At 39.6% G+C, this 247,126-nt stretch overlaps 2 protein-coding genes and 1 long non-coding RNA gene across 3 annotated transcripts; 1 reads left to right on the forward strand and 2 right to left on the reverse strand.

The window, feature by feature from the left end:
* The first annotated feature begins 23,480 nt into the window (after nt 1-23,480).
* On the forward strand, nt 23,481-100,913 carry LOC126334862 (cryptochrome-1). The gene is made up of 11 exons (XM_049997546.1): nt 23,481-24,028; nt 24,110-24,255; nt 34,758-34,952; nt 52,802-53,072; nt 60,269-60,397; nt 60,475-60,654; nt 60,776-60,916; nt 61,103-61,254; nt 64,469-64,656; nt 96,602-96,707; nt 99,482-100,913. Exons 1-10 carry the CDS (start codon nt 23,945-23,947, stop codon nt 96,667-96,669), a joined length of 1,554 nt encoding a protein of 517 aa, XP_049853503.1. The 5' UTR covers nt 23,481-23,944; the 3' UTR covers nt 96,670-96,707; nt 99,482-100,913.
* LOC126334863 (uncharacterized) lies at nt 96,662-110,584 on the reverse strand. Its single transcript, XR_007564782.1, has 3 exons — nt 110,321-110,584; nt 105,501-105,656; nt 96,662-99,504 (listed from the first exon to the last, which is right to left on the reverse strand). It is a non-coding gene; the product is annotated as an uncharacterized LOC126334863 (long non-coding RNA).
* A 10,956-nt stretch (nt 110,585-121,540) lies between these two features.
* On the reverse strand, nt 121,541-221,148 carry LOC126334864 (nucleolar MIF4G domain-containing protein 1). The gene is made up of 11 exons (XM_049997548.1): nt 220,212-221,148; nt 209,513-210,069; nt 207,311-207,463; nt 187,937-188,099; nt 185,161-185,282; nt 173,610-173,803; nt 168,071-168,246; nt 146,009-146,202; nt 132,707-132,871; nt 123,285-123,416; nt 121,541-121,940 (listed from the first exon to the last, which is right to left on the reverse strand). Exons 1-11 carry the CDS (start codon nt 220,645-220,647, stop codon nt 121,653-121,655), a joined length of 2,580 nt encoding a protein of 859 aa, XP_049853505.1. The 5' UTR covers nt 220,648-221,148; the 3' UTR covers nt 121,541-121,652.
* Nucleotides 221,149-247,126: the final 25,978 nt, after the last annotated feature.

Here is a 247,126-nt window from a genome sequence, read left to right on the forward strand (position 1 = left end):
TTTTTTTTCACATGATATCTTGCGAACCATGGATGAAGGGTATCAGATGGATGCTATATTCCTTGACTTCCAGAAAGCGTTTGACTCGGTTCCCTACTGCAGACTCCTAACTAAGGTACGAGCATATGGGATTGGTTCCCAAGTATGTGAGTGGCTCGAAGACTTCTTACGTAACAGAACCCAATACATTGTCCTCGATGGTGAGTGTTCATTGGATGTGAGGATATCATCTGGAGTGCCCCAGGCAAGTATGGTAGGTCCGCTGTTATTTTTCTATCTACATAAATAATCTTTTGGATAGGGTGGATAGCAATGTGCGGCTGTTTGCTGATGATACGGGAAGGTGCCGTCGTTGAGTGACTGTAGGAGGATACAAGATGACTTGGACAGGATTTGTGATTGGTGTAAAGAATGGCAGCTAACTCTAAATATAGATATATGTAAATTAATGCAGATGAATAGGAAAAAGAACCCCGTAATGTTTGAATACTCCATTAGTAGTGTAGCGCTTGACACAATCAGGTCGATTAAATATTTGGGCGTAACATTGCAGAGCGATATGAAGTGGGACAAGCATGTAATCGCAGTTGTGGGGAAGACGGATAGTCGTCTTCGGTTCATTGATAGAATTTTGGGAAGATGTGGTTCATCTGTAAAGGAGACTGCTTATAAAACAGTATTACGACCTATTCTTGAATACTGCTCGAGCGTTTGGGATCCCTATCAGGTTGGATTGAGGGAGGACATAGAAGCAATTCAGAGGCGGGCTGCTAGACTTGTTACTGGTAGGTTTGATCATAAAGCGAGTGTTACGGAAATGCTTCAGGAACTCGAGTGGGAGTCTCTAGAGGAAAGGAGGCGTTCTTTTCGTGAATCGCCACTGAGGAAATTTAGAGAACCAGCATTTGAGGCTGACTGCACTACAATTTTACTTCCGCCAACTTACATTTCGCGGAAAGACCACAAAGATAAGAGAGATTAGGGCTCGTACAGAGGCATATAGGCAGTCATTTTTCCCTTGTTCTGTTTAGGAGTGGAACAGGGAGAGAAGATGCATATATCAATCGTGGCTCATAGTATTGGGAACAACGTATTTATTGAAAATAAATACAGACCTCTAACACATTCGGTTTTGCTTATTACATTTCTTAATCGTCCCTTTTGTTATGATACTTTTACAAATGCTCTCATTTAGATAGGTCTGTAGCGTTTTAACAAATAATCAAAAAAATCAAAATACTATAGTTTTGGAGTGGTATCATGTGGAACTTCAATATTCAACTCTGAAATAGTGACGTGACACATTCATTTTTTATAAGAATGATTTGAGATGAAATGACGCTACTATAAAAAGTGTTGTTTCTGGCGCAAGCGTCAAGTTCACCAAAAGCGACAGAAACAGCTATAGAAGGGGCAATACACTACCTTTTATGGCGTCACGAAATCTTTTCAAGTGCAGTGCACCATGTGCATTCTGGATATACACGAAGGAGGAGAAACTTTATCGATCTACAATGAAAATGTGCTGCACTTCTGATCTACCATTTAGGTGTCACCACAGAAAACAAACTGTTTCATAGCTCACTTGTTAAACGTATACCGCCAACAGTAAGAAAAAGTGCCAGTAAACATACCAAAGATCCATTTCAACTAAAAGATGTAAGAGAATATTTCTTGCAAAAGGATACGTACTAGAAACAGCTGGTGACTCACATATAAGGACAACAAAAAAGCTACACACAGGACTGAGAGGAGCAGTGCTATGCAACAAAACTGAAATAAAGAAAAACTTATATGGAAACAAATTTGGCAAAACTTGGGCAGAGTTGCCTTAAAATACCAAAGTTAAAATCCGGGTGTAAGGTAATAAATGACATCATGGCTACAAATGTAAAACTTGCACTAAGCAATCTGAGAGCAACTGAACTGGCAAACGCCATAATTAGGTCTCCAATGACAATTTAGTGCATACAATTCGCAAAGAAAGCAAGAATATGGCTACCATGCAAAGAAGTGCTAATGCTCATCAACAGAACCACTCTGACAAATGTAAACTTAGAGATACTGACCACACCATACACAAGCTCTTTCCCCAAACAAAACAGGCTAAGCACTCTGTGGTTTTTTGGCCAGATTGTGTATTCAATAACCGAATTAAAGCACAATGACAACATAGTTAACGTGTCATACTTATCATACTTATGGGAGGAGAAGAAAAAAGCCATGGTTTGCAAATGATACTGATCAGAATTCTTGACATTTCTACAAATAGCCCTAGCGGCGGCCTTCAAGATTGCCACAAATAACGCAACGACGCTGCCGTCTCTGCTCCTCAGAGATGGGAGCCCAGCTTAGGGAAGGCTCCAGCCCATAGCGCTGCCGCCGCTCCAGGCCATGGCCACGACCTAACTGCAGAGATCCCTCACCTGAAAAATGTCAAAAGTGCATTGTTTCAGTGTTGTGTGACTTGTTTTGTGTTAGTGCCATCGAATGACAAAGTCAACGCCAGTGAATAGTAAATAGCAGAGAAAGGAGAAATCGAAAGAAAAAAATTGATATTCCCTATATCCAGAAAAGTGTGATATGCTCTGTTATATTTTAGCCAAAAAATTTAGTGATTTATTAATTGTCACATACTTAAATGAAATCTATGTTAAAAATTTAACTATGATCAAATGCACACATACAAATTCTACTCTGAAATCTCACACCAAATCACTCTAAATATGAGGTGATTAATTGAAAGACTCCCTCAATGTGTTTTGCCATATTATCTTTATTTAGGTTCCATTATCTCTCCTAATCTCTCCATCACATTCTTAATATTGTTAAAATTGTAACCATAAAGGGTTTGTTACTTGCGTTACCCCACAATAAATGTTTGGGACACCTTTTCCACATAAAATGTGGACCTCCAAACTATGGAATGAAGTCCTCCAAAAATAAAAATATACTGAAGATCCCACTGCAAACTAGCAACAGTGCAGACTGTCAACCTACTCTCATATATACGTATTCTATAAAAATTTGCATGCTAGTGCCACAAAATTATTTCTTTGTTGACATTAACTGTGAAACAAAAACCACATACACAATGAGATAAGAAGCCAACAAGCCTAACTCGAAAATTTCACAAAAAGACTGAAAGCATTCCAAAAACAGAATGCAAGGAAAATTTTCGTGATCTTTAAAAAGCTGAAGGAAGTAGGTTTATGTCCCAATGCATGCTAATTTTCTTTCCATCATTGCATTTTGTAACCGATTCTGGGACTAACAACCACATTTGTTTTTGATTTTGTGCAGAGCTTTCATGCCTTATTTGGTTGTTTCCATATGTGCAATTGTTTGTTGCTTAAAATATGCAGTTTTTTTATACACTGCATCGCAATAAAGATCTCTCCAAAATGCTTCATTTTTATATGGTTTGTTGTGCTAAAGTACTGCGAAATGTATATATATAAACGTGAAATATGTTGGGGTAGTGCACTTAGCCCAGAATTGCAGTTCGAGCTTAGCACTGAACAAATATGAGTTGTTACTTTTTGCTAGATTCTCATTGCAACTAAGGAGGAAATTTGAAAGCAAAACACGACTTACTGACAACCAACGTAACATGAAGGAAGACTAGCATTAACACTCTCTTTATTAACACTGGGAGACATTTATATTAGTGACTGTTTTGAATTTCAGTAGCTGCTATACTTGAGACAGTTTCTGGTGTTTTGTGGCGTCTTATGTGAAGCACTTCAAGGATTTCATTAAAGTACATATAAGGGAGATAATGTCAATAAAAGTGATTAATAAAATGCTCAAAAATGGTTCAAATGGCTCTGAGCACTATAGGAATTAACTTATGAGGTCATCAGTCCCCTAGAACTTAGAACTACTTAAACCTAAGTAACCTAAGGACATCACACATATGCATGCCCGAGGCAGGATGCGAACCTGCGACTGTAGCAGTCGCGCGATTCCAGACCGTAGCGCCTAGAATCGCTCAGCCACCCTGGCCGACTAATGAAATGTGAAATATAAATGTGACTTGTCACACGATTACTTAATAAAATCAGTTATATTGGTTGTTAGAGGACAGATACCATAATCCTGGGTAAACTATTCTTATTTATCATAAAAAATCTCTAACATGGCGGTGATACTTCAGGCATGAAATTTCAGATAGCAACGAGAATGATAAGATCTTCTGCATATTTTTAATTTTAATCAGCATAATAAATATACATTCCATTTGTTTACATTCACAGAAATGTATTGTGCTTTTCCTTTTTAATAGAATCTTGTCCTTATTTACTCCAACTCTGCCTAGTGCGAACATTTGTAATGAAATTTATCGTTCCCAGTCGGACCATATTGTTGCTAGTGAAATATTTAGCCGTTTTTTCTGTGATTTCCGAGCGACCACTCACCTACAGGACAAGGAGGTATCAGTGTCACGCTCAGTTTACTTCAAATACACTGCTAGATACACACATGTTATTTTGATGTCACTTCTGAGGCTGCCCTCTAGAACAGCGCATGCTTTAAGCTCATGTACAAGATCCTGTTACTTGTAAACTCTGTGAAACCCATTTGGGTGAAATTTAAATAGGGACTTCTAGTAACATGATCCAACCACATAAGTGTGTGGGGAATGATTGTCTGAATGCCCCTGTTTGTCCTGTAATTATTCTAATCTTGTCCTCATGATCCCTATGTGAGTGATACATAGGGTGTTGTAGTATTTCCTATAGTCGTCATTTAAAGCTGATTCTTGAAACTTGGTTAGTAGACTTTCTTGGGTAGTGTACACCTATCTTCAAGAGCTAGCCTGTTCAGTTTCTTTAGTAAACTCTCTCCCAAGGGTTAAACTAACAAATGGCGATGTGTGCTGCCCTTCTTTGTTTATGTTCAATATCACCCATTAGTCTCATCTGGTATGGGTCCCACACACTTGAGCAGTATTCTAGAATGGTTCACACAGGTGATTTGTAGCCAGTCTCCTTTGTAGGCTGATTGCACTTCCTCTGTATTCTATCAATTAAATGAAGTAACAGAGCCTATGTGATCATTCCACTTCATACCTCTACAAAGTGTTACATCCAGGTATTTGTATGAGTTGTTTGACTCCACTTGTGACTCTCTGATACTGTAGTCATAGGATATTACTTTTTTCCGTTTTGTGAAACGCACAGTTTTACATTTCAGAACATTTAAAGAAAGTTGCCAGTCTTTGCATCACTTAACAATCGTATCAAGATCTGATTCAAAATTGATGCAGCTTGTTTCAGATAGCACTTCATTATAGATAACTGCATCATCTGTAGAAGGTCTGTGATTACTATTTATGTTGTCACAAGGTCATTAATACACAGCATGAAAAGCAAGGTCCCCAACTCAATTCCCTGGGTCACACCCGAAGTTACTTCTACATCTGACGATGACTTTCCATCCAAGACAACATGCTGCGTCCTCCCAAACAAAAAGTCCTTAGTCCAGTCGCAAATTTCACATGACACGACATATGATAGAACTTTTGACAATAAGCATAGGTGCGGTAATGAGTCAAATGCATCTCTAAAATCAAAAAATACAGCATCTACCTGACTGCCTTTATCCAAAGCTTTCAGTATATCATGTGAAAAAGGTGCGAGTTCGGTTCACAAGATCGATGTTTCTGGAGCCCAATGCTGGTTGGCACGTAGAAGATCGTTATGTTCAAGATTGCTCATTAGGTTAGAGCTCAGAGTATCGTATAAGATGCTATAGCACAGTATTTTTCTCGATCACTTCTACTAGCCTTCTTGTATACAGATGTAACCTGCACTCTCTTCTAACTACTGGGCATGGATTTTTGTTCGAAGGATGTATGATAGATTAAAGATAAAAGAGAGTCTAATTTGGGCACCAATTCAGTATAGAATTTTTTCAGGCCCTGGAGCTTTGTTAAGTTTTAACGATTTCAGCTGCTTCTTTACACAACTGAAACGAAAACTGATTTCAGTAATCTTTTCAGTGATCTGAGGATTAAATTGTGGCAACTCTCCTGGGTTTTCCTTCGTAAAGGAACGCCTTAAAACAGAGTTAGACATTTCGATTTCTTAACATTAGATCCAATTTATTTCCATCATGAGTGCGATCCAAGCTGTCTGTTCTAGATAGTTTTTAGACATAGCATTCAGCAGTATTTCACAGAATGTCTTATCACACCCACCACTGTTGTTTTGTTGTGGTCTTCAGTCCTGAGACTGGTTTGATGCAGCTCTCCATGCTACTCTATCCTGTGCAAGCTTCTTCATCTCCCAGTACCTACTGCAACCTACGTCCTTCGGAATCTGCTTACTATATTCATCTCTTGGTCTCCCTCTACGATTTTTACCCTCCACGCTGCCCTTCAATATTAAATTGGTGATCCCTCGATGCCTCAGAACATGTCCTACCAACCGATCCCTTCTTCTGGTCAAGTTGTGCCACAAACATCTCTTCTCCCCAACCCTATTCAATACTTCCTCATTAGTCATGTGATCTACCCACCTAATCTTCAGCATTCTTCTGTAGCACCACATTTCGAAAGCTTCTATTCTCTTCTTGTCTCAACTATTTATAGTCCATGTTTCACATCCATACATGGCTACACTCCATACAAATACTTTCAGAAACGACTTTCTGACACTTAAATCTACACTCCATGTTAACAAATTTTTTCTTCTTCAGAAACACTTTCCTTGCCATTGAAAGTCTACATTTTATATCCTCTCTACTTCGACCATCATCAGTTATTTTGCTCCCCAAATAGCAAAACTCCTTTACTACTTTAAGTGTCTCATTTCCTAATCTAATTCCCTCAGCATCACCTGACTTAATTCGACTACATTCCATTATCCTCGTTTTACTTTTGTTGATCTTCATCTTATATCCTCCTTTCAAGACACTGTCCATTCTGTTCAACTACTCTTCCAAGTCCTTTGCTGTCTCTGACAGAATTACAATGTCATCAGCGAACCTCAAAGTTTTTATTTCTTCTCCATGGATTTTAATTCCTACTCTGAACTTTTCTTTTGTTTCCTTTATTGCTTGCTCAATATACAGATTGAATAACATCGGGGATAGGTTACAACCCGGTCTCACTCCCTTCCTAACCACTGCTTCCCTTTCATACTCCTCGACTCTTATAACTGCCATCTGGTTTCTGTACAAATTGTAAATAGCCTTTCGCTCCCTGTATTTTACCCCTGCCACCTCCAGAATTTGAAAGAGAGTATTCCAATCAACATTGTCAAAAGCTTTCTCTAAGTCTACAAATGCTAGAAATGTAGGTTTGCCTTTCTGTAATCTTTCTTCTAAGATAAGTCGTAGGGTTAGTATTGCCTCACGTGTTCCAAACTGATCTTCCCCCAGGTCGGCTTCTATCAGTTTTTCCATTCGTCTGTAAAGAATTCGCGTTAGTATTTTGCAGCTGTGACTTATTAAACTGATAGTTCGGTAATTTTCACATCTGTCAACACCTGCTTTCTTTGGCATTGGATTTATTATATTCTTCTTGAAGTCTGAGGGTATTTCGCCTGTCTCATACATCTTGCTCACCAGGTGGTAGAGTTTTGTCAGGACTGGCTCTCCCAAGGCTGTCAGTAGTTCTAATGAAATGTTGTCTACTCCGGGGGCCTTGTTTCGACTCAGGTCTTTCAGTGCTCTGTCAAACTCTTCACACAGTATTATATCTCCCATTTCATCTTCATCTACATCCTCTTCCATTTCCATAATATTGTTGTCAAGTACATCGCCCTTGTATAGTCCCTCTATATACTCCTTCCAACTTTCTGCTTTCCCTTCTTTGCTTAGAACTGGGTTTCCACCTGAGTTCTTGATATTCATGCAACTGGTTCTCCTTTCTCCAAAGGTCTCTTTAATTTTCCTATACCCAGTATCTATCTTACCCCTAGTGCAATAAGCCTCTACATCCTTACATTTGTCATCTAGCCATCCCTGCTTATCCATTTTGCACTTCCTGTCGATCTCTTTTTGAGACGTTTGTATTGCTTTTTGCCTGCTTCATTTACTGCATTTTTATATTTTCTCCTTTCATCAATTGAATTCAATATTTCTTCTGTTACCCAAGGGTTTCTACTAGCCCTCGTCTTTTTACCTATTTGTTCCTCTGCCGCCTTCACTATTTCATCCCTCAAAGTTACCCATTCTTCTTCTACTGTATTTCTTTCTCCCATTCCTGTCAGTTGTTCCCTTATGCTCTCCCTGAAACTCTGTATAACCTCTGGTTCTTTCAATTTATCCAGGTCCCATCTCCTTAAATTCCCACTTTTTTGCAGTTTCTTCAGTTTTAATCTACAGCTCATAACCAATATATTGTGGTCAGAGTCCACATCTGCCCCTAGAAATGTCTTACAATTTAAAACCTGGTTCCTAAATCTCTGTCTTACCATTATATAATCTATCTGATACCTTTTAGTATCTCCAGGGTTCTTCCATGTATACAACCTTCTTTCATGATTCTTAAACCAAGTGTTACCTATGATTAAGTTATGCTCTGCGCAAAATTCTGCCAGATGGCTTCCTCTTTCATTTATTAGCCCCAATCCATATTCATCTACTATGTTTCCTTCTCTCCCTTTTCCTAGGCTTGAATTCCAGTCACCCATGACTATTAAATTTTCGTCTCCTTTCACTATTTGAATAATTTCTTTTATCTCCTCATACATTTCATCAATTTCTTCATCATCTGCAGAGCTAGTTGGCATATAAACTTGTACTACTGTAGTAGGCGTGGGCTTCGTGTCTATCTTGGCTACAATAATGCGTTCACTATGCTGTTTGTAGTAGCTTACCCGAACTCCTATTTTTTTTATTCATTATTAAACCTACTCCTGCCGTACCCCTATTTGATTTTGTATTTATAACCCTGTATTCACCTGACCAAAAGTCTTGTTCCTCCTGCCACCGAACTTAACTAATTCCCACTATATCTAACTTTAACCTATACATTTAGCTTTTTAAATTTTCTAACCTACCTGTCTGATTAAGGGATCTGACATTCTGTGTTCCGATCTGTAGAACGCCAGTTTCTTCCGGAGATCCAAATCGGGGGCTACTTTACCTCCGGAATGTTTTACCCAAGAGGACGCCATCATCATTTAATCATACAGTAAAGCTGCATGCCCTCAGGAAAAATTACGGCTGTAGTTTCCCCTATCTTTCAGACGTTCGCAGTACCAGAACAGCTTGGCTATTTTGGTTAGTGTTACAAGGCCAGATCAGTCAATCATCCAGACTGTTGCCCCTGCAACTACTGAAAAGGCTGCTGCCCCTCTTCAGGAACCACACTTTTGTCTGGCCTCTCAACAGATACCCCTCCGTTGTGGTTGCACCTAAGGTACGGCTATCTGTATCGTTGAGGCACGCAATTCTCCCCACCAACTCCAAGGTCCGTGGTTCATGGGGGGGGGAGGACCACCACTAAAAAAGCTATAATTTTCTCAATTTATTGTTGGATGATTAAATTCTACATGATGATTACAGGATGACTGGGGAACATATGTACAAGTGAACTGGGGTTTCCTCTAAAGTTTTTGGTTACATCATGAGATGGATCTAGAGTATGATAACGATCTGATTACCATTTTATGACCGAGTGATGTGGCGCAGTGGTTAGCAACTGGACTCGCATTCGGGTGGACGACAGTTCAATCCCGCATCCGGCATCCTGATTTAGGTTTTCCATGATTTCCCTAAATCGCACTAGGCAAATGCCAGGATGGTTCCTTTAAAAGCGCACGGCCGACTTCCTTCCTTGTCCTTCCTTAATCCGATGAGACCGATGACCACACTGTCAGGTCTTCCCCCCGAAACAACCCATCCCAACCAATCATTTTATATCCAGTCCTCATAGTGAATCTCGCCCCAAACAATTTCCCTTGTGGTTTCAATTTTCATCTCGATGGATTTGAATTTCTTGTCTACTGCGACAAATACACCACCTAAATTTCCCATTAGTCTATCCTTTCCACAAACATTTCAATTTTCCCCAAAATCTTGCTCCTCTTAACTTCAGGATGAAATCAGCATTTTGTACTTGGTATTATGTGATTTTCACTGCTTTTCAGAAGCACTTTGAACACAGGCACGTTGTTACGAATGCTTTGGCAGTTAACCACTATGATTTTAATACTGTCGCCGGCGGGAGGCATTTATTTCGATCTCACTCGGATACTTCTGGGTTTCCTAAAGCTATCGTTTTCCGGACTGGGTGAAGATTCGCCTAATCTGAAAAACCCTTGTGTGCATCTCATACACAGCTGCATAGGTAGCAACTTGAGATGTAGAGTGCACACCTGACTCATTTAGAGGGTACCTACGGTTCTCAACCCTATGACGTAAGCCCAGGAAGTAGCAGCCTAGCTTATCACAGAACCTTCGAAATCTCTGGTTCAGTCCTTCTTCTTGAGGCAGAACCAAGAGGCTACTGTCAGTTCTGGGGACAATGCTGCAAATTGTGAGTTTTGTTGAAATTCCGTGGACAAGCCTGGTCTTTCCAGTCCTCTCTGCCAGTCGCTAAAATGATCTAAGTATGACCTTGGAGCCCAGATGACAAATATCATTTGTTCCAGTGCATACCACAATCTGCAGTTGGTTGCACGCTGTTCCCTCTATGGCTATTGGAATAGCCTCTTCAATACGTTGAATTAGGCCTCCAGGCATACACGCTGGGTGTACCTCATGTCCTTTTTTATCCCATGCTGGTATTTCTCTAAGAGGTAACATCATTCACCATACATTTGCACTGATGAGAATTACCAGATCCCTACTCTTTTGCGTTTACCTACTTTTGACACCAGATAAAACAGTTTCCGCAAAACAGGCGAAGTCAGTCCCACTGGCTCAGTTTCATTTTTGGTGAAAAACAGCACCTCCAACTTTTTGGTTAGGGACATCGATATAATACTCTGAGTCCTCCCTGGTCCCCATCCACCACATTTTGGTTGCCTAAATCTATCATCGAAACACCACCCGCAGGGAAGTGGATGAATTACGACAAATCCACAGGAGAGGATGGCACTTGAGATACCTTTGGTTCCAACATGACAGATACATGACCCTTGGGAGCTATTATAACATACCGATTCGCAGCAGCTGTCAATGATTTGATAGTAGTCATGGCGATGGCCAGCAACTTATGAACGTCAACCAATTTATCTTGTGTTCAAGAGCAGCATTTTGGCTGGCGCATTGTTTTACAGGACAGTGAACAAATAACTTTAAAGTAAGCCTCCTGATTATGCTTTAATCGGTTGAGCTACAATATTTACTGATTCCCTATAAGAACTGAAGTAAACACACAAAATGAGATTTCAGTTGAGACAACAGTAAAACGTGTGGTAAAAACTACTGGTCACCTAAAACTTTTAAGTTTATTACAGTTGTTAGTAAACTCGAAAAGAGAGTTAATTTATCATAAATTAGGATGCTATATACTCCTCTTTAGCAGAAAACTAAACTGAAGCGCAAAAGAAACTAATATAGGCATGCATATTTAAATACAGAGATATGTAAACAGGCAGTAAACAGCGCTGCTGTCGCCAAAACGTATATAAGACAATAAGTGTCTGGCGAAGTTGTTAGATCGGTTACAATAGCAGGTTATCGAGATTTAAGTAAGTTTGAAAGTGGTGTTATAGTCGGCGCTCGAGCAGTGGGACACAGCATCTCCGAGGTCGCGATGAAGTGGGGTTTTCCCGTACAATCACTTCACGAGTGTACCTGAATATCAGGAATCAGGCAAAACCAAAACATCTGAAGGGATTCGTTGAAAGTGGTAGAAGTGCAACCCTCCCGCAAATTGCTGAAGATTTCAATGCAGGGCCATCACAAGTGTCAGCGTGCGAACCATTCAAGGAAACATCATCGAGATGGGCTTTCGGAGCCGAATGCCCACTCCTGTACTCTTGATGACTGCACGACACAAAGCTTTACGCCTCGCCTGGGCCCATCAACATTGACATTGGACTGTTGATGACCAGCAACGTGTTGCCTGGTCGGACAAGTCTCGTTTGATATTGTATGTAGCGGATGCACGTGTACGGGTATGGAGACAACCTCATGAATCCATGGGCCCTTCGTGTCAGCAGGAGACTGTTCAAGCTGGTAGAGGCTCTGAAATGGTGTGGGGTGTGTGCAGTTGGAGTGCTGCGGGACCCCTGACACGTCTAGATACGACTCTGACACGTGACACGTACGAAGCATTCTGTCTGATCAGCTGCAGCTATTCATGTTCATTGTGCATTCCGACGGACTTGTGCAATTCCACCAGGGCAATACGACACCCCACACGTCCAGAACTGCTACAGAGTAGCTCCAGGAACATTCTTCTGAGTTTAAACACTTCCGCTGGCTACCAAACTCCCCAGACATGAACGTTATTGAGCATATCTGGGATGCCTTGCAACATGCTGTTCAGAATACATCACTATTCTACGTACTCCTACGGATTTATGGACATCCCTGTAGGATTCATAGTGTCAATCCTCTCCAGCACTACTTCAGACATTAGTCGAGTACGTGCCACGTCTTGTTATGGCACTTCTGCGTGCACGCGGGGGCCCTACATGATATTAGGCAGCTGTACCAGTTTCTGTGGCTCTTCAGTGTATATGTAATGCAATATGTAAGCTGCAAAATCTGCTAGGGTAACTAAATCAGAAAACCCGGTTTACTACAAATGATTATGTAGAGGCCAACAGTTACTCCAGAAAATTCTCAAAAACGCACTGTTATTTGTGTTGATTTACAACGAAATTCAAGATATCTGTTCCATGGCAGTAACTGTGAATCACAAAAGCCGATTTCCCACGGAAAAGTTATCCAAAACACTCGTACCAATAACTTACGAAAATATAGTTTTGTAAGCGCCGAAAATTCTAAAAAATAACCTGTTTCTCATGTAATTGTACTACGAAATTAGAGAATGATTTGTTTCGAAAGAGGACAGACTTACTGTTCTAAAAAATTTTAAAAGAGCATAAATAAGTTTAAACATACGATTGACGACTACAGTACGAGTTTATCGCGGCACTCGCGAATGTTCAAAATTTCACAGTATGTCACTGTTGGAATTGTGTGAACAATATTATTTCGTGTGTGACGGCGCAAAGTGCACTGTGTAAAATAGACCTCTTTGGCATTGTCTAACACTCTTTGTGTGCGCTAATTATTCTGTTGTGTTCGCTGTAAACTTTTTTGTTCTTGAATGTGCATATAAAGTTATTAGTAAAATATCCTTTTTTCTCCTTAATACTTATTCAGCTGCGCAAATTCCAATAGTCACCATAGAAACGGGTTGCGATACAGTCAGTGAAAGATTATGCAGAAGCCTCGCAAACCGTCCAACATGCGAGGGTAGAATTTCAAATCGGCACATGAATCTTGCACGTCTGGTCTTACTCAAAGGAAAATTCCGAAGTCAGCTTTTGCATATAAATAAACATGCGAACTGCACGGGTTTTTGTACTTAGTTGTTTTTGTGTCAACTTCTACACTGGTGTGCCAAAGAACACTGCCACGTGAGTTTATCACGAAGAGGTGCAAGGCCAACAAAGCGCATATGCCTGTTGCAGCTAACAATTCATGGTTAACAGAAACCTACAGAAGCTGATTTCACCATAATGTGCTTCTGCTTACGACTTCTCACGAATATTTCACTCTTCGAATTGCGCTATAAATATGTCTCTTGTATGCTGATTGAGTTCCGCTCGATCTGCTCCTTAACATTGGATGGGATAAAAGATCTTATATTTGGTTTTGTTTCAGAAATTCGCTTCGTCACACGGTATTTCTGTGGACTTTTGTGTATTTGTTACTGCTTACGAATCTGTGTGTAAACTGTACGATTTAAATGTATGTTAAGTACAATGTTTTTGTTCCACTTTATTTTTTTTATTTTGTAATATTTTCACAATACTGATATCGGCACTCTACTTTATTACGTCTCGTCAAGGAATATGTAACTCTGCTTTGAATGATGTTGTTCTAACCACTGAGTGCCATGCATTTCACAGTGGATTGCATTGTATGAATGTAGATGTAGATGATAATGATTTGTAATCTCAGTGAGTAGAGCATTTTTTCCTTGCAAATACTAAAAATCGACAGTAGTTCTGCAAAATGTTTTACACATTATTTACACATACTACAACCAGTACATTTTAGCATAAGTCAATGAAACTTTCGGTGGCCTCTTAAAATGCTAGAGTAGAACGATAACGTAGTATACGACTAACATACTTCCAATGTATTGCAAAGGAGCAGTTCGAACATGGATGTGTAGGTAGTAAAAAAACAGACATCAGTCCACAGGATACCAGGCAGCAAAACCGGCTTTTGTTTCATGTAAAACATGAAATGGACTCATTTAGCCCAGCCATTGTTAAGGATGATAGCAAAAATTAAACTCAATATGAGCAACATATTTACAATGTAATTGAAAGAGTGCAATACACTGTGAACGCCGAAACAAGGAACAAAATTTCCACTTGATAACAGGCATACAGTCCAAACTGCAATGTTGGATTTTACAAATATATACGCTTTACCATCAGGTTACCATACCTACCTATGAAATATAAATGAAAAATGTTATAATCTAATACTCGTATTTTTCAAGAACACAAATTATCGTGCCATATTTTCCCGAGTTTGAAGATCATTTAAGGCCACTTTGAGCGCTACTGTCAGTCTCTGTATATCGTTATATGGACCTTACACTTCTTATATCTTTGTTTTCTGTGGTGTAATTCATAGAATATAAATATCTATGGAATGAGCATTTGGAACAACCTCCTTGATTTGGAGGCACAGAATGAGAATTCCGCCCATAGCGTCTCTTGCGCTCAAGTCATGTGGCATTGGAACCGCGCATAACAGTCCATGTAGCGCTCAAATCATTTTGAATGGGTCATTACACGTAGAACACCTTAAAACATATCGTGAATCTTCGTATACGCATTTATAGACATCTTAACAATTTCATACCTGAAACTGAATTTTGTTTAAACACGTAAAGGTCAAGGATACTGTGGTTTTGTGTCATAGCTCAGATTCTAGATTGCTTCCTTTTTTCTCGGTTACGTGAAAAAGAAGTGACAGACGTTTTCTACTACAGTTATTCAAACTGTCGAATTTCTGTTTGCGTTAAGAAGACATTGTATAAGGCAGCAAAGTGACAAGGATGGGGGGGGGGGGGGGGGGGAGAGAGATGAAAGAAAAACCACGCATTTGGAGCCATGAACTGTTACAGTAAATAAGAAGTTTACACCATCTGCTTGCCCACTATTATCTTCAATTTTCATTTATTCTTTCGCTTCTTTCAGACGAGTACACAATAATCTACATTATTTCGCCATATGACCAGGAAAGTAAAACCATGAAAGCTTGAATTTGGGGCATTAATTAGCATGAAATATATTGACTTGGTAATGGTTGGGGCAAATAAGTATTTTCTAGGATTAACAAAAGCAACATGTAACTTTGTTTATAGAAGGCCCCCATTGTAAAAGGAAGTCAAGGAAGCCCATATACAGAAATCCCCGTAACACCAATAAACATGATAACTGAGTTTCAGAAGGAAATTAAGCACATTTGAGCAAACAATGTTAGTAATTATACAAACTTTACACTTGTTCATCAGATTTATACTCTATATGGTGGAACCTCCTGATGGCCGGCGGTTATTTCCATAGTAGTAAGAAAATACTTGTTCACTGCAATATCTATCCTTTCCGAATAACATCATTGGCTTCTACGACCTACTGGAGTGTGCGACACATTAAGCAACTTCCATGTTAACTGTAGTGGTAGTCTGTTAACTCACAGGAAGTAAGAATTGTAAGCGAATACTATAATTTCCACAGAAAAATACTCACTTACTGAAACAGATATACAGGGGACAGGCAAAAAAAAGTGAACAATGGTAGTAATGGGATGGTTGTTTTTGACATTCAATAGCACAGCTACGCACGTGTCGGGATGAACTGTGCATGTTCAGTACGGACAAGGTATCAGTGCAGGTTGCTTACGAGGTCGACGTGCAACGAAAGACGTTACAGAGTTCCAAAGAGGACACATTGTGTGGACCCAATTAGCTGGACCATCAGTAACCAAGGCAGCAACCTAACTGAATGTTTCAAGAGCAGCTGTTTCAACAGTCATGACAGTCTACACAAAACATGGTAAGTCATCATCGTGTAAATGTAATAGTGCGCGCAAATCAAAACTAAATGACAGAGATCGTCGTACGCTAACACGAATTGGGTCGAAACAAGACAAAGCTGAGGTGGCTAAAGTGACTAAAGAGATCAACAGCCATATTCGAGACCCCATAAAGTGAATATTCATGGGCGAGCTGCTATACCGAAACCATTAGTGACGACAACCAACACAAAGTAGCATTAAACAGGATGTCAGGAGCGTATCCTGGAGGATTGATCACTGGAAACACGTCATATGGTCCGACGAGTCAACGTTTTCGTTATTTCCAACATCGGGCCATGTTTGCGTCTAGAAAACGCCGAAAGAAGCCTACAGTCCTGTTTGCTTGATTCCAACAGTTAAGTGTGGAGGTGGAAGTGTGATGGTGTGAGTAACCATATGGTATTTTGCTGGTCCCATAATTACTCTAAAAGGCGATGTTACAGGCAACGATTAAGTGAACATTTTTGGTGGTCAGGTGCACCCCATAATTCAAATGTTGTTCCCCAACAATGATGCCACATTTCAGGACGATAATGCACCCATTCACACAGCCAGGACAGTACAGTCCTGGTATGAGGAGCATGCAACTGAACTGCAGTATCTTCCATGGCCAGCACAGTCTCCAGACTTGAACAATGTCTGCTCGTCCTGACGTCTGGCGATTATGGTCACTATGTACTGTCTGCAAAAACTACATATATTTTTTTTCGCGTTGACTAATAGGAACGACTTCACATCGGAAATGGCTTAATGGGAGCTCCCATTAACAACGCGCCCTTGTCAACTTAGTTTGCACGGGCAGTAGCTTTTTTTCGCACGAAAGCATAGTACACACTACGATAAACAGATGGCTCGCGATCACACTTATTTCCATGAGCTATAGAATACCTTCTGGATGGTTTGACCTTCTCCTTTGCTCATCTATCCGTGGCTTATCATTTAATGACATGAAAGCGTAGTGGGGCACTTCGGTAAACAGATGGCACCACGAGCTATTGGTTGTTATTAAAATAAACAGTGGTGTTACCTGCAGCAAGTGCGAAACAAAACATTGGTCTAAAACTCCCCACCATGTTCCAAAACGTTATATTTTAAGCGTTAGCCACACCGGTGGTATTGTCTCATGCATAAATAAAATTTCAAATGTGAATTAGATGAGCTTTGTAAAGCCTTGGGCGCCCCTCTCAGAAATAAGAACATTAGTTTTTTCGGAAGAAATAAAACAGCTGTCTTCGAAAGATTTTGTTATCGTCTTTGATGGGTATAATGACATTTACCAAAATGATACATCTAAAGCCTGCTGCGAATTAAAGAAGTGTTTATCTGAACTAAGTCATACAAATATTATCCTCATCAATATACCACAAAGGCACAATTTGATGCCCTTGTCATCTGTAAACGAGGAAATTAGTGCTGGCAAAGAACTTTTTCCAGTATATGCAAGCAATATGGAAATGTTTTTATTGTTAATATTAGTATCATTGGAGTCAGATTCCACACTACTTGTGGACTGCACTTAAATGGCCTTGGAAAGCAACTTGTTACATTAAAGCTAATGGAAATTATTAAGAGACTGCAGCACCTACCAACATCATCCAGGGTACCTCTATCATCCACAAATAGAGTATTTCCAGGAACGACTAATGCAGAGTTAGATACAGTAACAGAAAATGCAGCAGAAGTACCTAAAGCAGCAATACTAACAGCAGTAGAATCAACAGCAGTGTCAGAAGAACCACCATCAGTAACAGCAGAAGTAACTCCTCCAGCATTAGAACCAGCTCCTACAGCAGCAACACTATCACCAGCAGTAGCAGAACAAACTCCTTCACCAGCAATCACAGAAGAAATACCATCAGCAACAGCAGAAGCAACTCCTCCAGCAGTAGAACCAGTTCTTATAGCAGCAGCACCATCTCCCAAACTGGCAGTAGCAGAACCAACTCCTTTAACAGTAATAGCAGAAACAACTCCTCCACCAGCAGCAACTAAACCAACTTCTCCCATCAGCAGAAACAGAACCAGCTCCTCCTCCATCATCTTCAGGGGTAGCAGAAAAGAATAGACCAGTCACAGTAAGTAAAGTAACATCTTTATCTCATGATGAAGTGGTACTAAATGATTTTGGAAAACATGATCTTATAAAACTTGTTGACAGTGAACTTAAACAAACTTCCAACCGTGTTTCAGGCAGACCCAAAAAATTAGCAAAGAGCAATGAAGACTTTTATGAATTATTCCATGGAAGACCAACCGCCACCTAACATAGATTCCAGAGCTGGAAAAACAATTAAATGTTCTCCATTGCCCTAGAATACTGTACTCCGCCCCTCCTGTGACAGAAACTCTATCTTATTTCTGCATGTCAGGTCCCTGAAAAATAAAGCTGATGAACTTGGTATACTATTAAAAAGTAACAAAAGAATGATTTTACATATAAACGAACATTGGTTAAAGGAAGAAGATATAAAACTGTGTGTACCATCAGGTTTCAAATTAACTACATACTACTGCAGACCCAGTGAATCTTATGGGGGTGCATCCATATATGTTAGCAATGATCTGGACTTAAAGTGTTCTGTTCTTGAAGTTAGTGACTTACGCATTAAAGGTGTTTTTGAAGCAGCTGCTTTGATTATACCTAGTATACAGCTCATAACTGTTTCTTTATATCACACTCCTGAAAGTAATGTAGAACAATTTATAGAATGTTTAGAAGAACTTGCAATTAGTATACGAAAGTATACTAAATACAAAATCTTAATTTTTGGGGGCTTAACATAGACATTAGGAAAATGACATCCAGAAATGTTAATTTAGTAAATATGTTAAGATCCTATAATCTCTTTTGTGCTAATGAAAATCCTACAAGGCATTTCACCTGTCTTGACAAACTAATAACAAATGTATACAAATATGATTTTGAGCTAGGATTATTTAATCTCGATTACCTGTCGGACCATAGAGATATATGGGTGAAATTAATTACTGAAAAACCAAAAGAAGATCAGGAACAAACTCAGTGTGTGAGACGATCTACAGATAGAAATATTAGCAATTATAGAGAATAGCCTAAGTCCATAGGTTGGAATACTGTTATACATTCCACCAGAAAAGTTGATGAAGCCTTCAGCAAATCCCACAAAATCTTCCATACTTGCTATCCACTGGTTAAAAATAAAAAAAACTCAGGAAATCTAGCCACTTGACTTTACAGATGTGGTTTTCACCTCAATTACAAAAACTGAGACTATTGGTAATTACTTGCCACAATAATGTAAAAAAGGGAGTAGTAGATAAAGAAAATTACAAAAACCTGAAAAGAAAATACAGATCTGAAATTAAAATAGCCAAGTGTAACACAAATAGTGATTTCATTAAAAAATCGCACAATAAATGTAAGGTTGTACTGAAAGTAATAAAAGCAGGGCTAAGTATGGATATAAACTATATAGACAACACAAATGCTGCTAACATCACTGTTGATAGTTTCAATCACTTTTTTTGTCAAGTCTGCCAAACATAGCCTCTCAATTCAGGGCAACCAGAATTCCAATTCTACACATACATCTATTTCTCACCCCACATCTGGCAGAAATTTTCAACAAAACGTTACAAACATAGTGTCAGATTGTAAATGGAGAGAAGTACAAGTAATTGATATAATTAAAGCAACCTCTAAATTAGGATACTCCATATATGAAGATGTTTATGGTCAGTCAAACTTTTTAATTTAAAAAATGTAGATCTCTTATCATATCCTCTTTGCATACTGATAAACTGGATGCCCTCAAGTGGAAACGTTTCAGAATGTCTCAAAAAGGCACTTGTCATATCATTTTACAAAAAAGGGTGAAAAGTCCTGTATCAATAATTATAGACCAATTTCACTTGTGCCTATTCTCTCAAAAATAATACAATATTGCATACTGCAGCAAATATGTATACACCTGTCAGACAATAATATATTAAATTATCCTCAGTGTGGATTTAGGTCAGACTTATCAACAGTCAAAGCAGTTGAAAACCTTATCTCCTCTGTACTAAGATCATTCGAGCAGAATTATCTGCTGAAGCCATTCAAATTGACTCAGTTAACCACAAATTATTATTAGATGTGGTGTTTTGCTGTGAAATCAAACACTTGGAACTCTCACTAATTGAATAATGCCTCATCAATAGAAAACAAATTGTAAAGCAAAATGTGCAAAAGTCACAGACGCTAAGTATAAAACGAAGTGTTCCTCAGGGCTCAGTGCTTGGACCTCTACTCTTTATATTATTTGTAAATCACTTTCCCAGTAACTTACCCTGTAGATCTACCCTCTATGCTGATGACACAACATTAGCTAATTCCAGAAAGGATATAAACAAATTGAAGGAGGAAAATGAAGAATGTCTCAAAATATCTAATATCTGGTTTAAAGCTAATGAGTTAACTATCAACCATGAAAAGACTATGAAGGTAATCTTCAGTCTATCAAACAGTAACAATGAGTTATCATCTGTTAAACTACTAGGAATACACGTGAACTCGAGATTAATGTGGGACACAGATACAGATTATGTGTGTCGAAAATTATCACGACTTATCTACCTACTAGACAAACTACACACATGTGTTACATAAGATTTAGTACTTCATTCATACTACAACTTCTTTCACTGCCATCTACAATATGGCATTCTTTTATGGGGTAACTCCCCAGCAGCCAAAAAAATTTTCACTTGTCAGAAAAAAGCAATTAGACGTCTTTATGGAATCAGTGACAAGACCTCATCTAGACCTTATTTTAATGACTTAAAAATTCTCACCGACCCATCTCTTTACATATATTGTTGCCTATTAAACATAAAAGAAAACTTAAACCACTACACCACAAGGAAATCTGTTCATCAATACAATACTCGACGAAAAATTTGATTGATATATCCACAACCAGGCTTCAGAAAACCCAATCTAGCTATGAAAACATAGGCATAAAATTACTCAACATTTTATCCGTACATGCTCAGTTGGTTTCACTGGACATTTTCAAAACTAAAACCAAAGTGCGGATGAAGGAAACTACACTCCTGGAAATGGAAAAAAGAACACATTGACACCTGTGTGTCAGACCCACCATACTTGCTCCGGACACTGCGAGAGGGCTGTACAAGCAATGATCACACGCACGGCACAGCGGACACACCAGGAACCGCGCTGTTGGCCGTCGAATGGCGCTAGCTGCGCAGCATTTGTGCACCGCCGCCGTCAGTGTCAGCCAGTTTGCCGTGGCATACGGAGCTCCATCGCAGTCTTTAACACTGGTAGCATGCCGCGACAGCGTGGACGTGAACCGTATGTGCAGTTGACGGACTTTGAGCGAGGGCGTATAGTGGGCATGCGGGAGGCCGGGTGGACGTACCGCCGAATTGCTCAACACGTGGGGCGTGAGGTCTCCACAGTACATCGATGTTGTCGCCAGTGGTCGGCGGAAGGTGCACGTGCCCGTCGACCTGGGACCGGACCGCAGCGACGCACGGATGCACGCCAAGACCGTAGGATCCTACGCAGTGCCGTAGGGGACCGCACCGCCACTTCCCAGCAAATTAGGGACACTGTTGCTCCTGGGGTATCGGCGAGGACCATTCGCAACCGTCTCCATGAAGCTGGGCTACGGTCCCGCACACCGTTAGGCCGTCTTCCGCTCAAGCCCCAACATCGTGCAGTCCGTCTCCAGTGGTGTCGCGACAAGCGTGAATGGAGGGACGAATGGAGACGTGTCGTCTTCAGCGATGAGAGTCGCTTCTGCCTTGGTGCCAATGATGGTCGTATGCGTGTTTGGCGCCGTGCAGGTGAGCGCCACAATCAGGACTGCATACGACCGAGGCACACAGGCCCAATACCCGGCATCATGGTGTGGGGAGCGATCTCCTACACTGGCCGTACACCTCTGGTGATCGTCGAGGGGACAGTGAATAGTGCACGGTACATCCAAACCGTCATCGAACCCATCGTTCTACCATTCCTAGACCGGCAAGGGAACTTGCTGTTCCAACAGGACAATGCACGTCCGCATGTATCCGGTGCCACCCAACGTGCTCTAGAAGGTGTAAGTCAACTACCCTGGCCAGCAAGATCTTCGGATCTGTCCCCCATTGAGCATGTTTGGGACTGGATGAAGCGTCGTCTCACGCAGTCTGCACGTCTAGCACGAACGCTGGTCCAACTGAGGCGCCAGGTGGAAATGGCATGGCAAGCCGTTCCACAGGACTACATCCAGCATCTCTACGATCGTCTCCATGGGAGAATAGCAGCCTGCATTGCTGCGAAAGGTGGATATACACTGTACTAGTGCCGACATTGTGCATGCTCTGTTGCCTTTGTCTATGTGCTTGTGGTTCTGTCAGTGTGATCATGTGATGTATCTGACCCCAGGAATGTGTCACTAAAGTTTCCCCTTCCTGGGACAATGAATTCACGGTGTTCTTATTTCAATTTCCAGGAGTGTACTTTCTATGGCATAGAAGAATGTCACAATAGTTGTAAGGATGACCTAATTTATTGATAAATTAAGGCTTAATGTTATGTATAGACATGGGTATAGAGCCAGCTATAAGCTAATAGGGTACAAAACTGCTATATTTTTTTACTGTGTAATATTTTGTTATAAGAAACATAATGTACGAACAGCTACAATTCTTCTGACGACATCGATTTCGTGTTAATGCTGAAATATGGATAAAATAAATAAATTGATATTAACAGATGAACAATTATTACTGTAGTTGCTACCTCTCAGTAACCGATTGTATCTATTAGGTAAGTTATTTTTTGCAACCTCTACTCGTATATGGTGCCTGTACTTGAACACTGCTACAAATATCCTATTTAGCCTATCGAACACATTGAGGTATTGCTGTCGAAACTGGACCTATGTCTCTCACTGAGGCTTTTCCCCCACGTTACATCTGAGGATGGAGCGGAAGGGAACTTTGATGCACTTGGTAGCTACAATAAAAAATATCCTCTGTCACGTATTTCACAGTGAATTCATCAGCAACCGTTGAATAACTTTTTGGGGGCCTAGCCAGATCGTTAATAATTCCTGGAGGACTATTTTAGGCGAAACTTGTCCTCTTTCTGCCACTTTATATGGGAAGATTGACTTCGCATGCAACTCTCACTTTCCATTTGAAAGTTTCGAGAAGCATAATTTGATTCGATAGTGTTGCGTGCTAACAATCGATAGAGTACTGTCCAGTTATTGTTTAATTGTCTGTGTTTCGGCAATGCGGAATGTTGTGTCGATATGTAAATGAGAATTGAAGTCAAGTAGATCTTAAGAACCACTTTTCTCTTTTGATACATTATGATAAAGCTAAAGTCTAATATGCTGTTGTCTGAAAATATTGGCTTCAAATACTGACATTTTCCAATCCCTTTAGTGAGTCGTCTGTTTTGAAACGCGCCTGTTTGAAAACTAGTTCCCAATGGACTAGTGACTTTCATGACCTAGCGTTCGCGTACACACATGTTAAATATTCCAAGTTTGAGCTGGATGTGTGTTCGTTTACCGTAACCAAACTGGTTTTGCTTCGGAGCCGTTGTCTACGAAAGATCATGTTACCTTTGTGGTATTGTGGATGTTTCGTAACATGAGGGGGAAGCGCGCACACTAGTTCTCTTTTTATAGTATATTAGTATTCCAGTAAAATGGCCAAAGGAGTGGCAATACATTGGTTCAGAAAAGGGCTTAGGATACATGACAACCCAGCGCTTCTGGAAGCGATATCCGCTGTGCGTATTAACTTAATACCAATTTATAAACGTGTAACTGTCATATTGATATAAGGCCTACGAAATTTTTGTATATTTCAGTGTTACAATGAAAACCTGGAATTGTGCCCTGTTTTTGTCCTCGACCCTTGGATCATAAAGAAGTTGCGCGTTGGCCCAAATCGTTGGAGGTTCTTACAGCAAACATTGTGTGATCTGGACGCAAATCTCCGTAAAATCGGAACAAGGTTAGCCTGCATGTATTACTACTAAATATTGTATAAAATTATGCGCAACTAACACACGATGCCATACCTAGTTGAAATCGTAATCATGACAATAACATAACAAAAAGGAAGGGTAACTTGTATTCTGTGGGGGTAGCGTTACAGGAGGAAATAAATGAAAGATTCCTGAATACGCTGGAAATATTTGCTTTGGTACGACAGGAGACCAACGTGAATAAGCTAACACATATACTGTAATTATGTGCACTAACCAATAGCGATGCGAAATGAAAAGAGAAAAAACTGTGTTATGCAGTATACACATAGACTGTATGTTGATACCAGTCCATAAACAAGGAATGCGGTAAATGGATACAGAATTGCGATAAATGAGATGGGAGGTAGTGTTTCTGTTCTATGAATACAGTCATGGAATTTATCTTATGGGATCTATTATGTTGGACCTTGTCTAGCTGTGGCATGTTGAAAATTTCTCTATTCAGTTATCTTAGTAGCTGTCATGAATATGGACTTAAATGGTTGGTTACACATTTTTATGTTTTTGAACATCTACCTAAAATATTTATTCATCCTTACATCTACATCTGTACTCTATAAATCACTGTGAAGTGCATGGAAGAGGATATGTACCATTTGTTAGGGCTTTTTTCCAGGACCATCCACATATGGAGTGTCGGAAGAATGATCATTTAAATGCCACTGTGTGTTCTGTAATTAATCTAATCTGCCACCATGATTCCTATGGGAGTGATATGTAGAATGTTGCAGTGTATTCCAGGACTACTTTGTAAATGGGCTTTCTTGGGATAGTTTGCCAATCTTGTAGTCTTCCAGCTCAGTTCTTTTGACATCTCTGTGACTCTAAATGTGTAGTTTTTTTTGTAAGGATAAAGGAAAGGGAATAATTTATTTAATTTCTATAATAATGAGTGAGATCACCCACGACTTTATTTTTTTTTGCAATTGTCAGTACCTTTAACCCAGACTGACACAGATTCAGATTCATTTTTTTCAGGTTTCTGTATGCTTTGGTGGATTCCAACTATGCCTTATTGACATTATGGGATACTATGTTCTTGTTTTTTCTTTGTGTGAAGTACACATTTCAGATTTCTGAACATTTAAAGGAAGTTGCTAATCTTCACACCACTTTGAAATGTTATGAAGATCTACCAGAATATTTGTGCAGTTTCTTACCGACTGCACTTCATTACATTTAACTGCATCATCTCCAAAAAGTCTGAGGTTAATATTATTGTCTGCAAGGTCATTACTGCACAACATAAACAGCAAGGGACCCAGCTAACTTCCATGGCACACACTTGAAGTTATTTCTACACCTGTCGATGATTCTCCATCCAAATTAACTTGCTGCATTCTCCCTACCAAAAAATCCTCAGTTCCGTTGTAACTGACTTTTTTTTTCACCTAACTGACAAATGATGCAAACTGAAAAAAAAAAACTTATGCACATGGAAAACAAAAACATGCAAAAATGGACACTATATATTAAAAAATTATGTCAGTGTTTAAATTTTTATTTGATTGTTTGGCAATCTGTGAGCAGTCAAAAGTACTGATTGCAGGCTTTCTCAGTATATTCCAATGATAAAGTCATATTGGGTGATCATCTGAGTAGTGGCTTTGTCTTGTTGTTGGTTTCAGTTGATTGGTTTGAGGATTAAAGCGACCAAACTGCATAGGTCATCGGTCCCTTGTTTCATAAACACACAGAGCACTGTGAAACCATCCATTTGTCATTTGAAGCACAAGATAAAAATTCCAAGGGAAGTGAGTTTTGTATCAATCATCTTCACCTGACTAATGTATTCACCTAAAGGTGATTGGTAAGAAACACATGACCGTTCCACCCCAGCCCCCCCCCCCCCCCCCCCCCCGCAAGAAAAATAAGGTTGTGGTAACAAATTGACTGGTAATGATTCCTAGTGTTTATGTCTGTGCCATATTGAAAAATGCAAGGGGTCCAATATGTATGTAGCTGTTATAGTGTTGAGGGTTGGTGTTCTGTGGAGTCATTAACTAAGAGAAGGAAAAGGAGGGGTCCTAAAATTGATACTTATGGAGCCTTTGATGTGACTCATATTATTTCTGAACAGGTTGTTCTTCTGTCACGTGTTGTTATTTCTACAAGCTATCTGGTCAGTAAATGTGAATAAAAACTCATTGATGGATTTATGTTTATGAAAGCTGAATAGCTGTGCTGTTTGTAGGGAGTTACTTTCAAGGAAAGGACATTGCTGAAGCATATACAATTTTTTCTATTACTTTTGGTACAGTTGGGAAGAGGGATATAGGTTGATGGTTGTTGACCTAGTGCTTGCCCCCTTTCTTGTGTATTGGAACTCTCTGGAACGGTACTTGTAGATGAGTTGATTATATTGCAGAGTGGTGATGCTGTTTTATTAGCAACATGTTTTATTACATAGTTAGTTTAACATTCAAGGCCAGATGAGAGGAAATATCTAGTTTAACATTCAAGGCCAGATGAGAGGTAATTTCTGATATTCCTAATAATTAGAATTTCCTTCAAAGTTGCAGGCATTAGAAAAAGAAGTTTGTCAGTTAAAGTGCACTTACAGTGTTGACGGATCTTCTGCTGCATACTGTGGTTGGCAATTAGTTCCTGTTGGTTATAGCCAGTTGGGTGATAGCATACAGTACACAATGATTAGCAGCTGGGTCTAATAACTTTTTTCAGGGGAGACATAAATTTATTAATTTTTGACATGAATACCGGAAATTAACAGTTACTGATTTGGCTATTATGAATCATGAAGTTCGTTGCTGGTTTTCATATGTATTTCTTATATTGTCTATGTTTCAGAATACGATAGGAGTTTTTTTGGATATAGTTTCGTAATTTGGTGTTATAGTTTGGTTGTGAGTTGACAAAGCCAGTGAATGTGAGTGCAAGAAAACTGCTTGTGATGATGGACTGATCTGCAGCGTAATCCAATGTATATGTTAGATTGAAATGTTACAGTTTGGTTGCGAGTTGGTAAGGCCAAAAAATGTGACTGGAGTAAAACTGACTGGTGATGGACTGATCTGTATCATAGGTGAACGATTGTTTTGAGAACTTTGTGGGGTATTTTTGATATGTTGTGATTTCTAAGGTTGTGGTTATGTGGGAACCGAAGATTACATTTTAAATTTTACAGATTATTCTGTTTTATGTGACAGCATTCTACTCAATATATTCCATTATGCTGCCATGTAATTTCATACACTCCACATCATGGATGACCTTTATCAAACATTATTTTCTCTGTGGTTTGGCGATCCTGTCTAAACATCTGACTCATCATTCACCATATTCATTTCTCAGTATTCACTGTGCAGACTTTTACCAAATGGAGCCTGCAATGCGAAAGGCAACAGCACCATAATTCCATCTTTACCAGTTTGTCAGATGTTAAATACAGTGGAGGTAAAGATTTTGTTGGTGGACAGCAACAAACTGAAAGGCTACTAGTTATTCTAGAAAAGTGTTTATTAAATGTATCACAAATGTGTTTGGAGTCTTTCATGTGTTGATGACATAAATAATTATGGGCCCGTGTCATTAATGTCAGGTTTCTCTAAAGTAATTGAAAGAGTACTGTATGAAAGGCTAGCTGACTTCCTGAATAAAAATAAAATACTGACTAATGCTCAAAATGGGTTTCGAAAGAACAGATCCTTGGAAACGTCAGTCTTCCAATTCATGAAAATGGTTCTAAATGCCTTGGAAAAGAACGAATTAAGCTGTGGAATGTTCTTAGATTTATGTAAAGCATTTGATTTAATCAGCCATAATTGCTTATGAAACTAGAATGTTACAGGGTCCGGGGACTTGCCTTCAAATGGTTCAGGTTTTATCTCTCTGATAGACAACAGAAAGTATTTTTTTTTTTAAAAAAAAAAGAACCAATCAACAACAACAACACTAGCTATGGAGTGCCCCAGGGTTCTGTGTTAGACCCCCTGTTGTTCTTGGTGTATATAAACAATTTGCCAAACCATCTGACAGTTGTAGAAATGGTGATGTTCCTGATGACACTAGCATTTTTATAAAATGATACACTGAGGATGATCTACAACAGAGTATCTCTAGGACAATAAAAGAGACAGGAAAATGGTTTAGTGATAATGCTTTGATCATAAATAAGGATAAAATGGTATTGTTGAATTTCAGTAATATTAAAAGTAAAGTTAGAAGAAGAGTAAAAGCTGAGTTAGGGAACTATGTTATTGCACAAGCTCCATACATAAAGTTCTTCGGTATATGGGTGGATGAGTACTTGAGATGGGAAAAGCATCTAGAAGTTTTGAGCAAAAATTTAAGTAAATGCTGCTATGTGCTAAGAATGCTTTGGGAATGCTGCAACACTGAATCATTGCTGTGTGCGTATTATGCTTACATGAACAGTTTGGTTATACACTCCTGGAAATGGAAAAAAGAACACATTGACACCGGTGTGTCAGACCCACCATACTTGCTCCGGACACTGCGAGAGGGCTGTACAAGCAATGATCACACGCACGGCACTGCGGACACACCAGGAACCGCGCTGTTGGCCGCCGAATGGCGCTAGCTGCGCAGCATTTGTGCACCGCCGCCGTCAGTGTCAGCCAGTTTGCCGTGGCGTACGGAGCTCCATCGCAGTCTTTAACACTGGTAGCATGCCGCGACAGCGTGGACGTGAACCGTATGTGCAGTTGACGGACTTTGAGCAAAGGCGTATAGTGGGCATGCGGGAGGCCGGGTGGACGTACCGCCGAATTGCTCAACACGTGGGGCGTGAGGTCTCCACAGTAAATCAATGTTGTCGCCAGTGGTCGGCGGAAGGTGCACGTGCCCGCCGACCTGGGACCGGACCGCAGCGACGCACGGATGCACGCCAAGACCGTAGGATCCTACGCAGTGCCGTAGGGGACCGCACCGCCACTTCCCAGCAAATGAGGGACACTGTTGCTCCTGGGGTATCGGCGAGGACCATTCGCAACCGTCTCCATGAAGCTGGGCTACGGTCCCGCACACCGTTAAGCCGTCTTCCGCTCACGCCCCAACATCGTGCAGCCCGCCTCCAGTGGTGTCGCGACAGGCGTGAATGGAGGGACGAATGGAGACGTGTCGTCTTCAGCGATGAGAGTCGCTTCTGCCTTGGTGCCAATGATGGTCGTATGCGTGTTTGGCGCCGTGCAGGTGAGTGCCACAATCAGGACTGCATACGACCGAGGCACACAGGGCCAACACCCGGCATCATGGTGTGGGCAGCGATCTCCTACACTGGCCGTACACCTCTGGTGATCGTCGAGGGGACACTGAATAGTGCACGGTACATCCAAACCGTCATCGAACCCATCGTTCTACCATTCCTAGACCGGCAAGGGAACTTGCTGTTCCAACAGGACAATGCACGTCCGCATGTATCCCGTGCCACCCAACGTGCTCTAGAAGGTGTAAGTCAACTACCCTGGCCAGCAAGATCTCCGGATCTGTCCCCCATTGAGCATGTTTGGGACTGGATGAAGCGTCGTCTCATGCGGTCTGCACGTCCAGCACGAACGCTGGTCCAACTGAGGCGCCAGGTGGAAATGGCATGGCAAGCCGTTCCACAGGACTACATCCAGCATCTCTACGATCGTCTCCATGGGAGAATAGCAGCCTGCATTGCTGCGAGAGGTGGATATACACTGTACTAGTGCCGACATTGTGCATGCTCTGTTGCCTGTGTCTATGTGCCTGTGGTTCTGTCAGTGTGATCATGTGATGTATCTGACCCCAGGAATGTGTCAATAAAGTTTCCCCTTCCTGGGACAATGAATTCACGGTGTTCTTATTTCAATTTCCAGGAGTGTATATGGTGTGATCTTCTGGGGAAATACAGGTACGGCAAAACAAGCTTTCAAACTTCAAAAAAGGGCTATTAGAATGATGAAAGGGGTTCCCTGCAGAGTGTCATGCAGGGAAATATTTAAAGAATTTAAAATAATGACTCTTCCTAGCTTATACATCTATGAATGTGTATGCTTTCTGAAAACTCACCAGGAATTTTCAATATTAAATAATCAGGTTCATAACCATGAAACAAGGAACAGGGATGATTTTCACAGAGACACTCACAAAGGAGCACTCTACCAAAAAAGTGTAAACTACCAGCCCAAAATAATTTTTAGTGCATTGCCTTCTACAATAAATAAAATTAAAGAATTTCATAAATTCAAGGTGGATCTTAAACAATTTTTACTAACACATAGTTTTTATAGCATTGAAGAATATCTGAATATGGAAAAATAATATTATTTATATATACTGATAAAAAAGATTTGTATTTATTATCCAAGTTTTTGAAACAAATTAAAGATAAGAAACTGTATTGTAATTGACTACATCGATACAATGTATATTGTTAATGGATTAATAAAGAGAGTGATTGTTTATTAAATGTTAAGAGATTCTTGTGTTTTCCATTTGATATAAATTTGTGAAATTTTTCTGATTGTATCCCACATGGCATTAGATTTGTTATTAGAATCATTTATGCAGGCTTTATTTACTAATTGTTTTGTTTTAGATTTTTTACTTTATGAAGAACCTTTTTGTAAAATTTTAAATAACTTCAGAAATTTGGATAATCTGGTTTTACACTTTGCTCATAGAGTGACTTCTTATTCTTACGTGACATTCGTATCTTATTGTGATCCCCCTGTTATCAGTTTTCCTGGCTGAATATTGTACTTTGACTCTTACTGGGAAGACCACAGTGAAATGATGACACACTATGCCAAGGAATAGTGAAGTTTTCTTATCTACATTGTCTTTCTGAGACCGAATAGATTTTTAAACTGGCCATTATTGCTAAGGTCTTTGATATGTCTTCTGTAGATGAAAGTGGATGATACTTTGATGGTCAGAGTGTACACTGGATCAGTTGAGGACATTCATAAATTGAAGAGATTCTGGGTTCTGGAACACTGCATTTACCAGTTGCTTGGATTATGTGTTATTCTAATTGGATGGGCTATTATGCAAGGAAAGCGTTTCTGAAGAAGAGAAATTTGTTAACATCGAATATAGATTTATGTATCAGGAAGTCGTTTCTGAAAGTATTTGTATGGAGTGTAGCCATGTATGGAAGTGAAACATGGACGACAACTAGTTTGGACAAGAAGAGAATAGAAGCTTTCGAAATGTGGTGCTACAGAAGAATGCTGAAGATAAGGTGGATAGATCATGTAACTAATGAGGAGGTATTGAATAGGATTGGGGAGAAGAGAAGTTTGTGGCACAACTTGACTAGAAGAAGGGATTGGTTGGTAGGACATGTCCTGAGGCATCAAGGGATCACAAATTTAGCATTGGAGGGCAGCGTGGAGGTTAAAAATCGTAGAGGGAGACCAAGAGATGAATACACTAAGCACATTCAGAAGGATGTAGGTTGCAGTAGGTACTGGGAGATGAAGAAGCTTGCACAGGACAGAGTAGCATGGAGAGCTGCATCGAACCAGTCCCAGGACTGAAGACAACAACAACAATTATGTTTTAGGTGCTGAAAGTTGCTATAAGATTTTTGACACTATTTGCTGTACATGAATTCTTAACCAAATCACCACATAATACCTTCTTTTCTTGCAATTTGTAAAAATACATGACACTTGCAAGCCTGTTCAGAAACTGGGATATGTTTCCACTGGCAAAATGGTAAAGACAGACTATTATAATATTAGACTGCTTGATTTCTATACCAAAATGTTCAAAGTGTTTCTCAGTATTCAAGAGGGCAGTTTCATAGTATGTGCTGAATAACCCATCCCCTCCCATACCATCCCCAACCCTGGCTGTTAGATCTAAATAAATGTTACCAATTACATAATTTGGAAAGTTCAAGAATGATATGGTATCTTTTTTGAGCAAGTGTGTTCTTTGAAACAAATAACATCGGTCTTGATACTGCTGGCTGACATCTAGTTTTCTTCCATTCATATTCGTTGGCATCGCCAACTGACAGCCAAACTGTCACATTCCAACCTAACCTTGGCCTCAGGCTGTGCTGCAGGGCAATCTGTCAGTACATTCCATTTTCTTAAAATACATTTGTTGGCTTCGCCAACTCTCAACCAAATTATCACATTCCAACTTAATCTATGCTTTAGTGTTCACTAGAGTTCAGTCTGTCCCTATGCTTCAGTCTTAACTAGAGGTCAATCTATCAGCACATCTAGTTTTTTCCAGTCACCTTAGAAATGCAACAATCAATAAGAAATCTTGAAATTCCTAATAACCAGATCAGTAAAAGTAATTGTGGCACTCTCCATATTGAAAACAGCTGTAATAAGTTTGTATCATCTGCCAAAAGAAAGCATTATATTCAGAGACTCTCGTTGGTTACCGTATACAATCACCTGACTGGCTATGACTAATGTCAAGTAATTGCCAACTTCAGAATGCAAAGAAAGATCTGCTGACACAGTAAGTGCATGTTAGCCATTGAACTATCAAAGCCTTTTTGGTAGTGGGTGACAAAGGGATGCGCCTGAGTTTTTTGGATGTAGTAACTGTATCAGTCAGAGGGTGAGAGTATGATACAAACTTACTTCTGATGAGGTAACAGGCTTACTTATTCCTGATAGGGGATCCCTTGATTTGAAAGACCTTGTGGAACTCACAGATGATGCTTAACAAACATAACAACCAATCTGCTCTTTACTGAATGTTGTGTCACAAGAAATAAGGCTGAAACAATAACACATACACACACCGGGGGACTACTCTACTATTGCTCTCTCTCTCTCTCTGTGTGTGTGTGTGTGTGTGTGTGTGTGTGTGTGTGTGTGTGTGTGCAGTCAGATTGTGGATGCTCAGTGCCTAGGACACTCCAGCTTTGAAGTCATACACTCAATGGGCTTTTCATGTGCCAACACTAAAGTTACTTGCTGTGTGCAACTTGTTTATGCCAGCAATCACTGTTGTGGATTGTACTTGTTATGAACTGGCCACAGTGCAGCAAGTCACTTGTTAATTCAAAGCCAGATATCAAGAACAGGTAAGTAGCTGTACCACTGAGAATCACCTCTTTGCTCTAGGGTACTGTACCCACAGCCACATTCAAATACCTTTCCGCATGTCACACGGCACCAAGATTAACATGGGCCCAGGAGCACTGTCGTTGGATGTTTGAAGTATGAAAAAGCTCACATATATGATTAAGAGACGATGCATACTCCTTGACAACAGAGCACTGTTCAGATGAGTGGGGATGAGTTTAAAATTTTGTGATCATCTCTTACTAGTGTGCAATACAAGAACCTGTTGTATAATCATGGGCCTTTGTTTGTTCACCTGTTGCACCTCGTAGGTGACCTGTACCTGACATAAAGTTGTTTGTACTCCTATGCCACCCCCCCCCCCCCCCTCCCTCCAATCTCCTCCCAGTCAGATGACTTCCATATTCTAATGAGTACAACTGGGATGCTACTTTGTGAGATGTGCACACCATAGAATTAGTTACAACCGTTGCTGGGAGTTGTGGGGATCATGGATCGAAATGATGCCTTAATGATTTTGTATGAAATCCATACTACAGTGTGCTGCTGCCGCCATCATTCATCAGTCATTTAATTCAACTACTCATGACTGTGATGAACACCGTGTGTTAAAATAGTGTCTTTGTAAATTGGAATGTACGTTTCAGATTATAATTTACTAGTTGAAAGTTAACCTACTGTATTTCAGAGGAAGGATAATAAGAACCATTATAGAATTTTAATGGGAAAGATGAAGGGACATTTTCATTTATAAAATGATGTTGTAGCTAAACCTATAAAATTAAATACTGCACAGATTATACAACGTGTATGTTTAATATTCATTGATCAGTTTGGGTTGGCAGCAGGTCATCAATAATTATAAGCTAGAGGCAAAGTTTGCTTGAGTGATTCTTAATTTCAAAGCCAAAGCATAGAAATTGTAGCATGTGTTATGAAGCAAATAATTACTGAGTTGTACCCATTCTATGACATTTCATCTGTTACTTTGTGCCATACTAGATATCTATCTGTACTTCAAATTAGTATTAAATGTTGGGATGATTCCTTTGAAAAGGACATGACCAGATTTCATTCACATACTTGTTCTGCTCTAGCTTGTGCTCTGTCACTATTGATCTCTTTTTCAACAGGATGTTAAACCATAAACCATAACAGAGCTGATGGTGAATTTTTTGACCTAAAATTGTTCATGTCGCAGAGAAGTTTCTTGTATTTGCTTAATCAAGTATTCTCATTTGTGTAATGATTATCTGTCACTTGGAAATAACATTTTATGCTGCTGTTTACACCTCACTAATCAGTGTTATAATTTCAGTATACTTTAACAAGAAGCTGATAAATCTATTGCGAGCATCTATTCAGAGTTGCTCATTTATGTTATTTTAAATACAAGTGAAGTCTTATTTGGGATAGTAAGAATTTTCTCATTGGTATTTCTGTTCTTGTAGATTGTATGTTTTGCGTGGTACCCCTGAGGAGACTTTCAAAGATAAGTTTCAAGAATGGAATGTCAAAGTTATCACTTTTGAAACAGATATAGAACCATATGCAAGGGAAAGGGATGAACGTGTCATAAAGATTGCCGAAACTGCAGGAGCAAGAGTTGTTCAGAAGGTGTCACATACACTGTATGATCCTGAACAGTAAGTATTGTAGTTTTACAAGGAAATCGTCAATATGTAAGCTTTGCTTCAAGTTTTTTTTATTGCAGTGAAGGCATTGCTTTGTACATAGCAGATTTCAACAAAGTGCTTTACATTCCTTGATTTCTGTGATAACCCTGAAATAATGGCAATGTCAGCAATATATTTGGCTATGTATCCAGCTACATCACTAAGTTTTGCCAATAAATTTATCATCATAGTGCAATGCTATGTTTTCTCTATGTACAGTCGCAAGTACTCATTCACTTGAAATTCAGTCTCCCTCTCAGATTTTATGCAAATGACCTCAGACTTACATTTTCTGCAATGCTCCACTACATCAAACATCTACACCTATAGTTAAGATAAAACACTTTCAAGGCAACTGAACATTTAAAATATATTGTCTATAAATATTGTTATACAAGAACCAACTGTCTTTCATTCAGACCAAGCCTACACTGTCTGCATGTAATCAAATGTGCTTCTTTTTTCTTACATTGACATTGTTGATGAACTCTAAGGAAGTTAGCACTCTTCCATGGTGGGACTTGTTGGTCCATGGAACTTCTATAACCATATCACAGCAAGGATTTAATTGTAGTGCACCCTCCTGGTAGTCACCATGTCTGCTGAGAGTGGAAGATGCAATTCGTCATGAGGTGCACTCAGAATACTTGTGAAAGTAAGAAGATATTTACTTTACTAATATAACAGGCAACAAATTCTCTTTAATAAAAACCAGTTGACTTTACTGATTCTTTGCGAGCTTCATGTCGACTATTGTTCGGTGCTACGAGATCATGAGAGACGCATGCCACCCACACTGTGCCATGTGTGGCTCACGAAATAAGTTTTTTTACATGCTATATGTAGCAATTTTACTCATTGCAGTAGCAATGAACTGCTTGGTAGCAGATGAGCAGGGTAAAAACATATAAAGTCAATGGTGTCTATATACAGTTTGTTTTTTGAACCAGTTGCATTAAGTATAGTAACTACAAACATACACTCAGATAAAAGTGTGTTAAACTTTGTGGGGCAGACATTGCACATGTCACTATCGGTACAATAATTCTTCCTGCTGTGAAGGAGAATGTTGCAAAATATCGAAATATTCTATTTATTTGACACAATCCCTCACAATCTTTGTTTTATTTTTGCAGCCAGCATCGTAAGGTATAATTCCTCAAGACTTAAATATTCAGTGGTTACATCTGTTTATAAAACTAGGTAAAAGTGAGTAACCCATACTTAGAGAGTTGTTTTACTCATTCAAATATTTGCAATTTTGAGAAAATTGCTTGAGTCATTTAAATACATTATTACATTATAAAATTAGAGAGAGAAAGAATGACTGCCCAGTACTCATCTTCAGGAGCAAAATTCTAATATTTAGCTGACCTATGCTGGTAGTATGTGCACATACACAAAAAAGACTATGCTAGCATCAGGAACTGTTAATTTATTTGCCAGAAAAGAGGCATAAGTTCATTTAGATTAGAATGGAGGGAAGGCCATTCAGACCACAGGCTGAGGAAGACCCACCTACTGTGAGGACAAGGGGAGACAAAAATGAGGCAGAAGGTGCAATTGTACATGCCACTATGTGTTATAACCACTGGCAAGGTAACATTTAATCTTGTTTGTGCCTTGTTTCATAAGTATGTGTAGATGAATTTTCCTCAAAAAGATGTGGTGTTTTTTTTTTTTTTTTTTTTTACTCAAAGAGAATTGTTTCATATATAAACACGGAAGGAATTGTCAGTAAGTCAAGACTTGCAAATAAAGGTTTGCATGATTGTCTATTGTTTGTTCCAGTCATAGCTCTGAATTTTTTTCTGTAGCTTGAACACTCTGAGGTGGCTTCATTTTTCAACTTCCCAAAAAATTATGCCACATCTTACAACTGATATAAAATATGCATGATATACTATTTTCCTAACATCTAAGTCAGTTATTTTATTCAGAACCCTCATTGCATAAACAAAACTATTTAACTGCTTCAGTAAGCAACCCACATGATCAGTCCATGACAAGTTTTTGTTTATGGTCACTCTCAGAAATTCGACAGATTCTGCAGTTAGCAGTTCTCTGCCTTCATAATTTAACTGTGTTACATATTCAACAGTTTGTTTGGTACTGAAGTGTAAAATTTGTGTTTTTTAAAGTTTAGTTTCATAGCATTATTATTTATCCAATTTTCTAGTTCTAGAAGAGTCTGTTTTGTTTTCTGTGCTAATTCTTCAGTGCTTTTACAGCAAACTACTGCTGTTGAGTCATCTGCATACAGAATCGTATCTGAAATTACCCAGCCCTCATCAAACAATTGATTTATTATGTGACAGAGTCGGGGTGCGATATTATCACATCCTGCCTTTATTATTTTTGTTGGGACTTAATCCCAGCCCACAGATTTTAGATTGTTTAGGGATTTTATAATGTTAGCCACCTCAGTGCAGGATACATGAGTGAATTTGAATTCTACTGATTTATGCTGCATTATAGTGGGATGTACGTGGGGAGGAGCAAGTTTGTCAATTTTGTTAGAATTTATTAAATACCTGTTAAATTCTTTGCATATAAGTCTGAAGTTTGTAATCATTTCCCCATCTATTTCTAATTTATGATTAAAACTTTTTGTTTTTTCTGCACCGATTTCCCTCCTGACAGTTTGTCTTACAGCTTTTGATTTATTTGTGGCATCTGATATGTATTTACTGTTTGCCATTTGTTGTGCCTGTTCAGCTACTCTACCAAATATTCTTTTGTATTTGTTTACATAGCTGACAAACTCTGCATCATGGTTGTTCTTTGCTTGCATTTGCAGTTTCCTCTTTCTAATACTAGAGATCCTGGTGCCTTCAGTTATCCATGAGTTCTTTTTACAGTTTTTGTCACATGCTGTTATGAAGGGGAAGTATTCATTGAAAACACTCATGAATTCTGATATGAAAGCATTGTAGTTTGTGTGTACTGAGTACTGCTTGCTGAAAGACCTGGATGTTTCATTTAGTCTTGAGACAAATGTATTCACATCGTGTTGGCTGAAGTTCCTGATTCTTTTCAATGTTACAGTTTTATCTAAATTTGGCAATGAGATAAAAAGGGCTGAATAGTCAGATATACCTAATTCTAAGATGACTTTTCTGTAGCACCATAGCTGATGCTGCTCACTATATTATATAGACATGTTGCAGAAAATGCTGCTATTCAAGTGTACTCACTGAAGTTTAATGTTAAGCCATTTGTAGATAACATGTCCTTCAGATAAATGGCAAATTTGTTATAATCTCTTACATTTATGTTGAAGTCATGACCTTTTTACATAACTTTTCTACCTGCAATCTATACAACAAGGTGTCAAGTTTGTCTAAAAATGCACATGTAGTAGAATAGTCAGGGATGTGATATATACTAATAATTAATATGCTGTATTCCAAAAGTTCAATGCAGCAGCTTTCAAATAATAGTTCCTTGTTCAAGTAATTTAAAGTCTGCCTGACTTCAAAGCCTTGTGAGTCTTCTAATAGAATGCATGATCCTCCAAAACTGTTTTTTCTACAAAAACTCACTGCCAAATTGTAACCTGAAAGTGAATTTATCAAGTTTATATTTTCACTTTTAAGCCAGTGCTCCTTTAAGCATATAACTTTTACAGAACTTGTGTTCTTCAGAAATACTTCTAGTTCATACAATTTGTTCATCATTCCTACTGATAAACTGCCTATGTTAAGATGCATTGTGAAATTATTACGTTTTAAATCAAAGAGAGAATCATTTAATTGGTCATCGAATGTGGCACCTGAGTGGGTCTTTAATTTTAAGTTGCATTCCGTTATTTTGTTGCATTACATGGGAATTGGTCCACTCTGTTAGTTTCCATGTGAAGGATCACCCACCACAATAACAGACTTATTTTTACTTTCGTTGACAAGAGAGATCTCTTCAGGAGCATTGCTAACGTCCTTTTACCGTACTTGTTGAGATGCATTCCATGGTATGTGAAACAGTTTGTTTCAGAGTTACTAATGTCTATCCCCTTAACATTCACAAACTTGGTGCAGAAGTTTTTCAGCTTTAAAGTAGTAAGTCTGATTTGTTTGTTTACATATGACCAGTCTGGTAAGTCATACCTTAGTGGCAATGTTGTTCTGATAATTTATACCATCATCTTCAAAGTAGTTCCCTTACCCTTGTACTCAACGCTTCCAGCCTTTCTCCATGGTTGGAAGCAGTGCTAAAAGTCTGTTGACTGAATCGTGTTCTAAATTAGTTGTGATTACACATGAATCTTTTTTATGTAGTCAAAACTTCCAGTTCATTTTTCAGGATGAGGAAGAAATCACAAAAGGCTACAATAGATGAGTAGGGTGCATGGTGAGCAGATGTCAGGAATTCCCTCACAATGAGTGAGGCATATGAATAGGTGCATTGTCATGATTCAGCAACCAGTTTTTGTTATGGCATCTCTCACCTGTTTGCACCTAACATCTTCCCTCAGTCTCTTTGAAACGTTGCAGTAGAACTTCCCTGTGACTTTCTGACCACATGGAAGAAGTTCCTTACAGAAAGTCCTTGAATGTCAAAAAGATCATTAGCATTGACTTGATGATACTGCAAACCTAATATACTTTTTGGGTGGTGGTGAGTATGATGCCATCCACAGCAGTGATTGCTGTTTTATTTCAGGGTCATAACCATTTCATGCACTTTCGTGATTGTTTCTGGAGTTGTCATGTTGACAGCCATCCCAAATGTTTGTCATCCTCCACAGACTTCTGGCCATCTATAAATTGCTTAAATCACTCAGTTCTTACTTAGTTCAAGAGGATTCCCTGAGGATGAGATGCATTTCAGCTGAAGTTTTGTGGAGTTAAAAACAAAACTTCACAGATATCCTTTGGTCCTTCAAGTCAGTCATTTCGAAATTCACAGACAACATTCACACCAGTGCACTCACAAAGATGCCATGTGGCAGACTGGCAGTTGAAAGACACAACTAGAGGTGTGTAGCTATGAAAGACTGTACTGCTGACTGTGTGGGTGTGATACGCAAATTCTCAGCAATTTTGATCAGTACGTTGTATGTGTAGTATAGGATTCTTCCCTCTTTTGAATATCTGTATTCCTGCTGTGCATGGGGTGCTGTCCTTGACTTCTCTGCTTACCTAAATTGTGATTCTCCTTTCTTAAGACTCACTTCTGTACAATTGCTTAATCTTCTGTAGCTAAGTGGGTTTTATTTGTTGTGACTGTGCGCTCTTGTAATGTTTTTGGTTCCTAGCTGGATGAGGAGAGGGTCGTATGATGGGTAGGTGGCCAATTTCCTCTCACTACAAAACAAAATGTGTGCATTGTTAAAATAAACTTTATTACAGAAACCAATTGAGTACTTAACTTCAATGGTGTCCATTCTGAAGTTTTGTGGTTGACAGCAATCAAATGACATGTACTAATTCATGAATGTTGTCCGTGTCCATATCACAACTTTATACAATGGCTAACATTCCCCCACAGGCAGCCAAGGTGCGACGCAACGACTATCACTGTGGAAGACTAGAGCACAGTGCAAAGAATTGATATGCAATGCGAACTGAGTCCCGATGCAATGGACTGAGGTTGAGAGATGAGAGATAAAGCCAGCTTGTTCGGTGGCGGTGGCCTATATGCATCTTACCCAGGGGGTGTTATCAGCGCATAGCCTTGGGGTGTGTATTGGTCTTCTCTTGTCATAGGTGTGCCTAGTTTAGCGCCTCCTATACAATGTTTCCTGGTGCCGACAGGTGTGCTGGCAGAGGTGGACGCCAGGACAATATTCACTTATTTTTTTCTGTCTGGGCATCTTATGCCATAAAAATTTCTAACTATTCATTAATATTTCTGTCTGGTCATTTTCTTGAAACATACAGAAATATCTCTCTAGGAGTGCTTAGTAATTTATTGGTGTTTTATGTGCTTGATCACTCACCATGTTAATGCTAGATCTGTTCTTACCTCATTTAGGGAATGACTGCTTGATGCTTAAAAAAATACTGATGGATGTGTTGATGCAGGATGTTGTGATACTGAAGTTTTTGTTGACACTCATCTTTTCCTATAAAAGACTGGCTGTCCCATGTGTAATGATAGGAATTTCGCCATGGATGTTCCAAGTTCAAATCAATATATTCTGCTTAATCAGCTCTACCAATTTCTTCTTCAAAGTCTTTCATTATAAAGACCATGCCTCGTGAAACCACATTTGCCATTAGTGCCTCAAGGCATCACTATAGTGCAAAGTCAGCAATATCAAGACTATCGCTAAAACTTCATCTTTCTGTCGTTACTTCCATGCCAGAAGGTCATCAACGTTTTACACTTTTTTATCCCAATACTAAGCTACATCAGTGGCACTCTCACTTGCTTCCATAGATCTTCAAGACCACATTGAACTGAAGAAGCAGACCGCTCCAATATATACTTGTGTTGCATGTACTCATAGCTGATTTATCATTCTCCATGTCTCCCATAAAAGTTTCATGCCCATAGAATTATCCTCTTGAAATGAGTACCAGGTTGCAAGTTCTATGCAAAGCATCTCAAATCTGGAAACCAAAGGTCCCGCATTGAGACCAAAAATCTTTTCAGTGTCACACTGTATACAGCCAAAAATGTGACTGGCGTTGTGACATGCTGATACTCAACAGTGATTCTGAAATGGCTTTTAACAGGAAAGGGCTGATCACTGTCACTGATCAAACAATGATTATTGCAGGAAAGAGAAGGGAATCCCAAGTGCTTCCAGATTCATGAGAGACACTGAAGCCCTGGTATTGACCTGAAAATGAAATGGGCATTGCTGAGTTTGCAGTATGATATAGATTTTTCTGGGAACACTGAGATCTCGGCTGTGCACCAGCGTGACACTATAAATCTCAATAAACTCCAAGTCTATGGACAGGCCAGCTGGGGAACGACAACAGACAGCTGTCATATGACCACGTTTACAGCAAGTTGTGCATCATACTTGCCGGTGCAGACAGTGACTACAGGAGTGTGTTTGGAAACGAATGAAGATACAAGGGGAAACTGCATTGAGAAGAGCCACAGTCCAATTGTGAATAGTATGAATGAGTAAAAAATGATGACTGTGTTGCTGAACAACACATACACTGTGGAACCGAGTGCATCACCACTATGTCCGTCATATCCTCAAACTGTTTGGTTGCAGCTTGGACACTTTGAACAGCTGAGCAATAGCCAGGACCTCCTTGATTGTGAGAGCCTGTAAACACAGTGCCTCCAAAAACACAGTGCCTCCCACTGCACCTCTCTCCGTATAAAAATATAATTAATTTGGCAAGGGACAGCGTATGATGAAAGTATCATACTAAGCAGTGCTTGTTGATGGGGAAAGTTTTTTCTTTCTTTTATACAAACACCATGCAGGACATGACAATAGGTACTGCTTTCAATCTTCCGTTACATGAACTCAAAATAATTAGTCTTGAATGTTCTCTTCCTATGAATGATAATTACCATTTTTCTCTCATAGTACAACAATGCTGATGATGATGCGGTGGTTGTCTTCTTGAGGATTATTTCTGTGCATCCGAAGATTTGTTGCAGTGGCTCATGATGCACATAGAGGGAACAGGTGTACTTGAAGCTTGTAGAAATAAAATACTTTTCTTTCATGAGCTACAATAATAATAATAATAATAATAATAATAATAATAATAATAGTAATAGTAATTGATAATAAGTAAATAAATAATGAAAAGGAAATCTACTAAATGAAAAATAAAATGAACCTAAATATTTCACACACACACACACACACACACACACACACACACACACACACACACACACACACACATACCACTTTCTTAGTTTCTATAATGAAAATTATTTTTTGTCCGAAAATGCACACGATATTATCGACTATGTAAAATAAATCACTTCACTCCATAGTTAAATCTGCTCTTTTTTTTTTACCTTTTTTATTGTTTGAAGTGAATGTTGGTAGACTCTTGATGTGCTGAAAAATATTTAATTTGGGTTTCTATAATCTCAGGGAAATTACTAGCTGTCTTCTTGCCTTGCGAGAAAATTCAGAGTAGTTTAATTTAATTTCATGGGTATCGCATTGGCTTGGCAACATAAGAAAAAATGTAGTAAATCTGTAACATTTATAAATTCTGGATTGATGATTGTTACTATGAAATGAAAACAGAAATGCCAAATTAAACAATTATTATTTAACGAAAGAAGTATTTTATTCAGACATCTGACATCTCATGCAATAATCTCACAGTTTTGGACATAACAAAGAATTTTTGCCATATTCCGGTGAAATCCGTAGAAATTACAATAATCTTAGCCCGACTGTGTAGCAAAAGAAAAAAGTATTCATAGTAAAGTCATATCAGTAATCACAATTGGCAATAATAATGGCACAATTAAACAAATTCCTGACAGGAATACAATTTCAGTTCATTTGGACAAAATGGAAGAAAATAAGAGTCTGATAGTGTAAAATGCTGTTGGAAAGGTGTGTGACTAAAGAAGAGAAAGAAAAGCCAATCACGCATTCTTATATAGAACAAAATACAGATGATGATGATGCTACGCTGCTCTCATTATCCTGGGCATACTCACTGACGTGGAGCACAGTTCATTGACTCAGTGGTTAAATCATATCTTTAACTCTTGATATTTTGATAGGAAATTTAGAAAATAACATTGCGGGCAGGGCACAATATTACACTATCCACTTTTTAGTTGTTAGACATATAGAAACAAAAATATGTCTGTACAACACGGCAGACAAGAACAGAAGAGCTATATAACAAGCATTAAGACAAGAGAGGTACTGTAAAAAATCTGAAGTTGCATCGTTTTTAATTTTTCCTCCACCCTCTCAGGTTAGGTTAGTGTTGTTTAACGTCCCGTCGACAACGAGGTCATTAGAGACGGAGCGCAAGCTCGGATTAGGGAAGGATGGGGAAGGAAATCGGCCGTGCCCTTTCAAAGGAACCATCCCGGCATTTGCCTGAAATGATTTAGGGAAATCACGGAAAATCTAAATCAGGATGGCCGGAGATGGGATTGAACCGTCGTCCTCCTGAATGCGAGTCCAGTGTGCTAACCATTGCGCCACCTCGCTCGGTCTCCACCCTCTCAGATCATATTAATGTGTCACATTATGAATTAATATATCTTTGGTGCATTCAACTAGTGCCTGTATGAATTAATATGTCTCATTTGTCTACGTAGAGCAACCTTATAGGTACCTACACAACTGCTCCCTACTGTGTACCGACATTGTCCATTATCACTGGATGACAGTATACAGTGGCGGTGCAATACAACATGTTCAGTTGTTTTATCTTTAAACACTTTAAATTATGATTTTTGCCCTGAATGGGTATGAAAGAACTTTAGCGGTGGCTAAAATATTAATATCTTCTTTGCTAAGGACATTTCAGTGTTATAATATGTACATTAATGCTTACAAATAATTTATAACAATTTGAAAGTCAAAGTTATTGCTCCAGTTATTGGAGTATAACTGCTGCCTTCTACCGGCAGGGTTAAGCACATGCATGTCACAGGGTGTACACCGTGCGCAATTTGTGTGTTCATTGGTCCTGCAGCTACAGATAGGCTGTCTGAGTTTGTGATATCAGGCTGTCTGAGTTTGTGATATCATTTCAGTTTTCACCACAAAGTTTGCTGGGGAAGTGTTTATCACGTTGTTTCAAAGTAGTGCACTGTGGCGCATGTATACTGTTCGGCTACGATAATTTGACGATTGTGCTTTTGCTGCTGGAAGCAGAGAAAATCAACACCATTTAAAAGATATTCATTTATCTTCGAGCACTGCCAACATCAAGCTGCCCTAGATGCGATGTATTATGAAAGGCTTGTGTTTACTAACAAGTAACTTTTGTAAGCACTTGGTGAGATGTTTACATTAGAACAAAATGTTACTCAAGTTACTCGTTCAAGTAACTGGGGCAAGTTTATTTCAGGAAATTTCTGCAAGTACTTGCTGCAGAAGTGTTGTTGTTCTTTAAAACCAGAGCAGTCTTCACTGTTGTTGCATTGTTATTAATGAATAAAAATTGACGAAAAACAAAAATAAAAAAATAGAAAAAATGTTAGCACAGTGTATATTGATGTTACCAAGAAACACTATTCAATTAAGTAAAACCAGACAACTCTACTTAGATTAAAAACTTCGAGGATGTCACATGCAAATTTCAAACATCTCTTCTGTTGTATAATCAAATATTCAATAACAGGAGACAAAAATGTGGCACAATATCTCACCAATAGTTTTAATTACTTTTTGATTTTTGCGAGCAGTATTTACTGCTTTTTTTATAAATGTGATGCATTTAGGTTTACAGTAACATTTTTAAAAAAATCAGCTAAAATTTAAAGACATCTATACTGCCATTCTACTTTCCCTTCTCATGAAATTGATTGGTAAACTCATTTTGCGTTTCCTTGATTGGTGGTTCCAATGGTAACTTTGTTTTGACCCATCTGTCTTTGTGCCATTCTCATTTTCGACACTGACTTTTTCATATCAGTACTGAACACACACAACGTCTGTAAGTTTAAGAAAAACTGCCACAAAATGACAAATTCGGCAAGTACTTGCAGCAAGATGCAAGAAACTTGAATGAATTTTCACTCTAGAGTAAAGTGTGTATTTATCTGAAAGTTCTTGACAAATTAAATTGTGTGCCAGGCTGGAACTCAAACATGGGAACCCCATCTGGCATACAGTTTTAGTTTGGCAAAAATTTTAATGCAAGAAATTGTTTTCACTAACTTGCGAATTTCTTGAAGTTACCAACCGAAACTACTGAACATCGGTGGAGGGGGCCAGGCTGAGGGGGGGGGGGGGGGGGGGGGCGTTTGCAGGTACGATGGTTCCTATATTCCACTATTCCACACATGCATATTATTGTATGGATAAAGTGCCATACCACAGCAGGAAGTTTGACAGACTGCCTAACAATTACGATTTTAGGATTATCACGTTAGAGTGGTTGCAAGACAAGCAAATAAACTGCAACAGTTCATTGAGGAAGACTGAACTGTTGTCTATAAAGGAAACAAACTAGCAATGAAAGTGTACATTGTGGATAAAATCACTGATAGCAGAGGCCACAAAATATTTCGTTTACTGCACTATAACTGCGATCTAATAGAATTGACATGGGCGAAAATAAAAGACAATTTCAAGGAACAGTTCACTGGTGACATGTCGAAGGAAGACTGACCGCAGAATATTGTTAATGCAGCATTCCTATCAGTTGCTGCAGGAAGGTGAAACATCTGGAGCAAGAGTATTGGACATGGGATGGAATAAAGGAAATGGCCATTGATTAAGCTATGATAAATACTGTGCTCTCAAGCTATGACAAAGATGATCTTGAGTCAAATACAGATGACAGTGACCTATAGTGAACATCATTTTGACAATTTCTTTCAGGCACAGTTAACCACACTTTGTAAGCATTACTGCTGTGCTGTATTTAACAGATGCAGTGCGCAAACAGTTTCATAAATCATGTTTTTGACTTTTGATTCATAGTGTTGCAAGTTATATGTTCATCTACTTTCATTTTTCATTATTTGTGATTAATAAATAATACATAAGTTGTAGACAAAACTCTTGAGCATGAATATGTCAACAAATTACGAGTGTCTTTTAAGCGCACAGTATTTCTGAGTGTGCCGTCTCCGATTTCGTGTTAAGTATGAAACATGGATAGTGGTGCCAGTATTGCTGCAAGCAGCCGAAACTGGCTTCCCCTCCCCGCTCCTCCCCCATTGACAGCCATAATGTGGGGGCAGCCTGACAGCCACTGCACCAGTCGTCAACTTGTCGTGGACAAACAGTTCTTGGATTATCAATGCTGCAAAGAGTAGGCTCATCATTTATGGCCCAGGGCAGTGGTTCACCATCGTAATTCACATATTTCAGTGATCAAACCCATCTTGTTCCTTTAGCACCGCATTGACACTTGATTGAGGTCAAGGTAAGTTTACAATGTTTTCTATGTTATTCTGAACCCTCTACCGAATGTTGAAATGTTTTGCTTTTGGTAACCACTCACACTTGTTTTTCACTTTGACACACAGGTCCGCTAGTTTGTTGCATTTGTTAAGTGTTCGTATAACTTCACAGTCTTGTTTTGAGATGCCATCTTTCAACATAGCCCTGGTCTTACAATATAATACATATAAATTAATTTTATAATACCTCATTATTGTATTAAACTAGGTATTTACATCTGTGTGTGTTTGTGTGTGTGTGTGTTAGTTACATTTCTTTCTACACACCACTCAAAACTATTACTACTATACTCATTCCTTTATACCCTCTCGATCCCAGCACTACAATATAATTTTACAATGTTTTACAACCTTTTCCTCAAGGTCGATATCTTTTATTTTATATGTTCATTACAAGCAGTTGGTATTTTTAAGTTTCATATTCACATATTTTTGATTTACATAAGACATTTGTCACCCCAAATTAAGTTTCATCTGTCAATATCAACAGGACAACATGTTTACATAAGTTTCGCATGATGAGCATAAACCTCCGTTCATGCATCCTATTGACACGAGCATAAACCCCCATTCATGCATCCTATTGACATAAGCATCTGTCTGGGCGCTAATGACCATTGTAGTTGTGCGCCCTAAAACCACAAAAAAGAAAAAAAAGCATCTGTCATTCCAGATACTGAAGAGAAGAAAATTTCATGGCATATAAATCACAGTAAGCCAACATAGCTACACTTACCCATGCCTATTGCAAGTCTACTAGGTGTCTACTAGTCTACAGGAATGGTTATATAGAAAGGAAGAAGCATTCATTTTACTCTGCTACGACAGTCTTCGTATATCTATAAGAGAACTACTGAGTACATTCTTTGTTAACAAACAATCGTTTTTGTGTTAACTCACTTATTTAGTGTTTCCTACCTATTGGTAATTCTGACAGTACAGTACCATATTATACTAGTCATCAGCACAACTGTTTGAAAATGCCTGCACTGAATGTTGTTCAGTGTTTGTGACTTATATCTTTTTCACTACATGATTTGTATAAATGTATCGCTACGTAGATTGTGTTAGTGAATAGCTGGAATAGCTCTAAGACAATGTTTGGGTTGCTTGTGATTATGTGCAGATGCACCATAAACACACATGTGATACTCTTATCAGCACCTTATAGTACGTGGTTTGACCCCTTGTGGATTGATAGTATGAGACTTCAATTTAACTTTTATAATGTCTGACATACTGTATATTTTCCATACACATACATTCACACACATATTTTTATACTTATAATTATTTATACACACATCAAAAAAAGTTTAGCGTCATCTCGATCCCGAGAGTTCTGGATCTTGTACAGAAAATTGGAAGAGAGATCAATATAAACATCATTTCTGCACTTTTTATTGCCCATGAAAACCACACGTTGCTTGTTGCCAGCGAGACCTTCAGGGAGGCTGTGGTCCAGATTGCTGTACACCAGTACCCAGTAGCACATCCTCTTGCATTGATGCATGCCGGTATTCGTTGTGACATACTATCCACAAGTTCATCAAGGCACTGTTGGTCCAGATTGTTCCAATCATCAACGGCGATTCGGCATAGATCCCTCAGATTGGTTGGTGGGTTACGTCGTCCATAAACAGCCCTTTTCAATCTATCCCAGGCATATTCGATAGAGTTCATGTCTGGAGAACATGCTGGCCACTCTAGTCGAGTGATGTCATTATCCTGAAGGAAGTCATTCACAAGATGTGCACGATGGGGGCACGAATTGTCGTCCATGAAGACAAATGCCTTGCCAATATGCTGTTAATATGGTTGCACTATTGGTTGGAGGATGGCATTCGCGTATCATACAGCCGTTATGGAGTCTTCCATGACCACCAGCGGCCTACATCAGCCCCACATAATGCCACCCCAAAACAGCAGGGAACCTCCACCTTGCTGCGCTCACTGGACAGTATGTCTAAGGCATTCAGCCTGACCGGGTTGCCTCCAAACACATCTCCGACTATTGTCTGGTTGAAGGCATATGTGACACTCATTGGCGAAGAGAACGTGATGCCAATCCTGAATGGTCCATTTGGCATGTTGTTGGGCCCATCTGTACCGCATTGCATGGTGTCGTGGTTGCAAAGATGGACCTTGCCATGGATGTCGAGAGTGAAGTTGATCATGCAGCCTATTATGCATAGTTTGAGTTGTAACATGACGTCCTGTGGCTGCACGAAAAGCATTATTCAACATGGTGGCGTTGCTGTCAGGGTTCCTCCGAGACATAATCCGTAGGCAGTGGTCATCCACTGCAGTAGTAGCCCTTGGGTGGCCTGAGCAAGGCATGTCATCGACAGTTCCTGTCTCTCTGTATCTCCTCCATGTCCGAACAACATTGCTTTGGTTCACTCCGAGACACCTGGACACTTCCCTTGTTGAGAGCCCTTCCATGCACAAAGTGATAATGCAGATGTGATCAAACCACGGTATTGACTGTCTAGGCATGGTTGAACTACACACAACACGAGCCATGTATCTCATTCCTGGTGGAATGACTGGAACTGATTGGCTGACGGACTCCCTCCATCTAGAAGGTGTTGCTCATACTTGGTTGTTTACATCTTTGGGTGGGTTTAGTGACTTCTCTGAAGAGGCAAATTAACTGTGTCTGTGATAGAATATTGACAGTCAACATCTATCTTCAGGAGTTTTGGGAACTGGGGCAATGAAAAACTTTTTTTGATGCGTGTATTATGGTGCAATCCTTTTGCTGTGGTACCTAACGCGAAACGATTGTGTTCCTCATTTATCTCAGGACACGTTCATGCAGCATTCGCTGGAAGGAAACTTAATAGTAACTTAAAACTAGGCATGTAGTTGCTCGATGGCTACTAATGCATCACTTTTTCAATATACACATATTCATTTTCCATCTGTATGCAGCTGTATTCATCAGTCAACTCATGTTACAAGAGTGCAAATGTTTATAGTGTAGCTGTCATTTTGATTTACCTTTTGCATCTGAAAATTAAAGTGTTGTCATCTCTTCTTCGGTAACGCTACAGGCCTTGGTGAGCCTTGGCTTCTTCAATGATCTTCGTCCACATCTCTTGGTTGTTTGCTGCTCTTTTCCACCCCTGGTGCCCCTTACTAGTGAGATCTGCTATTGCGTCATCAATCCATCTTCTTCTAGGTCTCCCTTTTCACCTTGCTCAATGGATCACAACTTTTATCATTTTCTTTGGAATTCTATCGTCTACCATTTTCTCTACATGTTCTGCCATCGTATTTTCACAAATTTTATTACGTACTTTGTATTAACACTTTAATAAAGGCGTGAAGCAAGGTGATAGTCTCTCCACTGTCCTGTTCAGTACAGCTCTGCATATCAACAAAAGAGGCACCATATTTATGAAAACTTGCCAGATATGTGCATACACTGGTGACATTGCTATAGTAGGAAGAAATATCAATACACTACAAGAAATATACTGGACAGTGGGAACAGAAGCCTTAAAATTGGCCTCATAGTGAATGAAAACAAAACAAAATATATGATAATGTCACAATCTAAGGCCAGAAGAACCACTAAACATCAATGGGAAATGCTTCAAAGGAATGCCCTCTTTCAGCTAATTGGGAGCCGTAATAACAAATGATAACAGATTGGAAAGGTTATAAGGGAAAGAGTACAAGCAGGAAACAGAGCTTACTTTGCATACATGCAACTTTTCAAAAATCACTTTGTTACAAGAAAAACAAAACTGCTAATATAAAACTCCTTGGTCAACCAGTTATCACATATGGGTCAGAGGTATGGATGTTGACAGAACATGACAAAAATGCACTAAAAATCATTGAGTGGAAAATACTACACAAAATCTATGGTCCAATAATGGAGGAAGAAGGCTGGAGAATATGCTGCAATGCTGAATTGCAAGTGTTAATACAAGTGTTGTCATATGTGGGGCACAATCTCATTATCTTGTAGCTTATTCAAAATTTTACATCTATTCCTTCCTTCATTGTACGTAGATATCCTCCTATAGTGTTTAGTGTAGCTTGTATGTAGTAACTTCTTAATGTTTAAATACTGTACATAGTAATACTATGTGTAGATATTTTTTCATAGATAGATTTTTTATTTTGTACACTGTAAATATTCCTTAGATCAATTCTTCTCTCCATTAAGTTTCAGCTTTTTAGTGTAGACTATTCAGTTCTATAGTAGTTAACTTATATTGTAAAATTTCTAAAGTACAATTTGGTTGGTGTTCATTTGCTAAGCTGCTTCAGTCAGCCGGCTATGCAGTGTGTTGTACTATGCTGTGCTGTGCGCAAGGGACGGAAGTGTTTTCAGAGCTTTCTATCGCTCATGGACATTTAATTGAAATCTTAAATAACTAAAACTTACGTTCTATTCAACTAACAAACATGAAATAAGTATATGAATATCTTTCCTTAATACTAAGCATAAAATTGCGATGTACAGGTTCAAATGAACTATGTCATTATGTGTATATGTATATGACTTCTTGGTTTTTTAACCTATGCTAACTTTGCCTAGTGCACAAATTCCCACAAATCCTTATGTGTCTAGAGTTCTTTGTCCTTTCCACCATTCACATAGAGTCAAAGATCAACCTATAAGCACCTGGATGTAAGATTTTAGATATGACAAATGGCCCTGTATACAAAGCTGCCATTTGTGGTTTAATTCCCATTCTTTGTGGATTTTTGGTATTTTCTTAGGAGTACCTGTTGACCTGCATGGAACTGAACAGTGCGTCCTGATTTCTTATCATATGATCTCTTTCTTTGCTTTGCCTTTTTCTCAAGATTGACCAACACCTGGTGTATTTTATCCTCAAGTGGAATTTCTTTTCTAGGAATTTTAGGCAGTGGTATTTCCCAGTCATCTACCAATCTTCATTCCAAAGATTAATTCAATTGGTGTAACGCCAGTAGAGGTATGGAGAAGATTGATGATTTGTTGGAATGGCTTAACATACTTGATCCATTTTGTATGTTTTTGAGAGGTGTAGGTGCGGGTGAATCTATTGAATTCTTTAAATATTTCTCTATCAGGCTTCCCTTTAGGTGGAATTGAGACGTGTTTTGTTTTGTTGGTGTTAATGATTCCTTTCTGTCATTACCTGCAAAATATGATGCATTATCAGTTAATATTTCTAGCTCTCCTACCCACAAGATATAGTCTTTTGTGATTCTTGTAATGATGATACTTGCAGTCACCAACTGCACAACATGCAGTTTGATGTATTTTGAAAAAAAAAAGAAAGTAATACAAAGCTACAATATATTTTATACCCCATTTCCCTTGTGGGCAGGGTCTAGCTGCATCCAAAGATACTATTTCTAAATGTCTTTTTGGCAATGTTGGGTACAGCTCAGTTAATTTTTGTATTATTACAGGAATGTCTACAGTACCACTACCTTCAGTTTAAATGTTCTCAATAACTAGATTTTAGAATCTTTATTTTGCTGAGGAAAATCCACCCATAATCCAATTGTTCAGTAATGTTTGCTCTAGTTTTCAGGAAAAAAATCCAGAAGCAATGTTTCTCATGACAATATTTTAGATTTAGATAGATAATTAATTCACAACAAATGCCAGGTAACAATGAGTTAAGAAAATATATAGTTGATTTATGTGTTAGTCATTACTAGAGAGAAATGACCATCCTTTTATTTTTTCTGTTCCAGTTTTGTTGTTGTAAATATCAGTGTTTTTTATTCCTTTTCTGCAGTATTGTACAGAAAAATATGGGGAAACCACCACTAACATATCAGAAGTTGCTGTCATTGGTTGACAACATTGGGCCACCTGAGAAACCAGTGAACTCACCATCTAAATTGTCTGAGAGAATAACTTTAAATTCTGTGAAGATTGATGATCATAATCATTGTGTACCAACCCTTATTGAGCTTGGAGTGAATGAGAAACTATTAAAACCAACAATTTTTCCTGGTGGGGAATCTGCTGCTCTTGATCGACTCAATTTAAAGATGAAAAATAAGGTATGCTACTTTATTATGTTAACTTGAATATATCTTAAGTACATTTTCAAGAACATTTAATCAAGTCAACAATAATCATGTGAAATAGTAGTTTGACTATTATAAATAGAGTCCACCAGAATAACATTATAGCTAATACTATAATACAGTGTAGCCAGTAGCTTACTATATCACTCACAGTGCGCAACCCTCGCTGCTACCCCTGGGAGCGACCTCTGAGGGAGAAGACACAGGTGGTGGTGGTTGTTGGGATGTTTAAGGGGGACTAAACAGCTAAGGTCATCAGTCCCCCATTCCAAAAACAGGCCAGACGAAAATTTACGGAGCAGGTAAAACCCCAAGGGGGAGGAGATGCCCCCCCCCTCCCCCCAGTCACTGATAGAACACAAAAGTGGCAGCGAACACTAGAGACAAAAAGAGTACAGACGAACACCGGACAGAAAGAAATGGAAGAAAAGAAGAGGGCCGGAGACTGGTTGACTGACCATGAGAACAAAAAAGGGAAAGAGTCAACCATCCGAATACACACTAAAATCTGCAACCAATTATGAGAGACTCGAGGACAAGGGACACAGAAAATGAAAGGTGCAGGACCTCCCTAAATGGAACCATAAAAAGGACTACCATGGATAAAATTTAAAACGTTGTCAGCCACGGAGGCATCGTCGCATAAAACCAAAGGCAACGTGCCTGGGAGATTAAAAGACTGCCGGAGGGTGCGCAGTCGGGGACACTCCAGCAAAATGTGGGCGACCGTCAGCCGGGACCCACACTGACACAGGGGGGGATCCTCCTGACGCAAAAGATGTCTGTGCGTCAGGTAGGTATGGCCAATGCGGAGCCAACACAGGATGACAGAGTCCCTGCGAGAAGCCCGCAGGGAGGACCGCCACACATCGGTTGTCTCCTTAACAGCCCGCAGTTTATTCGACGATGTCAGGCTACGCCACTCGTCATGCCACATCCCAAGCACCTTACGGCGCAATGCCAGCTGCAGATCACAAGCCGAGAGGCCGATCTCCAAAGCAGGGGCGTCGATCGCCCCTTTGGCCAGCCTGTTGACATGTTCGTTCCCTGGGATGCCAACGTGACCTGGCGTCCAAACAAAGACCACCGAACGATCAGAGCGGGTAATGGCAAAAACAGACTCCTGAATAAAGGATACCAGAGGAGAAGAGGTATAGCAGCGATCGATAGCCTGGAGGCTGCTCAGGGAGTCACTGCAGATGGCGATGGACATACCTGAGCAGGAACGCATATGCTCAAGAGCGCACAATATGGACACCAGCTCTGCAGTAAAAATACTGCAGCCAGCCGGCAAGGAGCGCTGTTCAACATGGGCAGCATGAGCAAAAGTGTAGGCAGTATGACCATCTACCAGGGAACCATCAGTGTAGACAGGCTCACAGCCTGAAAATGAGGCGAGGAGCGCAAGAAAACGGCGACAGAGGGCCACAGGCGGAACCGAGTCCTTGGGTTCCCTTGCCAAGTCCAGGCAGATGGACGGCTGGGGCATACACCAGGGAGGCGTGGGTGCACGGACCCGGAAGGGAGGCAGAAGAGGGAATGACCCCAGTTCCGACAGCAGGGACTGGACGTGGACAGCAATGGAAAGCCCAGACCTAGGTCGCCGTTCAGGCAGAGGGAGGACCATGGCAGGGAAAAGCAGGCGATGATTGGGATGGCCTGGCGAGCAATGCACGTGGACAGCATAGTCGGCGAGCAGTCGGTGGCTGCGAATCCGCAGCGGGGGAACCCCGGCCTCCACCAGTAGACTATCCACGGGGCTCGTACGGAAAGCGTATGTTGCCAGCCGAACCCCACAGTGGTGTATGGGGTCCAACAACGTCAATACTGAGGGTGATGCAGACCCATAGGCCAGTCTCCCATAATCAAGCCTGGACTGCACAAGGGCTCTGTACAATCGCAACAGTGTGCAGCGATCTGCACCCCAAGACGCGTGGCTCAGGCAGCGGAGGGTGTTGAGGTGCCGCCAGCACTTTTGCTTCAGCTGAGTAATATGAGGAACCCATGTGAGCCGGGCGTCAAAGACGAGTCCTAAGAAGTGGCTAGTGTCCATCACTTCAAGTAGGTGGCTGTCGAGGTAAAGTTCAGGATGAGGGTGGACCGTCTGTCGCCAGCAGAAGTGCATAACTCAAGTCTTGGCTGCAGAGAACTGAAAACTATGAGTCAGAGCCCATGATGCTGCCTTGTGAACGGCTACTTGCAGCCTGCGTTCGGCGACTCCCGTAGTCATTGAGCTAAATGAGATGCAGAAGTCGTCGGCATACAAAGAAGGAGACACCGACGACCCCCAGGGCTGCAGCCAGACCATTAATGGCCACTAGAAATAAGGAAACGCTGAACACCGAGCCCTGCAGGGCCCCATTTTCCTGTATATAAGATGAAGCAGAGGCGGCACCGACTTGCACCCAGAAAGAGCGGCGCAATAAAAAGTTTTGAAGAAAAGCTGGGAGCTGACCATGAAGACCCCACTCATGCAACGTAGCAAGGATGTGATGCCTCCATGTGGTGTCATATGCCTTCCGCAGATCAAAAAATACAGCAACGAGAAGCTGACGGCAGGCAAAGGCCGTACGGATAGCATATTCCAGCTGCACCAAATTGTCCGCAGCAGACCGGCCCTGACGGAAGCCACCCTGGGATGGAGTGAGGAGACCGCGCGACTCAAGGACCCAACACAAACGATGCCCCACCATACGTTCGGGCAATTTGCACAAAACGTTGGTGAGGGTAATGGGACGATAGCTGTCCACCGCCAGAGGGTCCGCACCGGGCTTCAAGATGTAGACAATAACACACTCTCGCCATTGCGACGGGAACCCACCCTCGCTCCAAATGCAGTTAAAGATGGTGAGGATGTGTCTCTGGCAGTCCCTGGAGAGATGCTTCAGCATCTGCGCGTGGATGCAGTCCGGTCCTGGTGCTGTATCAGGGCAATCGGCGAGGGCAGCGAGAAATTCCCTCTCGCTGAAAGGAGCATTGTATTTTTCAGTCCCTGGAGAGATGCTTCAGCATCTGCGCGTGGATGCAGTCCGGTCCTGGTGCTGTATCAGGGCAATCGGCGAGGGCAGTGAGAAATTCCCTCTTGCTGAAAGGAGCATTGTATTTTTCAGAATGGCGCGTGTAGAATGATAACGGCGTCCGCTCGGCGCGCTCCTTTAGAGAGCGAAAGGCGGCGGGGGGGGGGGGGGGGGGGTAAGTTGCAGTTGCAGAGCTCGTAGCAAAGTGCGCGGCAAGGTGGTCAGCAATGGCGGCAGCGTCCGTGCAGACAGCGCCATCCAGGGAGATTCCAGGGACACCCATAGTGGTCTGGTATCTATAAATCCGCCGGATACAGGACCACACAAGTGAGGGGGAGACACGGGAGCCCAAGCATGAGACATACCTCTCCCAGCACTCCTGCTTACGCCGTGCAATAAGACGACGGGTCAAGGCACGGAGCCTCTTAAAGGCGATGAGGGTCTCCAGAGACGGGTGCCGCCTATGACGCTGGAGAGCCCGCTTACGGTCGCAAATAGCCTCAACAACCTCTGGCGACCACCAGGGGACAGCCTTCCTCCGAGGGAGTCCAGAAGAGCGGGGGATGGCAGCCTCGGCCTCAGAAATAATTCACGTGGTCAAGACACGGACCACCTCGTCAATGTCGCCCTGTGGGGGAGAAGCAATGGTGGCAGTGGAAGTAAAAGCTGGCCAGTCAGCCCTGTTGAGAGCCCAGCGGCACAGGCGCCCAGAAGAATGACACTGGGGCAGTGACAAATACATGGGAAAATGGTCACTACCACACAGGTCAGGATGAACTATCCGGTGGAGGGATGGGACAAGTCCGGGGCTGCAAAGAGAGAGATCAATGGCCGAGAACGAGCCATGGGCCACACTGAAATGTGTGGGAGCACCAGTGTTCAAGAGGCTAATGTCGAGCTGAGCCAACACATGCTCCACGGCACGACCGCGGTCATCGGAGACAGTCCCACCCCATAGAGGGTTGTGGGCATTGAAATCGCCCAGAAGCAGCAATGGTGGCGGGAGTTGAGCCAGCAGCGCAGCCAAGACATGTCGGGGGAGCTCCCCATCCGGAGGAATGTAAACAGAGCAAACAGTAATAGCCGGCGAGAGCTCAATCCTGACAGCGACTGCCTCTAAAGGCGTCAGAAGGGGTACAGGCGAGCTACAGACAGAGTGGTGAACAAAGAGGCAAACTCCACCTGACGCTCGTTGACAGGCAGCGCGGTTCTTACAGTATCCCCGATAACCGCGAAGGGTGGGGGTCCGCATTGCTGGAAACCAAGTTTCCTGAAGAGCAATGCAGGGGAAACACTCAGAAGCAGCCGGAGCTCAGGCAGGTGGCAGAAATAACCGCCGCAATTCCACTGGAGAATGGAAGCAGGAAGGAACTGGAAGGGCGTGAAGGCGACTAAGAGGCAGATGGCGCCTCAGAGTCAACGGCCGCCACTGGGCGAGAGTCAGCTGCGTCCATAGGAAAGGCCCCCGATGGTTCCGTGAGGGCGAGATCCGCGGCAGAGGCGAGGATCTCCACCTCATCCCCAGAGCCAGAACTATGTACAGCAGGCGGTACTGAAACTGCCGGAACGTCCTTCTTCTTGGACACGTTCCGTTCCTTCTTCTTGCGTCTGTCCTTTGGGTTACAGGGCTGGGAGAGCTTCTCTGAAGGAGCATCGGAGGCTGACGACGACACAGAAGCCCTACGACCAGCAGGTGGCGGAACCTTCAGCCACTGGCTGACATCCGGCTGGGTAGGAGAAGAAACGGAGGAAGGGAGGGCCCCGAGGGACCCCTTCCGCGAGAAAGGAATCGGCAGAGGCAACGCCGGCGGAGAAGGAGGGGGAGGGATCGAGCCCCCCGGTTTTTGAGCAGATGTCACTCCCGAAGTAAGCGCGGGGGGAGTGACAGAAGAGGGTTTGCCCCCAACTGCTAAGGGGGCAACGGAGGAATGCTTGCCCCCAGTCACTAGGGGGAAGACAGAGATGCAAGGCCCCGAGGGCCCACTGGAGGCAGCACAGATGAGGCGACAACTGTCGCCCGCGAGGGCGACGATAACGTGGCTGCAGCATAAGATGTTCGAAGGGAAACAGGATACAACCTTTCGAATTTCAGTTTTGCCTCGCGATAAGTAAGCTGGTCCAGCGTCTTAAATTCCATTATCTTCCGCTCCTTATGAAGAACGGGGCAGTCCGGCGAGCATGGAGAGTGGTGTTCCCCACAGTTGACACAGACAGGCGGAGGCGCACATGGAGAATCGGGATGAGAGGGGCGTCCGCAATCTCGACATGTGGCGCTGGAGGGGCAACGGCAGGACATATGACCAAACTTCCAACACTGGAAGCACCGCATCGGGGGAGGGACGTATGGCTTGACATCACAACGGTAAACCATTACCTTGACCTTCTCGGGCAATACAGCACCCTCAAAGGCCAAGATATAGGCACCGGTGGCCACCCTGTTGGTCTTGGGTCCTCTATGTACACGACGAACAAAATGCACAGCACGTCGTTCCAAGTCGGCTCTCACCTCGTCGTCGGATTGTAACAATAGGTCACGATGGTAAATAATCCCCTGGACCATATTTAAGCTACTGCGGGGAGTGACGGTAACAGGGACGTCTCCCAGCTTATCACACAAGAGCAACGCCCGTGACTGGGCTGGAGAGGACGTCTTGAGGAGGATGGACCCATTCCTCATTTTAGACAACCCCGACACTTCCCCAAACGTATCCTCCAGGTGTTCCACAAAAAACAGAGGCTTTGTCGTAAGAAAAGAGTCACCATCAGTTCTGCTGCAGACAAGGTATTGTGGTACGTAAGACTCCGGCTTGGCACTAGATCTGCGTCCCTCCCATGGCGCAGCCAAAGAGGGGAACGACTGAGGGTCATATTTTGCAGCATCAAAGTCAACTCTGCCTCGCTTAGAGACGCTGGTGGCCGTGCGACCACCAGCTTGGTGTGATTTATTGCGCTTCATTGCACCACATCCGCCCAGATGCCACCTACTCCGAACGAGGGCTCTCCCCAAAGGCGCCACCCAGCCAAAGCAACGGGTACCTGGCCGATATTCCGTTGCCCGGAGTCCCCGTGCCCCAGACAAGATGGGCACATACTCCTTGGCATGCATGTGGAGGAAACAGCTCTGGCATCTGTAGTGCGATCCCTGCGTGGTCAGGGGGCTACCACCAAGAGGGTACATGACGACCCCACCACAACGGACTGGCTACCGTGCTGGATTTTAGGTGTTGAAAGGGTCCACAGTTGTCGTGGGCGCTAAGAAAGGGATTGCGAAGATGAGAAAGAGGCAAACCAGAAGACGTTAGGTGTAAATCCCGCCACACGGCAATAGGTAGCATGCAAGATGGTTATGCATGATGGACCAATAGAAAAACACCACATAAGGTGTCCTTTCCCAAATGGCACGCACTAACAACGGAAATTTGGAAAAATTGGAGGTCAAACCCAAGAGAGGATCATCACATAAGGCCGAAAAGTTTGAGACTCCTTTTAGTCGCCTCTTACGACAGGCAGGAATACCACGGGCCTATTCTAACCCCCGAACCCGCAGGGGGGAGACACAGGTGGTGCTTACTCTTAAGTGCATTTGTGTAAAATGCTGAGACAGGATAAGGCTTGACGGGAGATCTGAAGATATTTGAGTTGCCATGGGACTGAATGGTCCACTGGGGGTGGAGAAGCAGTTGGCTGCTGAAAGGGATGGTGGTTACGAAGTTGGTTTAAGTGGTACAGCAGAAGTCCGTAGTCAGAGCCCACAATACACAAACTCAAACAGTGGCAGGTGGAGATCATTGTGCGGATCCAGTTTAGATGTGGCACAAACTGACGGGCACAATTAGGAACATAGTGTAGTTAGGCAATACCATCAGCACTGGTCTGGAGTATGTTTCAAGCAATTATTACATTAGGAGACTCTCAAACAGCACAAGTTTTTTGTTATAAAATCATCTAATATTCATGTGTTATGTCTGGCTTTATTCCTGAATTTGACCATAACTGTAAGCTGTATTGCTGCTTTATGCCGTAGAGATAGCTCCTTGAACCAAAATCCGTTTTGACAGAGATTCTATAAATTAACTGACTTGAAATGTTACAGCAAGCAAAATCTCTGTTTTTTAAAATATATAAACTATAGTTTCATTTTTCATTATTTAGGAGTGGGTACGCAAGTTTGAAAAGCCAAACACCTCTCCCAATAGTTTGGAACCCAGCACAACCGTTCTTAGCCCATATTTGAAATTTGGTTGCCTTTCTGCACGGACATTTTATTACAAGTTAAAAGAGGTAAGAGAAATTGCTCATAGAATCATTTTAATAAAAATACATGTAAATAGTTATGTGAATACTAGCACTGTTACTAGGTTATTGGCACATCTCCACACACGAAACCTCCTGTGTCACTGTTGGGACAACTTTTATGGCGAGAATTTTACTATGTTGTTGCTGCAGAGACTCCAAATTTTGATAAAATGGTTGGAAATCCTATATGTTGTCAAGTACCATGGAATAAAAATGAAGAACATCTTGCAGCATGGGCAGAGGTTTGCACCTGTAATTGGAATAATAATTTACAAATACCAGTTTTAAATGCTGCATATTGTAAAGCATTAATTATTTCATTCTTAAATTACTTGTCATTAAAAATATTATTATATTCTCTAGGGTAGAACAGGATACCCGTTCATTGATGCAATAATGATTCAGTTACGCACTGAAGGGTGGATTCATCACTTAAGTCGTCATGCTGTAGCATGTTTCCTAACACGCGGAGACCTTTGGATTTCATGGGAAGATGGACAGAAGGTATGTTTTACATGTTTATTTTTTTTTCATGGTTAAAATTTCTTAATGCAAAGCATTTATGATGTGTTCTTAAATGAATTGTCATAAATTATTATTATTATTATATTACTAGATTAGAACAGGGTGTCTAATTATCACGGTTATGTTTAAATGTTTTCTTTAACATTGTCTCGTGTATGTTTTAAGGTGTTTGAAGAATTACTTTTGGATGCTGACTGGGCACTAAACGCTGGTAACTGGATGTGGTTATCAGCTTCTGCATTTTTTCATCAGTTCTTCCGGGTTTATAGCCCTGTCGCATTTGGCAAGAAAACTGACAAACTTGGAGAATACATAAAGTAACTTTTATTTTAATGTATTGAATTGCATCATAATAAATGTAAAGCCAAGTTACAATGAAATGATTTGAGAGATTACTGTGAGGACTGGGGAAAGTTTTGCTTAACACCTGTGAAGGTACTAGAGCAACTTGGGCAGTGCCAACAGAAACATGAAAACTATAAATTAATTTTTCTTGTATAAATCTCAGTGGATGTCTGAAGCATTTCATAAGTCCGATGAAGGATTAGATACAAGTGGCAGAAATTTAAAATCATATTAGTGCATCTAGTTAATATCTGTCAATAATACTGTTTCTGAGCAGGTCAGACAAACATAGAAATGAAAAGAGTTGAATATCCGGTTTTCAGAATTAAAAAAAAATCTCTTTAACCTGGATACAGAGCTGGGAACAATAAAGGGAAGAATATATGCAGAGGAGTGAAGGAAAGCAAAAGTAACTCCAAACATTGAGATACAAGAGTTACTTGTTTTACTTCAGAGCAGACACAGTGGTCATGTGTGTGTGCGAGAATTTGTGTGTGTGTGTGTGTGTGTGTGTGTGTGTGTGTATTGCCTAATTTGGAAGGAGGTCTTTTGGCCAAAAGCTTACTTGTTTGACAGTCTGTTTTGTTGTGCCGACCTGTAATTCAGCACTTCCGCTCCATTGTTAAGTATTGTAACATTTACTCTTTGCTTTAATTTTGAGCATAAATTTTGCAGTAAACTACAAAATTCCTGACCAAAATTACAAAATACATAATTGAAGAATGTAATTGATAAAAAAATATTGATACTGCTGGTGAATTAAAACAAATATCAGTTCAGCTTTCCAATAATGTTATCTAAACACTGAATTGATATATGAATAACGTTGATTCAGAAAAATGCATCGACTTTTTGGATGTGTTGCAGGCTAATGTTTCCTACTAACAGTTTATTAAAATTATTTGACTTAATTTCGTGTATGGTTGTTTCCTAATATTTATTGGTACAAAATTAAGAATCTGTTTGTTTTATAGAGATAACCCTCCTCATTATTCAAAGCAGATGTTGTGAGATTCTTGCTCGGTTTCATAAATTTGCGTTCCTTATTGGCACATCAGATAGCAGAGGGATAATGAAGTGAGGTAGGGGTAGACTGCTAAGAAAATAGGGGAATTCGTTACAAAAAAGGAGTGTAAACAAGTTAAAGTAACCTTAAAAAGGCAGAATGGGATGTATAACAAGATATCTGGAGAAGTGTGAGGAGATTAAGCATGAGCAGAGGCAATTGAATATGTTGGAAGGAACATAGGATATATTAACTACTTTTATCTTTCATCTATTTTCATAGTTGGCAAATCAATGTGAAGTGCATGGTAGACAATACTTCTCATTGTTTTTTGTATTAGGGTTTCTCCCCATTCCATTTCCTTTCAAGAGTGGGAAGAATCATTGCTTAAAGTAATAAGGAACTGAGAACAGTAGGGCCATATGAATGCACAATGGAAATGGAAATGCCATGTGGCTAGGGCCTCCCGTCAGGTAGACCATTCGCCTGGTGCAAGTCTTTTGAGTTGATGCCACTTCGTTGACTTGTGTGTTGATGGGGGTGAAATGATGATGATAAGGACAACACAACACCCAGTCCCTGAGTGGAGAAAATCTCCGACCCAGCCGGGAATCGAACCCGGGCCGTTAGTTATGACATTCCGTTGCATTGACCACTCAGCTACCAGGGGCAGACAGTGCACAATGATATTACATAAGTTAAGATGGCAACATAATAAACATTCGGGAGAAGCAGGAATGATTTTAGGATACTGTTCATCATTTCACAACATTAAAAAAGGCATCTAAAGCTTAGAAGAGGATGGGGCTTATTTTACTCTATCCTGACATGGTATTCATTACAAAGTAAATTCTTTCTCATGACGGGTTAATAGGTTTGTGACTAGTATTAGGAAAATAGAAAGAAATGGCATGTGCAATTAGTATGTAGGCCAGGATGTCCAAAAGTTAGAGGTTTTGCGCTAGCAGTGAAAATGAGCACAGGGTTGAATGTAATGTTTGAAAAAGTGGTAGAAGCAACAGAGGGAAAGTGTATTTTTTGTGTGGGGATTCATATATTGTTCCCATTTGGTAATTTATTGTGCTTTAGTTGTAGTTTCATACTGAACAAATTTTTCTATCAGAAAAAACCAAAAGTCTCTCAAACAAAATATGTAAGCTGCTTGTCTTCTTTGCTACCCCTTACATGTTTATGCATATATATTTTATAATATCTAGTTTTTAACAATGATGTCTTATGAATCTAGAAGTTTAATCTTAGCCAATTTGTCTTGGCACTGTCCAATTTGCCATTGTTCATGCAGCTTGTAAATACCTGATTTGTATTACTTGAGTATGACATACTGTTTTTTTTATAATTTTCCTTATGTAAGAGGAAACAGTGTGAAATATAAATTGTTACAACAGAAAAAAAACTGCCACAGTAGTGAATATTGAAACTAGTTTATTAAAACTGTAGTTATGTGCTCTTTAACCAACAAATGATAATACTGAATTTTGAAAAATATGTGAATGTTTGATTCGAAACTACAGACCATGTAAGATTTTAAATATTAAATAATGTAGGAAAAGACAGATTACTATTTAATGTGAAGTAGACACATCAAGTTGCAGACAAGCATAATTAAAAAACACTCATATAAACCTTTCGGGCACACCTCACGCACATACGAGTTTCAACTCCAGCATCTCAGGCCAAAACGCTGGTATTGGCGTTCGTGTGTGCATGAGGTGTGCTTGCTGTGTGTGTGTGTGTGTGTGTGTGTGTGTGTGTGTGTGTGTGTGTGTGAATGGTGTGTGTGTGTGTGTGTGTGTGATGAAAACTGTGGCCAAAAGCTTTATGCGAGTGTCTTTTAATTGTGCCTGTTTGCAACTTGACATGTCTTCTTTACAGTAAGTTGCAATCTGTCTTTTCCTATATTGTTGATATTCCTATCTAGATTTACATTGTTTTTTAAATATTAAATAAAATATTTATGGTCACCATTTATGCATTTTAGACTTATGTGCCATATTTTTATATGTATTTTTCTTGTAGTACCTGACAGTTACTGAGGTAAAGTTTTGTTGGCTTGACATCCTACAAAGTGTATAATTTATCAGTAATTTATGCAAATTAAGTGCTGTATTACTGGAATCTGTCACTGAATAAGAATTTTTAAGTAAATCTTTATCTTGCAGGAAATATGTCCCAGTTTTACGTAAATACCCTCCAGAATATATATATGAACCATGGAAAGCACCACTCTCTGTGCAGAAACAAGCTGGTTGTGTTATTGGAGAAGATTATCCGAAAAGAATTGTGATACATGAAGATGTTTACAAAATTAACATAAGCAAAATGTCTGAGGCATACAAAAGGTGGAAAGGTGGGTGAACTTAGTGTAGTGAATACATTTTTATCACCATCGTCCTTGTCATTATTATCATTAAGAGTGCTTGCGAAAGAGATAAGAATGTCATTACCTGTTAAGAAAATTACTGTGAGAGGGAAGACTCGGTTGTTATTATGTGGAAACGTATAAACCACTCCTATAGTTTACCAGAATATTTAGGTTTGGTGAGGAAAGTTCTTGTTAACACTTATGTTCATATTAAACAGATGTTAATGTTTCAGTTAGTACTAGCCATATACAGTTTTTCATACAGTCACCCAAACTAGTCTGCAGTGGTTAGTTCTGTCCGTTAATATTGAACTTGATGCTTCCTGCATCCCTGAAAGGCCTCCTTCTTGATGTAATTTAAAGAACATGATGTTGAATGAGTAAACATTGATCATGGGGTACTAGGAAATATTTTTGAATGTCGCCCCCCCCCCCCACCCCTTATGGACCAAATACTTCAGCACTCCAATAACTGTTTCATATAAAAACATTTAAAAGTATGTCAACCATTATTTGAAACTCCTTGTTATCTTTCATTGCCTTTGTGTGACAGAGATCTCAAAAATATGTTCAGTTTTCCTGGCAAGAACTTAACTCTTTGGTAGGAAATATAAATCTAAATGACCCACTGGGTAAAATAAAGCCTTCATCAGTTGTGGTAGAGTGTTGTGTATATTCCATTATCGTTGTTTTGTTTGTTTCTATGTATTTTGTTAGCACTGCTTTATATAGTAAGAAACACTTTAAAGCATACATATGGAATTCCAGACTCGTTTTTCATTTAAAGTGATAAATTTAAGTTCTTACTGAATCTGTACTAATAGTCCTTGAAAAGCAAGCACTGATTAGATCTATGTTAGATACTGAAGAGTCTATACCTTAATATTATCACTTCCACTAGAAGTCATGAGGATAGTGGAAAATTAAAATACTATGATAAATCAATCAAGTAAAGGCCACATCACCAATACTGTTCTCATCAGTCCTAGATGAAGTTTTCAGATTTCTAAACTAGGAAAATAAAGAAGGATATGTTGATGGAACATACTGAACCCATTTTGTTGATAACAATGAGCTGTAACCTCTAGTGCACATAAACTTTACAATGAATGAAAGAATTTACTCTGTTAAGGTTTAAAGTAAGCCTGAAAATCATTTATAATAAGAGTGAAAGAATGTATAATTTACATCTAAAGGTACATAGATACTCCGCAAGCCACGATAAGGCGTGTGGCGGAGGATAACCTGTACACTGTAAGTCATTTCCTTTCCTGTTCCACTAGCAATTACAGTGAGCAAAAAATGACTGTCTGTATGTCTCCGTATGAGCCCTAATTTCTCGATCCTTGTTTTCATGGTCCTTACCCACAATGTATGGTGGCGACAGTCAGCTTCAAAGTTTTCTCCATAAAATTCCTTGAAAAGAACATTGCCTTCCCTCCAGGGATTCCTATTTGAGTTCCCGAAGCATCTCCATAACACTTATGTGTTGTTTGAACCTACCAGTAACAAATCTAGTAGCCCACCTCTGAGTTGTTTCGATGTACTCCCTTAACCGGATGTCAAATACTGAAGCAGTATTTGAGAATAGATCTCACCAGTCTCCTGTATGCAGTCTCCTTTACAGATGAACCATACTTTACTAAAATTCTCCCAATAAACTGCAGTCGACCAATTGCCTTCCCTACCACAGTCCTCACATGCTCGTTCCATGTCATGCCGTTTTGCAATGTAACACCCAGATATTTAAACGATGTGACTGTGTCAAGCTGGCACTGTTAATGCTGTATCTAAACATTATGGCTTTGTTTTTCTTATTCATCTGTATTAACTTACATTTTTTTCACATTTAGAGCTAGCTGCCATTCATAATCAACTAGAAATTTTGTGTAAGTCATCTTGTATCTTGCTACAGTCACTCAACTCAACACATTACCATATGCCACAGATTTCTGCCCACACATCTGCCAAATCATTTATGTATATAGAGAACAATAGCAGTCTTTTCACACCTCCCTGGGGCACTCCTGACGATACCCTTGCCTCTGGTGAGCACTTGCCATTGAGGACAGCATACTAGGTCCCATAACCTAAAAAGTCTGCGAGCCACTCACGTATCTGTGAACCTATTCTATAGGCTCTTATCTTCATTAACAACCTGCAATGGGGCATCGTGATCATACTTCGCTGGGCACTCCAGATGATACTTTGCCTCTGATGAACACTCGCCATCAAGGACAACATACTGGGCTCAATAACTTAAAAAGTCTTTGAACCACTCACATATCTGTGGAACTATTCAATATGCTGCTATCATCATTAACAGTCTGCAGTGGGGCACTGTGTCAAATGCTGTCTGGAAATCTAGAAATATGGAATTTGCCTGATGCCCTTTATCCATAGTTTGCAGTATATCATGTGAGAAAAGGGCAAGCTGAGTTTCACACGAGCGATGCTTTCTGCAACCATACCGATTCGTGGACATAAGATTCTCGGTCTCAAGAAAAATTACTATATTCAAACTGTGGATATATTCAAGGATTCTGCAGCAAACCAAAGTTAGGGATATTGGTCTGCAATTTTGCAGGTTCGTTCTTTTACCCTTCTTATATAAAGAGTCACCTGCACTTTTTTCAAGTTGCTTGGGTGAGAGATTCATGCTAAATGCAAGTTAGGCAAAGGTGCCAATGCTGCACGGTACTTCTTGTAAAACCGAATTGGGATTCCATCTGGATCGTGGTGATTTATTTGCTTTCAAATTTTTCAGTTGTTTCTCTACACCAGGGGTGCTCATTACTATGTCGTCCATATGGGAGCCAGTATGATGGTCAAATGACGGTATGTGTGTACCATTCTCGTGCATGAATGATTTCTTGAATGCAAAATTAATCAACACGTTGAAAAGAAAACTGTAGAAATTAACAATTTATATACAAGCAGATGAAAACAATGGGTGGACGTGAAAATAAATAAGGGGAAAAGAAATGGACATAAGAGCTTTGTGAAATCAACTACAGTTTTCAAAATGAAGATTTTGATGTGTCTGGAATAGAAAGTTTAAAAGCCAGCATGTATTAACAGTTTTGATTTATGTCAGTTGACTCACTTTTGTCAGTATCAGAGTTCAAATTATCCCCCACCTACTATGTTATAGATATTGCATGGTTCCCTAAATTATTTGAGAGGAATATTGGTCTTGTTTCAGCAAGAGCATGGGCAATTATTTCACCTGTCCTTTAGGTTACTGCTCTGCTTCTTATTATCTTGGTAATAGCCTAGTAAAATGTCAAACTTAACCCTCTTCCTTTCATTCCTCTTTGTAAAGGCTGGAAAACCTCTCATAATATGTAAGACAAAAAGGAGTGTCAACAACATTATTGAGGAGACGAGGACTCGCAGACAGGCACAATGAAAAGACTGCTATAAATTTAAGTTTTTGACCAAAAAGCCTTCTTCTGAAGTAGAAAACACACACAAATTCACACAAGAACAATTAATGCACACAAGACCACTGTCTCTGGGCACTTGACTGAAGTTCAGCTGCTTCTGGTGTGAGTGGTGGGGATAAAGAAGAAGTGTGGGTCAGGGAGGGATATCAAAGTAGATGTGGGGGAAGGTGTAGTGCTGATTGTGGGAGAGTGTGGGGACTTGGTGAAGATAGGGTTGGGCTGTAGTCAATTGATTTGGGGGGGTATCAACGAATTTCTTTCATTTTGTCTGTGCAAGCTCTTTATTCAACTTGTAAATTTTTCAGGCCTTATGCATTCTTCTGAAGTAACACAAAATATTGTTTCAAAAGTTTGATAAGTTCTCAGGAACTCTTCACTCTATGTTCCCTTCTAACAAACATAAACAGGCAAAATTCCTTCTGCTTACCTTAGTTGAATGATCTGTACTTTTCTTTTGTCATATTTGCCTGTTTTCCTGTACCAGCTTTCATGTAAATGTATAAATCTTCTAACTTCTGTCTCGAAAATGTCGTGCTCTCCTGGCAGCACAGCAATCAGAATTTTGTTTCCCTCATCATTAATGGGAGAAATACCAATAATCTTACAATTCTGGCAGAAAAATGTATAGTGAGGTATAGTAAAGTTGTATAGCATTGTGGACTATGATACCTTGATGGGCAGCACCAAGGGGGCAACCAAGCTTTAATGTCCCCATCTGACAGGTAGTACATTCAGTGTCCATTTGTTAGGTCACTCTGATAGTTGTAATATGTAATTAAAAGTCTCCTCAAAGAAAATTGACTGCTCCCAACACATTTTTCAAACCACATTGGCAGTGTTGTACAAGAATGCTCTGGAGTCAGATGCAGCTGTTTTCAATACCTTTGAACTATTCATAGGGATGGTGTCCTTTGCATTCCAAAGAGAAATAAATCACAAGGAAACAGATATGAGTTACTAATTGGCTGCAGAAGTGCCTGGATTTAAGAATTTTCAATATATGCTCATGGTTCGTTCATCCTGATTGCAGGCACATTGTTGTGATGATATAAGATACCTGGTGAGATAATCTTTGTCTACGACTACTAAATTTTCTTAAAAAAACATAGAAAAGAATGTCTCAGCACGTCATCATTGACCATTGTTGTACCTTTCCAAATCTAACTATGGCAGTGTGTGTGCATGAGCAGATGGAAGTGCACACACTATTCCAATTCATATTTCTTATTCTCTTTACTTTTGATGGACTAGTAATAATGAGTACAATTAAGGCACCTGATTGTAAGTCTAACTTAGTGATCCCTTGATGCCTCAGAACATGTCATACCTACCGATCCCTTCTCCTAGTCTTGTTGTGCCACAAACTCCTCTTCTCCCCAGTTCTATTCAGTACCTCCTTATTAGTTATGTGATCTACCTATCTAACCTTCAGCATTTTTCTGTAGCACCACATTTTGAAAGCTTCTATTCTCTTCTTGTCCAAATTATTGTCCATGTTTCACTTCCATACATGGCTACTCTCCATACAAATACTTTCAGAAACGACTTCTTAACACTTAAATCTCTACTCGAAGTTAACAAATTTCTCTTCTTCGGAAATGCTTTCCTCGCCATTGCCAGTCTGCATTTCATATCCTCTGTACTTTGACCATCATCAGCTGTTTTGTTCCCCAAATACCAAAACTCATCTACTTCTTTAAGTGTCTCATTTCCTAATCTAATTTCCTCAGCATCTCCTGATTTAATTTGACTACATTCCAGTACCCTCATTTTTCTTTTGTTGATGTTCATCTTATATCCTCCTTTGAGACATTGTCTATTCCAGTCAGCTGCTCTTTCAAGTCCTTTGCTTTATCTGACAAAATTACAGTGTCACTGGCAAACCTCAAAGTTCTTATTTCTTCTCCCTGGACTTAAATTCCTATTCCAAATTTTTCTTTTGTTTCCTTTACTGCTAGCTCAATATATAGATTGAATAACATCGGGGATAGACTACAACCCTGTCTCACTCCCTTTACAACCACTGCTTCCCTTTCATGCCCCTAAACTCCTGTTACTGCTATCTGGTTTCTGTATGAATTGTAAATTCCCTTTCGCTCCCTGTATTTGACCCCTGCCACCTTCAGAATTTGAAAGAGAGTATTCTGGTCAACATTGTCAAAAGCTTTCTTTAAGTCGACAGATGCTAGGAACATAGGTTTGCCTTTCCTTGATCTATCTCCTAAGATAAGTCGTAGGGTCAGTATTGCCTCACATGTTTCAACATTTTTACGGAATCCGTACTGATCTTTTTCGAGGTTGGCTTCTACCAGTTTTTACATTCATCTGTAAAGAATTCTTGTCAGTATTGCAACTGCAACTTATCAAACTGATAGTTTAGTAATTTTCACACCTGTCAACACCTGCTTTCTTTGGGATTGGAATTATTATATTCTTCTTGAAGTCTAAGGGTATTTCACATGGTAGAGTCTTGTCGTGGCTAGCTCTCTCAAGTTCTAATGGGAGGTTGTCTATTCCCTGGGCCTTGTTTCAACTTATGTCTTTGCTCTGTCAAACTCTTCACACAGTATCATATCTCCCATTCCATCTTCATCTATATCCTCTCCCATCTCCATAATATTGCCCTCAAGTACATCGACCTCTGTATACTTCTCTCATCTTTCTGCCTTCCCTTCTTTGCTTAGAACTGGTTTTGCATCTGATCTCTTGATATTCATACAAGCGGTTCTCTTTTCTCCAAAGGCCTCTTTAATTTTCCTGTAGGCAGAATCTATCTTACCACTAGTGATATATGCCTCCACATCCTTACATTTATCCTTTAGCCATCCCAGCTTAGCCATTTTGCACTTCGTGTTGATCTGATTTTTTAGAGTTTTGTCTTACCATTATTATATAATCTGTCTAAACCCTTCCAGTGTATCCAGGCCTCTTCCATGTGTACAACCTTCTTTCATTACTCTTAAACCAAGTGTTAGCAGTGATTTAAGTAATGCTCTGTGCAAAATTCTACCAGGCGGCTTCCTCTTCCATTCCTTACCCCCATTCCATATTCATCTACTACTTTTCATTCTCTTCCTTTTCCTACTATTGAATTCCAGTCCCCCAAGACGATTAAATTTTCATCTTCCTTCACTACCTGAATAATTTCTTTTATCTCACCATATATTTCTTCAATCTCTTCTTCATCTCCAGAGCTAGTTGGCATATATACTTGTACTACTGTGGTAGGTGCAGGCTTTGTGTCTATCTTGGCTACAGTAATGCGTTCACTGTGCTGTTCATAGTGGCTTACCCATGCCCCTATTTTTTTATTCATTATTAAACCTACTTCTGCATTACCCCTATCTGATTTTGTATTTATAACCCTGTAATCACCTGATCAGAAGTCTTGTTCCTCCTGCCACCGAACTTCACTAATTCCCACTATATCTAACTATAATCTATCCATTTCCCTTTTTAAATTTTCTAACCTACCTGCCTGATTAAGGGATCTGACATTCCACACACTGATCTGCAGAACACCAGTTTCATTTCTCTTGAGTAGTCCCTGACCGGAGCTCCGAATGGGGGACTATTTTACCTCCGGATTATTTTACCCATACAATAAAGCTGCATGCCCTCAGGAAAAATTACGATTAGATTAGATTAATACTTGTTCCATAGATCACGAATACGACACTTCGTAATGATGTGGAACGTGTCAGGTTAATAAAAGATGTCTGTACAAGAAATTACATTACACAAAATATTGCATGACACTAATGATTAAGTTTTTTTTTTTTTACTTAGTTTATATCTAAAAATTCAGCCAATGAGTAGAAGGAGTTGTCATCTAGAAATTCTTTTAATTTATTTTTAAATGTTAGTTGGCTATCTGTCAGGCTTTTGATGCTGTTTGGTAGGTGCCCAAAGACTTTTGTGGCAGCATAATTTACCCCTTTCTGTGCCAAAGTCAGATTTAACCCTGCATAGTGAAGATCATCCTTTCTCCTGGTGTTATAGGTATGCACACTGCTATTACTTTTGAATTGGGTTGGATTATTATCAACAAATTTCATAAGGGAATATATATACTGTGAGGTTACTGTGAGGATCCCTAGATCCTTAAATAGATGTCTGCAGGATGACCGTGGGTGGGCTCCAGCAATTATTCTGATTACACGTTTTTGTGCAATGAATACTTTTCTACTCAATGATGAATTACCCCAGAATATGATGCCATACGAAAGCAGTGAATGAAAGTAGGCATAGTAAGCTAATTTACTGAGATTCTTATCACCAAAATTTGCAATAACCCTAATAGCATACGTAGCTGAACTCAGACGTTTCAGCAGACCATCAATGTGTTGCTTCCAGTTTAACCTCTCATCAATGGACACACCTAAAAATTTTGAAAATTCTACCTTAGCTACAGACTTCTGTTCAAATTCTATATTTATTACTGGAGTTGTGCCATTTACTGTACGGAACTGTATATACTGTGTTTTATCAAAATTTAAAGAGAGTCCGTTTGCTGAGAACCACTTAATAATTTTGTGAAAAACATCATTTACAATTACATCACTTAGTTCTTGGTTTTTGGATGTTATTACTATACTTGTATCATCAGCAAAAAGAACTAGCTTTGCATCTTCATCAATATGGAATGGTAAGTCATTAATGTATATCAAGAACAGTAAAGGACCTAAGACCGAACCCTGTGGGACCCCGTGCTTGATAGCCCCCCAGTTTGAGGAATCAGCTGTTGTTTTAACATTACACGAACCACTTATTTCAACTTTCGGCTGTAGTTTCCCCATGCTTTCAGCTGTTTTTAGTACCTGCACAGAAAGGGTGTTTTGGTTGATGTTACAAGGCCAGATCGGTCAATCATCCAGACTATTGCCCCTGCAACTACTGAAAAGGCTGTTGCCCCTCTTCGGGAATCACACGTTTGTCTGGCTTCTGAATAAGTACCCCTCTGTTGTGGTTACACGTACAGTACAGATATCTGTATCACTGAAGCAAGCAAGCTTCACCACCAACAGCAAGGTTCATTGTTCATAGGGTGGATGTTTGATTTAGGAATGTTGTACTCAGTGCTGGCAATAATTCCAAAGTTACATCTAGCCAATACAACTGTAGTTGTGAGATGTTCACTTGTGTGATTTCCATAATCGTGTGTGGAATGTGGATGGTTGGCCATGTTATGTCACGTGTAGTCCCATTGATCAATAACACATTTCATTTAATTTGAATCTGTCTGGCCTCCATGAACTCATGCTCATACCAACTCCCACATGTGGGTGTAAATCCAGTGAAAACTTGCTTGTGGAAATGCAGTCTGGGTTCTACAATATCCCCAGACAGTCTAGCTAAGAACAACTGTACTGCACATGTGCTTTGGGTGGCTTGTAGTATCCTGGTTAGACACACCATGACTGCCCCCCTTCGATAATGTTGAAACTCCTCCTCCATCATTACTGCATACCTGCTACTATCTTCCAAAATTAATAATATCGCTTGGATCCTCAACTGCTCAAATTTCACAAGAACTCCCCATTTCAGTGGGTATGTGTGAATGGTATAAAACTTAAATGGTGTGTGTTTCCTTGTTTCTGGGAATCAAATTAGAATGTGCAATTGTACTTAGTCAGTTTTGTCTACTGAGTTCCATAATCACTCAGCCGATTGCTCATGTTGTGCTCCCTGTAACCACAACAGGTACTGTTCAAATGACAAAAGATTAGCACTCAGTTGTCCATGCTACGCATAATATATGGCTTCTTGCAAGCTTTACACTACCACTCATGCATGCCCCCATATGCTACCCACTAATGCTTGTAGCAGCCTTGTCACTACAGTTCCCTTGTCCCATACTTTTACTCACACTTGAAGCACTCCCAAATTCTGATACATCACATCCTCTAATGCTTTAGCATAATCTATTACTCTGCAAGTTAATTTCCATAACAACCATGTGTTATTAAGCACTTCACTTATCTGTGTAGCATGCCTTTATTCTGCTGAACTATTTCGCTCACCAAATTTTTGTAATTGTTTCCACACCTTTGTTTAATTCTCTATCACTCTTCTCTGGCATTCCTAACACTGCTTTCAAAATTTTACCCCCAGCATTCAACCATCCTCTCTTCTGCCATATATGTGACACAACTTCCACTACTTGTCTCATTTGTTCTTGTAGTTACTTGTAGGATCTATGCAGTTTATCACCTCCCCTGCCACTTTCTTGCGTACCCCAATACTCTTCGTACTTTACTTAAGTCTGTTGAATGCTTCTACTAACCTCCTCAGTTCATTCAGCATTTCCCATGTATTAAAAACCACCTTCAGTGCCCACCGATTGCTGGTAGGTATCACATCCTCTTGCTTCAAGAACAGCACTCCTCCTTCCAGGTGATGATTCTCTATTGCCTGCACCTTGATCCAGGCGATAAAATGCAATAACTCACATTCTTTCCATTCTTGCCCTAGATGTATCACAACCTTAGGACCACCCTTCCCAGAAGGCTGCTGCCATTAGCAAGCCTATTCACATACAACAACTATAAGAGAAAAAAAAAATCGCTACACTAATATAACTTCCCACCATGAACCATGGACCTTGCCATTGGTGGTGATGCTTGCATGCCTCAGCAATACAGATAGCCGTACCGTAGATGCAACCACAACAGAAAGGTATCTGTTGAGAGGCCAGACAAACATGTGGTTCCTAAAAGGGGCAGCAGCCTTTCCAGTAGTTGCAGGGACAACAGTCTGGATGATTGACTGATCTGGCCTTGTAACATCAACCAAAATGGCCTTGCTGAGCTGGTATTTCAAACAGCCGAAAGCAAGGGGAAACTACAGCCATAATTCTTCCCTATGGCATCCAGCTCTACTGTATGGTTAAATGATGAGTGCATCATGCTGGGCAAAATGTTCTGGAGGTAAAATAGTCCCCCATTTGGATCTCCGGGCAGGGACTACTCAGGAGGACGTCGTTATCAGTAGAAACAAAACTGGCGTTCTACGGATTGGAGTGTGGAATGTCAGATCCCTTAATTGGACAAGTAGGTTAGAAAATTTAAAAAGGGAAATGGATAATGTTAGATATAGTGGGAATTAGTGAAGTTCGGTGACAGGAGGAACAGGACTTCTGGTCAGACAAATGCAGGGTTATAAATACAAAATCAAATAGGAGTAATGCAGGAGTAGGTTTCATAATGAGTAAAAAAAATAGGAATGCAGATAAGATAGTATGAACAGCATAGTTAACACATTATTTTAGCCAAGATAGACATGAAACCCACACTCGCCACAGTAGTACAAGTTTATACACCAACTGTCTCTGTAGATGAAGAGGAGATTGAAGAAATGTATGATGAGATAAAGGAAATTATTCAGATGATTTAGGTAGCTGAAAATTTAATAGTTATGGGAGCTGGAATTCCAAAAGGAAGAGTAGTGGGGGGAATATGGACTGGAGGAAAGGAATGAAAGAGGAGGTTGCCTGGTGGAATTTTGCACAGAGCATAATTTAATCACAGCTAATACTTGGTTTAAAAAAATTGAGAGAAGGTTACATACGTGGAAGAGACCTGTAGACACCAGAAGCTTTCAGATTGATTATATAATGGTAAGACAGAGATTTAGGTTCCAGATTTTAAATTGTAAGACATTTCCAGGGGCAGATGTGGACTCTGGAGAAAAGAGCACCACCTATATGAATATCAAGAGCTCAGATAGAAAACCAGTCCTAAGCAAAGAAGGGAAAGCAGCAAGGTGGAAGGAGTATATAGAGGATTTATACAATGGAGATGTCTTTGCAGGCAATACTATGGAAACAGAAGAGGACGTAGAAGAAGACAAGAAGGGAGATATGATACTGCATGAAGAATTTGATAAATCACTGAAAGATTTAAGTTGAAACAAATGGCCTGGGAGTCGACAACATTCCGTTAGAGCTACTGATAGATATGGGAGTGCTAGCCATGACAAAACTCTTTCATCTTGTGAGCAGGATGTATGAGACAGGTGAAATTCCCTCAGACTTCAAAAAGAATATAATAATCCCAATTCCAAAGAACACAGGTGCTGACAAGTGTGAAAATTACTGAACTATCAGTTTAATAAGTCACAGCTGCAAAATACTAACAAGAATCCTTTACAAAAGAAGGGAAAAACTGGTAGAAATTGACCTTGGGGAATATCAGTTGGATTCTGGAAAAATGTAGGAATATGCAAGGCAATACTGACCCTATGAGTTCTCATAGAAGATAGGTTAAGGAAAGGCAAACCTATGTGTTGTGATAGTGCCACGACATTTAACAGTGCCGCCACGACAGTACGCACAAACGGCGATAAAGGCGCTCCGCAAATCAGATGAGCGCGGGAGCGCCACCTAGCTACGAACGGCACCGGCCGCATGTCACGGCACAGCAGTCGTATACGAGAGACTGAGTTGTAATCATGTGATCAGCTATTGTTTCTAAGAGAGAGTGTGAAAATCCACGCAATTATTGTGATTAAAGGTTATAACACTTTTTGGCGACGAGGATGGGATATTTTCACCGCGTTGTGGATTTGCGTGTTCGTGACGGGGCAGACATGGAACAGCTTATGCAAGCGCTCATTGAACAACAAACACAGCTGACGGCAGCGATTCAGGCGTTGTCGACGTCGCTTACTCATCGTCTGTCTTCCTCTTCTCCGCCTCCATTCCCTCCTTACGACGAGGCCGCTGAAGACTGGGAGAATTATGAGAAGCGTTTGCGGCAACACTTCTTGGCTTCTCGGCGTTGTCGACGCTCCTATGTGTAAGTCGTTATTTCTATCTTGGATTTCCCCTCGGGTCTATCAGCTGCTATCTCAGTTAGCCCCTCTGCGGGAACCAGCCTCCATGTCCTTCCAAGAAATGTGTGACTTATTGTCTGCCTATTACCGAACAAACACCCACGTCGTTGCCGCCCGCGTGGCGTTCTACCGGTGTCGTAAACAGCCCCATCAATCTTACCGGGCTTGGGCGGCGGAACTACATGGCCTGAGTAGGAAATGTCAGTTGTCACGGACACTCATCACGAGTCTTATGCGGATTCAATGGTTAGGGATGCTATTCTACGGCTTGCTCCTGATAAAGAAGTTCGGCAACGTGCCCTACAACTGCCAAACCCGTCGTTGTCGGAAGTTCTAAGCATCGCTCAATCCTTTGAAGTGTCTCACGCTGCTGGCGCGCAAATAGACGCGTGGTGTGATGTAGGCGCTGTACAGTCAACTCTCGACAAGGACAATTTGCCTGTTGCACAGGAGAACGAAGATGTGGCGGCGGTTCACTCGCGTAAACAACGTCGCGTTGGGCCGCAACGCTCGCAGCGAAACCAGCAACCACAGAAGCCGGTTCGTTCCGCGCTTCCTTCTTGCCCCCGTTGTTTCGTACAGCACGACAGGGCAGCGTGTCCAAAACGTTGGGCCACGTGTAATTCATGTAGGAAAAAAGGCCACATTGCTTCTGTGTGTCAGTCCCATAAAGTTCCTGTCGACGAGGACGAGGCGTCGGACATGGATGTTCACTGTGTGCTTTCTCAAACAAATAAGTTGTTTGTTACTGTTCGTGTTCTGAATAAAGACATCCGCATGCAAGTGGACACTGGCTCTGCAGTAACTCTCATTAATTCTCGCACGTATTTGGCGTTGGGCTCCCCTCCTTTGTCTCCAGTTACGCGCAATCTGAGGACTTATAATCAGCAGAAAATTCCTATCATGGGCCAGTTTGATGCTTCCACTGCCTACAAGTCTGTTGTTCGGCCCCTCACGTTTTATGTGGTGGATCATGCGGGCACTGAAAACCTGTTCGGTTATGATGCTTTCCAGTTGTTTGGGTTCTCCATTGATGATGATGTGCACCTCATATCTGAGGACATTCCGTATCAACAGCTTGATGGATTGTGTTGTGAATTTTCGTCCGTGTTCTCTGCTGGTCTGGGTTGTGCCAAGGATTTTGCAGCCCACATTACTCTTAAACCTACGGCTCGCCCTAAGTTTTTCCGGGCACGCCCTATTCCAGTGGCGTTGCGTGCTCCTGTCAAGGCTGAGCTAGACAGGTTAACAGCTTCAGGGATTCTCCTTCCGGTTACCTCCAGCGAATGGGCATCGCCGATCGTGGTGGTTTCTAAACCAAACGGGAGTCTGCGATTGTGTGGTGACTTTAAAGCCACTGTCAACGCTCAGAGCGTCATTGACACTTATCCTCTTCCTCGTCCTGAGGAGTTGTTTACCAAGCTCGCTGGGGGCCAGTTCTTTTCCAAACTTGACTTATCGGAGGCGTACCATCAGTTGCCGTTGGACGCTCCTTCCAAGGAATTTCTCGTTATCAACACTCCTTGTGGGTTGTATCAGTACCAGCGATTACCATTTGGCGTCGCTAGCGCACCGGCCATTTTTCAGCGGTTTTTGGAACAGCTCACGGCTTCCGTTCCCGGCTGCATAAACTATCTGGATGACATTGTTGTCACGGGAGCCTCCACTGCGGAGCACCTTCGTAATTTACGTTCACTGTTTCGGGTTTTGCATTCGGCTGGGTTGAGGTGCAATCTGGACAAGTCACAGTTCTTCCAACCCTCCATTGAGTATCTTGGTTTCCAGTTGTCCCGTGAGGGCATACGCCCTCTCCGTGAGCACGTTGCGGCCATTAACGCTCTACCCCGGCCGTCTACGGTCAAAGAACTTCAGGCGTTTCTAGGCAAGATTGCTTATTATCACAAATTCATTCCATCCGCAGCAGCGGTAGCTTATCCTCTGCATCAGCTGTTACGCAAAAACGTCCCCTTCTGTTGGTCCGACGGGTGTGAGCAGGCTTTTCACCGCCTGAAGGCTCATTTGCAGTCGGCGCCTTGTCTTGCCACATTCCGTCCGGGTCAGCACTTGGTTCTGGCGACTGACGCGTCACAGTATGGCCTAGGGGCTGTTCTCGCCCATCGGTATGAGGATGGGTCGGAACGACCCATTGCCTATGCTTCCAAGACCCTCAACGAGGCGCAACGGCATTACTCTCAAATCGAAAAGGAGGCGCTCGCTATCATTTATGCTCTAAAAAAGTTCAGCGTTTTTTTGTATGGTTCTAAGTTTCACCTTATCACCGACCACAAACCGCTGGTCTCTCTGTTCAGCCCCTCGGCGTCACTTCCGGATAAGGCAGCTCACCGCCTGCAACGTTGGGCCTTATACTTGTCTCGTTTTCATTATGAGATTCACTATCGCCCCACGGCCCAGCACGCAAACGCGGATGCATTGTCGCGATTGCCGATGGGCCCCGACCCTGTTTTCGATCGCGATGAACTCCTCTGTTTCCACATTGATGAGGAAGAACGTCGTGCAGTCGAGGGCTTTCCACTTACAGGTTCGCAGGTCGCGTCAGCTACTGCGCGGGACCCGGTCCTGCGTCGGGTGATCGGTTTTGTTCAACGAGGTTGGCCAGACAGGACCGGGGGCCGGGCATCGGATCCCCTTCGCAACTACCATGCCTTGCGCCTTCGTCTGTCTGTTCGTGATGGTGTTGTTCTTCTGGCCACGGATGGCGCATCTCCACGGGTCGTGGTGCCAGCCTCTCTTCGCAAAGATGTTCTCAAACTGTTGCACGGAGGCCATTGGGGTATTTCTCGGACTAAGTCCCTGGCCCGCAGGCACGTTTATTGGCCCGGCATTGATTCGGACATCGCCCATATGGTTGCTGCATGTGGCCAGTGTGCTCAACAACTGGCGGCACCTCGTACAATGCCCTCTCCGTGGCCTGATCCAGCTCAGCCATGGGAACGGGTGCACGCCGACTTTGCTGGCCCCTTCCTCGGTACTTATTGGCTACTGTTGATTGACGCCTTCTCGAAGTTTCCATTTGTTGTTAGATGTCCGTCGCCCACCACTGCGGCGACGACGCTGGCTTTGTCCAAAATCTTTGCGCTAGAAGGTCTTCCATCCACGATCGTCACGGACAATGGCCCTCAGTTCTCTTCGCAGGCCTTCCGTGATTTTTGTACTGGACAAGGGATTCATCATGTTACCGCACCTCCCTTCCATCCGCAATCGAATGGGGAGGTCGAGCGCCTTGTCCGCACTTTCAAATGCCAGATGAAAAAATTCCTTAGTGATTTTTCCACAGATGACGCCCTGCTGCAATTTCTGAGTTCTTATCGCTTCACGCCTCTGGGTGATCGCAGCCCTGCTGAACTCTTGCATGGCCGCCAACCGCGCACTCTACTGCACCTGCTTCACCCTGTCAGGCCTTGTACTGTGTCCCCTAGTGCGGGAAAATACTCGGTGGGCGCCGACGTGTGGGCACGAGGGTATGGATCTCGCCCTAAATGGATTCCAGGGGTGGTCAAGGCTCTTCGCGGCCGCCGGCTTTGTGAAATCCGTACGGGCGACGGCACGGTTGTTCGCCATTATGACCAGATGCGCCCACGAGTGGTGGCCACGCCTGTGCCACCGCCCCATCCTTCGCCTCCACCAGCTCGAGACACCAGTCCTGTCGCTGCTGCCGATCTACCGTCCGTGTTGATGCAGCCGCCGTCGCTGCCGCTTCCAAGTACTCCGGAACCGGCCCCAGTCGCGACGCCGCCTTCTCCGGGACCCATCTCGCTGGAGCACACTCCCAGGTCAATGACACCTATGGATGCTGCTCCGGAGTTTTCACCCATCATCTCATCCAGGAGGCACGTTCCTCGCACGAGCTTCCGTCCTGGACATTTTCGACCATACTCCCGTGTCTCTGCGCGGGATCTCCTCGGGGCCTCACAAGAGGCCATGGATGTCTCTGCGCTGTCCATGTCTCCAAGGAAGTGAGTGTTTACTTTTTTCAAGGGGGGAAAAGTGTTGTGATAGTGCCACGACATTTAACAGTGCCGCCACGACAGTACGCACAAACGGCGATAAAGGCGCTCCGCAAATCAGATGAGCGCGGGAGCGCCACCTAGCTACGAACGGCACCGGCCGCATGTCACGGCACAGCAGTCGTATACGAGAGACTGAGTTGTAATCATGTGATCAGCTATTGTTTCTAAGAGAGAGTGTGAAAATCCACGCAATTATTGTGATTAAAGGTTATAACACTATGTTTATTGCATTTGTAGACATAGAGAAAGCTTTTGACAATGTTTGCTGGAATACTCTATTTTAAATTTTAAAGGTGGCAGAGGTAAAATACAAGGAGCGAAAGGCAATTTACAATTTGTACAGAAACCAGATGGCAGTTATAAGAGTCAAGGGTCACAAAAGAGAAGCAGTGGTTGAGAAGGGAGTGAGACAGGATTGTAGCCTATCCCTGATGTTATTCAATCTGTATAATGAGCAAACAGTAAAGAAATCAAAAGAAAATTTTGTAGTAGGAGTTAAAGTCCAGGGAGGAGAATTAAAGACCTTGAGATTTCCCAATTACATTGTAATTCTCTCAGAGACAGCAGAGGACTTGTAAGAGCAGTTGAATGGAATAGACAGTATTTTGAAAGGAGGATATAAGATGAAAATCAACAGAAACAAAACAAGGATAATGGAACCTAGTCAAATTAAAACAGGTGATACTGAGGGAATTTGATTAGGAAATGAGACACTTAAAGCAGTGAAGGAGTTTTGCTGTTTGGGAAGCAGAATACCTGATGATGGTTGAAGTAGAGAGGATATAAAATGTAGACTGGCAATGGCAAGGGAAGCGTTTCTCAAGAAGAAAAATTTGTTAACATCAAGTATAGAGTTAAATGTCAGGAAGTCGTTTCTGGAAGTATTTGTATGGAGTGTAGCTTTGTATGGAAATGAAACATTGACTATAAATAGTTTAGAGAAGACTAGAATAGAAGCTTTCAAATGATGTGCTACAGAAGAATTCTCAAGATTAGATCGGTAAATCACGTAACTAATGAGGAGGTACTGAATCGAATTGGGGAGAAAAGAAATTTGTGGGACAGCCTGACTAAAAGAAGGAACAAGGTAGTAGGACACATTCTGAAGCCTCAAGGGATCACCAATTTAGTCCTAGTATGAAGCATAGCGGGCAAAAATCATAGAGGGAGAGATGAATACAGTAAGTAGATTCAGAGGGACACAGGTTGCAGTATCTACTCGAGATGAAGAGGCTTGCACAGGATAGAGTAGCATGGTGAGCTGTATCAGACCAGTCTTTGGACTGAAGAACAACAACAACATAACTTATTCTTTGTAAGCCTATACAAATGCAAACATATAAACAAAGGAAATCCTTGGCAAACATCCCTCATCTTCTTTATCCTAATAAATACCGTATTCTATGCACATACTCAACCATGTCTTCTTGTCTCTTCCTGCATTTCTATCTCTTGTGTTCTACTCTGACTACTCCTTGGAAACTTCTGGTATCGACTCCAGACTTCCTCAAAAACATCGTAGACCTGCAACACATACTATCATCATTTTCGTTGGCATCTGAAGCTTCATGTTAACTGGCAAAGAAATCTCCGCCACCTGATAGGATCCTTGATACCTTGTGATGACTTCTTCATCTTCCCTTTTGGCATCTAAGGGCAGGATAACATCACCCATTGTCCTACTTAATATACCATGCATCTCTCTGATTTCTCGTGCCTCTCTAACACTTTGTATTTGTCTTATATACTCATTTCCCTACTTCCTGTACTGTGTTTGCAAACTTGCTTACTGAGCCTCCAGATTTGTCTACCATACACCACCTGATATACAAACAACCCAGTACTCATGTGTACTTTCAAATTATACACTGACTTGACATGCCTTAGATAAGTATCCCTGTTGATATGATGTTTGTTCATGTAGTAACTTAACATTTGCCCATTTGGTCTATGTACCCATTCTGTTCTAACATTGGTCTGTGGCTGAACAGAACTAGTTCTTAACTTCTTCACATGCAATAACCGACACAGCTCATTCAATAAGTCTGACATGAAATTCGTCCTAGTTCATAATTATTATACCTGGTTCTCCAGACCTCAACATCCAGTTACTAACCGTTGATTTGTGACTGTCACTTCCTGCTGATTCAGTATATCAACCATCTTCACATAACAGTAAAAATGATCTGTTATTGTTTATTCAAATTGGTTTTCTGGTTGCTTATGATTTAACAGTCCTAATACATCATTTCAAACGGTCTTGATGGTTCCAGTAGCCTCTACAGTGGCGTTCACTGACAATTCAAGTCAGCTCACTGTGCACACTGTGTGCATTTCCTCACATATTGATCTACATCCACTTTTCTTCTTCTCCACCAGTATCTCTCAGCCACTTTCCTTTGTTGCTGTGCACCCTCCATGACCAGATAACACATGATCATGTGCTTTCTTCAAAATATTCTCCTCAGATTCACTTAAACCTGTGGCCCTGGCCTTGTTTCTTTACACAAAAGTCCATTGTATGTGCTAAACTGTGATTGCATCCTGTACTGTTTAGTCACTGTCAGTGACTGCACTGCACAGCCTGCCACTCTGCAAGACCACAACCCAGAATTTTCAACACTGCTGGCTACCTGCTTAACATGTCTGCATTCCCATGCCTCTTCCCTGGCCTGTATACTACTTTTTACTCAAATTCACAAAGTCTCATGACCCATCTTGTTAGCCTTTTAGATTGGAGTCTAATGTCCCAGTAACCACTTCAAAGCAGAAAGGTAAGTCACTACTCACATTTTTCCCTGTTAACATAACATCTAAAATATGTGACACCATAAATGTGCCTCAAGATTTCTTTCTCTGTCATTGAATAGTTCTTCTCCAATACATTCAGCCGTCTCGACACACAGGCTACAGGATGCTTTCCACCATTAATTTCTTGGCTTAAAATACATCCCAAAATATGATTAGATGAGTCGGATGAACTTCTTCTGAAAGTCTGGAAATACTACAACTGGGCTGGATGTCAATACATACTTTTAATTCTTCAAGAGCACATACACTCTTGTCCATATGAATTTCACATCTTTCCTTGGCAACTGCAAGAGTGGTCATGCTATGTCAGCCTTTCATGACTTTTCTGTAGTAATTTGAGATCCCCCAAAAATATTGTAGTTATTTAATCTCTGTTCTGGATGGCAGATGTGAAGTCCTCAATATCTTAAACACTTCCTTCCGACATTGTTTGTGCTGCTCCATGTCTTCTGAGAAAGCAGTGATATTGTCTGAGTAAAGTAGACACTGACACAGTTTCAAACCTCTCAAAACACGCTCTAATAACTTCTGAAATTTTGCAGCTGTAGTTTTCAATTCAAACAGCCTTCTCTTGAACTGATAGTGCCCCCATGGTACTAAAAATGCTGTGGTTGGACGGTCTTTAGTCTTTGGTCTTTGGGTCAGCCTCCAGTTTATGGTAATCACATTATCAACGGTCCCAGTAATGTTGGAGATCAGCTGTGCATCCATTATGGCCTTGCTGTTCAGGTGATAGTAATCACAGCATAAAACCTGCTGTAATCAGTTGCAAATACACAGCCATGCGATATGTTTCTGATATACTTGTGCTTCATTTCCTGTTGGTATTCAGTGTTGAGTCACAGAAGTTACTGTCAGTGGACACTGTTGAAAAAAATAAGTCCTCAAATTAGAACAATGGTTCTACCATCTGCTCTGTTTATCTATTCACTTTAGGTGCTCCACTTTCCTAGGTAATGCAGCCTTAATGGCAGCTCGCAGTTTAAAAACAAAGATTCCAAGACTTACCAAGCGAGAAAGTGCCGGTAGATAGGCACAATAAATAAAACGCACAAACACACACACAGAATTTCGAGCTTTCGCAACCGGCGGCTGCTTCGTCAGGAAAGAGGGAAGGAAAAGGAAAGATGAAAGGATGTGGGTTTTAAGGGAGAGGGTAAGGAGTCATTCCAATCCCGGGAGCAGAAAGACTTACCTTAGGGGAAAAAAAGGATAGGTATATAGTCACACACACACACACATATCCATCCATACATACACAGACACAAGCAGACATATTTAAGGCAAAGACTATGGGCAGAGATGTCAGTCGAGGCGGAAGTGTGGAGACAAAGATGATGTTGAATGACAGGTGAGGTATGAGTGGCGGCAACTTGAAATTAGCGGAGATTGAGGCATGGTGGATAACGAGAAGAGAGGATATATTGAAGGGCAAGTTCCCATCTCCGGAGTTCGGATAGGTTGGTGTGATAACTCGGACGGTGTAACACTGTGCCAAGATGTGCTGGCCGTGCACCAAGGCATGTTTAGCCACAGGGTGATCCTCATTACCAACAAACACTGTCTGCCTGTGTCCATTCATGCAAATGGACAGTTTGTTGCTGGTCATTCCCACACAGAAAGCGTCACAGTGTAGGCAGGTCATGTGGAAGTACTCTTGTATGCATATAATACTTACCTTAATAAAATAACTGGCTGGATAAAGTTCGTTATTCTTTTCCAGAGGCTCTGCAACACTTAACATACCCACAGGAACATCTTGGTGCCAACTGATATTCATGCGAATCAATCCGTAGGGCAGTTGTACATGGTTCAACTGGTTTGTTCAATACAATAGATGTCCCTCACTACAGTTCTACACTGTCAACAGCTTCCTCTAGCTGGGATGTTATTCTACTAAATACTGTTCTACTTTGCCTGCTGTAGCCCTCACATACATACAGTACTACCTCCACACTGCTTAAATCAAACAGCCCACATACAAAAATTTGTCTCCATTGAACCTAACTGTCTCACATTATTATCCCCGGCCTCACGTCAAATATAGCATGGTGGGTTCCATTGGCTTCAGTCCACTATGTGTCTGCTGGTAACCGATACATGCACCCCTGTGCCCAACAAAAACTTGCACTTTTTGCCTATTACAACATCCATTACTGCATACCACACCTCTGCATATGTATTCATTGCATCTGATTTTAACAGGAATATCTATAGGTGAACTTTGGATTCGCCCTTGTGTTTAACAGCTGCTTGCCACTTCCTCATTCACCACTACATCCATTACCAAAATTCTGCTGTGGTGACCCTCCAGTTCCTGTATTTCCATGTGTTTGGCAACACTACCTCTGTAAAAGCCTCTTTCGTCCACACCTGTAACACACAATGTTTGCTCAAAATACTCCATGTCTTTCTCTTCTCCCTGCTGATATATCTATTTCTTTGCATTATCACCAACCTAATAGCAGAATACAGATCCTTTCATACACCTGTATGCACCCTTCTTGACATGTCCGATGGCAGTCCTCTCAGAAAAGTGCCCTGTGCTCAGCTCTCAGTCACTTGTTTTTAGAGCTGTAAGTGGTATCCGGCAGTAGCAAGTTCATTATATACAGCTGATAGCATCGAATCTTGGGAGCCAGGAAGTGATGACCCATTGAAGGTGCATAATTATACACTGGATGCATTTGGCCCTGTTTGGTTGCCAAATGCTTGTCATAGCTGTATATGTTTGCCTTAGGTGTTGCTTGCTGGTGGCTTCCGGGTAGTAAGTGTCCATCTTAGAGTGTGGAAACATTGATGGTGATCTGTAGTTTGACATTCTACATCTACATATATACTCTGCTAGCCACCAAGCGGTGTGTGGTGGAGGGCACTATTCATGCCAAAGTCATATTTCCACCCCTCTGTTCCACTCGCAGATCGCGCGAAGGAAAAACTGCTATCTGGATGCCTCAGTATGAGCTCTTATTTCCCTTATCTTTGAATGGTGATCATTGCACAATATGAAAGTAGGTGGTAATAGTCTATGCTCTACATCATTGGTGAAGATTGGATTTTGGAATTTAGTTAGCAGCCCCTTACGTTTAGCGCATCGTCTACTTGCAAGTGTGTCCCACTTCAAACTTTGAAATGCCCTCATGATGGCTAAATGTACCAGTCACGAATCTTGCCACTCTTCTTTGCACCTTCTCAATCTCTTGAATCAGACACAACTGGAAAGGGCCCCACAAAGATGAACAGTACTCTAAGACTGTATGAACTAAAGTATTATAAGCAATTTTCTTTGTTGAAGGACAGCATCACTTCAGGATTCTACCAATAAAACACAGTCTAGAGTTCGCCTTACCTGTTAGAGTTCACCTTACCCGTTACTTGTATAATCTGATTGTTCCATTTGAGATCATTTCGAATAGTCACACCCAGATCCTTGATGGATGTTACCGCTTCCAAAGACTGGGCATTTATTTTGTACTCGTACATTAATGGGGATTTTTGCATTATTATACGCAGTAGGTTACACTTACTAATGTTGAGAGATAATTGCCAGTCATTACACCACACATTTATTTTCTGCAAATCCTCATTGATTTGTTCACAACTTTTGTGTGATACGACTTCCCTGTAGACTACAGCATCATCAGTAAACAGTCTAATGCAACTGTCAATTCCATCAACCAGATCCTTTACGTAAATCGTAAAAAGCAGCAGATCTATTATGGTGCCCTGGGGCATACCTGCTGTTAAGCTTTTTTCTGTTGAAGTCTCTCCATTCAGGACAATATACTGCTCTCTGTCTGTTAGAAAACTTTCTATCCAGCCGCATATGACATCGGATAGACCGTAAGTGTGCACTTTTTGGAGTGTGTTACAATGCAGAAATGAGTCGAACACCTTTTGAAAGTTGAGGAATATGGCACCAACTTGGGAGCGGGTATCTAGAGCCTGTTGTATACCATGCACAAAGAGGGCCAGCTGTGTCTCGCATGACCGCTGTTTCCTAAAACCATGCTGGTTTCTGCAGATGAGCTTCTCAGAGTCTAGAAAGGTCATTATGTCTGAACACAAAATATGTTTCATGATTCTACAACAAATTGATGTCAGTGAAATTGGCCAATAATTATGTGTGTCTGATTTTCTACCTTTTTTATATATTGCTATGACCTGGGTCTTCTTTACATGAGTCTTTCATTCGCAGTCAAGAACATTTGATTAACATGAGGCAATTCACTTTCCTATATTGCCCACAACGTATTGTCCGGCATCCACTGGATCCACTATGTTCTGTAGATGGTACAGGGCTGTGAAGACATTCCTCCTCCTCCTCCTCCTCCTCCTGCTCCCCCCCCCCCCCCCCCCCCCCACTTAAACTGTTATGAATAAATTGCCTGATGAACTAGTTGGACATGATCTGAGGAAGGTAAGACTGTGATCTGCCTAATCCATGTTTTCTTGTACATGAGTGAGAGGAAAATTGTAATCATTTCCATTTGTAGCTTCATTTGTATATAGTGTTCCATATTGTTCATTGCACTCCACAAATCACAAGAAAACACAATCAGTACTTGCACAAAGAAATCTGATGCAAGTCCAGGAACACCTGAAACTTCCTGGCAGATTAAAACTGTGTGCCCGACCGAGACTCGAACTCGGGACCTTTACCTTTCGCGGGCAAGTGCTCTACCATCTGAGCTACCGAAGCACGGTACTCACAGCTTTACTTCTGCCAGTATCCGTCTCCTGCCTTCCAAACTACCAGGAACACCTGTTTGTATTTGTCTCTTTTGCTCATCTTCATAAAGAAATCTACACAATCCGAGGAAGGTATGACAGAACAGTGATCTGTGTGATCTAAGTGCTCTTAAACACGAGTGAGAGAAGAATCGTGCCCATTCACAGCTTCATTTATATATAGTGTTCGTTTTGTTCATTGCACCCAACAAACCACAAGAAACACAATCAGTACAAGTGAAAAGTCCCAATAACTTTTGTTGGGTATCAGTGTTCATTACTTGGTTGTCAGGTAATGCTGCACATTTCCTGAGTCCATAAAAATTGTGCGGTCATCACAGATTGCCAGTATGGTGAGTAAGTGGAATAAGATGCACATACTGATATGTAACCACTTTATTAGACAGGAATGATCGTGCAACACAAAACTCATGTGTTAGCACAGACAGTCCAAAATGAACTAGACAAAGACCAAGAATAAAACAAAAGACATTACACACATACAATGTTCTTAGAGCTTGAATTTGCTTGCTCATATTGACCTCAGCAGGTCCAAGTTTCAAGTTCTTTTGTAGATCAAATACAGGCCATACAGGCAATGCTGCTAGCTACAACTGTTTTAATCCCAGACAAGACCAAACAATTACAATTACACTGTAGGTTTCATTAACTGATAAATATTGTGAAATTGATCACCAGTTGAGATCAATAATTTATTACTACCTATCCCCAAGGTGGGGAGTACACAACCTTAAACCTGCATATGGATTGTCCACAAATTAGGGGTTCGGTCATACACTTTTGCTTTAAACCCCTAAAGTAGTACTGATTATTTATATGATGTGCCTAGCAGACACTCAATGAGTAGTTTACAAAAGCACGCAAATAAATAAATAAATAAATAGATTGTAAAATTTGAAATTTTCCCGGCGAATCAATTGTTCAAATAGATTTCGGGCTTGCAGCCGGTCGTCGTAAACTTCTTCGCACGATATTTCGGCTGGACAACTGCCAGCCATCTTCAGGTGAGCCGAACGAGGACTGACGAAGATGTTCTCCGTTCCGTCTTATATAGTGCGCTGATAGTACTGCCGCACATGCGTTGCAGTCGCGGAGACAGAAGAACCACACCGCCCAGCAACAGCGCCCTCGCTGGTGGAACTGCGAAACTCAGGTGCCGTCGGTATTGTCGCTGGCCGCAGGTATCGATGTCTTCTGGTGTCTTGAACCGGGACAGTGGTTACCAACTGAATAATGCATGGAATCCCGTCGTCACAGAAATTATCTCGAGACGAAGACGCCAGAAGACATCGATACCTGCGGCCAGCGACAATACCAACGGCACCTGAGTTTCGCAGTTCCACCAGCGAGGGCGCTGTTGCTGGGCGGTGTGGTTCTTCTGTCTCCGCGACTGTAACGCATGCGCAGCAGTACTATCAGCGCACTATATAAGACGGAACGGAGAACGTCTTCGTCAGTCCTCGTTCGGCTCACCTGAAGATGGCTGGCAGTTGTCCAGCCAAAATATCGTGCGAAGAAGTTTACGACGACCGGCTGCAAGCCCGAAATCTATTTGAACAATAAATAGATTATTAAATGAAGGGATTAAGAAAGGTTAATGATGTAGCCTAACCACAGGATTAAAACTGAATATCATTTTGTTCAGATCAAACACAAATTACTTCAAATGGTGGGTTTACACAGGATAACATTTAAACACAGTGAAGCAATAAGAGATTAAATAACTAACCTAGCATTCAGAGGCATTGATGAATGTAAGCCAAAGCTTACAATTAGTGCAACTAAATAACTCAAACTGAATAAAATTCCTGAAGTTCAATAGGTTCATTCAAGACTATGAACAATAACCAATTCACCATAGCAAACTTCAGCCACTGATACCTCTACTAGTCCCTACTTTTCAATTACTTACTTAAACACACACGGCTCACTGGCTGCTCAGATCTTATCAGTGGCCTTGCACAGCCAGACACAAACATCAAAAGACCATGAATTATGCCTTGCTTGCCTAATTAAAATTTATTTCGCATGATGTACAACTACAGTCATGTAAGCATCATGGATCTAGGCCACCATTCTCATAAGTCCATATTTTAAATCTTTACATATTTCAGACACATGAGGGGTGTTCCAAAGAAAAGGTACGAAACAACACTGTGGATATAATTGAAGTATTTACTCAGAAATAAGCCTAAGCACAACTATCCCACTGTTTCTCGAGCCTAAAGATTCCCTGTGGCTGTTACAGGAGCCAGTCCTCCACTGTGGCCCTCAGTTCGTCATCTGAGTTGAAGCATTTAGCTTTGAAATGTCTTTTTAGTGGATCAAACACATGGTATTTACAGAGTAACATGTTCGGGCTATAGAGCAGATGATCAAGCTGCTCCCACTTGAACTTGGCCATTACCCTTTGTGGGATGTTGGAGACCTGTGGACATGCATTATTGTGGAGCAGAGTCACTGTGAGCAGCCCAGGCCATTTGCTCTTGATGGACTTGCATGGGCTATTGAGTGTACATGTCATTGTTAATGGTTTTTCCCTGTGCTCGAGGAATTTGATGAGTATCGTACCTCGGTCATCAAAAATGATGGTGAGCATCACTTTGCCTGCTGAGGGCAATTTTTTTTAATCTTTTTAAGGGAGGTGATGAGAATATATCCATGTCCCTAGATGCCTCATTACTTTATCCCAAAGAAGCATATGCAAATTTCAAATACCTTTTCATTTGAACACTACTTATATACACCCTACCTTCTTTAGACAATTTGCAGACAGTTATTACTTTGTTACACATTAAACATTGCAGAATAATCAGCTGTGATATATATTTACACACTGCAAAACGGAATGACAAGAGCTAGTCAAACACACAACTTTATTTAGCTTGCAGCTGCCATACTCTTCTTCTCAAATATCAATCTTACAAATGCTATATTATAAAAATTCGTATTTAACTTGCATAAACAAACTTGAGTAATAGAACAAATCATTCATGCTAATGGTATCCTTTATCTGTGAAGAACTCTTTGTTACTGCACTATATTAACAACTTTTGAATAAATTACTTATAACAATTACAGTGAGGTGACAAAAGTCATGGGATAGTGATACACACATATACAGTTGGCGGTGCTACTGTGTACACAAGGTATAAAAGGGCAGTGCACTGGCAGAACTGTCATTTCTACTCAGGTGATTCATGTGAAAAGATTTCCAACTTGATTGTGGCCACATGACGAGAATTAACAGACTTTGGACTTGGAATGGTAGTTGGAGCTAATGCATGGGACATTGGGAATTCAATATTCCGCAATCCACTGTGTCAAGAGTGTGAGGAAGATACCAAATTTCAGGCATTACCTCTCACCACGGCAAAGCAGTGACTGCAAGTCTTCACTTCACAACTGAAAGTAATGGTATTTGCATAGAGTTGTCAGAGCTAACAGACAAGCAACACTGCATGAAGTAACTACAGAAATTAATGTGGGACATATGACGAACGTATCTATTAGGACAGTGCGGTGAAATCTGGCATTAATGGGCTATGGCAGCAGACAACCAGCAAGAGTGTGTTTGTTAGCAGCACATTATGACCTGCAATACCTCTCCTGGCTGATGACTGTTTCGGTTGGACCCTACATGACTGGAAAACTGTGGCCTCGTCAGGTGATCCCCAATTTCAGTTGGTAAGATCTGATGGTAGGATTCGAGTCTGATTCAGACCCCATGAAACCATGGGCTCAAGCTGTCAACAAGGCACTGTGCAAGTTGGTGGTGGTTCCGTAGTGGTATGGGATGTATTTACATGGAATGGACAGGGTTCACAGGTCCAACTGAGCCGATCATTGACAGGAAATCATTAGTTTGGTTACTTGGAGACCATTTATAGCCATTCATGGACTTTGTTCCGAAAAAATGATGGAATTTTTATGAGTGACAATGCGCCATGTCACCATGCCAGAATTGTTCATGATTGGCTTGAAAAACATGCAAGCAAATGGTTTGGCCACCCATATTGCCCGATAAGAATCCTATCAAACACTTATGGGACATAATCAAGAAGTCGTCTCATGCACAAAATCCTGCACCAGCAACATTTTCACAATTATGGACAATTATAGAGGCAGACTTGTTGAATCCATGCCATGTAGAGTTGTTGCACTATGCTGGGCACAAGGAGGCCCGACACAATTTTAGGAGATACCCTTGACTTTTGTCATCGCTGTGTATTGTGTGTTCAGTATTAAAATAGATATGGTTGTCTTGCAGCTGTCTTCCAAGACCTATCCAATGGTGTTTCATGCACATATTTAGTGTTTCTGAAGCATTCGTCGTCTGTGGTGTTATAAAAAATTTGTGTAATGGAGTCACTTCATAGTTACTTACCAGCTATATGAAGCTCCACCAAACCTGCCATTTTAAGACTTTATACAGTGGACATACCACTTGTAACATCACCCTATTAGGCCACTTGTATGGCGCACCTTAATTAATTATGAATGTTCTTAAATATTTCTGTCATGTACTCATTGTGCTTGTACTTCCATGACAATTATTTTCCATGTAACCGATGTTCTGATGATGGGGCTATGTCCAAGACACATCTGTTGATTTTTCTGACCCAATAAAGCAATGATGTAAGAATGATGTGTTCACAGTGACAAATACACACACTAAATTGCATTGATGCCACCCCTGCATAATAGTGTGCTGCTCTCCATATCCAGGATAGTTGGCATATGGCAATCGTGCACCATTGATGCTAGTGATGACAGTCCTGTGAGACATATCAAAGATGCATTCTGGGAGCCTAATTCCTTAACATAGTTATTTCCTTTATAGAAAGGCATAAGACTCACACATAACAATATATGATGGAAGGAATAAAGTAATAACTCACCATATACTGCGAGGCATTGAGTGTCCAGATGACTACATTGGGTAACTCGATTGGGATGATGGATTTATCAGATAGTGTGCGAACAGAGGAAGGAAAGGATAGAGAGGAATTCAGAGAATGTTATCTGATGATTGAGAGGAATAGGCAATAAGTGCATGGAATAGGAGTGTGGTATTTGTTAGCTCATTTTGACTGCAGGCAGAGGTTAATGCATGCAATGCTTAATGGCATGGAGGAGTGAATTGGGAGGAGGGGGGAGGGGGGGGGGGGAATTGAGAGTGCATAATGAGTGAAGTGGCGGGCATGGAGATGGGGGCAGAGGCAGGGCTTGTGGAAATTGAGATCAGGAATATTGCGGGGTCAAGCAATATGTTGTAAGTGCAATTTCCATATGTATAGTTCAGATAAGCAACTGTAGGTGTGTGTGTGTGGGGGGGGGGGGGGGGGTTAATCCAGATGACACAGGTTATGAAACACGTCACAGCAGTTCAGCTTGTGTTGTGCTCAACAGTGTTTGGCTGCCCAATTCTGCTCTTGGCCATAGTTTAGCAGTGGCCAGTCATCTTGGTGGAGAGTCCTCTCTTCCACATCATTGTGTGCCACTCACTAGTTCCCCTACATTTACCAAAGTGAGCTCACTGGTGCCATTTTCCTATCCAGTGTGCTTTCTAATTTTCTTGCACAGCTGTCGCCCACCCATCTTTCCCTTCCCAGCCTCTTTTCACCTGATGCTCACTCCTCCCAATACAACCCCTCAGCTCAAATGATCTGTGGTGCTGATAAAATATACTCAGCCTGGACAATGTAACTGCATGGTTGTATGTGTAATATGTATTGTTAGCTCTGAAGAAGGAGATAATCTGAAAGCTTCGTAATATTTCCTGTTTGGTGTATGTGACTGTTGGCCACTTAATGCCTCATCTAAACAGTAAATTGTTGCCTTTAGTCCTTCTATTATTTATATTCCACCAAGGACTTTATATTACCATGCACACTGTTTCTAATAAGTTTGATGGATATGCCAAGATTAAACTAGTAGCCAAGTTACATGCTAGTTGCTGGTCACAGATTAGTTTTTCCAGAAGTGGAGATTTTATTCCATTTCATTCAGTCTCTGACCTTTTACAGTTGAATAGGAATCAAGGGAATTTCAAACAACTGGCCTTCATGGCCTCAGGGTACATCACTCCTGCAGGCCACACATATAGGTGAAGCATCTCACACTTCGGGTTTTTTGTGTAATAAAGATGTTGATAATCTACTTGCTCTGTGATAAAAATTCTCGGTGGGCTCATAAAATAACAGCCAGAAGCTTTTCATAACTGTATTAACAGCTGCTACTATTTCTGCCATTGCTATCATTCTCCATAATTTAGTATAGTGTCAGCCAATTCTTCACTTATATATAAAGTTAAAAAAACACAAATTAATAACAATTTGCCACTGTAAATATTCTGTAAGCAACAAGAATTAAATGGAGTTTGATGGCTCACCTCTGACCATTTTTGCAACCAATGTTGCATTTTGATGCAACATTACAACTTATATTCTGTATCCCATCTGAATGTTGGTTGTTTGTGAGACGATTTTTTGGGCCTTGTTTAAGAATAAGAAGCATCTACCAGTACATCTCGGAATTCGACAGCAGCAGGATTCCTGCCGAGATTACATACAGCCTATAGTTATATGATAATTGTTGTTTGTATTGGTTGGGATCCCATGACTGCCATATAAATATGGAATCAGTTGGTTCAGGAGTGCCATAATCCACACCATGGAGGATCTCAACAGCCCATGTGACTACTAACCAAAAGGACACATACATTATTTGCTTGGCTGTGTCGAATCATAGAGTCATATCGCATGCCTTGAATCAGGAAATGGGTTTGTTTGCGGGAAGTAGCCGCACAGATAGGGCGATGACATCTGGAGCACCACAGACTGTTGACTTGGTGGTTATTGTTATGGCTTCCCTTCACACTGCAGCAGAGAGAGAAGTGCCAACAATAATATGCCCAACAACCCTTAACACACGAACAGCACTGAATCATCTTTTGAAACAAGTACTAGTTGTGCACACATGATGGATGTATCTGAGTAGAATGAACATTGCCAGAGTGCATTTGTCATTGTCATGTTGAGAGTCCAGCATCTGACATGATTATATGTTGTGCTATTGTGTTCACAACATGATCACCTCTGATTTGCCTACACTGTAATTTGGACACCAAACATGACATATTTTATGGTAATGCTGCCTTACCTTCAAGGTTTCAGTGAAGTTGCACATGGTGTCGTAACATACCTTGAGACTGAGGGTGTTTGATTGCTGCTCTGACCAGCAGGTTCTCCAAATCTCTCAGCCATTGAAGTTACCTGCTCACGAGTTCCCGAGAGACTAGCATGCCACTCACTTGCCAAGCACAGTGACTGATACACTGTGGCATACAGTTGTAACAGCATGGAATGAGATACGTGTATCTGTCGTCCAAGCTCATTTCTATTTGATGTCCAGCTGGGGCAGAGCCGTTGTTACTGCTCTGTAAATAAATTTTGCACATTGAGTACCTCAAAATCAGACAAAGCAAAAGCAAAGTTCCGCATTCTGGCAATGATGTCTGACAGTCAGGACTGACCGACTGATGACCTCAGCGTCATCTGCTGCCAACAGCATCATTGGATGTGGTATGGAGTGGCCTCATGTCCGCCTACCCCAGCCGTTGTCGGCTTTCTTGATGTTGGAGCCATTACTTCTCATTTGAGTAGCTCCTCAATTGGCCTCACAGGGCTGAGTGCACCCCATAACACTTCAACCCACTGAGGTAAAATACCTGGCAGAACCGGGAATTGGACCTGGTTCCTCTGCATAGCAACCAGACACACTGACCACTGAGCTACAAAGGTGGACACCCCTAAATCACATAAAAATTTTAAAATGCATTCTTCCTACCATACTGTACACAGACAATAAGTAAAATTTGTTGTTTGCTGTTCTACCTGGTGTTGAAATTTTATTGGTTGGCAGTAGAAAGTGTTTTCTCCTGGCTTTCATTTTGAATAATAATTTTTTAAAATTTTTTTCATCTCTTTATCTTCATAAAATAAAACAGAACATGCCATAACACTTAATTCCCTAATTTCTTTACCTTTTCAGGTGGGAAAAGTAAGCAAGAGGACAAAATATCAAACACAGTCAAGAATAAGAAGATGAAGATTACATAGCGACTGGATTTTAATCATTTGTTCAAATGCTGGATCAGGTTCATAGTTTTGTAATTTTGTACTATGAAATGTCAGGATTCAGAGAGAAGCACTTCAAAATTTCATTTAAGACATTCTGATTCCTTCATAGCTTATGATTTGAAGGGGTCGGTGGAAGAAAGTGCTAACCCACAAGAGCATAGTTTTGAGCTATTGCATGTTATATGTTTGGTTAAATCTACAAATTGTATGTCACAATGGATTTAACTGTAACTTTTCTACAGATGGTTACAGTATTTGTTTAGCTACACAATATGTGTAAAAATTTTTTGGACAGTCCCAAAAAACTTCTTATTTGTAACATTGTCCCTACTTTTGTGGTTGAATGCTCATCATCAAAAAGTACTTGCAAAATTTCATTACTATAATACATCGGAGAATCGGAGAATAATATACGAAAGTTTCTAAACACAAGAAAGATTAAACAGTTACTGCAATAATGATGAAACATTCACATGTGACAACATCAGTTTTCATCCTCAATTTAGTCACTACACAAAATGTTTTGTTTTCTTTTGCATTACAAAATTGAATACTAGGCAACTAAATCTTCAAACATATATAAATTACAATGCAGTACGTATAACACACTCACAAAGAAACAACATATTTTCGTTAACTGTTGTCACAACATTAATAAAGTGGCTCTGGATCTCGAGTTTGTTCATTATTCACGTGAGGGCTTTCAAAATAGTCATGATGTGTAGGTGGTGCACACGCAAGTAACTTGCTTATATCATTCAATTTTTTTTTTTTAATTCATATGCTGTGCGCCACTGTAATTTCTGGCCTGCTTTAAGATGTTGAAAATTGCCTCCATCCCACTTTTTTGTTATGAAACATTTAAAAAGTTTGCAACCATATTTTGAAGAAGATGGTTGCTACTCACCATTTGGTGGAGATACCGGGTCACAGATAGGCTCAACATAAAGATTGTCAGAAAGTGAGCTTTTGGCCAATAAGCCCTTTGTCGAAAACACACGCCACTCACACATACATGGCGAAAGTTTGTGGCTGCTAAGGTCAGGCTTTGGTCATGTGTGTGTGAGTGTTTTGTCTACTTTCAATGAAGGCTTTTCTGGCCAAAAGCTCACTTTATGACAGTCTTTTTGTGGTGCCTGCCTACCTGTGACTCAGCATCTCCACTATATGGTAAGTAGCAACTATCCTTTTCATAATATTGTTACATTCCATCCTGGATTTTCTATAGTTTGATTTAAAAAGTTTGCATTTACTTGGTGTCTGATCTTCATTACTGTTGGGCTTTTGTGATCCAGTTCAGAACAATATTATTTTTGAAGTGATATTTTGATCCTCATCATATTTTTCTTTGCTGTGTTAAGCTTTGTTTTCAGTGTGTAGGAATTAAAAAGTCCTCACTGTTTAAATGTGTAATTATAAACTGTTTTAACATCCACATTTTGAAACGAGCTTTCTTCGCTGCCCTGTTGTGGAAAAGTATGACTGTTTCCTTGGATATTTCTCAACTTTTTTGGCATCTCGATCAGATGAAATAAATAGTGACCAGGTAATAGAAAGTAATGTTCAGTTTCTGCAAAGACGTATGTTAAGATAAATTAGTATACTAGGGAACCATGTTGTAATTTTTATTGTGGACACCACAGTTACCACCTGCATACTATTTCTTCATATTATGGACCTATTTCAGTAAATAGCTGTCTACCTCATTGCTGCCTCTAGCACCAACACTGTTATCCCACATAAATGTTATGTTGACATCTGTTGTGCAGTAATGAATTCTCACATTACATGCCCAAATTTTGCACATATAAAAAGTAGGACCAGATGGAAGTTTTGGTGGGATAGTGTCTGCTGGAGATCAATAGAAATTGTGAGTATGTTTCCTGGCTTATCTTTTGCTTTGGCATTCAATGCTTGAAGTTTCTCCCTAAAACCTTCAGGTCTCCTCGGGTACTGCTGTTTTTCTTTAAGGACTTCTTTCAGGGTTCATCAGGTTGGTGAGTATAACATGCAGTTTGTCATAATTCTTGAAAGTATCTGACTTTGGTAGTTGAAATCCATTACTATACAATTGCCAAAATATCTGCGTGTACTTGTCTTCACTGACAGATTGAATGTTTCTTTCGTCACAGTACTTTACAAAGTAATCATGATATAATGCTGTTATATTCAAGTCACTATTAAAATACACTTTATTTGGGCTTTGCATTTGTTATAATGCATCTCGTATGGAGGTATGCTATGATATGGTCATAGACATCCTGGACTCTGTATTCCAGGAATACAGTTTGGGAGTCTTTATATTTTCCGCTTTGACAACCAGAAAAAACTTTCTGTGCGCGCGCACACACACACACACACACACACACACACACACACACATTACACATTCATCTCTCTCTCTCTCTCTCTCTACAATTACCTATTTATATCGATGTTAAAATTATAGCACTTACGATTATAAGAAGATGGTGCTGAGGGCTGACCATACCTCCTTTTCACAGCATATGATTTTATAAGATCAAATAAATATGAATTTTGTATGTCAAATCAAGCAGATTCCAGGAGCCATTAAAAATATCATTCTTGACCTCTGAAAGTTTTTCGTCATGTTTCAGTTCTCCAAGAGCATGTTCAGGAACTATCTCCCATTTACAATTTCTATAAGGCCTGGTTTCATTTATTCTTTGCTCTTTTCTTGCCTTCTTAGAAATTATTCTTTTCCTTTTTCAGTTGTTTTGTGAGCTACCTGACGTAGGATGTGGTGACTCACTTCCTGTTTCTCTTTCAGGTGGGTGTAGACAGTGCTTCTTCCTGAAAATAGAAACATATATAATTGGATAGATAAAAAATCTACCTCCTTGCAGCAGAAGAACTCACATATAAAAGGCTGTTGTAATTGGCAAGCTTTCACAGCCAGTCTTCAGACAGAAGGGTTCAAGGGGAAGGTAGAAGGGTGAAGGAAAAGGACTGGACAGGTCTAGGAAAAGGAGTAGATTTTGGGAAAGTCACCCAAAACCACGGGTCAGGGGACACTTACCGTGTAGAATGAAAAAGAAAGACTGATTGTTGGGTACTGCATAGAACAAGATTTGAAAACCTTACATTCTGGGTGACTTTCCCAAAACCTGAGGTTTTCAAATCTTGGCCGATGCAGTCCCCAACAATCAGTATCACCATTTCTCTCTCTCTGCCTCCCTCCTTCCTTATAAATGCAAGTTGCTGTTCTTGGCCTCTTGGTAAGACCTTTAAAACTAAACATAAATCTAGTGAGTGTGGAAATGGGTTGTTTTGGTTACTAATTATGGTACACCATATAAATTTTGCACTAGAGGCATCCCTGGTGCCCCTCACACAACTTGGCATACCAAGCGGCTGCTTGTTTCAGTTGGACCTTAAACCAGCACGAGGTGAAATGGAAGACTGTAATAACATTACACACATTCACGCATATGTTTCACATTACATTTATGTACTCATATCATTAACGAAGTCTCCAGATTTTTAATAAATGATTTGCTTAAATCATTTGTCATTTGTGGTTAAACTGGTGGCAGTGTAATGCTAAGCTACACTTAAACAATGGTAAATCCGGTGCGGAATACTGAAAATATTATGAGGACAGATTGCTACTCACCATACAGTGGACATGCTGAGTCGCTGACATATACAGCAAAAAGACTGGGAAACAAGTAAGCTTATGGCCAAAAGGCCTTCTTCTGAATTAGACAACATACATTAACTCACATTACACATAAATGCAACTCACACACACATGACCACTTCTCTGGCTGTCCAAACATCCGTTTATTTATTCGATTAAAAGATTTCAACATAACTGCCATGTTTACTCTGTGGCATGGCATTGTTTTCATTCACAGACAAGAAGAAAACTATGACAAGACAAAATGATTCATATAGCCATCAGCACTTTCTAGGGGTGTAATTGGAACTACATATTAATAACATTTAGTGCAATCAGAACTATAATAGATAGCATTGTCAGACTAATTATCACAAAATTTCTTCCTCGCGCCTCATCATTGTGACTGATTAGTTCAAGAACTATGATGTTAGTAAGTCTTTAGCTCTTCTAGTGCTATTTACATTTTTACTTTTTGCAAGTATGATGTGATGTATAATAACTGTTTAAATGTCATGTTGCTTTTTCCCAAATTTGTTTGATGAATATATCTTGCAAATGAACCAGCATTTTTGAATCAGTCCATTAGTTTCATTTCCTCCCAACCTTCTAGCTTCAAACTGAATTCTTCTGCTATTATTTTTGTATCTTCTGCAACTATGCATTACTTTGTCTCCTAATTTTTTTAAAAAAAATGCAGAATTTCAAAAGATAAAAACAATGAAATTATTTGTGTATGTTACAATCTAGACCCCCACTTTTTCCTACCCTGCACTGTTCCCTCTCCCAATGCTCGCGGGAGAGAATGTCAAACTGCAGTATCAGTTTAATATTTGTTAATTTGTTGTTCACGGAGCAAGCTGCAGAATAGTACGAAAACTAAAAGTGTTCGCCCTAATTCATGTGACAGCTTAACGGAATGGGACATAAATGCTTCTGAAGATACTGCCTGTTTACAACTGGATAGAGAAGTTATTCTTTAATTATCTCCTCATTCCACTTACAGGTCTGTGTTATGAGTAACATTAGGTAAGCTTCATACTCGTGCACACTCTGTAGCAGTGTCAAAATTTCATCCCCCAGCTCTGGTTAAGCCATATCTTTACAATACCTTTCTTCCAGAAGTACTAATCCTGCATGTTTTGCAGGAAAGGTTCTGTAAAGTTTAGAGTGTTCAAGAAGAGGTGTTGGCAGAAATAAATCTGCAAGAATGGGTCATCAGTCATGCTTTGGTAGCTCAGTCAGTAGAGCACTTGCCTCCTAAAGGCATAAGTCCCGAGTTTGAGTCTCAGTCCAGCACACAGTTTAATCTGCCAGGAAGTTTCATACGAGTGCATACTCTGCTGCAGAGTGAAAATTTCACTCTGGAAACCTTAGGTAATATTGTCAAACAAGCTATTGTGATTTAAAATTTGGCTCTGTATATGTTAAATAAGTTTATTTTTTCTGTTTCTGCGAATTAATCTTGGGCTCAAATGTGGTCCTTTACCAAAGATGTTCAATGCGTAAAGGTGCTTGCTGTATTTTTTTAATCTCTTCCCCATTTATAAATGAAGTATGCAAACACACAAAAAATTGCCACTGGATAACTGCACATTGTTACAATGGAAAAATATATTTCCCTTATTGAATTTAGTAGATAATACTGGCTAAATTTGTTATTGTACCATGACAGGTAAAATTCAAGAAACACTGTATACTTTGAAAAAATGAAAATAAATTCTTTTCTCCACACAGCTTTTTTGTTGCATGCAATATTTTTGTTTGCAAAAGAATACTCATGATGAGAATTGCTTTGTATAAGCTATAATTGTTGACAGCTTAAAAAAAATCTACATATAATTTTAAATACAAACAACAGACAACATTTAAGTTGGGATTCTCTCTCTCTCTCATGGACAGAATGGATTTAGTCTTTCAAACAATTAGTATATTTAATTACAGTGGCATGATATAGCTCACACAGTTCCTCCTTTGACATCAAACAAAATACCCTGAGAGGACGTTTTTATGTTATTAAATCTATGTTTTACACTGAAAGCAATGGGCCTTTTTATTATTTGTACTTGTGGCCTTTGCTAGTTCATACCAAGTATATTCTGAACATTTGCATATATTTAAACTGTAACATTAATTTCAATAGGTTACATGCAAGTGACATTCTTCAGTGTTTGCTTAACAGTGTTACTCAGTCCTCTTACTTTATACAGTCAGTTCCAGTTCTCCCCTATGCCAGTGACATCCAAGTCCCTTAGGGTGTGTTTACAATGCTGCCTTGCTACTCGCCGGCATGACCTGGCAATGATGAATCAAATCCCATGCATGTTACCAGCCCATTTAACCTGCACCGACATTTTTGCCACATTGCTCATTACGCTTCTCGCCATGAGATGATATCAAACTGGTCTGTGTTTCGTTCTGTGTCTGTCGCCACCCATACTGAAATTTGAGCTGTCCTTGGCTACTTCAGGCTCAGTGTAGCATTATTGTCCTTTACTTCTTGTTGCATAGCATCTCACTCTCAGTTTCCCTCCACATCTGTGCTCCTTGAAGTGCATGGCAGAGGGTATGTCCCACTGCACCAGTTATTAGAGCTTCTTCCTCTTTCATTCACGTTCACAGTGCAGGAAAAATGATTGTTTAAATGCCTGTGTTTGTGCTCATTTACTGTTGTCCTAATGATACCTATAGGAGCAATATGTATGGGACTGGACTATATTCCTAAGTCATCATTTAAAGCCAGTTCCTGAAACTTTTTAAGTAGACTTTCTGAGGGTAGTTTCCATTTACCTTGAAGAGTCTGCCGGTTCAGTTTCAACATCATCTCTGTGACACACTCCCAAGTGCCAAACAAACCTGTGAAGGTGCCCTTTTCTGTATACATTCAATATTCCCTGTTTGTCTTATTTCGTAAGGGTCCCACACACTTGAGCAATATTCTAAGATGGGTTGCACAAGTGATTTGTGGGCAATCTCCTTTGCAGACTGATTGCATTTCCCAAGTATTCTACCAATAAATGGAAGTTTGCTAGCTGCTTTACCCATGACTGAGCATATGTGATTGTTCCATTTCATGTTCCCACTATGCGTACATCAAGGTATTTGTATGACTACGGATTTCAACTCTGGCTCACATATATTATATTCATAGGATACTATTTTTTTTTTCATTTTTTTAAAGTCACAGTTTTACATTTTTGAACACTTAATGCATAACTCTGTCATATGTCAAAAATCTGAGGTTACTGTTAATATTGTCCGCAAAGTCATTAATATGCAACATGAACAACGATGGACCCAACACACTTCCCCGGGTACACCCACAGTTACTTCCACATGTGTCGAAGACTCTCCATCCAAGATATGCTACATCCCCCCCTGCCAAGAAATCTTCAACCTAGTCACAAATTGTGTTTGATACCATACGTGATTGTACTTTTTATAATAAGCATTGGTGTGGTACTGAGTCAGATGGTTTATGGAAATCAAGAAATGTTGCATCTACCTGACTGCCTTGATCTATGGCTTTCTGGAAGTCATGTGATAAAAGTGAAAGTTTGTTTTCACACAATCCATCTCTTCGAAATCCTTGCTGGTTGACATGGGGGAGGTCATTTTGTTCGAAATACCTAATTACTTTTGAGCTTAGAACATGTTCTAAGATTCAACAACAAATGTATCTCAAGAATATTGGACAGTAGTTTTGTGGATCACTTCTGCTACCCTTCTTGCAGACAGGTGTGACATGTGCTTTCTTCCATCTTCTGAACACGTTTTTTTGTGCAAAGGATCTATGATAGATTACAGTTAAATGAGGGGCTAAGTCAGGTGCAAATTCAGTATCTCATTGGGCCCTGGAGTTTAGTTCAATTTTAATGATTTTGGCCGTTTCTCAACGCCACTGGCACTAACATCTATTCCACTCATATTTTCGTTGGTACAGGACTTACATTGGGGCAATACTCCTGGGTTTTCCTTCATAAAGGGACATTTGATAACGGAATTAAGCATTTCTGCTCTCAATTTCAACTCATGAGTGACTATATGCTAACTTTAGTGCCACTAACAGGCTTTACATATGATCTTTTTTTGGATTTTGTTTAAGGTCCTTTAACAATATCCTGCTACAGTAATCATTGAAGACTTCACACACAATGCTTTCGTGACTGCCAAATACATTTCATTCAGCATCTTTCTGTCTATAGCCCTATACTGCGTTTTACATATATTATGCAATACTCTCAGTTTCGTAAGGAGTTTCTTTACAGTGACTGCCTGCAATGGATGCTGTCATAGTCTACTTCTGCATCTTTATATACATTCATATTCTGCAAACTTCCATGAAGTGCATGGCAGAGTACTTCCCACTGTAAAACACATTAAAGTTCCTTCCTGTTCCATTTGTGAACAGAGCATGGGAAAATGCCTCTGTGTGAGCTGTAATTACCTTAACCTTGTCCTTGTGGTCACTGTAGAAGTGATATGCAGGAGACTGTAGTATACTCCTAGATTTCTGGAGATACTGGTCCTGGAAACTTTGTAAATAGTCTTATGAGAAAATAGTTTGCTACTCTTTCATGCATCTGCCATCTTGGATTTTTCTACATTTCAGTAAAGCTGTTTATTCGATCAAACAAACATGCGGCTGTTGGTGTTGTCCTTACATTTGTGTGTTTAATATTCCGTATATTCATATTTCATATGGATTTCACACACTTGAACAATATTCTAAGACTGACTGCATGATCACAGTACTGGTATCCTACCATACACTTACTTACTTACTCACTCACTCGCATTTCCTTTCTTCCTTCAAAACTGGCAAAATACTACCTCAGAGTGAGTAGGTCTATGAATTGTTCCTCCACAGAAATTATATTAATAATGTTGGGTTGAATCTCCATATCTTTAACTATTCTAGTATAATAAGATTTAAAATCAACTGTAAAATTTGTTTCAACATTCGTAACTGTCTGAATAATTGCTGTTGGCAGATCAGGTGAAAGTATCTGCAGTGTGGATAGTCAACATTCAAAAAGTGGATCCATCTCTCTTCTTCCTTCTCATATTCAATAATCACATTTGTAGCATGATAGACCACTATTACTCTCATCAGATGAAGTCAAAAGTATTGTTTTGAATCACACAGTGCAAGTACTCCACTCACCTAGTGACTTGAACAGATGCGTGGTAAAGATTTCTGGTGAGAAGCAAGATGCCCGTACAACCATCAAGTAATGATGTGCCAGCCGTGAGGCTGTGGCATAAATGCAACAAGGCTCCTGGCAAGCATCAAGATGTGAGCACCAGCAGCGAGACTGCACTGTAAACATACCCTTAGAATTCGCTTAACTAGATATGTGTTGCACAGTGATCATGAAAACAAATTGTGCACATGAGTGGTTAATCTCACTACATAGGGAAACAGACATGTAACACTTTGTTTTACTTTTAATATAGCTTCTTATTTCGGACATTTCTTTCACAACATTCAGGACACTGTAATAAAATGCAATTGAATTTACTCACAAAGAGTTGCCCAAGTTAATTAAATGATTGGAAACATCACAAATATTTTAATTTTAAACCTCATTTCAAAGCATTGAAGCCATAAAAAAGTAACATTACTGAAGCCCTTGGACTTTTGTGAGAAAAGAATAGTTGATCTAAAACATTAAATGGACTTAGTAGTAATCAAAAATTTGATCATGTGCAGATTGCACTTCACAGCAAATAAGGTCAAATTAAACACTGAAATAGATACTACTGACATTCATGCAACAATGGCATGAAGTACCCTTTGCCACACAACATTTGTACAAAGCATCCTTCATCATGTAACACTGATAGAAAGCACTCCCTGCTGGGATGATCCCAAGAAATCTGCTACTCACCACTAGATGGCAATGGCATCATTTTCACAGTGGTGTGAGGGTTCAGCCAGTTTGCATGGAATATGAATAAATTCTACACACAAACCTTCCTCTTGAATCAGTCTATGTATTAGTGAAAACCTTTATCGAAATCCCTACACTAGTTTCTGACATTAACCGGAACAATAGACCAAAACCACAGCAAAGGACATAATTTTATGTATGTGTAGATAGAAGGTGGGTGGACAGATAGATAGAAGAAGAAGAATAAGAAGATGATACATAGATGATCTGGTGGATAATGTCAAAAGTTCCATGAGACTTTTCACAAACAATGCCGCTGTATACAGAGAAGTCGCAATGCTAGAAAATGGTATTGAAATTCATAAAGACTTGCAGAACAGAAGAGCGATGCTATGTGCAGCGATTGGCAGATGGCCATTGACATAAACAAATGTAATGTATCATTCAGAAATAGCCAAAACCAATAACCATTTGTAATTGGAAAAGAAGATGGGGAGAAGCGACGGTGGTACTCAAAGTACCCTCAGCCACACACCATAAGGTGCTTTCAGAGTGTAGTTGTATATATAGGTATACAGACAACTAGTAAGTGAAGCCGACGTTGCCATATGCTGGACACAGAGTTCAATAGTAAACAAACAAAAAAAAAAAAACATAAACAGGCATCCCCAGGTGGCAGATAGGAGAAGGCCATTCAAGGTAGGTGGGAAATAAAACACCACCCACAGGCCAACACAGAAATCAAATTCCAAAGGTGGCTGTCACCGAACTGGGTGGCCTTTGATCAGCATCTGTTCATTCCCCAGGTAAGGCGTGGCTGAGAAAAACCTCCAGGGCTAACAACCATGGTTGTAAACCAGTGGCTCTAACAATAGTTTCCACGCCACCTTTAATATTATTAATCATGAAAGGGTGTGATGTGAAACAAATTACCCCAGGTGGGAAATCCACCACACCAAAGTGCACAAGCAGTCAGTCGGATTCTGTGGAGTCTGCAGTATTACACTGAGGTGAGTCGGAGCATTTTGGAACCTCAAACAAGATAAGTATAGAAAACCAAGTTATATAGCTACTTTCAATGTAAATCCTCTTCTAAAATCTGGAAACTTTAAACACCTTACTGACAACCTCAAGAAGCACGAAATTCTCATAACGGTCCTACAAGAAACTAGATTCTTGGATTAAAACAGTTTTGTTTCTGGAGGCTTCAGAAGATACAAAGGAAAGGTAGGCAATATATATATATATATATTAAAAACAAAGATTCCAAGACTTACCAAGCGGGAAAGCGCCGGCAGACAGGCACATGAACAAAACACACAAACACACACACAGAATTACTAGCTTTCGCAACCGATGGTTGCTTCTTCAGGAAGGAGAGGGAAAGACGAAAGGATGTGGGTTTTAAGGGAGAGGGTAAGGAGTCATTCCAATCCCGGGAGCGGAAAGACTTCCCTTAGGGGAAAAAAAGGACAGGTGTACACTCGCACACACACACACACACACACACACACACACACACACATATCCATCCGCACATACACAGACACAAGCAGACAAATATGTCTGCTTGTGTCTGTGTATGTGCGGATGGATGTGTGTGTGTGTGTGTGTGTGTGTGTGTGTGTGTGTGTGAGTGTGAGTGTACACCTGTCCTTAGGGGAAAAAAGGACAGGTGTAACCTCGCGCGCGCGCCCACACACACACACACACACACACACACACACACACACACACACACACACATCCATCCGCACATACACAGACACAAGCAGACAAATATGTCTGGCTCTAACAATAGTTTCCACGCCACCTTTAATATTATTAATCATGAAAGTGTGTGATGTGAAACAAATTACCCTTGTGTCTGTGTATGTGCGGATGGATATGTGTGTGTGTATGTGCGCGAGTGTACACCTGTCCTTTTTTTCCCCTAAAGGAAGACTTTCCGCTCCCGGGATTGGAATGACTCCTTACCCTCTCCCTTAAAACCCACATCCTTTCATTTTTCCCTCTCCTTCCCTCCTTCCTGACGAAGCAACTGCCAGTTGCAAAAGCTCGTAATTCTGTGTGTGTGTTTGTGTGTTTTGTTCATGTGCCTGTCTGCCGGCCCTTTCCCGCTTGGTAAGTCTTGGAATCTTTGTTTTTAATATATATATATATATATATATATATATATATATATATATATATATATATAAACGGACCATACCCTTGGAACAGTTTCATAACAGACAAAAATATTTTAGACTCGATTATCAACTCTGAATCACAATCTGAAAGACTCTATACACAGTTGCCTTCAAGTCAGCTCACGATTTGTACACCATTGGGACTGCACATGCCCCCATAAATAAAGACAATAGAAAGGACAGAAAAAAGGTGGAACGTTTATGGAACAACTTGATGTGCAAAAAATACCAGAAAAAGAATGTCCTGGTTCTGGGAGACTTCAATGCCCTAATAGGAAAGGAGAAAAACACAAAAAAATGTTGTAAAGTACCCAGCACATAAGAGAACTAACAAAAATGGCATCAGATTAATAGAATTGTGCAAAGCACACAAAATGATTGCAAAAACCACAGCCTTTAAAAAGTTACCTTGAAAACAGAAAATGTGGGTCTCACCAAATCCACCTAGGTGAATTCCAATTTGATCATGTGGCAATCAAACTAATGTTCCACAAAGAAATATAAAATGTCAGAGTCCTCAGAGGAGCCAAACTGGATTCTGATCACTACCTTTACAAAATAAAACTCAAAATCATTCCAAAAAGGTGAATACAGTTCAGAAAAGATAATAAACTCCAAGGATTTTCCCTTCACAACAAAGAAATGCAAAAAACCAAATCTGGGACCAAATAAAAGAAAGCCTGATAAGTAAAGCTGAACAGTTAGCTCCCATAGCATAAGACAAAAAACATGGCTGGTGGACAAAACTTGATAAATATAAGAAAATTATTGAGCAAGAATACCAAAAGAATAAAAAAGCCCAAGAAGACCAGCTCCTCTTTCAGATCAATGAAGACTTCATCAAAAACAACAGAAGGAACTTGTACAATACCTTTTAATAAAAATAACCAAATACAGCTCATCGACCCTACTGTTCCAAGACAAAAACTGAAATATTGCCTACAACAACAGGGATATTTGCAAAATATTGGCAGAATATTTCAAAAATCTTCTTAAGTGTGAAGAACCCATAGAAAAAACCACCCTTCACTGAGGAACTACAGTCATTCCGAACCTCAAAAACTATAAAGCCTCTAGAAGAAAATAAAAAAAGTTACAGCTCAGCTTTGGAAAAATGTCAACAAAAATGCCATAGACTCTGGCGAAAACATCTTTGAAAAAATCTAGACAAATGAAAGAATCCCAGCTGAATGAAAGATGACCCTCACCTACCCACTCCATAAAAAAGGATCCAAAACAGACCACAACAACTACAGAGGGATATCACTCATAACCATATCATTCAAGATATTCTCTAAAGTCCCACTGAACAGGGTAGAACCTCAATTAGAACATCAACTTGGAGAATAGAAACAAATCCCAAACTTCAAAAAGCACATGTCATACCAGAAATCAAGAGCAAAATCATATGTTATCACTTTCAGTGTCTTTCTGCAGGCATGTGACATAATCTACAGTAACAAGTTGCTAGTCATCTACATTGAAGTAGTGATTCATTTTTAGCCATAAGTGGTTAGCCACTTACATTACCAAGTAGTTAGCCATTCATTGTTTCAGATACTTTTTGCTAAGCATGGTTAGCCATATACAAGCTATACACATTTATTTTTATAGTGACAGGTGTTTTACCTTCTAGTTAAAAGTTTTGTTTACAGTTAACAAGCCCATTCAGTCATTTAATGTCAGTTGGTCAAATCTATTGTACTTATTTCATACAGTTAGTATGAATTTCACTAGTTACAATTACTTTACAAAGCACATTTATGACTTTGTATACAGTCCTGAACGAGTTATTTCACTATAACTTAAGCATATAACTATTCCCATGTTTCTTTTCCTCTATAGTTATTTTTTACCCTTCATTTTGCCTACTGACTAGGGATTGTTTCTCTACTTACTTCACTTATTGCTCCTCATGGTGCATCTTGCGTGTTATTTGCATGGGTGTGTTTCCTGTGAGCACATTATTGGTCCCTCTGCATCAGTTTAGTAATGTGTTCTAAACCTTACCATATAACTGGTATGAATGTTGCTAATTGCAATTGTTTCATAAATCATATTTGCGACCTACTACCGTAGAACAACAATTCTGCTGTGCTTCCTTTCCTCCACAGTAATTTTCTGACCTTTCCTATTAGCTACTGACTGAGAACCATTTCTGCACTTACTCCAGTTACAGCTTCCAGTCCCAAAATACGTTTCAAACTTTGTTTTTGCTGGCAGGTTTCCTGCTGGCAAGCTACTGACCTCCTTACACCGGTTTCAGTGATTGGTTCCTAAACTTCCCACCCATATCACTACACATTGTTTGTGTTACTTATTTTATCTGTCATTACCATGGAGAAATTCATATATATCAGTTAATACGCTGGCTATACACACTTACACTTTTGTTTGTGTTTTGTGGCACCTATAGTTGCACAAGTTTTTGTTTTATTACTTTATCTTACTTTTACCCCACTCTGAAATCAACTTAAGGAAATGCATCCCATCAGCTCCAGTTCTTGCATTATCTCTGCACTTCTTGTTTGGTGTTTATTTATACACGTACATATATATGTAGTAAGTGCTCTAGAACTCTTTCTGCATTATTGTAGACATAGTGTTCTTGTATGGAAACGAAAGACAAATGGAAAAACTGGTAGAAGCCGACCTCGGGGAAGATCAGTTTGGATTCCGTAGAAATGTTGGAACATGTGAGGCAATACTGACCCTATGACTTACCTTATAAGAAAGATTAAGGAAAAGCAAACCTATGTTTATAGCATTTGTAGACTTAGAGAAAGCTTTTGACAATGTTGACTGGAATACTCTCTTTCAAATTCTGAAGGTGGCAGGGGTAAAATACAGGGAGTAAAAGGTTATTTACAATTTCTACAGAAACCGGGTGGTAGTTATAAGAGTTGAGGGGCACGAAAGGGAAGCAGTGGTTGAGAAGGGAGTGAGACAGGGTTGTGGCCTCTCCCTGATGTTATTCAATCTGTAAATTGAAGGAAAGAAAAGAAAAAATTGTAGTAGGAATTAAAATCCACGGAGAAGAAATAAAAACTTTGAGGTTTGCTAATGAAATTGTAATTCTATCAGAGATGGCAAAGGACCTGGAAGAGCAGTTGAACGGAATGGACAATGTCTTGAAAGGAGGATATAAGATGAACATCAACAAAAGCAAAACGAGGATAATGGAATGTAGTCGAATTAAGTCGGGTGATGCTGAGGGAATGAGACACTTAAAGGAATAGATGAGTTTTGCTATTTGGGGAGCAAAATAACTGATGACGGTTGAAGTAGGGAGGATATAAAATGTAGACTGGCAATGGCAAGGAAAGCATTTCTGAAGAAGAGGAATTTGTTAACATCGAGTATAGATTTAAGTGTCAGAAAGTCTTTTCCGAAAGTACTTGTATGTGTAGCCATGTATGCAGGTGAAACATGGACGATAAATAGTTTAGACAAGAAGAGAATAGAAGGTTTCGAAATGTGGTGCTACAGAAGAATGCTGAAGATTAGATGGGTAGATCACGTAACTAATGAGGAGGTACTGAATAGAATTGGAGAGAAGAGGAATTTGTGGCACATCTTGATTAGAAGAAAGGATCAGTTGGTAGAACATGTTCTGAGGCATCAAGGGATCATCAATTTAGTATTGGAGGGAAGCGCAGATGGCAAAAATCGTAGAGGGAGACCAAGGCATGAATACACTAAACAGATTCAGTAGGATTTAGACTGCAGCAGTTATTCGGAGATGGAGAATCTTGCACAGGATAGAGTAGCATGGAGAGCTGCATCAAACCAGTCTCTGGACTGAAGACCACAACAACATTGTTCTTGTAATTTTATGTGACTATAGTACTATGTTGCTTATTTTTGACACTTGCTAATACTGCAATAATTCTAAGGATTCGTGACCTCTTTGTCTTTACAAATTAAATGACACAATTTTATAGACTTTACTGGTCTCATAAAGATATGATTTTTATGTATATAGACTAAAGTGACAAGTGAAAATTTGCACTAAGGCTGGGAATAGAACCCATGTTTCCTGCTCACTAGGCAGCTGTGTTGGCCATTAAGTCACCTCCTTTGCAACATAGTTACACAACTGCATGGATTACCCAGGCATGCCTACCTCCTTGATCCAAATTCTCACAGCCACCCCGGTCTACTTTAAATTGCTCCACACATCTGAACAGAATTGCTGAGGCTCTCCATATTCTGCAATAGCGCTTTAGCATCCTCCATTTACATTTGGTGCTGAGGCAGTATTCCTGAATATGGAGAGCCTTGGCACTTCTGTCCATGTGTGAGGGGGATTTAAAATAGTCTGGGGCGGCTGTGAGATTTCTGATTGAGGAGGGAGGCATTAAGTGTTTTTCTTGTTGGTTTAGGGTTTTACGAAGATGCTGGTTCACTCTTTGAAGATGAAGCTGAGTCAGAACACTTCATGAGATGTGGCACCTGAATTAATATCTGATGTATTCACCTTCATTTTTTTTTATTTTTATTTATTTATTTATTTTAATCTGGTCACCATAAGTGATTCTCTTGAAATAGTGTCCATGCTAATCAATGCCTCTGAAATCCCATTTGTAGCCGAGGGAAGGCTTGACTTCTTTATGTTCTGCAGCAATTGGAGCAAAAGAAAATAACTTATACTCATATCATGAAAAAGCACTTCCACTACTTTCCTTTTACAAACATATATTTCCTTGAATGGGTGTACGTATCATTAGCATGACTTGTGAATTATAGTAGAACACAACTTTTCATACAACATACACCTCGAAGGCTCAACATGAAATGCCAAATTACATTATATTTTATTCTGTTCCACAGTCACCCTATCTTTCGTTTTCATTCTTGGAGAGTGTGGTTGCTTTTTGGTGGTCAAGCTACCACCAAGCTGTGACCGCAAAATGTAAAAGGCCCTCCCACAGTAGGTGAAGTCTTTTACTTGTTATCACACTTTGCTGTCTTCTCGTATTCAACGCCTCCCATTTAAATTCTGCACATACGAAAAAAAAAAAAAAAAACCGTCTGCACACAGTGTATGTTCTGCGACTTACTCCCTACTTAACACTATTTTGTTAGGATCATCTTTCCTTGTACTTCACAACGAGTGTGAAATGTGGTGTGCCTTAATGGCATGTAACACTTCATATTCCCCCACTTAAAGGAAAGATGTTGGGATCTCTCCTAATCTCAAAAAAAAAGTTTGATTTCTCATTAACATACAACTGTCGACAACATACAAACTTAAAAACACTCTATGTGTGTTCCTTCTTTAAAAAGGAATAAAACTTTATTTTTAATAACAAATCTTTTTAATTTTGTTGTTTCATTTCAGATAAATTGTGCTAAACAGTGTTAATCTACTTTGTGCATCTCCATCTTACTTACTTTACATCCTGTGCAATGCAAGAAATTGTCCTGTAATGATCAGCCTTTCTACATAGATATATCACTTTAATATACTTCAATAAACTACTTCAACTTACTTATGGTTTTTGTAGTCATTTATTTAACAATGCATTGACTTCAAGCCATTATACTCAAGAGTTTCATGTCTACTTCTTGTATATATATGTAACTAGTTATCTTTTACTCTGTCTCACTTTATTGTTATCTGAGGAGTTGCTTGTTGGGCATATGCCTATTATTCAGTCTCTAGAATCAAATCTCAGTACAGGCTGTGGTGTCACCGCCAGACACCACACTTGTTAGGTGGTAGCCTTTAAATACGTCGGACCCGCGTGTCGCCACTATCAGTGATTGCAGATCGAGCGCCGCCACACGGCAGGTCTAGAAAGACTTCTTAGCACTCGCCCCAGTTGTACAGCCGACTTTGCTAGCGATGGTTCACTGACTTCTAGGCTCTCATTTGCCGAGACGATAGTTAGCATAGCCTTCAGCTACGTCATTTGCTACGACCTAGCAAGGCGCCATTATCACTTAGTATTGATACTGTGAATCATGTAATGTCAAGAGCGACGTTCATCATTAATGGATTAAAGTTAAGTATTCCACCAGCTATGTCCGTTTTTCTCAATTCTAATTCCCTTGTCATGTTCCAGACCTCACGCCAGCCTGCGTGAGCTAAAACGCGTGCATTTCGGCCTCCTTTAGTAACACGGTGTTGGCGCTCCTGCCAACCACAACACAGGCTGTAGTCAACCATTTTTGTCTCTACTATCAGATAAGTCTACTTGATTATAGAACTAGTTTGGATCCCATCCGCTAACGTACTTCACCATGTCTCTGGAGGGAGAAGTTGTTCGGCACAGGGTCACAACTAATTTAATGAAATCAGAGTTTGGAAAAGAAAAGGTCAGATTCCTGGCTCATATTATCTCGTCACAGGATATACACTACCCGATCCAGGAAAACTTGCGATCACACATTTTCCACTGCCATAGAATAAAAAATAACAAGACATATTTGGGTTTGCTTTCATTTTTTAGGATATTTGGACTCTTTTGAGGAAAAACAGTCCATGGCTACAAACTCATCAATGTCAAGAAACAGACTTAACCAAAATAAAGGAAGTCTTACTATGTTCTGACAAGTCACAGGATTTTTGCTTGGGTAGAAATGCATCTTCACTGGGACTAGAAGCATGATTATTTCAGATCACTGAAGATGAGGGGGAACCGACAGCTAAGATAATCAGTTTTACTAGTTGAACACTTTCTGAATCTGAGCAGTCATATTCCATGACAGAGCTTGAGGGTCTTGGGGTTATATCGCCATTTAAGAAATTAGAGTACTTCTTATGGGGCAAGCACACCAAAGTCTACTGTGACTATAAAGCACCTTCTTTTCTGTTGGCATGCAAATTATTACATCAATGGTTAGCCAGGTGGTGCATGTACCTGCAAGAGTTCAGTTCTGAAACCATAAACATCAAAGGTAAACAGAACATAATCACAGACACCTTGTCAAGATTACCTCAAGGGCTCCATGAATTCTTAGAATTCACAGAACAGAATTCTGAAATTAGGGTTCTGCTTATGCAGGACAGGACACAACAGCTACACTATGTAAAGTTGTGTAAGCGTTTGGAGCAACTGCAAGAGGAAGACCTGTTACGGGGAAAGGTAAGATCAAAACAGCCTGAAAATAATGATGAGAATTTGAAGCAATTCTATGTGTGTTACCAGATAGTTGTGGAGATGACTTCATTTTGTATACTCACATTGTATGGGGTCACCATGGAGTTTCAAATGCACCAACAAGATAAATACGTATTGCTATCTTCCCAACTTACGGAGATCACCAAGTAATTCGGGAGTGCATTACTGGTCAAAAGGTGAAGCACTCAAACAAGTCCAAATCCTATAATGCCCACAAAACCTTTAGAATTAATGTTCTTCAATGCTGCTGAACCGTCTCCACACAAGGGAAGGGAGGTGTCAAATATGTTATTGTCTTGTATTATGTTTTCACAAAATATGTTAACTTGTATGCAGTGCATTCTGTGACTAAGGTTCTATTAGTAGGAGGATTACAGAAGATTATCTCCTGAAGGTAGCAGAGATTGTTAACAGACAATGCATTGTATTTCATAGGCAATAAATGAAAGGAATTTACTACCACAAATAAGATAAAACATATATTAGTATCCAGATTTCACCCTGATGCAATCCCAATAGAAAGGATATTCAAAGAATTTAACAGGTTTATGCACAGCCATACACCCCAGGACATTTCCAGGGGCAGATGTGGACTCTGACCACAATCTATTGGTTATGAACTGTAGATTAAAACTGAAGAAGTTGCAAAAAGGTGGGAATTTAAGGAGATGGGACCTGGATAAACTGACTAAACCAGAGGTTTTACAGAGTTTCAGGGACAGCATAAGGGAACAATTGACAGGAATGGGGGAAAGTGCAAAATGGCTAAGCGGGAATGGGTAGAGGACAAAAGTAAGGATGTAGAGGCTTATCTCACTAGGGGTAAGATAGATACTGCTTACAGAAAAATTAAAGAGACCCTTGGAGAAAAGAGAGCCACTTCTATGAATATCAAGAGCTCAGATGGAAACCCAGTTCTAAGAAAAGATGGGAAAGCAAAAAGGTGGAAGGAGTATATAGAGGGTCTATACAGGGGTGACGTTCTTGAGGACAATATTATGGAAATGGAAGAGGATGTAGATGAAGATGAAATGGGAGATACAATACTGCGTGAAGAGTTTTTCCATTAGAACTACTGACGGCCTTGGGAGAGCCAGTCCTGACAAAACTCTACCATCTGGTGAGCAAGATGTATGAGACAGACGAAATACCCACAGACTTCAAGAAGAATATAATAATTCCAGTCCCAAAGAAAGCAGGTGTTGACAGATGTGAAAATTACCGAACTATCAGTTTAATAAGTCACAGCTGAAAAATACTAACGCAAATTCTTTACAGACGAATGGAAAAACTGGTAGAAATTGACCTCGGGGAAGATCAGTTTGGATTCCGTAGAAATGTTGGAACATGTGAGGCAATACTGACCCTACGACTTATCTTAGAAGAAAGATTAAGGAAAGCCAAACCTACGTTTCTAGCATTTGACATTGTTGACTGGAATACTTTCTAATTCTGAAGATGGCAGGGGTAAAATACAGAGAGTTAAAAGCTATTTACAATTTGTACAAAAAGGAGGTGGCAGCTTAAGAGTCGAGGGACATGAAAGGGAAGCAGTGGTTGAGAAGGGAGTGAGACAGGGTTGTAGCCTCTCCCCGATGTTATTCAATCTGTACATTGAGCAAGCAGTGAAGGAAACAAAAGAAAAGTTTTTCAGTAGCCATTAAAGTCCATGGAGAAGAAATAAAAACCTTGAGGTTCGTCGATGACATTGTAATTCTGTCAGAGACAGCAAAGGACTTGGAAGAGCAGTTGAACGGAATGGACAGTGTCTTGGAAGGAGGGTATAAGATGAACATCAACAAAAGCAAAATGAGGGAATTAGATTAGGAAATGAGACACCTAAAGTAGTAAAGGATTTTTTTTATTTGGGGAGCAAAATAACTGACGATGGTCGAATTAGAGAGGATATAAAATATAAACTGACGATGTTCGAATTAGAGAGGATATAAAATATAGACTGGCAATGGCAAGGAAAGCATTACTGAAGAAGAGAAATTTGTTAACATTGAGTATTGATTTAAGTGTCAGGAAGTCGTTTCTGAAAGTATTTGTATGGAGTGTAGCCATGTATGGAAGTGAAACAAGACAAGAAGAGAATAGAAGCTTTCGAAATGTGGTGCTACAGAAACAAGCTGAAGATTAGATGGGTGGGTATTCAATAGAATTGGGGAGAAGAGAAGTTTGTGGCAAAACTTGACGAGAAGAAGGGATCGGTTGGTAGGACATGTTCTGAGGCATCAAGGAATCACCAATTTAGTACTGGAGGGCAGCGTGGAGGGTAAGAATTGTAGAGGGAGACCAAGAGATGAATACACTAAGCGGATTGTGAAGGATGTAGGCTGCAGTAGGTACTGGGAGATGAAGAAGTTTGCACAGGATAGGGTAGCATGGAGAGCTGCATCAAACCAGTCTCAGGACTGAAGACCACAACAACAACAACTGTTTGCTTAGTTGTAAGATAATTTTTTAAATTTATTTATATGATTTTAAATGGAAGCAAGGTAAACTGTAGTAACATATGGTGCCAACAATGCGATAATGCACTTGAGATGTAAATACGTAAAGTAGCAATACAAGAGGGAGAGGATGTGCAGGCATAGATAGTAGGAGTTAAGTATAGGTCAGCAACTTTAATGTTTGCAAAGGAACAGTTTAATCCAATACGCCACTTTCTACTTCGCATGCTGGATGCAACGCAAATTTGGTATCTAGCCACCAAATAAGCTACAGTCTGGAGATTTTAATAATTGTTAATTATTATTAAAATGAAGGAGTCTACAGTATAAGGACAAAACTAGTACAGTAATGGGGTTTAAAATAAAGGGAAATTTACACACAGAGAGAAAGAATGGCTAACTAAAGAAACCTTATCCACTACATTACTATTTAAAGTATACACGAATTTACACAATAAAATACTATAAGAACAATATCCATATACAAGGACAGTATCTATATACAAGGACAGTATCTATATACAATGAAACAATATTATCAAAAGGATAGTTGCTACTCACCATATAGTGGATATGCTAAGTCACACATATGCACAACAAAAAGACAAAATAAGCTTTCAACCAATAAGGCCTTTGTCAAACATAGATGACACACACACACACAATTGCAACTCACACACATATGACCAGTCTCTGGCAATTGAAGCCTATATGGTAAGTAGCAACTACCCTTTTCATAATATTGTTACATTCCATCCTGGATATTCTATATACAAGGAAACAAAGAATGATTGTAGCAGTATGGTCACACTCTGAATAAATTACAAAATATACTGAGGTTGTGGCTATCTACAACACTTATTAATTGCACATGTAATCATAGTATGAATATGGAAGGACTGAAAAAGGTAAATCAAAATGATGGACATGTTCTGAATATTTGCACTCTTATGAAAGAAGGATTGGTTTTAAGAATTAAAAAGAAGTTGATAAATTTACACATCCACGTACTTAAAGTAAAGAGATATGCGTGTTAGAAGAAAAATAATACATTAGTAAGCCATGGGACTTTCTTAATTGACAAGTTGCTATCAAGTTTCTTTTTCAGGTAATGATGTCAGTAAATGCCCTGGTACAGGCAGGAAGGAGAATTTAGGTAGCTGGTGCCAAAGAAAACAGGCCACACTACTATATAAGTAATTATATGTATGTAAATAATGGAAAATCCAGGATGGAATGTAAGAATATCATGAAAAGGATAGTTGTTACTCACCATATAGCAGAGATGCTGTGTCACAGATAAGCACAACAAAAAGACTGCCCCCCTTTCACTTTTCCTCACACACACACACACACACACACACACACACACACGCCGCACGCGCAAAGCCAACACACTCACACACAACCACAGTCTCTGGCAGCTGAAGCCAGACTGTGAGCAGCAGCGCATGATGAAAGAGGCAGCCAGGAGGTGTTTTGCCCTCCATCTAACCTCCTAACTGCACATAGCTGGATATATTTAGTTATGTTAAGTACTTTGTTACCAATACTATTCTTCAAGACATTTAGCCAGTTACATGTATTCACACCAGCTTCACCTTTTTCATTTCTAGCAGCAATAGCGGAATCAACATCTGTTGTAGGTGCAGGTTTTATTGCTACAGTAATGTCTGCAAGGCTGGGATTTTAGGGCCGCCAACTGCAAACTGATAACATCTGTAGGCATTTACATTTCTCATTTGAAAGGGACCACTTGTCTTGTTTGGCATTATTGCATTCACAAAACAGTCTTCTTTTACACAAAGCTACTTTGAGCTCCTTAAAATACCTATATAATTTAGGTGATACTAATTTTGTGCAGAATTTCATAAACAGATGTGAGATTTAGAAATGGGCTTCTTGTTGAGCCAAAGTTACTTCCCCATAATGGCACGAGGCCCTTTTTCAGAAGACTGACATTGATTGCTTTTAATGATATTATTGAGTCCTGATCATACAATGTAGGGTTACATAGCCTGTATTGTCTTTAAGTAAAACTACTGAACTGATAGGCCGTAGTCGATGTATTGAGGACACTTGTATCGCTATGTCCATGACACTTCCGTAATGTGGACACATGGAGCAGAGGAGTTGGATGTCTTTCTGACGCATCTAATCAACATTAATCGGAAATTCCAATTTACTATGAAGAAGGAGAGTAATGGGCAACTGAATTTTCTGGATGTGTCTGTGATTAAACAACGGGACAGAACACTGGGTCATAAGCTGTATAGAAAGGCCACACATACTGGTTGTTATCTGCATAAAGATTCAGACCATCACCCTAGAAAAAAAAAGAGGTGTAATAAAAACCTTGGTACAAAACTGTTTATTTAAAAGATGAGACTGAACATCTATGGTCGACTTTCATGAAGAAAGGTTATTGTAGCAAGGAGAGAAATAGAGCACTTTGCTCTAGACAGAGAATCAGGAGCAACAACAAACAACAGCTGCCCAACGGCAAGGTGTTTCTTCTGTTCATTAGTATGGTCACAGATCACATTGGGAAAGTTTTAACCAAGTATGGGGTGAAAACTGTTTTCAGACCCACCAGGAAAATAAAAGAATATTTAACGTCAGCAAAAGATGCATGACATACTTTGGCTACACCGGGATTACGTAAAATTTCTTGTAGTTGTGGACAGGTTTGCCAATACCACAAAGAGAAGTGTTAACAGTCGTCTTGTTGAACATAGGAGGAATTGCCACCTGGGTTAAATGGACAAATTGGCCATAGCAGAACATGTTTACCAGGAAGGTAATCATTCTTCGCTCTAGACAGAGAATCAGGAGCAACGGCAAACAACAGCTGCCCAACGCAAGGTTTTTCTTCTGTTCATTAGTATGGTCACAGATTTTATCAGGAAAGAGGAAGATGTAAAACTGGATAAAATTTGGATGTCAGTGTCGCACCGAAAACATGACGATTGATTACTTTGAATCAAGAATGTTGGCATTACCAGAGACAATACCATAGCCAACGCCACATGATGGACAGTGGCGACCTCTGTACTGCCTACATAATCAGCGCTTCCTCAAGTTCACTTTGCAGTTCACCACTTTATCTTGGAGGATGTCTCCTGCAGTCAAAGACGAAACGTCAGGGGAGAGGTTATACATCGACCATGGCCTGTCAGTCCGGAAGTTATTGAGCCCTGTTGCATTAAAAAAAACTTCCAATCAATACGAGTGTGTGCAGAATGATATGAGTCTGTACAGAATGAGTTAAAATTACTGCAATATACAAAAATGAGAATAGATATTTTAGACATTATCAAACATTTTTGCCTGTAGTGAAAATTTTACTTCTCCAATAAGAGGTCCCTTTTCGTTCTCTGTCCCACAAATCATGATGATACAAGGACTGACACATTTATTTCATTAAATATGTTTGATAAATGATTTTCTGAGTCATGCATCTAAAGTAGGGGACAACTAATATTTACTTACATTTTTTTACATGAACACACACATTGGTAAAATGCAGAGGTTGAGAACGACACTGATAATATTGTACTTTATTATGTACACTTATGAAAATATATTACAAAAAGCTTATAAATAATTCATTTATCAAAACTATGTACATCTGTTGCTGAAAATTAAGTGGGTCTTATTTTTGACATATTTGTAGATAAGATTCTGTCAACTACTTCAGCTCGTTGATTCAAAAGAGTTAACTGTGATGTTGGTAGAGACATTGAATTTCTCAGCACAAAATGTTTTATAAAAATTCTCATGCTTTCTCGAAACATTTGGAGCTTTGGTGACAGTGACACACGGCAAAATACTTCCTGCATGTTGTCCTGTGATTCATGGAGTAAGATTCCCAACAGAATCTGACGTAGAAGGTGCACAGTTGCCTTATTCACCTCACCAAAGTTAATTACCTGAAATGAAACTTACAGTAATGAATCATGTTTGACATCAGATTTCTGTATCATTATCTAAAACAGTTTATGGTAAAAAGTTCAATAAATTAATAACAAATTTATAGCATTTCATAGTTAAAAATCAAGAGAATTCAAAAAGAGCAATAATGTAGGCAGCAGAAAGTGCCCTGATTTGTCTTATGCATTATTCCATCCTTGTCATCATATGTATTTATTTACCAGTAAATATCCTGTCTTCTTATCAGTCAAATTTCTTGTAACAACTGCAGTTTTGACATATTCAAACTGCCTTAATCTTGTGTTAATTAAGAACTATATGAAAATTGTCTAAAGATGGAGAATTACTAGATATGATGGAGATCATTATTGCATTTATTGGATATATTAGCTTTCCTGGCAATGACAGCTCAAAACACACAGTTATTTAAAAGTTTATTTGCCAGGGGAGTATCTTGTTCTGAGTTAAGTGAATGCAATATGCATCGTGCTTACAGTAAAGACGGAACTTATTCAGAACAAATTACATGTAGCTTGAATCTCTCTTATCAGAGATTGGATGACTACTGGAAGTCTGAACAATGGAGGAAGTTGAAAAGTAAACTATAATGGCGAAGAAAGCAGCAGGCATTGATTGCAAGGTTTCGCCTGAAAAATGTTATCTTTCTTGGCATTCATTTTTTTAATTCCAGGACAATATTTTTAAATACAGAACATTTGCTCACACAATATGAAGGCATGGAAGGCGTCAAAAACACCTTTAGTTTACATAACACTGGAATTTAAGATTATCTAGAAAAATGATGAGAGACCTTTCCCAGAGTGACCAGACTGGGATAATGTTAACAGATTTTTCCATTTCTTTTTGGAAGAATAACATAATTGTAAATGTAAAACACAATATTTTGTATATTGTACAGAATTTATTTTGCTCACTGGTTTTCGCTTTACAAGGCCATCATCAGAGTTTAATTGTTAGAGTCTGATGGTGGCATTGGAAACTGAAAACCAGTTAACAAAACATTAAATCTGCAGAATGTACGCAATACAGTGTTTTTCATTTACAAAATTGGTATAACATTTTAGCAAATATTTGTTAAGTTATCTGATATTGGACTTGATTGTATGTGAACAATTAATGTTTCTTGTTTCTTCATATAATTTTAGTACAAACTTCATTACTTCCAGCACTTGCTTGGTAAATCAGACCTTTATAGATGTCAAATTCTGAGGACACTTTCTGAATAAAAAGCATTTTGTCAACTATACTCTTCATAAAAATTCAGCAAACAACATCAAAAATATAAACTGCTAAGTCAATCCCTTTCATTTTTTCTGACGTACCTTCAAGGTTGAAAGAGCCAAGCCTTTGTTGATGAAGAGATGAATAAGCAGCTGTGCTAGGTTTGGCACTTGAAACTGTGACAGTCTGCTTAATTCTTTTAGTTTATCCCACACTGCACACTGAGTTATCATCTGCATCAAATATAATTTATATTCTTAGTAGATGAGAGAAAGATAAGATATCAATAAACAACAATAATAAATAAACATATAAATTACATAACTTCTATTTTTAGAAACTAAAGTTTTTATTTTTTTAAACTTAAAAGATAATGAATAACCAATATAGTAAAATCAAGGACATCTAAAAGTAGAACTTTACAATTTTTAAAGGAACAACAGTGTGGAAAAGGCTACAGAATAACAAGTACCTCTACTGTAAATGTTCACCAAATCATTAATGTACCAAAATCAACCAGGAAGTAAGTACCAATACAGTGTAAAAAAACAGCAATTAGAATTATGTTTATTTCACAGGACAGTAGACACCTTACAATACTTTACAACATAATAAACTCCTCTTATAATGTATTAAAACAAATGTGTGGGTCTAGTGGTCAAGCACTCGTACTACATGTTTACCATCTGTGAGGGTACCCAGACACTCATATTATCTTTACTCCACCTAAAACAAATATGTGATGCAGTGTTTTTAAAATTTCAAAGCCCAGTGAGCTTAGGTCAGATATGACAATAAACTCATATTTCAAAATTATATTCCCTATGAAAGGTTTAGGCTTGCAAATAGGCAGAGTTTTCAGAAACACATTTCTCCAAGATTTAGGCTGGTTAGTCATGCCTTGCCATATGGTTACGACACAGCAAGCACACACAACATCTTGTCTGTTGTCCAGTTATTAGCACCCATTAGTTGCTTGCTCTTCCCAAGCTCTTTGTATTACTCGATCAGCCTAATGTAACCTTCTGCATTTGGTTTCTTAATTAAGACTTAAACCAGGCATTTGCTGAACTACGTATTCCATAAAAATTTAATTTCTCTAATAAAACAATGGAAAATCCAGGATGGAATGTAACAGTATTAGAGAAGGAAAGTTGCTACTTACCATACAGTGCAGATGGTATCGTTGTCCTCATCAGATTTCATCTCATTTTTTTCCCCTTGTACATCCATTTTGTCCTTTCTCTGATTTTTCACATGTATTTGGGTGTATTTTGAGTAATTTTTTGCATGTAATTCTACTTTGTTATGTAATTTTTTTAATTTTTTTAATTTAATTTTTTTAATTTTTTTTTGCACCACCTTGGATCCTTGCTCCTTCCATCTGAGTTAATACAGAAAAGTCTCCTTATCCCTAGCCAGATCCCACTCCCACATACTGTTCCTGATCGCTTGGCTCATGAAATACCCCCTAATGGCCTTACCATCAAATTACCCATCTCTGGTTGCCACCCCTCCTTCCACAATGACCTTCACCTGTTCAGATTCCGCCAATCCTAAGCCCTCACCAACATAGTCCTGCAAAATCATATCAACCGAGCCCAATCCTCCTTGCAGTACCTTCTCTCCATCCGCAAAATTCTCCTGCTGTGTAATCCCAAATTCCTAGAACCCATAACACGCACTGAAACTCTTGCCCTGCAGGAACCTGAGCAACGTACACAACGCCACCTCATAAAGCTCTCCATCCTGCTCACTTCCTATTCCCGCCTCGGAGTACCACTGTCCACCACCTCTACAACAACCTCCAAACCTCCCCCGCGTCCCCTCCTAGGTGACAAACCCTGTCTCGCAGACCTACTACACTTACCCCACCGTCCAAAACTCCCTCCCACCTCAACATAGAACCTAGAACCTAAACAGACCCGCAACACAGTCATGAAACTTTCCTCCAGAAGCCTTAGTCCCACAGAAATGTCAGTCCTTTCCAAAAGCCTCATCTTTTGCCCCACTCCCAAATTCAATCATGCAGAACTTGTTAAAGACCTTCTCTCCTTCTCCCAGTCCCTACAGTGGAAACACTTTTTCGCCACCAACCCAACCAATCAGACTCAACCAATGACCAATATTGAACCTTGTGTTAACTCCTCTACCCAACTGAGATCCACCCCCACTGCGACCAAACCACCCCCTGTTAACTTTCCAGAATTTATTAACGTCGAACCTTGCCTCACCATCATTCCGCAAATCACTCAACATGCAAACTAACCTTACATCCGCATAAAGAACCGCAGTCCACCACCTAAAAACTGATCCCGAACTTACAATCCTACCTGCAGACAAAGGCTCCACCACTGTTGTTTTGAACCGCAAGAATTACCTGGCGGAAGGACTCCGTCAGCTGTCAGATACTTCCACCTACAAAACTTGCCACAGTGACTCCATTCCAGTAATCCAGCAGGATATCCAATCACTACTCAAATCCTTAGGTCCAGCCCAGAACCTCTCCCCAGAGTCCATCTCTCTACTTGCCCCTACCACTCCCCGCTCTCCCACCTTCTACATTCTTCCTGAAGTCCATAAACCCAACTACTCAGGACGACCCATTGTGGCTGGTTACTGTGCACCCAGTGAGAGAATCTCTGCTCATGTAGACCAACACCTTCAACCTATTACCCAGAACCTATCCTCCTATATAAAAGATACCAAACATTTCCTCCACGACTCTCCTCTGCGCCTGGCTCTGGTCCGCTCGGTGCCCTGCGCCATTGTGATATATCACTTTGGGTTGGCCTCCTGGCCTGTTCTCTATATTTCTTTGTCTCTAGTGTAGTGACACCTTTCCAGATGCCCTATGGATTACAAACCAACAACCTCCTTCCTAGTCACCACAACCAACTCTATCCTCACCCACAATTACTTCTCCTTTGAAGGCATTACCTACAAACAAATCCGGGGTATGGTGATGGACGCCCACATGGCACCATCCTATGCCAACCATCTAGACGAATTCTTCCCAAATACCCAGAATCCTAACCCCTCACCTGGTTCAGATTCACTGATGACATCTTTGCTATATGGATTGAAGGTGAGGACACCCTATTCATATTCCTTCAGAACCTCAACAACTTCTCGCCCGTTTGCTTCACCTGGTCCTACACAACCCAACAAGCCACCTTCCTAGATGTTGACCTCAACCTCAGAGATCGCCACATCAGTACCTCCGTCCATATCAAACCTATTAACCATCAGCAATACCTCCACTTCGACAGCTGCCACCCATTCCATACCAAGAAGTCCCTTCCGTACAGCCTAGCCACCTGTGGTCATCGCTTCTGCAGTGACATGCAGTCCCTCTCAAAATATACCAAGGGTCTCATTGAAGCCTTCAATGACCGTAATTTTCCTCACAACCTTGTACAAAAACAAATCTCCCTTGCCTTATCTTTCCAGTCTCTCACCACCTCCCGATGTCCCACAGTCTGGCCACAGAGGAGCATTCCCCTCGTAACTCAGTACCTTCCAGGACTGGAGAAACTGAGTTACATTCTCCGCCAGGGTTTCGGTTACCTTTAGTCGTGCCCTGAAATGAGAAATGTTCTGCCAACTATCCTTCCCAGCTGGCCAACAGTGGTATTCCGCTGTCCACCAAACCTACAGAATATACTCATCCATCCTTACACAACCCCTGCTCCCAATCCCTTACCTCATGGCCCATACCTCACAAAACGTGCCCCATACATCCTCCTACCACCACCTACTTCAGTACGGTCACTAACATCACCTATCCCATCATAGGCAAGGTTACCCATGAAACCAGTCATGTGATTTACAAGCTAAGCTGCAACCACTATATAGGCATGACAACCAACAAGGTGTCTGTCCGCATGAATGGCCACTGACAAACTATGGCCAAAAAACAAGTGGATCACCCTGTAGCTGAACACACTGCCAAACATGATGTCTCTCATTTCAATGACTGCTTCACAGCCTGTGCCATATGAATTCTTCCCCCCAAAGCCAGCTTTTGTGAACTGCCCAGGTGAGAACTTTCCCTGCAATACATCCTACGTTCCTGTAACCCTCCTGGCCTCAATCTTCGTTAGTCACCGTCCTCACCCATCTAGCTCTTTCCTTGTTCCCATTCCAGCACTACAGAGCCGTCATTTCACTGCCACACCCAGTCTTTTAATTTCTTTTTATTTCTCTTCTTTCCGCTACTAATCCCCCCCCCCCCCCCACACACACACTTTCTCCTGCCCACAATCTAAACTAATCCCTCCACATCCCCACTCCTCCTTACCCTTACCCCCACACAGTCGCCACTCCCATCATGCAGTGGTGCTGCTGCTCGTAGTGTGGTTTCAGTTATCTGAGACTGCAGATGTATGTGCAAGTTGCGTTTGCGTGAGTGTGTTTGTGCGTGTGCGTGTGCGTGTGTGTGTGCGTTGCTGAAAGCTATAATTGTGTGAATCTTTTGTTATGCCTATCTGAGACTCAGCATCTCCATTACATGATGAGTAGCAAATTTCCTTCTCTAATATTGTTAATTGCTCTAATAGAATATTATGACTGACACATGACACAATCCAATGCTTTTGATAAGTCATAGAAATCCCAATTTCGATTTTTTGCCATTTTAAGATTTATATGTGCTCAGGAAATGTATAAATAGTTGATTCAGTAGTATAGCCTTTTGAAATCCAATTTGTGATTGTCTAAGTATCCCATTACTACACATATGGGCGACGCCACTGGAGTACATTACCTTCTTAAAAATCTTAGAAAATTATGTAAGGAACGACATGATGATAGTTACTGACGTCTGTGCAGTCACCCTTTTCGTATAGGGGTCTAACAGTGGCTTATTTCGATCTCTCTGGGAAAACACCTTGAGTTAATGAAGTGTTACATGAGAGACGAACAGCATTACATATTATACGGCCACAACGGCATAGTATCTTGTTGGAGATGATATCCACTCCATATGAACTTTTACTTTTTAGAGTCATAGTGATCTTCCGTAAGTTCTGACATGAAAGTGAGATTAATTTTTAATTCAAAAAATGTCCTCTGTACTGTTTCTTCAGTGTATTTTTTTTCTTTCTCTTCTGAAATATTTGCACCACTTTTTTCAACTATTTTTAAAAACTATTTATTAAAAACATCTGCTACATGTGAACTGTATTTTACAACACTCACATTCTCTTTAACATAAACACTGTCATCTTCTACAACTTCTTTCCCTGACTCTTTTTTAACAATATGGCATAATGATTTTATTTAGTTATCCGATCTATTAATTTCAGACAAGATGTGCACACCCCTGGACTTTTTTTTACCACTTTTTTAATATTTTATGGTGCTGTTTATGATAAGAAAGTATTCCTAAGTTATTAATTGTACATAATAGCCAGAACAAGTCCTTTCTTCATCGTGAAGAGATTCAGATACCTGCAGTGATCAAACGTTTCTTTAATGACTTGCTGTTATTACATTTAAATATCTTTATAGGAAAACTACCTTCAAAAATAGATACAAACTCATTAAGGAATATGCTGAATTTAGAGATAGAATAAGGCTCATTGTAACTTCACCCCAGTCAACATTTTTTTAGCTTCATTTAAAATCTCCTGTAGTTTTTTCATTAATCAGCCTTACTGTTTACTTAGAGTGTTCCCGAACTGTAAATGGAGCTAAGAGATATAATTTGATTAACTGTGCATCATGATGATCCAAGAGTCTGTTTACCACTGGATAAGTTATGTGTCTCTTCAAGTTCTGTTTGTTGAAATGAATACATTATCTATAAGGGTCCTACTGTTTTGAGCAACCTGGGCAGGGAAATTTATGACCGATTTCAAGTTTCAAATGGCTAAAAGGCCCTCTTACATCAGTTTTCCTATCAGTTATCCCAATAATAATCACAAATATTACATTTTCCAATAGTAACTCACAAGTACATACTTCTGTATCCTGATTTATATCTCTTTTATTACGGATGTGACAACCCTTCCTTTACCTATATTGAATTCACATGAGTGTGCAGTTAACTTAAACCACTAACAGTAAGATTTTCTATGCCTGGGTCATATGGTGTTCAGGCAGACAAATAGCATTAATTTCTTTCCACCTATTAAGATCTTGCAAACAAATTAACAATTCATCTGTTTTATTTTTTACCTCTCAAATATTGTGATGAAATAAGTTGATTTCACATGCTGGTTGCTCACCTGACCCCAACAACCACAGGAATTTGCCTGTGTGTGCTGATGCCCCCTTTTGTTATCTGCTAATAGACCTGCTAACTTTTCCTTACTCCTCCCATTCAAGTGTAGGCTATGTGAAGTATATCCCCGTCTTCATGCAAACTACTGGAACACTACCAATATGAGATTTTGCATCCTTCTGAAGGAGTCGCCTCAGGTCCATGTTTACTCGCTTCACAGTTGAGTAAAACCTGTGCTGGTCAGGGCTCCATAAAACCCACAGTTGTGTGCACAGTAGCTGCTCCTACTTTGTCACCCCTATTACCATATTTTTCATTTTGAGCCAAACCGTTTCCAACTCCATCTATTAACACCTGATCATCTTTGTTATAATTTTTGCGCATTTGTCCTGAGTTATTTGTTACCTGGCTAATACTGGCACTTGGTATTAAAAAAAAACAGTGACCTGGCACACTGCATGTAATGTTCCCTGTAGCTGCCTGTTAGCACCCCTCCCATGGCTGCTACCTAGCAGCTGAACTGTTCTTTTCCTATTCTGATTTTCACCTGACTTATCACTAAGTGTCTTACCATTGTTCTGATGCGCCGTACATTTCTCAACACCTGTACAAGGCACTTTGTTCTCTAATTGTGATGGCAAGCAAAACTGAGTTTGCTAAGAAAATTTTACCTGATTCACCCTTTGCTGCCACCTTTTCCCAACACTCCTAATCTTTTTCTGCCCTTCAGCAACTTTTGCATTTTGTAACTGTCTGAAGGGCACAAAAATTCACCTCCTGTTCCTCAATTTTCTGGTCTTTCTGGCATAACCTACTTGTCCAATTCCGTGAAAGAGACCTGCTGATCATCCCATTCTCTTCCTCACTGCAGTCATCTCAATGAAAGCATAACCAACCATTTTCACAAATACTCCATGTTTAACTGCAGCAACATCCACACTTATGGCAAAGGACTGACTGATTTTAACACTAGGTGCAATGAAACAAATGGAAAAGAAATTTATGTTATTCTATTTGTACAATTCTTGTGCCTAAAATTAGTCCTAAATTTATGAGTGTAGGTGAAATAAGAAAAGAATACTTTTTACACTGATTTACATGACACTAATACATTAATGTAATTATGCTACTACTGCATTATACTACATGGACAGAAAATCAGATTATAACAACCTGAAAATAAATAATGAAGTAATAAAGTGTGTGGAAGGCAGAAAATTTCTTGGAATGCATGTTGACTGTGGGGGTAGGAACAGCATGTAAAAACACTTAGTAACAGAATCTCTACAGCATCCTGTGCCTTCTGAATTCTTACATCAATATGCAATATTTCCTGTATCAGATCGGTATATTTTGCTTATTCTCATTCTGTTTATTTAAGAGATAATTTTTGGGGGAGTAATTAGGAAAAATATTCAAGCTATATTCAAGCTGGGGAAAAAAATGCAATACATATAATGAAACAGGGAGGCAGCATGGCTCATTGATTTGACCTTTTTAAATGATGGAAATGTTAACTGTCCTTTGTGTGTATATTTTTTAGTGTTACATATGATGATGATGATGATGATGATGATGATTAAGAATAAGAAGAAGAAAGGAAAAAAAATCTACTATGTTAAAAACTGTTTAGTATATGGTTAGAACACTAGAAATGTCTATAATTTGCATCTGGACAGAAAAAATAAAAGTTAAAATTCAGCAGTTTATTGCACAATGTCATCAAATTATATAATAAATTACAATAACATATAAAAGATATTCTATTTTCTCTTTCAAAGTGAAACTAAAAAATTATTTACAAAATAAAAGTTTTTCTAGATGATAATGGAGTACTTGAATTAAAGTAGGCTACTTAATGTAAGAAGTCCTGTATTATAATATGCACAGATATAGTAATTATTTAAGAGAAAAACAAATGTAATTAGATTACAAGAAGAGTCATTGTCAACTATTGTGCATGAATTAATTTTAAGCTGTTAATTTTTCACTGTTTTGAATGATGAAATCCATTCACATATAGATAAATAAATACAGTCGTGTAATTCTTTACAACAGCAAAATTCACAACGATCTTGCAGGCACAGTGTTGGCATCACAATCCTCCTGCACAGTTGAGTGACTATGTCATGCGTCAGAGGGAGGAAAGGAAACTGAAAGTGACAGTATTAAACAATTATTACTTAAGCCAACTATTTCAGCTACTCTGTCAACACAAAGTTTTGTTAACATGTTTCCAGATAGCAATGCTTTGACTTAAGTGCTTGTGGTGGCATATGGATATCATGGCAACAATGAATGCACTTTGCATGCTGATGAGAGGGTAGCTTATGCTTAAGCTAGAGAGCTTTCCTCTACTTTGGGTGAGTGCTATGTGTCAACCGCCCTCAAAATTCTTTCAAGTAGTTCCTAGAGATGGTAAAAACTAGCCACAATGAAAATTTTGCAACTGTGATTGTATCTAAAAGAAATAAAAGATGTTATAATGCCATGTTAATCATTCTGTCACATGTGATGCTGCTGTATTAGTATTAATGCAGCACTGACTTCTATGATAGATCTTTAAATATAAAAAACATTGAGATTATTACATAAATCCATAGATGCCCTAATTAGTCAATTTGCTTACTAAGTTACTGTACATAGGAGACACTGTCTGACAATGACAGAAACCTCATAATTCCATAAGAAGTACAGCAAAACAAAATATGATGCACTGAGAGTGCAGGTGAAGAAACTTGTGAGTATGAAGAACTTGGCATACATATATTTACACAAATGGCCATTATAGTTACTTACCACTTTAAAATAATGTTTAAATGAAGCATGTGCCTAAATGATTGGCAAGGAACATGTAACTGTATAATTTGTGTAAACTGCAACTTGGACTCTGATGGGGAAAGTAAAGTTGTTCAAATACTGTTCCTGTACTTCCCAGTACACTCTTCTGTGAGTTGTTATATGTCACAAAACATTCTTTTAAAAATCACAATAACAAACTCAAACTGGTGCCAAACTGTACAAGATAGTTCATGTGGTAATTTCTATTTCTTGTCCCCCCCCCCCCCCCCCCCTTTTCTTTTTTTACATACACAATGGTTGTCACATTGTGATCATGTTGCAACCATTTTCTATCAACGTACGTGCACAGCTTCATCAGGATATTTCCTTGATATCTGTCTTGATAACTGTTGCTTATATTTGTTTTAATAAAACCAACTAAGTTTGTATAGCAAGGTAATAAAATTAAAAATATATTTAAAATGTTAATACCTGTAAGCTATATGAACTTACCTGATATTTCCTATCAAAATCACAAAACTTTTGAATCAGATGGCTATAATACGGGTTATATCGTTTTTCTTGAAGACAACAGTCTAGAGTAACATGTATGATTTCCCTTTCTTGTTGATTTTTGAGACCCAAATGCAGCAGTTTTTCAAAACTGTCTAAGTAGTCCTGCAAATAATATTTAAAAGTAATAATATATCTAACAGAACAAATATAAATCTCTCTCTCTCTCTCTCTCTCTCTTTCTCTCTCTCTCTCTCTCTCTCTCTCTCTCTCTCTGTGTGTGTGTGTGTTTTGTGTGTGTGTGTGTGTGTGTGTGTGTGTGTAAAAGGGGGGGGGGGGGTAGTTCTTGTGTTTGTGTCTACACATATCTTCAAAAAAGTGTGTGTATGTGTAAGGGGGGGGGGGGGCAGTTCTTGTGTTTGTGTCTACACATATCTTCAAAAAATTCAAAAGAAAAGGCATGACATTTTAAAGAGGTGCTTAGCAGGCTGCTATGAGGAAGCCCCTGCAGCTTAATTAACAATTCTGATTTGACAATATAATCAAGTAATTTGTGTGACTATTTGCTTCATTGCTTATTGTGATCTGGCATTACTCGGTCATCTCTATTCTTGAGATAGTATCTGTGCCTTCAGCCTATTAGCCTTAACCTATCCTCCTACATAAAAGACATGAACTATTTTTTCCACCAACTCACCACAGTTCCTTTTCCTTTAGCACATGGTGCACTGCCTGTCACTACTGATGCCACATCCCCAATGACCGTGGCCTTGCTGCTATTGAACACTGCCTTTCCCAATGCCCGACTGACTCCAAACCTACAATCTCCTCCCTGATCACCTTCACCAAATACATCCTCACATACAATTACTTCTCCTTTGAAGACATCACCTACAAACAGATCTGTGGCACAGCAATGAGCACCCATGTGGAACCATTCTATGTCAACCTATTATGGGCTGTCTAGAGGAACTGTTCCTAACCATCCACAAAATCCCAAACCCCTCACCTGGTTCAGATTCACCATTGTGGCACATCAATGAGCACCCATGTGGAACCATTCTATGTCAACCTATTTATTGGCTGTCTAGAAGAACTGTTCCTAACCATCCACAAAATCCTAAACCCCTCACCTGGTTCAGATTCACCATTGACTCCTTTGTGGTCTGGACTGACTGTGAAGGCACCCTAGCTACATTTCTCCAGAACCTCAACATCCTCTCCCCCGTTCACTTCATCTGGTCCCCAACCCAACAAGCCATCTTCCTTGATGTCGACCACCACCTCAATGATGGCTACATCAGTACTTAAATCCACATCAAACCTACCAAATACCACCAATACCTTCACTTTGACAGCTGCCACCCATTCCATATCATGAACTACCTTTCATATATCTCCAGAATGAGATTTTCACTCTGCACCAGAGTGTGCACTGATATGAAACTTCCTGGCAGATTAAAACTGTGTGCCCGACCGAGACTCGAACTCGGGACCTTTGCCTTTCGCGGGCAAGTGCTCTACCAACTGAGCTACCGAAGCACGACTCACGCCCGGTACTCACAGCTTTACTTCTGCCAGTATCCGTCTCCTACCTTCCAAACTTTGGAAGGTAGGAGACGGATACTGGCAGTAAAATCTCTGCATGTGAATTCTGTTCTGCCTTACATCAGATTGCATTTGTAAGTTAAGTGGAAGATCTCGGTAGGCATAATACAGAATAAGGAGATAGGGATGCGGGTAAGCCAGTATGAACAGCATAATGAAAGCATTTTTGTATCCAAGACAGATACAAAACCAACAACCACCACAGAAGTACAAATTTATATGCCAGTTAGCTCTGCAGGTGATGAAGAGATTGGAAGAATGTATGATGAGAAAAAGGAAATTATTCATACAGTTAAAGGATATAAATATTTAATTGTGATAAGTGACTGGAATTTGGTAGCAGGAAAAGGAAGGGGAGGAAAAGTAGCAGGATAACATGAACTGGGGAGAGGGAAAGAAAGAGGAAGCTGCCTGGAAGAATTTTTGCAGATAGAATAATTTAATAACTGGTAACACTTGGTTTAAGAACCCTGAAAGAAGTCTGTAAACATTGCACAGACCTGAGGACACTGGAAGGTTTCAGACTGATTAAACTATAATGGTAAGACAGAGATTTCAAGAGACATTTCCCATAGAGATAGGCAATCTGCTCTTGAAACAGTGACTAGGAAAAAAGGAACAATAGTTCATCTGATCTGAAATGCCTCCCTGGTAATATTAGTAAGTGGAATGAAAATTCTGTGGCAGGCTGCTGCAACAGCACTCTAAGTCACATGCTCAAGGAAACGTTTCCGAAGCTGCAAAAAATGCGGTATATATTGTGTGTGAGAATGGACTGGGATATCTTATCAATCTGTGCAGCTTCTTTCAGTCACAAAAAGAATAGACAATGAAGGAATATCATTTTTTTCAAAAACTGCATTAATGCAGAAAACACTTTCCCACACTATACATCATGTAGAAGAAGCTGAAATGAACAGTTTGATATAGGACACTGGTGGTTTATCAAGTTGAAAACTACCTCAAATTTTGGCCTACAGAAACTACCTAAGCTGCAGCGAATGTGTGATGTTTGAGATTTTCAGTTTTCTCTAGGTTTCCTTGGACAAACTATTAGTCCTAGAGGATGTGTGAGATTTTCAGTATTCTGTCACTGTCTTCAGGGAAACTATTAGTCCTACAGGAAAAATGAATAGGACCTTTTTTGTAGGAAATTTAATACTGGACATCTCATGCAATGCATATGTGCTGTAGATTTGGTGCCATAAACAGGGATAACTTTGTTAAGCAGGGTAACTTTGCCATTTTTTGAATATGAATATCTTTGCCATCCTACAAGTTCCTGGATCATTGAATAGATGCACAAATGCTTTCACTCCACAAGGCAACAATGAATGAATGAGAGATCTGGCAGGCATCTTACATTTATTCATTGTTTCCTGGTCTTTGTCAGTGCTTTGTCTTTCGGCTTATGGAGCACATGTTTTCTGGTAGTCTACAAAAGTGTCTCACCCTGCCCACTCATTCTAACGTAAGTGAAAACTATTTCTTTTGTCGAGTGCACTATATAATTACATTTCAGAATCACTTTTAGAAATTAAATTGCGTGGTGTATTTAGTATAATAACATAACTTGGCAATGTTGCACCAGGGAGCTGACTAAAAGTGAGACAACTTTGCCAACCTAGAATTTTGCCTTTTTTTTATTTCAAGCTTTTTCCTTTTTTAATCAAGCATTTTTGGGTCTCCATACAGGTTGTTAAAATGCCAAGTGTAAGAATCTAAGGGCTGCACAAAACCGAATGGTATGTAACACGCGCTTGCCAGCTGACCTATCTGGAATGCTGGCAATATGCTTGGTCACTACACGTGTGTCATGGCGCAGTGCCACAAAGGAAGTACGTGACTGGCAGCCATCCGGAGCGCACCGCATTAACTAGCATGGCCTCGGGCACGAATATGTCTATTTCCTTAGCTCACCATGGAGCCTTTCGATATAACTGTAATTAGCCGCTGTTAGCATGTCAGACACAGTAACGATGGGTGCGCGCGTAGCGTGCATGTTTTATAATCAGCCTTTTGTTAATAAAACTGTTTAAACTTACTTCTCATGTTCACGTATTGCCATACATCAAGGACCCACCATTTACAAATCCTTCTTTTGCGAGACAGCATAAAGAAAGACTTTCTTCATGTAAGTGCCAAAATATTTCCATTGTTAGAGCTAGCAATGGGACAGATCAGCTTAAAGCATATTTTAGTCAGTTGAAAGACTCATTAGAAGGAATTCCTCCATCCCACATACTAAACAATGACATTTTGTAGGGAATGCAAGTATCCAGAAAGTTATAAATTCTACCAAAGCAAGTGTTCTTTAATGTTCAGTTTCAGCATTAGGAGAGCTGCTTCCTCCTTTTGTGGTTTATCAATCAAAGCAGTTATGGATTTTAGGAGGACTGAAAGGAACAAAATATGGCAATATAGCTACTGGATGGTTTGATGCACTGCCTTTTTGAAAAGTGGTTTTTCCATGTTGCTGAGGCATTGGCAAAAAAAAGTTTAATACGAAATAATCTCAGTAGCCATGTGAATGTAAGAGTTATCAAGGCATGAAGAACTCAAGCCATTCGCTTTGTGCCATGGCCAAAAACCTACCTCGGCCCAAATGTTTAATACGAGATAATCTTAGTAGCCGTGTCAACGTGAGAGTTATCAAGGCATGCAGAACTCAAGACACTCGCTTTGAGTTCTTACCCCCAGCATCCACTCATCCTTGTCAACCTCTGGACGTTAATCAGAGTCCTCTGAAGAGGAGAAGAAGAAGAATTGATGTGGTGCCAGCAGAAGCTGTTGATGAATGACACTTGGTAAACCACCAATCTTTTCCGAGTATCTCTGTAACGAAACAACTCGAGGAGACTGGAGGAAGAACATTCAAAGGAATAGCCATGACAGGAGTGATGAATCTGACTGCTTTTTCTTTACATGACACATCTGACTCTGAACCTGAATAAGGTGCAGAATGCACAAAGGACCTAGGTATTCTGGAATTAGTTGATCCTGTGGATCTTACTTTTTGCTGTAAAGAGTATCATAATTCAGCCATTCGTGAACAAAGTGAAATTAATGCAATAATGGTGCAGGAAACTGAAGCTTGGAATGTTTTTTTTTTTAGTAAACTTCCTGACTAAAAAAAGTGTCAAGCATTTTGTTGGTAAACTTATTCAGTTCTGTGGAGATGGGGACTTCAAGGAGACATATCTCTATACAACAGATAGGGGGAAAACTTTTTTCTTCCCAGATGTGCCAGAAGAAGCATCCCAGAACTTTAAAGATGTAGTGTACATAATTAATAATCTTTACAATCAAAATTGAGGTAAAATTTTCCTGTCTGATGAAAATCTTAAATTTTTTTTTCCTTTTTAACTTTGAAGATTTGAATTTTGTGTGTAGCTTCCTGTATCTATCTTTGCATTAAAGTGCTTAATACCAATGTGTACATTGTTTTCAATGCATTAAGCTTCTTTTTTGGTAATTTTTTAGTGATTTCCACTGATTTTAACAGAGTTGGCTAAGTTGCCCGATTTGCCAGGAAACTTTGCTAAATATGTTTTTCAGTTTTTTAATATATAAATACATAAGTAAGTCGTCATCTGTTCACAGATTAGGACCAGAGATCAAACTCATGTTTTAGGATGCTTTCAAAATCATACGTTGCATTATTAGGTAACGAACCATGCTGAAGGAAAAAAGTGGCAAAGTTATCCCAGTTTAGTGTAGTCTCTATAGGCCAGTTTGAAATAAGTTTCCTGACTTGACAGACCACAAGTGTCCCATTTTAAACTGTTTGTCTCAACTTTCTCTACAATACTGTGGTAAACTGTAAACAGTTATCATTTACATCTTGAACTGAAAAGAAAATCTCCAAATTCAGAAGCACAAAAAATGTTCACATACGTTTGAATGAATTGTTGCTTCTAAAAGGGAGAGGAAAATTCAATAGTCATGGGGGACTGGAATTTGATAGAAGGAAAATGAAGAGAAGGAAAAGTAGCAGGTGAATATAGACTGGGGGTAAGGACTGAAAGAGGAAGCCAGCTGGTAGAATTCTGCACACAGCATAATTTAATCATCGCTAACACTTGGTTGAAGAATCATGAGAGAAGGTTGTATGTGTGGAAGAGACCTGGAGACCCCGGAAGTTTTCAGATTGATTATATAATGGTAAGACAGAGATTTAGTAGCCAGGTTTTAAATTGTAAGACAATTTCAGGGGTAGATGTGAACTCTGACCACAATTTAGTGGTTATGAACTGTACATTAAAACTGAAGAAACTGCAAAAAGGTAGGAATTTAAGGAGATGGGACCTGGATAAACTGAAATAACTAGAGCTTGTAGAGTGTTTCAGAGGGAGCATTAGGGAATGATTGACAAGAACAGGGAAAGGAATACACCAGAAGGAGAATGGGTGGCTTTGAGAGATGAAATAGTGAAGGCAGCAGAGGATCAAGTAGGTAAAATGAGTGCTAGCAGAACTCCTTGGGTAACACAATAGATATTGATTTTAATTCAGGAAAGGAGAAAATATAAAAATGCAATATATGAAGCAGATGAAATGGAATACAAACGTTTAAAAAATGAGATCAACAGGAAGTGCAAAATGGACAAACGGGCTAGAGGACAACTGTAACAATGTAGAAGCATATATCACTACGGGTAAGGTAGATGCACACCTACAGAAAAATTAATGAGACCTTTTGAGAAAAGAGAACCACCTCAATCAGACGGTAAACTAGTCCCAAGCAAAGAAGGGAAACCCAATAGATGGAAGGAGTATAGAGAGGGTCTATACAAGGGCAACTTATTGGAGGGCAATATTATAGAAATGGAAGAGGACATCGCTGAAGTTGAGATGGGGGATACAATACTGCAAGAAGAATTTGACAGAACACTGAAAGACCTAAGTAGAAACAAGGCCCCGGAAGCAGATGAAATTCCGTTCGAACAACTGATAGCCTTGGGAGAGCCAGCCACGATCAAACTCTTCCATCTGGTGGGCAAGATGTATGAGACAGGCAAATACCCTGAGACTTCAAGAAGAATACAGAAATTCCAATTCCAAAGAAACCAGGTGCTGACAGGTGAGAAAATTACCAAAATGTCAGTTTAATAAGTCACAGTTGCAAAATAATAAAACAAATTCTTTACAGAAGAATTGAAAAACTGGTACATGCTGACCTCGGGGAAGATCGGTTTTGGATTTCATAGAAATGTAGGACCACACAAGGCAATACCTGCGACTTATCTTAGATGCTAGGTTACATGTATAGCATTTGTAGACTTAGAGAAAGCTTTTGACAATGTTGACTGGAATACTCTCTTTCAAATTCTGGAGGTGATAGGGATAAGATACATGGAGCAAAAGGGTATTTACAGTTTCTACAGAAACCAGGTGGTAGTTATAACAGTTGAGGGGCACGAAAGGGAAGCAGTGGTTGAGAAGGGAGTTAGACAGGGTTGTAGCCTCTCCCCATGTTATGCAATCTGTAAATTGAGCAAGCAGTAAAAAAAAACTAAAGAAAAGTTTGGAGAAGGAATTAAAATCCATGGAGAAGATATAAAAACTTGAGGTTTGCGAATGACGCTGCAAATCTGTTAGAGATGACAAAGGACTTGGAAGAACAGTTGAATGGAATGGACAGTGTTTTGAAAGGAGGATATAAGTTGAACATCAACAAAAGCAAAAGAAGGATAACAGAATGTAGTCAAAATAAATCAGGTGATGCTGAGGGAATTAGATTTGGAAATGAGACACTTAAAACAGTAGATGAGATCTGCTATTTGGGCAGCAAAATAACTGAGGATGGTTGAAGTAGAGAGGATATAAAATATAGACTGGTGATGGCAAAGAAAGCGTTTCTGAAGAAGACAAATCTGTTGACATCGAGTATAGATTTAAGTGTCAGGAAGTCGTTTCTGAAAGTATTTGTATGGAGAGTAGCCATGTACGGATGTTAAAATGGATGATAAACAGTTTAGACAAGAAGAGAATAGAAGTTTTTAAATGTGGTGCTACAGAAGAATGCTGAAGTTAAGATGGGTAGGACATGTAACTAATGAGGAGGTACTGAATAGGATGAGGAATCTGTGGCAGAACTTGACTAAAAGAAGGGATCGGTTGGTAGGACACACCCTGAGGCATCAAGGGGCCACCAATTTAGTACTGGAGGGAAGTGTGGAGGGTAAAAATCTTGGAGTGTGGATGCATTAAGCAGATTCAGAGGGATGTAGGTTGTAGTAATTACTTGGAGATGAAGAGGCTTGCACAGGACCGAGTAGCATGGAGAGCTGCATGAAACCAGCCTTTGGACTGAAGATCATAACAACAACAGTTCTAAAAGACACTTACACAAAGCTTTGGCCACAGCCTTAATCAGCAAAAGAGAAATGAGAAACATACACCATTCAAAGGCACAAGCAAGTAAACCTCACGCAAATATGACCGCCAACTCCGGCAGCTCATGCCATGTCTTATCCTTCGACATGGCATTATGTTGCCAATGATCATGTCAGTTGCATGAGCAGCCACCATTCACAAAGATCAGATCACAAAGTGCCTCTGGAGTCACTCTGCTCCCCATGGCTCAAGCGTAGGGGAACACAAAGCGGCTCAGGAGTGACTTTATTCTCTGTGCTTCCTAATCATACATTTTGTGAAGAGTCATGGACACTCAACCATTTAGCACCTAGTGGTAGTTTCACTGTCATTCGACACCTTTCCATAGGTGTTCATGACAGTAGCAAGTGAACATTCAACCAGCTTCACTGTTTTCGAGATTCTCATTCACAGGCTCTGCATAATAATAATTTGCTCTTTGTCAAAGTCATATATCTCAAAGGATTTTCCCATTTGCAGCCCATATCTTCACTAGTGTGATCCCCGGTCTGTGTCTGCTCCATTTTAATACTTCTGTTACCACGTCACAAGCCCAAAAAGTGACCATGCGGCATCCAACGTCTTGGTGCGCAATGGTCATAAGGTTTTGGCTTATCAGTGTATATTGTCATACTGATTGTGAATGATGACTGTAGATATTTAAATTAATTATAATTATGTTATAACTGTTGTACTGTATTTTGTCAGCAATAAAAGTATGAAAACATAACAAGAATCCGAATTATTTTAAAATTTTCCCATTTCAAGCCTGACTCATACTGTTTTGCCCATCTCCAATTTCCAGGGCCAGATGTGTACTTTGGTCATAATTCATTATCAACTACAGACTAAATCTAAAGAAATTGTGGAAAGGTAGGATATTAAGGTGATAGGACCTGGATAAATTGAAGAAACCAGAGGAAGTTGAGAGTTTTAGAGAGAGCATTAGGTATCACTGGACAGAAGCAGGAGAAAAGAACAAGACAGAAAATGAACAGACTTGAGAGATGAAGTAGAGAATGCATCAGAGGACAACATAGGTAAAAAACATAGTCTAGTAGGAATTCTTACATAATTCAGGGGATGCATTTACTCACAAAAGGAGAAAATATAAAAATGCAGCAAATGAAGCAGGCAAATGGGAATACAAAGCTCTAAAAACAAGACTGACACAAAGTGGAAAATAGCTAAGCAGGAACAGCTAAAGGACATGCAGGGGTGTAGAAGCATGAATAACTATGGAAAAGACAGATGCCACCTGTAGGGCGATTAAAGAGAACTTTTGAGAAAAGAGAAGCAACATATGAAGATCAAGAGTTCAGGTGGCAAGTCAATGCTAATCAAAAATGGGAAGGCTGGGAGATGGAAGGAAAATATAGAGGGTCTATATAAGGGGAACAAACTTGAGAACACTAATATAGAAAGAGAGATGAAGTTGGTAAAGATGAGAAGATGAGATTTGGGGTGCAGGGGAGGGGGGGGGGGGGGGGGGGAGAGATACAGTACAGCGAGAAGAATTTGACACAGCACTGAAAGTCTTAAGTGGAATCAAGGCCTGTGAAGAATATGACGTTCTCTCAGAATTATGAATAGAGAACCATGACAAAATTATTACACGCGGTGTGAAAGGTATATGAGAAACGTAAAATAACTCCGCACTTCTGGAAGAATGTAATAATTGCAATTCCAAAAATGTGGTGTGCATACTACTGAACCACCAGTTTAACAAATCATGGTTCTGAAATACTGACATGAATTATAATATAAGAATGGAAAAACTAGTAGAGGTTGACCTAGGGGGTCCTACAACTTATTTTACAAGATAGGTTGAAAAAAGGAGAACGTATGTTTATAATATTTGTAGATTTAGATAAAGGTTTTGGCAATGTGGGCTGAACTACACTCTTTGAAATTTTAAAGGTGACAGGAATAAAATACAGGGATTGAAAGGTTATTAACAACTTGTACAGAAAGCACACTTTAATCATAAGAGTTGAAGGATGCGACAGGGAAGCCATAATTGAGAACTGTGCGAGGACACATTGTAGCCTACCCATGATGTTATTCTAGCTATATATTAAGCAAACTGTGAAAGAAACTAAGGAGAAATTTCAAAAGAGAATTAAGGTTCAGAGAGAAGATATAAAAACTTCACAGATTACTGACGACATTGTCATTCAATCGGCGATGACTATGAGCTTCGAAGAGTAGTTGAACTGAGTGGATACTGTCTTGAAAAAGAGATGATTAAAGGAATATCAATTAAAGTGAAACAAGGATTGCCATGCACCTAGAAATAACAATAACAGAAGAAATATACAGAAAGTAAATCAGTTTTGAGAGATTTTATAGAACCTGAAATCTTCAACATACCCAAAAACAATGTTAAAATACTCCTCGACGACTTCAATGCACATGCTGGGAAGGAAAAGGAGAAAATGTACGTGAATATTCAGCACACTTAAGTACATCTACATCTACATCTACATGATTACTCTGCAATTCACATTTAAGTGCTTGGCAGAGGGTTAATCGAACCACAATCATACTATCTCTCTACCATTCCACTCCCGAATAGCGCACGAGAAGAATGAACACCTAAACCTTTCTGTTCGAGCTCTGATTTCTCTTATTTTATTTTGATGATCATTCCTATGTAGGTTGTGCTCAACAAAATATTTTCGCATTCGGAAGAGAAAGTTGGTGACTGAAATTTCGTAAATAGATCTCGCTGTGACGAAAAACGTCTTTGCTTTAATGACTTCCATCCCAACTCGCGTATCATATCTGCCACACTCTCCCCCCTATTATGTGATAATATAAAACGAGCTGCCCTTTTTTGCACCCTTTCAATGTCCTCCATCCATCCCACCTGGTAAGGATCCCACACTGCGCAGCAATATTCTAACAGAGGACGAACGAGTGTAGTGTAAGCTGTCTCTTTAGTGGACTTGTTGCATCTTCTAAGTGTCCTGCCAATGAAACGCAACCTTTGGCTCGCCTCCCCCACAATATTATCTATGTGGTCTTTCCAAATGAAGTTGTTCGTAATTTTAACACCCAGGTACTTAGTTGAATTGACAGCCTTGAGAATTGTACTATTTATAGAGTAATCGAATTCCAACAGATTTCTTTTGGAACTCTTGTGGATCACCTCACACTTTTCATTATTTAGCGTCAACTGCCATCTGCCAAGCCATACAGCAATCTTTTCTAAATCGCTCTGCAACTGATACTGGTCTTCGGATGACCTTACTAGACGGTAAATTACAGCATCATCTGCGAACAACCTACGAGAACTGCTCAGATTGTCAACCAGGTCATTTATATAGATCAGGAACAGCAGAGGCACCAGGACACTTCCCTGGGGAACTGGGAAACACCCGATATCACTTCAGTTTTACTTGATGATTTGCCGTCTATAACTACGAACTGCGACCTTCCTGACAGGAAATCACGAATCCAGCTGCACAACTAAGACGATACCCCATAGGCCCGCAGCTTGATTAGAAGTCGCTTGTGAGGAACAGTATCAAAACCTTTCCGGAAATCTAGAAATACGGAATCAACTTGAGATCCCCTGTCAATAGCAGCCATTACTTCGTGCAAATAAAGAGCTATCTGTGTTTCACAAGAATGATGTGTTCTGAAACCAGAAATGGTGAAAGACTGATCAACATGTGTAAAATATTCCAGTTAAAATTAATGTCCACATAATTTCACAATTTACCGAGAAAATCCAAAACTTGGATATCTCCAAATCCAAACCTAGGAGAATTTCAGATGGATCACATAGCTATAACTAAACAGAATAACATGGAAATTATGAACGTTAAAGTAATCAGAAATGGGGCATTTGATTCAGATGATTGTCTCTTTAAGATTATAGTATGATTTCTCCCATTTAAAACAACAGCAACAAAAAATACAATCAAGAAAGTAATCAGATAAATCTCCACTAAAGCTAACATTACAATCATGAATACAGAAAAAAAATTGAGAAGAAACTGAGACAACAGAACAAAGTGATTGGTAGGAACTCCGGGTACAAATTACTAAAGCATTAGAGGAAACTTTAGGACTGGCCAAGAATTAAAAGAAGACATGGTGGAACCAAGAGTGTGAAGAAGCACTAGAACAAAGAGCTCAAAAAGGAAGTCATTCAAAAAAAAGAAAAGAATTCAGACAACAAAGAAAAGAAACATAAAAAAAAATGGAAAAATCAAAAGGACTTTTGAAAAAACTGAGCTTATGGAAATACAAGACAATTTTACCAAGAATAATACTAGACTTATTGCCAAACTTTTAAACACATGGTTACATGGTTTTAAACACAAGTATTTGTTCCAAAGATGAAAATGGCAAACTCGGACTAAATAACAAACAAAATTGTGAAATACTAGCAAAATATTTTGACAGGCTCTTAAACTGTCCACTCCCAACAGTTAACTTTAAATTTCCAGCAATACCACGAAATCTGTTGAAACATTTCCCACCAACAGAGCAAGAAATTCGTAAAGCCATTATATTACTCAAAAACAACATAGCAAGTGGTGAAGACTCCCTTACAGCAAAATTATTGAAATGGTCAGAAACAAAGACTATAAAAAATCTACAACTGCTTTTTCATAACATCAAGAAAACTGAAAATATTCCAAAAGAGTGGAAAATAGCATTAATCTAGCTGGTACATAAAAAGGGAGGAACTGAAATGTCAACAATTACAGAGGAGCGTCATTTCTGTCAGTGGCATACAAAATAATATCAAAAACTCCTGTGGACAGAATTTTAGAAACTTTAGACACACAATTGGGAGAATATCAAGGGAGGTTTTTATGAGGAAAGATTCTGCACACAAAAGATTTATAATTTAAAATCAATAATTCGCCACAGAATGTTAACCAGCATCGCAGTCGCACTATGTTCACATATGCTGCAGCAATGCACTCAAAAAGAAATATTTAAAATGCCACATACACAAGCTTTTGAAATGTGCTGCTACAGAAGAATGCTGAAGATTAAATGGGTACACTGAATAACAAATGAAGAAGTACTGAATGAAACTGGGGAGAAAAAGAAGTTATGAAACAACTTGATTAAAAGAAGGGTTCCGTTGAGTGTAGACATCCTGAGATATCAACGAATTGTTAATTTAGTGCTGAAAAATAGGCAGCAGGAATCCAAGGATAAACAAAGTACAGGTAAAACAGCTAACAATAAATTTACTGGGTAATTATTCACTACATGAATGTTTCAAAAATTCAGGCTGAAGATCCTGTACCAGTGCCAAGCTACATACTTCTTTGTGGATACTCACTTCAGCTGTCATCACAATGCAGAAAATATCTCTTCTTACATCGGTATTCATCCGTTGCTTTCTGGCTAGCTCTAGCAACTGGCTGCTGTAGGCTGTATCCTTTTTACTGATAATAGAGGTTTTACCACCTTCTTGTGAAGGCAGTGCTCCTGTCCATGCTGAGCCAACTACCCACCAGCGACCTTGTTGGTCAGCTGAAATAAAGAATTTGCATTTTAAGGAAAGCCAATAAAACCACAATAGTCTCCCAAAACATACAATGATATGTACATTTTCCACTGTGTTGATCTTGTATCCAATTCGTAATGATAATTTCATTCATATATCAGATATAGTCCTAAGTAGGTAGCAAATATTACTATAAATGTGAAAGTAATTTACAGCACATAATTTTTAGATAACTGACTTTTACATACATTGTAATACACACTCAGACTATATTAAAATAGGAATTATTGTTACCATTGTGAGCTGACTTTCGATTTCACATACTTTTCATGTTTTGTCTTCAGCTCTCAGATTTTGAGAAAACATTTTCAAGTTACACAAGTCATCTTGAAACAGGCAAGACAAATTAACACGCTAGTGTGTTCTGTATTAAATGTTGGCAATATTAAAAATTTTGCTAGATAATGACAAAAAATGATGTCTGTAAACTGCATGTATCAGTCAGGGATAATGCATCATCTAAAACACATGTTCATATTACCGAATTATCTCTTTAATAATTCATCATTTCAAAATACTAACACGAATTCTCTACAGAAGAAAGCAAAAACTGCAAGATGATGGCCTCAGGGAGGATTAGTTTGGTTACTAGAGACATGTAGGAACACATGAGGCAATACTGACTTTTCTTGGTAGATAAGTTATGAAAAGGTGAACCTACATGTATGGCATTTGTAAATTTAGAGAAAGTTATGGACAATGTTAACTGCAACACTCTCTCTGAACTTCTGAAGGTAGCAGGGATAAAATACAGGGAGCAAAAGGCTATGTACAACTTGTACAGAAACCAGTCTGTAGTTATAAGAGTCGAGGGGCTTGTAAGGAAAGCAGTTATTGAGAAGGGTTGTAACATATCCCTAAACTTATTCAAGCTATACAATGAGCAAGCAGTAAAGGAAACAAAAGAAAAATTTGAAGTAGGAATTAAAGTTCATGGAGAAGAAACAAAAACTTTGAGTTTTGCTGATGACATTGTAATTCTGTCAAAGATAGCAAAGAACTTGGAAGAACTGTTGAATGGAATGGACTGAGTCTTGAAAGGAGGATATAAGATGAATATCAACAAGAGCAAAACAAGGATTATAGAATGCAGTTGCATTAAATTAGGTGATGCTGAGGGAATTAGATTAGGAAATGAAACGCTTAAAGTAGTAGATGAGTTTTGCTGTTTGAGTGGTGAAATAACTGATGATGGCCAAAGTAGAGAGGATATAGAACAAAATGGCAATGGCAAGAAAAGCATTTCTGAAGAAAAGAAATTTGCTAATACTAAATATAAACTTAAGTATTAGGAAGTCTTTCTGAAGGTGTTTGTCTGGAGTGTAGCCATGTACAGAAGTGAAACATAGACAAACAGTTCAGACAAGAAGAGAATAGAAGCTTCTAAAGCATGGTGGTGCAGAAGAATGCTGAAGATTAGATGGGTAGATCACATAATTGATAAGGAGACACTGAATACAGCAGGGGAGAAAAGAAAATTTGTGGCACAACTTGAGTAGAAGAAAGTATCAGTTGATAGGACACATTCTGAGACATCAAGGGATCACCAATTTAGTATCAGAGGGAAATGTAGGGGGTAAAAATCATAGTGGAAGACCAATAGATGAATATAGTAAGCAGATTCAGAAGGATGCAGGTTGCAGTAGCTATTAAGAGATGAAGAGGCTTGCACAGGATAGAGTAGCATGGAGAGTTGCATCAAATCAGTCATTGGACTGATATCACAAGAACAACAACAAAACAACAACAACAAATTAAGGATGTAAAGCCTACAGCCTGTGGGTCACATGTGGCCCAAAGCAAGTACAAATGTGGCCCAAGAAGTGAACCTCTATCACACAATCAGTAAAAAAATTCCAGAAAATTGCATTTATGTAAAGTTATGGTAAGAATGAATATTTTCAACTTGAAACTCTTGCCACATGATACTATTCTCTCATTGACACATTTGTTATTGTTAGTGTTAAGTATATTATGTGCACCCAAAAAATTTGTTTTCTTCCAATGTGGCCCAGCTAAGCTAAAAGGTTGGACACTCCTGATTTAAATAAAAATACGAGGGCTGTTCAATAAAGAATAATCATAATTTTTTTATGGTCATAATTTCCCACATTAAAATTTAATTTTATGATATTCTGTTAGCTTAATGTGCAACAAACGTGCCATAGTAGTTTCATTGTTAGGATTCCTGGTTCCCAACTGTGAAAGGCAGGCAAGGTCTGACATGTTCAGTATCACCTACCGCTGCAATGGAGGTAACACGCGACAAACAATATGGGGCTCTGAAATTCTGCTTTCATCTCAACAAATCTTCAGCTGGGACCTATACAATGCTACAGAAGACCTGTGGTGAGTCTGTTCTTCCCTACAGCACAGCTCGAAGGTGGTTTAAAATGTTTAAAGAGGGGAGACAATCAATTTCAAAGGAAGGTGGACCCGGTGCTCCAGTTACTGCTCTTACGGAAGGAAACATCAACATTCCCACTGTCATTGTGAGAGAGGATTGACAAATTACCTTAAGATCACCTTCTGAAATACTGAACATTTCATTGTGGTGCCACCCACATGTTGTTGAGAGAAAAATTATACATGACACATGTTTGTGCGCGATAGGTCCAAGACTGTTGATTCCCGAACAAAAGGACATTCGCGTGCAGATATGTGTGCAGTTAAAAGTTGATGTTAGAGGAAGACCCAGAGTTCCTTTCAAATGTAATCACTGCTAATGAAACTTGGCTACATCATCTTGATCCTGAGAACAAACAGCTAAGCTCAGCGTGGAAATCTGAGAAAGTTATGGACATCTCATTCTTTGATATTTGTGGAATGGTTTATGAGCATTTTATACCTGCACACACACACACACACACACACACACACACACACACACACACACACGCGCGCGCGCACACACACGCACAAAATTAGCAACTGGACAATATTGCAGGGATGTCCTGAAAACATTGCAAGTCCATATCAGGCACAAAAGACCTCATTTCCATGAAATAGGCTGGATGCAGCACAACGATAATGTGCGGCTGCATATTGCCAATGCTGTTGCTGAATACCTTGCAAAAGTCAATGTGAAGTGCATCCGTCACCCTCCCTGTAGTCCGGATTTAGCCCCATGTGATTTTTTTCTATTCCCTAAAATAAAGCACAGCCTTCATGTGGGGCATTATCAATAATGAGAAGCAGTGGTGAAGGCTGCGGAGGCAATTTTGAAGGACCTCTCAAAAAATGGTTTCCAACATGTATTTGAAGACTGGCAGAAATGCTGGGACAAGTGCATCACATTCATGGGAGACTACTTTAAGAAGGACCATCAAAATTATGAGGATGATTTAGATGGTCATTGTTATGGGATTAATAAGTGCACTGGACAAAATATTAGTCATCCCTTGGGCAACATAAGGCACATTATGTGTAACACTGCTTTTGGCCTGCATGCCAAAGTTTTGTGAGGAAGCGAGTCCACTATTTATTTAGATATGCCATATCCAGCAGAAGACACTCAATTATTAGATCCAGCAGAGCTCCTAAATTGGAGGGCCGTTGACATTTCTCATGCTGTTTTAAACAATTCCAGACATTTTTCATGGGATTAAGACTAGGTGATTTAGCAGGCCAATAGACATGTGATAGGTGTCTTAATGTTTGTCAAATCAGGAGCATACACTTGGAACCTTGTGAAGATGGGAGAGCCCGCATCATACTCACCACAAACATGTAGAAGAAAAGGCAATACTAGATCACTAAGATTGTAGAAATAAACATCTTGGTTCATGTTCACCATAAACTGAATGAGTGGGCCTATGACACGATATGAAAAACATCCCCTAAACAACACAGAATCTTTTCTGGCCTGCACCACACCCCTCCACACACTGCGGTTTAAATGCCAGTTGGAGTACTCGGACACTTGCATCATTTAAAAAGAGGCAACACTGTGACTCGATCGACCATACTACATGCTCCCAGTCAGCTAATCTCCAGTTTCTGTGTTGTTGGGTCCACTGAATAATTGCAGCTCTCTGTGCCACTATGAGCAATGACCTTTTATGAGGTACCCAACTCAGACTGTTCACTCACTGACAGCATTTCATACTTTAAATGGAACACCAATCAAATCAGTAGATACACCAATGGCCTTTCACCAATGCAGGCAAAGCCTGGTTCATTTGCCCAATACTTCTCTCGGATACAAAAACTATTTTTCTCTTTGATTTCCTTGCAAAAACCACCTGGACCAACTGGCCGAAGAAATATTTAAACACATACTGTTAGAATATCGTCAGATTTGGCACCTTTTGACATCTGGTTATTCATACTTCTACAGGAATTTGTGGCTGGAAAATATTCTGAGAGCAATGAAAAGGCTGTGGTTTCTAGATGGGTATTTTCCACACCTTACATAATTTGATTATGAGGATGGACTCTCTTCATTGGCAAGAAAATGGACTACACAAAAAACTGAGTGGATTGATAACATTTAAAACACTGTCTTTCACTGCCAGCCCAAGAAATTTTCTCCTTGCACTTGTACCTGCTGCCATGTAACTATATAACTGGAAAATAAATTCTTAAAGTGAAGAATATTTGATCAGTTGTGTTTAGTTATCATTCTATGTTGATAATCACAACCGTCATTCTTATTTCTCACTTCAGTATGAAGTGAGTCTGATATGGCCTTGAGGAGCTTCTTTCAATACTTGACACTATTAGGTTTTTTTTAAAACAAAGATTTGGTACCTTATAAAGTTTACATCATCTTTTCTCCTTAGCCATCATTGACAGAGCAGTTAACTGCCATCCAGTCACTCTCAACGCTCACATCATTAAATAGTGAGGCTTTACAGAGAAAAGGGAAGAGAGAAGACATCATTAAATCTTCAGTAAAATTAAGGAAACCAATCACAGTAGGAATCAGTATCTGATCCAGACTTTCACACTATACAGCTGCTAGTAACCGTTAGATTTGACACGACAATATTCTAGTGATCAGATTTGAATGTCATGGTCAGTACTCATACAGCACAAAACTAGATGAGTCAGTAGGTCTGCAACCTTCTTGACTGGACTGCAAATTGCTGACTGAGAACTTCAGAGCTCTACTGAAATGTGATTAGCACGGGAACTTGTTGAGGCGATTCCAAGATATGAAACTTAGGAGCTCTCACACTTGTCCTGAGTCAGCTGCACATACACTTACGTCAATGTTTGGCACTGATAATATGCCTCTCTAAACTCATCAGGCTTTCATAGACTTGTCTGCCATAGGTAATGCTGTAGGGGCCCTGACGCCACATGTTTAATTCTGACCAGTCACTATTCAGCCCTTGTGAAAGAACACTGAAAGCAGGCAAAGGTTTCTGGTCATGGTGCACACATACCTACTTATCTGCTTGCGTATTGCTATACAGTTTGACTAAGGAAACAAAGACCTTACAATACAACTCCTCCTGTCAGTTTTTATTAAGATACAATAAATTGCAATACTATAGAATCTGAAGCAAGATTAGTGGAGCAAGAGGTGGAGTTTAATAAGATAAACAGATTAGTGGGGTCACTACGAGGATGATAAAAGCACAAAGCCCAGGTATAATTAAAATCTGGACACACATTTTACTGGATTGAAACAAAACTGGGAGAAAATTCAAATGTAATTTTTTATTATAAATAATGTATACATTTACCTATGGATAAATGGTACGCCTTACAAAGGTAATTTTAAATATTGCATAATCTCATTAGTTTTCCAGTTTGCTCTTGATCTTGCTCTTTCTGTAGTACAACAATGTTCCATCAAAGCTAGAGACGAGCAGAAACCCAAATGCTACTCATATGAAACAGTCTTTAAGTGCACCCAGGCATCACTATTAAAGATCACTTCAAAGATGAAGATTGGCTCAAACTTAATCCCGGTAACGCAAAAACAAATACAGTTAAAGTATTGTTTTTTTTTTATAAATATATATCCACACAGTAAGAGTACTTTGTTAATTGAGTGGCACAGGAGAAAACAATGGTAAGCACCACCACCGTGTGTTTTGCGTTCTACCTGTGGTGCTGCCTATGAGAAAAACATTCTAATTTCAATCAACATATGTATGGACTGTGCTTCATGGTAACTGCCAGTGGCTGCCTGCCACAGGGACATAGTGGCAACCGACAGGTAAAATGGCTGGCACTAAGAGGGACCCATGTACCTTTTCCAAGATTATAGCCATATTGGACAACTTACAAGAAAATGAAGATGTTTTTAGTGATCCTGATATCTACAACAAAGATCCTGGGTAGATTTTCCATGAGCCAAAGGACTCACAGTTATGTAAATTTTCAAATCTGTTGTACTTAGGACATTTCACAAACGTAACAGTAAGTGCACATACGTACCATTATGTTTCTGAAATGCAATAATTATGAGGTTAGTATTGAATGGCTGTTGTTGAAGGCTTGACAGTGGGTGTGTGCATATTTCTTGATTCATATTTGTATAAATAATAATTATAAAAACAAAAATTTGGTAATAATAATGAGTAGTAATAATCTCAGCTGCTATTCAGGTAATCCGTGAAGGATATCGAAGTGACCTTAATACTGAGCACTCTGTCACTGTCTCAGATGCCTGTCAGAAAGAGCACAACAGATAGAAACGTCTTCTCAGAAAAGGATGAGATGCACCACACAATGGAAGTTTAAGCAGAAGATTCGTAATACAAGTAAAGAGTACATATCTCATTCTGGAAAAACTGCAGATAAAAGAATGATGTAGGACTAACTGGCATTGTTCTCTAACATTTTTGGAGGAACTACGGAGCATTTCCTTCAAACAAGGCGTTTGAAAAAAGTGTTTGTCTTCAAAAAGATAACTGTTGATGGTCTGACTGTTAACCCAAGAAATGTATGCTGGTGGGAGATGACTTCTGAATACCCAATATCTTCATATGGGAATGCAGGCTTTTTCGGCGAATCTCGATGATAAAATCTTCTCGGGTTGACAGCCAAGTCAATGCATTGTTCTCCAGCAACGTTTCAGCAAGTTTCTTGCTTGACATCTTCAAGTGAAGTGTCGGGTTCACATCTCATCTGGATCTTTATAGCCGCTGGACCACGGGCTTCTCTGCATCCTCGGCACTAGTCGGGCCAATCAGGCTTGTGCAGATTCCACGCATGCCTGATTGGCCTGATTGGCATTGAGGATGCAGAGAAGCCCATGGTCCAGTGGCTATAAAGATAGGGATGAGACGTCCTTTACTTCACCTAAAGATTGAAAGCAAGAAACTTGCTGAAACTTTGCCGAAGAACAATGCATTTACTCGGCTGTCAACCTGAGAAGATATTATCATTGAGATTCGCTGAAAAAGTCTGCATTCTCATATAACGCACTTCTGTGGGGAGGACACAGCAGTGTTGTCACTGTAAAAACTTCAGATCAAGAGGGCAAATTTGCTCAGCAGACTCGCGTTCTTGCAACTTTGTCACGATAAGGACATACCTGCGACATTCTATCCATACGGCAAGAAGCAAAAGCATCCTGCAATGTGCCAGCTCAGCACTGGTGACGGAACGCACATGAATCACACAGTCTGAACTCGACCAAATTTTTGGACGCGTCTTACTCGCATGCCACCTGAAACTGGCTTTGACACTCTCACCTTTCACATGGGAGTGGGTAGATGACAATACCTTCACCTCCAGTGAACTGTTCAAGCAGAAGGCCACCACGAAACAACAAAACAAGTGCCAATGACTACCAGGGGCACAACAGCCGGAGGCCGACACCGAGGATTCGCGGACCATTGTCAACCTGATCAGCAAGGAACTGGATGAGGCAACAATGTCTGTGCTATCCAAAGGATTAAACTTTGCACCACTTCCGAGCACATTACCAAAACTACAGATCAGCAGCAAAGTCGAACAGGCCATACGTGGGCTCTCTTCTGAAGCCGCTGAAGAGGTGAGAAAGGAGACCTGCACAATCCTAGACAACGAGAGAATGCCAAAAAGCAACATCTCAGCAGTGGAACGCAGGGTGATACGTAGCCTCAGAGAAGATGAGGATACTGTCATTGTACCAGCAGAGAAAGCGAATGCGGCGGTGCTGCTAAGAGTGGCTGACTACTGCAACAAGACTAATTCACTGCTGCAGGACCAGGCCTAAAAACAAGTGGAGAAGGACCCTACAGCAGCTACGATTAGAAAGACCATTGGTCTTCAACAACAACTCAGATCTGGACCACGACTTGGTAAAAATGCTTTACCCCATAGCTCAAGTTCCACCATGGTTATATGGCCTCCCCAATATACTCAAGAGGGAGGTACCACTATGCTCAATACTATACATGATCAATTCACAACTACTCAAGCCTCTTATGGGTAAATGTCCCCACCACATCAAGAATTCTACAGAATTTGCTAAGATACTCGAGGAGTGGCGTCTTAACAAAAATGATATTATGGTCAGCTTTGACATTACATCCCTCTTCATGAAGGTAATTCTAGAGGACTCCTTGAAACTACTGGCGAATCATTTTGATGAAGACACAGTGGAATTATTCTGCCACGCACTCACGACCACATATTTCCAGTGTGGGGGCAAGTTTTACCAAAAGGTGGATGGAATTGTTATGGGATCCCCTCTGGCACCATGTATTGTCAATCTGTACCTGGAATACTTTGAGAATATCGCCTTGGAAACAGCATCGCTTAAACCCAAGGTCTTTCATTGGAACGTGGATGATACTTTCACGGTCTAGCCGCACAGCGAAAACACACGAAGGTAATTTCTCAACCATCTGAACAGCATACACGAGAGTATCAAGTTCACAATGGAATTGGAAGAAAATGGGTGCTTAGCCTTCCTTGATATCCTAATAAAGAAGAAAACGGACGGCACATTGGGACACTCAGTCTACTGAAAGAAAACACACACCCAGACCTGTACCTCAACACCAACAGCTGGCTTCATCCAGCAAAATGGAAATCCGCAGAGCTCATGACATATGCACAAGGACAGTTTATCTACTGAGATTCAGCACCGCATATGAAGAAAACCTTCCAGAACAATGGCTACACTGAAATGCAGATTAGACATGCTCTCAAGGTGAGCAAGAAGTAGAAAAAGGAGGAGGACCTTTAGGAAGAAGAGAACAACAAAGGTCTGGCATTCCTCCCATATGCAAGGCCACCCATGACCAAGATTGCTAAAATACTGGAGAAGAACAAGATAAAAACCATCTTCCACCATCCAACAAAAATAAGGAATATGCTGGGTTCAATTAAGGACAACTTGGGTCTTAGAACACTGGGTTTCTACAGCATTTCCTGTGAATGTGGAAAACAATATATTGGACAGACACAGCATTGCACCACACAATGCATCTCTACACATGTGAGAAGCGTTCACCTCAGGCTAAAGAAAAAATCCACGGTAGCGGAGCACAGCTTCAACACACATTTCAATCTGAAGAAACCAAGAGACTGTGTAGAGCGAAAGGTTTCTGGGACTCTATTATTAAAGAGGCAGTAGAGATGAGGGTCACTGATAACCCGGTCAACCGGAATAGTGGCTTCCAACTCAGTACCGTGTGGAACACAACATTATCAAGAACAACATTAGAGTGCACCGATGGAAGGGGGTGGCGGCAGATGGAATAAATAGGCCACACCAAATGAGATGCCAGGACCCAGCGCCCGCGGCTACCCCCCCCCCCCCCCCCCCCTCCTTCCCCCAACCACCGCCGAGGATGCAGAAATGCCCATGGTCCAGTGGCTATAAAGTTCCAGATGAGAAGCGAAACTGACACTTCCCCTGAAGGTGGCTGAAACATTGCAATATCTTTATTCATCAGTGAGACACACAGTCATGAAACCTGAAACAAAGTAAGTTTCAGGACGCAAAGTCCAGTTCTCATTCTTCGATTAAAATATGACAGAAACAGACTTAGTTTACATCTCTCCTGTTCATCATGGATTTTTCTTGTCACAAAGACCAACATATTTGGACAATGGATACATCAGTGAGGGGAGAGATGAGTAATTAAGCAAAGGGTGTCTCAAAAGAAAGTTTAAATTATATTTGATGTTTCAAAATAAAATAGAAGCTGAAGTCAACTGACAAAATCTTTATTTATTATTAAATATCACTTCAGGAATTTAGGTTAGTTTTTCAAAATAATGTCATTTAAATGCAATCCAGGACATCTACAGCATTCATTTAAACAATGAACAAAATTTTGCATGATGGCTCAGGGTGGCTGCCAGTTCGCTATGGATATTTTCTGTCAGTTGCTCCAGAGACGTCAGATTACTGCCATACACTTTAGATTTGACATATCCCCATAAGAAAAAAACCAATGGGGCTCAAATCTGGACTACATGGGGGTCAATTTAGGTTACCCTACTGGAAATCAACAGGCCAGAGAAAATTACACAAAATCACAGCACAGACGCCTGGACCTGTGTCCTATGGCTCCATCTTGCTGAAAACATGTTCTTTGGTTATAACCACAAATGTTTTGCAGTTCAGGCGTCAAAAATCATTTAAAATCTTAACATAATGTTCCAACTTGTGAGGTAACAGGTGAGTTGTGGCGCCCTGAAAATATTCTAAGTTCGGAGTTGGCTTGGCCGCACGAGACGCTCGGCAAGCTGGGGCTCATCAGTAACCACGTGCTGCTGAACATTAGCTGGAGCAAGAGGGGTAGTCACAGTGCCTGGTACAGGCCAACCGTGTGGCTGGGAATTCCATGCTGACACTGTGTCGAGGACTGTGCTTTGTGTCAATGAAGGAGATTTGTATGCTGGGAGTGCCAAACATGGCGGACTTTGTGAAACCGTAATGGCAGGCATTTCACAGTTCATGTAGAAATTAATAGTAGCCAGAGGAATCATGATACCTCAAAAAGAAACACGTATATCACCATTATTTGTATGACGATTCTGATGGTGTAATCAGATTTTCAATATCTTTATTAGTTAAAGTTTAGTATCTGACTGTAAATTATACAAGTAACACCCAGCAATGAATCTCCAATCTAAATGGTTCTGCCATTTTGTCGATCAATGTGTCTTTAGAAAGCTATTACTGCAAGCTTAAATTGGTATGAATTACAGGCATGTAACTTGAATAGTATGTGAGTTATTGGAGGTCAAAGGGCCGATTACTGTTGATTGCGTCAGACCATAAATACTCCACAGTTACACGAAAAAATTGTAGCAGCATGCATATAAATATATTTATTCGTCTATGTTTATGTCTGATATATACTATTCATGAAGAAATTGGTCAAATATTTACTGTGTTTTAGAAAGCACAGAGCCATTAGGCTACTGGCCTACTTTTTCTTCTATTCCTTTGATAGATATATGTTTATTTAATCTGTTTATGTATTTAATCATGTGTTTTAGAGACTGTTTATGGTCCAGCTGTAGGAATATTTATTTAATTTCACTTTATTTAAATGTAAATCCAGTATTTCGTATGTGTTTCAATATGTTTGTGAGTGTTCGTTGGTTTGGAGACATGGCGGTAACGCTCTAGCCAATCACAGTGCTCATTACTATGGTAGGCGACAACGGAACTCAATGTAGAGACTGTATGGAAGTGGAGGAGGAACACTGCATCACACAGGACACAGGGGAGTGCTGTACGGGAAGGCGTGACGGACGGTCACAGGAAATACTTTACTTGGAGAGTGCTGAACAGTTTGCTCGTGGTCATGGGAGATAGAAATATTTCGTAGCACCGACTTGTCCACTTGAGATTTCCGGGCTTCTACAGTGATTATGTAGTATGCATTTAGAAATGAATATCTCATGAGCTAAGTTGTTGCTCATAACTATTTACCTGAAGTAGGAATCTATTGTTTCCCTGTTATTCAACTTATATTTTATTTAATTGCTGGACCACCGACACCAATAAGTGTTTTACAGTAATAAATGGCATTCTTAAAGGTACTTCTGCTATCATACTCATCCTTTAAAGTCGTTAAAATAGTACCTGCAGATTTTATTTAATTGTAATCTTTCATTTATAAATTTCTAAGTTACATTCAAAATTTGCAATTTCCAAGTGATAGGAACCTTCAACCATTTGATTTGTGTGTATATTCATATTGTATACTGTAGACTCAGCAGTATTTGGCTTGTAATGGGGCAACTATGTATCCCAGCCCCTAGACAACGAAACCAGCCAAAACTATTAATATTTCAACTCTCAGTCTGAGGGTATGTAGTTGAGGGCCACCATTTTTTTTTTTTTTTTTTTTTTAAAAAAAAGCCTGCAAACTGCACAACTGCTCTCGTCCTCAAGAAAGTACAGGCCAATTATTCTGTGAGATGATGTCGCAGCCCATACAGCAAATTCTGGCGAATGAAGGGGTTTCTCATACTTCTGTTTAGGATTCGTTGCTCTCAGTAGTGGTGATTTTACTTACTGATGTGACTGTTCAAGTGAAAATGAGCCTTACTAGGAAACAAGGTGACATTAAATGAAGGGCACTCAGTCACATCACTAAGCAACTGCAGCCTATGTCTGGCATCCTGAGGCTTTAATTTTTACATCAATTGGATTTTGCATGAGTGCAGTTTAAGGTCTTTTTGCAGAATTTCGTGCAGTGATTACCTACATACATTTAAAGAACATGCATGTTTATGAATGGACAGGTTAGAATCATCATGAACAGCCAGATTTACTCTCTCCATGGATTTACTGTTTTTGATTACCTCAGTTGCCCAGATTTTGGTTTGGTCAGTGTTGAACCAGTCTCCTCAAACATTGTGATCCATTTCCAGATAAGGGGAACACTTGGAGCATCATTTACTTTATGCAATTCACGATCCTTGGAAAATTTCCTCCAGGGTACAGGTGCCAAGTCACCATTTTTGTAAAATTCTCCCACACAGAAAGTGTGGTCCGTTCCTGAGAAGTGCTCCACACAGACTGAATTTCTGAAGACGAAGCAATCGGTGAGCTTAGCCCCTCCCTCCCCCCCTCCTCCAATTTGTTGCACATACATAGAGAGCCCTTCAAATGTGAACTTTCTTTTGAGACATCCTGTACTTTCAAGCAACAAGCTATACAGTTAAGTGTGTTAGTAACTTCGCGTAAATGTTCTCATATCATTATATGTCATTACATTTTGTTGCTAGCATATGCGATTGGGGTAACGCAGTGGTATTGCCTTACAGTAGTGTATTTGTTTTTGTATATTTCATATGTTACAGACAGTTTCTTAGTGTTTTTAAGTCAGTATGGAATAATATAGGTGTTAAAATCCATCCAGAACAAAAAAAATGTTATAATAAAATTATTCAGATTTAAGGATAAATTTCAAACTTTACTCTTCTGTTCCTCCAAACTCCTACTTTGGTGCTTACCATTTTATTCCCTCAAGCAGCTCAATTACTCTCTGATGTGTGTACCATCCAGCCATCATACTGTAACATACTCCTACTATTGTTGATTGAAACGAATGTTTAAGGTTATTGAGGAAGTAAAAGTAATGGATAGCACAAAGTTAACAGACTGTACAAAATTAAAGTGACTGGTAACATAAACTTACTGTTTCTTTCGATATCAATAACAGTCATGGAAAGCTTAACCTAAAATGTTCACATTTAAATATGTACAAACACACTAATTTGTTATGAAGTAATATCGCAAAGTAATCTTCTGGTTATATAATGGCTTCCATAATGTAAAGATGAAGCAAAGTGTACATATAGCTCTTTAGCAAAAATAAAGAGAAGTAGCATACAAGCCGCTGCAGAATGTTGCACTAATAGCCGTGACCGTACGTGGAGCCATTTCCCGAGTGGAATGCTGCCACAGCACAACACACAGTGCCACTGATGTCAACAGCCTTTGCCCCCAAAGGCTGTCTGTCACAGCAGTGCAGAGCACCACCACAGCAACTCTAGGAAGAGGCCCCTGCCCATTCATCATCATCCAAAGATGAAGAGGAGAAGCATCCCTGCCTCACTATGACATACACTGAAGTCAATAAAAATCATTTGTACTGTCAACAGCATTTGCCCTGGGCTCCTTGGCCTGTCAACACCATTCACTCGTTCCCGGTATGCACAGCGCACAGCAGAGTGGAGTCAGGAGTGCCAACGTGACTGCAGTCAGCAGAAGAGGTCATCTAGGGTGAGTGGGACCATTTTGTCCTTATGTGGTGACTGTCACGGGGCCGAAGTTCAGGAGGCATGATTATTCAAGGGTTACCTTTGTGAAACAAAAGGAACCAGCAAATTTGTTGCAGTTTAATGGTAATGCTAGGGATGAATGGTTGGTGGCCGTGCATTTTACTCAGCATAATTTACTTGGACATTCTGCCCCTTGTGCTGAATCAGTAAGAGTGAATTGTTTTACCTGTAATTGTTTTGGGCACACAGCTAGGCAATGTCGAGAGTCCAAGTGGTTCATGATTAGATAGAAGAAGTAGGCTGATAGAACACTCTGCAGCTACCTGGTCTACCTATATTAATTTCTGGTATTTTCCCTTTTTCCTGTGTCATAAAAATGAGTAAAGGTGAGGCAATGGCAAAATCAGTGTGTCACCAGGGATGACTAAATAGAATCATTAGTGAATCATGTAGCTCAATTGAGGGCAGATGACATAACTTAACTTAACAGTTTAGCAGAGAAATGTGATGAAGTCAATATGTAGAAATAGCAAAATTTATGAGTGGATTCAGCTGTTGCAAACCTTTTTCCTCTCTTCTGTAGTGGGGCATCTGATGATGTGTTAGCATTTGTAGAGGATCTCCAATTATTGGCTGACATAAGTGATTGGTACAAATAAACAGTTATTGCAGACCGTAAAGTTGCATGTAATGGGAAAGATAAAGTCATTTATGAGATGCACGGAAGCATACACAGTGCGGAAACTTTTTATCACTTAGGCAGCGGTTGGAGCACTGGTACAGGAAGCAAAAGAGTGCATAATTTTTCCATGAGCAATAGGGTATGGTGTCAAGAAGGCATAATAAGGCAGTGGAGACTTTATGCACAGAACTAAGAAAATGAATGTGCAACTTACAAATTGTCACACAATGAGGAGGTGAACAAAATGATGCTGCAAGAGGCCAAGCATCAGGCACTTGTCAAGGAGTGTGGACATGGGGGTTAAAGTGATGTTGGAGTAGGGGCAAAGTAACATGTCAAAAGGGGTGAAGGATTGAAGAGATGTGTTTGCATCAAATGTAAAGTGTTTTAAATGCGATCAGATGGGGCATGCACAGAGGCAGTGCTACTCGCCATGAAGAAGTGAGGGGATAACAGGGGTTACCAGCAATGTGATTGGAATGGCAGTATAGGGGAGATGTAGATCACTGACACACATACGGAGGTAGTGGTAGTGGTAGTCAGGGGGTACAAAAGGGGAAGAGGGAACTCCAGGGCCACCAACATGAGTTACTGGTGAAAATAAAATCAGTTAAAACAAATGCAGAGGTTTGCTATAATGCATGTAATAAATGACACAGAATATAGTTTTGTTGGACACAGGGGTGCACGTCTCAGTGGCCTCAAGAGAATTAGTGTATAGGAGGACACCCATTGTGGTACAAACTACATGGAGAAAGAGGTAACAGATCATGATATAGGATCACAGGAGTCAGTAATGACAAATTTTTAATTTGAGACTACCAAGTTTACACAGTTTGTGCTATAACATGAACCTGAGGTTACTCTTTCTGCATCAACATCATGCCATAACTCACCGTGACAATGTACAATGGAATTTATTGGGAAAACATTCTGGTTACAGGAAACTGTTGTCAATGTTGATCTGCAGCATGGAGCATCTGGTATATGAGACAATCTAGTTAAACTGCAAGCAGTGACATTAAGACTTGATTCACATGACTGTGTGTCAGGAGGCACTGGAAAGTAACTTGGGTGAATATGGAGCCTGAATTACCATTTAATGTGTTATTTGTAGTGGAACCCATGAAGGATAATGAACTATTGGATACAGCATGTTGTTTAGTAAAGCAAAGTATTATATGCATACATATTACCCATCAACATAGATAATTTTGGTGTCAAGGAAATGAAACTATTGAAAAGAATGTAGTTGGCCACATCGGAGATTCCATGCAAGGAATATTGCTGTAGAGAGAGTATAGGCCATGGAAGGGCACCGCACGCTGCGAGAACTGCATTTTGTGATGAACTTAAGTATTTGTAGGGGATGAAGAGGACATGAATGGAAGAGCTATCACTGGAGTTTCAAAAACTAGTTTTGCCATAAGGACTGTTGCGTGCTACACCATTCACACAGCACAGGATTCCAACAGGGAACAAAGCACCAGTGTATTAAGACCACACAGAGTACAACAGTCACTCTAACCAAAATTAGAGGAATTTATAAATCATCAATTGATCAAAATGGTAACAGAGGACGGGGAGGAGGCAGGAATTGTGACTGTGCCCAAAAAGGTCTATGGACTCTTACCACCACTTAAACAGTAAGACTATGACAGATGCTTATTCCAAACATCACAGAGATGATACATAATCTAGAGCAATGCTGGTACATCTTGACAATGCAGTTGAAAAGTGGATACCAGAAATTAGAAGTTGCTCTGGGGGACAGACTGAAAACAGTTTCTTCTGCACCATAGAGTGATTATCAGTTTTCTGCACCATGGCATCATTGCCAATACAGAAGGATACCTGAAGTGTTGAAGAATGTTCCAGCAACATTCCAACAGTTACTGGACGAGGTGCTGAGAGGTTTGAAACCATGGCAGTGGCTACTGCACCTTGATGATATAATCATCTTTTCAAGGGATATGCAACAACGTAGACAACGTATGGGGGACGTATTCAAGAGGCTACAAGCAGCTGTTTGATACTCCGCATGGAAAATGTCACTTTGCACTGCAACATGTCAACTAATTGGACTACATCATTACTAAGGATGGTGTGAGGACAGATCCAAGGTTAGTACAAGCAGTGCACGCTTTTCTGATGCCATGAACAACTGAGGTATTGTAATCTTTTCTCAGCCTCACAAATTATTATACGGCATCTAGAAGGGACTTATAGCATATCCACTTACATTGTTGTTAAAAAGGGGTGTTAGTTTTGTGTGGTCATAAGAATGCCAGAAATACTTTGTTGAATTGAAGAAAGTACTGACATAGAGTCTGGTGTTGGTGTTTCCAGATTTTCAGAAGGGGCTTATATTGTCATGTGATGTGTTGAACCATGATCTTGGGTGTGTTTTAAGTCTGGAAGTGGGTGGTTGGGAATATCCTGTTGCTTTTGCATCAAGGCATCTGTACAGAGAAGAGAGAAATTACTCTGCTACAGAGACAGAGATGCTTAGCTTGATGTATGGAAGAACATGTCTCTGGTGTTACCTAAAAGGTAGAAAATTCAAAGTAGTAATGAAGGAGCCATCCAATAGATTTACAAGGTGGGCACGGAAACTCAGTGAATTTGAGTACAAAATAATCCACAAACCTGGGAAGAAACATGGAAATGTTGACAGATTGAGCAGAAAGATCACGGTGATACAAGCACTTGGAAAGGACTTGGAGGAAAGGCAGGCTGCACAGTGGAATGATAACGAATGTATGTAATACAGCAAGCAGCTACAGTATAGCACGGATAATGGTTTGTTGTGCAGATATACAAAACTGGTCCATGGGTGGTTGTGCCAACAGTGATGAAAGAGGAAATGTTGCATGAGATGCATGATCTTGTCTTAAAGCCAGATGTCCAGAATTTGCTGTTCTTCTACCATAGTGCAGCAGTGGAAGTGACGAAAGATAACACACAATTGTGCATGTCAATGAGGACACTGATAGCGAGCAAGCATTTCATATTTAAAGTCATGCAGTGCACACCTAACCAGTGAAGTTGTGCAGGTGAGACAGGAGAGGGTACTGCTAGTAGTGGAACAGGAGCGAAGGGACATCCATGTTGGAAAGAGGTAATTGAGTTGAAACCGTACTATCAGAGATCAGGTTTACACCACCTAAACTCGCTATGCAACAATGTGGTAGAGGCAGTCAGTTGCTGTGAACAAGGGAAACTCATGGGAGCCAAATGTTTACAGTTACAGGGTGCTAGACTGTTGATGAATGGGATGAAGTGTGATATGAGAGGACCTATGTTTTGTTTGCCAACCACTATGACAGGAGTGACTGTTAAATGCAACCCAACCACAGCTGTATTCACCAGACGAGTCCCTAGACATGTTGTCCAAGCACAGCCTTACCTTCCTTAATGTCACTTGGCAACCCTCGTTAGACCACCTGTTAAGTCAAGTGAGAGCCACACAGTGAAGGCAAATCACAGCAGAATAATTGCTACAGCATGTAAGTCACTATCAAGATAGCAGACACCACGTAACAGTGACCTTAAATGTCACAATTTCTGGTGCCTTAGTGAGTCTGATTTTGCTTGGCTTAGCCTTTATGTATCTGAGAGGAGGAGGTGTTCAAGAGGCCTGATCCAGGGACAATGTGTGTTCCTGTAGACTGGATTGACCAAGCACAAAATGGAGAGCTGTTTGTTAAGTTCAGGATAAGTTTGATAATTGTCTAGTAAATAGGGATAACCAGTCTTGTAATAATTGTATTCATCCATAGATTACGTTGGAGTTACCTTGGGGAAGACTGGCCAAATTAAGATTTGGGAGGCCAGATCTTCTCAGTAGGGGAGGGCAGTGTACTGCTGTGACCCAGTCCTTGGACAGAAAATTGAAAGTCTTTATCAAATGAAAGGAGAACTAGCATGCAAGCCACAATAGAGCATTGTGTTAACAGCCATGGGTCACTAGCTACCAGTGTAGTGACATATGGCTCACCATAAGACATGCTAGTGGATTGCGAAGTAAGGATAGCTGAGCTAAGTGGTAAATGGCACAACATAGCAGTAACCACATAGCAAGTGTAGTGGTGTCACCACCCCGGTAAAGTCTCTTGCTATGACATCATTCCTGGGTACCAGATTTTAGTGAAACAAATGGGCACTACGGGCATCTAAATAAGGTTGGATTTTAAGACAGGGAGCACTTCTTGTCATCAGAAACTGCCAGCATCACTGTGATGCCAGAACAATGTCAGACAGTGAGACAAGTGAGCTCTGCCAATAGGACCCATGAATTTGAGACCTTTTTCCACCTGCCATCTGCAGTAAGTCCTTTACTGAACTGGGTGCTATGGGTTGCCAAACTGTCGTCCATGCCTACTACCACTGACACTGAGCTCCATGGTCCAACCCCTGTCCAAAGGCAGCAGGTTGTATCCTGCACACAGCAGACTCCCCACAACACAGAGCTGAAGAGCCATTTCCTGTGAGGAATGTCACTGCAGCACAACACGTAGTGCCACTGACATTCAATGGTCATGGCCTCCAAAGGCTGCCCATCACAGCAGCACAGGGCACCAGTTCAGCAGCTCTACTGCCCATTCGTAAGTCCCAGTGAGGGACAATGATGATAGATGTGCCTGCCTCACTACTTCATGTACTGAAGTTAATAAAAGTAATGTGCACTGTAAACAGTGTAACGGTGCTTGCCCTGGGCCCAATCACCTGTCATCACCACTCCCCCCCCCCCCTCTCCCTCACTACTTCATGTACTGAAGTTAATAAAAGTAATGTGCACTGTAAACAGTGTAACGGTGCTTGCCCTGGGCCCAATCACCTGTCATCACCACTCCCCCCCCCCCTCTCCCCAACATGCACAGTATGCTTCAGAACGAATGTACAGAAATCGGGCATAAGTAATTGAGTGGACATCAGTGACCTGAATACTAAACTGGACAGCCTACTCAAAGGCATTTTTGCCTAGAAAACTGTAACAATCCTTGGCGACACTACCAAGTTAGCAAGAGACATCCACAGCTACTTGTAGTTTTCCTGCTTGGGTCTTCTGAACAAAAATTATTCAGTATTACATACTATCCATAAATGGTAATTTCATTTCATCTGTATAATAGTGCAATCTGGCAGTTTCACCCAACATAATAAGGTGACTGTGACATCACACTCAACAGCTTTGTTTCTTGGAGTTGTTTCTCCAGTTAGCACTGAGTTCACTAGTGACCAATGTATTTTGTATCCCTCATGAGGAAGTGGACATACCCATTTTGTTGGTTTCACTGGTATCCACAGAAAGTTCAACGAAGTGTCCTATCACTGTAGCTTAACCACTTTTTGCATTGTTCTCATAAGGTAAACATAATTGTTCTCTTTATTGCTGATTATGTGTTCAGAGCCGAAACTATACTTAATGGGTCATATATGATTAGGGTCTTATTGTCAAGCCTGACAAACTGGAGAGCTTGCAAGATGTCTCCTGCTTCTGTGGTAAACAATGACATATTCTGAGGAAAGCTTCTTCATTCTTTGAGATCATGACAAAAGGAGACGCCACACATATATACAGGAGGGGGAAGAAACATATCGGCAGACCAACTTGTTGCCAAAGTTTGCATGGCCACTCATTGGCTTCAGGCGAAGAGCTGCAAGCCTGGTCATAAACATGGTTCTGTAAGCAACTGAAAACATTTTTTCCATGATGGCACTGACCATCCTGTCTCAGTGGCATAAACGTAATAACAGTTACAGTAATTACTTTTCAAATAATAAACAGCTTATTTACTTTTTTCAATTTGTCCCATTTTCATCTGACTGCTCCTTATATTTCATAAGTTCCTAGCTTTAACACATTTAATCCACTTTTTTAATTTCCAAACATTGAAATCTCACTTTGAGCAGATTATTGTTTCATGCACATTTTCCTTGAACGGCTTTCTTGCATTTCTCACAGATGTTGTTGGTCTCATTTCCTTTATACTTCCCAATATGGCACTTCTTTGCCTTTTATTTATTTGTCCAGTCCCACCATTGCTTTTTTGTTCCCGTCCCACTCTTAGCTGTTTTCCATTTGTGAGTTCATTCCCAGCTGAAAATGATGCCTTCCTCTTCAGGTTATTTTTATTATTTGATTGTATGTGGTCCACACATTTATTGCTGCCATGTCTGGGATATTGTAAAAGATAGGCCTCAGCCATCTCCTGAGAGGAAGCTTAGGCGAGTAACAACAGCAACACATGAAATATTACTGAAAAGTTATGTTACAACATGAAGCAAGAAAGCCTTTCTGACAAATTGTTTATCATCATTCAAGACTGTGATTGTTGACTAAAGCAAAATGCAATGCAAGCACATATTTAATTTTGAGAAAAGCAATATTTAAAAAAGAGTTTTGTCAGGAGTCAACCGACCTCATCTGCTGTCCCATGTATATTTCATGAATTTTTCATGAAATTGTGAAAATTCAGCAAAGTGCACTACACTGCTGTCAGAAGCAGAAGTGATGAAAACTCGTGAAGTTTTTTTGGAACGATGTTAAAACCTGCGTTCATTATTATAGAAATAAAAGCTGAAAGGTGTCTTTTGACCCCTTTTGTTGCACAACGTCTCTCAGATAACCAAGTTTCGATCACAGGAACAACTAAAAAGAGTCCCTTTATGACAAAGTCAGTATTGACCAACCTAAGCTCTGCAGCTATGCAATAAACACAGTGCGATCATATATCATGTAGCTAAGATAAGGTACAGGAAAGAGTTAAGATGAAGATGAAATTGTAGGGTTAAGCAGAAAGAAAGAGAATACCCTAAAACAAATTTAAAGTGCTGATAGGCAAAACATGAAAAAGTCACTTTCTCAGTGAGTAAAGTGCTGGCAACTAATGATAGTCAATAAGATTACCAGCATGACTGGCAGCTGCTTAATGCTTTCTAACACTTCATAATACAATTTAATTCCAAATAAAATATATTTATCAATTGTTTACCTTTCAATAAATCTTGAAGGGTCAGTTTCACCTCTGTAACATAAGCTCCTTTGTGAAGAATTCCCTTTAGCAACTTCTTCAAGTGCTCACTATGTGTAGGGTCAAAATTGGGAATTTTTGCCATGTTGTTGTTCTTTATTGCCAAAAGTACATCTAACATAAATTTCACTCTGGTGCTAAAACAAAAACAATATATATGCCATAAGAATGTTGAATCAAGCACCAATCTAGCAACACACTGTTCAAATTGTGAAGAGCACTTCTCAAAAGTGAGATAATGGCTACAAAATGTGACACAAATGAACTCGCATTAATACATCAGCAAGCAAAGATATTTTTGTGTGTAGAAAACCAAGGTTTCTTATACAGGATGGTGCATGAAAAATTGGCCCCAAGTACAGACTGCTTGCCAGCTACATACAAATTGTTGTCTGCCACAAGCAGATCGAACAACAAATAGATAAACATGTAATAATTAGATAGTAAAGATCTAACAAACAAGTTAAAGTAAAAGTCTGTATTTACTGCACTGATCTTGTCTTTTACATTACATTACACTTGGCACTGAAAAATGAACTCCTTGGGCTTCAATGCACTTTTGTGTGTGCCCTCACATGTTAATATATCCTTTGCGCAATTCTGCCGCATCAATTGTCAAAATTTCATTACAAATATTGTCCTTCAAGTCTTCCGACATTATGGGTTTACACTTTTTCCTTTAGGCTATCCCACAGATAAGAGTTGCAAGTAGTTAGGTCCAGTGAAAGTCGTGGCCACAGTCCTCTCGCATGAAGTGTGAGAGTTTGCCCAATGTTGTTGCAAGCATATGTACATTAATGAGGGGTCCTCAGACATCTGCATGTACAAAGCAGTTTTTAATGTTGTTTTGAAAAGTATGGGATCCACAATCCAACTTGCTGACGTAGCACACCACACTCCAATTATTTCACCACGAAGCAGTTCCTCAGAAATCATGTAGGGATTGTTTGCTGACCAGTTACCTAGTGGACTAGAATTCACACGTCCTGTCAGATGAAACCAAGTTTCATCACCCATGAAATACAGCAGTGGGTCCAACATTCCACTCTCAACTGACATAGCCACATGTAGTAATGCACATATTTTGCCGTATCTTCCTCCTTCTGTTGTTGGACACATGTCATTTTGTAGGGCTCCATCCCTACATGGGGTAAAACACTTCGACAACACCTATGTGAAACATTCACTTGTTATGAAAATTTACGTGTCGACTTATTTTGGACTCTGGACTATTTGTGTTCGAACATCTGTTTTCACAGCAGGTGTACGAATGGGCAGGGCTTAATTCTTTTTCCATTTGCAACTGAACTTTTAGTGTGCTACTTTGTCATCAATTCTTGTATACTGCTCTTTGCTGGTATGGAAATGTTAGGGAATTTCTTTGCAAAAAGGATGTCAAATTAAACATGTTTCAGGCATCTAGTTTCCAAACTTGTTTTATTTGGTTACCAGTTTCAGTGTCTCTCTATGCCATCTTCAGGACCTGATCAACTTGTAGGAAGATTCTACCTCAGTTCTGATCAAAACAGGGGCCAGCAATGCTGGTATTAGTAGACTGAGCAGTCGGCAGATGATGGTTGAAGTGATCATTATAGCAAAAATCTACTAATACCAGCACTGCTGGTCCGCGTTTTGATCAGAACTGAGGTAGAATCTTCCTACAAGTTGGTCAGAGGCCTGAAGACGATGTAGTAAAATGCTGAAACCAGTAGCCAAATAAATAAGTTTGGAAACTAGGCAGCTGAAAGGTGTTTAATTTGCAATCCTGTATCGAACAGCTGGGTCCCACAACCATCTCCAAAAAGATTGACATACAGAGACTCTTTGCAAAAATGTCCCACATTTTCTTAAATGGACCTGTAGACATGTACACTTCCACTATTGTGATTCTTTCTTGAAGTGCATACAGCTTGTTGAGATCAAGTCACAATGACTTTCATACTGACAATACAAGACTCAGATGGAAAAGCTTTGAAAAAGTAGATGACAATTGGTGGGTGACAATGAGCAGTCTAGTACTCGGGGTAGGCTTTTCGTACATCACCCTGTATTATTATCATTGTTTGTAAACCAATGAGTTAAATGTATGTGAAAATAAATAACAAAATATAGTAATTTCAATCAGAAGTTCCACTTGTTAAGTTGTAAGGAAATACTGCACCTGAATTCATAGTTGATGGTATAATTCTTTTTGGCCTTCTTTAGATACTGACAGAAAAACAAAACAATGGATTTAGGGAAGATTGTAAAATAAGGGAAAGTTTAGTGTTCAGGATAAAGACCTTGTTGTTGAATGAGTGTATGAAAAGGTGTTTGAAAATCATTGTTTGACAATGTGTTTGCTTCCCTCCACACACCCCTTGGGTAACAGTGCTCCAAATCTCTAGCCAACATATTCAGTGCAAGAGAATTAGCAGCCGCATTGATATTTTAAATTTTTTCATACTGTTTATTTTTTCATCGCAACTGCACACTTTTTATGGTATGACTAGTTTCGGTCACATTTGATCATTTGTAGCTGCCTGAGCAACCTGTCATGTCTATTCAGGAACTATACTAAACAAAACAAGTCATGCCATAAAAATGAGGATTCTGTGCGACTGAGACTGAAAAATAAACAACATAATTTTTGTTTTTTAAATTGCTTTAAATATTTAGAAAAAGTGAATTATCAGAAAATGTGTACAAGGTAAGAGCCAAGAATATTAATAGGAACTTAAAAAAAAGCATTAATTTTTTTTTACTATGGCTATAAAACTAGGTTTCCTTGTAAATGTGAAGCCTAAACAGTGACCATCTTGTGTCTTTTCTGGATGACATGTTCTCCTGAACAGTCTCCAGCCAGAGATCTGAAAGGGGTATTATGCCTCCAGAATATTTTAGCCAAGGGGGTGTCATCATTATTAACATATAGGATACTGCTGCATGATATGAAGAAATATAATGATACTGAAATCAGATATGATGGAAATTAATGAAATTTGGTGACAGGAAAAAGAGGATTTCTGGTCAGATAAGTATATTTTTATCAATGCAAAATCAAACATGGTACTGCAGTAACAACTCTAGCAATGAACAAGAAAATCGGAACGTTGGTAAACAACTATGAACACTGCAACGAAAAGATTTTCTTAGTAAAGAGAGACACACAGTCATGACCAAGCACCATAGTACAAGTGCATAATACATATTCCTACTATCTCTGCAGGTGAAGGAGAGATTGAAAAAACATGTGACCAGATAAAATAAATTATTAAGTCCATTAGGGAAGAACAAAATTTTAGTGTAATTGGAGGGGAGGGGGCAGAATTCAATAAGAAGAAAAGAAACACAAGGAAAAGTAGTAGGAGAAAATAGACAGGGGGAAAGAAATGAAAATAGAAGCTGCATGGTGGAATTTTCCACAGAATGCAATTTGATCATTGACAACACTTGCTTTAAGAATCATAAAAGAAAACTGTACACATGGAACAGACCTGGGGAAACCGCAAGCATATGTGGAGTCTTCATAATTTATCAGTTACAAAATGCAGATTAAAGTAGAATAAAACACATAAATATAAAAGTTAAGAGAGATGAGACCTGGATAATTTGAAACAAGAGATTGTTGAGAATTTCAAAGGCAGTGTTAGGCAAATAAATATAATAGGAGATAGATGGGCAGCTTAGAGAAGACAACAGATAATACAAGATATATTAAATTTAGGGGAAGGAGAAAATGCAATAACATAGAAAATAATGCTGGTAAAAGGTAATAAAAGCATCTAAAACAATTAGGTTGACATAAGGAGCAAATTGCAAATCAGGAATGGCTACAGGACAAATGCATAGCTATAGAAACATGTATGAATGTAGTAACCATAGATGCTGTGTATAGGAAGATGAAAGAACCCTTTGGAGAAAAGGCAAGCAACTGTACGAACATTAAAAGCTCAGCTGGCAAACCAGTTATTGCAAAGAATGGAATGTTGAAAAGCAGAAAGAATATATAAACTGTTGCAGCTGATATATGGGATGCATGATGCAGGTGAAGTACCCTCAGTCTTCATGAAGAATATAATATTTCTCTTGTCAAGGGAGACACAAGCTGACAAGTGTGAATACTTCCAAACCATGAGTTTCATAAGTCATGGTAGCAAAATACTAATATGAGTTGTCTATAGATGAATGGAAGAAGTGAGTAAAAGCTGACCTGGGAGAAGATCACTTTGGATTCTGGAGAAAAGTAAGAACATGTGAGGCAACACTGACTCTGTGACTTATCTCAGAAAATAAATCAAAGAAAGACAAAGCTATATTTGTAGGATTTCAGGGAGAAGAAAACAAAAAACTTTAAGGTTTGATGACGAGACTGTCATTCTGTCAGAGGCAGAAAAAGAAATAGGAAAATCATTTGAATGGTGTGGATGGAAAGATGAACATCAACAAATCTGAAACACTGGTAATAGTGTGCAGTCCAGTTAAATCAGGTGATGCTGGAGGAATTAGGAAATAAGTGTCTAAAGGTATGGTAAAGGTTTGCTACTTGGACAACAAAAAACTGATGGTAGTAAAAGTGAAGACGATATAAAAAGCAGACTGGCAATAGCAAGAAAATTTTTTCTAAAATAAGAGAAATTTGTAATCATCAAATATCAATTTAAGGGAAGGGAAATATTTTCTGAAAGTATAAGTGTGGACTGTAGCCTTATAGGGAAGGGAGGCAAAGGCATGCCTACAGTAAGCAGCTTCAAATGGATTTACGTCATAGCAGTTAGGCAGAGATGAAGAGGTCTGCACAGAATGGACAAACATAGAGAGCTGCATCAAACCAATATTTGAATTGTTGATCACAACAAAAATATACCTCATAAATGGTTTAGCTCTAAATGTATTCAAGGCACCAGTGTGTATTAAACTTCAGTTGAGAAATGATTAAGTCCTAAGTGGCTGAATTTCAAGTAGAGGATTTAAATATGTTCTCTCTGGTGGTTCTGAAGTACTTGAAGAACAATAATGATTACGTAGAAAAGGATCAGACAGTCTGCTGTAGATGTTATTATAATTTTTGCTCAGAATGATCTGTGAACTCATTTTCGAAAGCGACCACATACATTTCAAAAGTGGGTTTCTTCATCTAAGATTTTCTTCCTATGCAACTCCAACACTTTAACAATTTGCTACAACTAAAGTTTACTGAAATTTTCACTTTGTTTATTGTATCTAACGACCACTCTGTATATTTACAAAAGAGGGAATGAACATTTATAAAAAATGTAAATGTAATTCACAGCCACACATAAAAATGATTCATTGCTACAGTGAACAGCCTCCCTCTCTCTAGATATGTTACATATTCGATACAAAGTGTTTTTTTACAGAGGCAGCTGTAACTGCAAATTTTACTTTTATAATAGTTCTAATATTAATTAAGATTCAGTGTATTATATGAAGAATTATAACAATAATCTGAATTTCAAATAAATGCTTTACTCAATATTATGTGAGAATGACAACTAACTTTTCTCTGAGATGCTCTGATGAACCCGCCTTCTGCTGGAGACGCAAAATCAGTTCTTTCAGAGCTATTGGATTATCTTTTCTAAGTGTGAATCCCACACTCTTTAAGATTATCAGAATAAGTTCAATTTCTTTTTCAGTAAATGTCTCTGATAAAACTTTCAGAATGTCGTACATTAGTACAGAATCAAAGACCTAGAAATACATAAAATAAGGTTGTTATGACTCAATAACAACAATAATAATAATAATAATAATAATAATAATAATAATAAAACAGTGTGACCTATTCAAGGTTTAAACTAAAGCATCAGGAAAATTGACATAAATGACAAATTACTAATAAGGGTAAATAATTTTTCATAAAATAAGTTTTTTCTTTGGAAGAGTAAATACAAAAATAAATATATGGAAGGCAAATTACATATACTCTTATTTTTATGAAACCCGCAACACTAAAAAGATGCGTGCCAGACAAACAGACTTAACAACACAGATTAGATGCTCAGAATCACGAAAAATGAACAAGTTTATAGGAGGATTCAGTAAGGAGTGAAGTCCTCATTTACTGCCATCAAACCTCTAACTGTAGTGGAATGTTTGTCAAAAGGAGTCTGAGTACCTTCCTGGAGAATCTGTCCCCATATGATTTGCATTTAATACGATTTTTAATAAAGATGACATCTTTATTTTTAATTACTAGTCATATGAAAACAAATTAAAATTTGATACAGATATGAGTGATGTCTTTTGTGAATACTCATATTTTCAGACAGAACTTAAAAATAAAACATGTTATTTTTATTAAAAAATTACAAGTCCATACAGTTAATTAACATTTTCATTTGTCAATAAATATAAAATTTTTAGAAAAGTAAAAAGTTACTTATACAAGATTTGAACCAGCAGCCGTATGATTACACTAGATGCTGAGCTATCAACAGATTTGTTCATAATATACATTTTGCTTAACAGTGCTCCTAAATCTTCTAATCTTCAAAGGAGACTTTTTTAGTATTTTGAGAACTGTGTCATACTGTTTCAGGACATTTATGCCTGGGCACTGACCTCCAAACTCTATGAGTATGATGAAAACAGGAGAGGGCCACCCTGTAGGGCCCCTTATGAGCCCATATCGCAAAATCAATGTTTGCAGGATGACCGTGACAAACAAGATGCTGACCAACAATATCCCAGACATGATCAATGAATTATATGTTAGTCAAACAATCAGCTAAGGGATGTAGTGGTACCTACCATTCTTTGCAGACATTTTGTTTATTGTCCAATATATATGTCCAGCTGCAATATGACTTCCGTAGTTGCCCAGACAAAGGACAGTATCTCAGTCTCCAAAAAACCACCTCTGCATAGTGGCTGTTGTTCAAACTGCCTTCAAGACATAGAAGTAAAGGTCACATGTTGAATCCAACAGTGATCCAAATCATCATAATTGGAGGCTGCCTACTAATAGCTCAACAATGCAAACTGCCAGATTATATGCCACTTTAGCAACCAAAGCATCAGCAGCCATAATTTTAGAGCACGCAGAAGTAGAGGTCATCCAACAATTCTCCATTTGGCAGTCAACCCACCAGTGATGGTATTCTCACAGCCATTGCATTACAAGGCATTTGTGGTTTTTATCCCATGGCAACTGATGCAAAGAACCATGTTACAGTAATGTGGCCTGAAGTTGTCAGTATTACATAACTAAGAGAGACATTTTTAACATCAATGCAGTCCCCCAGTATCAAAATAACACAGTGGACAAAGCTGTTAGATCCTTTACGACCATCCAGAAAAAAAGACATATTTGTTGCTTTCTTCCATCCACCAACTCCACACAGATATCTCTGTCAAAATAGCATCCCCCATATGAGCCCGAATGATAAAAGTACAGAAACCCATTTGCCAGTGAGCAATCATTCTCCCTTTCCAAGCTCACTCACATGGTGATAATACCCATAGTTACATTGGTGAGGTGTACTGGCACTTCTTTTTTCACATTTACACTTCATTTGACAGTTTTTCACTTGCTAAGCTTGGTACAAGCTATCTTTCCAGTCATATGAGATAGGATGCACCTGAGATTGCGTGTACACCATCTGTTTGCAATTTTAATCACATTACTGGATGAATTCTCCAAGTTTGGATTCGTTCAGGCCTTCCTTCTGTAGGTTGCAATTTTCACAAATATCAGTGTATTTTTGTAAGATGATGATATGTATTCAGTATGAACATGCAAACGACGAACGTTACTGAGAACAAAATTATTCAACAAGCTGTTTGTTCATACACCGTCCTTTTGCGTCTTTCAGTTAAGGCTCGTCACCTGTATGCTTCCATCTATATTGGAGAACCTCATGTATTTCAACTTTCATTGGGTAGCTTTTTAAATGTTTTTCCATCTTGAAAAGACTTAAAATTTTAATATGGCCACAAAGTCTCCTGCAATCAAATTGGAGTCATGAAATCAACGTGGAGGTCAAAAGTTTAAACCCCTCTTGTACCCTACTGCACAGTGTAACACTTGTGATATATTTGCACAAAATTCCGAGCTCCATGACCATATCTAAATCATTCTCTAATTTTGCATCTCACAGCATACAAACCATTAATTTCGACAATATTATGACAAGGATAGATTGGTACACACCATGCAGAGGAGATGTTGAGTCACAGACAGGTGCAACAAAAAGATAGCTATATATTTGATCCTTCCACCAAAGGCCTTCTTCTAAAGTAGAAAACACATATACACACACACACACACACACACACACACACACACACACTGACACAAGCACAACTCACACATACATGACCATTGACTCTGGCTAATGAGACCATTAATTGCTGGACATAGTTTACATCATGAAAAATTTTCAGTTTACCATCCTGCTTCACACACTCTGATTGCCCTGTTATTACATCCTATAATTTTGTTGGCAGTGGCTGTTGGCACTAATAACTCATACAGGGGAAGGTGGAATTTTCATGTATAGAACACTGTAAAGGAGGAATCACACCCTCCTTTCTCAAACTTGGCCAAAATCGAAGAGAGACGGGCAAATTTTAACAGATGGAATTTAATGTTCTACATTCAACAGAACACATCCTATTATCTATCCTAGAACTATTAGCAGTTTATGCCAACACATAGAATTTTAATATGAACTTTCAAAAAGAAAAAATTTGAGGATAATATTTTTGTAACTTTTATCAAGGTGATTTACATTACAATTCATCCAGGATACACACATCACCCTACATTGTTTAAAGTAAGTATATGCTCAGCATAATGCACAAATACCTACAGAGTTTCTTTGGGTAGGGTGATTGTCACAATTATAGGCTGTGTCACTATGTTTATTACACTACAGATGGATGCAGTAAAAATAAATTTTAGGAATTTTACCATTTTAATTACATGTAGGCAAAAGAAAAGATAATAATTACTAAGTGGTAGAGTGGAAAGACATTTGTAACATACCCACTAGATGCCTTATTAAGATCCCATGGACAAAGAACCTGTCAACCACTACCACCACTGTCTATTTTCATAGCCAAATCACTTATTATTACAGGAATAAGAAGAACAGTACAGAAAGTTGTGATTTCTTCTGCTTTCTCAGAGTGATTAATTGATGGTATATTCTTGGATTTCTTGCTGAGATGACAATTTTAATTTTCACACACATTTTTACAGTTGACCTGGTTGCCTTCTTTGAGTGCTCCAAGCATTGGTGTTACATGTGCAAACTGCATAGACTCTAATCAGTCTGTGACATATTGCTGGCGTCACACTGCTTTTTATAGCCAAGTTTGACTACCATGTCACACTGTTTTATAGCCAAGTTTAACTACCACTGTGTTCTGCCCTCTTTGGCATGTATTTGCCATTAAACACAAATCTCCTCAGCATTTTACAGGTCTGATCAATGGGATGATCAGCAAGATCTTCATGAACTAAGTAGTAGGTCTCAAGTGTTCCTTAAATAAAATTTATTGACTTTTTATGAGGTTTCCCGGCATTCTTATACTGACAGGCTCTTTAAACATGCTGTAGCACAAACATGGAGATTTTGACATGATACTGCATGTATCATATTTCATTTAGTGATTATATTCCAAACAGTGCTTGGCTGTTTAAATCAGCTGTGCTGCTGACATTCCTTGCACCTTTCGAATTTTCTGATTTTCTGTCTCATTTAGGACATGCCATGAGACATACTCTTATTAAAGGCACCCTCAGTGCCAGGTGAGAGAGTCTGCATGCTTCAGCAAAGTCGAGGGCTATGACGGCAGTAGCATAACTGCTAGCAGGGTCACCCAGGCAGACACGCCTCGACAGAGGAGTCAGATGAATCGTCTCGTGTAGGGCATGGAGGGCGGCTCTTTAGATGAAGGGAAGCCAACCTCCCTAGTGCAGTAATCCCCAATGGAAAATCCTGGTCCTCCAGCTTGTGGGCTGGGCATGGGGCTAACAACTCCACTTCGTAAAATGGAACTGTCACGGATACCATGCATAGGCCTCAGAAAGATATGGATTGCATGATGATGATGATGATGATGATGATGATGACACAACAAAGAAAAAGATCAATGAGAAGGAAAATGGATGTCATGAGATCCACCTGGAAGGTCTGGACACTCAAGAGACCTGGCAAACTGAAATAAATTAGAGACAAGATGGATAATTACAGAGTGAAAAGAACTGCACTACAAGAAACGTGATGGAAAGGACATGGAATGATTGCACTGGCAAAACTTATACTGATGTACAGCAGAGGGGATACAGACCATCACAGTACTGGCTTTCTTATACATAATTCAATGAAGACAAATGTAATTACTTTTACAGTACTTAGCTACAGGTTGTATTCTTTGTGAGTTAGGGCAAAATTTATCAATATTACAATGATGTGTGCCTATGCCCCTACAGAGGAATCAGAAGAAGATGAGAAAGGTGCATTTTACTCCAAACTGGAGGAGGAAGTCAGCAAAGTTCAAAGGCATAATGCAAAAATGATCCTTGGTACATGAATGCAAAAACAGGGAAAAAAGAAATGTATAGAAGCCTAGTAGGGCAAGAAACCCTGTATAAAATCAGTAATGATAATAGACTAAGGCTGACAGACTTCACCAATGCAAGGAGATGATGATTAAAATCATGTGGCATCCATGGAAAGATATTAAGAAGTGCACATGGAGTTACAAGAAACCAGATAGACCATGTAATTATTCATAAACAGCATGGATCAGGCATTATGGAAGTTAGTAGCTGTAGATTGATAGATGGAGAGACAGAGCATTACTTAGTGCAGATCAGATATAGACAGAACATAGATAGGGCAAGAAACAAAACGAGTATGGGAAAAGCAAAACACTATATCAAAAGTCTCCAAATCTAAGAAAAGAAGGAAGAAAACATGTAGAAATTAAAAGATAGTATCAACAGAAGAAAGAGCATATGGAAAGAAGGGCATGCAAAAACTAAATGGGGGCACTGGAAATAGCCATCAGTATAGCCACAGAAGAAGTACTGGGGAGTGTAGAACACCAGAGGACAATGAAATGGTTCAATGAGGAATGCTCGCTGATAATCCAAGAGAGAAATGTTGTGAGACAAAGAATTCTGCGAAGCAAAACAAGATTTGTGTCAAAAGACTACTAAGAGAAGAGGAAAAGAGTGGACAAATTATGCAAGGTAAAGAAATGGCAGTACGAAAGGAAGAAGAGTGGACAAAATGTGGGATGATAATGAGCTATGAAAGATCTAGAGAAATGAAGAAAGAAAAGAAGATTCCAACCCCATAATGATTAAAGTGGAATCCTAATTGGACGCAAAATCAAGGACAAGGACAATGGCAAGAGTATTTTGCCGAGTTACTGATGGGAAAGGGAGGAGTGAACAGAAATGAGACCTAGAATGATGAAGGGGAGTAACGGAATTTGGAACTGGAATTAGAATCAGAAGTGGAGGAGCAGGAAGTCAAACCTCCAGCAGGAGAAGGTGGCACCTGATAGCACATTATTAAAATTTGGGTGATGGACAATAGAAACGGCTGTTAATGAAGTAACAAAAAAAATGTACATAAAGGAAGAAGTGCCTAAAGGCACACATCTACTAGCAAGTAACTTCTGAAATAACTACTACAAGCACTTGCTGAGCTGTTTACATTAGAACAAAACTTGCGCAAGTTTACTTTTGCAAGTCACTTGGGCAAGTTAATTTCAGTAACTTGCTGCAAGTACTTGCAGAAGTGTTTCCACTAGAGACATGTCATGAGATTGGCAAGTGAATGTTTACAGTGACATGCCAAAAACCAGAGCAGTCGCAATCATTCTTGCAGCATTATTATTGAAGGAAAATCACGATGAAAATCAAAAAGTTAAGAAAAGATAAATGTTTGACTGAAGAAAATGAGTACAGAGGTGTACATATTTATCAAGAGACATTACTGAACTAATGAAAATTACAGGACTTTGATCAGATTAAAAACTTTATGAGAATGTCACATACAATTTTTGAAAACCTCTTGTCAATTCTACAGTAAAATGTCTGAAACGAGCATACAAAAATCCTGCAAACTGTTATCACCAAGAGATCACCTGTTAATTGTTCTTCGACTTTTGCAAACAATATTAATTACTTTTATTACAAACATAATGCAATTGAAAACAGTATACAAAAATGCTGGAAGCTAGATGACCGAGAGAACGCCTTTTAATTATTTTCGATTTTCACACACATTATTTACTACAAACATAATGCATTTATGTTTACACTACAATTAAAAATTAGCTAAAATTTAGAGGTCTCTACTGGCACTCCTTCTGGAGAAACCAAGTAATCGGTTAATTTTTTTGCTCTTACAGTAGAACCCTCTAATCCGACATAGGATGGTCCGTCACTCCGGTTAGTCCGACTAGGCTGAGGCTCGTGAACCTGTGCCAACGTGTCACTGACTGGGCGCCCATAGGGCCATTGTTGCGGTGTCTATCGCTGTGCATATTGTTATGCTGTACGTTATTGTGCAGTTTTATCCTATGTTGGGATTAAAAAACTTCGTTGTTTGCTTTATTCCGTGTTCTCTACTGTACTTATTACTGTATATTCACTGTATGTACAGTTGTCTGTTTTTGAACATGTCTGGATTCGAACGTAAACACGTACCTCTTTCACTAAATGAAAAATTAGCAGTGCTACAAAGACTGGATGAAGGAGATTCGCTCCAAAAAATTGCAAAGAAACTGAATGTAGGTGTTACAACAATTAAGGATTGGAGGAAGAATCGGAAAGACATTGACTCCTATACAGTTATGATTGATTGTAAAAACACTGTGAAGAATCGCAAAACATTAAAAATCCTAAACTTGAACTGCTTGATAACGCATTGTAGATGTGGTTTTGGCAAGAAAGAAGGAAAGGAACTCCAATATTTGGGGCAATTCTCAAAGAAAAAGCGATAGTTTTGCACAAAAAACTGGAAGCCAAAAGTAAATTTGCTGCTAGTGAAGGCTGGATTGATCCTTGGAAAATTCGTCAAAAATGTATCCCTGACTTTTTTTCCGAGTAATTTGTTTTCGTTTTTACTGTAAAAACAATGCATACAGTATAATCATTTCTTAATTTATACATACAGTAGTTTATTTCTTTGTAAAAAAAATACGTTTTTATATACAGTGCTACAAACATTTTTTTGTTTACAGTATATATCGTTTATAAGTTATTATGTACAGTACAGTACTGTAATTTGTTTGTCATTTTTCCTTTTAAAACCAATACATATTATAGTTTGTGTAGACGTTTCTTAGTTAATATATTGTTTAACACTGTGTAAAAAACATCTTTTTATATTACTGTAGACATCTTTTAGTTCTTTTTGTACTAAATGTCTTTTTATATTTTTTGCGATAAGTATTAGATTTTACAGATAATCCGACCTTTTTCTCGTTCCGACCATAGTCCCGGTCCTGAAGGTGACGGATTAGAGGGGTTCTACTGTACTTGGCTGGCGGTGGGCAAATATATATGTTTATGGGTTCTCACAGTACATTGCTTCAGTGTTTGTGCCACCTTGTTTTTGACAATCACACTGTCATACCAATATTGAACATGCAAAACTTCCAGCAACTATCAAGTTTGGCAGGTACTCACAGCAACATGCAGGCAACTGTTTCCACTAACTTGTGGAAGCTCTTCTGCAAGTACACAGAACTTGCAGGTGTTGACTTGCTGAAAGTGTGTCTACGTCAAGTGACTTGCAGAAGCAGCTCCTGCAAGTGATTTGCAGAAATTTACTTCCTAGTGGACACATGCCTTAAGGACTGGAGCTTGAGTTTAATCTGTTCATTACATAAGAAAGATAATAGGGCAGAGTGCAGCAGTTACTACAGTATTATTTGCTAGATACAACTTGAAAGGTGTTTAGCAAGACTGTAGCCTCTTGGCTAGAATGCTGTGTGGAAATGATAGTGGGGGATTATCACTCTGGATTTAGGAGAAATCGGTCCACAATAGACAAGATATTTTTATTGAGACAAGTGCTAGAGAAATTTTATGAATGCGACAAGCATCTTTATCAGTTGTACGTTGATTGTAAACAAGCATACAACAGCCCACACAGGAGCAATATCCTCCAAAGTATGAACAATTTTAGAATCCCACAAAAATTAGTGAAGTTGACCAAAATTACAAAGAAATCAACAGTTTGGAAGGTCAGAATAGAGGAAGAGTTGTCAGGAGAGTTTCATGTGGGAAGGGAGCTGTGGCAGAGGGATGAGACCTATACACTACTCTTTAAGTCAGCACTAAAAGAGATAATTTGACAAATGCCAATAAACCCAAAGGCATCAATATTGAGCCAGCAGGTCCCGGTGGTGGCATATACTGATGACGTTGCATTAACTGCAAGGAATATCAGAGTTTTGAAGAATAATTACACTGCATTAGAAGGATTAGTGCGAAAGTTAGGACTGTATACAAATAAAGGAAAAACAAAGTATATGATGGTGGGGATAGAGAAGAGACTTTAATAAAAGTAAATGGGAAATAGTACCAAATACTGGAAAAGTTTAAATACCTCCATAACAACAGATGATATGAGGACAGCAGCAGAAATTCAAGGAAGGATAGCACATGGAAACCAATGTTACTATTCCCTACAGAATATATTCAAATCCAGAAATGTCTGTAGGGGAAAACACCAATTACATTTGACTGTTTTAAGACCTAGTAATTCATGGATTAGAAGGTTACCATAAAAGAGGAAGGCTAGTTACTGACATGGGAAAGGAGGATTTTGATAAAGATGGTTGGGGTGGTGAAAGAAGAAAGAAGCTGGAGAATAAGGACAAACACAGAACTAAAGACACTTTTTGGACAGATGAATATTGTAGTGAAAATGAATCAAGCAAGAATAAGATGGACTGGACATGTACAGAGAATGTCAGAACTTTAAATGTTAAGAAAGTGTTTATAGGAAACCCCAAAGAGATACAGAGAAGAAAAAGATCCAGGAAATGGTGATTTGAAGATATGGAGGAGAACCTCAAAGCAATAGGAGTCAGGAATTGGAAAAAAAAAAACATGGACAGAAAAGAATGGAGGCAGATGATAAAGGAAACCACGATTCTGCAAGGAGTGTAGCACTGACCAGAAAGTAAGTAGTACATTTGTGCAAAATGCAGTAGGACTACAAATTAGTTTCCAGGGGCCCACATCATCTTTAATATCACACATTGGACCTTATGGAGTGAAATGCATGGTTGCCATGGTTATGGAGTCTTAGCCAGCAAAGTTTAGAAAAGTGATCGTTGATTTTCTCTTTCTTTCTCAGCCTCAACTGAAAATAAGGTAATAAGCCTTCTCAGTGCATTAGGTATGCCTCATAACGTCATTAACGTCTGCCAACACAATTAAATAGCCATCCTCAGGTACATAAGGAAGGTATTCCGTTACAACTAACAGTTAGTAGCACTGGAGTATAGACACAGCATGCTGGTAAAATACATTAAGAACATTCCCAGCCGAAATGAGGGGAAGTGTGAACATCACATTCACAACTCCGCTGATTTTTTGTACCAAATCAGTTACTTACAACATCCAAGACACAGATATGGTCAGTTTCAATATGGCCTCCCTCTTTGCTAGAGTCCTACTTTCGGAATCCATGCAACTAATGGGTAAAATATTTGATAATTATTGATCTCTTCATTCAGGCTCTAAAGTCAGTATGTATATTATAAGAAATAGGACAGCAATGGGTAGCCAGTTATCAAACGATGTAGCAAACATCTACATGGAATATTTGTAAGTAAAGGTAGTAAAACCTACAAATTGCAAGCTCACAAGTTTCTACTAATACGTATGTACACATGTTTGTGGTATTGCCACATGGAATGGAAAACGTCATAACTTCATGGAACACTCAGACTTATTTATCCTAATATAAAATTCATGATGGAACATGAAAAAAAAAGCTGGCTTACTGTCCTCAATGTATTAAAAGTACACCCTAAGAGTTGTATGGGTTGTAGATGTAGAAGAGCAGACAGATCCCTTGATCATTGAGTACAGAAGATCCACACACACACCAGTATTTACCTTCACACCTCTGCTGCCAGTCGTCAAAACGAAGTGCTGTGGTAAGAATAGACAAGGACCGATTTGTCAAAGAACAATAACACCTACAAACGGTTTTCCAAAGAAATGGAGGAATGGGTACTTATGTTGAGACTGATATTGTTGACGAGGTGGGGGGAAAGGAGAGAGAGAAAGAGAGAGAGAGAGAGAGAGAGAGAGAGAGAGAGAATCGAATGGCCTTTCACTCTCATCAAGGAAAATTGGCTATGCAACAAAGAAGATGTAAGTTGACTAACCAATCCATCAAAACAGTCTGAGAGGTGTAACGAATGTCAGCAACACTGCAAAAAATCAGCTGGATCTAAGCACTGATTGATATACTGAAACAAGGTACAACCAATATTATGGCACAGGCTCCAATGTTCCACAGCAGCACAATTAAGGAAGCCATCAAAATAAAGATATCTGAAAACCTTACAAACAGGAGCAAAGGCGTCAATTTGAACAAGTTTTGGGAGCTCAATTTATTAAGCTCTCAGGAATCATTTGTTAGAGCCACCAAATTCTGAGGAACTGTGCATTTCTACGAATAATGGAGTGGATACAGGAAAAATTATGTCCATCAGAAGGTAAAGTGGTAACCTGAGGTTAAATTCAGTTGACACAACTCAATATCTCACAGCTGGTTGGAGTATAGGTAGCAAGCACACAGAAGGCTACTGCTCGGAGTACCTGAAGATGATGAGTAGGCCAGTTGTCAAAATACTGTGTCTAATGAGGATAAGTCAGGTTGGCTAGAAACATAAAAATATTCATCTGACAGATCCTCTGTGTGTCTGTCTAAGTCTGAAATTACTGGAAAAGTTAATGACAGAGACTGTTTGGACAACAGTTCCTTGAAAAATCCAACAGATCAAAGGAGGAACATTCAACAATTATTCCAAAATATTCCACTTACCTTAAAATTGTACAGATGAGATATTATTAGCACTATATTGTCAAGTTGTTTATCTTCAGTATCCTTTATTTCACTGCACAGTTCATGAAACCTTTTTACACTTGCTTGCAAGAAGTGTATACCTGCATGAATTAAGACTCCACATGAGTAAACTTTCAACTGTTTCACAATAATATAATGATACACAAAAGAATATTAGAGTACTCCCTACTCTCAATGCCTTTTTCCTCAATCTGACTCTCAGCATCCAAAAATTGCATTTTGGTAGCATTTGAGAACGTTAAAAGCAGTGAATTTTTTTTGCATAATAACATAAAGAAAAAAAGAAAGTAATTAACAATGACTGAAATTACTTTGATCATAATATGAGATGACTATTCTGTTTTCAGTTTGGACTCCATAGAAATATTGGAACACTACAACTTATCTTAGAAGAAAGATTAAGAAAAGCCAAACCTACATTTCTAGCATTTGTAGACCTAGAGAAAGCTTTTGACAATGTTGACTGGAATACTCTCTTTCTAATTCTGAAGATGGCAGGGGTAAAATACAGGGAGCGAAAGGCTATTTACAATTTTTACAGAAACTAGATGGCAGTTATAAGAGTCGAGGGACACGAAAGGGAAGCAGTGGTTGAGAAGGGAGTGAGACAGGGTTGTAGCCTCCCCCGATGCTATTCTACCTGTATATTGAGCAAGCAGTAAAGGAAACAAAAGCTATTAAAATCCATGGAGAAGAAATAAAAACTTTGAGGTTCGCCAATGTCATTGTAATTCTGTCAGAGACAGCAAAGGGCTTGGAAGAGCAGTTGAACAGAATGGACAGTGTATTGAAAGGAGGATATAAGATGAACATCAACAAAAGCAAAACGAGGATAGTGGAATGTAGTCAATGCTGAGGGAATTAGATTAGGAAATGAGACACTTAAAGTAGTAAAGGAGTTTTGCTATTTGGGGAGCAAAATAACTGATGATGGTCGAAGTAGAGAGGATATAAAATGTAGACTGACAATGGCAAGGAAAGCGTTTCTCAAGAAGAGAAATTTGTTAACATCAAGTATAGAGTTAAATGTCAGGAAGTCGTTTCTGGAAGTATTTGCATGGAGTGTAGCTTTGTATGGAAATGAAACATGGACGATAAATAGTTTGGACAAGAAGAGAATAGAAGCTTCCGAAATGTGGTGCTACAGAAGAATGCTAATGATTAGATGGGTAGATCACATAACTAATGAAGAGGTATTGAACAGAACTGGGGAGAAGAGAAGTTTGTAGCACAACTTGACAAGAGAAGGGACCATTTGGTAGGACATGTTCTGAGGCATCAAGGGATCACCAATTTAGTATTGGAGGGCAGCGTGGAGGGTAAAAATCATAGAGGGAGACCAAGAGATGAATACACTAAGCGGATTCAGAAGGATGTAGGCTGCAGTAGACACTGGGAGATGAAGCAGCTTGCACAAGATAGAGTAGCATGGAGAGCTGCATCAAACCAGTCTCAGGACTGAAGACCACAACAACATTCTGCTTTGAAGGTTTTGTCATTTTAGTTGTAATAGTTAAGGAATTAACAGTTAATGCAGCCACCTCTTACTACACAGTCAAAATGGCTAACTGGCTACATCAAAATGATGAACAGTTGTACCACATAGAAAAGGTTGAAAGGGTTAACTTGTTTCTGCCACAAAAGAATTCACAAGAAGAAGGACTCAAAAGCAACAGGAATTTTACAATTAAAACTTTTTTCACTTTCAAAATAGTGTCAATGCACTTGTCCCAACACTTGACTGCTGAGGCAAACAGTTTGTAAAGCCATGACTGTTCAATGGATCAGTTGGATGTACAGTTCTGGGATTTTCAATTGCAGCATGTTGTGTAAATTCTAAAATACTTTCTGAGGGCAATTGCTCAACATCTTCATGTGGCCATTATTCTGCAGTTTCCTATGAAATCATTTCAGTACTTGAAGGTAGTAAAGCTGTTTAACTGTGGTACCTTGGATACCATATTTAGTGATGGACTATTACTTACATCTTAGAAAACAAACACTGTTTTCACATTGAGTCTCACGTATTAAAATAAAGCTTTTCACCTTGTTTTGAGTCTGTTTCATAACATCTAGTATACACTAAGTGATTTTTGTAGCTAGAGATTTCCATAAGATCCACAAAGCAATGAACATTTTCAGCTGACTTTGATATTAGTGCATTGTTCTGTCATGTCTGTAGAAGCAAAATTGCCAGATGTGGGAAAAACAAGTACACAAACAAGTATTATGACCTAACACCTACCTATGGATGACAGTTGGTCAACTAATTCAAAACGGTATATGTAGAACCATCACAAAGGTGAAGATATCTCTACTACCACTCCACCCAGAAGAAGAAAGTAACTTTTAGATCCCATCTCACATACTGTGTTTAGCAACATCATATTTATGAAAGATTACCCAATACTTTACAAAACCAAACTACAGGATGACAAAAAAAGTATGTAACTGTCTCCTACTAATGGAATCAAAAAATGTAATTCACGATAATATATCCTACATCTTTCAAGCAATATTTCCGGTAAATGAAATTTAACAAATGTATGAACTTTTTAAAAATGTTGACGGAAAGAAAGAGAAATAAGATCATTAACCACTTGAGTTTACACACACACACACACAGAGAGAGAGAGAGAGAGAGAGAGAGAGAGAGAGAGAGAGAGAGAGAGAGAGAGACGATATATTCAAAACAATCCACAGATATATGCAGCAGCTGAACAATGAAACGTACCTACTTCAGTATCCACATTGCTATGCAAAACAGCAACAAGCAATGCATGTTCCATAATCAGTCTTTCAGGTGTCCTTACTGGAACTACAAGTGATTCCATCAGCAATTCTGATAAAATTTTATTCATGTCATGTCTGCTGTTACTCATATACAACTGCTCCACCTGAAACAAATGTAATACAAGAGAACCTAATTAACAGATGAAAAAAAAATTAGGTATGTTGATAATTTACACTGATGACATTTCCACAACTGGAAAAGTGAAAATGCTATTTTTTATCTATGCACAAGTGGCTATAAAATCAAGTAAGTTTTATTTAACAGGCTGTAATCACAACAGTTCATAATACATTTTCAGGAGGTGATGCCCGACAGCTCTTAAATATTTGAAAAATATCATATTATCATCTTGAGCTGCTCATAAAATACTTAATCATTGAACCAGTTTCAGTTGTCTCGCCACGATCAGGTTCAAAAAGGTATTCACAGTACCGCATTAGGTGAAATATACAATCATTATCATCAGGTGATAAAATGATGAATAATACACTGTCATCATATCATAATATTAATTACATCATCATCTATAAAAATTGTGCTATGGGGTGTACATATTCATGTCAGATGCTCCTGTGTTGTACAAATCTTTTCACAGCATTAACATCACTCAAGGTTTTAAGATGAACAAGTACACTCCACAGCTCAATTTTTATAACATGACAATGTAATAATGAATACGGATAGTGTATTGGTGGATCACATTTAAATCACCTTAGGTTTGCTGATGGCAGTGTACCGTTTAGTTCTGGTGCAAATGAACATAAAAAATGTAAGGAATCGTTCATTAGGGTAAGTTTGAAAATAGGTCTGAAAATCAATAATAATGAGACAAAAATAATGTAAAATTAACATACTGAAAAAAGTTGAGGCAGTTGAAACTCACAACTGGGTAAATAGCAAAGAGTACAAATGGTCTGGGGCACTCTTGTTAAAAGAACCATGATCGTCAAATTTGAGAGTCCAATGAATACACAGTAAATTAAGTGTAAATAATCAGTTTTGATGTGAGACATGCGCTTACAATAAGAAATACATTCAGAAACTGAAAGAATGATGGACTGACCCACGTTGGCAATAACTATGCAAGGCAGGAAAAAAAAGTGGATCAGGGAATGATTGGAGTGGAAAACATTTAATCGAATTGAAAATAAAATGGTGATTGGTGGCGCATGTAACTGAGTGAATGGACAGCAGATGTACCTAAAACTTTTTATCTGGACTTCCAGAGACAAGAAAAGACCAAGCTGACAACCTAATGTAAGATGGATACTTAACACTACATAACTTGCAGGTACAACAGGACATGAAGAGCTTAACATATGGAAAAGTCTAGCGGCAGCCTTAATCTAGCTGCATGTGTCAAATGACATTAGCACAGGTATACTTTACTGACATATAACTGTTAATGCAGCCTACATTATTAGATTCTGACAGCCATTCGTCTTTGTTAATGCAGCGTTTGACTAGTTCCATGTCGCTGAAGAGTCTGCTCCATGATCGCATCTATGGAACATGAATGAACACAGTGTGTTTCGACAAATTAGTAACAGATTGAATTTGGCCAGAAATGACCAGATAGTTAAACGTTAACCCCACTGTTGTCTGTAGAATGTTGTAACAATTTGTAATCAAATATTCAGCATTGAGAAGGTCCAACTTCTTACTCTCGCCATTGCAATGGTCTCTCTTCAAATATTGTGTACATAGGGCTTTCTGAATATGGTATATATGTAGGGCTGTCTTGATTTAGACCACCGCACTACTAAACAATGCCCTGTTCTTCGTGCAATAATCGCAGGGGAATATCATCAAGTACTGTATACAGAATGCTTCATGATGATTGGATGTGTGTCCTGATCAGTCACATGTGTAGCTCTCACTACTCATCACAAGAGTAAATTATCATGTACACTTGACTGCAAGTGAATGGAAGACTGTTCATTCACTTCAAACGTGAGTCATGCACTGTACAAAGACTTGTTGAGCATAAAAGTGTGGTCTTGACAAAGCATGTATATTATATCAGCCTTGTTTCAATTATTAGAGAAATTGATATCTGTTGTGATCCATCAGATAACTGTGAAAGGAGTGCCTCCAGAAGAGGCAGTATCAGTGTGTGGATTAACATACTATTATGTGGACACAAAGACCTACATTTCACTGTGGCTATTTATGTCTACAGAGATAACATGCTTTGTGACTTGTTTATGTTTACACTAGTGCAACAGGTGGAGATTTAATTTTTCATGATGTCATGGCTCGGCCACATAGGGATCTTCTCATCAATGAATATCTTTAGGCAGAAGCAATCCAGGATTCAGGGTTTTCAGCATGGACTCACAATCCTTATTTGATAGAGTATGTACCAGATGGTCTTGGTCCTCTTGCAGAGACTCTTGCTGTAGAAAAATATCTGCAAGATTTGTATTTACTATCACAGGGAGGTTCCTTTCACCACAATTTAGGTATACTTAAGGGTACAGAACCACAGTTAAGACAATCAGGTGATCCAAGGCCACTATAAGAAGAATACCATTTCGTGTGGAGCATTGTCCAAATAAAGTTTAGTAAAGAAGCACAAAATTATCACAAGTTAAATGTTATCAGTATGCAGCAGGTTATGCTAAGTGTAATAATTCCTGGAGGCCTGTGCAAATAATTCCACAGCAAGTCAAAAGACAAACAAAAACAAATAAGGTAGAAGCTGAGCTGTAGCGGCTAATCATTGAAGAGATTCGACCATGTTACAGGTCCAATGAGCCTGGCCTACATAAGCTTTTACTGGACTATAAAATTTAACAGTATGTTTGAATCAATGAATACAATCTTGACACATGGGACAAATTCTGTATGGAAAAACACAAAATTTCTTATGTCAATCACAATTAGGTGAGGAGACAACTGGAAAACTGAGTCAAGCATCAGGGTATAACTATATTGTTGTATCTGCAAAGTTTTTGGCACTGTGCCACAGATGTGGTGAAAGCCAGTAAAAGTTTCAGATGAGTCACGCAATTGACTGAAACTTTAAATCATGGGTCAACTTGTTGCACAGTGCCAAGCAAAACTATAGCTGACTGGAAACTTATGTTTTGATTCATATGGTGGGGCAAATGCATACATGAGACATAAAAATCACTAATAACGCCTAATTCAATTAGGTGAAACTGGTGTGGTTAAAGAATAATAAAAATTCCAGTTGCAAAGACACAAAATATTTATTCTTATCTACAAGGTAAATGTCACTGATTACCCACCAAAAGCAGGAAAAACAAATGAGGCAATGATTTCTGGAGAAGAGACCGTGACAGACAGGAATCCTCCATGGACAACAGTTGCCAAGAGATTGTAAAAACACACTGACGTCGCCATCATCATCATAATCAGGACCAGTAGTAGTAGTTGTAGTAGTAGTAGTAGTAGTACTAACAGCACCACCACCACCACCACCACCACTGGCTTGGGCTCTAGTCAACTCTGTTTTTTTTCTTTTTTTTCCAATGATGCTTGATATCCAACATCAAAAGTGGAAGAAAACTATTTTCTGAGCAGATGGTTTTACACGAACCATATTTGAATCAACCTGGTATTTATGCTGTAATGGCAGTTACTATGACTTACACAGATGCTCCAATTTGTCATTCTTCCAATATATAGACATAATGTTATCACTGGGTGGAACTTCTTTCTTGCATCACAAGACTGTGGAAACCTCCACTTCAGACAGGCCAAGTTACTCCAATAAATTCTTGCTTCAAGGACAACTAGGGATGAACGTCCGTAACTGAATGAACTATTTATTCTTATGTCATGGGCAAGTTTCATTCTATTGTCAAAACATTTTTATCCAGTAATTCAACCAATGTAAGAAAATTCTTGCAAGGGATGAACATCCACAACTGAACGAACTATTTATTCTTATGTCACTGACAAGTTTCACTCTATAGTCAAAACATTTGTATCCAGCAATTTAACTAATGTAAGAAGAGGAGAATCTTCTGATTATAGTATTTCACAAGGCTCAATCTTTGGTCCACTATTGTTTCTCATGTATGTAAATGACATTTCATCTAAAACACAACTAGTTCTCTTTTCAAATAGTATTAGTATTGTAATAAATTCAAATATACTTACAGCAGTAAAAGAAATGGTAAGCAATGTTATTAAAAATATTAGTCTATAGTTTTCTGCAAATGTTCTCATTCTCAATTTAAAAAGCCCACAACATATTCATTTCTGGACATCTTGAGGTACTATACCAGATGTAAGTGTAACATGTGGTGAGAAAATAATAAGTAGATTAAAAACTTCAAACATTTTAGGTTTCCACATTGATGAGAATTTAAGTGGGGAAAAACACTTTGGAATTCCTATAACAACTTCGTTCAGCCACACATGCACTTCTAACCATTGCAAAACTTGGGGGGTGACAAGCCAGTAAGTTAACATATTCTGTGTATTTTCATTCAATAATGTTGTATGAAATAATGTTCTGAGGTAACTAATCTTTGTGAGAGTATGTCTTCGTTGCTCAAAGACGTACTGTAAGAATAATATGTGGTGCTCACACATGATAATTTTGTAGACATTTTCTTGAAATAAATAATTTCCCTGCATTGGCTATTATTCAATTGCATTTTATTTTCAATTTGTGTACTTTGTTGTTTCAATTGTGCAGCCATTCTCAAGTAAAATTTTTAACCCATTCTACATATGTGTTGGGATACAGGAGTTTTCATGGGAATTCCATGGTTGTCTGTCCTTACAAGAAGTTTATCAGAGATGTGGAGCCTGTTGCAACTAAACAGAAGACATATGTTTAAGTTGGTAGGCAGTTTGAACATTGCTTTGCAGTATATTTATCCTCACATGAAGTGTAAATGTATAGTTAAATAGGAACAATGATGTACAAAATTACAATCCCAGAAGAAAAATATTACATTCCTTAATCCACATTACTGTTGTCTTTAGAACAAAAGGGGTGCACAATGTTGCACCCAGTTTTTGATCACCTACCCAATAATAAGTTGCACAACAGAATAATTTCATTCTGCATGTTTTTTTTTTAGTTCTACCAAGTAGGCTCAGAACAGAGTAGGTTAACACTGGGCTGATTATCGGTATGTCAACAAAACATACTGCCAACACAACAAACCTCAAGAGTAGACAGAAACACAAGTGTTGTGGATGCTACTTCACAAAGAACTGTGAGGTAATGCTATGTAACTCCTCTGCTCGAGCACCATTACAAAATCTAACATAGACAGAAAGAACCAAGCTCAGAGACCTCCAGAATAATTACTGAGTTACCACAGCAATGCAAGGAATGCTGACAGGTCGGATAAACAAGAGCAACTGTGCTCATACATTCAGAGGCAACATGTCATAGGTGTGCACTGGGCCCTTTAAACAGTGAGGCTTTCGGAGCACAAGACCATATTCTCTCATGCTGCCAGTCTGTCCACGTAGCTAGAACCAGAGAGGATGACAGTCTGGTGAGTTTCAGTTAAATCATGACAAGCTGATCGATAACTGCCTGCCTACTGCCTGCTTGCTAACTTCAACACCAAGATGCAGCCAACCTGATGCATACCACAGGTGTGGTCTGTCATTGCTGCCTACTAGGTCACTGAAGATGAGAAGACTGGCAAGTGGCCAGCCCTGTGGGGTCATTGTGGACGAGACTGGGGTGTGGCCAATCCTCCTACATTACAGGTCATCGCGGATGATCCACAAGCTGCCATCTTCACACTGACTGGGTATGGCACGTCTGTGCAACCTCCTGGGTTACTTATGAGCATTTGCTGCTATCTTGGTCAATCCATGGTGGATGACCAGGGCCTAGTGTTCACGATAACTGACATCCTGGACCATAGTTGGCAGTGTCCATCCGAGTGCATGGGTGTTGTCTTCGAGAGTGCTGAAGTGGTGGATGCACTGGGTCTTCACAGAGTCTGTATGGACAGCACCTTTCTCGCACCCCCACCAATGTCACCACCACAGCATGAAGTCATGGCACTGACCTGTGGGAGCGATGTGACACCACACTGACAAGGCATCAGCACTTCTTTGCAGAATGTGCACCTGCATCCAGCCTCTGACCGTAGCTCTGAAGGCACTCAATAATTCTGTACACTTTGCATGACAAATACATGTTATTACAGATACTGCTCTGTCACTGATGCATCTGGGCATGAATTGGACCACTCCCCTACACTCTATGCTCAATCTCCTGTTCACAAAATGACCACAGCATGTCAGGCCACAAAACTCATGTAAGAAAATAGCTGTGTCGCAGCATTGGTGCCAGAATTTGTTTCACCTCAAGACGCAAATGACAGTGAAGCTATGTGTACAGCATTGACCATTATCTAGCAGTATCAGCACAATGTGGTTTGTTGAGTGAGGGTTTTCATCACTGATGGTCTTTACAGTGTATATGTGTATCTGTAATGAGCCATGTCAACTCACAGAGGCATCAGTAGCACCCTTAAAATGCCATTTCTTAAACCACAAGAGCATTTGTCACTGTTTAAGGAGAATGTTACAGAAACTTATTTGACACCTGCATTAATATCATTTATGGCTTCAATTGAAACAATTAGAAATGTTACCCATCCAGGCACAGTAGCAGATTGACTAGCTGCACATTTAGTTGCTGAGCACTTATCTATCAGGGTGTGAGTTGCTATGTACTAAGGTTGTGCCATTCACGTGTAGTACTTGTAGGCAATTGGGGCATGTGGCACAGGATTGCTCTGAGACTCATTGGGCAATGATACACCAGAAATTTTAGTGTGCAATTATTATGTATGTGTTGGAAGTGCAGTTTTTCTCTTTTTATTTTGTGTTATTGTTAATGACAGTACCAAATTGCACAGAATGTCACAAACACATTCTGTTACTATGAGTGAGATTGTTGCCACTTTGACAAAGTAGGTACAAGTATTGTCAGGGTTAAGTTCCCAACATCAGCAAGAGCTATGTAGGCATGAAGAAATTTTACAGGCTGTGGTTTACAGACAAAATAAGGGCCTAAGGAAGCCAAGACAGTAGTGTAGGTAGCCCCCCCATTCCCTTCTTCTTTCAATCCTTTGACAGTTATGTTAGTAACACCTTTTCTGGCAAGTTAACAGAGGCTGTAATTGCATTCCTTGGCAGTGTTAAGGCTACCGCCACTATGAGTGGTCAGTCACACAAGATTACACTCTGTGTAGCTGATTTACAATTAGCAGGTGAAGTTCTCAGTAAGGCAGAAACATACCAGCAGTTAACTGATGGGTTATGACAATGTTATCAGAAGCAAAACAGCACAAATTTTTCCTAGAAAAAATTGAGTACCTTAACGCAGAAAAATAGGGAATCAGTAGAAATATTTATGGACAAAACCTGGGGTATCCATGCACAGATGCATCAGATGACACAAAACATGGAAGCATATAGAGTCTTGCTGAGAGGAGCCGAGATTAGGGCTTAGGATGTTTTTCTGCAGAGTGTCCACAAAGTCTGGATACATAGGGAATTCTAATAAATATTCTATTTTCTATAAATATTAATAAATAAATAACAATAATCATAAAATAAATTCTAATCAATCTATTTTTTTCAGATTGAATGGTGGCTCTGACTAAAGAAGAACAAGTGGAGTTGGTATTCTAAGTGGAGGAGAAGGATGGTCATATCGCAAAATTGTGGAAGAATTTAACCTTCAACACTCTCATCATCGATCTATTTGTTTTACTGCCGTCAGGAAATAAAAATCACTGAGTTTGAAGAAACAGGCAGTGTGTGGGACAAGCCCTGCTCAGGATGATCAAAGACTTCAGATGAAACGAAAGAGATTGCCTTCAATAAGGTCTATGCTGGCCCAAAGAAATTGCTTCATTGGACATCCACAGAGTTGGGTGTTCCAAGGTCAACCATCCGCAAAATCCTGGCAGAGGAGAGGTTTCATCTGTACAAGTAACAGGTATTGCACAACAAAGCAATCAAAATAGGCACATCCATATGTGTGAATAGTTTTCAGGTAAATTGTATGAAAACTAAAGACTGTGTGTTGTTCTGTGATGAAGATGTGTTTTACATGAATGGTGAAGTGAACATACAAAATCTTTGGCACTGGTCTCAAGGCAATCCACCAGGCTGTATGAGTCCATCCAAAAGGACTGCGAAAAAGTGATAGTATGGTGTGACTTGTGGAAAGCTCATGTGCTATGACCTTTCTTCTTTGATGAACATGTAACGGGTGAGACTTATCTGAACATGCTGAGAGACAAATTGATGCCTTAAATTGAGCATCTGGGTGAGGGACTTCCAAACTGGATGGGGACCCTGCCCATTTTGCTGCAGCTGTTAGATATTGGTTGATGACAATTTTCCTCAACGGATTGGGGGAAGAGATCATATGGAGTGGTCTGCTCATCCGCCAGACACCCCCCCCCCCCCCTTGATTTCTGGGGTTTCCTTTAAAAAAAACGTTTACTTGACGAAGAATACAAATTTATATCACCTGACAGAATGAATTACCTGTCAGTGTGCTAAAATTGATGGCACTTCAGATCTATTCCATTGAGTTCACCTTAATCTTGAAAAGTACATCAAATTATGTATTGAAAAGCTCGAAGACCATGTTGAAAATATTGTTTATTAACATTAGAGTGACTAAAATGTGCGTTATTATTATTATTTTAGAATTCCCTATGTACCCAGACTTTATGAACACCCCATACACTGTATCCCCACAGAGACATCACATGGGGTTAGAAACGAAAATCGTGGCAATTTAGCAGCGGCTCTTGGGGTCACAATACATTTAGACAAGATTGACATTGCTTCACAAACACATACAGACCACTAAGTTTTTTCTGCAGAAATAAAGTGTTATAGATGCAGATGGGAAGGTCATGTATGGAAACAGTGTCAGTAACCTGAATGCTGTTTAAGTGTGGCCAAATTGAACACTGAGTGCATGATTGTGGGCAGCATAGGAAGTGAAAACAACTTCAGCAGAAGCAGCCATTAATTGTAAATGAGAGTGCAACAGTAAATGCAGATGAGAATGCACAGTTAGAAACATTCCTTATAGGACATAACATTGCACAAAAAGGTGCATAGATGGAATGCTGTTTGTCATGCTGCGTGAAAGGCAAGAAACATAAATGTCTGGCAGACATGCATCAATCATCAGTCCAGACCTCATAGGGAGGAAGAAACTGGGACTCCGCATTATAAATTGCATGGGGTGGGTGATGATAATGTAGAGTCATTGAGTACAACATTTTCAGTTTCCGTAGCAGAACTAGAGATTTTCAGGAGTATATGGAAGTGTTACCATACACTAGCGAAGTGTATTCAGCAACTGTTGGGCTAGATTTTCTCCACAAACACCATGCCAGAATTCATCTTTCACAGTATACAATGGAACTCGATGGGAATTTGTTCTTATTGGAGGATACAGCTGCAAGCGAGGCAATGTTGCAAGGGGCGCCCTTCTTGAAGCTGTTGCCGACTAAATTGTGAACACATATGCTAAAGATTGGTGAGGGACAGGGAAGTTAGTGTGGGTTTCCATTTATACCGACTTACCATGCGAAATATAATATGTGGTAGGGACACTAAAGGAAAATGAAGAATTAGATGGAACTCATTTTTTGTGCTTACTAGTGTAGTGCGCAAAAGTAATATTAACAGTAAATTTATGGCTCCTGTAACCTTGGATAACTTCAGTATGGACGTGGTTAGCCTTTCAAAGGGCTTAATGATTGCCTCATTAGAGATACTAGATGAGGAAGATACTGATAGGTCCTGTGATGACCAGAGCCCCAAATAAATCGTCTATGCAGCAGTGTTACGTGAAAAATTGGGTCACTTGCGAGGCAGTTATCAGCAGGCAATGGGAGCTTTGCTACTATGGTTTATTTAACACAAAGTGTCCTTCACCAGCAACATAGGTCACTCAACACCATATAATGACAGGTAATAATGCGCCAGTTTATAGAATGCTGTACCACATAGCAAGGCATCTTCAACTCATAATGAAGGAGTTCATAGATCAGCATTAGCTGAAGGTATAATAGAGTCCAGTGATACGCCATGGAGCACAAATGTCATCATGCCAAAAACAGTCAACAGATGGCACCAGGAAGTACAGATTCCTTTGCTGTTACCACTACCTGAATGTGAGTCATAACTGACGCATATATGATTCCCAATATTGTGGAAATGTTAGACAATCTAGGACGGTGCCAGTAATCTACAAAAATGGATCTGAGCAGCAAGCATCACAAGTTAAAAGGTATTCCCAGAAGACAGACCAAAGATAACTTTCATGATTCCATGTGGACATTACCACTGCTAAGGAACAACGATTGGGGTATAAACTGTGCCAGCCAAGTTCCAGGGGTTATTAGATGGGATCCTACATCGTTTAAAACCAAAAAAAGCTTGCATGGTATATTTCAAAAGGCGTTCAAACCAAACAGAGGCAATCCAGAACTTCCCAGAATCACAAACCACAAAACAACTAATGTCGTTCCTAGGTTTATGGAGTTGTTATTGCAAATTTGTAAAGAATTTTGCACAGATCATAGAACTTTTGAACCAAAATTTCAGTGGTCAGCAGAATGTCAAGCAGTGTTTGAGGCACTGAAGGCAGCGTTAGTTTCTGATCCAGTACTACTCTTTCCTGAAGTTAAGAAGGAATTTATCCTCTCTTGTGATAGCAGCAATAGCATGGTTGGTTGTATTTTGAGGCAGAATATCAATGGGCAGGAACATCCAGCAGCGTATGCCTCACACCAACTGAACAAAGCAGTGCGTAACAATCTCACTATGGAAAAGGAAATGTTGGAAGTGATATATGAAATAGCATACTTTCGTTGTTATTTATATGGACAAAAGTTTAAGGTCACCAAGGACCATGCTTCATTAAAATGGCTGTTAATGCTGAAAGATTTGTCATGATGGCATACAAAATGGGCACTCAAGCTCAGCAATTTTGATTATGAGGTGGTATGTACACTGGAAAGCACACAAAAGCAAATATGTTAAGTAGGAAAATTGCAGTGCTTAATGTGCTAGGCAAATTTTTTAACAGAGTAGCAGAGAGCACAAGCAGCCAACAAAGACTATTAGGCATTCAGGTCACAACTGCAGTCCGTGAAGCATGAGGGCTTGTTCTGCAGAACGATGAAGTGCAGACTGTGCATAGTGGTTCTGATGGCATTCAAGGGCGAAGTGCTGCTCAAGCACGTGACGTGTCATCAGGTCACAGAAGATGCCAAATGATGGACAAACAAGATGCAGAAATATTCTGATGGAGAACAAGGAGATCCGATGTGGAGCAATTAAGTGAAAGACCCTATGTCTTGTGCACAAAGAGCTGATCTTAGTTATCAGAAAATTCCTTTGTAAAGACTATCAGAAGTGTTTCAAATGACTGGACTCAACATTTTAGGCATAATAGGGCACCCACTGGGAATAAATACATACTTACAATTAAAGTTCATTTTTCAAGGGTCTTGGCAGTGTTGGCAATTCCTGATCAGTTGGCCAGGCTTTAGGGCTTTAGTTAACAACTGGTTGTTTAAATGTGGAGTACATGATACATTAGTTATGGATCAGGGCACAAATTCTTTACCAGACTTGATGATGCAGATATGTCACATACTTTGTATCCAGAAATTACAAAAAAAGCCCATTCCCTCCACAGACTAATGGCACAATGGAATGAATACATAGCATCCTCTCTAAATTATGAGTTATTACGTTAACAGCAGTTATACAGACTTGCATATGTATTTACAATATGTAGTTTGCATGTATAACTCTAAAGTACATGCTGACAAGTCTCTCACCTTTTGAGGTAGTGTACGGTAGGAAAATGCCACCCCTTTGACATCATGATTCCTAATTTAGGATCAAACTGTGAATAAATGAAAAACTTTGCAAAAAGAATACTGGAGGTATGGTACAATGTAAAGCTAGCAAGTGCTTAAGCTTTGGAATGACAGGAACAGTCCATACAACATACAGGAAAACTGCCACAATATCAAGTGAATCAACGGGTATTAGCCGCCAACTTCTACATGCCTAAGAGTAAGATGAAAAAAAATCTTGACTAAGTATCAGTGTTCTTATCAGGTCATTGAGATGATTCCTCCAGTACACATTAAAGTGCAGATTCTAACTAAAATGTCTACTGTACATGTAAGTAAAGTTAAACTCTTTACAGGAATTGGGGAGGGGGAGGGGGGGGGGGGGTACATGCTACAGTTCCCAACAGAGTCAGATCATGAGAAAATGACTAAAACAGTTCAGGATTGTATACCAGTGGACAAGTAGAATGCGGATAGTATACCCTATGAGTTAAGCTCACACAACAAGCAGTAGTATTTAAATTTAATTGTGTTATGTCTATGAGTTGTTCTATTCTTGTCAAGCATATTTAGAATTTATACTATAGGTCTTTACTATATTACACTATATATTGGCTATGTGTTATTTGTTAATTGTTTTGTTGTATATATGCATTTATGAAGGAGGGATGGGATGACAGAAGCTATTTTCTTTAGGTCGTGAATTACAAGGAACAACTGGATGGGTTGTGACAATCCTGATGTTGCTACACAGCACCAATGGAGGAACAACGCATACAGTTCACATTCGACTATTATAAGCAAATGCATTACTTTCTTGATAACCGCATGTGTTGCTAAGTAGTTATCAATGGACATTGAAGTTGATTGTTGATGTGTGGGAGATAAGAAATAAAGTTTAAAGATTACAGGAAAAAGTCTACCATGCAGTAAACAGGCAACTGAGTTAGATATTACTGCTACCACATCAGTTATTGACACCATTGTGATAAGCAAAAAAATAATTTCATTCGCGACTACAACATGTAGCAAAGGTGTTGTGGAAAAAAAGAAATAGCCATGTTTTATCACACAGCAAACATGGAAGTAAATACGGACAGAACAAAGTTATATCTAATGGTTGAACTAACAGGGATGGACGCGCAACATCAATGTTACATAGTTCATCCTTTTCTAGTGAGATCGATAGTGAAAGAAAAATGGGTACAAGTAAATATGTGAGAGAGGTGTTAATAATTTTCGATCATGGGCAAACTCCCACTCCAATGTCACAAAAGGATGTACAAGAGTGTTTGAAGGAGAATATCATCATCTGTCCAGCCAGAGAAGTGCAGACCGACACACAGACAAGCAAGATGCACCACATGTCTGTGGAAAACAGAGGTAACATGATGTCAAAAAGAAATACTGGCACCACAGCCTCATTTTCAAAAGGTGGGAGCAGAATGGACATTCTCAGTTTTTGCACTGGAGACTGTATCATGAATTGTTACAAGAACAGAAACAGAAATCCTCAATACAATAATGTTCAAGTTATGTTATAGTGGTATTTTGGTGAAGGGCATGATTTGACAGATAGACAATGATTTTCCGACTACCAGCTTCACTCACATGTACAACTGTACTTGATTTCACTCCCTCTGCATTGTACTGGGCAGAGAAACTATTTTCAGTACTGCCAACAAAAAACCTAATCTACCTTAACAACACCTTGAATACTGACCTCATATATCATTTAGACTCACTGAGAGCCTCTCAGCAAGGTAAGATTTCCATTGGGCAAATGTTGCAACACATTCAGCAATACCAGGAGAACTGATGCCAAAATGTGGTAACCAAAAGCATGATGACCATTATTCTTGGCATGTTCTTGTTGGCAATTTATGTGCTTCACTTTTGTCTAACACATCAGATACCAGTCAAGCAGTCAACTAACATAAACCTACAAACATACACTAAGAAAACTGCAAAGTTAGTATAACTTGTAAAAAAATGTGCCCAGCAAACTAAAACTTGGGAATAATGATACAGAATTAGGAAATGATCCATGTAAACCAGCTCCCATGAGAAAAGTCGGTGCAGTGGGCACGATGAATAATTATGTAAACAGACCTATAAGATTAGTGTGGAGCAAAGGCAAAATTAAGGATGAACTTTTTGAAATATGGGAAGTGTACTGCTCGGCAGAATAATTTTATTGTACATGTTTAAATTTTTTTAAAAGTTCTACCAGCCAAGTTCGGAGCGGGTTAGGTTAGGACTGGGCTGGTGTGCCAATCATATGACAATGAGACATACCACCAATGCAACAAACCTCAGAGCACTGTAGACAGTAATATAAACATTGCTGTGCTACTTAACAAGGCGCTATAAAGTAATGGTACATAACTTTACCACCAAGCGCCACTAAAAAATCAGAGACAGGCAGAAAGAACCAAGCTTGGCGACGCAGAATAACTAGTGAATTAAAACAGGGAGACAAGAAGCACTGAAGCGTCATATAAAAGAGAGCAAACGTGCCCATACACTTAGAGCCACTGCATCATGGGTGCAAGTTGGGCCTTTAAATAGTGAAGCTTTCAGAGCTCAAGAACATATTTTGCCATGCTGTCATTCTGTCTGTGTTACTAGAACCAGAGAGAATAACAGTCTATTGAGTTTCAGTTAGATCACAATATGATAATAGATGATTGGCAGCCTGCTACCCGCTTGCTGACTTTAATATCAAGCTGCAACCACCTGACGCATACCACAGCCACGGTCTGCCACTGTTGCCTACCGAGTCATCATGGAGGAGAAGATTGGTGAGCGGCCAGCTGTCCTTTGCTACGGGATCACTACAGTGACAAAACTAGAGTGCAGCCAGACCTCCTACAATTACAGGTCATCGTGGATGATCAGGAAGCTGTTATCTTCACACCAACTGGGTGTGCCACATCTGTGCAGCCTCCTGACTGACTTGTGAGCATCTGCTGCTGTCTTGGTCGATCCATGGTGGATGACCAGGGTCTAATCAGCCAGACCTCCTACAATTACAGGTCATCGTGGATGATCAGGAAGCTGTTATCTTCACACCAACTGGGTGTGCCACATCTGTGCAGCCTCCTGACTGACTCGTGAGCATCTACTGCTGTCTTGGTCGATCCATGGTGGACGACCAAGGTCTAGTCTTCACAACTGCATGCTGGACCACAGTTGGCAGTCTTCACCTGACTGCAAGATGTGCTGTCTTTGAGAGCACCGAGTGGAAGCTACGATGGGTCATTGCAGAGTGTCTGGGCAGTCACCGCCTTCCAGCACCCTACTGTAACTGTTGTGAGCACAGTGCACAGCCATGGCACTAACCTGCAGGAGTGATGTCATGATGCACTGACAAGACATCAGCACTTCTTCACAGCATGCACACTTACTCCTACTGCTGACTGTAGCTCTGAAGATACTCATAACTCTGTCCACTTTGCATGACAAATAAGTGTTACTACAGATACCACAATGCCACTGACGCCTCCAGGCACAAACTGGACAACTCGCCCAAACTCTACACTTAACCTCCTGTTTGTGACGTGACCCCAACTCCCTGGGCCACGGCACTGGTGCCAGGAAGAGGCCAGTTCACAACAGATATAAAAGTCTGACAGACAGCAAAGTTAAATTTGAAAACAAACTGTAAAAGTTTCTCTCTGACAACTCCTTCTATTTAATAAAATATTTCTATTTTTGCAATACATAAAAGATGGTGGACAGGAATTCGCATCTGTATTTGTAAGTAAATAAACTGCCAGTAAATGGTCAGCATGTAGCCACATTTACACAAGAATGTGTAATGTGAACATAAAATGATGCATTTATCATTATGAAAAATTGTAAAATGATCCATGAAACTAACTAACTACCTAATTAACTTCCTGTGAAGCTCTCTAGTAGACTGCATAAAGTTTCTCATGTTTACAAGAGAAATCTACATATTGCAAATGAATATCAGCATTACATATGGTTTTTGATGCTCTGAAACAAAGAGGGAACACAAGAAAGACTAGATTATTCAAGGTGCAGCTTTATATCAACACTAGGAAGTATCCACCCATTAGTACTCACAAAAAGTGTGCTCATAACTCAAATTTTTGCTGTTTGCTTTATGCAACATACTGAGCAATCAGCCACCTTCATAGTGGAGAAATTACTTCAGCATACAAAAGGTACAGATGAATTGAACTGAATTTGTGGTAAGTTCTTATGGGACCAAACTGCTGAGGTCATCAGTCACTAGGCTTACACATTACTTAATCTAACTTATACTAACTTACCCTGAGGACAAAACACACACACACACACACACACACACACACACACACACACACACACACACGAGGGAGGACTCAAACCTCCCACAGGGGGAGCTGCGCAAACCGTGGCAAGCCACATCAGACTGCAGAGCTACTCCGTGCGGCTTTGTTCGGTTATGGCACCCCTCACACATCCCAGAATAAATCTAAAAATCATAAATGCCAGTTAATAACAACGGAGTGTGCCCCAGAAGTAGGACTTCATTGAATCCTAAAAAGAGCTTTTTTCCTGTTCAACTTTGAACTTATTTTCTCCTCCTTGAACACTAGTAATTGCAAAAAACTATACAGTCACCTCTGAAAGTTCCTACCTGTGTTATTTGGGTGACTACAGTGCTCTGATCTCTGCACAAGTGAACCAAATTTTCTACAATGAATGTATGAAAATACTGTACTAGTTAGCTGAGAGGTGTAGGTCAGTTCTCCCGCCCCTTGCCTTCTCTCCCTTTCTAAGTGCCAATGAGTAGCCTCTGGCCTAGTCCAGTTTGGCACATGACTCTATACCCACACTGTTGCCTCAATCATATTTTCGTCATGGGTGATATCAAGGTACCATTGTAAGAAACAACAGCTAGCTACCAAACACTCATCGTTAATAGGGTTTATGCAGCACGATGCTGCTGACATGACTTTGTTACTACCAACTATTCAGCATTCGGCCGTGTGTGCTCTGCACAAAAGTGTACAACTGCAAAGAGAGCAGTGATTTTCATTGGGAATTATTGCTACTTTTGTTTGTGAGTTAAGATGACTAAGTTTCAAGTCACACAGAGCCAAACAAAATTGTTAGATACTACAGATACCAATTTCTTCGTGATCTTAAAGACAATGCCACGCGAGATTCAATCTTAGTGGCACCGGTGATTGCATCAACAAAGGCATGTGCTGTTTTACTACAGAACCACGGGCCATGGAAACCTGTGGGCAAGAAATGAAGTTCCACTCTCTGAGAAAAGATATTAGCTGAAGAAAAACTGTCACTGATTTGGACAATTTCCAGAAAGACACTGTTCATCATACTCTATTGCAATTTTATGATTGTAGCGAGCATCCTACAAGGCAAAATGTAGCAGAAGTGTCAAATGACAAGATTGCTTTCACAGGGAGCCGCCATTCAAGTGGAAGATTTCTGAAGTACTTCGAATTTAGGTACAGAAAATGCAATGATGGAAGACACACATTCTGATGGAGAGATCTGATACTGATCCAATATTGCAGCAAGTAGAGATACTATTTTCAGAAAAATGCACAACATTCAGAAAGTAAATCCTCATTGCCCTATTATTTTCTTGATGATGCTTGTATCAATCAATATCACGTATGAAAGCACATCTGACACGATTCGAAAGGCGCAGGCGTGTTGAAGTACATATGCAGAAGGAATAGACTTACTGCCTGACACACAGGGTCATCAGAACATAACTTTATGAAAAGTGAAAAGCTAATGTTTAAAGACTGAAAATCCATTGATGATCATGAAGATATGAATAGTCATATATTTAAACACAGGTTTTCACATTTATTACATGGTTTAAAAGAGGACTCTGTGATCGTCATGGATAACACTAGTTATCAATCAAGGAAAAAAGGGACAAAATTCCTAATTTAATTACAAAGAAGGAAAAAATTGCACAGTGGCTAGAAGAGAAAAATATTTTAATTTCAGGTTACTGGAGGAAATCAGGTGACACAAGCATCTTTAGAATCATTATGAACTTGTTAGTTTAGCGGCAGAAATGAGCTGTGAGGTTGCCCCCTTACCACTGCCCGTACAAGTCACTCAAAACTTGTGGGCCCTGGCCAAATGAAAGATGGGAGAATTTACTTGATGAAGCAAAGATGATGTTATGATGGAAGACTGGATTAAGTACATATGCCACACTGAAACTCTGCAAGAAAACAATTTTCTGAAGGAAAGCATTTGAGAAAAGTTCGCTGAAATCACTGACAATGCTATTGCTTCAATTGACTCCTTGGATATTGAGTCTTCAGAAGAGCACAGTTAAACATCAATAAATTGCACTAAATGTCATGTTCCTTCCTCTGCCCAAAGCTGTGAATGCTATTCCCTCTCTACACTCCGTTTCTTGTCACCTTCACTTTCTTCTGTCCCACACAAAAATTTATCAATGTGAGGCAGGACAGCTACTAGGTGTACATTGCCTGTGCTACTATGTCTGTCAGTTTTACCTGTGTGGAGCAGAAGACCCATGTTTCTGCTTTGTACTGAGGTTAAAACTAATGTGCCAAGTTAAGGAATGCTTAAATGTTCAGGTAACAATAACTAACGTAGATTTACAATTTAGCAGATGAGCAGTAATATACTTTATAAATCACAGGAGAGTATATCATTATGGTGAGGCTGCTGCTTCACTACAGTATTTTCTAAGCACTTTCCAGAAGTATGGTTTTGCAGCTATAATAAATTGTTTTAAATAAGATTTCAGGTATCATCATTTTCAAATGTGTGCACTGAGCATACATGAAGCATACAGCATTGTCTGATGGCATTGTTTACTGGGCTCGACACTTACCGGCCAAAGGCTATCAACTTGTGGCATGTGGTGAGAAAACAAATGGGAGAAGCGTGCAGAAAACATGGAGAGGGTTGCCTTTTAAACTTATCCCTCCATACACCACTTTTGCTGATCTGTTATATAATGTCATTTACAATGCAGAATTCAGGGTTGTCAAGGCATACTTTCAGCAGCTAAAAATCAATCTTTGGTTGTAAAGACAACATTGGCAAACTGAATGCTGCAATGAAGTTGCTGTTTCCTCAGTTCTGAGTTATAAAGAAATGCTTGATGAAACATACAATATTAAATAAGAATGTATAATTATGCACAGTCCTCCACTCTGTCCAAGAAAGTTTTTGATGTGGTGTCACTATGGCATGGTCAGCTATTCAACAATGACAAGCGAATTTTATGAACACCAACTGCCACAAATCTACCATATATTTGTAAATTTAGTGTTGCATGGTAAGTGCAAAAATTTCATGTAAGGAAAGATGAAGCAATAAGGCATTTACTACACTGTTCCTCCAAGTTTGAATAAAGATATAATATTTACTTGATATAAAGAACAGAGACCTGTGTTGCAATATTTTTCATGTTTCCTTCTGATAATCTGTTCAAAAGACCTTTCATTTGCTTTTTCAGTCTCAGCAACAGCAGTTGTTTCTTGTCATCCTCAGCTTCATTTTTCAGTCTCATGTGAGGTGGCACATACTTTCCAGTAGTACCCTGAAATGTAAATAAGAATATGAAGTAACATCATATGGCTGCTGCAGTAGTGATGCCAGTACTATGCTAAACTCAAAATAGAACTTTTTACCAGTATTATGTTAAACTCAAAATAGAACTTTTTCACTTACATGTAAATCAAACGGGTGTCATTAAACAAAGTGTCAACTTCTAGTAAGATGTGAAAAATAACATTAGAAACTGTATTGCTAAATTACAACCTTGCCTTTTTTGACAAAACATACAAATTGACAACCTTTCATTGTAGCACCATATTCAATATTTTTGTTGCATACCTTAAACAGCTACCACATTTGTATTAAAAAAAACTGTCAAACATAATGGCACAAATGAGTAGGTAGCAACGTGACCATTTTATGTGACTGTGGCATAAAGAGTAAAAAAGATACCCACCTTTCACTTGTGGCAGTCTGTATTTTTAAGTACAGAAATTATGTTTAACAAAAATAATCACTTTTTGAAAATATAATGTAACAGGATACCGTCTGCTCACCAAGCGGCATCAAGGTTAACGAAATTTCTTTTGGAGCCAGTAGCTCCTCCTCCTGGCAGAAGGGTTGAAGGAAAAGGAAATGGGACAAATAAAAATGAATAGCAAAATTTAGGAAATAGGGAAAGTTTGGAAAAGTCACCCAGAACCCTGGGTCAAGGGAGGCTGGACGGGTTGACGAGGAAAGCTAAGAGCATTGTACGTGGTAGAGGTGTGGAGGGGGTGCAGAATAGACAGGTTAGAAAATAACAGGTATAGAAAAAAGGTTGTGAAGAAAGGAATACTGACATCAAAGAAATGAACATAAATTAAGGACAAGTGTGTGGTAAGAACCAATGACATGTTGTAACACCAGTTGTTATCTAAGGAGTTCTGAGAAGATAGTGTCTGGGGAAAGAACTCAGATGGCGCATGTGGTGAAACAGGAACCAAAGTCATGACTGTCATGTTGTAGAGCATTCTCTGCAATAAAATATTGTGAGTTGTCAGGGTACACCTGCTGTCTATGTCCATTCATACTGACTGACAACCTGTATGTAAACACTGTTCACACAATATCCTGTTGCGCAGTATGCTCTACGACACGACAGCCATAACCTTGGTGTTTGTTTCACCACATGTGCCATCTGGATTCTTTCCCAGGACACCAGTTACTCAGAACTCTGAAGATGGGAACTGTTATTACTACATGTCCTTTATTCTCATCATCCACACGGCTTTAATTTACATGATCTCAGCATTTCTTATCAATAGCTATTCCTTTCTTTACTCCCTTTTAGTTTTCTAACTCGTCCCCCCCCCCACCACACACACTTAGCTTTCCATTCTTATTAATTCTTGCACAATGTTTTGTCAGTAATCACTGCCGGGCTTATCACCCTATCTTTTTCCTCTAAGCTCTCATGTTTTCAAATCTCTTCTGGCTGGTGCAGACCCAACAATTAGTCTTTTCTTCCCATCACACCTGCAAGTCTCTCCTGACCTGGGGTTCGGGACAACTTTTCCAAACTCTCCCCATTTCCTAAACCTCATCAGTCACTTTCCTTCATTCCCTTTCCTTTCCTTTCCAACCTTCTGCCAGAAGAAGAAGCCACTGGCTCCAAAAGCTTGAAAATTTCCTTAACCTTTACATGTGTGTTCTCCTGCCGCCGCTTGGTGAGTAGACTTTTCATCTATCCAGTTACATTAAATTACAGGAAAAATAAACTAAAAAATCAGGACTTGTTGCAGCACACATATTGTACATAAAGAGAGTTAACTAGTAAATTGTATTCCACTGTAGGCTTGATGTATTAGGCAATTATAAATGTCCTTCTTTAGGATAAGTGGGAATACTGCTCTACAAGACCAAAAAATACGCGAAATGTGCAAGATAATACAGTCAAAATATCAGTCTTTCATGGGATATCTTTAATGTCATGCAAACGATGGAAATGTTAGTATCAGAGTCAGAAGTGCAAGAAACATTGAAATACTGTACTGAAAATAACAATGACAAAATGTCATCATGGTTTATGTAAACAGTTACAAACACACACCTTCACAATATTTCCAGCTTTATCACGAGTTCTTCCATAAATATCTTCCCAAAATTCCTCAACTTTTGCATCCACACCTTCAATACTATCTAACAATGCTTCTTCTGAGTCATTAATTTCTTCATTTCCATTTTTATTTTTGTTAGAATTAACTTTTTTTTTGTTTGCAGTAGACACACCTTCATTTTCAATCGTTAACTTTCTCTTTCTGGTTTTCTTCTTTGTGTCACTGCCATCATTAGCCTGCAGATCTGTCACACTCCACCCTTTACTGAAGCAAGTTTCTGCGTTTGAAGATAAGGTACTGCCTTCACGAATACCAATGTGTTTTACCTCTTGAACGTCAGATTCTTCAGCTGAAACTTGTGAATCAGTTTCTGTATCTACAAAGTCACTATCTTCAGCAGACATATTGTGTTTGTTGTTCAGTTGATCACTGTCTGATTTTCCAAACAGTGCTGTGAAATCATCATCAATATCTGAACAAGCATCGAACACATTTTGTTCTGAAGTCACGACATCTCTCAGGTTCTCACTATCGCACACCTCCAACAAATCTGATATCTTTAAGGAAAATGACTGAAAGACAAGTAAAGGAATTATTCACTTCCATAGGAAAGAAACCAATAGCATATCAGACTGTGATGGTGCAAATTACAAACAACAATTTTCACACACACACACACACACACACACACACACACACACATACCTGTACAGCTACATCACCCAAGCTGACTACACTGTGCCAGCACAGCAGAGTGACTACAGTGAAGCATTGTGTTGGGTGGAGTGAGCAAGGGGAGAAAGGAGGTGAGCAGTGGGAGGGAGGGTTGGAGAAGACTGGCTGATATCTGGAAAGAAGAGGCAACACACAATTTTCACAACATTGCTTACTGGTTTTATAACGAAAATACAGGGTGTTTCAAAATGAATATATGAGTTTTAAGGCTTTGTAGCGCATATTACATTCACCTTACAGTTATAAATAACACACCACATAAAAGAAAAACACAAACAGTTTTTCTTACAATTATTCAGTGTGAATACCAATCATACATTGAGTCGATAGGCGAGTTGTTGAGAAATCTTTATCACCGTGTAAGGAGTAACTGTTGCAATAACACTGTATCTAAAGTCGGATAGATCAGCTGGCATCGGAGGCACATACACATAATCATGTCAGATCATGTGTAAAAGTGGAGGTCATGCACAAAACGATGCCCCTTGTGCCCAATCAACAAGTCAGATACAACGTCATTTAACCAATCGCGTACTGAGTTATGCCAGCGAGGCGTTGCACCATCTTGCTCCCAAATAAAGATGTGCTGTTCAGCTTCTTCCTATTAAGGCACAGGCCATAGCTGTAGCACATCAAGATAAGAAACTTCAGTTACAGTTGATTCACCGAAAAAGAAAGGCCCATAACCTTTCCGTGGGGATATTTCTTGAGGCTACATGTGAAAGACTCGCACTCATTCCACATGTTTTTCAGTCAAACTTGGTCATTCCATACTCTTCCCATTGCACACAGGTATACAAACAAAATTGTTTGAGTTGCTCTTTCGTTTGATGTATTGTAAGATGAACATAATAAATGTTGCAACTTCTTAAAACCGTTATGTTCATTTTGAAACACCCTGTATTATGAAAAGGATAGATTACTACTCACCGCATAGTGGGGATGTTGAGTCACATAAACGCACAATAAAAAAGACTGATAAACACGTAAGTTTTCTGACCAAAGGCCTTCTTCTGAATTAGACAAAAAACGCGCGCGCACTCACACACACACACACACACCACACACACACATGACCACCGACTCTGGCTGCCGAGGCGAGGCCAGACTCGGCCAGAGAGTGACAGTGGTGACTTGTGTATGAATTATGTTGGCATGAAAGAGAGAGAGAGAGAGAGAGTGTGTGTGTGGAGGGGGGGGGGGGGGGGGGGGGAGATGCACACGCATCTGTTTTGTCTCATTCAGAAGGAGGCCTTTCATCTGAAAGCTTACTTGTTTAGCAGTCTTTCTGTTGTGCCAGTTTACGGCGCACCATCCCTACTATACGAGAGCAGCAATCTACCTTTTCCATAATATTGTCATTATTCCATCCTGCATTTTCCATTACTGGTTTCATGAGTTTAAATGCAGAATACCCAACCATGTTTTATAAATCAATTACTTATGGTCATATAGCCAGGCCAAATAAACCCTAAACACTCAATATGTGTCATACACACATCAATTTTTAAGTAAATTGTGACAAGGGAAAAAACACCATATAGGCGAAAAATATGGTAACTTTATTTCTAAATTTGTTATTTTGGAAAAGCAATAAACATTTGAACATTTTTATAAGCACCATATTTTTGTTTCACTTCCTATATGAATGTGAATCCTGTTCATTTCACATTTGCTTAAGAGAAATTATTGAAAAGACAGCATTAGTTTTATTCATGTAAGATACAAATCTACATTTTTCCACTTTCAAATATTTCAATTATATCATGTGTGTACACAAAATATAAATCAAGGATTAGCAATCTATCAGGATACCCAAATTCCTGGTACCACCTTGAACCTGGCTGCAAACCACTTTTCAGTACTACACAAAAGAGGGAAAGGCAGGGAAAAAGAGTCTCTCAAAGAACTGTCTTTCTCTTCGTGCCGCAGAAGGGCAGCTGTGGTTATTAGGGTGATCTGGGCCAATCGCTGAATGACACATTAAGAGCATTTCTGTTCATTTTGCCATCACTGTAAGCTGAAAAAAATTTCTGTAGTGATAACATAGTTTTTGCATTATGATAGTAGAACAAGTTTCTACGGAATATGTTGTGCCAACTATGCCTTGGAAATTATTTCACAACCAAGGTGTTTCTAAGGAGTCCATATGCACTCTGATAAAATATAACTAATTATTTACTGTCTGTACATCCATTTCTGTCAAACCTTCTCCATAAAGTCTAACATGCTGGACTTTTCTACTCAAAAATTTTTTGAAGACAATCACATTGGCAAAAAAAATAAATAAATAAACAAAAATAAAAAAAATTACAACTACAGTTTGGCATGTGGTTTTTAGACCTTAGAATATAATCTAGACTCCTGCAGCCAATGAATATTGAGGATAGTCATTTTTAATACTGTTTATGTATTCTTTAAACCATTTTCTACAAAGAAGTAAGCTCTGCAGCTCTCTATTCACACAAGACTATTCATCGAGTGAATTTTAAATATGTAAGGGGTTCAATTCACAGCATAGTCAATGTTAAATCTATAAATAAATCTGTCAGAGACTCTAGCCCTGTTCACTTTAACTAGTCTCAACTGATTTTAAGACGGGGAGTGCTTATTTCAGTAACACATCTTCATGAGTGTATGGGCTTGTCACACATTTTTTATGTGGTATTTTTTCTGTTGCTTATCATTTCAACAAGAGATTGATCGCAAGACAGAGCGAGAGAGACTGACTAGAAGTCTTAAGAAATGAACAATTTATTATGTCATTAACAACAGGGAAACATCAGCAAAACAAAACCTGTAATGGTATCTCCAGGGGATTAAGAGTTTTGTGTGGGATGTTTTCCTAAGTAATACCTAAAAATGTAGCAAAAATTTGAAAATATTAGACAAAAGTATGAAATTATAAGTTATCATTTGTAATGTAGCTGTATAATGCAAAATATATAAAAATTGTCATAACACTACTGTTTGTTTTGCCAACACATAACACACTATCACCTTCCAAACTAACCAGAATCTCAGGATACTCTATAGATCAGTCTGGCACAATGCTGCTGTTGTCATTCTGCATAACTACAGTACCCTACACAAATTTGAGCCTACTTATTGTATACATCCATGATCTACCTCTACAATCCCACCCCCTCCACTTACCTCCATAGCCACATCCTTGATGCTTCATGATGTGTCCTATCAACTGGTCCTTCTTCTAGACAAGTGGTGCCATAATTATTTTTTTTTTTTCCAGTTTTATTCAGCATGTCTTCATTAATTACTCTACCTACCAATCTAATCTTCAACATTCTTCTGTTGAAGCAACTGAAATAACTCAACAGAGGAAAGTCCACTGGAGCTCACGGGATACCAATTCGATTCTACACAGAGTACGCGAAAGAACTTGCCCCCTTCTAACAGCCATGTACCGCAAGTCTCCGGAGGAACGGAAGGTTCCAAATGATTGGAAAAGAGCACAGGTAGTCCCAGTTTTCAAGAAGGGTCGTTAAGCAGATGTGCAAAACTATAGACCTATATCTCTGACATCGATCTGTTGTAGAGTTTTAGAACATGTTTTTTGCTCGCGTATCATCTCGGAATCAACATGGATTCCAGAAACTGTGATCATGTGAGATCCAAATCAGTTTATTTGTTCATGAGACCCAGAAAATATTAGATACAGGCTCCCAGGTCAATGCCATTTTCCTTGACTTCTGGAAGACGTTCAATACAGTTCCGCACTGTCGCCTGATAAACAAAGTAAGAGCCTGCGGAATATCAGACCAGCTGTGTGGCTGGATTGACGAGTTTTTAGCAAACAGAACACAGCATGTTGTTCTCAATGGAGAGACGTCTACAGACGTTAAAGTAACCTCTGGCATGCCACAGGGGAGTGTTATGGGACCATTGTTTTTCACAATATATATAAATGACCTAGTAGATAGTGTCGGAAGTTCCATGTGGCTTTTCACGGATGATGCTGTCGTATACAGAGAAGTTGCAACATTAGAAAATTGCAGCGAAATGCAGGAAGATCTGCAGCGGATAGGCACTTGGTGCAGTGAGTGGCAACTGACCCTCAACATAGACAAATGTATTGTATTGCGAATACATAGAAAGAAGGATCCTTTATTGTATGATTATATGATAGCGGAACAAACACTGGCAGCAGTTACTTCTGTATAATACCTGGGAGTATGCGTACGGAACGATCTGAAGTGGAATGATCATATAAAATTAATTGTTGGTAAGGCGGGTGCCAGGTTGAGATTCATTGGAAGAATCCTTAGAAAATGTAGTCCATCAACAAAGGATGTGGCTTACAAAACACTCATTCAACCTATTCTTGAGTATTGCTCATCAGTGTGGGATCCGTACCAGGTCGGGTTGACAGAGGAGATAGAGAAGATCCAAAGAAGAGCGGGGTGTTTTTGTCAGAGGGTTATTTGGTAAGTGTGATAGCGTTACGGAGATGTTTAGCAAACTCAAGTGGCAGACTCTGCAAAAGAGGTGCTCTGCATCGCAGTGTAGCTTGCTGTCCAGGTTTCGAGAGGGTGCGTTTCTGGATGAGATATCAAATATATTGCTTCCCCCTACTTATACCTCCCGAGGAGACCACAAATGTAAAAGTAGAGAGATTTGAGCGCGCAGGGAGGCTTTCCAGCATTCGTTCTTCCCGCGAACCATACGCGACTGGAACAGAAAAGTACCCTCCGCCACACACCGTTGGGTGGCTTGTGGAGTATAAATGTAGATGTAGAATTGTTTATCATCCAGGTTTCACTCCTGCACAAGGCTACAATTCACACAAATACCTCCAGAAAAGACTTCCTAACACTTCAATTTCTATAATGTGTTAATAAGTTCCTTTTTTCGTTAAACTTTTGTTGCTATTGTCAATTTGCATTTTATATCCTCTCTACTTACTGCTTCCCAAATAACAAATCTCACCTAACACTTTGGTGTCTAATTTCCTAATCTATTTCCTTTGGCATTACTCCTTTCAAGACACTGCTCATTCTGATTACTTGCTCATCCAAGTACTTTCCAGCCTGTAGCAGAATTAGAATGTCACTGGCAAACCTCAAAGTTTTCCTTTCCTCTCCCTGAACTTTTATTTTCTTTCCAAATTTCTCCTTCAATTCCTTTAATGCTTGCTCAGTGAACATACTGAAGAATACTGGGGATAGGTTGCAATCTTGTCTCACTCCCGCATCAATTATTTCTTCCCTTTCAAGCTCTTCAATTCTTATGACTGCCATCTGGTTTCTGTACAAGTCATAAACGATTTTTCACTCTGAGTATTTTATCCCCGCTACTTCCAGAATTTCAAAGAGTGTATTCAGACCAACATTGTCAAAAACTTCACTTAAAATTTATTCCAATGTCGAACATTGTGTTTTTTAATGTTAATATTAGCTTCTTTTAACCTACAAATGCTATAAATATAGCTTTAACCTATCTTCTAACATACGTTATTGGGTTAGTATTGCCTCATGTATTCCTGTATTTCTCCAGAACCCATACTGATGTTCTCCAAGTTTGCCTTCTAGCAGTTTTTCCATTCTTTGTTTGTTTGGGGAAAGGAACCAAACAATGAGGTCATCAGTCCCATTGAATTCTGAAAAAATGGGGAAGGAAATCAGCCATGCCCTTTCAAAGTAAACACCCCAGCATTTGTCTAGAGTGATTTAGGGATATCATGGAAAATCAAAATGGCTGGACACAGGTTTGAACCATTTTCCTCCAAAATGTGAGTCCAGTGTGCTAACTTTTCCATTCTTATATAAACAATTCATGTGTGTTTGTGGTTTACAGACATTTAATGGTGAGGTTGTCACCATCCTTACAATAATTAGTAGGCTCAAATGGACTAAAATTTCTAAAATTTGACAGAATAAGTAAGCATCAGTCTTCGACATTTACACTCTCTCTCTCCCAACTTCACTTAGGGACACCCAAATGCTTAAAATACCACATTTATTAGACTGCCAATAAAAATAGATGGTGAATCTGCCAGTAAATTAACTGCTGCCCTCTCAACTGAATATAGAACAAATTTGACTAAACTGTGACACTCTGTGATTCATACAGCACACACTGGAGGGTTCTCTTACTATAGCAAGAAGCCTTGCATTATATGGCTGAGTCCTACTGTGTACTATGAGGAGGGTACCCAAAAAAACCGGAATGACATTGCCATGGGCAGAGCTGGTGTAGAACACATTTCTGTCGCTTGGCAGGTATAGCGTAACCTATTCACAGTCCAGTGTCACCTGTGTTGTCATCTGCAGTGATTGTTTTTGGTAATGTTGTTTTGTTCTTGTTTCATGTTTTATGATGGCAAGTTTAAGTGAACCACATGCAGCTGTGAAATTTCGTTCTCTATTTGGTAAAAATGCTGCTTACAAAGATGACGTTATCGGAAAAACTCAAGTATGACTGGTTTGCTTGATTTGAAAATGGCAAGATGTCAATTGATGGCATACATCAACTTCCCGAATTGAGGAAAATATTGAAAAAATTCGAGAGCTTGTGCTCAAAGATCATCGACAGACAACTGATCAAATGTCAGAGATGAGTGGGTTATCTTGGAGCTCGGATCAGCGAATTTTAACAGAAGATTTGGGAATGAAAAAGGTTGCTGCCAAGTTTGTTCCTCAGGTTCTGACTGACAACCAAAAGGAACATTAAGTTGAAACATGTCATACTTTGAAACAACAGCGTGAATCTGATGCAGATTTTCTGTCAAAGATCATCATTGGTGATGAATCGTGGTGCTATGTTTACGACACAGAAACAAAGCAACAGTCAAGCCAATGGAATAGGTCGCTGTCACCCTGACCAAAAAAAATGTTGTCAGGTCAAATCAAACATCAAAACAAGGCCGATTTGCTTTTTTGATGCCAAGGGCAGAGTTCATTCAGAGTTTGTTCCACCAGCTTAGCCTAGCAAACAAATTTTTTATTTGGAAAATTTAAGAAGATTGCGCAACAGTGTTCATCAAAAAAGACTCAATTTGTGGCAGACAGGAGACTTGTTCTTCGACCACGACAACTCACATACACACACACAGCCATCTCTGTCAATTTTTGGCTAAAAATTGTGTGGTTCTGCTGCCCCACACATCTTCCTCACCTGACCTAGCTTCGTGTGACTTTTTCGCATTTCCACACATGAAGAGGAGCATGAAAAGACACTGATTTGACAACACTGACGAAGTCAAGAAAAAAATGCGGGAGAAGCTGTGTCATTTCTTAAGTTGATTACAAGAAATGTTTCAAACACTGGAAGCACCAGTGGTACGAATGTATTAGTTGTAACAGAGAGTATTTTGAAGGAGATAAGGTTGCTTTATAAACAATTTGAAAATATATACCTTTTCAAAAATAATTTCTTTTTTTTACCCCCTGATACATGAATATGAAAGAGAAGTACCTCTCCCATCTGCAAGGCTGGAAACACATACGCCATGGCTGAGATATTGACTTTACTGGGCACAGCTTATTGTGTGTCATTGCCAGCCATTCTTTTTTTCAAATACATGTGACTCTGTACCTCAACAGTGAGGTGATAGCACATAAGACGATGACACACTGAACCATATGAGTACCACAAAATACACCTCCTTGGCTACATCTGCCATTCCGTTTCCATTAATAGCCATACAACCTGGTGCCCAGCAGAAAGTCACCTCTTTCCTCAGCCTTTGTACATGGATAGGAAAGTCCTGCGTGTTCTGAACTACTTTATCCAATAGCTACAAGTGATGTAAAGAGCTAAAGGGATTCAGGGAGTCAAGACAGGTATGGAATTTAGCAGTCGCAATACATGTCAACTGCACTAGTGGCATCAAGATCACATACAATTCTGCAACAAACACAGCGAATTCTTGAGGCAACTGGAACTTGAGGACACCATCAAAGAAACCAATAGAGCAGACAATGGAGACCCCCTCGTTTAGACCCATCTGTGGATACAGCTATGTAGGCTATAGTTCAATTCTTTTACCTTGGTGGTTTGTGCATGCCCGCCCAGACGCAGGAGATTGCTGCGTTGCCAGTTGTACGCGCCAAGAGAAGCAGTGTCACAGTATAGTTCGCAAACTTATGTTTAGGTGGGAGCGCGCAGTTTATGAAGTAAGGCCACCACGGCTGCATTAAACTTTTCGCTGCTACAGAGACGTGCTCCCCGAATTCCGCGGTGTGCGCGATTTTGTCATCATTGCACTGCTCGCCTTTACAGTCACATGGTGTTTCGACTGCTTTGACACGCTTTATCATTTGATTTCACAAAAACTATTTGGCCCAAAAATTTGATTTTTACACATCTTCTTGACTGATACCTTCCCCCCATAAATGACTTAATTTTGTTTTGATGTTCAACGCAGTTATTGTGCAGCATTAGATGTAGTACACCATTTTGTTGAAATTTTGAAGAGTTTGCAGAGGTAAAAGTCTAAACACTTATCAGAAACAAAATACATTAATACAGGAGTACTTCGGTGCGCACAACCAATATTGTTCTTGGTGTGATTTTCCCTGTATTGTTAATCTTGGGGGGAAAAAAGTAACTTCGCTGATGACAGCAGAAAACAATAAAACTCCTCTCAGAGAATATAAATGAAACCCTGAAGAAAGTTTACAATTTGTCAGTGAGCAATAAAGTTAACATAAAGAAATCTAGTAGCATGAACTGCAATGTGAAGAGGAGAAATGATACTGTTAAATTAAATGTACATGACATGTCTTTAGACTGGGTAACACATAAAAAATTTCTAGTAATGAATTTTTATTCTCACTGTAAGTGGCATGACCATGCAACGGTACTTGAAAACTAGATATCACCACCATGCCAGCAGTGTCTTTTAGTTAATACCATTCATATGTACACTCAATTCCTAGCTACGGCATTCTGCCCTGGGGAACAAATGCAAAAAATATAATGCAGATTTCAAACTGCAGAAAAGGGCTACACATTCGGAGTAATAATCATAGACACTAGTCAAGCTCATTCTATAGACCTGTCCAAAGCACTGCAGATTTTAACTGCCCTGTGTGAGTACTGTTACCTATCAGCTGTACACATTAAATGTAACATTGATAATTATTGCACAAACAGCACTTCATGACCATGGAAGAAGATCTAAACTGAACTTATGCTTACCAAGAAAGAATTAACATCTCCTCCTCCTCCTGAGCTCAACATCTGTCATTATAGGGGGATGCTGACTAGACTTTTTCAGGTTGGCAAATGGGAAGCTGCAGTACTCAAAATGGTCCTGACAGCAGCTGATACTGCGTGTAGTGTTATGAAACAATGTGTATATGGCGAGAAACAAATGAACAGTACAGTAACACTGAACAACTTATTTGCAAAACTCTATTGTACATTAGGTATAAACTGAATGAGGTAGAACTATTTTAAACATAATGGCCTTGTATTCTGGAGGCTCCAAACTGCATCCACCCATCCTGATTTGGGTATTCCATGTATTCCATAACCTGTTTCATGCAAACTATAGGATTATTTCTACTTTAAGGAAATGGTCAACTATATGTCCAATTCATGTCGAACTGAACTTGCAAGTATATAAATGATCCATATGTGAAATAGTTTATTTTTGTTGCAGTTAAATTATAATACCATGACATGTCAAATATCGCTGTAAAACAGATCTACAGAAGAATAAATCTACTATTAGTACACTATGAGACATCTTAAAGTCTCCCGTCACCAATGGATCGCCAAAAATCAAGTAAACAACACGATCTTCATGAAGATATTTTGCAAACAAGGTACAAATTACACATACGCAGAAAAACATCGTAGGTAGTTTAGGGCGTCACATTGAGGCAACAATTCGACGTGATTAGTTGTATACTAAGACACAAAAAACAAGAAAAGCTCTCACAGAAAATTGCTTCACACGAGGTATGCCAGTAGCAAATAAAAGGATACAATCAAGGCCATCCGAAGAGAACGATTTTGGAATACTCTTGGACTTCCGTTTATTCAGCTTCAGTTGTTTTTCCAGTTTCCTTATTATTTTATCTTCTTCCTTATTGGCTTCTAAGAGTAGCCTGTCCCTACTTTTCTTCATTTCTTGTTTTAACGCTTTTGTTCGCTGTTGCTCCTTCTGAAATCTCTTTTTGGCTCTGTCCCCTTCATTACTAGCGCTGCACTCATTCGGTTTTTCCACTTGACGCACATCCTCAGGGGCTCGTACAAATAAGCCAGGGGTACGCCTTTTGTTGGCAAAATACTCACGCTTTCTGATTTTGAGGCTCTTTCTCTGTTCTTTTCTCTTTTCTTTCCTGGAAAGAACAGTAGGTGCGTTCTTTTTCCCTTTCTGTGGGTGTTTCTTCCCTTTCAACCGGTGACCATGTGTATGCATTTTGGTATTTTCTTCCAACCCTCAAGAAAATAACAAAAATTGTTGAAGAAGCGCCGCATACACAAAACAAAATTTTATCAACAACATAACCTATATGACACATAATACATGCTGACGCTCATAACAGCACTGTTTTATGTTTACAATCAATCCAAAGAACTTTATATCTATACAGCTATAGGATACGACCACAGACACGCTTTGCGCAATAGCAAATTAAGAACGGCTTTGAAAATTGGTACATAGATATCTTCAAGAAAAGTCGCGCCAGTCAACTTGCCTCTGTATGGTCGCAACCTCTTGCATTGCACACAAACGTGTGAAAACGCTCAGAAGCCGCCATACTAAGCTGATACGAAACGTACAGATCGCGAATGTCTGATCTTAGGTTTCTCAATTGCTGTGAGATCTGCTATTTTTGTTTTTAAACTTTTTCTATACATACAGGGTGAGTCACCTAACATTACCGCTGGATATATTTCGTAAACCACATCAAATACTGACGAATCGATTCCACAGACCGAACGTGAGAAGAGGAGCCAGTGTAATTGGTGAATACAAACCATAAAAAAAAAAAAAAATGCGCGGAAGTATGTTTTTTAACACAAACCTACGTTTTTTTTTTCAAATGGAACCCCGTTAAATTTGTTAGCACATCTGAACATATAAACAAATATGTTATCAACGCCGTTTGTTGCATTGTAAAATGTTAATTACATCCGAAGATACTGTAACCTAAAGTTGCCCGCATCTCGTGGTCGTGCGGTAGCGTTCTCGCTCCCCACGCCCGGGTTCCCGGGTTCGATTCCCGGCGGGGTCAGGGATTTTCTCTGCCTCGTGATGGCTGGGTGTTGTGTGCTGTCCTTAGGTTAGTTAGGTTTAAGTAGTTCTAAGTTCTAGGGGACTGATGACCATAGATGTTAAGTCCCATAGTGCTCAGAGCCATTTGAACCATTTGAACCTAAAGTTGATGCTTGAGTACCACTCCTCCGCTGTGTATCGGAGAGCACCGAATTACGTAGAGATCCAAAGGGAACGGTGATGGACCTTAGGTACAGAAGAGACTGGTACAGCACATTACGTCCATATGCTAACACCTTTTTATTCGTCTTTTTCACTGACGCACATGTACATTACAATGAGGGGTGAGGTACACGTACACACGTGGTTTCCGTTTTCAATTACGAAGTGGAACATAGTGTGTCCCGCAGTACATCAGGTGTAATGTCGCCGCAGGCTGCCACAATACGTTGTTTCATATCCTCTAGGGTTGTAGGCACATCACGGTACACATTCTCCTTTAATGTACCCCACAGAAAGAAGTCCAGAGGTGTAAGAACAGGAGAACGGGCTGGCCAATTTATGGGTCCTCCACGTCCTATGAAACGCCCGTCGAACATCCTGTCAAGGGTCAGTCTAGTGTTAATTGTGGAATGTGCTGGTGCACCATCATGGTGATACCACATACGTCGACGCGTTTCCAGTGGGACATTTTCGAGCAACGTTGGCAGATCATTCTGTAGAAACGCGATGTATGTTGCAGCTGTATGTTACAACACGCAACTGAACGTCGGAGGTTTCAAGCGTCAACTTTAGGTTACAATATCTCCGGACGTAAGTAACATTTTACAATGCAACAAACGGCACTGATTACGTATTTGTTTATATGTTCAGATGTGCTAACAAAACTAATGTGGTTCCATTACAACAAACGTAGGTTTGTGTTAAAAAAATATATTTCCGTGCATTTTTGTATGGTTTGTATTAAACAATTACACTAGACCCTCTAGCCACATTCGGTCTGTGGAATCGCTTCGTCAGTATTTGATGTGGTTTACGAAATATATCCAGCGGAAACGTTAGGTGACTCACGCTGTATATCCAAAGATCGCTGGTCCACCTATAAAGGCGACTGTTCTGATTTACATGTTCTCATAGTAATGAAATTAAAATATAAAGCCAGAGAAGACATATAGGCTACTAATATTTAAACTTACATGTTAGTAACGAGCAACTTGCTATCTATTACTGTTACTACTAATTAACTGATATTTTACACGTTCCAGTGACGATAAAAGAGATATCACTGTTAGATACAGACACAGACTGTGAATGGTTGGCAGCAATCCAAGGAAAAACTGGTAATGTTCCAACAGATATGTGGTTAATATGCTGCTATACTCTTCCTTAATATTTGAGCATTTCAGTGTTTTGCATATGTACCACATCCAAAGCAAATACAGAACATATTGCTTGCATAAACGTTTCAGCAGAAAATAGGTCAAGTTATTCTCATTTTCTTAAGACTGTAGCAACCAAATGACCTGGAGAAGGAAGACTATATTGTTTAAAAATTAATGAGATTCACATAGGGTGGTGTTGAAACTAGTGTTGCTGAGAATCCAATAAGAACTGAAGCTACAATGTCTTCTCAAGTGACATCTGCATTTGGCAACATGTGGAAAATTCTTTCATCGTGTCCAATACTTAACAGCTCACAGTATTTTATTTTGTGTACATTAATTTTTAATTGTGAAATTTCCTTTCTTGGTTATTGAAATGTGAAGAGTGACAGTGATTCATTCTTGTGCACACACCTGTTAATCATAGAAGTGTGCTAATGAATGGGCATACCACATATCCTACCATATACTTAACTGGAAGAATGCAGAAAGTTGAAATAAGTGGTTCATGTAATATTAATACAACAGCTGATTCCTCAAACTGGGGGGGCTATCAAGCACGGGGTCCCACAGGGTTCGGTCTTAGGTCCTTTACTGTACTTGATATACATTAATGACTTACCATTCCATATTGATGAAGATGCAAAGCTAGTTCTTTTTGCTGATGATACAAGTATAGTAATAACATCCAAAAACCAAGAACTAAGTGATGTAATTGTAAATGATGTTTTTCACAAAATTGGTTCTCAGCAAACCGACTCTCTTTAAATTTTGATAAAACTATACAATTCTGTACAGTAAATGGCACAACTCCAGTAATAAATATAGACTTTGAACAGAAGTCTGTAGCTAAGGTAGAATTTTCAAAATTTTTAGGTGTGTCCACTGATGAGAGGTTAAACTGGAAGCAACACATTGATGGCCTGCTGAAACGTCTGAGTTCGGCTACGTATGCTATTATGGTTATTGCAAATTTTGGTGATAAGAATCTCAGTAAATTAGCTTACTATGCCTACTTTCATTCACTGCTTTCATATGGCATCATATTCTGGGGTAATTCATCGTTGAGTAGAAAAGTATTCATTGCACAAAAACGTGTAATCAGAATAATTGCTGGAGCCCACCCACGGTCATCCTGCAGACATCTATTTAAGGATCTAGGGATCCTCACAGTATATATATTCATTTATGAAATTTGTTGTTAACAATCCAGCCCAGTTCAAAAGTAATAGCAGTGTGCATAGCTATAACACCAGGAGAAAGGATGATCTTCATTATGCAGGGTTAAATCTGACTTTGGCACAGAAGGGGGTAAATTATGCTGCCACAAAAGTCTTTGGTCACCTACCAAACAGCATCAAAAGCCTGACAGATAGTCAACCAACATTTAAAAATAAATTAAAAGTATTTCTAGATGACAACTCCTTCTACTCATTGGCTGAATTTTTAGATATAAATTAAGGAAGGGAAAAAAAACTAACTTAAGCATTAGTGTCATGCAATATTTTGTGTAATGTAATATCTTGTACAGACATCTTTCATTAACCTGACACGTTCCACATCATTACGAAGTGTCGTATTCATGATCTATGGAACAAGTATTAATCTAATCTAATCTCTAATCTACTACTGCACTATGTTCTCTTCCTGTGTATCACCATTTTCGACACTTATTATAATTCCATTTGTGGCTGTGTAAACCAGAACAATATTAGTTATTCATCCATGGTTGCATGTAATAATGGTATAATTACATTCATTACAAAGTAAAAGAGTTTTATTTTTAATGTGCAACAAGATTTGAATTCTGGAAATCAAGTTCTCTATTTGACAGCTGTGCTAATTGCCCAGATGGAACACAATGACTTGTGTAAAGTCAGCTGTGCTTCTTAGTGTGATGAGGAACTAGTCAGTTTTACAATTATAGTACATCTTCTTAGCAGAAAATATGGCAAAAAATTAACATTTCCACCCTACAAGCTCACTGTCAAGTCAGTTGGCATGACAGACAAAGCAGCCAAACCCTATGTAAACCTGCACATGCGCTCCAACACAATCACCTTTAGGACCAGTAAAGATCTATTCACACTTGAACTCTCAATCGATTTTACACAAGCCATAGTCATGGACAGCGGCAATGCTGTGAATAACAGCCTTCTATCGATGCAGTACTACATTCAAGATATTGAGGTTTTGACTTCATTTTTTGTGAGAAGTGCAGATTTTGATAAAATATTTCCCTGAGACATAAAAAGAATGCATTCTGTCTGTAACACTGAGTTTTCTTACCGATTCGTTATTATCGAAACCATATTTAAAGAGAGTGCAAGAATTTGAAGGCATATAACAGACCGCATGCTTGTAATTTATTAGTGAAAAATTGAGAGTTGCTTATTGTAAATGTGTAATATTATCATTGTCGGCATTATTATTAATTAAATAACATTTTCCAGATGTTAGACAAGAACTTTTCCTACATTGTGCAAGAAGCGATCGTTACAGAAGTGATAATAGCATTTTTCTTCTCAGCAAGTATGGATATGCAAAGAGTAATTCCGAGGAAAAGCTGTATATGTTCCATAAAAACACGGGAGAACTGCCGGATATCAGTAACGTCCTGCCACGATATTCCGGCATAGAGTCTTCTAGCCATCTTCAGTTGAGTACCACTATAGTAGTAATGGCGAGTACGCGCTGAGCTCTGCTATTTAAAGCATTGCGCATGCACTGCTCAGCATGCGCGTTCATAACAACTTCGTGGGCTGCGACTCGTGACCTCCACGATGAAAGCTAGGCGTATCGATATCAGGTAGATTTTCATCTTTATGCAAATAACTATGTCGGTTACGAAGTTTCTCCTTGACAGGATTCTAAGCAGAGTTTAGCTGATAACCGCTATCTCGATCGATGAGAGTCTCGTTATCAGACAATCTTATTTCCACAGATTCATTGATAATCGAGCTCCAAAAGTTTGATGTATGGGCCAAAATTTTTGTTTCGTTGTAATTCATGGAATGGTCTGTGGAAATACAATGTTCGGCGATTGTGTACTTGGTAGGTTGGAGAAGGCGAGTATGCCTCTGGTGTACCACAATGCCTGTATTGGGAATATTAATTCACAGATAGGGAGAATATTGAGAAAGTATCAAGTGAGAGTCATCTTTCACCCTCCTTCCAAAATTTCATCGCTGGTGGGATCCGTTAAGGACGACCTGGGGTTGCGTAAATCAGGTGTTTACAAAATTCCGTGTGAATGCGGCAAATCACATATAGGGCAAACAACACGAAATGTGCAGGAACGCATTGTGGAACACCAAACTTACACCTGAACAGTGTGGACCGAAACTGTTCCAATACTGAATACCAAAAAACTAATGACTAAAAAATGTTGTGAACCGTTAGCGCTAAGAAAAACGCGTTCATTTACGGGTTATTGGCAAACTCTAACAAATAAGTGGACTGCTGTCACTACTGAAGCAAGTGATAGTGATAAACATGTAAGTGTGAAGTGTGATGTTAACGAATTTCGTAAACAAAGCAGCGCTGGAGCACACGCAACAACAACGAGACACAACAGAACCAAAAATCAGTTCCAAAAAGGTACAACGTTCTTTTCTTAACAAACAACCACAGTGGAAATCTGGCGAGTATTTCACAATACAACAACAAAGAATACCTAGCAATGGGAATAGTAAAACAAGGTGCAAGTATAAAAAATGTTACTGATGTCGACCTGCAGGAAAAAATGAAAGATGAAAATGAGTATGTCGTGTGCATAGCTGGTGGCAATAATGTCACAAGAAACGTGGCACGATATTACTTAGCATGTCTGGGAAAGTTTTTAGAAGCTAACAAATGTCGAATAACTACACTCCTAGAAATTGAAATAAGAACACGGTGAATTCATTGTCCCAGGAAGGGGAAACTTTATTGACACATTCCTGGGGTCAGATACATCACATGATCACACTGACAGAACCACAGGCACATAGACACAGGCAACAGAGCATGCACAATGTCGGCACTAGTACAGTGTATATGCTGGATGTAGTCCTGTGGAACGGCTTGCCATGCCATTTCCACCTGGCGCCTCAGTTGGACCAGCGTTCGTGCTGGACGTGCAGACCGCGTGAGACGACGCTTCATCCAGTCCCAAACATGCTCAATGGGGGACAGATCCGGAGATCTTGCTGGCCAGGGTAGTTGACTTACACCTTCTAGAGCACGTTGGGTGGCACGGGATGCATGCGGACGTGCATTGTAATGTTGGAACAGCAAGTTCCCTTGCCGGTCTAGGAATGGTAGAACGATGGGTTCGATGACGGTTTGAATGTACTATGCACTATTCAGTGTCCCCTCGACGATCACCAGAGGTGTACGGCCAGTGTAGGAGATCGCTCCCCACACCATGATGCCGGGTGTTGGCCCTGTGTGCCTCGGTCGTATGCAGTCCTGATTGTGGCGCTCACCTGTACGACGCCAAACACGCATACGACCATCATTGGCACCAAGGCAGAAGCGACTCTCATCGCTGAAGACGACACGTCTCCATTCGTCCCTCTATTCACGCCTGTCGCGACACCACTGGAGGCGGGCTGCACGATGTTGGGGCGTGAGCGGAAGACGGCCTAACGGTGTGCGGGACCGTAGCCCAGCTTCATGGAGACGGTTGCGACTGGTCCTCGCCGATACCCCAGGAGCAACAGTGTCCCTAATTTGCTGGGAAGTGGCGGTGCGGTCCCCTACGGCACTGCGTAAGATCCTACGGTCTTGGCGTGCATCTGTGCGTCGCTGCGGTCCGGTCCAAGGTCGACGGGCAAGTGCACCTTCCGCCGACCACTGGCGACAACATCGATGTACTGTGGAGACCTCACGCCCCACGTGTTGAGCAATTTGGCGGTGCGTCCACCCGGCCTCCCGCATGCCCACTATACGCCCTCGCTCAAAGTCCGTCAACTGCACATACGGTTCACGTCCACGCTGTCGCGGCATGCTACCAGTGTTAAAGACTGCGATGGAGCTCCGTATGCCACGGCAAACTGGCTGACACTGACGGCGGCGGTGCACAAATGCTGCGCAGCTAGCGCCATTCGGCGGCCAACAGCGCGGTTCCTGGTGTGTCCGCTGTGCCGTGCGTGTGATCATTGCTTGTACAGCCCTCTCGCAGTGTCCGGAGCAATTATGGTGGGTCTGACACACCGGTGTCAATGTGTTCTTTTTTCCATTTCCAGGAGTGTATAACGCTACCTCTCAGACACGACCTAATATACAGTTCATATGTCAACAAGGATATACAAAAAACGAATATCGAAATCAAATGGATGTGTACTTCGTTTGGAAAATGTATTATAGCGGATATAGATAGAATGGACAAATGCCTACATACCCAACATGGGATGCATCTAAATTTCGAAGGCGAGAAACTTTCATGTGAGCAAAATTATCACAGAGAGGGATGACTTAAACTAAATTATGAATCACAAAGGTTGTAGGGATGTTTTTTAGAGTAAAAAATAGCAATTTAATCCTTACATCCAGAATGTTCAGTACAAATGAATAAAACATTGCTCTTGGATGTACACCTAAATGAATCAAAACCACATTTCTTCACATCAAGTGAATTAGGTTGCAACGAAGAGGAAGCATACAAATAGTGGCTAGTAAATTACGAACTCATAAGTTTGTACTATAGAAGGACACATAAAAGTGGAGGGGTATTCATTTATGGCAGAAATGATACAGCACATGGAAAAGTCTTGGATGGGAGAATGAAGTAAACACAAGACAAAATGGTTCTTCTAGTACCGCTCGAAGTAATGACGGGAAAATGCCTGATACTAATCGAAGATACCAGAACACACAAAACCCTCCCAAATAGGAACAATTGAAAACTGGTCACTCAGTACCCTAGTAGACCTTATGGTTAGGTGTAACCCCAGGATATTGGGGTTGAGTGAGACGAAGTGGAAAAGCTGTGCAAAGAAAACACTGAGAAATGGATACATGCTATACTGGAGGGGTAACAACAATCAATCCACAAATGGAATTGGCCTCATCCTCTATAAAGATATCGACATACAGATAGATGTCAAACGCCTGAGTCACAGGATCATCCAGGTGAGACAAAGGTCTGATAATACACAGCATACTGCTTTGCAAGCATACGCATCACAGATAGGATGCACCATAGAGGAGAAACAGCATTTCCTTAATGAACTTGAAGAACAAATAACAGAGGAGAACCGCATTGCTGAATGCTCATATTGGTAAAGAGAGACCAGGATGTGAAAACATCATTGGTCCTCATTGTTATCGGAACAGAAACGCAAAACTAGGAACCTAATTGATTTCTGTTCTGTGACTCATTTTAGCCATACAGAAAGCATGGTAGCAGAAGAGGGAATGTAATAAAATGACAAGATACAGCTGGGACGACAAGCTCAAGCCAATGATAGATTTCATCATCACTGATAGGAAAACTTGTCAGTACGTTACAGATATTAAAGTCTTACCAACTGAGTGCCTAAATAGCGACCAGTGGCTATTAACTGCTGACCTAAAAAATAAGTGCCAAAATTTAAACAAAAGAGAATGCCAAAGATTAAGACTTGGTTGTTGAAGGAGATGGCGAGGAATAGAAAGTATTAAGCATGAATAGTAGTCAAATTACCCAAAAGTGAGAAAGGGGGAGTAGAAGAAGAATGGTCCTTATTCAAAGAAACCCTTGTTAGAGAAACCAAGGGTATCTGTGGAAAAACGCGTGCCGCACTAAAAGAGAAGGAAACACCTTGAAGAGGTGATTGGGTAAAAACAACAGTAAACGCAGGAATGTACTGAAAAGAAAATAAAACCTTGAAAACCAGACAATGCATGATAGATGAAATTAATTAGCAATTGAACATCTGACTCAGGAATACCAGAGAAAGAAACTAGCAGTAAAAAGACTGACCTAAGAGCAAAAGGAGAAGCGCTCGGAACAACTGATAACAAGGATAGTGGTGGTGGTGGTGGTGGTGGTGGTTAGTGTTTAATGTCCCGTCGACAACGAGGTCATTAGAGACGGAGCGCAAGCTCGGGTTAGGGAAGGATTGGGAAGGAAATCGGCCGTGCCCTTTCAAATGAACCATCCCGGCATTTGCCTGAAACGATTTAGGGAAATCACCAAAAACCTAAATCAGAATGGCCGGAGACGGGATTGAACCGTCGTCCTCCCGAATGAGAGTCCAGTGTGCTAACCACTGCGCCACCTCGCTCGGTAACAAGGACAGAAGAATACTGTCAGGGAAGTAGGAAATTACTATACAAAGTACTGAAGAGTAAATGATGTGAATATGTAAATATCCTTACCCTGGAAATAGATGATGCTAATATGAATAGAGGAAGGGAGCAGGGATGGAGTGAAATAGTACTCCAACATGCTGCTAAATGGAGATGGGGAAACACTACCACCAATGACTGTACATTAATTAATGAAGCCTAAACTAACAGACACCCATTAATGTCGAGTGAGGTAGAAACAGCCTTAAACAGCACGTAGAATGGAGAATCGACAGGCTTTGATTATCTCAACTCAGACATAATAAAGGCAGCTAGAATATTAGGCTTAAATGGGCTATATAGAGTGTCATCAGTGGTTTGGGAAGAAAAGAGAGTAAACGAGTCATAATCCTCTGATTATAAATGGCAACTGACAAAAATGTGGAAATTACTGAAGCATCACACTGCTGTCACACATCCTGAAGCTGTTAGAAATTATCACAGAAAAGAGAATTTGAATGATAGAAGAGACTTTGCTTGAGGAACATCAACATGGATCCAGGAAAGACTGAGGTACGATGTACCTTATTTTTGCAGTAAGAATGCTGACAAGAAAGTACTGGGACTATGGAGGCAATCTTGTGATTTTATTTGTGGACCCTGAAAACCATATGACAGTGTTCCTTTAAAAAAGATATGGGAATGTTTGGAAGACCTAAAGGTGCCAAAGTACCTACCTGATAAATTCAAGATGCTATACTAAAAATGTTAAAGCTGTGTAAACATACGCAATGGACGATCAGAATGGTACGAAGTGTCCTATCACCACCCCTGTTTGTAATAGTAATGGACAAGACCATAAAATCTGTCAAGAAAATAGACACTGAACCAAATTCCCTGGCTTTTGCTGATGATTTCGTTGTGTAGGGGAGAAAGAAGCTGAAGCACAGAAGAAACTTAATGACTGGAATAACTTATTCAAATATTTCTAACAAAAAATAAGTAAAACAAAGACAGTAGAAATGATTATCAACAGGCGAGGAACAACCTCAAACGTATTTCTAGAAGGAATCAACATAGAATCTGTTTTTTACATTTCAAGTACTTAGGAAGGATGATCTCGAAAGAACAACACCATTAATCAGGGAATACTGAGCAGGACACAGAAAGCATTCAATTTTTACAGTCAAATCAGAAATCTTCTTTGGGATAATAAAATGCCACAAAAAGCAAAAGTGACCATGTACGATACCTACTTCGTACCAGTTCTAGCATATAGTTTAGCAATATGTACGCTAATAAACAAAGGCCTCAGGAGAATTCAGGCAACAGGAACAAGATTCGTTCGAACTATGAACTGAACAACTAGAAAGTACAAAATCAGGAAAGAGGCGAAAAGAAATGTAGCTGGTATTGACGTTCCTGTCGCCAGTGTCATAAAGGGAGCCAAGCTTCAGTGGTATGGGCACATAATGAGAATTGACAGCCAAAGATCTGCCAAAAGGTATTTCAAATTGAAGCTTTTAGGAAGAAGACCACACAGAAGACCAAGGAAATGCTGGATAGATACTGTGCGATTAGATGTGGAGGAGCAAGGACACAAATGGGAAGTTGTCCTGCAAGAGAAGATGTATGAAGACAGAAGGAGATGGCTGCTGCTTGTACACCACACCTGGGAAACCGGAGTTGATGATGATGATGATGATGTGGAAAAGTCAAATGGATTGATGATTTGAGTAAAGAAATGGTACTTGAGGTAGTAGCAATAAATTCAAAAGTACAGAACAACAGTCTAATTATAGGTCACCTGGAAGCAGTACTGTATTGAAGAATTTTTTAGTTGTCTGGAGGAATTGCTAAAGAAGACATCAGCCTATGAAAAGCATGTTGAGATTGTTGGAGACATCAACATGGACAATTTCAATAATATCGATAATTATTTGTATTATGGTGACTTACTTCATCGTTTTAACTATTACCATATAAATTCAGAACCTGCTAGAGTTACTCTAGAAACTCTGACAGCCATTGACCTCATTCTCGCAAATGTAACAATGGAGATCATAAACATAACCACCGTAGAAAACTAAATATCTGACCACGGAACATTTACTGTGGAAATTGATATAAGGAATATATATATATATATATAACTAAATGTGATACGTTTATGTACAAAAGAAAATTAATTATATTGCACTTAACAGGGCATTATGCAATGAAAAATGGGAACCAGATTACAATGCAACAAATGTTAATAATAAACAGGAAAATTTCTGTAAACTATTGATAAAAACTTTAAATGGAATATGTCCTTTAGTAAACCAGGAAAACAAAGCTATTAATCGCAAAGCTGAGAATCTACCTGCTGAAATCACTGAACTGAGAGAGATCGCAAAAGACTGTTACATAATTTTTATAGATACTAAATTACAATACTGTTTAACGAAATACAAACGGCTCAGAAAAGAAATGGAGATTCCTAGACTGGCCTCAAAGTTCAGAAATATGGCTATCAAACAAGCAACTCAACCTGTGTTAGTAAAATAACCTGGAGAATAATATATAGAGTATGTGGGAAACAGCTATCTTATAAACACGCCAACATAACATTAAAAGAAAAAGATGATGTAGCAAATGAGCCAAAACAAGTGTGTGAGAAATTTATTGGAATTTGCGCAGCTGAATAAGTATTAAGGAGAAAAAAAGGACATTTTACTAATAACTACATTTGCACATTCGAGAACAAAAAAATTTACAGCGAACATTACAGAATAATTAGCGCACACAAAGAGTGTTAGACAATGCCAAAGAGGTCTATTTTACACAGTGCACTTTGCGCCGTCACACACGAAATATATTGTTCACATAATTCCAACAAAATTTATAGAGATGTTTAATAAAATTGGCACAAATAAAACACATGACATCTTTCAACTATGCTCAGGAGGAGTTGCTTGCAAGACTCTTAAATTACTTAACAGAATACTGTGGAGTAAATGCCCATGTGTCAGATATAACAATGTTGGAGACATTTAGTCTCTAAGAAAATAACAAAGCAAGTGCAGAATCAGCAAATCAACAGTGCTTATGAAGTATATGGTTGATTATTATGAATTCCTTATATTGGAATGAATGGCAGTGAAGACTTTGAACAATTCTGTTCTACTCTTAGATGCATAAAATTTTATCTCTGATTGACACTCTAGTTTATATCTTGTTAGCAACAGTGTTATCTGTGATATATGGATGTTTACTCCCCACTATTGTGTAAAATGATTTAAAATTTTTGCAAAAGACTCACTTTGAGAATGGCTGAAATATCAAAGCAAGAATTAATAAAATCCCAGATGCACCCCCTAAAAATGATGACATACTCGATCCTACGGGAAGCTTCAAGAAACATACTGAATAGATACAATTTCATATATAAACTTGTGTGTCCTTAACCATAGACACATTTATAACCATATGCTTAATAGCAAAAATAGAAAAATAGTTTCCGACACTGTTAATGATAATTTTTCTTGTTCCTAGGACACTGACAGTTATAATATGTTTTGTATAGTGGATATTTCAGTGCATTTCCTTAAGCATGTGACTGTCGATGTATGGAAACAGGCTTATAGAGAAAAGAATGTAGCGAAGGTTGCACCAACTCAGTCTCTCAGCAGTAGATCTAACTGCTTGCAATGTGTTTCTTAGTGCAGACATAAAGGTCTCCATTGTGTATACACAGTCACGACTTCACTATCCTTGTCTTCATGATAGCTTGCAAAACCTCTCACTTCAGCCATGTGACGCTGACATCATGAGTGCGCCATTATTCAAATACACATGCTCAAAGGATTCCGTGACACCACAACTAGGACAGTGTTCCACTAGAACTCCTCGATTCATCTTTGGTTTCAACATCACATTTATTTAACACCGATTACAGCAGTTGGAGAAAAGCAATCCATTTGAATAAATATGAGGGTCATTTGAAAAGTTCTGCACACTGTAAGAGAGAACTGAAGAAAATAATTTATTTTACAAAATACCTTTTCAGGCTTTCTGTATAATCTCCGTTCTTGTTTATGACAGCTTCCCAACGTTTTGGTAACTTCTATATTCTGGATGGGGCACCTTCATTGTTGAGCTGTATGATTACTGGGATCACTAGAAGCTTTATCAATCATATCGAAACGTTTTCCATGGAGTTGTCTCCTCAATTTCGCAAACACATGAAAGTCTGGTGGGCTCATATCAGGAGTGTATGGTGGGTGGTGAAGTATTTCCTTCCATATTTGTCTAGCATTTCTCTCGCTGGTAGTGCAATATGTTATCTTGCACTATCATGCAATATGAGCATACTGGCTGCTAGCCGGTCAGTCCTCCTTTGATGGATTTTCAGGAGCAAAACATTTTGCAGAAACATCTTGCAGTATGCACCTGTTACAGTGTCCCCTTGGGCACTCTATTTGTAGCTATGACTTCATTCATAATATACGCAAAAAAAAATCATCAGTTTCACCTTTGATGGTTGGTGGCGGAATTGCCTCAGTACTGTAAGACACAAAGCGTATGGCGACTCAGAATTGTTCATGGTATTTGGACATAGGCAAAATTGTCATAATTGCACTTCTAATGGGATCACTAAGACCTGTTCCTCAAAATACTCACTGCGCAGGGTAGTGCAGTGGTTAGTACACTGGACTCGCATTTGGGAGGATGACGATTCAATCCTGTGTCCACCCTTTCTGATTTAGGTTTTCTGTGACTTCCCAAAATCACTTATGGCAAATGCTTTCCTTCTCCATCCTTCCCTAATCCAAGCTCCATCTTTAGTCACCTCATGCTCGATGGGACGTTAAACACTAATCTCCTCTTCAAAATACTTGTGTGCAAACTACCACATGAAACACAACGCTATTGTATTTAAAATGCTTGTCAGTTACACAGTAAACTCATAAAAACTCCATTAAAATGTGTCGTGTCAGTGTGACTGCATTAGTACGCCTGTGTTTGGTTAATCACATAAAAATATAACCTATGCTTGTGTATGTAGGTTGAAATATTATATATATATTCATAAAATAGAAACACATTTATTTATTTTATTGGTGAGTTTTGTAAGTACATATGAGTATCACAGCCAATTACATACATTTTCATACCATTGTGTATGAAATCAATACTGTTCACTATAAATAAAATGTGCCAGTGTCCTCCTCAGCTGCTTTTAGCAGTTTCCTTGTGTACTGCAACGCAATTTTGGGTTCAGTATTCTCAATACATCTGTATTGTCATAGCTTCACCCCAATATTTTGTCTTGTTGATATATTTTTTCTAAGTAGTGGCGTAGGCAACCTTGTCATTTGTTATATGGTTTTGGGTTGAAAATTTCCTTTCTGAAACTATCTTGAATGACTCTTGTCCATTATTTGGCCAAGGAGGACTGTTCAAAGTCTTTATAAGTTTTACATGTATCAGCAGCTTCTGTGGCCCAGAGAGCTGCATCTTTTTGCATGAATCCAGCCATCATCTTCATCTTCTGAATTTCATTCTGGTAGTTTGGTAATTTCCCTTATAATGATTTTATAAAAACCATAGGTATGTGTGAATCATTTGTCATGTGCAAGCGTGCTGAATTATTTTTGTCATATCATGTTCTCCCTTAACACTATATTGGAATGAGAGGAGTGGTATCTAATTTGTACAAAACACTGTGTGTAGTAGCATGAAGTTGTGGTGCAGTACTAGTACATGCATGCCCACCATTGGGTATTTATACAACATTAGTTGAAGTGATAGAAGAACTTTTGTCTCTGTCGTCTGGTTTTAATATCTCATTTTATAGTGGTAACTTCTGTCGCTGTGGTCTCAACCAATATTTTAATTCCTTGGTGACATAATTTTTAACCTATTTTACTACAGTCTGTAGGTCTGAACTCTTTTACAGTGCTCCTTTACAGGGCACTGAAATTGTTGGTTGATTATTTCTCCAATGTAGCTATTGGTTTTTTATTTAAATGCATTAAGTGAGGATTTACCTCACTCCGATTGACTGCGTTCCCAATGGGAATATTTATTCTCTAGTGCCTGCTCGACTTACTCCTCCTTCTCGTTTAGCCAGTTGGACATTTATGTTTTTAGTGCCTGTTTGTATTAGTCATTCTGCTTCATTATTAGCTTCAATTTGTGTAATTATATACTCGTTTCCTATGGACAATTTAGCCTGTGCACAAGATATTACACAAATTTTTGTAGTCATTTTGGATAATGCTGTGGACAACTCGCTAATTTTTTCGAGCAGTCATTGCTAAGATTAACGTCTGTAATTTTTGTAACATTTGATGTATGTATTTAATCTGAACAGTGATTGATTGGGTTTATGTTCATCTACGTTGGAAGTGTCTGATGCCATTTTGACATGATTGAGGAAACAAAGTTTTTAGAAGTATGAAAATAATATTAAGCAATAAATACAACACAACACAATCTTTTTTTGTTTGAAAGATGGTCTCAGTTGACTACCAGTTACAGATCAAAAGAAACTAGCATTGCTGCATGAACTATAGTATGGGATTCAAGAAAGCCACCATTTTGCACATCGCTGCTACACTTATGCAATTATGTTAAAGAATAGAAATCGGAAGTAGTCTAGCACATCAAAATATTCTGAAAACCTACAATTACTTGCAATCAAATAAAAATACTGTCTATAAATTTGCATTAACAGCTGTCATCATCTGCCTCTTCTTGAAATTTTCTGCTTGATCCAAACTGGTAGATCAACACTTTTGTCTTTTTGAACTCATGATATTTTTTATTATGAATAGCGAAACAATATGACGATTAGCCCACAATAATAATTGGACCATGGAAATTCGCTCTCAAATGTGATTTTCATGAACCAATGTTATATTTTACCCAAAATATTAGTATTCATTTTAATTAGTTATGTTGCTGTTGGTATTCAGATACATGTATACTAATTATTTGGAATTATCCTGGAATAACATTAAGCTGAAGTACATATACATATTTTTTGGTGTATGGAGGTGTGTAGTATTTAAGTAAATATTTTTATCTTCCATTGGATTCAATATTTGTGGACATCAAACATACATTTCTTAATACACAAAAATATCTCTTAAACACACATAAGATATAAATTTATAATAGAGTGCAGTTAGGTTGCTAAGTAGGAATAAGAGCTCCAAGAAAAATAAGCTTTACCTTGTAAATAGTTCCTTTTCTTTGTGTGATAAGTACAATATAACAATGCCCGTGCTACTGTCCTAGCATTTATCCATATAACATTTTATAGGCTGTAAGTAATGATGGAAACCACACTCCATACTCGAACTCGAGACCTTTGCCTTTTGCAGGGAAGTGCTCTACCATGTGAGCTACCCAAGCTCGACTCACGCCCCATCATCACAGCTTTACTTCTGCCAGTAACTCGTCTCCTACCTTCCAAACTTAACAGAAGCTCTCCTGACATGTCTCTACAATATCCTTTCTTTCATGAGTGCTAGTTCTGCAAGGTTCACAGGAGAGTTTCTGTAAAGTAGAAGACGAGGTACTGGCAGAAGTAAAGCTGTGAGGACGGGGTATGAGTCGTGATTGGGTACCTCAGATGGTAGAGTACTTGCTCCTGAAAGCCTAAGGTCTCTAGTCTCAATCAGGCACGTTTTAATCTGCCAGGAAGGTTCAAAAGGCTACATAATTGAAACCGATTCATCAATTTATGATCTTATTTATACAAAATATAGGTGTCAGCTCTGTTTAATTACTGCAAAACTTAAATAATTTTTGGCCGCCAGATATAAGTGGTTCAAGTCGTTTCTTGTGGAATAATATTTACTGAAAAGAAATATACAAGTTATCATAGAAAATTTGCAATCTGTCACAAAACTTCGCAAAATAGTAACATAAAGATTAAGAAGATGCAAAAGCACAAAATAAATTATTACGTCATTAGTGAGTGCCAGGAAAATAGGTTAACTTTCGATGTTAGCCGACAATACCACCATCCTCCGGTAGCAACTTTCTTACCGATAATTTCAAATCTGTCTGGTTACATTCTATTCCAGTGCCATAATTCGAAATACAGTGTGGAAAGTTTCGTCGTTCAGTTCCGACCCATTGCATTCCATTCCATCAAGGGTGAATCGACATCTATATTCTTTCCATTTTATTTTACCGATCTCACCATATCTAGACTGAGCATTTGCATTTCACTTTTCAGATTTTGTAGCTGTCCTGCCCAGACTTCAGATATTCAATGATGTGACTCATAGAATGTAACAGTTTCATAGATTATTCACTCTGTTCCTTGTGGTAACCTCCCACTTTGCAGAAGACTCGAATGGGGAACTAGCCCAAAAAATTTTCGCAAGGGAGAGATTGTCATGAGACTTTTTCCGTTTATTCCCCTGACTGCACATAATATGACTGTAATTCAAGGGCGTGCTGAAAAGTAATATCTCCAAACATTTTATGTAAAAACTTAAAGCTTCTTAAATAAAACACGCTTATTAGCACTATACATTTTTATTATTCACGTCTATGTATTTATTTCTCAATATAGCCACCCATGTGATGTAAATATGGCTCCTAATAAAGGACCAGTTTGTTTATACCATCACTGTAGAATGTTTGACTTTGTTGATGAAGCCACAACTTTACCACTGCTTCAACCGCTTCATCTCTATGAAAGTGAAGTTCTCAAAGGTGATCTTTAAGCTTTTTCTACAGATAAAAAGCAGATGGGGCTAAGTGGGAACTGTATGATTCATGAGAATGAACCCAAGGCGTCGGATTGTTGCAGGTGTCATAGTACTCATGTGTGGTCCGGCATTGCCATGCTGAAGGAGAGGTTCCTCCGTGTGTGGACGAACTTTTCGACTTCGAAACTCGATGACAACACACTGTTTTTCACGTACCAACGAAGTTACATTATACACTGCTATATTACATGCTGCAATTCGGACCCTCTAGCGGCAGAGGGCTGCAAATGTGTAGATATGAGGAATAATGGTGTAGAATGTTAACAAAGTTTGTTTTATTTTAAAAACTTTAACAGTTTTCACATAAAAAAATTCGGAGGCATTACTTTCCAGCACGCCCTCATACAATTTGAGTAGATACATTTCAACTTTCTATGCCCAGTGTTTTCTTTTCACCACTATTTACTTCTTGTTGTTTAGAACTGGCCATTCTTATGCTCATAATAGAGCTGTCCATAGATTTTCTCATTGTGAAATGTATGATTAATATTAAATGGAATGGTGACAAAATGCATCCTTGTCTGATGCCTGTCAGAATACTAAGAAAGATGTGTTCCATTGTTTTTGTTATACAACAACTCAAATCTAGATACACGTTTTTGAAAACATGAGTGATGTGGTCAGGAATTCCATTCAGGCTTACAAAACACCAAATAATTTTGTGGTATACTGTCAAATACTTTTTAAAAACCAACGAAGTTAAGGTGCAGTGTATAGTTGAATTCTATACATTGTTGTATTACATTTTGCACACCAAATATTTGTTCAGAGTAGAATCTACTACTTTGAAAACCAGACTTCTCTTCTTGTAGTTGACAATCTACTGTTTCTTTAATCCTTTTTAGAAGAGAGAGGTAAAATACTTTGTGTACCAACGAGAGAATCGTGTTACCTGTTCAATTTGGAGACTCGATTAGATTTTCTTTCTTTGGGAGTTTAACAATGCTGCCATATCTTCATTCTTCTGGGACTTGCACAGTTTATTAAGGAGGTGATTTGTCTGGACCTCTCATATTTCATAATCTCGGCCGAGATTTCATACAAACCAGCTGCTTTATTGTGTTTCAGTTTCTTATTGCTGCACACACCTCTGCTTCTGTGATATCGCCTGTTTTTACCATTAGCACTTGTATTCTTGGCTCATTTTCAAAATTATAGGCGTTAAGTTAATTGGGTGGTTAAGGTTTCTTTGAAGGTAGCTTGTTAAAATTTTGTGATCAGAAGTTTGCCATTTTTACCTTGGAGCTGTTAGAAAAACCATGGGTTCTAGTAAGTCCAGGGCCATTGCCAGGTGTTTTGCTGCTCTAGTTGCGAATGGAAAAATGACATCCACTATCCACCCTCCTCCACCGCCACCAATATGCAATGGCACTGCAATAAAAATTTTCTGTGACAGTTTTAAACATTAAATTAAGGTGACCAGACATCCTCATTTTCTGGGGACAGTTCTCAAATTTTCATGCTTTCTCCTCAGTTGCTTTAAAACCAATCAAGGACAGGATAATTTTCTCACTTTCCTATTTTTTGACCTCAATTTTTGAAATTTTTTAAAATAACTGAAGTAGTAATAATGTGCTCAATATTTTAAACTGGAAATCAGCTGAATATACCAGGACAACAAAATTTGTCATCAGTTACATATTCTATTTAATTGCAAGAAAAGGACTAATGAAGGTGTTGAACTATTTTCTGGTGCAAATGAATTTTTCCTTGAATTTAGAAATTATGTTATACTGATGGGAGGCATACCAAAGCATCAGAAGAGGTCATCTGGATAATTGTGGTGTTATTTAATTTGTGTTTCAATTGAAATATTTTTGGACTGAGGAATAAATCTTACTTTTACATTGTGGTGTTATTTAGTTTCTGTTTTAACTGAAATATTTTTAGATAGAGGAATCAATCTCATTTTTTTTCAGTATCCACTTTCTTATGATGAAATAAATAAATGATACCTTGTTTTCATTTTCTATTGAGAGTTCTACAACTATTATTAGACACTCCAGTGGTGCAGGGCTCAAAGCACTTAGCCTCTGACCATTTGTCTGAGATGGATCCATGTTCAAATCCTAGTGAGGGATGGGTGTTTGTCTAAGGGCACTGGCTCTTTCCCTTCTCTGGAGTCAATGGACCTACGTTAGGGACAAGCGAATTGTTATAGCCCAGTGAGTTGCTTATTGTGGTCACTAAACCCTAAGCAAAAAAACCTTTGTTAAGTACATTATTTTTCCATTAAACAGTTTCTTCAAACAAAGTTACTGAACTATGAATATTCTTTGTACATAACCGCAAAGAAATATCAGTACAAAATCAAAATGTAGCATTCTTTTTATGTGCTCCCCCTATGAGTAACATTTAAAATTTATTAGATGTAATTCTATAGATGATAGTATTTTATTTTTATTTTATAGCCTACTTATTTCAGATGAAAAGTCTATTGAGACAACAGTTGCAAATACAAGGCACACAAGTTTTACAATTATGTCCCATCAATAAACAAATCATGACAAACTCTTCCTGCTTGTTTTAAGAAAACCACAGCTAATTTTTCTAAGAAAAGACAATGTAGTTCTTTTCTCATTCTAAGTGTGTCAGTCACTCAGAGACAAACTTACAGACAGATACCAGCTCATTTTTGTGTACTGATATGATGAGCTGCACTTACCTTTTAGTCCTTTTAGATATGTAGGAAAAAAGGTAAAAAAACTAGCTTGTGAATATACGACCGATTATCCACAGGAAACAATAGCAGAACTAAAAACATCAATAGAACTATTCAGTAAAATTGACGGCTGACCAAGAAATGCAAAGACGAAAACAAAAACAGGAACCGAGGGATGTGTAGTATCAAGTCAAGCCAGTGCATGTGCCCCTCTCCAGTACTTGACAGAGATGAATCAAGGTTATGTTTGTTTCCGTTTCGTACTATGTAGCGGGTGCTTTAGATTTGAGGTAGCTGCAGATAATGTGCTTATTTCCATCAAAGTAAGTAAAGACTTATTAAGAAACAGTTCTGTACGATTTTGCAAACAATTCAATGTTTTAATTTTTTCTGTTTTTCATTTTCTTATCCTCATTTGCTCAATTTTTTCACTGTTGGATTTGAAATTAATTTTTTCTGTCTTCTGCCACCACAAAAATTTTGTCACACTGGTTGGCCACCTAATCTTATCTAATTGTAGAAGTGGCCCTAAATAAGTTCTTGAAAGATATTGTATAATGTCATGGTGTCATTTTGAGAGGCACCATTTCGAACCTCATTACCTTTATATTGAAACCACTCTTTTTGTTGTTGTCATATCTACAACTGCTTTTGACTCTGCAGTCTAACTCAGCGTATTTTTTTCCTTGCTATTTGAAACTTTTCGTGATCTTTAGCTTGTTGATTCTGTTGCTTGATCCTCTCTTTTTTCATCTTCAGATGCCAAATTAAGTCTTGAATCCGGTGCTCTTCCGTGTTGCTTTCTACCACCCAATTGTCTCTTCAGCACATGTACTCACAGTTTGTTGAATTTAAATGATTGTGTTTCTATGTCATGACTAAAGGTGGCTGCTGCTACTAGAAGACGAGATGTGTATGTGTATTGAGAATGGCATGTCTGAAAGGTGTATAACAATCAGAAAAGGAGAAGATTAGTACACTGTTATGGCATACAGTAATTGAGACCTGGTAGTGGTTTAAGCTGCTACTTCTACTTTTTGCCAGTGGGGGAAGCTATCTCCACACATTTGTCTGACCCCCTGCCCCTACAATGTAGACTACAAAAGTGCTTTGAATGTCATGACTGGGACCAATGGCTATGGGCAAGGGTGGTGTTCACCTGGATACTTAAGGCATTGAAGATAAATGAAGAATGTATTACTTGTGCAAGACATGGAGGGCTATATCAATTTACATTGTACAGTAAGTAAAGCCAGGTTCACGCACGTAACTAACCTGACGCCATTAACTTGTGGCTTTCTGTAGTGGCTCCATGAGCTACCATTAACACAGGACGCCGTAAATTCTATAAAGTTTTACTGTTTTCAATGTAGGCTTAACTGAAGTTGTTAGGCGGATAATAATGTTATAGTGCAGTGACGACAGTTATGTACAAGGAAGACAAAACCCAAATGTTGGATCCGAGAATGGATTTCGTGCAGGGATAAACCAAGGGCCACAAACACATTTATAAAAGAAATAACGCACGAAAACGAAAATGCTGTATGCTATTGCAAACTAGCCAACAGCTGGCACATAAATATCATCTGCAGACATGTCACTCTTCCGAGTTGTAGAATCTTATTGTATTCGTTGCTGTAGGGATTTCAAATAACTAATTTTTAGTTTAACCGCTGCCATATCACACTTGGCGCTACACTGTGGCTCAACCAAGTTGAAATTTTTGTGGAATGGCAAAAGCTGCATCTCTTAAGTTGTGCCACTGAAAACCAGCAGCTCCACACACATCTGCAGTTCTCCACTAACTGTGGCGATACTTTTTATTGTGTGTCTGAACCAGGCTTAATAGTCGTCTAGATGCAGAGAGACAATGGGATTAAAAACAACAAAATTTTGTCCTCAAGTTCTTCCCATGACTAAAACTTATTCATGAATTTTTAGATGGCTTTCACTGAAAAGGAGGTAAAAACAATGCAGTACCGTCGAAACAGCGGAATTACGGTCATAGCTGACACAAGCAAAGAGCATCCAGAATTCGCTGGCTTGCTCGCACAGATTTACCGTTTGGCCGGGTTCATACATGCAACAAAAGTGTCTGCACAACTGGTGGCACACTGCAGTTACAATACACTTGCATGTGTGGACTCGCAGTTTTTAATGGCGCAACTCAAACGATGCAAGTATTGTCATTCCATAAAAAGTTCAGCTTGGCTGTACTTCGTTGCACCACTTTCCTTCCAACATTGCTCGCTGGTGGCAGTATTTCGAAACAAAAGCATTCTGTCGCAGTTATCGTGCAACAATTTCTGCTGTACTTCATACGATTTAAGTGTGTTTTCATTTTTTATTTCTGAAAAAAGCGAAAACAGTAGTCAGCAGGTACACTTTCACAGCTTCTGAAACTACAAGAACAGCAACCTCTGTATGATTTTCTATATGTGTGTGTGTGTGTGTGTGTGTGTGTGTGTGTGTGTGTGTGTGTGTGTGTAAACCAGGGGTGTACATCAATGATACATCAAATAACTTAAAAGATTTTCCGAATGAATAAGTAAAAAAACTTACAAATATAAGCTGTTAAACCAAAAACTACTTATTCGAAATTCCTATATCAACGAATACAAAAATGTTATAAAATCTTGGAAGGGCGATTTGCCTGCTGATGGTATTTACATGCTATCTCTTGGTTAGTTTTCCATTGCAGACAACATTTACGTCTCCGAGTGTTGTTACTTTTATAACTGTGCCTGTGGCGTCTGATTTATCCCTGTGCGATATTTATATTCAGATCCAAAATTTGGGTTTCGTCCTCCTTGTTTCAACTCTTGTCGCAGCTCTAATGCCATAACTGCATTATAACATTCATAGCCGTCCATATCATTTCAATTGATGCCATATTGGAAGCTGTGGAACTACATAGAATTTGTGGCGTCCTTTGCGAACGGTAGCTCACGATGTGCTGCAGAAAGCCACAAGCTGTGGCGCCACTTTAGATGCGTGTGTGACCCAGTTTTACGCCAAATTTTAGCAAAGGTGCTAGGCGCACCGGCCTGCACGAGACAAAGTTGGTAGGCAGTGCGAGGTGGACAACGCAGCGCGACACACGTCTACGATGGTACTCGCCGCCGACCATGTGGATCGAGTTAAAGTGACTCCCCTCAAACGCCCTCGTGAAGTTTTGCTCATTCTTTCGTTTAGTGGTGTCTTTCATCCGTCTGCGAAAGACGCGACGATCCGCGAGTCGCGCCAGTACCGATCGTTGAGAGACGCGACCTTTTGTTTTGCACAATTTACGCGGCAGCGCAGCATTCTTATCACAGGAGTGTGTACCCTCCAGAATCGGTGATTGAGTCCTAACGCCAGTATAATGCGCCAGGACGGACATTAAAGAGTCTGTTTGCAACGTTTAGCGAAGTATGAAAAATAAATACATGTCACTGACAAAACAACTCTCATCAATTCCCGTCACGTTCCCGTCACCAAGCGCCCTCCTTGGACATAGTGCGTGGGTGAGGCATTAAGGCCAATTCACTGAACGTCTAGCACCGAAAGCGGCGATAAGACACGCCCACGCTTCACTACCTACCATCATCTTGGAAAATAATGCAGCGCAGGAAGGACGAAGACCACATAGTCTACTTTTCTCAAAGACCATCAAGAGAGAGTCCGAAATTAACGTGCATATCCGACGGAAAGATTACCATGAAATTTGGTTGACATCCAGTCCGTATGCAGTACTAAATCGTACGATGAAAATTTCTTCTATCATTACAAAGTTGAGTGCTCATGGAAAAGTGAGCGTTAGTTCTACAACTTGTTGTCAATGTGAGAAATTAAGAGAAAACAAAATTATGCACATGTTTTTCTTCATTATTCTTCAAGGCATGGCTGGTGTTTGAAAGAGCACCTGGACTACAAAACTTTTGTAGTTCTTGTACTGCTTTATTCTGTAGCATTCAAGTGCTACTTCAAATTCCTAACTGCAGAACCTGTATCCCCTATATCAACATACTTATGATGGCATTAAGCAACGCATGTTTACTTAAGGACAAACTTAGTCCAAAAGACGCATTCAGAATACTATTAAAAAACTTTCGTTTAGGCAATAGTACTATGTAATTACTTCAATTTACCTTTAGTTTTGGAAATATTTTTAAACAGTTTACTCAGCTACACTCATAAAAAATTTCATTAAAGAATTACTGGTTTTGACTGTGACCAGCTATTTCCTACACTTACATATACACTCCTGGAAATGGGAAAAAAGAACACATTGACACCAGTGTGTCAGACCCACCATACTTGCTCCGGAGACTGCGAGAGGGCTGTACAAGCAATGATCACACGCACGGAACAGCGGACACACCAGGAACCGCGCTGTTGGCCGTCGAATGGCGCTAGCTGCGCAGCATTTGTGCACCGCCGCTGTCAGTGTCAGCCAGTTTGCCGTGGCATACGGAGCTCCATCGCAGTCTTTAACACTGGTAGTATGCCGCGACAGCGTGGACGTGAACCGTATGTGCAGTTGACGGACTTTGAGCGAGGGCGTATAGTGGGCATGCGGGAGGCCGGGTGGACGTACCGCCGAATTGCTCAACACGTGGGGCGTGAGGTCTCCACAGTACATCAATGTTGTCGCCAGTGGTCGGCGGAAGGTGCACGTGCCCGTCGACCTTGGACCGGACCGCAGCGACGCACAGATGCACGCCAAGACCGTAGGATCTTACGCAGTGCCGTAGGGGACCGCACCGCCACTTCCCAGCAAATTAGGGACACTGTTGCTCCTGGGGTATCGGCGAGGACCAGTCGCAACCGTCTCCATGAAGCTGGGCTACGGTCCCACACACCGTTAGGCCGTCTTCCGCTCACGCCCCAACATCGTGCAGCCCGCCTCCAGTGGTGTCGCGACAGGCGTGAATGGAGGGACGAATGGAGACGTGTCGTCTTCAGCGATGAGAGTCGCTTCTGCCTTGGTGCCAATGATGGTCGTATGCGTGTTTGGCGCCGTGCAGGTGAGCGCCACAATCAGGACTGCATACAACCGAGGCACACAGGGCCAACACCCAGCATCATGGTGTGGGGAGCGATCTCCTACACTGGCCGTACACCTCTGGTGATCGTCGAGGGGAAACTGAATAGTGCACAGTACATCCAAACCGTCATCGAACCCATCGTTCTACCATTCCTAGACCGGCAAGGGAACTTGCTGTTCCAACAGGACAATGCACGTCCGCATGTATCCCGTGCCACCCAACGTGCTCTAGAAGGTGTAAGTCAACTACCCTGGCCAGCAAGATCTCCGGATCTGTCCCCCATTGAGCATGTTTGGGACTGGATGAAGCGTCGTCTCACGCGGTCTGCACGTCCAGCACGAACGCTGGTCCAACTGAGGCGCCAGGTGGAAATGGCATGGCAAGCCGTTCCACAGGACTACATCCAGCATCTCTACGATCGTCTCCATGGGAGAATAGCAGCATGCATTGCTGCGAAAGGTGGATATACACTGTACTAGTGCCGACATTGTGCATGCTCTGTTGCCTGTGTCTATGTGCCTGTGGTTCTGTCAGTGTGATCATGTGATGTATCTGACCCCAGGAATG

Source organism: Schistocerca gregaria, chromosome 2 (assembly GCF_023897955.1).
Source record: "Schistocerca gregaria isolate iqSchGreg1 chromosome 2, iqSchGreg1.2, whole genome shotgun sequence".
In the NCBI taxonomy this organism is placed as follows: Eukaryota; Metazoa; Arthropoda; class Insecta; order Orthoptera; family Acrididae; genus Schistocerca; species Schistocerca gregaria.

Bases quoted from the DNA above. Each gene is read 5' to 3' on its own strand.
- LOC126334862 (XM_049997546.1), top strand. From the start codon at position 23,945: ATGGCCAAAGGAGTGGCAATACATTGGTTCAGAAAAGGGCTTAGGATA. The intron at 24,029-24,109 runs GTGCGTATTAAC...TGTATATTTCAG, and splicing joins TTCTGGAAGCGATATCCGCT to TGTTACAATGAAAACCTGGA. The intron at 61,255-64,468 runs GTAACTTTTATT...TTTATCTTGCAG, and splicing joins AAACTTGGAGAATACATAAA to GAAATATGTCCCAGTTTTAC.
- LOC126334864 (XM_049997548.1), bottom strand. From the start codon at position 220,647: ATGCATACACATGGTCACCGGTTGAAAGGGAAGAAACACCCACAGAAA. The intron at 210,070-220,211 runs GTATCCTTTTAT...TAAAGATATCAG, and splicing joins CTCTTCGGATGGCCTTGATT to ATTTGTTGGAGGTGTGCGAT. The intron at 168,247-173,609 runs GTTAGTTGTCAT...TTTTTGTTTTAG, and splicing joins TCAGAGCATCTCAGAGAAAA to CACCAGAGTGAAATTTATGT.